The 288,358-nt window shown below is 39.2% G+C and overlaps 2 protein-coding genes and 1 long non-coding RNA gene across 3 annotated transcripts; all 3 read right to left on the bottom strand.

The window, feature by feature from the left end:
- Positions 1-46,306: 46,306 nt before the first annotated feature.
- LOC308640368 (NBAS subunit of NRZ tethering complex-like) lies at positions 46,307-218,895 on the bottom strand (the record flags this gene model as incomplete). The annotated part of the gene is made up of 15 exons (XM_081312302.1): positions 218,768-218,895; positions 213,276-213,338; positions 211,441-211,563; positions 203,951-204,053; positions 200,262-200,491; positions 194,268-194,413; positions 185,984-186,097; positions 183,207-183,364; positions 182,471-182,560; positions 163,832-163,999; positions 161,358-161,471; positions 160,926-161,043; positions 47,358-47,469; positions 46,525-46,633; positions 46,307-46,393 (listed from the first exon to the last, which is right to left on the bottom strand). The coding sequence occupies exons 1-15, from the start codon at positions 218,863-218,865 to the stop codon at positions 46,307-46,309; spliced, it is 1,833 nt and encodes a 610-aa protein (XP_081168428.1). The 5' UTR covers positions 218,866-218,895.
- A 31,165-nt stretch (positions 218,896-250,060) lies between these two features.
- Positions 250,061-254,481, bottom strand: LOC308640373. Its single transcript, XR_014020252.1, has 3 exons — positions 254,423-254,481; positions 250,536-250,640; positions 250,061-250,197 (listed from the first exon to the last, which is right to left on the bottom strand). It is a non-coding gene; the product is annotated as an uncharacterized lncRNA (long non-coding RNA).
- Positions 254,482-257,041: 2,560 nt separating this feature from the next.
- On the bottom strand, positions 257,042-287,716 carry LOC308640367 (NBAS subunit of NRZ tethering complex-like; the record flags this gene model as incomplete). Its single annotated transcript, XM_081312301.1, has 9 exons — positions 287,584-287,716; positions 285,387-285,438; positions 284,038-284,074; positions 281,144-281,221; positions 280,782-280,829; positions 276,605-276,648; positions 261,170-261,303; positions 258,177-258,310; positions 257,042-257,144 (listed from the first exon to the last, which is right to left on the bottom strand). Exons 1-9 carry the CDS (start codon positions 287,698-287,700, stop codon positions 257,042-257,044), a joined length of 747 nt encoding a protein of 248 aa, XP_081168427.1. The 5' UTR covers positions 287,701-287,716.
- Positions 287,717-288,358: the final 642 nt, after the last annotated feature.

The following is a 288,358-nucleotide window of genomic DNA, read 5'->3' as shown; positions in this document are numbered from 1 at the left end:
GTATATTTATTTTTGGTACTGTACTCCTGGGGCTTTTAACCACTGGCTTAGCCATTTTTATGTTTTATTTTGAGACAAGGTCTCATTAAGTTGCTTAGGGCCTTGCCAAATGGCTGAGGCTGGCTTTGAACTCATGATCTCCTGCCTCAGCATCCCAAGCTGCTGGGATTACGGGCATGGTGGCTTAGAATATTTATTTTTAATAAGTGCCCCAGGTAATTCTTATGACTGGGTTTAAGAACAACTGTAGATAACTATAGATAATGAATAATCTTTAAGTTTTTGTTTTGGTGGTGCTGGGGATGAAACCTAGTACCTGCCTTGCTAGGCAGTGCTTTTACCACTGTGCTACTCCCCAGCCCTCTATAAGTTTCTTTAAGCTCCTCAATGCTACTTTTGATATTCTACAATGAAGTCGTGATCTTTTTTTTTTTTGTAGTTGCAGATGGACAGAATGCCTTTATTTGTTTATTTTTTATGTGGTGCTGAGGATTGAACCCTGTGCCTCATGCATGGAAGGTAAGTGCTCTACCACTGAACTGTAGCCCCAGCCCTGTTGTTTTTTTTGATCCAGTCCCTGAAAAAGCTTGCACAAACTCAACAGGGATCCCTGGCGGTGAGAGTACCATTGGAAGGTCCTGCGTGGGGCCTTTATACTTCCCTTGGTCATGGAATACATAGTGCCTCTATGTAGCTATGGCCCTCCTTAAAGGAGTGGAAGCTCAGGTTGACTGCAGACCACATTGCCCTTATCTGGTCAACAAGTCCTTCCTTGTAAAAAAAAAAAAAAAAAAAAAACTGGGAAGCTCCTCTTCTTGAGTAGTAGTGGAGTCTATGTCCGTTTTTATTTACAGAAACATGGCCAAAAAATTAATTCTTGAAGCCATGTAATCAATCCAAGAATTGAAACAGCTACCAGAAGTAGCTTATATGATATCATCACAATTTTCCTCTACTTAAATGATTGTGTTGATAACTTGACTTTGTGATTTTTAGAAACTGATCTGTTAGCATGGCACATGGAAGATTTTTAATCATTTGTGAATACCTATTTGTAAGTATTGTTTATGTTACATAAAATCATAGACTCAAAATTGGAAAAAAAAAAACAAGAGCTCTTCTTGTGTTTCCTGCATTTTATATCTGTACCCCAAAATCTAAATCTCATAAAATTCACCCCTAAATATATGACATTTGAAAAATAATCCTGACAATTTTTATTGTGAATACTATAATTTGATAGGTGACCACCAGAGAACTAAACCATATTAGATGTGATCTTACATGAAGGAGATGAGCTATTGGGGTGCTATAAGAAATTTAGCAACATCTAAGCCCTATAGAAACTCAGTGTTTTCACAAATAATATCTCATAGTCATTCCAGGGTATTCTTGTTGGTCACTTCTAGAAAACTAGGGATAAAATTGAATTTATCATTTAATCCTTTAAGTAAGTTCTATAGATTATTATATGAATATTAAAATCTTAGAAAAAGAAAACTAATCCCAAAGTTTAGTTTTATTGCTTATGTATAGTTTCTTGTCATGGTTTATAAAGTGGGGAATAAATCTGTGCATAATGTATGTGATGATCTCTGAAATAAACTGGCCTTAGCATAGTGTTTAGGGGATATTAAAACTTGACACTCCCTTTGAATGATACTGTCCCTTTAGATGCCTTGGACAACATTGAGAATCTGAAGTCTCTGTTTTCTCCAAGAACTTTAGGGGTTCTATGAATGTAGCATATTCAGAACTAGGTTAAGTATGCTTATTATCTAGTTCTGATTTTATATGAAAATACTTCACAATTCTCATATAGTATCTGCTCCCTCTTATCACCATGACAACCAGAGAAGTCAGCCCATCACTAATATCTTCTCAGCAAATTCTGAGACATGGAATTTCAGAATCTGTGACAGCTGACAATAACCCATAAATACCAAATTTTCATGCCAATGTAAAGTTACTCAAGATTTTGGGTCCATATGTCAAAAACCCAAACCCACCCTAAACCAGTTTAGGGCAAAGTAAGGAAATAGATTGGCCTATATGACTGACTGGAGAGTCTAAGAGGTAAAGATGGTTTTAGGCATTGGCAGATTGATGTTCAAAAATAGCTATATAAACTGCCCCCTTTTCTGTCTTTTGGTTTTACTCTTATCTGTGATGATGACCTCGATCTCATATAGGTACTAAGTGCCACCCCTATATCCATTGGCAGCCTAAGACTTACATATACTCATAGCTAGTAATCCCAGAGAATGGAGAGAGATTTTTTTTCCTAAAAACTCCAGCAAAATTCCCAGGGAATTTTATCTGGGTCATGCACTCCACAAGTCTGAAGTTTGGGATACAGTCACCTCTTCCCACTCTGGGTTAAGAATAAGGGTAGACCGATTCCATCAGGAGACATTGAGAATTAATGAAGTATTTAGTAAACAAATACATAGACTGGTTTGTCTCTTAAACAGCATTGTATCAAAACCAAAATTATACAAATTCCACATATCAGCCAGAGAAAGGAAGAAACTTTTTAAAACGAGTATAGGCTAAAAGAGAGGGTTGAATACTATATAATCCCACGTAATCACAGAGTTACCACATTATCTGATGTGATTGTGACTCTACAAAAATTCCTTGAAGCCCACATGAGTACTTGATAAGATTATACTACATTTTAATTTTTAATAGTAAGATTAATTTCTATTGCAAGTTAAATAAACCCAACTTAAACTTGCTTCAACAAAGGTGGGGATTTATTAGCTCATGTAACAGGAAGGCCAGGGCTAGATTTCAGGCAGAATTAGGATTCAAATATTGTCATTTGGATCTTGTTTCTCTTCCTCCATATTTCAAATCGACTTTCTCCATATTGACTTAAAAAATTCTTAGGCAGAAGCTCATTATCACTGATAGTTAGTACTTGGATAAAGCACCATTCTTGTTCCAATCACTAGACCAGAGAGATGAAGAACTTGGATCAAACTTTAGTTACATGCTCATCTTGGGAGCCAGAAGCTGAGGTCAATTTTGTCCAAACCATATTGACAGGGATTGGGGATTATACACCAGAAAGGTGGGATTTAGAGCTAAAATAAACAAAACAACAAAAATCCAAAGAAAGACACACCCCATATAAGTATTCTTTTATATATTTTTCAAATATACATAATGTAGCATCATGGAAAAGGCAGGAAGATTTAGGTAGAAAAGTTTTGTAAGATGTAATTCTTCAGGCATATAGGAATAGATCCTTGTGTCTTCTCTGACTGAATTCACTTACATCCTCAATTTTTTTTTTACTTCTTTTCATTTGCCTAGAAATTCAGCTACTGCAGCTTTGTTACCAATGTGAAGTTCAAGTTTGGTGTCTCTATTGATCTCTCAGATCTTAACTTACTGGATCCTGTGATTCATCCTTACCTGTAGGTATCCTGTCATCTGCACCTCTCCCTTTGCTTGTATTCTTTTGATATTTCAACCTTCCAAACCTACAACTATTCGGAGGACTCCTTATCATCTTTCTTTTGCCTTCATATGCTCAAGGGCAGCAGGGATCATTCTTCCTTCTGGAATCTATACATTCTTATCTTTTAAGTAAAAAAGGACTTAAAGTTTGGGGGTTGGGGAAGGATTATCCTCAGGAGAGAATAAAGATGCTTATTTTTCATGCACACAGATGCAGAGGTGACACAATGATAGAGAGTAACATTGAGGTAGAGAGAAGAGAAGTTGGAAGCACTAATGTGATACAGCTTCTGACTTTACAGACACCCAGGAGTGAGAAACAGATGCTCAGAGAGATGGAGGAACAAGTTTGCAGAAGCAGCTGTGGAGCATGTGGTAGGTCATCTTTCAGATAAATGAATATATTGCTGAACTGCTGTGAGACCAAAACAGAAGTCACAAAAGGAAATATAGAACACTTTCCAAGGGGGAATATATTATACTTTCTTGTTCGGGTATTTGAAGATTTTTTAATATTTGTTTCCTAGGTTTGGCATAAATTTCATGAATCTTCATATCAGTTGAATGGTATAATCACTTGCCTTCTGTGTTAGTAAAATCATCAGAGAGACTACAATGAATTAAGTCTAAAAATAAGATTGTGATATTCCAACATCTTTAATAAAAAATTTGTACAGAAAAATATAACACTGTTTCAAGAGGTGGTAAGTTTATAAAACTTTACAAATGATTCTTCAAACTTTGTATTCATAAGAATCACTTTTAGGCCTTTAAAAATGTATACTGGCAAACTATGGCCCTAAGGATTCTGATTTAATAATTTGTGTTAAAGGTCAGATGTGATTTTATTTTAGTACTGGGGATTGAATCCAGAGCCTTACTCATCTTAGGCAAGTGCTGGACCACTAAGCTACTTTTTATTTTTCATTTTGAGACAGGCTCTTGCCTAGATGAGCCTCAAACTTGGGATCTTCCTCCTTCAGCCTCCTGAGCATCTGGAATTACATGCCTGCATCACCTGAATGCCCAGACCAAATGTACATTATTAAAAAATTCTTATGATTCTGTGATAGCTGATCTTTTAGCCTCTAAGAATACAAGTTTATGTGGAGGGATAAATAGAATCTGTCCTTCTGTATATTCTTTGTGCTGAAATTGATACATCAGGTTATCTTTTCCACCATTTTTTTTAATCCTAATGCTGAAAGGTCAAATTTGCTCTTCTTGCATTTCACTGAAGTATTGTGTATTTAGATGGCTTGTAGGAATAGAATATGTCCTAAGTAATTAGCAAAGCAATCCAAATGGCAAACTGTATTTACAAAGAAATCAGAAGATAACAATGAGCCAAGCTAAAAGCCTCAGGCATCACATTTTAATGGTCAGATGACAGGAGGCTCTGCTAACTGATTGCATTTTATAACTACTGTGTAATGAGGAAATTCATCTTGAGGATTTCCCAAATTCCTACACAAGAATTTCCTAGATGTGATATAGTAATAGTAGAGATAATGGCACATTTTACATATAAGAGTTTATTATGATATATGTGTCCCTTTTAATATGAAGCTGGGGATATTGAGCTATAATTTAACAAACTAAGAAGAGAGAAGCTGCAACTATGATGAAACATTTGTTATGAACTTAGAATAGTAACTCAAATCACCTGTCTAATATCTCTAGCTGAAAGAAATGGAGCCTGGTAGGGAAACTTTTGATATCTTAGTCACGGAGCACAGAACCACCGAGTAAAAAGGTGTGCATGTTCCCTATAGTGAGAAAGTAATGGAATTTGGACATCAGGGTGCAGGAAATGGGAGAGGTATGATCTGCTTCATTTTTAAAATTAAATTTATTTTTAACTGACATAAATTATGCATACTAATGGGGCAACATATGATGCTTTGATACATGTATACATTACTGTATAATGTTTAAATCTGGTGAAAAACGACTATCAAACATCATTTCTTTATGGTGAAAACTTTCAAAGTCCTTTCTTCTAGTTTTTTTTAAGAATTTTTTTAGTTATTGGTGGACACAATACCTTTATTTTATTTTTATTTGGTGCTGAGGATCGAACCCAGTGCCTCATGCATGCTAGGCAAGCATTCTACCACTGAGCCACAACCCCAGCCCCTTCTAGTTTTTTGAAATTATGTAATACATTATTTTTATCTGTAGACTCCTTCCTGCACAATAGCATATCAGAATTTATCCCTCCTATCTAACTACAACCTAGTATTCTTTCCCATCAACCTTTCCCATCTTTCCCAGTTCACCTCACCAGTCTTTGGTAACCATCATCCTATTCTTATTTTAGAATCTACTTGTCTTTCTGTACCTGGCTTGTTTCATTAACATAATTTCCAGTTTCATCTATGTTGTCATAAATGACAGGATTTCATTCTTTTTATGGCTGAATAGTAATCCATTGTGTATATGTACCACATTTTCTTCATCCATTTATCAGCTGATGGATACTTAGGTTATTTCCATTTCTTGACTCTTATGAATAGGTCTGCAGTGAATGTGGGAGTGCAGATGTCTCTTTGACATATTGATTTTGTTTCCTTTGGATATAAACACAGTAGTGGGACTGTTGAATCATATGATAGTTCTATTTTTAATTTTCCGAGGAAACTCCACACATAATGGCTGTACTAATTTACACTCCTACCAACAATGTGCAAGTATTCCTTTTCTCCTGATTTGTTTTTAAGGAAATGGATAATACCCATTCTACATCATAAATAATACATAGATAATATACAATGAATAATATTTTATTCTAAGTAATTTTTGAGCATGTGCATACTGTTTTGAAGGGTTCCTCTTGAATATATTTGAAATACAAGTAAAGATAGGAGGTAGAGGTGAGGAGACATGGAATGAGTCATGTTATGGTACAGAAGTAAGGATGTGATGTAGTTAAGGTAGAAATAATAGAAGTATATTAATATATTGTTTCTCTCCTCTCTTCAAACAATTAAAATCCAATAAAAGTTCTGCCACTGACAGGGAAATCAAAAATCTCTGGAGGCTCCTGCAGAGAACTTTTGCTTCTATCTTTTCCCCCAGATATCAGATATAACTTAGTATCTCATGTATACATTTTTGGATGGGTGTGCATCCTACTCCCAAAATCCAAGTATGAAAGAAACCAAATTAAATATGACTCTGAAACTCCATCCTGCCAGAATGGTTAGAAGTGTAATATTCATCACCATTGATTTGGGAGGGTTGGGCAAATGAGGCTTCTCATAACTTGGGTTCCCACAAAATTTCAACTTATGTAGTGTCCCCAAAATGAATGGTCCCAGTTCTGTTCATCATGTTCTCTACTGATTTCACTTATTCATTCAACAAATGTTGAGGACTTGTTAATGGACTTGCATTTTTCCTGGCTCTGGAGATCCTTCAGTGAGTTAAGTGTCACCATCCAGGCCCACTTGGATGTTGGAAGGAGGCAGCTCTGTGGCTCCAGTACTGAGTTTGGACACTTTGGAATTTGCTGATGCTCTGTGGTCTGAGCATGAGGAATGGCTTCTCTGAGGATGCTCTGCAACCCTTACTCCCTGAGGTTTGGCAGCCTCTGGGCCTCACTGGCACTTTTACTCTTTTCTCTACTTTATTCCCTTTATTCTCTGTCCTCTCAGTCTACACTAAAAATGCTGTCCACTTCTCCTTTCCTTCTGTGTATCTCTCCTTAGAAAACTAAAACCCAGGAAGCAGGCTGTCTATAAGCAACTTTTGCTTTTTTGACCTTTATCACAAACCTCCTTTCTGGCACAGAGGTCTGGCTTGGAAGGAACTGTATGAGGGAAAGGAAGAAAACAGGTCTATATGTCAATAAAAACCTCGAGGGGTGTGTGGTCAGGTCCTAGAAAGACTTTGCTTTTCCAAAGGCCTGTCCACCTTTGTTTTCCCAAAGGATTATTTTTTCCTCAGCCCAGTCTGAGCCTTTAAGAAATTGAGTATAAGTTTGTTTTTGCTATAGATCAAAGGATTTAAGGTGAAATACATGAACTTTTTCTAAGTTCTAACATTTATGTGATTCTGGGTCTTATTTCTACAATCTGATTTTTAAAAAGTTAAAATAGATAAACTGGAAATATGTGGGGCTTTCAAGAGTCTATTTTTTTCCCCTAATGCTTTCTATTTCCATTATTCTTTGCTAACTCTTTATTACATGGATATATTTAATACAATTATTTTGGGACTAATATAGTTGAAGGTAGAGAATAACACATTTATGATGTAAAATAAAAATCATATCTACTTAATTTATGTCAGGGAGGAAAAAGTTATTCAGTCACTTAGATAAAGGAAGATCAGAAAACCTTAGGGAATCTCAAGAATGCATGATACCCAGGACATTTCTTTGATAGCTTCTTGTTTAGAATCAAAAGCTAAATTTGGGGGTTTTGAAGCCAGCACTTATTTGAGAGTCTAGACATCAACAAGCTGATGTGAGAAGGAATATAATTTGGCCTTGGAATGTTATACAAATAGTCGTGCAGATAAATGAAGGGTGCAAACTATAATTTGCACAATTTTCTAAATCATCTTCACAGCTAGTTTCATAGAACATAGCATTTAACTTTGATTTTGGATGGTGTTGGCATTTCTGTTTCAGGGTAACTATTGATTACTTGAATCCTAAACCATTTATACACTCTTTTCTCTATTTCTTCTTTTGCTGGTTGCTGGTGCAGAAGAAAGTGTTGTGAATGGGATACAGATCACTTTCTGATGAACAATGTATTCTCTTTTTAACTCTAGACATCATTGTCCCAAACAGTTTTTTTGTCTCCTTACCAGCACGTGCCCATAAAATCCTTTCTTACAATCCTTGGTGGGAATCTAGTTTTCATTTCAAGTATAAGACTATATAAGAAAATGAAACAGACATACCTTTAGTGCATGCTGCTTAAAAGATTTGGTAAGTTTAATTGCCCTCAAAAGCAAATGTTTAATAAGAGTTATTTAATATAGAGTGTGTCTATGGAAATCTTTGAGCTGCTTTGGAAATATATACATATTAATTCTTTATACCTAGCTGGGTATGGGTTTAAGAAGAAAACCATGTTTATTTTCAGGCAGGAAAAGCAGAGTAGAGAGGTTGATTTGCTCTTCCAAAACATAACCGTGGAATAGGTACTCCAGATTAGAAGTGGTGGTAAATTTGCTATTAGGTAATTATTTTGGAGAGTTACTTTTGCTAAAATCTGACCTACAGAATATTTCTTAAGTTTCTGTAACAAAACTTCACATTATTAATATTTATAAACAATTTAACTAATATTAACATCACCTCTTATATGCCAGGCCTGACTTCCCAGATCCTTTATTAAATGGAAGTAAGAAGAAAGCATGGAATGAGAGGTGAGCAAAAAGGAATAAATGTCATTAAATGTATCCAATTCAATGAAATTTTCTAGGCATTTTCATAATACATCAATTATATATATGTAGATCTATATAATTTGAGGTTCGATTTATGATATTATTTGTTTTTAGAAAATTATTTTTAGCCTGATACCCTACAATTTTTACACAAGAGCCTGAAATATTAATTTAGATGCATAAGTACATTAATCAGCCTCAATGTCAAAATGACCCAGAATGAGTTGATACAATGAAACTGAAATGGTTCAGATTTTCAAAATCATTCTTAATTTAAAGCACCCACTTCTCAAAGAAAAAAAATTCAATTCTTTACAAAATTTGAAATGCAATGTATAAACTTTTTGCATTCCTAAAATGCAAAAGCAAAACTTTCTCTTCCTACTAAAATAATAATAGGATATACTGGTGATTATGCTAAGGTCTGTATCAATATTTGCTTCACTGTTACATTCTGAGATAGATACATTATCTTCTGAGATGGATCTTGTCTACTGTAATTTACTAAAGTTTTTTCCTACAGTGCTCTAAGAAGGCAGGTAGTAAATTCAGTAGGTACTGTGTAAGATCTTTACTACTCAACCCTGCCATTTTAGTGTCAAAGTAACCAAAGACCATAGTACATATATGAATGAGCAGGAATGCATCTCAATAAAATTGTATTCATGGACACTAAAAATTCAATTTCATATATTTTTCTCATGAAACATTCTTTTTTATTTTTTAATCATTGAAAAATGTAAAATCCATTTTTAGCTGGAGGGTAATTAAAAGAAAAGAAAAAAGAGTCACATTTGCCCTGTGCACCTTATCATAGTTTGCCAACTCCTGTCCTAAAATAATCGGTTTTATGCTTCCAGACTGTGACAGGAATATAAAAGAATCATTTGAATGAAATGAGAGAGGAGGAAAGGAGAACCACTAAGAGACCATAGGATTTATCCAAGTGGAATTATGTTCAGTGCAGATGAAAATCTTAATTGAGAAAGAAAAACTGAACTGCATCAAAAACTTAGCCTATAGTGATTAGACAAAGGGCTGGACCAAGGGTGGTGACTCAAGCAGGGGAAGAAGAAACAACCTTAGAAAGTGGAATGTCCTGGGGACTTATGAATGTAGTTGAGGGTCATGGATCGGTTCTCTCCTGGAAATAAAAAAGGTACTAGAACATCAGGGTGAGGTGGGGGGGGTAGAGAACAATTCTACAGTTGCTTTGGGTCAGTGGTGAGCGTGGCATCCAAAATTAGGGGAGATGGTTTTCAAGTATCCTTTAGGAGTTTGGGGAAGCAGCATCTCAGGGGTGATCATAGAGTGCCAGTTTGTTTGTGCTGTTAAAACAAAATACCTGAGACTGGGTAACTTGTTAATAATATAAATTTATTTCTCACAGTTCTGGAGGCTGGGGAATCTACCAGCAGGCACAGTGCATGATGAAGGCAGTGTCTCTGTTTCTAAGCTAGTGCCCTGAATACTATGTTCTCACATGGTAGAAGGAGGAAGGGCAAAATGCAAAATGCTACATGAAGTATTTTTTTTTTAAATTAAGGTCTTAATTTCATTCTCCATGAAAAAGCTCTCATGATCTAATCATTCCTTCCTTAATCTTATTACATTAGAGATTAAGTTTCTACATGAATTTTGGAGAGAACATACACATTCAAGCCATAGCATGAATTAATACTCAAGTCTTTCCTCTTCTCCTAGGTTTAATAAGTTCCTGTGTTTCTTTCATAATCTTGAGATAACAGGAAGCACTTTCATAACCTTGAGATAACAGGAAGACTAAGTTGGACTTTCTACTTCTTGTTTAGGTAGATCTTGAGCCAGATAAAATTTCAGAATTTTTTCCCCTGAATTATAGTGTTGTGGGAAAATTCTCATCAATATTTGCATTTTTCTAAAAATAAATTTTAGTGATTTCACTGCATCTCTTGCATTGATTCTAAATAGTTGGAATATACTAGAAGGTAGAAGATTTTTATCCTTAACTAAGCCACAATTTCTAGCCACATAGAGCAGAAAATAAGCAGTCCACCTTCTTGAAAATTTAGTCACTGTGTACAAATCAACAAAGATCCCTTGATATAAGTGTGACCCATTCTGGAGAAAGACTCCAAGCATGAGTCCTTTAACCTCTGAATCAAGAGAATTCACCCACATGACATGTAGTCTATAACTGAAGCATTCATATATGAAGTGGAGAAGAATCAATCCACAATGAATGTAGTTTCTTTGTAAAATAATTTATCAAGTAGAAAAGAATTTAAGACATAATGCAAGAGAACTTTTCCTGTAGTGCATTTGAGTTCTTTATTCTATTCACAGCATTCATTATATTAAAGTTAAATTCAATTGCTTTCCATGAATAAATTCTTTCTGAGAAATTTTTCAAAAGGACCTATTCAATGAAGCATTTCTAATGGCCACTTTATTATCCAGCTGAGGCACAGATAGGGCACTGTGGAAAGTAAAATAGCTTGTCAAGGCTACTCCACTCATGTAGACACTGGAAATCAAATAGAAGTCTTTAGATTCCTACTGAAGCTCTCATCTCTACCACTATTATTGTCCCTCTATTTTTCCTGGCATAATTTATATCGACACATATACTTTTATCATTTTGTCTAATTTCTGATGAAGAAACAGAAATAATTCATATATATATATATATATATGTGTATATATATATATATTCATATTCATATATTTCTCCTGTACTTGGAATTTCCCCCTCCCTTCATTCTTTAATTTGAAAATAGTGAATGAATACCCATTAAATACCAGATGTTGCATTAGATGTTTTGGGGAAAAAGATAAATAATGTGTAGGACAAAATCATGGAGTAAAGCCATGGTTCTCATAGGATGGTCAAGGACAAGCATCGTTAGCCTAGAACTTGTTGAAAATGTAAAATCTCAGACCTCCAACTTCATCCAACATTTGCATTTTGACAGTTCTTCTAGGTGATTCAGATCTATACTCAGGTTTGAAAACAACTGGTCTAAGGAGGAAAAGCAGACAAACTACTGCAGTGCCAAAGCATTTTGATAAGGTGAATAGATTTTTTTTAAAATAAATTACTATTAGAGCAGAATGGGGGAAGTTTCTAGTCTCTTCTACATTTAGCCTAGGAAATGCATGTTTTATTTAAATGTTCATTTATCCTCGCATCCTTCCCTTGCATAAGACATTGCATTGCTCTCCATTGCCTTCAGGATAACTTCCAAGACTTCTCTGCTTCCTGACTGTCAAGTTCTGAGTTGCTTTCTTCCACCAAATCCTTCTACCATTTGAGGGGTTCCAGGTTTTGACCCGTGCCTGCTCTCCAACTCCATCTCTTACCCCTTTCCATAACATTGCAGTTTATAGCACTGAAGCACACTATCACTATTTTCACCTTTCCTCTGCTTAGAATATCTTTACCTCACATCTGTTTAAATGCTGGATAAAATGATGACTCTGCCAAGGAGTACTTTCAGGAAAATCTTTCCTAACTCTTACCTATGACCACCTCAGCCTATCTTAGTCTGCTCAGGCTGCAACAGCAAAAAATATAGTAGCATAAGCCTGATGGCAAACAAACAATAGGAGTTTGTTTTTATAGTTCTACAGGTTGGGAAGTTCAAAATCAAGGCACCAGTGGATTCTGTCTAATGAAGATGGTATCATCTGTGTCCTCACATGGTGGAAAGGGAAAATAAACTCCCTCAAGGACTCTGTTCTCATAACTTAATCACCTCCCAAGGGCTTCACTCCTTACTATTGCCACAAAGGGGATTAGGTTTCAACACAGGAATTTCTCAGGGACATCAGCATTCAGACTACATCACAGCTCCAGCTATGTCTAACTGTATCACTGAATATATCACATCCCATAATTTTAGTTTATCTGTCTAGCAGTGCCACATAACTCTTACTTATCACAAACAAGAATGTTTAATATTCATTTTTATGTGTATAATATCCAACCAGTGTCTGGAACTAAATGGAAGTACAAAGAATGTTTAATGAATACCTTTTTTAAAAGGAATATATTTCTTTAAAATAAATTTTTATATTATATGTATAATATCTTAGGTGAATCCTTTTCCTTCAACTTTAGACATATCAGGGTAGTCCCACTATATTTGAAAGTCCCTACGTTTTTCAAATTTTGGTTCACAAAATGATAGAAAATTACAGAAAAACATTTAACAAGAATAATTGCAAATATTTGTATGGGTTTTAATGGCAAAATATTTATAAATAACTTTGGCTGGGAAATTTTCTGTGGGTATCTGATAAAATGCTTCACTCTCAGTGGTCAGAAGACATTGTTTAGATTAGTGGCTTGTTCCTGTTTGTAAAGGACACTGTCAAGTGACTCCCCATATTGTCATGTTATACCAACTTCAGGTTCTGTATACGTCAACAACATTTTATCTTCATTGTCATTACTTAATAGTTATTTAAAGATTTAATGGACACCTTTTATATGGTAGATGCTAAGTTATAATGTAAACTCCTTTTATTGGGAATTTATGTAGTAGGTATTAAGAATAGTATACACATATTGACTATAATCTATCGGCAGGAGCCTCTATATACTTATGTACAGAAATATTAAGTAATTTGCTCGAGGTCACATGACTAATAAATTACAGAGCCTCAGTCATGAACTCAGGTTTCTATGATAATGTTATTCTCTTGCAATTGTTAGCTGCTCTTATTAGATCCCTTTTGAGTTTCATGTTGTTGGTTAGATGTCTAAACCCCATTTATATATCTCTCTTTCATAGTAACATTGTCATTATGTACAAAATTTTGAGATACCTAGCAATCAGCCTCACTTTGGGTGGTAAACTTTTGGAGCTAGACACTACTCATTGCCAGATTGCCAGGTCCTTTCTACAAAGGATCTATATTGTTCTGCTCTCTGATATATAAAATGTACATTTTAAAGAAGGTTTAGATGGTTGTATATCATAAAGTTCTTCATTAAATTTTCATACCATTAATTCATTCCATAAATATTTATTAAGCATCTATTATGTACAAGATACATCTAGGCTTTGGGATTATACAGAGAAAGAAATAAGGCTTTTTTTTTTTTGGTTGTTTGAGAGATTACATCAAATAGACAAATATAGACAGATAAATAGGTCATTGTTATACTGAGTAACAGGTGTCTTGCCAAAAGTAAGCACAGAGTGCTATGGATATGACCTGGACATTGGGCTAGAGAGTTACAAATGGATCCTGGAAAAATACTAGAGCTTCCGCTGAAGGCCCAGAGGAAGTATTACTCAAGGAGAATATTGTTCTTTGTAGGTGGAACTGAGTGGACAAAAATCTGGAGGCCAAATCTTACTTTCATAGTGATAGGAGAAGACATAGTTGAAAGGTGTGCTGGAGGCCTTTGGTTTCATAATGAGTTTAGACCCTGTCCTGAGAAAAGTGGGGAAATGGTGAAGAGATTTAAACAGAAGAGCAGCAGATTTGAGTTTTACAAAAGTTCTTTTGATTGCTGTTATGGTTTGAATATGAGGTGTCCTCCAAAAGCTCACATGAGAGACAATGCAAAAAAAGGTTAGAGATGAAATGTTTGGGTTATGAAGAGCCTTAACCTAATCAGTGTATTAATTCAGTTAAATGAATTAACTGGGTGGAAGGGAGGGTGTGCCTGTAGGAGGTGGGTCATTGGGGGGCGTGCCGTTGCGGAATATATTTTGTCCCTGGTGAGTGGAGCTAGACTCTTTCTGCTTTCTGACTGTCAAGTTCTGAGCTGCTTTCTTCCACCATATCCTTCTACCACGATGTTCTGCTCGTCTCAGGTAAAAAGCAATGGAGCTGGCATCTATGAATTGAATTTCTGAAACCACTTCCCCCCCAATAAACTTTTCCCTTTCTAACTGTTCTTGTAAGTTTTTTTTTTGGGGGGGGGGTGAGTACAGTGTCAAAGCAGTTAACAGTTGCAGTATAGAAATCAAATGGATAAAATAAGTACTAGAAAAAAGGAGATATAATAAGTGGGTGTGGACCCAATCCAGCAACTCAAGGTGCTGACCTAGGCTTGAGGCATCTATTAAGAGAAATGAATAAACTGAAGAAATATTTTTCAGAGGGAGAATTGATGAGAATTTTTGGCAGAATGCATGTGGGAAGAAATTTGAGGAAGAAATCAGAGATAATATCCAGATTTGACTTGGACATCTTCTACCAAGCCAGATAACTCAGAGCATAAATGCTTTTATAGAGAGAAAGATGATGAATTCTGTTTTTGACAGGCTGAGTCCACGAAGCAGGTAGAACATCTTAGAATAGATTTAAGCTCTGTTGGTCATTACGAGATTTACAGAAACCTTAAAGAAAATAACTATATGGAATGTATGTCTACCATGAGTCCAAAAGTTTTTTAAACTTAAATTATTATCACAGAGAATTCTTTTTGAGTTTAGTATAAGCTAGAAGTTCAAAATTTCCTTATAACCCTTAAAACATTAAATGCATACTTTGATATAATACTTAGTAACTACTTAAACTTAGTTTCCATTGGCATGATTCCAACCACTAAGATTATACAATTGAAAACAGATATCCCCATATGTCTTCAATACATCAGCTATTTCCCAGGCTCTGCACATGAGAATAGACCAAGGTCAAATTTCTAACAATAGCAGATAGCAATGTAGAAATATTCTCAATCTTTTTGAATTCTTGAGTTCAATTTTTTATTTTCATAGGAGGCTAGATAACTGGAATAAATTCTATTCTATCCTATACCCCAAAGAATACTTTTTTAGATATTTCATTACCTGAAACCTATCATTCATTAGGAAAGAATAATATCATATGCTCACAATGTTTCAGAAGCTAATTTTTAACATTTTACATACTTAGGCTTTTGTACTACTAATAGACCGAAAATAAATGCTGTTTTCAATGTAGGAAGTTGATTATTTTGTGTCATTCAAATACAGGAGCACTGTCCTAGGTTTGTGAAGAGCCTCCACCAGCTGGTAGTAGTGAGTCAGGACCATCAGCCTTGTACTCAGAGGGGGTCTGTATTGTTAGTGTTGACCCAGTTTCTGTGGCCATTGAATAACTCTCCTAGAGAACACAACAGCATGCATAGTACCAAATAATGAAACGAGAACAGACTTAAATAATCTTAGTCAGAACTACAATCAGTCTGATGAAAATGATTTGACTCAAATTCCTGAACAAAGACTGAACCACTGATAAATTCTACTGAAGCATAGACTTTGTAGGCCTTAAATAAAAATGAATTCACTTCACAGTAAAAAATAACACTTGAGGGACTTTTATGTCCACTGGGCAAAGTCATTTGGATGAAAGCAACCATAAGTGAAAAGCACAGCACCTCACAAATGCCTTTGGATATGATATCGTTCTGGGTTTCATCAGAATCTTTTTAAGTCCCTTTTCAGTGCTACATCAACCTGATACTCAAAAATGCAGCAGAGAAACAAAGTAACATAATCAGAGAGTGTATTAAAAGGCCTATTAACAAAGCAGCTCAGTCCATTAGTTGAAGGGAAACAGCTGTGGATGCTGATACTCTTAATAAATTAACTCTCCTTTTGCTATTTACAAGAACTCTCTGTCATCATGCCTGTTATGTCTGTCATTTGCACCTGGTATGAGGGTTTTATGAAGCAATCACATATCATTTACAAGTTGTCAAGAGCCACTGCATTGTAGAATCATCATTTCTAAATGCTATAGTCCTTTGATTCTAAAGAGGGGAAATGCACATCAGTAGATAAACCACTACATTTAATTTATTCACTGAAAGATACGCATAATTTAAAAACACTTTTTTAGTTTCTATGTTCTTTGGCCATGCTTAATTAATCCTAATCATTTTTCATATCAAACCATGATTTAGGATGTCACTCAAATGTATGCTTCTGCTTAGAATGAAAATTCAAACAATATTTTCTTTTCTGCATGATGATAGCTTTCTCAAAACAGGAGATTCCTCTGTTCTCTCTTCAGATCCTCTCTTTTAACAAGGCAGTTACCTACCTGGTCAAAGAGTTATAAAGTTCCTTGGACAATGTGGAGGCTTTTTACTTAACCACTGATAATTATATGCTCATGAGTTTTTGTTTACCATTGGCAAATGTTTTTGGTTACTGAGAATGTGTGATTGTCACAAAAGACCCTGACCTTTACCTACATTTGAATTAAACATAGCCAAAGATCAACCAAATACAGAGAAATTAGACCATCCCTAAAAACACCTAGCCCATGTCACTGTGAGTTTTTCTCACACATCGTGAGTATACACTATCATGGTGCCAAAGATTAATTTTCAAATAGTCTTAGAATTTCTTATTTAAACCAAGTGACCAGACAATTGAATTATCAAGATATGAGTCTGCTAAAATTCCAATGCATGATTATAGGTATTTTTGTTATTTATGTAAATAAAACTGGAAAACTGACATAGAAGCACTGGTGGGGCCTATGGATTGGCTAAATTGAAATTCCTTCTGACCCCAAAAGAGCAGGCAAAAACTCAACATATTTCTCAGATTATATTATAGTGTGAGTTCCTGATACTTACCAACTGGATGCTCTCATGCAAGCTCTGAAGGAAACTGTATCCTGAGAGAAGAGAAGCAGGTTGTGAGGTAGCTATTTTGAAAGCATCAATCAAGGCAGAGGTGGCTGGTTCTGGGCCCAACATCAATAGTCAGGTTCCTCAATTAGCAGATAACATGCTGCCTTCATAGTCCTGCTGAAGTGAAGACAGATTTCCTGATGAAAAGAGAAAACTTAGTCACTCACAGTAATTTGGGAGGAGGTGATTGAGGACAATTTTGTCAAGACCAAGAAAAAATAATTTTTAAAAATGTTTTTGAATACTGTCTCATATCCATTATTACTGATCAATTTTGAGGTTTTAAAATACTATGTATCCCTATTCATTTGCTAATGGGGAGTTTGGATGGGCTATTTGTGATTTTGCACAATGGTGGCTCATGGTTTAACCACTGGAAGGTGCTTTATATCTGTGTTCTGCTGGTCCTTCTGTGTATAGTACAGGAGTGTATATAGTGTGCACAGATGAAGTTGTGACCAATCAACCCAATTTGCCTACGACTGTTCCAGTTTTAAAACTGAAAAACCTACATTGAAAGAAAATCTTTGGTCCTAGACAAATAAGGATGGCTGGTCACTATTGGTAAATCCCTTCTATTTCCCCTTTTCCTTGCACTAACAGCTTTTATATATTGGAAATGCACCACCGCTAAGTTTTTCTCTAGCTACTAGTCATTTCCGAGAGCAAACACCTTCCAGTGTTGTCTCTAGTAGGCCTTATTCCTTTGAGCCATGATCTTTTCTTTTCTTCTTTTCCCAGAGGACCACACATCCCAGCCCAGATTAACTGCCTGGTTCTTCCTTGGGGCACAAATGGAAGAAAATATCCCCTAATGCAGAAATAACTGAAGACAGGCATAGAGCTTACTTTTGGTATCATGGCAACCAGTGCTGGCTGTTTTTGAGCTTCTTGTTAGTAATGAAAGTTATTTTGCATATGATTACTTGTTAACTGGGCTAGAAACTTCTAGCTCCCTGGAAGCTTTGCTTTCTTATAGATTATTTCCCCCTCAGAAACCTTTATAATTAAAAGGGATTGGCAGATGCCACACAAATAATAGGAATACCTGCCACTGTCCTTTTTCAAATAGTTGAGAGTGTCCTTGCATCCTAAGCCTAAATTACTTTAGGCTATTTCTTATTCCTTTGACTACTAAATGACAGAGAACAAAAAAATGTACCCAAATATTATTTTTCTTCCATTTAACAGCTTAATCTCCATCCTATTCAGGTATATGCATTACAGTGACAACTAAAAATTGTTGGGGTTATTTGGTGATGTCTCACCCACTCTCATCTTTGACAAAGAAAAAAAGTTACTGGCCTTGATAATTTATAATTCATCCTTAATTTATGTATGCAGTTTTATTTTCAATTACTCTCCCTTCAAGCATTTTAAAGAGATAATGTCATCGATTTAAAAATAAAACACTGATCACCATTTCCTTCTCTGTTGACCCTGTTGCCACCATTGGAATACTCTCTTTACTCTTGCTGGTACACATCCCTCAACTCAGGTAGTTGCTGTTAGAAGTGCCATTGCAACCACTATTAAGATTAGGATCACTTCAATGTCTCTAACTTCTACTTTTACCTCCACATTATTCAATAATGAGATGGGTTAGGATGTGCCTGACCCTGTATTGAGCACTTTACAATAATTGTCTCATTGAAATCTTCACCACAATTCAGTGAGTAACTCTTATTTCTGTTTCCTAGGTGAGACATGAGAAAATAAAAAACTGTCCTAAATGACAAAGAAAGTAAGTGACAGGTATTGATGTGAATGCCGGTACTTTTGACTTTAAAACTCACACTGCTATATGTAAAATCTCTTTAATGTTGCCGTGCCAAGGAAAACTGTCCTTGATGATTTCAATGTACATTGATATCCATTCATTCGTGGCACTGATTTTCTATATTGTTCATATAAAAGGTCACTAAGTGGCATGCACATATATTTTCATTCAGTGAGATAAGAGGCAAATTTTCCTGTCTCTTTGCCAATGTTAACCACATAGTTAAAATTTAATAACTAACTTAAATAGACTTAATTATTTAATCTCATGTTTTTTTTATTGAAGTAAGCAAATTATTTCCAACATTATCTTTCTTTTTTCATTTTATTATTTTTTACATTTTGGTACTGGGGGCATGTGCCACCACCCCTGGTGGGGGATTCTTTTTAATATCTTTTATTTGTTCTTTTTAGTTATACAAGACAGTAGAATATATTTTGACATATCGTACATATGTGAGTATAACTTTCCATTTTTGTGGTTCTGCGTGTCCGATGTTATCTTGAATTCAAAAAGTTAAAGGATTGGCCTCAGAATCATTTATTTGACACTGTTGTACTATAATTAATATAAAATGTTGTGGGCTTAGTGAAACAATAATGGATATAATAACATTATAGGGTACAATTTTATACAATATATAAATATAAAAATAAATATAAATCTCAAGGCATGTAACCATAAAATATTAGAGATATATGACCTTCTGAAAGATGTCAGAATCTTCAGAATCAATTTCATTGGATTTTTAAGTATGATTTTGAAACAATATTCCTGCCATCACCTCTATAACTCCACTCCTGCCCAAGCATTGCGTGATTCTCCCAGTGTACTTCTCTCCTTCAAATACTAGGCCCTAACATGGTCATCCTCAGAAAAAATGTATCATTGTCTTAGCAAAAAACTCAGTTGAAGTTCTCTCTGCATAAAGATTCTTCAAACTGACTCTGCTAAACACTTGTCTATGTATGGTATTTAATTAATTCCAGGAATATGGAGCTGACAATCTAGAAAGGAAGACAGGTATGTAATAATAGCATGATGTGAGAGGGGAGGCAGTGTTGTTTTACTGACTAGGCACTCTGGGAACAGAACAAAGGGACTATATGCTTTTTAGAGGGGAACATGAAATACTTTGATGCTTGAAAATATGCGTTGGTGCCAAAATATAAAAAAAAAATCAACCTTGAGAGCTGGGATTGTGGCTCAGTGGTAGAGCGCACTCCTAGCACATGTGAAACCCTGAATTCAATCCTCAGCACCACATAAAAATAAATAAAATAAAGGTTTAAAAAAATTAAAAAAAGAAAAATCAACTTTTAAATTAAATATTTACTTTATTTGAATAACATCAATACCACTCATTGATACAAGTTGATAGTATTGTGAATGATTCTGTCCCGGGTTTAAATGCTTGTCCTCATATATACTAGTTATGTATTCTTGGGTATGTAATTTAGACATTTTTCCTGTTGGTCCAATGTGGATAATCATAGCATCACTAAGATGGTTGTGACAATTACATATGTATAAAATGTTCTGATCATGCTAGTAAGTCACTGATCCAAAAATTTAGCTATTAGTAATATATTAATTTTCTAGGATGTACATTTAAGTGTTAGACATAATGTAGGGTGGGATCTACAAATGTAAGAACTCCCAGGTCCTTGATGGTCTTAGAATGTCTCTTGGAAGTCCTAGAGATACATATCTTTGGAAGAAGAAGGCTGTGATATGAGTTCTGCTTGGATAGTCAGAAGAGGACTCAAAGGAAAATGATCCAGCGGAGTCTTAATCTTTTCCGGTTTTACTTCTTTGATCCTTGTGTGATTACTTGTTTCCAGGTCAGAGGTGTAAACCTGGAGATAAAACACTGGATGAACTGCAGCTTTTTTTCATTTTTTTATTGGGATACATTGCCTTTCTGTCATGTTTTGGACTTGTGCCTGGCTATTTTAAGTTTTCCCCAGGCCTTCTTTCCCTGTTAGGCCTTGGCTTTGTTAGTTCTTTCTGAGAATGAAGGTTAATAGCATTTTTTTCCTTCTATTTGAAAATAATGAATTTTTATTCAGGCATAAAGAAAATGAAATTATGTCATTTGCAGGAAAATGAATGGAACCCAAGAGCATTTGTTAAACAAAATAAGCCAAACTCAGAAGGTCAAGTGTTGTATGTTTTCTCTCATATGTGTAAGTTAGAGAGGAAAAAGGAAAAGAAAGCAGGTAGTGGGGTGGCAAGGATCTAATAAAAATCAAAGGAGATAAGTAAAGAAAAGAAACAAGTGGGGCGGGGGAGTTGGGGAGGGAAGAGGAAAGTGTTGGGGAGGAGAGTGATATTGGCCAAATTATATTGTTATATTTTGTGCATGTATGAATATGTAACATAAATCATATCATTATGTACAACTGTAATGCACCAATAAAAAAGGGGGGAAGGGGAAAAAATAAACTTAAACATTTTATCTCTAATATTCATACATTTATTTCAACAATTCAGTAAAATGAATTTGAAAACTTCATGTAGGATAAAATAAATGAGCTAATAATTTACCTAGAGAAAGCTAAATTACTGTAAAAATTTAATTTTATTTTCTCCTGTTTCAGGAAAGGCACAAGGTTATGCTGTGACATTAAATCTTAAGTGATTCTTAACATTTGAAAGTATTTTCATAAAAGTATATTGTATTTAGTGTTTCTCTTTAATAGCAATGTGAAATCCTGACAGCTTGAAACAAACTGCATCAACTAACATTTTGATTGTCTGTAAATATTAAGAGATGTCATTTATGTGCATGGGCTCTTTTGCTTATGCTAAAGACCAAAGACTTTTCTATATGATTCATGGAAAGGAGATTTTTATTTCTAGAACCCGAATGTAATTATAAAATATGTTAAGTCCAGACAGACTCTTGCATGTGAAAATAGCCCCATGAAATGAGAGTACCAGCTTTGAAAAGCTCATTTGATATTGAATTTGACCATAGAGAAAGGAAAAGTTATTTTCCTTTGTAATTAATCTATGATGGAAAAATATTTATAGCGGAAAGTTTATGCAATATTTGTTCAATATTATGTAAGATATGAAATGTTTTGCAAATAAAAATTTTGGAGTGAAGCAATATTAATTTTAGTTCCATTTTTTGGTCCTATCTCTTATTAAGTTTCCCAATATCTCTAAGTATGTTTCCCCATTTGTAAAATTAAGTTGACAATTCTCACTTCACAGTTTTAATATAAAAATTAGAAGAGAAATATTATGAAGCAATTCTATTCTTTTTTTTTTAAAGAGAGAGTGAGAGAGGAGAGAGAGAGAGAATTTTTAATATTTATTTTTTAGTTCTCGGCGGACACATCTTTGTTGGTATGTGGTGCTGAGGATCAAACCCAGGCCGCACGCTTGCAAGGCGAGCGCGCTACCGCTTGAGCCACATCCCCAGCCCTGCAATTTTATTCTTGAAACAGAATGGGGTATATACATATTTCCTCCTCCTCTCTAAAGTATAATTAATTCTACCTTTATTCTTGTAATTCAGAAAGATCAACTACTCATTGACTATCAAATGTAATTTAATTTAGTTAGTTGTCATGTCCTACATGGCCAAACTTAAGGTACTGGTAAGGGGCAATGGGGGATTAGAAAAGAAAGACTCACACATGCAGATATGAAGATAAAGTAGCTGGGATCAGGCTGCTCTCTGATGGAGAAGCAGATCTGAAAAGTTATGACAGTAATCTTTATTTATATATGTCTCATTATCAGGTTAAAGACTATGTAAGCATTATTTTTTGTACTCAGGAAGGTTACAGAACTAGAAACATCTACGAAGCTTTTCTATAGTTGCAATGTGCAATGTTAGGAGCTTTGTGTAGCCCTCAAAGAGAAGCCCATTGTTTAAAGTTACTGTTAAGTCAGCAGGCTCAGGAGTAGCAGAGCTGGTGAAATATTGTGGTTGTCTTGCATGAGAATTCCTCTATCCCTGGGGTCTATGTGCCCGAGATCAAGGTTGAAGCTGATAAGACTCTTGCACAGAGCCTCCTTGGACAGGGCATTACCATAGTATCTAGGTACCCTATTCCCTTGCACAGCAACATTCTCAGGCAGCAGGTGCACTACAGCCATGAAGTCATCAGAAACCCCCAGTATCATTAACTGCTCTCTCTATTCTCTGTCACCACTCTCCACACTTGGTGATAAATAGATAAGATAAATGCAAGACCCTGAACATCATTTTCTCCCTTTCTAAAAGCCATCCTGCTCAGGTCAAAAGAAGACAAGACCATGCTAATGCATGTATGTGCCTTACTACCCTAAGACTAACCCTAAGCTACAATGCAGTAGTCTCATGGTGAGCATAACTGAACCACATAGGTTCTTTTCATATTCCAGAGGCAAGCTTAATGCTTCTTTTGCTTTTTCCCCCCACTTAACATCTGTGCAAATTTTACCTTTCCTTTAGAACTCATTAAATTATGGGGAAAGTTCTTAACAAGGAAACAAAGGGAATGCTTTCCTACTTCTGAAGAAAGTTTTATTAGCAGAACCCTCCCACTCCTTGTCAGTCCTTAACTCGTTTTTTCCCCATAGGGCTTTGGTAAAAAGAACTGAGCATGGATAGATAGAGTCAGTTCCTACCTTCCACTCTTCCTTTGGGGAACTGGCTACATGCAGGGAGCATATATTCTCTTCTGTTATTCCATTCCATGAGATTTGTAGGAACTGGTTCTAGTGGAAAGCTCAACGTTGCTCAGTGTCTTTTGTGGCCCCATATTAATTTTAGGATAGTACTTTTTTCTATTTATGTAAAGAATATCACTGGGAATTCTATAGGAATTGTATCAAATCTGTTATATCACTTTGGGTAGTATGAATATTTTAACAATATTGATTATTTTGGTCCATGAACATGAAATGTCTTCCCATTTATGTCTTTTTAAAATTTCTTCTGTGTTTTGTAATTATCAGTATATAGTATTTCTTTCTTTCTTTTGGTTGAGCTTATTCCAAATATATTCTTGTTTTTATTACTGTGAATGGGCTTCTTTCCTTAATTTACTTTTTGGATTATTTATTGTTAATATTTTAAATTACAACTAAATTTTGCATGTAGTTTTATATCCTGCTAACTTGACAGACTTCTCTATTAGTTTTAGCAGGTTTTTCCCTAGAATATTTAGGATTTTCTACATATATATTTATGTTCTTTGCAATTGAACTTATTCTTTTTTTTAACAATTTATAGTATTTGTTCTTTATTCCATACACTTGAGTGTCATTCAAACCATAGTTTTAAAAATTTTTTATTTTTTTTAAATTTTTTTATTGGTTGTTCACAACATTACAAAGCTAGATTGACATGGGTTATGAACCCCCAATTTTACCCCAAATGCAGATTGCAGAATCACGTCAGTTACACATCCACAATTTTACATAATGCCCTATTAGTAATTGTTGTATTCTGCTACCTTTCCTATCCCCTACTATCCCCCCTCCCCTCCCCTCCCATCTTCTCTCTCTACCCCATCTACTGTAATTCATTTCTCTCCTTGTTTATTTTCCCATTCCCCTCACAACCTCTTATATGTAATTTTGTATGGCAATGAAGTTACAACTATCTTATATTTGATAAAGGGGCTAAAAGCATGCAATGGAGGAAGGATAGCATCTTCAACAAATGGTGTTGGGAAAACTGGAAATCCATATGCAACAAAATGAAACTGAATCTCTTTCTCTCGCCATGCACAAAAGTTAACTCAAAATGGATCAAGGAGCTTGATATCAAATCAGAGACTCTGCGTCTGATAGAAGAAAAAGTTGGCTCTGATGTACATATTGTGGGGTCGGGCTCCAAATTCCTTAATAGGACACCCATAGCACAAGAGTTAATAACAAGAATCAACAAATGGGACTTACTTAAACTGAAAAGTTTTTTCTCAGCAAGATAAACAATAAGAGAGGTAAATAGGGAGCCTACATCCTGGGAACACATTTTTACTCCTCACACTTCAGATAGAGCCCTAATATCCAGAGTATACAAAGAACTCAAAAAATTAGACAATAAGATAACAAATAACCCAATCAACAAATGGGCCAAGGACCTGAACAGATACTTCTCAGAGGAGGATATACAATCAATCAACAAGTACATGAAAAAATGCTCACCATCTCTAGCAGTCAGAGAAATGCAAATCAAAACCACCCTAAGATACCATCTCACTCCAGTAAGATTGGCAGCCACTATGAAGTCAAACAACAAGAAGTGCTGGCGAGGATGTGGAGAAAAGGGTACACTTGTACATTGCTGGTGGGACTGCAAATTGGTGCGGCCAATTTGGAAAGCAGTTTGGAGATTCCTGGGAAAGATGGGAATGGAACCACCATTTGACCCTGCTATTGCCCTTCTCGGACTATTCCCTGAAGACCTTAAAAGAGCATGCTACAGGGATACTGCCACATCCATGTTCATAGCACCACAATTCACAATAGCTAGACTGTGGAACCAACCCAGATGCCATTCAATAGATGAATGGATAAAAATATGTGGCATTTATACACCATGGAATATTACGCAGCACTAAAAAATGACAAAATCATGGAATTTGCAGGGAAATGGATTGCACTAGGGCAGATTATGCTTAGTGAAGCTAGCCAATCCCTAAAAAACAAATACCAAATGTCTTCTTTGATATAATGAGAGCAACTATGAACAGAGTAGGGAGGAAGAGTAGGAAGAAAAGATTAACCTTAAATAGAGACATGAGATGGGAGGGAAAGAGAGAGAAAAGGGAAATTGCATGGAAATGAAGGGAGACCCTCATTGCTATACAAAATTACATATAAGAGGTTGTGAGGGGAATGGGAAAATAAATAAGGAGAGAAATGAATTACAGTAGATTGAGTAGAGAGAGAAGATGTGAGGCAAGGGGAGGGGGGATAGTAGGGGATAGGAAAGGTAGAAGAATACAACAATTACTAATAGGGCATTATGTAAAATTGTGGATGTGTAACCGACGTGATTCTGCAATCTGCATTTGGGATAAAATTGGGGGTTCATAACCCACTTCAATCTAATGTGTGAAATATGATATGTCAAGAGCTTTGTAATGTTGTGAACAACCAATAAAAATAAATAAATAAATAAAAAGAAACACAAAAATGATGGGCAAATGAAAAATAAATAATATAGAAAAAAGTAAATAATAATGATCACAATAGAATTTGATGAAATAGCAGAAAAACAATAAACAGAGATTGTATCTTGAGAATATAAAAAAAAAATTGATATCCTTACCCAGGCAAGTCAGTAAAAAAAAAAAAAAAGCAGAGGGCTCTTATATTATCAAAACCAAGAATGATTATAGATTCTAGAGGAATTAAAAGGATAACGGAAGAATATTAAGACAATTTCATATCAAAATATTCAACCATTGAGATGAAATTGGAAAAGTCCTTGAGAAAGATATACCACCAAAATCCACTCACAAAGAGAGAGAGATACACTTCAGAGCACAGTATCTACCAAAGCATGTGAATCTGTAGTTAAAAGCTTTTCAAAAAGGAAAATTCACAGCCAAATGGCTTCACTGGAGAATCCTGTCAAACATTTAAGGAAGAAATGTTACTAATTCACCAAAACTGATTCCAGCAAAGAGGAGGGTGTCTTTCACAACTAAGTCTACTGTGCTAATATTATCCTGAGAGCAAAACCAAAGAAAGATGATATTTTTAAAAAATAAAACTATGAACAATCTCCTTCACAATCACAAATGCAAAATTTTAACAAATTGATTTCCAACAATGTATTTTTTTAAAAATAATACATTCTGACTATAGATGGTAAAATTGTGTCTCCCGACAAGATATGCTCAATCCTTAATAACTGTATGGATGACTTTACTTAGAAATAGGATCTCTGTAGATATAACCAAGTTGAGATGATGTCACAATGAATTTGGATGAGCTTGGTGTCCTCATGAGAAAATAGAAATTTTAACAGAGAGTCACAAAAGGAAAACGTCCGATGATAATGGAGGCAGAGACGGGGTACTGCATCAATAAGCCAAGGAATGCCAAGGCTTGTTGGGAGCCACAGGAAGCTGGGAAGAGAGAAGGAAGGATAACCCCCAGAGCCTGCAGGGACAGCATGGTCCCGGGCACTTTGATTTTAGACTGTCAGCCTCCAGTACTGTGAGGACACAGTACTGAATTTTCAAGGCATCAGTTTGTGGCACTTGGTTACAGCAGCCCTAAGAAACTACTAATACAACAACCAGGAGGGTTTATGCCATGAATGCGCATGTAAGCCCACCTTTGAAAACCAGTGAATGTATCTTATTTTATTAGTGCACTCAAAAATAAACATAAACTGTATGATCATCTCTACGATTGATCAATCTTCCATCAAAGTGAGAGTAGAAGGGAGTGTCATGAGCCTCCTCTGCAAAAACCTACAACTAATGTCATCCATAAAGATGAAAAGCTGAGCGAGACCCAGGAGTCCACTCCCCCCACTTCTATCCAACCTCATGTTCAGAGCCCTAGTCAGGCATATATTAAGAAAAAGAAATGACACCATCTCTGTTGCAAAGAAAGGAGGAAACGTCCTTTGCTCACAGGTGACATGATCATCCATATAGAAAATCTGGTGGGATCCACAACAAAACTACCAGAGCTAAATGACCTCAGCAATGTTGGGGGTTGTGAGATCAATATACAAATGTCCATCGTATTTTTATACTCGCCATGAAAAAGTATGAATCAAAGCAAAATATGCAAACTGAATGACACAAATGTATAACTCTTAACGATCACTCTGTCAAAATTGGATAAGATCTTTACAACAAAAACTACAAAACACAGCTGAGGTAAAAGTAAAGAAGATGTACATAAATGAAGATATATGTTGTGCATTTGGGTTGCAATACTGAAGATTGCTGAGGTGTCAGTTCTCCCCCAAACTGAAATGCAATTGCAGTCAAACTACAGAAGGAATTTTTTTTTCCTAGAAATTGACAACCCAGTTTCAAAATTCACATGGAAATGCTAAGGACATGAACAGACCAACTTTGAAAGATAACAAATGTACAGGAATGACACTACTTGATTTCAAGCCTTTTTTTAAAAAAACTATAGTAACCAGAACAGAGTGAGACTCTCATAAAGGCAGGCAAAGGTCAAGGAAGCAGAAAAAGAAAATCCAAGAAGAATGCAAACGGGAACCAATTTTTGACAAAGGTATAAAATCATCTCAGTGAAGAATACTCACATGCACAAATTAACTTAAAATGGGGAACATACTAAAAGCTAAAACTAGACATCTCTCAGAAGACATCAAGCACAGGAATAAATCTCTGTTTCCTTGGGTTTGAGAATGAGCTCTAAGATACAACATCCAAAGCATCCATGACAAAGGAGGACAAATTGGCCCTCACCAAATTAAGACTTTTGTGTGCAAAAAATACAATCAAGAAAGTGAAGAGATAATCCGCAGAATGGGGAAAAATACTTACAAATAACATGTCTGATGAAGGAGTTACATCCTCAGAGCACAAAGAGTTATGCCAATTTTGATGCTTGACCTCAGCAGCTCTTGAGCCCCACCACTCCTTCCCCATCTCTGGGAAAACCTGTGAGAAAGCCCATGTGATCCTCCTGGTCACTAGAAAGAGTTCCAACGACCAGGGCCTGAGAACAAAGTGGAAACCCAAGCTTTACCCCAAACCACAGTGAAAGTCAGCCCATCTGCTTTCCCTGATCGCTCAAGCCATTTTTGGACTTCCCTGGAATGTCTCTCTGCTCTCCCCTAAAACCTTAATGAAGTGAATGACAAAGCTTTTCAGACCCTGTTGGTAAAGGTGTGGTATCTTTGTTCATTTTCTGTTGCTAAAACAAAATACCTGAGACTGGGTAATCTGTAAAAATAGAGGTTCAGCCTAGCATGTGCAAGGTCCTGGATTTGATCCCCAGCACCAAAAAAAAAAAGAAGAAGAAAGAAGAAACGGATTTGGCTGACAGTTCTGGAGGCTGGCAAGTCCATGGCACTGCCATCTGCCCAGCGTCTGGTGTCTGGTGGGGGCCTCAGTGCCGCATCACGACAGGCAGAGGGCATGATGTGGCAAGACAGAGCAAGTGCTAGCTCAGGTCTCCTTCTTCTCATAAAGACACTAAGGCCATCATTGGGGCCCCACCCTCATGGCCTCATCCGAGGCTAATTACCTCCCACAGGGCTCACCTCCAAATACCATTAACACGTGAATTTGAAGATTAAGTTCAAGTTTCCAACACCTGAGCTTTGAGGAGACACATTCAAACCCAGCACCTGGTATTATCAACATTGAAATCAAAACCAAGTTTTGGGTGAGGAGGTCCAGTCCTCTTATGTGGGGTGACCCTAGGAAAAGAATAAGAACTCTTACAACTCAGTAATAAAAAGACAAAGATCCCACTTTAAAATGGCAAAAGATCTGAAGAGTCATTCATTGAAAGTTACACAAATGACAAATAAGTATATGAAAAGATATTCAACATCTTGAGTCATTAAGAAATGCAAATCAAAACCACAAAGAGATCCACTTCATACCCTCCATGATGACTACAATAATAATAAAAAAAAGACAATAACAAGTCTTAGCAAGGATGAAGAGAAATCAGAACCTCATGCATTGCCAGCGGAAATGTAAAATGGAGAAACTGCTTTGGAAAGCAGTTTGGCAGTTCCTCAAATTGCTTAAACATAGAGTTACATATGGCTCAGCAATTCTAGTCGTAGGTATGTATCCAGGAAAAACAAAAAACATACGCCTACACAAAAACTTGTACAAAAAGTTCTTAGCAGTATTATTCACAGTAACCCAAAATGGAGAAATAACTCAAATGTCCATCAACTGACCAGCAGATACACAGAATATGGTATATCCACAAAAAGTATTATTTGGCCATAAAGAAGAATGGTACAATGTGGATGAACCCTGTAAACATGGTGCTGAGTGAAATGAACCAATCACCAAAGATTGGCTTTGTGTGAATCTATTTATATGAATTGTGCAGAACTGGCAACTCTACATAAAAAGCAGGTGAGTGGTTGCCTAGGGTAGAGGGCCTGGGAAGTCTTGGGCAATTGCTTAACAGACATGGGGTTTCTTTTTGGAGTAACAAAAGTGTTGTAAAATCAATGGTGGTGATAATTGCACAAATTATAATGAAACAATTGATCACATACTTTAAATGGGCGAATTATGTGGTATGTAAATTACATAAATAATAAAGCTGTTTAAAAAGTTTGGTGTAGAAAGGACAGTCTTATCAACAAATGATGCTGGAAAAAATTGGATATTCACATCAAAAATAAATAAATAAAGTTCAATTTACACCTACTGTAGCATACACAAAAATTAATTCAGCCTGGGAAGAGAAAGCTCAGTTGATAGAATGCTTGCCTTGATTGCACAAGGCCCTGGGTTCAATCCCCAGCACCACAAAAAAAATTAATTTGGTACAAATCGAAGCAATATAAAGTAAAGCTTGGGGGAGGAGCAGCAGCTGTTGAGACCATAACACCATCAGAAGGACTCCACCTGCAGGAACCAGGGGCTTTCATCAGTAGGATTTCTGAAAGTTTCCCAAAGATAAAAAATTATCTGAAGTGACCACTCAAAATGAGCCTTTTAGGAAAATCAGTAATTCAGGTCCTGCCTGAATCAGACTCTGTCTGGGGAAGACGTGATAGTCTTCCCATTTAATATGCATCCACGGTGAGCCTTATTGCTGGGGAAGTTTAGGAAATATTTATTCTCTGTCACAAATATTTTTGCTAACAAATGGATGTAAAATATAATTAAAAATTTTAAATGATCTATATGGATCTTTAGTAATTTCAACATATAGAGTATGAACCTCGTTTGCCTGTGAAACACCATACGGCATCATGTTTAAGAGTCTCTACTCCAGCTGGGCTATCAGAGTCTGCACAGGACTCTATCCCTAGACAAGGGAGGTCAGCTTGGAAGCGTCTCACATTTTTGTGAGCATGGAGAAAAATCCATAAAAATCATTTGACACAATGACAAGCACATGGTAACCCTTCTACAAACGGAACACTGCATCATCTATAGGACCATCAACCTCTCTCCCCACATTTGAATTTTTAACTGCCCCCTGCCTCCTGAGAATGAAGGAACCTGAGAGCGCCCCTGAGCTGCAGATGCCTTTGATCAGGTTGGGCAAAGCTAATGCTAAACCTTCATTAATAAAAGAGGAGCCAGGCTCAAGACCAGCTGTAATGGCAAAAGGAATCCCACCCTCCACTTTCTCCTTAGAACAGCCTGTCTGAGAAGGGTTTTGTAGAAACAAAAAAAAAAGTCCTGTGGATTATTTCACTTTTTTAGGGGGGGGGGGAAATTATAACTTAAAATCACTCATCCGTCACAACCATTAAAATATCTAAATTGACAACTAAGCTTTTGCATGCAGTAGGTCTTTAAAGGGAACTTGGGAAAGATGCTTTGTTGAGAACTGACACTGTGGGGCAGGATGCACCGGTGGAGGTTTCAAAGATGAGTGACCAGAGACACAGAGTCAGAAGAAAAATAACAAACCTGCCACTATTGGGGAAAAAAAAAAACACTTCTAAGTTAACAGTATACCCCCACTTGTGAAGACAGAAGTTAGGATCTCCCTGAAAATATTCCTTGGTCAAAACACTAAGAAAGAGGTAGGGAATGGGCAGACTGCAGGTAGGCCAGATCAGACATTCTGTCTGGATTTCAGGTACTTGGGTCTCTGCTTGAGGAATCTAACACTCCAGAAGCATTCCAATTAGAAATGGAAAGATGAACTGGGCCAGAGGAAGGTGGCCTAGGACCAGGCGAGAGGAGTGAGATGTGGGGCCCAGCAGTCAGCCAAAGTGGCTTCAGGAAACTCATTCTGCATCCCAGGTAGATCATAAATGACAACAGACAGACAGGTCCTGGGATTTCCTGTGTCGTGAATCATCAAAACCATGCATCTAAATCCTCAAATGCCAAGATGCTGCTGAATAAGATCTCCATGTGATGAGCCAAGTGTCCCCCCTACAGCTCCTGCAGCTCCTGCATCTCCAGCAACTAGACATGCTCATCTCCAGAGCTCAGGATGATGCCTGTGATGACATATGTGAGGAAGCACAACCATTTTCCACTCTGGGTTCTCAACATGCTGAATGCAGAGATCCACACAGGCTACAGGTCAATCAGTCTTTGCCAAACGGTACCGTCTGTTAAAGAAGCCAGATGAAAAATAGCTTTTGAAAATTAAAATGAATGGGCCCTACAATGACATGAACCCGAATGGTGTTGAGCACCTGATATGGAGATCTAATTTATGGGTGATCTAATTTATCCTCACAGACTAAAGGAAGTGAGGTGATTTCCTGAGATCACACAGCTATTAAGCTGTGGAACCAGATGAAAATACAGGTCTCTGTGACTCTGAGGGCAGTGTTGGCCCTCAGAAGCACCATCTGGAAGGAACCCTTTAAGACAGACAGGAGGCCGGGGCTGGCTAGCAGGAGGGCTACATTTCCAGGAGCCAATTTTTATGAGAAGCCTAAGCAAAGGCCACAATAGCTGTCACCTAAGCTGGTGGCTATCCCCAGGGATGGCATATTCTGAGTCACCAACCCTGAACCCTGTGAGACTGCTTTTGAATTATGGTTCATAAAATTCTTGTATAAAATAAGCCTCTGCAGTCAGAGGATGACAACATGGAATACTTAAACAAGTAAAATTGATCTGATTTTATTTTTAAAGTGAATTTTAAAACTGGCCTTGAATATGTACATTGCATCTGATTCAAAATAGGCTTTTGAGAGACATAGGTAAAGCAGCTGAAGGTAAAAAAACACAGAATTTAAAGTATATCCAGGGCTTTCACGGCATCACACAAGCTTCATTGACACACACAGAAAAGAACCTTCAAGCCACAGCCCAGGAACAAGGAGAATCAAAGGCGAAGGAAATGAGCAAACAGAATGAAGTGAGGTGTTCTTTCTTCCCCAGGAATAATTTAAGTTTATGGCTTGTTGTTAAAGTTTACTGTGTGCCATTAGGACGCCGTGCATGCGCTTTCTGTGAATGTCTGAGTTGCCTTGTTCCTGTGAAGCTGGTTGGGAGGATATGTCCTCGTTATTGTACCCACTTAGCAGAATGCTCCCTGGTGTCTTGCACCAGGCTCCAGTACTCAGCCTCATTCCCGTCCCTAGGACATGACTCATGCCCATTCTCCAGCTTCGTCCCCGCAACTCCCTCTGCCATAAGTTCCATTCCCGACCACCATGGTCCCAAGTCCTTCTCATTCTTTGAGAGCCAGATCCAAAGCAAGCCAGCTCTTCCCCAGAATCCTTCCTAAGTTCACTCAAAGCAAAGGATGATCTCTTCCCTCTAAGCTCAGGCCTTGTGTCTGTGCATGCCCACAACCAATTTACTTAAAACGCTGCACTCGGTCTTCTACATCTGTTCTCTTGTTTCCCCCACTACACACTGAGCTCCTGAGGAAGACACCATGGCTCCCTGTCCCATGGAAACTCTAAATTACCTACAAAAGAACTCATAACATAGAAACGACTAAAGTAAAAATGCCACAGAATGAATAGAAGTTGCAGCTCTGGGAGTCGGCTTCCTCGTGGCTGTAACAAACACCTGCAATAAACAACGGAAAGGAGGAAATATTTATTTTGGGTCACACTTTCAGAGATTCCAGTCCCTGGTTGGTTGGTTGCATTGTTTCTAAGCCTGCGGTGAGACGAAACATCATGGTGGGGAGTGCATGGTGGAGGAAAGCTATGCACCTCATGGCAGGTAGGAAGTAAACAGATAAATGCACCAGGGTCGTGATATCCCCCATTCGTGAACATGCTCCCAATGGCCAACTGCCACCAACAAGGCCCCCTTCTCCAAAGGTTCTGTCATCTTCCATTAATACCCCTGGCTGGTGACCAAGCCTTCAGCACATGGCCTCTGGAGGACATTCAAGGGCCAAACCATGACAAGCTCCTGTAAGCATGTCTGGTGCATAGAAAGGTACAGCAGCTGTAGATGAAGGTCTCTGGTGGGCAGTGGAAGTAGTGGTCATAGTGGGAGACCAGAGAAGGGCCTTTGCTGGTGGAGGAAGCGAGAAAAATGTGCAGAGCTAGATCTACAACCAAAGAGATCTGCTGAGGCACAAGTTGATTACCCAGTGTTACAATAACAATTAACTAAATTTATAATTTTGTGTCAATCAATCCCTGTTTGCAGTCATTTTTTCCTGAATCATGTTTTAAACAAAACACTCATTTAAAAAAAAAAGGACTTTAAAGTTGATCTCATGTAAGGACCCATTCTGTTTGAGAAGCTTGGAGATCTGTATGCTGAATGGTCATCCGTTCTCTACTGGGATGTTACAACCTGAGGGAGGCAGAATTCCAAACTAATCCCCAAGATCCCATCCCCCCAAGGGCCTGGAACCAGTGACGTGGAGAAATGTCACTCCTATGAGTGTGTTGTGTTACGTGACACAATTCACCTTCAAAAGGAAGACAGGATGGATGGATCTAATCTAATCACATGAGCCCTTAAAAGCAAATAATTCTCCCCAGCTGGTGGTAGGAATCAGAGAAATTGGAAACACAAGAAAGATTTGGCTCCCTGTTGCTGGTTTTGAAGATGAAAGAGACAAGTCAAGAACTTCAGGTGGCTTCCAGAAGCTCAGAACAACTCCTGGCTCACAGCCTGCAAGGACCTGGGACCTGCGCCGTATGCATTGCAAAACCGAGTTCTGCCAACAACCGAGTGAGCCAGAAGCAAGTTCTCCCCAGGTAACAGCCCAGGCCAGCCAACTTTCTGAATGGGGCTTCTGAGACCCTGGACTTCTGACCCACAGAACTGTGAGATAATGAAGGGTATTGTTCTAAGCTGCCAAACTTGTGGCAATTTGTGATTGTTTGGCAAGCAATCAAAAACGTATACACCTTCAGTGATAGGAAGTCACTCCATCTTTTATCTTTGGAAAGCTCTGTTTACTAGAAAGTTCTTTTTTCAATTCAACAAATGATTCTTTCCTATAGAACGACCATTGATCCTGCTCCTATCACTTGGTTCACTTACAGCAGCTACAATCTTTCTTTCACATGACAGCCTTTCAAGAATTAGAGTTGGTGACTCATTTCTGTGTGTGCATTACTCTTTAAAAATAAAAACAAATGCATTTTTTTAAAAAAGAGTTTGAGTTGAGTCTCATATCATATCCTTAGTCCTGCACAGTTTTCTTTTTATTCCCTGACTTTGCTTGTTTTTGCCATCTGTTCGTCAACCTATGAGCATGTCTTCACTTATCCAGGTGACAAATACAGTGAGGTATTCACAAAGAGCACTGAATTGATGGACCCCATTTAGGCACTCCGCCATCTCTAAATATCTTAGGACAGCCCAGCAGCCTTCTCCAGAGGGAAGCCTGGGGCCAATGGGCAGGGATAATTGGTGTTCCAAGATGGTTTACCTTCCAGCTTTGCTGTCTCTGGATCAGCCATATTTTTATAATGTCTGGGTAGAGAAAAAAATGGCCCAAAAGAAGTCTGATTTTTCAATTCCAAGCTCTTACTTGACATCCACCTAAATATATGTACAGTTTATGAAGTTCAGGGAGGAACATCTCCTTTGACAGTGATGGAATAACTGCTACCCATGTAATCTTCCCGCTGTAAACAACTATAAAACCAGGAAAAAAATATGTGAATTGACTCTTTCCAGACATTGAAAAATAAACAGCACCAAACTGTGATTTTTGAAAGAAGGAAATACAGAAGATATCGGTCGTGGACCTGGCAATGAAGAGGGGAAGATTTGGAGCTAAAAAGCAATAAATTAATAAATGGAACATGGGTTGGGCCTCCTGATTTCCCTGGTTTTCTTCCTGGAGGAACATTTAAGATTGCAGCGTGGAAAGGTGGATCCCAAGCAGGGCGCACCAAGTCTGCCAGATCTGGGGAGAAACACAGAGGAGATGGGGGCTGATGAGTTACCCAGAACTTACAGAGCTTGGGACCATCGAGGAGCGAGCCAGACAGAGAAAGGGCTCCACAAAGCTGCAGAGAGGTCTCCTTAAACCTTTGGCTGAAGACTAAGTCTACAATGTTTACAAGTCTACCAGGGAGTCTAGGAAAACACTACCTTTGCTTTATAATTGTTTGCACTGGGAGGATTAGTTAGGTACAAGTTATTCGATCCTTGTCAAAGGAGATGTTCCTTCCTAAATTTCAAGATCCTTGCTTCAAAAACTTTCTACCAAATGTTCAAAAGAAAGTAGCCACCTTCTTAGGAACCCCACATTCATTCTTGGCCTGAGAGATGGTGGCACTTCGCCTGAGCTGGGACTGTTAGGAAGTTTTCAATAGAACCAAAAGCAGCCAGGTGCAGTGGTGCACACCTGTCTCAGCTCCTCTGGAAGTTGAAGCAGGAGGATCACGAGTTAAGGCCAACCTTGGTGAGCTAGTGGGACCCTGACTCAAAATAAAATTAAAAAGCAGGTTTAAATGCAGCCTAGTGGTAAAACACCTCTGGGTTCAAACCCCACATGAACAAATAATAATAATAATAATAATAATAATAATAATAGAATAAAACTTCTCTCTTTTGGAGATTCCTGAATGCCTTGTCTCCTCTTAGCTACAGCATGAATCTTACTCAGATTCTTTAGTAGGCATTTTAAAATTAAACTACCCTCATTTATTTCTAAAAAAATCAAGTTGCAGAATTTGAAGAGGCCTAAGTACAACTCTTAAAATTTGGGGATAGCGAGGCAAAGAATATCAACTGTCTCCTGCTGATTTTGTTTAACCAGATGTCATACTCCCACCATTCCACAGGTACCCATGTGATGTCATGCCTAAGTGCCACTGTTTGGGCCAACCCCTGATCCTGGACCCTGCCCTTGTCTTCTGTGCTTATCAAAGCCTCACCCTTTTCTTTCAGGCTTAGCATAGAGGTCCTCTGCTCTGTGCCACCTTCCAGGTCCTTCCCAGCAGAGTGACTCTCTTCCTCCTGTCGCCTCTAGAATTTGTAGGCCCTCTGTCTGGGCACCTACCACCATATTCTTTGTATTTAGGCCACACTCTTCATGTCCACCTTCTCCTCTGGAGTGCGGGCTTTGGAGGTGCAAGAATTACATCTTTATTCCTCTTTGAAACCCTCACTGATCCTGCCTAGAGAAGCTTGGCACAGATAACAACTAATCAATACTTATTGACTTCAATCAAATTCTATCACTAAGGACTAACCTCAAAGAATTTTCTGTGCACATATTGGAACTTTGGACAAATATTAGAAGATCTGGGGCTTCTTTTCTGGGTAAAGAGAAAAAGAAAATTGTGGAGTACTGGCCTTGAGAGTAGCTGGCACATAGTAGGTAGACAAGTAATACTTTTTAAGTTGAATGGCATGCGCAGGATCACAGCCTGTAATCAGAAGAATGGAAGACATGTAGATAAAGAAACTAAAGATCAGAGAGGATGAGAAAATTTCCTCGAGCCACATAGCATAGAGTAGCAGAGTTGTCTTAAACCTTCTCCTTTGCACGCCAGTAAAACCCAGACTTCACCACGTTCCGTTTCAGAGGTGCTACCTGCAGTCCCTGCCCCCAACACTTGTCCAACCCAAATAAACACCTGGTGCCTTTTGACAAGCCTCTACCTCAATCTCACTTTCACACCACCCTCCAGGTACATGGGGTGTCTGTGTTGCGAAACGTGAATATAAGGTGCATCAAGGTGCACAGAGAGCTATTTACTGCTGGATTCCATTAGTCACAGCCAAGGTTGGGGGAGAAAGTTTTCATTTTTGTGAGTCACTGTTTATCTGTCTATAAATTTAGTAATGAAATGCCTATGCCACAGGGATGTGAAGAAATTTCATCTTTGCTTATAAAATCCTCAGGGCATGTTTGGATACAAAATGCAATAACACTATAAAATATTGCCCTGATATTGCTATCTCCAAGCCTAGAACTCATTTCTACATTATGAGAAGCAAAGAAGAAGATTTATGGGAAAGATAAGGAGATAGCTTTTCTCAAGTATTTAAATGAGGTTTTTCTTTAAATAGTCCTGGTTCACTGGCACCCTGTTGTTTGGAACTGACAAAGAATATTTGTCAGTAGCTCTAGAAACTTTCTAGCCTTTGCTAGTCATGGCAATACTTCAGCAGAAAAAAATCAGCTGCAATTTATTAGGCCTCGCTAATATACCACTTTCTACCATCATCACTTTAAGTTCTCAAAATCTCTCTACAGAGTAGGTGCTGTTAGTACTTTGTAGATAATGAAACAAAGGTTCAGAGAGGGTGAGCAAATTACCCTAGGTCACACACAGATTACTTACAACCAGACCTTTGTGACTGCAGAGCTTTTGCTCTTTCTACTAGTGGTTCATATAAAACCAAGTAGCAACAGATCCGTAACTATGACTCAGCTGGGCTCATCATCCAGCAACTCCTGATTATCTTTAGAAAAAAAATTTAAAAATAGATACAGATAGGAGAAGCGCATTGATGTAGGCACCACTCAAAGTCACTCCCGGCCCAGGCTTAAATGCTTGGGGGAAGAGTCTAGGCCTAAAATTGTAAGTCAAGGAGACAACTTTAGAAGCTGGGGGCCCCTCAACTATGGGAAGCCCTGGAGGCAATAGATCATCTTCCCTTCTGTCTTGCCGAAAACCCTGATAGATGAAGTTGAAGGAATGAGAAGCTGTAAACCTATCAGGGCAAACTGAACAGGAGAGGGAACAGGAACGTGTACAATATTTTAAAAACATTGAAAGGCAGGAAGCAGTTGGAGGAGCCGCAGCTTCTTTGGCAACTTGAAAGCCAGCGTGAATGTGCAGGAGCTAACAGGAGGCGAGGCCCGAGAACAGGACTTGGACAAGGTAAAGCCCGGGGAGGGGACGGAGCATGACACCTGCTGGCGGATGCTAGCCGGGGCTCAAGGTGCCTCCTCCTAACCCCAAGCAACCAGACCATGACCACCACTGCACAGCCCCCTCAAGGCATACTGAAATTTATCATCTGGGGAAATTAATCCATACAGCTCTGTGTTTGCAGATGGCAGGCAAAGTTCAGACAGAGACGAAGCCCAGGGCTGGAAATGGAAACACCAAGGACCGCCCCACCCCAGGCCTGGTGCCCAGCTGCTCCTACGGTGTGGCAGCCTGGTGAGCACCCAGGAACGGTGCTTGGGAGGAAACTGGGCACCCCGGAGTTCCCAAGTGCCCATTGGGAGTTTTCCAGCAGAAGGAACCACTTTCTTTGAGACCACCATACAGGGAGACCTATGGTGGGAAGAGAGACCCCAACCCAGGGGTCAGAGTGCATTTTAGTCATCAGTTTTTTTTTGGGGGGGGTGGATACCAGGGATTGAACTCAGGGGCAAATTCTTAAGTATTTGATTCTTAAATGTAAATTGATGAGGAAAAACTCCCTAGCTATGTGAACATGGTTCTAACACCAAAGATAGAGCCAAAATAACATAGTAGAATCCAGAAGTTAGAGAAGAAGGAAGACATTTTTTGAAAAATATGTGATTTTAATATGTTCAGAAAGATGAGGGAAGATAATGCACCCTATGAAGAAAAACAAGATGCGGTTGAAAGGGAAAATACAGAACACAAGAAATAGATCTTGTTGAAACTTAATAGTTGATTGCCCAAAATTTTTATTTCAATAAAAGCTGAAAGATAAAATCGGAGGAACCAGCCAGAAAGCAGATCTAAAAGAGAAAGATTAGAGGAAGATAAGAAAATCAGACAATCCGTCCAAGATACCCAACACCTAAGAGGAGTAAAAGAGAAGAAGGAAAAATTTTATCAAAGAAATTATGCTGAAATCTCTCCTGTAAATGAAGCCTTTGAGTCTTGAGATTCTAAGGACCCACCAAGTGCTATAAAACTGTAGATGGAAGCACTAGACTAAGCCATCGTAAAATAATATCCAGAGCCCAGTGGTTAGTAGATGACCTTCAAATCTTGCAGAAAGAAAAGAAAGAAAGAAAGCTATTCACATTCAAAGAACAAGAATCAAAATGGCATCAGATTCATGGACGTAGTCCATGTGAAGCAATGCCTTCAAAAGTAAAAGGAAAAATTATGTTACCCTAAAATTCTCCACCTAGTCTATCTATCATAGGGAAGGCTATATTAAGCTGGTTTCTTGATGTGCAAAGATCAAGGGATGTTTTTATAAGCATTTTAATCAGAAACTATTGGTAATTGTGCTCCTACAAAGAAAGATGGAAGATACAACTATCCTCCAAATCATAATCTGTCTTCCATTTTTAGAGTTTTTCTTGGGCACCTGCTACCTACCCAGGGATTACTTATCTCAGAACCCTTTGCATTTAGGTTTAGCCATGTGATTGATTCTCAACAACAGGATGGAGAGAGAAGTGATGTGTCTTTTTTCTGGTCCCAGAGAGTATGAAGCAGAGGTATCTCCTATATTCTTCCTCTCTTCACCCTATAGCCCAAAGCATTCCTAGGGGAATGAGGAACCATACATGGAATGTGGAAGTGAAAGGAAGAAAAGAAACATGTGCATGAGAAATAAAAGGTTATTGTTTTAAGTCAGGGGGATGATAGGATTTATTTATGATAGCAGCGTTACTCTGACACAATAGTAGTCTCAAAGATGGTTTCCAGCTAGTCTGTCTCTCCTTCTATACACCTGGGGCTCCTCACAACAAGAGAGGATATCTAATTCCTTTTCCTGGAAACTGTGATGCCTTGGTGATTGTGTTAGTCAGCTTTTCACTACTGTAACAAAATATCTGAGAAAATAAACTTAAAAAGAAGAAAGGTGTAGTTTGGCTCACAGTTTCAGAGGTTTTAGTCATGGTCACTTGGCCTTTTTGCCTTTGGGACTGTGGTCAGGCAGCCGATCGTGGAAGGAGTACATGGCAGAGGAAAACTGCTTCCCTCAGGGCTGTCAAGAAGCAAAGGAAAATGAGCAAAAGGCCAGTATCCCACCATTCCCCTTGAGGATGCACCCTGTGACCCAAGAGGTCTCACTAGGCCCCACGTCTTAAAAGTTCCACCACCTCTCTCAGTAGTGCCACGTGATTTGAACCAAGCCTTTAACACATGGGGCTTTGGAGATGTTCCAGATCCAAATTGTAGGCGTGATTTTGCTGGCACAGTAGAATGCAGACCAAGGGATGTTCTAGGACTTCCAGAGCTAGGTGGTGAGAAGTTTCCTGGGCCCCCTGTGGGCGTGTTAAGAAGCTCATTCTTGGCATGCTCCTTTCCAGATCCCAGCTGCCACGCTGGGCCAGGCCCAGGCCAGGCAGTCAGGCTATCCACTGGTGCTCTGGTGGACTGCTCAAGCCAAGCTCCCAGCCAACTGCAGCACCACCCACCACTGTGAGTGGGCCACCCTGAGTCTGCAAACCAGCAAGCCCATGCGAACTGCAGATGTCCCAGCGCCCCAGGCCCTCTGCCATCCTTCATGGAACAGGAGAACAAGCCCTTTGACCCAGTGAACAGCGGGGATAAGAAATGGATTGAAGCCATGAGCTTTGGGGTGGTTTTTGATTCAATAGGGGAGCCAGTCAACAAAGGGAAGATCTGGGATCCAGGAAGTAAGACCACGTTCTAAGGACAGTTCGGGTCCAGGATGAGAGCCACACAGTCTGCCCAGAGACCAAGAGACCACCTCCAGAATGAGACAGCAGGCGTTCCGAGAGAGAGCTTCAGAGCGTGTGCCCTGGGTGAGGGATGCGATATGTCTAAACATTTAGAAAAACAGGTCGTTGGAGGGAATTGGGGGCAAAAATAAGAATGGTTGCAAAGCAACCAAGCAAATGAAAAATGAAGCAATTATTTCTTCCAGGAAAAAAAAAAGAATTAAATGAGAAAGAAAATGTAATAAATATAAATGACTCGGTTCATAAACAATCAAAATTCTGCAGAGTTACAATAAAGTAAACATGAATGAATGAGAAATTGTGGGACAGGAAGATGAAGAGGTTGGATCAGAAGCAAGGAGAAGAATATCCGGAGCTACAGCATCGTCTGACATGAAGGAGCTCAACCAATAAAACTGATCCATTAGTAAATGACAGTGAACATGTATTATTTAGAAATAAAGAGGTAAAAATCAGAAAATAAAATACTAGAAAGGGTTCAGAGTGTTTGTCTCTGGGAAGAAGAGCGAGTGTGGGGAGGAGGGGACAGGGTACCCCTTCCACTGAAAGCAGAGGGGCAGGGACAGTCCTGTGCCACAGGGCGGCTGACGTCTCATCCCTACCACTTATAAGCTCCGTGACTTAGACAATTCAATAAGCTTCTTAGTACCCCGATGTCCCTCCTGCAAGACAGAGATAGTAATAGTAACTCTATTATTCACTGAGCTCATCCATATAAAACATTCTGAATCACACCTGACACTTAAAAGCACATGCTATGGGTTTGCAGTCCCAGCATCAAACCCGTCAGCCCCATGTGATTTTAATCTATGTGTGAGAATTACTTGGATAAAAATGAAAACTGACTAAATAGCTACTATAAAATAAATCTAGAGATCAGAGATGTGCTGCTTGCCAATTTTTCCATATTCCCCAGAAGCTGAGTGCAGGTTCACAGAAAAAAATCAATATGTTTCCTCATCTATAAAAGGGACATGTCACCTGTCTCATGGAGTGGTAAAGAGATTGAGAAAATGACTACAACTCCAGGCACTGTACAGGGTACCCCACTAGCCAACTACAGAACACTTTATCAACAACTCAATGAAGAACAGTTAAAGGCACTAGGAGTATTTTTCTGGGGAAAGAAAGTCTGCTCAGTTAATTTGGAAGGGGGCCGGGAAAGTCCCTTTCGTGGGAAGTGTAAAAGCAGAATGCGGGCCCATGGTGCAAGAGACTTTTCCATGTCCCTGACACAAAACAGCGATGGTCCATGAGACCGGCTGGCATCCAAATCCGACTCACTGACTGTGAACATCTGGGGCTTCAGAGGGCACATGTCAGCCCTGGTTCTGTAACGAGTAGACCCTCAGGCACACCTTGCCCCAGAAACTAACCATGCAGGACCTTCCGTCCAAGCTGCTGTCTGAGCCTCATCTTCTCCCCTGTTCAGTCCCTAACTCCACGCCTGGACGTTGGTCTCTGCTTCCTTCCCTTCAGAGACATCTCTGTGCATCACCTCCCTCTGGGCACAGAGACCTGGCACTTCTCTGTGGCTTCCTGCTCCTTCCAGATGAGGCTTTGCCCTGCAGTTCATGGACCTGATCATTAATTAGAAGGTGAAATAAGGAAATTTTCAAGGCTGCACTAAAACAAGGGAGAACCTTGAAGGATGTGTGCTTTCTGGAGACCACTGATGCAACGGGGAAATAAGGGACTGAGTAGAACTGAAAATTGACCATGAGCAGAGCTTCCCAGAGGTAGAGAGAGCTCTGGTGCAGTGAATGTCACGCCACTGGGAAGCCACACCGTCCTGTGTCTAGCCCACAGTGACCTCCGCCTCTCTCCCTTTGCTTCCTTCCTTGTCCTGTCCCCTCCCCAGCCCTCACCCCCAGGAGAGTTGATTTGATCACTGATGGGCCATTTTCCATCCAGAACGCTGACCAGTCCTGGACACCTGTAAGGGATGGCACCTGGATGATCTGGACCCGTCTTCTCCCGCCTCCTTCTCCTGGACACACAGGTGGGCTCAGGTCCGGGACCCACTCTGTGAGATGAGGCACAGTAGGTGTGCAGACTTCAGAAACAAGCAGATGCCATGTGAGTGGGTTCCTGTAACACTAGAGTGGGTCTTCTTTGGGGTCTTGGAATGGTAGAAAAACCTCATGAAATTATTGTAACTCAAGATATAAACATTGATTCTAAAAGCCTGCATCTAGAATATGATGGTTCAAAGAATCAGCTCCATCTGGGGCACAGGTAAATCTACAGTCAGGAAAGAAATGAAAAGGGTGTGGGAACACAGCTCTGTGAAGGAACAGAGTTGTCCTGCATGCATGAGGCTCTGGGTTCAAAAGGAAAGGGGATTTGGGGGACTGGCTTATTTCACTTAGCATGATACTCTCCAGTTCCATCCATTTACCGGCAAATGCCATAATTTCATTCTTCTTTATGGTTGATGAATATTCCATGGTGCATCTATACCACATTTCTTTATCCACTCATCTGTTGAAGGACACCTAGATTGGTTCCATAGCTCAGCTATTGTGAGTTGAGCTGCTATAAACATTGAAGCGGCTGTGTCACTGTAGAATGCTGATTTTAAGTTCCTTGGATCTAAACCAAGAAGTGGGATAGGTGGGTCAAATGGTGGCTCCCTTCCAAGTTTCCTATGGAATCTCTGTGAACCCATAACAAGGGAGGGGAAGCTTAGAAGTTTGCTGGGCCCAAAAAGGGGAATGAAGGGGGGGGGGACAGTAATAGGAAAGACGGGAGACTGAATGGGACATATCTTTCCTGTCCCCATATATAAATACATGAGCAATGTAACGGCACATCATGTCAACCACAGTAATGGGATCCTAATTGGAACAAGCTGTACTCATTCTATGTACGTAAACTACTTCAAAATGTACTCTACTGTCATGTAAAAAATAAATAAATAAGGGAAGGGGAGGGGAGAGGAAGGGAGGGTGTGGGAGGGAGAGGAATAACAAGGACAGACAAGGTTCTCATCCAGAAGACTCTGCTGGCCCCACGCATGATGAAGGGGAAATGAGGACAACTGCAGGAACAGGACCCAAGTTTTAAGCATACTGGCACCAATCTAAAAAACAGCAGGGTAATAAGAAAGAAATGAAGTGCTAGAAACATATCCACTGCCGATAAAAGGGGAGCTGGGCAGGAGAGCCCCCGGTGACACTAAAGCAGCACAAGATAGAGGACGTCAGCACGGGGACAGGCTGGGAGGGGGCCAGACCCTGGGGAGGAGCGGGGAACGAGGTCAGGTGGCTGCCCTCTGAGTCCCCGGGCGCCCCGAGCACATGCAGCTCCCGGCTCAGCTCCGAAGTCCGTGGCCCCCGGGGGCCTCCCACACCCCGACCTCAGAGCACTTGGGATGGAACTGTGGGTCTGTGACTTGCATGTCTGGAAACATGTGGGTGCCCAACTCCACCGCTGCTTCTTCAACAGATAAATGTTGTATAAACAGGTTCTGTGTTGAACTTCTGAGTCTCAACGTTGAGACTACTTTAAAACAAAACAAAAATACCCTCAAATGCAGCTAAAATTATTAATTATGAAATAATGGGTAAAAATTGGCAGGTTTACATATATGTATTTCCATCTCATACACATATTATGTCCCAAGGGCATACTTAGAAACCCCAAGTCTACTGAAGACCTCAAACCGGTTTCTGACATTAACCGCACACTGGCCTGCAGCATTCTCTGGGTGGAACTAGAGACAGAGTCACCCAGGTGGTTGAAATAACTAAAGATCCTTTTATACATGATACATTTGGGTAGAATTCACATGCAAATCGTGGATGTTAATCACTTTATTACTACTCTGTTTTGAGTGTGTGTATTTTAGCTGGAGTCCTCCTACAAGTATCCCAGAGCAGAATAAAATTGCTCATTTTCAAGGGTTTAAATCCTCACAGGTACATCTTGGGGCAGCATAATTGGGGGGAAAAGCTATTTTCAACTCTCTAACTAAAAAGATATGGATTGGAAGCTTCATTATAATCCCCATGCTAACATCTCCTGCCAACATACAGAATGGCCCATTAAATTCACAACAGTTCAGAGAGAATACATCCAACACTACCAACTACAGTGTGGTTAAAAAGAATTAATCTAAGGCATTGAGCCCTCCTCCGCTAAGGACCCACTGTGCAAACTCTGGTTTGTGGTTTGTTCCCTTCAACTAATGGGAAGAAAAGGAGGTTTCATACATAACACGTTCCGAATGCTTTCTCTTCTCATCATCTCTTGATTTTTTAAAAGAATTTTACATCAACACTTTTTACATCAACACTTTTCTTATATACGAATTTTTATGCACACTTGAAGAAATTGACGATAACCTGCTTCATTTGCAGAAGATATACCATAGCTTCCAGCTTCCAGGATGTTTCCTTGACCTGAAAAGAGACAATTTCGGTGCACCGAAAATCACGAATCCTTCCTCCAGAGCAATCGGTAAGAGGTGGCTATCCTGTCACAGGGAAAGTCCAAGTGAAATGACTCAGCAAAGTAAGAATCTTCAATTTACCCACAAACAGAATGTGTCTAGAGATGCCATCATTCGATCAATACAGGGGTCCTCACATTCCACAGCACAGAACTTAATCAGCTTCAGGTGCTCTCTAGCTATTTTTATTCTGAATTTTGAAACACATAAACACAGAAAAGACTTTAAGAAATTCATTGGTTTATTTCCTTGACTGGCCAGTTAATGCTCCAAATACCCTATAAATATAGATAGAAGGAAGATACGATTGCAGATGATCATCACTTCTTTAATCCCAGCAAGTTCCGATTTTAAAAAGTAATGTTAGCCCATGAAATATTATATTCATTAAGAGAGCACATGCATTTTAAACTAAATGAAATTTTACAAGGGAATACTTTGATCATTTAGAACAAACTGACTTGACACGTAACAATTTTGTGATTACTTTATAAGCCCTTGAAATTCTTTAAGACCATTCATGCATTGATTTCAAGTAATCAGATCTATAGTCTCAAAATAGTATTCTTGACTTATCTTGCTGCATTTCAGAAAACACTATATTTTCCTCTTTTATTCAGATTTGTTTTTCTTTACGTGCTATGCTGCCACTAGACTGAGCGACACTTGCTAAGTGTTTCATTACACAGACGTGGCATGACTTGACAACAACATATATTCCTTTTATGACAAACATACACATGTATCATGGAAGCACAGGCTGTAGAATTGGAAGGTACCATGAAGTTTACTATCCAGATAAATAAGAACGTGGAAATGAACTTACTGAGGTAAAATGTCTTGTTAAAACATCAAACAAAATAAGCAATCACGAGTTCCCAGAAGTCCTCAGAGCTTTAGCACCACGTTCTTACCTGATAGTGAAGTAAGACGGGCTAATTACCAAAACCTGTAAAGCAGAGGAAACCACGGAAGGGGGTAAAGCTCCCCTATCCACAATCTCAACACGGAGATTTTCTTTCACAACTAGAATTAAAAACTGCAATTCACCCAAATACCCAACCATAAGAAAAGTCTCAGGTTTTTTTGGTACTTTTTCCCATGCTGTGTTTTCTAAGCAGGGCTTAAGTAGCTGCAATCTTACTCAGAGTTCAAATGTTGATGGGGCTGAAGGGCCTTCCCAGCCTCCTGTCCCCTCCCTCCCTCCAACCCCTTCCAGTGCTGATTCCCGTTAGAATGCACCAGGTCAGGGAGTGGGGATAGGAATGGGACAGAATCAGACATAACCTTCCTGTGTACATAAATGACTAGACCACAGTGAACCTCAGCACCATGTACATCCACCAGACTGGGGTCCTAATTAGAATAAGATATGCTCCATGCTTGTATAAATATATCAAAATAGATTCTACTGTCATGTATAACTGAAAAGAACCAATTAAAAAATAGCATGCAGCAGGTCAATCCAGGTGGCAAAATACTTGTCCAGACTTCTCTGCTGTTGCTCTGAAGATTTTGTCCCCCTCATACAAACATGGTGGGTTCAGTGAGGTTTTGTGCAGTGTTTAAGAAGGGACTGTCCTTCATAGGAGTAACTAACTGCAGCTGCTCATCCACAAAATCACCTTTTAAATAAGGGCACGGCAGGGTACGTGACCCTATCTAGCCAAAATGTCAGGACTCAGACACCTGTAAAGGGGGCAGCTCTGTCCTCAGGAGGCAATTCTCCTCAAGATGATTAATGATAAGTCCCTCTTGATTCAAATAAAAATATTAGGCATGTCACATAAATGTTTTGGCCTATTTGATCCAGTAACCTCATTTCTGAGAGTTTGTTTTAAGAAAGTAATCTCAATAGTGAAATCCAACCATAAGCACCAAAATAATAAAATAAAATCTGAGCCTGTTTCATTGTCCAGGAATAAAAGAGCATCAAGGTACAACATGGCATATCAGGTCAACAGAACACTCGGCATCCCTGGAAGTCACTGTACACCACCACGTGACGTGTATCTTAGAAACAAACAGATCGTAAAATCACGCGTAGCGAGATTCCAACCTTGCACAGAATGGTTCTATGCCAAATTAATTATAACATTCTTTTCAAAAGGAAACAATTTAAATGTATATGGGGTAGGAAATATTTTTTGAGCATCCATGGGAAAAGTAGACAATATCTTCCATGTTTTAAGAGTCATCAGGCTCACCAGATATTTCCTAAAGAAGACTTTGCTGGATTATAGAAACCTGGAATACTACCGTAGGGAGAACTATGCAACAGTCACTCAGGAGACTGATTTCAAAGAAAATCCTTGGAAAATCCAGAAGAACCTCTAAGCCACATAACCTTTGGTACTTATTCGAGCTCCCTAGTAGGCAAAGAAATGCAGATTCATATGAAAGAGCATTTCTCATCTGTAGACTTCGCCACCATTTTAACTTTCATAGTGCTCAGTTCAGGAAGAGGTCATTGCTGGTGACAGGGTGAAGAGCATAAGCTTGGGGGCTTACTCCTCAGAAGACACTGATGGTGACATCAACAAGGAAATCATCCCACATTCAGGAAGAGAAGACTTTCACAGAAATCATCCTTGTGGCGTCATTCACCAGGGAGAGCACTGAGTCCTCCCATGTGTCCAGCTGTCAGTGACACGCCTCCCAGCGGGGGGGGGGGCGTACCTTTGAAACAGTATTACCCAGCCACTGAAAAGGATGCTTGCAAAAGTAGTAATAACACATGGGAACAAGGTGCTATAATTTGAAGTGGGAAAAAAAAGGATGTAAATGGTACACAAACAGCATTATCATGATTCTGCTTTTAAAATACTGTGTTCATTAAACAGACCAGAAATAAATAGATCCAAATAGAAATAGACCCGTTTATATTTGGGTCACGAGATTACAGGAAACCTTTAACTCTCTTTTTTTTCTCTCTTTTATTCTTCATCTTCTGATTAATTGGAAATGAGCCTGTTTCTCATTATATTATCATCCTTAAATTATTAAAATAGCATGGACACTTCTGGCTCAGTTGAAAACGGCAGGGACAAAGCACATAAACATTTTAGTATTTTGAATGAAGTCTAAAATCAAATTACAGTTGCGCGTCACTTAGCAACTCAGATATGTCCTGAAAATCCATCGTTAAGCTGTTTCCTTGTTACGTGAGCATCATAGAACCTACCTGTACAAACTAGGATGGTCCCGATGATGCGAGGCAATATGGGTACCATGGCCCGTCGATTACCAAAATGTGGTACATGACTGTAGTAAATAGCAAGATTAATATCTGAATCTTACATTGAGTATCACATTTTTAATTTTCCACAATTTGCTTTCATCTTTCAGGTCCTTATAGTCTTAAAAAATCTCTTTAAAGCAGATAAAGTCATTTTGTCATCCTTTTTAATTCAACATACATACCAAGCACCTCTTATAGTGGATCCAACAGTGTGGATAGCAGGAAAATAAGACAGTTCTTGAAACTGGATTGCTCACAGCTTGGAAGAAGCACATGAAGAAATACATGCTGGTCACAACTACAGAGGTGGAGACCCAGAAGGGGCACAGGGGCAGCTGAGCCTGGCTGTGGAGGGTAAGTAGGAATTTGACAGCTAAAGAAGAGGGGAAGGCAGAGCATGCAGCACACTCATCTATCCATGATCCAGAGCTTGACAAGAGGACAGATGTCCATGGGGGGCAGGTGTGCACAGGAGGAAAAGAGACTCCAGAATCCGGCTACACCCAACTCAGTGGTCAGGACTGGGACTGGAACCTAGATCTTCTGATCCACACCCTGGTCTTTCTCTCCTTGGGTTAATAAATAAATTGAAATAATTCTTTAAAAATCCAACAACCTACTGAATTCATGTCTCAGCTCTATAAGGATAACCTCAGGGAGTCTATTTCTCTGGAAAGGGAGGGCCACCCTTCTGTCAGGTTGTAAGCAACTAATGGAAAAACCTTAAAGTCTTTTGTCAACCCCCAAAATATAAAATACCATTAGTACTCTTCTTACCCTTTTCATTTGAAAGTTAGACAGCCATGGCAAATTTTCCCACACCATCATGGTTCTCAAATTTTGCTGGACTTTGGAAATGCCTAGAAAGTTTTAAAACTGCTGCTGCCCAGGTGTACCCTTACCCATCAAATCTGAAATTCTGCAGGTGTGGTCCAGATGTGATGCCATTTAAAACCTCCCTAGGTGATTCCAGCCTTTCAGCCATGTTTGGGTACTTGTGCTAGAGAATCTTGCTACTTGGTATGGTCGAGTCCCTTCATCAGGGTACTTAGTGGACATGCAGAATCTCAGCCCTACCCAGTCCTGCTATATGAGAATCTTCCTTTTAGTAAATCTCCAGGTGGTTGGGATGAATATTAAATTTTGAGAAGCAGTGTCCAATCCAGATTTATGCATTCAATAAACATTCTCCAAGTTTCTCCTGTTCCCGCTTTCAGGACACAGCACGGAATTAATTCTAGCCCCATCCTCGGGGATTAAGCAGGGTGTGCACATGCATCATGCTGTGAGGCTACTGAAGAAAGATAGCTTTTTCTGAGGGGGGTGGTCAAATCAAGAAAGCTCCCTGGAGAAGAGGCGGTGAGGCTGGCCCACCAGGACGTCACAGAACTCAGTGTGGGCCAGGTTACATTTTTAGGAAAAGCAGGTTTGCAGTTTGGAATTTCAAAGTTTGGTGAGGAGGTTCAGATGGGTGATATAATACTTGTGAAAATACTCTATAAACTGTAAGTCATTATGCCAATGGAGTATTTATATTATCCTTCACAAGTTCTACTGGGTCTTTCTCATAATACAGTTTTCAGGGAATTAACCTCTTAATTATAGCTAAAGGATATCACTGATTCAGTGTGGGTATTCAGCTGAGTGTTCCTTACAAGTGATGAAAATGATTCCAGGCAGCGCTGTCACCTGGCCAGGTAACTGACCAGGTGACCAAACATCCTGCTTTGTCCAGGACAGTCTGAGGTATGCCTGTCATCCAGCACAATTTCTAATGGTGCCCTCATTTCAAAAGTGTCCTGTTTGGATGCTCTAAGTATATGGTTACCTTGTATTAGACCCATAGAGCTTCAAAAAGGAAAATGGGATTTCTTTACTTTGGGGAAATGGTCCAGGGCAGCCCCAGCAGGCACAGTATCCAGCCTCACATGGAGTCAGCCCTGAATCCAGGTTATTTTCTTTGCTCGAAACAGCTCCAGGATCCCCAGACACTATGCACATTCCACACCAACATCCTCAACCCATAAGCCATGAGTGAGGGTCTGCAAAGGCCTTGAGGTTATCAATTTGCCGTTGACAAGGGACCATCTACCACCAGACAATCATTGATTCTGAACTGATCGGACAGCCTTCTGAGGCTACTGGCTTCTGCAGGGTGAGGAAGGGGCAATGAAAACTGGGACAAAGCACCATTCCAGATAAACACCAGTGCAGGCCCAGCCTCTCAGAGCCATTTCTTTCCCCTTCACCAGAGAACACAGCTGCCAGTGTCCAGCAATTAACTGCTTCCGTTTCCGTGTCTCCAAATTCTATTTCTGAATAAACCAAACAACTGTTCATCCAATCTCAAAAAGAATAATTTTATAATGTTTGTGAGAATCTCTTCCTGATTTCTGAGCTCCCCCCTGAGCTCTCCTTGGTTATCTCAAGGACGGGAACCTCTAAAGCAAGTGATCATTTGCTGAGTCCCACATCACCTGCGATGTCTTGTGCAGGCTACTTTACATCTAGCATCTCCTTGGATCCTCATTTACAGCGACCCCAAAAGAATGCACCAGTCTCCCCATTTCACACAGGAGAAAACCGACCCTAGGAGAGAGAAAATTGTTCAGGTTACAATTGAGGATACTATAGGCCTATATTTTAGCTCACACCTGTCTCATTTATCTTTTTTTCATTTCTGCTACATCACAAGCAAATTATCCCAGTTTAGGACATCGGCAGGAAGCCAAAGAGCAGAATCTGCTGCCTTGGCTTTTGTCTGGTATTTCATTCCTGTTCTCCTGCTCTCCTGACCTTGCTCTTTTCTAATGCAATCTCTGGCCATTCTGCTTTTACTGGACATTTAAAGAAAGTACTAGAACATTACTGAACCCTAACCAAAACCATTTCATGCAATTTTATCCATCTTCTTCTAATTGGTCAAAATAATTTTGTATATCAAAATTTGGCCTTTCAACATAGTGGCAGACTCTTCTAATTCACAATTGTCTAAAAACATCCAAGCTATATGCTCTGTTTATTCCTTACAAAGCACGTTTATTAAAAACTCACTGCCAGAAATAAAACTAAATCCAATTCAAACTCTCTTAAATCTGTCTTTCCATTAGCTTGATATCATGTAATATATTCCTGAACATCTTTTAAATCAAAACAAATAATCATATTTATTAAAAACATAATATAATATAAAATTTGATGCAAGCCATTTCAGTGAATTAAACAGCAGCTGTGATCATCCACTGCTTCAGAGGGTAGAAGACCAGAAGTAAAACCTGGGTTTTTCTTTCCCTGCACTGAGCTCGCTGAGAACTGAGAGTTTGTCCAGGTCCAGCACCAAACGCAGGGACAGGTTCACAAAGTGTCCTGAATAAGTACAATTTTAATTGAACTGAGTTGCCCTACACTGAAAACTGACTGCCCTGAACAAACACACTCCATGAAGGTGTACCATTAAGGAAAGCGGAGGCTGTGGCTGTTGAAATGTGGTGGAAGGGTTATTCCCAGTCTTGCCCAAGTTCGGTCCTGCTGAATTTCTCTGACACACTCAAAGCCCAGCAGGCCTCTGCAGCCTGAAGTGGCTCAAAGATCAAAGAGTCCGACCTGCAGGTGCCAGGACAGGGTTTGGTGAGGCTGGAGGTCAGAACATGTGGGATTCCAGCTTCTCTACCTGGATGAGCCTGGGTGTGGCTGGTGCTCCTCAGTGCTCTCCTAACAAGGCTTCCCAGCCACAGCTTGGGAGTCGCTGCTCTGCCATTTGCCTCCACTCTGGAAATCTATCTGCCAGACCCTCTAGCTCCCAAAGTCCTCACAATGGCTTCTCCTTGTCCTATCTTATCTTCCCAACCTTAATCAGCCACCTGTCCCAGCTGGGACCTAGGCTGTGCTGGGAAGGAGGCCCGGCTTTCTTCCTTTTCTCTTAGCCAGCCCTCTGCATGGGCTGAGGACCCTCCAGCCCTAAGAGCCTGGGATTCCCATCAGCATCAGGCCACCTCCCCAAGTGAGCTGCTTATACCTGGCTCCTCTCAAGGGGCGGCACCAGAGATGACCAAACCCCATCCGTGGAGCCCAGAACTTTATCACTAAACAACAATCAACTGGACAGTTTGTCCACGGTATATGGTTCCCATTCCCAACCTGCAGAGTCTAACTAAGTGGGTCACATGGGAGCAGAGGAACCTGCATTTTCACAGCTCCCATGAGATTCAGAGAAGCATCTGGATTTGGAGCTGCCATCCTGCTGAGGGCTGTTGCATGTGTTCTAGACCCTTAGGCTGGACCAGAACTACCCGCCCCGTCACTGCTGGGCTCCTACAGCATGGTGCTGAAGAGGCTCCCCAACCCCACCCCACCCAACACTTCGCATGATGGGATCCATGCCTGACCTCACCCAGACTGCATTGCTCAGCAAATGCAAACACACCTCAGCGTGACTTGTCACAGCCTGGACCTATCGTTACCCGCCATTCTGCTGTTCCTCAGAGGCTCAGGGCTGAGCTGTGTCCCCGATGGTACTTCCCTCACACCATCTATGCCCAATCTGGAAGTCCAAAGCCCCATGACTCTAACCCATCCACATCACACATGGTCTCCCACCCACTGAAAATGCACACAGCATTATCATAAGCTGTCCCTTCCAAGTCCTTACCAGGCCTATCCAGAAGGTGACCTTCTCTGTTGTCCTTCTCTGAGGTTGAAGGGAAGTAATGTGTACAATGTGTGTAAGTCACAGTGCTTGGCACACTGTAGATCTCCAAGAATTGCCTTCTGCATCTGATCCAGAAAAGACAGAAGAGCCCCATTGCCTTTCTCTGATGGCTAGATTCACCAGGATAGTTGCAGTGACAAGAGTTCCTGACATGTATGTTCATGCCATGTGTCAACATCTTTGAGGAATTTCTTATGTATCAGCTTCCTGCCTCCTGCAGGTTCTCTTAGCTGACTATATTTCTGATTCCAATTTACAGATGAGGAAATAGAAGCCCAGGAGGTGTGACATCACATATCCAAGGTCATACAGCCAGTGAGGGTGGAGTCCAGATTCAATCCAGGGTGTCTCCAACCCAGGCTGCACTCAGCAATGGGCTGCTCTCCATGGTCAACCTCCCCACTAAATCAGGGGACATCTGCTCCAGCCTTGTCTACCTGCACAAGTCACAGCCCAGGGGAAAATGCTTCCAACATAACTGCTCAGAGCTGTTGGGAGGTACTGTGGTTTCTTTGTTATGACATGTGCCCTGAGGTGCTGGGAACAGTATTCAAGACCTTGTCTTCTCAGGGATGAATTTAATATTGTGGGAAGAAGGCTTCTGTTGGGGACCCCCAAGGTCCTTCTGCCTTCCAAAGGACAGGAAATCAGATGTTGATCTTATGAGAACTATTCCCCATATAAACCAAGTACAAAGTGTTTCAAGGACTCAGAAGAAAAGAGCTGCCCCACCCCTTGATATTCTCTCCAGCAGAGCTGCGTGCACAGTAAAGATCCCCCTTCTCTATCCCAAGAAGCCCAGCAGAGATACATGGGCAGTTTCAGGAAGATTATTGTCCAAAGAACAGGAAAATTAACATCACTGATTTAAACCAAAACAAGGGAGAAAACTAGTCTTTACTTGAATTTGCAAAGTCCAAGTTTATGACCCTATAATAGCAGTTTTGTGGTTTTGTTTATGAAAATAATGTGGAGCCAGATAATTTTTTGAATTGCTTTTCTTTGTAGTCTAGCCCATGAAGTTGATCTTCTACCAAATTAATTACTTCAAATTAAGTTCAGTTCAACATTTGCCCAGCACTGACCAGAATTTTTGAGGTATAATTGACCAATAAAATTGTACAAACCTCAGGTGCACAATGCAATAATTAGGTATATTATGTACTGTGGTCACCACGGTCAAGTTAGCTAACACACCATCACCTCACACACTGTTCTTGTTGTTAATTTGGGAACATTTATCATCTAAATAATACAGTATCATTGACTGTCACCACATGCTGTGCATTAGATCCCCAGAACTGATCCATCTTTCAACTGGAAGTTTGTGCCCTTTGACCAACATCTCTCTATTGCTCCCCATTCCCAGCCACTGAAAACCACCTTCTACTCTCATCCTCCATGAGTTTTAGTCTTGGGGTCATGAGATATGTCATGATTTGGAATGCTCCCCCAAAGCTCATGTATTGAAGGCTTGGTCCTCAAGGGAGAAATGTCCAGAAGTAGAGTTTGGGGAAAGTGATTGGATCATGAGGGCTCTGGTCTCATTAGGTGGATGAATCAATCCATTGAGAGCTAAATGGACTATTGGGAGGTGGTAGAAATGGTAGGCAGGTGGGACATTGTTGGAGGAAGTTCATTGGGGGTGCACCCAGGAAACTATATCTTGTTTTTGAGGTATAATTGACCAATTGTACCTTCTTCCTCTTCCTCCTCTTCCTCCTCTCTCTCCCTTCTCTCTGCTACCATGAGCTTTCCTCTGCCACCCCCCTCCACCATGATGTTCTACATCACCTCAGGCCAAAACAGTGGAGTCGGTCAACCAGGGACTGAGACCTCTGAAACCATGAACTAAAACAAATCTTTCCTCTTCTAAGTAGTTCTCATCAGGTATTTGGGTCACAGTTACAAAAAGGTGATCACACAAGACAAGCTGGCGGGTAACATAAACCAGGGGGCAACCTAACTCACTCTGGACTTTCTCCTCCTTCCCCTCCATTTCCTCCCCTCCAGACAGTTTTGCCTCCAGTCATGATCTATTCTTCATGAGCTCTCTGTATCCGCAGGGCCTCTGACCGAGAGTGAGAGTCGACCTATGGATTTCCTGCTTTCCTTCAGGCCCCAGGGGAGGAAAAGAAGCATCAAGCCCTTCCCTTTCTTCTTTCTCCCAAACACAACAAACACCACATTGGATAGAAGCTCTCTCCTTCCTCTGACAGATTTTTCAAAATCATAAACAAAAAAAGAAAGAAGAAGATCTAATTGCAATGCACCCGAGTCCTGGAGGCAGTAAGTCAAAGCTGGGACCTAACCCAGTCTTCTGCCCACAGAGCCCCGGGGCCCACTGCTCCCAGGGACTGGTCGGCTGAGCAAGCTCCAGCAGCAAGTGCCAGCACTGTGGAGACCTGCTGTAAGACTCAGCCTCTTATGAATCAGTGGCTGTGTCCTCACCTTGCCTATGTGAGGACAAGGAAAAGGAAGTGGCAAATGAATGCAGTTTGTTACCGCAACGTTATGGAGAAAATATACACATCAAGGGAAGCAATAAATCCAGCATCCGCTGCTCCAGGGGATTCCAATTCCCCTCTCTTCCCATTTCTGCCTTTCAGACTTGCATGCTAAGGGGAGCTGCTTTTTTTCCCCTAATGTATACATTAAATGCTTTTTGTGTGCATACACACACACACACACACACACACACACACACAGGCACTGCAGTTTCTATGGAAACCATCTGGAGAACTTCCTGTCTTTTATTCAGTTAAAATTTCACCCTCACATCTCTGTGGAGTACACCTTCATTCATAGCAGGACGGTGAGGAAAAGGGACCCAATGGGTGGCATCTCCTAAGAGCAGGCTGAGTTTCTCCAAATCTGCTCATCTTTCAGGAGGTTCACAGCACACAGGCGATCAGCACATTAGCCCTATTTAGTGTTCAAGCAAGCTCACAAAACTCAGGTGCTGAGCGAGCCCTGCTATCTCCTCTAGGCTCTGGGGAGAGAAAGGTGGGCCCGATGACCGCAGCTTCTCAGCAGCCACTATGGCTATCTCTGTAGCTATCTCTGGGTCACTTAACCTCTGGGGCCTCCACCAGCCATCTGTGGCAAACTCAGAAGAAGGAGGGTGTGAACACTCATTTGTTCAGGGCTCTTCTTCTCCATGGAGAAGGCGTACAAACCAGCCTTGTACATACAATCGCTCAGGAGCTGGCAGTGTAAGCTAGCCAACTACTCTGCAACAACTCCAAGGACTCCATTTACACACTCACCTGGTAATGGCCAAGTGAGCAAATTTGAGGACCGCTTGAGTTGATGCAGCGATAAAAATCTCTTTTATCTCTTCATTAAATCCCTGGGTGGCAGCCAGAAGGCTAAGTCCGTATCTCACTCCCAGCGTTTACTGCCCTTGGGCACCCCACCCCAATGCCTTACACTCCTTGAGCCACAAATTCCTCATCTGTGAAACAAGACTAATAATGCATACAGCGTCACCAGATGATGAGGCAAAGGACAAATAAGAAAGGTGTGAACTGCGGATTGCAAATGGTACCTGTTCGTAGCTACTGCCAGGAGGCCGCGCTTCTGCACAACTTCTTGCTTGCCAAACTGAGTGAAGACTCACATTTCTATTACTTTTATGACATTAGAGAATGTCTTTTACAAAAGAAGAAGAAGGAGGAGGAGGAGGAAGAGGAGGAAGAAGAGGGGAGGAGGAGGAGGAGGAGGAATATCTTTACGAGTAACAAATATCAGGGCTGGGGCCGGCATGAGGCAAGTTCTTGGTGGCTTAAATTGGGCTGGGATGAAACCTTTCTTATCAGTTCATCAGAGTGGGATTTCTGCCACTGTTCAACTGGCTCGGGATTGTCTGTATCTTACCTGGAACAACAAAAAATCCAGCACTGGGAATGATGTGCTCCTGGGGAGCTCTGGGCCAGTCCGTTCTCCTTCTTTAAACCCATCCTTTTGCCAGCTCCCGTCCTGAGTGCCGGGACGCGGCCGTGGAAGAAGACTTGGTCGTTGGGCCTGAGAACCTGGCCCTCAGCAGCTGCAGCTGTGAGGCTAAACCCAAGCTGATTCTTTTCCAAGGATTATGTCCTGCCTGCTCCTTTGGGCTCAGCTGCTCTCAGGTAATATGACAATAATGAATGTCACAAAGAAATTGTAAGGAAGCTGGTGACAAATATTAAATAAACAGTGGTGACCGGTGATAAATAAGCTGCATTTCTAATTTCCTCCTGGATGAAAATGTTCCTTGATGACAAGGAGCGCGGGAGGCATTCCGAGCGGCTCCTTTGCACTGAGAAGTGACCAGGACCTCTACGGCTGAGTGTGTGCCTTGGTGCACACCTGAGATCTTGACTTTCAGGCTCTCACTTAACCTTCAAAGGGTTAAGTAATTGTGAGAGATGCACGGAAGCATCAGGCAAACAATGGGTATAGACGCTGGGCACACTGAGCCTGGTACTAGGACTGTACCTGGGTGATGGTGGGGAGGAAAAAGCATTGACTCAAAGTTGTTGAAATAAAAGAGGCCTCATGGCATACTCCGTGAGGTTGCTGGAAGCTGGATTAATTGTCTCTTTGCCTTCCAGCCATCCACTAGCTCCACTTTTCTCCTGGATTCTTCCAGAATTTTCATCTGTGTACTATGATTATTGGGCTGCTTATTCCAAAATCATTTAGAGAGTGTCTTCTATATATGATGTAAGATAATATTAAGCACATCTGGATTCTTATCCTCATGGATTTCAGAGTCAAGGGAAAACTACAGAGCCATATTACAAATATATTACAATAGTTTTAGTATAATGTGTAATATAATATAGTACTACTACATAATACAAAGTTAAATCATGTTATAGTTTGTTCCCTGTATGTCTGCATGTTTCATACTTTTACATGCATAATTTGTGTCATATATATATAGCCTAATACAGTATAAAGAATTTTTTAAATGCTCAAGCTGTTCAGAGTGAGGAAAAGTCAATTTCCAGAGAGCCAGGTCAAGCCAGGCATTTGGAGATGGAACGTTTAAACTGGGCTTTTAAGATGCAAACGTTGTTAAAGGGAAGGAGGAAGAACAGTCTAGGCAGAAGAAGTTTGCTCTGTATTCAGCACCTTTTGAATGATCAAAGGAAGCCTAGATCCACCAGGAAGTCCTGGGAGCTGTCTGTATTACTGCACATTATCCCCATTTACTCACTCATGCTTTCAACCAGTACCCCTGGAGAGCTTTCCTACCACGGGTGCTCAGGTGGTTCTAGGTAACATGAACACAGCAGCAAACAGACCCAACCACTTCCTGCAGTTCCCAACCTCTCATCCCAGACAGAGAAGACACTATGCAAAATGAGGAGGAATTCATTCTGCAAAATGAGGAATTCATTCTGCCATGAGGAAGAGCCAGGCAGAGGTGAGGGTTGGGACTTGTGCTACTATCCACAGGCTCTAGGTGAGCCGCTTGTGTGGACCCCGGGAATGAGCAGCCCCCACAGCTCCCTCCCCAGGCCCACGCTCCAAGCTCTTTTGACAGAGCCCAGACCCCAGCTTCCCAGAGGCTGTTACCGCTTTGTCACTTCTTAGAATTAGATTCTAACCAACCAGGGCCAAAATATTTATGGCAAGATAGTCTTGGCTGTGAGAAAGCAAATCGCATTAAAGCACCTGATATTTCAAAGTTCGTGACTGGATTAGTTTTAATTAGAATTCTCTCCTGCTCCTGAACCATAAATGCAGGACACAGTATCAGAAAATCAGCTTTCCTCTTGTGACTCGTGAAAAATAAATCAACTTGAGAAATTTCCAGTCGTTTCCAGACATCTATTTTTTAAATACCATAAAAAATTGGGACATTCTTTAAATTATTTTTAGGTCATTGGAATCTGTAACATTTTAAAGTATGTTTTAGAGCCAAGGATTCATATGCACAATCTCGAGTTTTCACAAATTGGATTCCTGGCCCCAGGTCACTAATAAACTTGGTCTCCTTCAACATATAAAACAGTTTCTTTGCTCTTCAGTTCATTTAGCACAGCATTGGCTTTTGTCCTCCTTTTTATTTGTATTTTCTGATTTGATGCCAAGTTTTCAAAATAAGTGGTTTCTAGACCTGAAAATGTTTTATGTAAACAATTTATCATTTTAAGAGTTTTTTTTAAATAAACTTTGCTTAGATATAAGGAAAAGCTTTTGTTCACAAATCATCTTTTTAAAAATATTTTATCATTAAATTGTCCTTGATTTTTTATATTTGTTTCAACATTTTAAACAAAAATACTTGGTAGCTTCCTCAAAACTGGCATCTGGTAATGTGTTACTTGGCAAAATATGAGTGAGGAAACACAGTTATTTTTATCAGTTTAGAAAGTGTTTTTAGGGATCAAACAGTGAGTGACAAGTATCAGCTTTTATTACAAAATGAAGTTTCTATTTTCAGTAGTGAAATGGTATTAATAAGACAGTGGGAAGTTGTTGTATTACTTTTATCTTATAAATTAATTATCTTATTAATTTTGTTGTCTTATTAATTTTCCTGAATTGTCCAGGAAAAGTTGGGAAAACTACCTACCAGCTAGAGAGACCTTAATATAACCAAAACTGGCAGTAATCCAACAACATTTTACTCATGTATGAAACAAATTCATGCTATGAACTTTGGCAAGTCTAAGTTTCTTGTTCTTATAAAAGTAAACCCCTGAGAACTAATTTTTCATATTTCACTTTATCTCAGTAAGCATGCTCAATATGAGATCCACCCTCTTTACCGATTTCTGAGTGTGCACAATACTGTACAGCAGATCTCTAGAATCTCTGTGTCTTGCCTAACTGAAATTTTAGACCTGTCATCAGCCCCCTCTCACCTGCCCTTAGCCCCTGGCAACCGACATTCTATTCTTTGCTTCTGGTGTCTGCCTGTTTTATATGCCCCTGCTTTAAAGGGGCAGGAGTATTTATTTAGAACTGTGCCTTTACTGACAACCTACATACATCATTTCGCTTTGTCCTCTCAGCAACTCAGAGAGGCGGGCATTATTGCAGAGAACATGAAATGCCTGTTTCAGTCATTGTCACATGAGTGGCAACCGTGAGCTTGGAGCCCAAGGAGGTCTAACTCAAGGACAGAGAGCTCGACTCTGCTCTGCTATCCATTAGGAAAGTGAAGGCAAGACATGGAACAGAGACATGGTATTTCTTCCATCTGGATTCTCAAAGAAATCTTCACTGCCCCCCTGCTAGCCTGATCCTAGCTAGTCTCAAAAGACCATTCAATCCCAGTTTCCTGAGCAGGTCTGTAGCTCCAGGGTGTGTGGTAGCTGGGACCATGCTGCCAGGGATTTATGCAGAGGGCAAGGAATTACCTCTACTGCCATCAGACACAGAGAGCCTTAGAGAGAGTCGATACAGGAGAAATGCAATAAGTGTTGATTTTAGGAACAATTACTGCAATATAGGGAGGACAGGAGAGGGAATGCGTAACCCGGCAGCGAGAGTTTGAAATTAATTCAAGATGAATAAGCAAACAACATGAGAAAAGCAAATAATGCCAAGAAACATATTTGATAATGAACAAGGGAAAATATTTCATTTTAACAGCAACCCGATAAATGTACATGAAACAAATACGCACTTTTTAATTAAAATAGCAGAGTTAAAAACTAAGAAAACAGTTCAAACGGGCATGTGTTATAACAGACAAAATGACATAGTCCTTTTGCGAAGCAAATTGTCAGCATGTATCAAGAACTTATTTCTTTGATCCAGAAATTCCACCTTTGCAAATTTATCCAAAAGAATCCTTTGGAAGCAAGGAAATAAGTTATTTACAAAGATGTTCTTTATGGCACTTTTTTTTATATGTTATTTTAATGAGTGAAAAAATTGGAAAAAAAAATCTAGAGAAGGTATGGTTTACTATACCTACTATAGTACATCCATGGGGTTATTACAAAACCATCAAAATACATAATTATGCAGATAATTTAAGGATACTGTTATAAGATAAAGGTAACAGAAAAGAATAGACATTCTATACATGATATAATTATGACTCTCCTTTAAAAAATAAAATCAATACGAGAATAGAATAGGAAGTATTTTCATAATAAGGTGAATGATGATTTGTTTGGTGACAAGGGCTAAAGCCAATTCTTTATTCTTCTTTCTAGGTTCCTATAAAATATAAACTGCCTCAATATAATGCTATTATAGTTTAAAATGCAATCTTTTAAAGTCTTTTCCAGCTCTTCAAGCACCTACTTTGCAAATTCAGAGGTATGAATATGCCCCTTGGCTATGCACATCCACAAACAGCAGTGCCTGGGACAGGCCACCAGATCCTTTCAGGCGTGCACAGGCCTTCTGAGTTTACTAATTCTCGCCATTGTGGGAGGAGGTTGTGGTGACTGTTCTGTTTCTGACATTCATTTGTATTTTCTCCACTCCTTGATGTTGGTTGGTCATAGGCCTCCATTTAGGATCTACTTAAAACATCATTAAACACTGTTCAGTCCTTCTTTGTCATCATTAAAGTAGACATTAAGCCAGTCAGGAATTCTCAGCCACCCCAGGGGGATCTTGGACAAGATGCCAAGCAAGGACAGAGAACCATTTATCATTTCGATTTGCTTTCTTCCAAGGGCATTTTCAATACATGTGCTGATTTTCATCTTCATAGAATTTCAACTAATTTTAAAACTAAATTATCAGGATGCGTGAGGTGAGCCAATTATCTAAGGCCAGGCTCTGAGGGCCGCCATGATCTTTTTCCCACATAATGGCAAATTCTACTTAGAAGCCAGAGCGGATGCTGAGACACATTCAGTCCCATGCTGTTTGACAGGTAGGAAGCCAATTCTATCAATGGTTTTCATTTTCTCTTTTAATATTTGTTTCATTTATTCATGATTTTCAAATTCAAGCATATCTTATAATTTCTCATCTTTGCCATCCTGGTTTTTAAATTTATGTTGTCTGTTTGAAGAACGTGGGGACATTTTTCATATTGTAGTCATTTTCCTTGTTAATTTTTTTCCCTGTCAACTACATTTTTGCCAAGAATCTGTAGGTAAACTTAATGTAAAGAACTTCTGTTAATAACCCAGAGTTTCTGAGCTTCTAATCTCATGAGTGCTGATGGGAAATTATGATTCTCTTCAGGGAGAGTGCATTGTAAACATAAAGAAATTATCTTATTCAAGTCCAGATATCAAGCATGACTCTCTCTGGAATGACAGTAAAGGTTGAAGACCATTTGAAGTATGTTGAAAATGAGGAGAGCTTGGGCTTTGGTTTTAATCTAAGTTCAACTCCCAGATCCACAATATACGACACGGCATGACTTTCCTCTGGTTACTTTTTAAGCTCCCTTATCCAATTTATAGAACTTTCATGAAGATTTACAAAATAATGTACCCCCAATATAATAGTTTCACATGACATTATTTGGTCCCTCCATCTTAGTAAGAAGTCTCCCATCAACAGGGGTTCCAACATTGATTCCCACTGACAATTTCTCCATTAGCCATGGTAATGCCTTCCAGCAATTCTGGCTCTAAAGGGTAACTCCCAACAGCAAAGACAATCAGCGGAGGTGATCTGCACTCATAAAGGGCCCTGGCAGTAGCACTTTCAAATAATTATTGCCATTCAAGAGTCTCTATGGGGCCCATCATCTCCTACTTCCTTTCCTTTATAGGGAATTCCCTCCGTTTGTTCTCCTTGGAGGACAGAGTTACCACTGATCTGTGCTGCAGGATTCTACTAAGGATTCATTCCTTGTGGAGATTATTCACTAAGGAAATCTTGATACACCTCCAATCCTTTCCCATGGTTCCCGGGTGCCAACTCAAGTTGGCATACTCTCTCTCTCTAAGTGCCCCTCCTAGGTCCATTCACTCCTCCTGGAGGAACTTAGGCATCTAGTGCATTTAAATGCCCAAGAGCATAACCAACATCCTCTAAGTCCAACTGAATTCTAAGCCCAAGGCTCTCCTCAAAGCCCCCAATAACTATGGGAAAGTTAAATTGCCATTTAGCGTCACCTTTGGTAATTGAAGACGTCATAAATGTCAGCAAGTAAAATTCTTGCCCCTGCTTCATAAAGACTTGAGGATATAAAGAAGAAAGATGAACACTGTCTCTCTTACCAGTGGGGCTGGCCATCCCAAACACATATGGCAATTTGTTTTCAGACATTCTACATTGGAGATGACACAGACTTATAGACTGAAAAAGAAGGAGTGCGTCTTAAACTTCGAGATAACCCCTGGGCTTCTGCTATGGGGTGGCAGAGGGTCTCCCAAAGACCTGAATGTAAAGGCTGGATCCTCTGGGGGAGGCCCGTGGAAGTGCCCTGGAACTCCAAGAGTGGTGCAAGGTGGGAGGGGCTTAGTTATTGGGGAACATGCGGTGGCCTGGCCAGCCCCTCATGCAGTTGTCTCTGCTTTGTGGCTGGAAATGTGACAGTTGGTTCTAATTCACGCTCCTGCCATGCCACGCTGTCCTCACTAGAGGCCCAAACACACGTGGCCACTTCGTCTTGGACTTGAACCTCTAGAACCTGAGCCAGAATAAACCTCTTTTATTTCATAGGTAGCTGTGTCAGGGGTTTTATTATATAATGATGGGAAACTGACTAAAACAGAGTAGCAAATAGCCAATGGGAAAAGATTTACCTGTTTCTTTCTAAAGACTATTAAAAAAAAATCTCAGCCAGTGATTTCTAAATTTTAACTACTAAGAATATCAATTTTCTAGGGCCTAATATGAAGTTCTATGTGTAAGATGTTACCATACCTGCAACCAAGTAAGGTGGCCTTAGCTTGCTACTGTGTGTATCAGAGAGATATACAAAAATAAAATATGCACAGGGGCTGGGGTTGTGGCTCAGCAGTAGAGCAACCTAGCACGTGTGAGGCCCTGGCTCCCATCCTCAGCACAACATAAAAATCAACAAACAAAATAAAGGTATTGTGTCCAACTACTTCTAAAAAAATAAATATTTAAAAGTATAATATGCATCTCCCTGCATGTGTAGAAACTTGCACCAGAAGACCATAACCCCCCCACCCCAAATTACAAACTCAGAACTTCTTTAGGAACTGCTGGCACACCTCGCCCTCTTTTCTGGAGAAAGAGAAAGAAAGAGGGAGGGAGAGAGGGAGAAAAATGATAGCCAGGCAATAAATTATTACCCTGGAGCATAAACAAATCCCCTCATGGATAAGTGGGAGTGGTCTCTAACCTGGAAGGTAAGTAATAGTCTCTGGGATGATGAAAAGGCACTTTATGTCCTCATTACCTTTGGAATAGGAACAAGCAGCTCGGGAGGAGAGGAGACCGCCCTCTCCTTAGTGGGCCAGTGTCCTTTGCTCAGAAGGCTTGAACCAGGCAGGACACCGGAAGAACAATAAATGACTGATAAACCATAAAGTGTTCCAACAACAACCAGCCCAACGAGGAATCAATCATTACCCTAAGAAGCACGGACTTAGACTCGGCAATAGGAAGCCATGTGTTCACCCCTCTCCAGCATAAAAATAAAGTACAACATGTCCTTGACGTGGGGATCTTCTGATCCAGGGAAGTGCTGCTCCACATGAGCTTCTGGAAGGATCCCACCTGAGCTGCCTTCAGAGGGAAAGGGGGGGCAGCAGGGAACCTCCTCACCACTGCAGGTCTCAGGGTGTCCAGCTGCCTGACAAGACAAAGCAGCTTGAAGTCCCAGGGGTCAGTCACGCTGCTCCGCAGAGAGGACCACCTTTGAGCCCTGCTCCAGCTCAGCCCCATCTGCCCATAATAACACTGACTCCAGTGTTCAGTGGTAGATCACAATTTTACAAGAAATTTCCACAGCCACCATCTTATTCGATACTCATAACAACCCTGGGAAACTGGCAGAGCAGGAGCCGCGATCATCCTTGTTTCGCAGATGAAAATAAAATGTGGCTCCACGAGGGTGATGAGCTGACACGGTTACACCAAGATGGAGAGTGGCCGAGAAAGGGTCAAGCCCACTGCCCAAGTGCGGAGTCCGCAACCTCACCTTGATGGCACTCTGCCTTCCCACAGGTGACTAGGCTGATGCAACCCGGAGACGCTGACAGCCGGCCAATAAAGTTGGCTTCCTCTTGGGTCCTTTCAAATCATTAAATGACAAGCTTTACTATTCCCCAAATTATTGGCATGTTTTTATTATTGTGGTTGCTATTGATTTAAGAATGTTTTTGAAAAATCATCCAATAGTTTTGGTATGGTGGGGGTCTAAGCATTTTACCTGGGCATATCAATAAGAGGATTGAGTTCCACTTTTAGGGTTCCTTTCTTAATCAATAATTAATTGATACTATTAGATAATTAATTGCTAAATATTAGAGAAGAGAAGAGGGATTAGGGAGACAGAGAGGGGAACAGGCAGGGGTGAATACAATCAAAATATGTTATATGCATGTACCAATATGTCATATGAAACCCATCAGGAATTAAAATGAACTAATAAAATAATAATAATTAAAATGAACTAATAAAAATTTTAAAAGAATTAATCAAGCCGGGTGTGGTAGGGCACACCTGTAATCCCAGCTGGTCAGAAGGCTGAGGCAGGAGGATCATAGGTTCAAAGCCAGCCTCAGAAAAAGCAAGGTGCTAAGCAACTCAGTGAGACCCTGTCTCTAAATAAAATACAAAATAGGGCTGAGATGTGGCTCAGTGGTAGAGGGCCCTTGAGTTCAATCCTTGGTCCCTCCCCCCAAAAATAGGAATTAATTAATTAACAACAACATGAATTGCTATGAAACAGTGTTTCTACATTTTATTCTTATAGATGCAAGTTTGAAAATTATTTCTACACATAGTAATTTCTATATACATTCAAATAAGCCAACCCTTAGTTTCTGAGATCCAAGTTAAAAACTCTCTTCCTGAAGTAAAAGATTTGTTCCCTCTTTATTGAAACCCACCTAACTTTTCGCCATTTTTGCACAGAATTTCATGCACATGCATGAAGGTAATTCATGCAAAAACTGCAGCCTCTGAGTGCTGTAAGTTTATCCATCTACCGTGATTATGCACATAAGAAATGCTCCTTCTGCATTTCAATAAGCCACAGAATGGTCCAGTTCAAAACATGCAGTTCAATGAAATGATAATGATTTCATTAATGTATCAAGCCATGTCTAATTCTTTTCAAGGAACATAAGACAATTTACATTCACTCTGAATGCATAATAAGTAAAGAGTCAAATTGGCAATAGATTAAATGGGTTCTCTACAATCAGAGCCCTGATATAGACATTGTTGCAGAATCATTAGAAATTGTTGGGAAGGATGGTGAATTGGGGTCTGACGTTAAAATGGAGGAAATGTTTTTGTGGTTCTAATTATACAGGAGGTAAATAATTAGACGAGCATTTAAGGCCTATTCATCAGATGTTGTGTATTCACGCAGCCTGATTCCTGTTAAAAGGTCAGAGTATTTCTCTCATATCCTATTATGCGGTCCCATGGGTACATCTCTCTGAGATGCCAGGTAGAGGAGAGGCAGCCACAGTCAGAGGCAGATAATCAGAGTTGCAGGGGACATGGAAGTCCAGGCAGGTTGATGAGGCAGTGATATGGCATGAGGGTCTCTCTGCCCAGCAAAGCAAACATGTCATCTTACTTTACCTTGTGGCTACTTGTTAGGGAGTGAATGTTGGTGTCCCTCTCAAAAGTCAACACACTGAAACCTAATTCCCGGCATGATGGTGTCTAGAGGTAGGGTCTCAGGGGAGGATTGGCTCATGAGAATGGAGCCCCTACAAGAAGAGGCCAGAGAGGCTGCTAGAGCTCCTTCCCCGAGGTGAGAACGTGAGGGGTCTGCAGTCTGCACCAGAAGGGGTACCTCACCAGAGCCACACTGGGTTGGTCTCAGACTTCCAGTCTCCAGAACTGTGGACAATACCTTTCTGCTATTAGGACACTAAACACCAGAGAAGTTCTACCCATGTCTGGACTGAGTCACATCCTGGATAGTCTAGAGTTATTGTCCCATTTTACAGATAAGGAGATCAAAGCTTAGAGACTAAGCTGTGAGAGAGCAGCCCCTACCACAGAACTGGAAGGTGACCTCCGTCTGTTGAACTCCCAAGTTCTCCATCTTTTTCACTCTGTGTCCCCAAAGAAGGAGAGTTCCCACAGGGAGAAAGGGGCCGCAGTTTTAAGTGTCCTCACAGTGGCTGAAGAGAATGAAGAGTCTGAGAGTCGTGGAAGTATTGAGATTGTCTGGAGCAGGTCCAGTGCCCTGTGAGCAAGAAGATCACCTTGCAAAGGGCCGTGTGCAGAAGGATGGGAGCAACGGCACAAGCCCTCCTTCAGGAAAGGTGCCGGTGAGCAGGTGAGCAGGGAGGAAACGGGAATCCGGAGCCTGAGGGGGCAGCAGCTGGCTTCAGAATGGGGGGAAGGAGGGAGTGAAGATGAAAATAAGGCAGAGGTCATGGATGGAGCAAGATCCCAGGGGGCACAGAGGCCCTGTGGGCTGTTCCTGAGGACAAGAGGAACACAAGAACACAGTGAGCCTGGCCCAGTGGCACACACCTGTAATCCAGCACTTCAGGAGGCTGAGGCAGGAGGATCGCAAGTTTGAGACCAACATCAGCAACTTAGGGAGGCCCTAAGCAGCTTAGCAAGACCCAGTCTCAAAATAAAACATAAAAAGGGCTGGGAATGTGGCTGTTTTAATATTTTCCGAATGTTTGGTTTTTAGAAATCTTTTCATTTAATCATTTGTACTCACAGACAGGCACACAATTTTATATGAATGAGAATAAAACATATATATCTATACACACACACACACACACACGTGCATGATGTATGTGTGTGTGTGTGTGTGTGTGTGTGTGTGTGTGTGTGTGATCCTTTTCTATTTGTCTTTTTTCTATCCCTTGTTTGTTTGGCTTCCTATCTTTCCCCTCATCTATAACAACTTCCCACTCCCCAAACTGTGGGCCATTTTGCTAAGCTGTGTTTCTCTAGGTCTGTACCACATTATTACACACACACACACACACACACACACACATTTAGAATATATAGAGAATATATTTGTATATATATTCTATAGATATATGTGTATATACACATGCCTATTGCACATAGAAGGCATTGTGGTCAGTTTGATTTATAAAAATGGAGCCCTGTTATATGTAGTTTCCTACATCTTGTCTTTCTCACTCAACAATAGTGGGAGGTCCCTCAACTCAACTGAATAGATCATTTGTTTTTAATGACTACATAGTATTCCATGTTATGTGTACAACCATCATTTATTCAGTTATTTCCCCTATTAATGGGTATTCACCTTGTTTCCAGTTTTCTTAAATTTTGTTTGTTTTGTTTGTCTCAATAAGTAATGCCACATGAATCATCATTATTCATAAATCCTTATATCTTGGAACTTTTTTGTCTGTGAGACAGATCACCAGAAGCAGGGCTGCTTGAACAAAGGATATGTGTCACTTGCATTTTAGTAGATGTGTGCTCATTGCTTTATGAAAAGGTGCAGCTTTCCCCTCTCCCCTAACTGAAACCAGAAGCATGACCATGCCTTCATATGGTCTTCTACCAGTTTCATGTTTCCCTTTACATTTTTTAAATCAATAGGAATAAAATTATGTCCCATTGTTACTTTAATTTCCATTTCCTTAACTGATAGTTAATTTAAGCTTCACTCAATATGTTTACTTGCAACAGATACTTGCTTTTCCCTGGGTTGAAAGTTTATTCACCTTGTTCATCTTCTTAATGATTGTTCATCTTTTTGTTAACTTGTGAGAGAACTTTGGAGAATTAAAATATTCAAACTTTGTTCATTATCCCTAGTATTATCAAAGCGTTACTTTTGGCAATTGACATTATTTGTGAGGCTTTTACATGTGGTATTCAAAATTTTAATTTCTTTATATTCAAATATGCCCTCACATTCTTATATGGCATTTGAACGTGTGGTTTTGGTTCAGGAGATATCCCCAGTGTGCCTGCATATTGTCCATGTAGTCGTCCGGGTATTGTCCAGTGGTAAGGTAAAACCCGTGACACTTCAGTTAGTCTGGACTATATCTCTATGTACGATACAGAAAAAAGGTGGCCCAAGCAGCTGTCCTTTGTGTTCTTTCAGAGGAGTAGTAGGTTGTCCCAGCATCATTTCTGAAAAGGCAAAGTCTCCCATATTGGGCTCTCTTTGTGACTTCTCTGTCTGGTAACCCATTAGCCTATTTGTGCATCCACAAAGTAGCTTCCTGTCAGCCTGATTACAGCGGCTTTGGGGAGTAATGATAATTAGTAAGGCAACGCTCCACTCCCTGCTCTTTCTGGATATTTCCTCCCAGGATTTTCCCCTTCCCCATAAACCTTATGATCATGTTTTCAATCCCTTCCAAAAAATGGAGGATTCTAATCGGAATGGCATTAAAATTTAATATTAATTTAGATCAATCAATTAGTTTGTGATACGAAGTCTTCCACTTGTAGAACTTCTTATACTATACACCCATGAAAAACAGACATTTTTGATTCAGACTGGTTTTGTGATTTTAAATAAGATCCATCCCATTTTCTTCACATGCAGGTATCCTTCAGAATCTGTGGATACTGGCCCCAGGAATCTGTGATGCTCTAGCTCCCTATATAAAATGGTCTGGTCTTTGCAAATAATCTGTGTACATCTTCTCATATGCTTTAACTCATCTCTTGATGACTTATAATGCCTAACTCTATGTAAATGCCATCTAAATGGTTGCTATACTATTGTTTGGGGAAGAATGATGGGGGAAAGGCTGTAGGTATTCAGTACAGAGGCCATTTTTTCCCAAACATTTTCAGACTGTGGTTAGCTGCATTCATGGGGGCAGAGTTCATGGGTTCAGAGGGCTGGCTGTAGATTTCCTGCCTCTCTGGTTTTATTTATTTTTAAGTACTTGTGATTTTTCAGCATTGTGAATGAATTTTTCCCTGATCAAAAGAAGGTCATTAATTTTTGTAGATAGCTCCTATATCCAGCCACCTTAACGTGGTCTCCAAATAATTATAGTAGTTTCAATAGTCATTTGAGTTTCAAATATAAAATATATCATAAGCCAAAATATAGTTTTTAACAGTTATTTTGTGATACTGTGTTTTTGCATTTACTAAAAACTCCCTAACCATGAGAAGCTTCCCATACAGTTCCTGATTAGGGGGCAGGTGGTGGGGGGAGTTACCGGGGATTGAACTCAGGGACACTCGACCACTGAGCTACTTCCCCAGCCCTATTTTGTATTTTATTTAGAGACACGGTCTCACTGAGTTGCTTAGCAACTTTTTCTCACTTTTTCTGAGGCTGGCTTTGAACTCAAAATCCTCCAGCCTTAGCCACCCAAGCTGCTGGGGTAACATGTGTGTGCCACCACACCCAGCTCAGCTCCTGATTTTTAATTCAAGTCTTTTTTTCCACTTAGAATAATATTTGTCACTGATTTTCAGTTGTCAATACTGCTTATCTGCTGTACTTCATCTTTACATAGTAAGTTGTTTTATTTGGTTCCTATTTTTGAGTTATCAATAGGTATTGATGATAAATTTTATCAAATGTCTTCTCAGCATTTGTCATTATGACCACACAGGTTTTCTCCTTCAGTTTGACGATGTAATGAAAAATGTTTACATAGCTCATTGATGTTGAAATTTATTTATTGGAAAGCAGCTCTGCCGTATCCTCACATATCATTCTTCATATACATTATTGAAAACTATTGATGGATATTTAGAATTTTTGCATTGATATTCATGAATGCATTTGCTTTCGGGTTGTGTTGAATAGATCAATTGCTGCAGAAGAGTCTGGAAAATAATTAAAACACTGTCATTGGGAAACTCATCAGAAATGGAGGTGCTCACAGGTGCATTTTATTCAACCTTTAAATAACAGATAATTGCATTGCTTTCTGACCCAGTGATTTTTAAATTTTGGTATGAACAGAATGCAGAAAAGTTGGTGGGAAACGAAATAAGAGAGGCCCAGACCTTTCTGTCCTTCCATGAGTCCCTGTCTGTGTGTTCTGAATTTGCTTCCAGGTGATTCTGACACATGAACTAAAATGAGAAGAATTGTTCTGGAATGTTTAGAAAGCTCTGGTGCATTTTGTAAAGCAAAAACAAAAGTGAAAAAAGCTAGGGAATTTAAAAAAATACATAAATCATATTGTGTCATCCTCCTGCTTAAAACTTTTGAATAGTTTAACTCCATTGCATAAAACCCAAATTGCACACTCTGGCCAGTGAGGCCTTGCGTACTATAGCTGTGGTCCTCTGACATCGTCCTGCCTTCTAAGCCAACAAGCTCCATCTACTGAGGGCCTTTGCAGTCTCTCCCACCTGGAACACCTCTCCTTCAGGTATTGACACCCTCACTCCCTGACATTCCAGCAAAAGGTAGGTCTTTCCCTGCCCTAAAGTAGACCCCATTGCTACCATGTTACTCAGGGTCCTGGGGATGGTTTTGGAGCACTTATTGCCATCTGATGCTCCCCCTTTCTTGTAATTGATCAGTATTGGTGAGCTCTTTCCTCTCCCCACCACCCCCCTCCTAGAATGTAACAGGCATAACAGCATCTTGTTTACCACTAACCCCTCAGCACCTAGAATAATGCCTGACACTTGGAGTGGATTGATTCCCTTATTAGTCTGAGGTTTCTGAAAGACACTTGATCTGGTGCATATCTATAGGCCCAGAGCCTGGTCCCAAGCATGCATTCAGAAAACATTTGCCAAAAGAGAAATGAATGCTTGCTGATATTTATTTCACTCCAAAAGGATTCATAATAAAGGATGGTTGATTTTAAAATATTGTTTTTAAAGCCTGTGGAGGCCTCACTAAGAACAAGGAGGTCAGACTGGCCTGAGGAAGAAGGTTCCATTAGGAGTGTCCAGCTACAAATTCTAAACAAAGTGCCTTTTCCCAAAGGTGTGCCCACCCTTACAACTATAATTGCATTGTAAATCATACACCAAAAGGAGCCATAAACGGTCATGGGTACAGACTGTGCCTTCAGGCTGTTCGGCATCATTATCCTTACTTCATAGAGGGAGCTTGTTAGTTACAAAAGAAAAAGAGGAACCTCGGGATAAGAAAGGGGGGAAATGAGGTAAAATACAGAAGTCAAACTAGAGTAATTTCATCCAACTCTTGGGAGAGATAAAGGAATTTGAAGAAATCCTTTACTGGACCTCGGAAGTCTACTCTGGCGTGTGTTGTGGCAAGAAGTATGTGAGAAGGGCGTCCTTGCCTGGGCAAACCATTCTGCTTTAGCTCTCTTGGGTGTCCAGCGAGTTCTCATCAGGGGATAGAGCAGAGTGGAGTGGGACGTGGGAAACAGGGTCAGAAAGAGAGGAGGATGCAGGGAGCAGCCTCGTGTCCATGGCAGCCACGTAGGATGAAGGCCACACTGAGTGCAAGAGGATCATCCATATCTATTTCCACCTTGAGGACTTTTTCATATCTTTATTCAAACATTAGAGTTGTACATGATGGTGGGATTTGTTGTGACATAGTCATACGTGGATACAATATAATTTAGTCAATATCATTCCCCAGTATTTCCCTCCTCCTCTTGGTCCCTTTCCTCTAATCTACTGATCTCCCTTGGATTTTCATGAGATCTCCTCCCCCACCATCTCTCTTTTCTATTTTACTCTCTAGCTTCCACATGAGAGAATCATATGTCCCTTAGCCTTCTGAGTTTGGCTTATGTTGCTTAATATAGTGTTCTCAAGTTCAATCCGTCTTCCTGCAAATCACAATTTCTGTTTTCTTTATGGCTGAATAAACTCTGTTATGTATACCTACCACGTTTCCACCTTCAGTTCTATGAAGAGGAGATGAAGAAGGCAAAGGGTTAATGACTTCACCAAAACCACACCCAAGGACAAGAGGACACTGGCCTTGTGGACCTGTCTTCCAGTCCAGCTCTGTCACTGTAACCTGGGGGACTTTGGCTGGTGTTCTTTCCAAGGTGACCTTGGTGCTCAGGAGAAGAGGACAGGGAAGGTCCAGGAGATGCTATGTGCTTTCTACTCGGGCTCCCCGGTCTAAGATTTTCAGTGTTCTCTCAAATGAGACCTGAGAACTCAAGAAAGATGCTGCTCAAAGGGATCCACTCTTCAAAAAATGTTAGTAATTTAGTCTTCTGGAAAGCAACCTTCTTAGCGTGAGGAGAAAAAAAATCTAGGCTCAAAGACTCCACTTCTCACCAGGGAGGAAACTTATCGCTATGGTGTTTCTGCTCTTAATTAATTTAAGCAGCTGTCTCTTGTCTGCAGACAATCACCTTCTGGGAAAGTGGGAAGTTGGTATTTTTAAGCAGATTTTTTCCCCAAAGAATCCCACCAAAGGTCTTAGGAGCAAAGAAGCAGGATGTGATCTGGAGCAGCTTCAAGGTCAGGATGAAGCCCATTGTGGTCAGGAAAGAGTGGAAGGAAGCAGGGGATGCAAAGGTGACCAGGAGTTAAAATTCTGTGGGTCACAGCAATGCTTCAACGTAAAGAGTTGGCACTTCGTTTGCAGGAGAATGACTGGCAGGGGTTTGGCCATCACTGAGTCTGAAACATGCTACAGAACACGTCTTCTCCTCCGTCTCTGACACTGCCTCAGAACCCTAGTTTTGAGTCTCAGATCTGCCATTAAGCCTCCACTCAATCATTTGACTACAAATATGCAGAGAGTATAAAATCTCTAAGTGTTTTCTTGTGTATAATGGAAGTCGAGGTATTAAGAATCTCATGTTTAGAATTTATGATAGTTGGCATGAGATTGGAAGTGACAAGGGTTACCAGCAACAAGCTCTCACTGAAATTAACAGCCAGCCCCACCACTAAGTAGCTGTGTGTGGATAAATTGCTTAGTGTCTCTGAGCCCCAGGATTCTATTTCTAAAGAGGAGGATTTAAGGACCATAATTGACATTTCCACAATCTGTGATGGAGTCAGTCAAGCTGCCTAAATTCTCAGTGGATACTACATGCCATTCTTCTTGTGATAGTTTTGGGGACACTCTGTGGCAATGAGTGTCCACGACTCCCACAGTCCAGAGGGAGACAGAGCAAGCACCTTAGCCAAGCACCCACCTCCGCTGTACACCTGAGGTTGGGTGAAAGAAGAAACTAGAGCATTTGAGGGAGGCTGTTGATGTCTAGTCCTACCTCCCTTTCTCAAGTCCAGCCTTGTGAAGGGAACTTCAAGGATACTAGGAAAGCTTGTCTTAGATTCCCAAAGTTTGTACTCATGCCTGGAAAACTCTGATGCCTTGGAAATCTGAAAAGCCTGTGGCCAACTAGTTGCTTGGACAGCACCATTGCCAGAAGAGAGGCTGATGAACAGATGCCCACCCAGATGCCCACCAACTGATGAGGGAATAAAGGAAGCATGGTACATATACACAACGGAGGTCCACTCAGCCATAAAGAAGAACGAAATTATGACATTTGCAGGAAAAGGGATGGAACTAGAGATCACATTAAATGAAACAAGCCAGACTCGGAAAGTCAAGGTCGACTGTTTCCCCTCATATGTGGAAGCCAGAGAGGAAAAAGGAATTTTAAAATGGGGGGGGACCTCATGAAAGTAGAAAGGGGATCAGTAGAGGAGAGGTAGGAGATGGGGGGGGTGAAGGAGAAGCAGAAGGAAAGGGGAAGAACTAGGGTATAAAATCAACCAAATTATCCTACATGCATTAGGATCATACCACAATGGGTCCCATTCCTATGTATAACTTTGATGCACCCATGGAAAAAACAGATGAAAATAAATAGAAGGAAAACCAGAGTAGAGGAAAGGGAGCACTGGGGGGAAGGAGAAGTAGTGGGGCTGAATTGGAGCAAACTATGTCGTGTCCATATATGAATATGCCAAAATGAACATATTTAATTATAATGCACTAATAAAAACATTTTTTAAAGAAAAACTAATGACAGCTGGTGGTGTAGCACAGCAGTAGAGCACTCATCTAACATTCTCAAGCCTCCGGTTTGATCCCCTTCATCACAGAAAAAAAAAATAGAGCAATGAAGAGTTGTTTAAAAGAAGAAGAGGGAGGAGGAGGAGGAGGAGGAAGAAAAGCAGTTGTGTAGAAAGCCTCATGGCAAAATGTGTGACGAGATGGGGCCTGATGAGGGGGTTATCCTAGATCCTGCCAAATGTCCAAGAGACCCCAGCTGGAAGAATCTAGATGTACAGGGGCTGAATGAGCAGGGGCTGCAGAAGGAGTCTTGAGTGATCCTCCAGGGAAAGAGAGAAGGCAGAGTTGACTCCACGGTGCAGATCTGCTGAAGCTGTGGAGGGAGAGTCCAGTGGTTTCTGAGCACACTCTCAAGCCCCCTGGTTAAACTGGTACTAGTACTCGGTCCTTATGCTTCTCCTAGACTTGAGCCTTGTTATAGACAGAATGCTTGTGACTAAGACAGAAATCAGGACCGGGAAGTGGGGCACTGCTGTAACAAATACCTGAAAACACAGAAGCAGACTTGGAACTGGGTGATGGGCAGAAGCTGAAGGAATTTTGAGATGGGTGTTTGAAGAAGCTGAGGTCATCATGAAGGAGATGTTCAAGACCATACTGATGAGGCTGCAGATGGAAATGAGAAATGTGCAACTGGACATTAGACAACAAAAAAGCAATCCTGAATGTTAGAGTCTGTAAACAAGTCAGGATGGCCCCTGGCATTTTGCCAGGGGAATGTTAGAGTCTCTAAACAAGTCTGGATGGCGCCTGGCAAATTGCCAGAGGGAGTGGTTTGTGAAGTAACGCCAGCGAGCCATTAAGTGTGGAGATTCCTTATTGGTTGACTGCTGTATCGAGTTTATGTTAATTAGATAAGCTGTGTGGAATGTATATATACACGCCTCCTGTCCTACAATAAAGGCTCCCACTCCTGCTGTATCAATGTACACAAGTTGTTCGTTGCCCCCGGGTTATTTTGCTGCAGCCCCTGACTTGTTTACAGACTCTAACAGTTACCAAGAGGCAAAGAACCTGGCTGAATTGTGTTCCTACTTTGGTGTCATGAGGAGGGTAGAACTGGGGAGGGGTGAAATAACACATTGAGCTCAGGAGATTTCTAGGCAAAGTGTTGGATGAGCAGCTTGGTTCCTCCTGACTGCTTGTAGTAAAATGCAAGAGAAAAGAATGAATTTGAAGACAGAATTATTGCGTGTAGAGAGCAAACTGTGCCGTGCAAAGTTGCTCCACAGTGTCCCTACAGCAGTTCTCAGACTGTGCCTGACCCTGAGTTACTCCATTTCATAAGGCAACAGTTTTCCATGAGTTATTGCACTTTGAGAACAAGAACTGTGAAAGAATGCACATCTTGTTTGCACAAACAATCACCATCTGCCCAGCACCACCGTAAGGCACCAACTGATAAATCATTTAATCATGCTACTAAAAATGACCACCTGTAAACTTATCAAACAAATCTAAAATCCCAGGGGAAACCTACATTGTTGTATTTTTAAATGATATTTTATTGGTGTTTCAATTGGTATTTTCTTGATTACCAATGATCTTGACTCCTACTGAGGTACCTGGAAGGGCCACTAGTACGAAATAAATGCTAGGTGTTTTTTAATAAGGTTTCCCAAGTAATTGCAAGAGCAAAATCATTTATGAGGTAACATGCTTAGGAGGTATACCATATTTCACTACAATAATCATTACAGATCCTATGCCAAACTTTTTTTGCAAAAAAAAAAAAATGGGGCGTAATCATAATATGAAACTTTTCTTTTTTTAAAAAAAAAGTCTATGCCAGTATCACTAAAAAATCATTTATTACTAAACTATTTTTGCTGTAAGAGTAGGATGCAAGTATTTGTGAATATATGTCAATGCTGTGGTGACAGTTATCTTCATGACCTCATGGAGTCCCTCAATTGTTCTCTAGCATTTTTATTTTTCTTTCCCATGTTATAATGAAGACAGAAGCCCTGCAAGATTAAGCAAATCCTCAAGGTCATTCAGATATTATGACACTATAAAATTGCAGCCTCTCCAGAAACTGAGTTACATTCTACTTTATCATCCCCAAATCCTGATTGAGTAGCTTTCCTATGCAAGGAACTGACACTGACCCCCTTGAGGCATAACGGGAGGATTTGACATGAGTACAGTGAATCATCGGCACAGAGCCACCTTTGTCACTATAGCTTATAAATTACAGCTTACAAAATGCTTCTCTTCTGTGGCATCCTTGGAACTCAGGAAGCTCTTCAGGTAGACCGGGTGGGGCTTACATAAGTGGGATTCATCCCAGATTCTGCAGATGTAGAACGTGGTTCACAGAGTGGCCACTGGTTCACAACTGGCATAGAAAATGTGAGTGTTCAAGGAGAGGCCTGGTAGGAAAGACCACTGGAATACCTGCGGAAGGTCCCTGGAGGCTGGTCACACAGAGAAGGTTCTGAAAGATGCAGGATTTGACTAAGGCTAAGGATATGGGCAGGCTCATGGGTGAGGTGGGAGGAAGAACAAGAACACCAAAGGGACAGAAACATCAATATTCTTTTGCGCTCATTAAGATACTCATAGGATTCTTATAATGCAAAATGGAACTTCATTTTTTATTCTTCTCTGAGCTAAGTGGTCATTTTTTTCCTTCCTCCGCTACCTTTGAAATCCCTGGGTCCCTGCTCATGTTGCGTTCAAGTTCCCTCCTGAGGTCAAAGTGGGACGGATCATACCCCCATTTCAAATCCCGGTGGGAGTGTAGGGAAAATCTTATTCTTCTCTGTGTCTCCCCATCCCATCCCCATCCTGCCTCCACCTGCAAGGTTCACAACCACCCCTGCCTACACTTTCAGAGATTTCTATAGTTCATAAAATGTCTCTCTGGCCATGGGTGGTGGTAGTTTCTCTGAAATCCGAAAGTTTATTGTTTGAGGAATCTTCTATTATAACAAATAAAATAAGAAATTAAAAACTTTCTAAAATAAGAAATTAAAGTTGAGTTAATGAATAATTATTTGGAATAAAAAATAAAATTTTTATAAATGACAAAATGTCAAAAGCAGAAATATACAGTAAATGCTACAAAATCTAGAACATGATATAGTTCTTTTGTTCTAATGATTTTCTTGTTATACCTTCGTAATCTTTTTTTCTACATTTCATGGCTGTATATGCTTTGATCCTCTTCTCACATGGTGATGATCTGCTATATCTCTATAAGGAAACAATGAAAAATTAATTCAGTCTCTCTTCTAGCATGATTGATTAGAGCTTGCTTTTTAGTAACGATATTTGGGTTGCATAAAGCATGCGGCTTTATACACAGACATGCTTGCTAATTGTTGGACTGTTGTACCAATGGCCCTCCCTGAGGCTGTGGCCCAGTCTCTGTCAGCTTCCTGTCACATGATTCCCATCCGATGATGAAAGTGTGGTGGGTTTATAATTGCATGCACATGTGGTTGGTTTGTGCTCAGCAGGATGGGAACTCCACTTGACCATTAGATGAGAACCAGTTCATGACTGAAAGAAGTCCACACCGACTAGCCGTGACTGCTCCTTTTACACCTCACGTCCACCAACTCCCAGGGACATCTGATGCCGGGTGCCACAGGATGCTCCAGAATGCCTCAATACCTCTGGCCTACTTCCTTGGGTCCCGATTCCAGTTGAACCAGTGAATGGTAGGAGAACAGATGGAAGAGGCCCTTCCTTTCTCAGGACAAGGAGCCGTCACTGAACTATTCCTGAAAGTAACTGAGACCGCTAAATATATTTCACTGAGCCCAAACATGTACATCCCCCAATCAAGTGTCCTTTGGCTGATTCCAGAAAGCACACAGTCACTCTATGCCACCTGACCCAACAAGAAGCACAAGGGGAAGTCAGAGTGGAAAGAGACAGTGGTCTTAACCCCAGGTGGGTAGCTTACTATGGAAAATTTTACTAAAAATAGGACCATCTGAACCTGGGGGGAGGGCCCTGAGACATCCCCTTCATTAGCCTTGTGGCAAACCCCACTCTGCTTCAGCTCCTGATATAGTCCTGAATCCCAAGGAGACACTAGGAATGAATTTCTGTGCAGTGACTCTGCTCTTGTGAGACTGGGAATTGTGGGAACAGAAGACCTCAATTTGCATACAGAGCCTGACTCTGACTAGCCAGGTGTCTTAGGGAAAGTAGTAACTCATCTGCTTTTGAAACTTCCTAATCTGTAAAATGGAAATGAGGATACCAGCCCCAGGAGGCTGCATTGAGGATTAAAGCAGATAATGTGTGTGTAAGTGTCAATCAGAGTGCTGCTGGTGCCACTGCAGTTGACACTGAACAGAGGGGAACACTGGAAGCCGGGCCCTGGCTTCCTGGGCTGACAACCACTCGGGTGCCTTCAGCTCAGAAACACGGTATGATCCAGAATTCCCGTAGAAATAAATCAGGGGAGGATTTAAAGAAATAGTTATGTGCAATTTTTCACAGGATAATCTGTGGCTCTGTGTGGGTCAAAGGAGATTAAGGGCTCCTGGAAATTCAAAGGCTGATTGCTTCAAGTCCTGTCGCAGGAGCCCACAGGAGGGTGTGCACCACCGCTCAATACTTTGCACACAAGGCAGGATCTTTCAGAGACACATTTCAGGGGAGGCTAACAAGGAGAAGCTGCGACTTTAAACAAACCTACTGAAGCCCAGAGAGCTGAGCTCCATTTGCAGCCTCCACATCCAGGGGCTGCACCCCTGAGCTGTGGCCTGGCCACATACCCCAGGCCCTGCGGCAAAGCACTCTTCCTGTAGCCCCTGAGGGCTGGGAGGGCTCAGAAAGGGCAGCCTGGAGGTTCCTTCCCTCTCACCCCTCCTGCAAGCTCGGCTAAGGGTGAAGAGGTGCCTGACTTAATGAGAAACAAATTAAGTGACAGTATAAATCTTGTAACAGGTCATGCAGGTGGTGAGGTGAGTGATACATCTTCAAGACAGTGATCCATCAACTCTGTCTCCAGAGAGAATACAGATTCACAGAGAGAGGGGACCATGCCAAGAACGGGTTCAGGCGGGTCAAGAGCCTGGTGCCCATCCCTGGTGCTGCCCCACAACTGCCCCTGCCCAAGGCTTTCAGAAGGTCCTGGAGCTTGGAGCACCTGCAAGGAGAGGATCCTAATACCAAAGGAGGCTTCAGTGGTTTCTCCTGCCTTTCCCCAACTACATAATCAGACGCATTGCCAGCACGGATGGTGTCCCTACCATGTGTCAGACACAAACTTTATCTCATTTGATCCTGGCCACAGTCCATGAAGGTGAGTATTGCTATAAGTAGAAAAGCTGAGTCTCAAAGAGGTTACAGTGGCCTTCCCTAGGTCAGCAGGCCCGAATTCACCACCAGCTCAGGATGTCTGATGGCCACAGGTCTCAAGCTTGTTCGGCACATCTTCCCTGGGTCGTGATCATTGCGTAAGGACTTGACCGTGCATGACAACCCAAACCCAAGGAGACAAACCTGCAGGGCCCTGGGGGAGGAAATCACAGGAGAAGAGCCTCAGGAAGTCGGGCAAACCCAGGAAAGCACGGCTGCTAGTGAACGTGTGCTGCTGAACTCAGGAAGCAGACCTGGAGCTCAGCATCCAACCTCAGCGTGACCAGCTGGTCCTGAACCAGTGGGCCCTTGGACCAGCCTCTCATGCTGGTCCTCCAAGTCGGAGGCCTTGGCTTTCACGAGCCCCACTGTTGCCTTTGGCCCTGGAGACAGTCTTCTCGGGGGCTGCTCATCGCCCATCAGGCTCTGCTTGTTACTGAGAAACCCCAGGGCTTGCATCTGCCCCTCGGTTATTCTGTGACAGTCGAGCTGAAGGTCCCATCCCACATCGCCTGATCTGTCTGATGGTCAAGGTTGTCTCTGCCTCACCAGGCAGTCCAGCCAGTGCAAAACTCCTGTCTCCAAGTCTGTTTCTCTCATTGGTTTGTTTTCATTCCCTTCTGTCTAATCATTAAGCCTGTGATTTCCTCCCAGGCTTAACCCTCTCAATCTAAGCTACCTGTCTATAATGGGCAGATCACATTTGCAGAAGTCTGATTGTGTCAGCCCCTAAGCACAGTCCTTCAGGGAAAACTCCCATTTGCATAAGGCCAAACCCTTACTCCAGTCTTCCTGTCTCACTCTGAGGCACCCTGAGCCACCTCATGTTTCCTGAGCAGAAAGCAGATCTCACCATGTCTGAAACTGCTGGCCCACACCAGTGGCCTCACCTGATGGGCTGTAGGCCTGAGTGAGAACAGAGAGCCATTTCTTTTTCTTTTCCTTCTTTCTTTCTTTCTTTTTCTTTCTTTTTTTTCCTAATTAGTTACACATGACAGCAGAATACATTTCATTTCATTGAACACAAATGGAGCACAACTTTTCATTTCTCTGTTGCTCATGATGTAGAGTCACACTATTCATGCAATCATATATGTACTCAGGAAAATGATGTCCATCTCATTCCACCATCTTTCCCACTCCCATCCCCCTTCCACTCCCCTCATTCCCCTCCACCCAATCTAAAGTTCCCCCATTCTTCCCTTCCCTTGTCCTCCCCCATTATAGATCAACATCCACATATCAGAGAAAACATTTAGCCTTTGTTTTGGGGGCTTGGCTTATTTCACTTAGCATAATATTCTCCAGCTCCATCCATTTACCTGCAAATGCCATAATTTTATTCTGTTTTAAAGCTGAGTACTATTCCATTGTGTATATATATGCCACAGTTTCTTTATCCATTCATCTATTGAAGGGCATGTAGGCTGGTTCCATAGTTTAGCTATTGTGAATTGAGCTGCTGTAAATATTGATGTGGCTGCATCACTGTAATATGCTGATTTTAAGTCCTTTGGGTATAAACTAAGGAATGGGATAGCTGGGTCAAATAGTGGTTCCACATCTGGGCCACTGCACCATCTGCACAACAGGACATGGCCATCTCGCTTCTGAGGGCTCTGCCAGCACCCATGTTCTGGGTTTTTCTGTTTTGTTTTGCTTTGTCTTTTCTTCTCCAAGAACAAATTGAAACCAGGCCTGGGATGGTGGGGCCATGTTCAGGTTTGAGAGCGCAAGTCCAAATCCGGCTTTGGAACCGGCTTTATTTAAGCAAGTGCAAAGTGAAGTGGGAAATGAAGGTGGTTTGCGTTTGTGCTTCACATGTTTCACGATTTGCTTTAAACACAGACCATGTTTAATAGCACATGCCACTTCTAAATCCCCCTGATGTTTCTGGAGCCAAGAATTGCTGGAGGCCTCACATAAAAACTTAGTCCAAATTGGTTTCTTTTGTCAGAAAGGGAATGACAAGCAAGGAGGCGAACCTGGGAGGCAGGTGGCTCTCCCCCAGTCCTTTCCTGTCTGTAAATGTGTCATTGCCCTCCTCGGAGCTAGGAAATGCCAAGGGGTTGGAACCAAAGAAGTGACGGAGTCACGGCTGGCTGGAATTGAGCACTGGAGCAATAATGACCGTAATTTAGTTTGGTTTCTACTTATTATTACACAGGTTGTTAATTGGAATAGAAGAAAGAAAATTGCTGAGAGAAGGAAGTAGGGAAACAAAACTACTCCAGGAAATTGGTAAATGATTGAAATGATCAACAATCAGGCTTAGATTACCACCGGCAAAGAACAGAGAAGGAAAGAACGCAAATATTTTACATAGGGATTCATGGGAAGCCCTTGGCAATGGTCTTGTGTCTGCATTTCTTCTGAGGGATGACCCGGGACTGCAACTAGACAATTCGCTGCGTCTTCTCTGCAAGAAAAGAGCTTAAGAGAAACCGCTCCACTCAGGGTCCCGGGTCCCTTGCACAATAGCAGTCAAATCATCATGGAAGGCATTCTGGAATCTTCCCGTGGCAGTTAATCATCAAACTTGGCAAGACTGTAATCCACAATTTAAACCAGAAAGAAAACTTCAGTCACAGGCTGGATAGGAAGTATTTCAGACTCAGAGGGCCCCTTGGTTTCTGATGCCATGACTCAGCTCTGCTGCTGTAGAATAAAGGCAGCATGAACCAAGGAGCATGGCTGCAGTCCCACAGAACTTGATTTACAAAAGCAGGCAGCAGGCCACATTCAGTCCCTGAGCCCTCGTTGGCTCACCCCTGATTTAAACAATAATAGCAAATCCTATTTGACAGCACTTTGCCATTCACTTGTCACCCTTCCTCGCCTTATCATTGGGTCATCTCGGTAATCTGTGGAAGGACAATGGGATCACCAGACTCAACTGACAGGCAGGAGTTGGCCCTCACAGGAAAGAAATGCATTGTGCAAGGCCAGTCTGTGGGCAGCAGAAACCATGCTGTGACCGTGGCCCCTGCACACCTTGTTCAGCTCCTGGTCCTGCTGCCTCTACCTGCTGTGGTTGCTGGATCTACGTTATCCTCACTGCCCTGGGCTGCTTTGTCTTTCATGAGAGGTATCTTTTCCCTCCCCTTTCCCCCGGCTGTACTGCTGCCTGCAGGAACCTTATATCCCATCTATGTGTGATATATCAAAGTGCATAAATGCATTCACTGTCATGTATAACTAATTAAAACAAATAAAAAAGATTTTTAAAAATTCAATTTGAACACATTGCATTCTGTAAAAGCCCTTCCGTGTCCCCCCATGACCTCCAGGCTAAGGTCCCACCTTCTTGGCTCAGGACAGCTCCCCTGGCTCCAGCCTCCACCTAACTCTTCTTCTTCACCCCTTGCTCTAAACCCTAAACTTCTGCAATTTTAAACAGCATGATGTGTCTCCAAATCATCAGGTGATGGCAGCCCCTGCACCTGTGTTCATACTGAGACCCATCCCAGAACCCCTATCCCTCCACCTACCCACTGCTCACATCAGGATTCCTTTGCCAGGGAGCCCATGGAGGCATGGAGATTTTAAAATTCCCCAGGAACTAGAAAACCTGGCTTCTACATCTAACTCTGCCAGGGCCTGGTGGCCCTCTACTGTCCTGCCAGCCCTCCAGCACTCAGCTCAATTAACTCAGCTGGAGGTCAACTTCTGACCTGCCACCCTCCCACACTGCTGGACCCCCAGGACTCCCTGTGATTGTAAGAAGTCCCCACAGTGCAATGTCTTTGTCTGTCATTATCTGCAAACCTGACCATTTGGGAAGAAATTCTGTTAACCTCTCTTTTCTCAAGCATGTGGCAGGTGCCTGGTACAGGGCAATGAATGTAGATTGACTGGATGGATAAATGAATAAATCGATGAAGGAAGTTCATTAGACGAGGAAACTAAGGTTTTGGGACTTTTTTAAAATAAAAAATGAGTTGAGAAAGAGAAAACTTTCCTTTTTCTACTCCATAAAATTCAGGCAGTTCCCCAGTTGGGCTTCTAATTGTTTCGATTCCAAATGACCAAATTAGCATTCTGTGAGACTACCTGTTAATATGCTGATGCTGCATGATTTGCAGGTATGGGGTGGGGGAGGAAGATTTCTTTTCATGGCTGAGCTCCCTCACACTGATGAAGAATTGGTGACAGCTGACTTAACAATAAACTCCCAGCTCAGAACCCCCACAGTCCAATTATTTCAGCTATATCTAAGCCTATTGACATTGCATATACAGAAGAATGAACAGCAAAACTGTATTAATGAGGTTTTTCATAAGATAGAAAAATAAATGCAATCTGCAGCAAAGCGTACTAACAAGGGGCTCAGCAGACTACAGAATTAAGATTGCACAAAATAACCGGAGTGGCAGAGTTCTTTTCCAGGGAGGCCAGGGAACATGTGGAGAACCTCGAAGTTGGACCCTTAGGTGGTGTCCTGATTCAGAGGTCAGCAAGTCATTTTGCTTGCATAGGACTCAATGGGGGTGGCAGTCTAGGCCCTGCCTACCTCACAGTCTCGTCTGAGGGTTTGGTGAGATAACTGCGGCCTCTTCCAAAGTGTAAGTAACTATAAACAAATGGATTTCCCCTATCTTTCATGCTTCTGTTCAAGACAATTATTTTTCACTGGAGGACAACACGATGCATCCCATATAAAGACAATGCTTTGAGCATTTAGCCTTCTGTTGGAAATGAAACATAAAGGCATTTGCTAGCACCAGAACATAATTGGGGAAAGGCTGGCGCACAGCAATGAAATGTCATATGCTAATAGGAGACCCCTAAGGGACAGTGTATCAGATTCGGATTTCAAGAGGAAAGAGCCCATTCTGCCCAATTAGCAGTCTGATCAATTTCTAAATATGGTCTCTGAAAATAAATATCAGAATCTCAATCATGTACTTTCCAAAGTTCCTGAAGCACTCAAATTAGACAAATCAATCTAGGGGGTTCTAATTGACCACCATTGCTACATAGGGCACTGTGTTGTGAGCTAAAAATACAATACACACGACACTGAGCTCACAGTCCAACAGGGTAACAGGAGAGAGAATAAAGTATTCCGGAAGAGCGTGAGAGGGCTAATGCTGAGGTCTGAACAGAATACTGAGGAGCACAGAGGGAACCATCCTCTGCGTACTGGTGGGCCATGGCTTTCCAACCCACCAGCAGCTCGCTGTCTGGGGCACAGTCGAGTGGCCCAGATACATTTTGTTTGGTTTTCTGAAAGCATGTAGAATTGCCTTCCCCACTCAGTTCAAAAATGCCTTTCCCAACTTTAGCCACAAGGCCCCAAAGTCCAACATTAATGGGTTTCACACAAAGATCCTCCAGTTTGTCAGTCCATGCTAGTCTGGGCTGGGAAAGGGGAGAAGAGGTATCTGCCAGGTCCACTCCAAGGCTGGCTCTTGCCCTGCATCTTTCACTGTCATTACCTTGGCTAATCCTCATTCCAAGACTAAGAAAAAGGTTATTTTAATTCACTTACAGAGGACACTGATGCTCAGAGACATTTCATGGCTCCTCCAGCAAACCTTGGATTCTCCATTTCCAAGCCCCCATCTTGGCAGACCCTGGGCCACTTCAAGCATCAAGTCCTTCTTGCTTGGGGATACAACTTGCAAAGTTTCCTAGGACCCCATTTCACCAAGTCACCAAAGACATTCAGGGTTTCCCCAGCTTTGTTGAGGTATAACTGACAAATAAAATTGTGTATAAGGTGTACAATGTGATGCTTTGATATATACATTGTGAAATATTTCTAGTAAACATAGTTGTGTGTGTGTGTGTGTGTGTTGAGAACTTTTAAGAAATACACTTAGCAAATTTCAAGTAACTGCATGACCTGCATACATGCTATCACCTTGACCTCTCACCTTTGAAGCTAACACTTGAATCGAATCCAGCACTTCAATCTAATCTCCCTGGTGGTGCTATGGATGGCATTTAGCATTCACGCTGATAGATAAGCAAACTGAGGCTTGCAGTCATTGAGGTGACATGCCTCAGAGAAGAAAACGAGGGCTAGGGGTGAAAGGTTTGAACCCTTGTTTCCTGGTTCTGAAGCTTGAGCTCTGCTCCAGAAATATCCCTGGCCTATTGGCCAAATTCTTTATCTATTTCTACTCTTTTTTTTATAGCACTTTTGATTTTTTTTAATTTTTATTTGAAAATACTTCCGGATTTACAGAAATTTGGAAAGGTAGCTCAGAGTTTTCCATACACCTTTCACCCAGCTCAATGGTTTGAAAGCATTGTGTAAAAATTCATGTGTTGGAAATTTAATGGCCAATAAGAACAGTGTTGGAAATTGAGCCTAATGGGAGGCATTTAGTATTTAGCTACCCCACCATGGCATGGGTGAACGCGGTTCTACAAAGAGCATTCCTCTTCCCCAAAGGACACAGCAGCAAGGTGACCAGAGATTCTGTAGAATATCCCGCAATTTGGATCTGTGCAATGTTGTCTCATAATTAGACTAAGGTTAGGGATTTCGGGGGGAAGGATACAACAAGGTAAGATGAACTATTACTTATTGAGAACACACGACACCAACCTGAATTATACATGTGACATTAGCCTTGTGTCTGGTTTTCCTTTCCCATACACTGTTAAAAACCACCATGGGAATTGTAAATTTAAGGGGAGCTATTTGGGACCTATGATAATATCCTGCTTCCCCTTAAAATTTTGCCCACTCATTTTAGAATCTATTAGTTGTCCATGACTGAAGTTATTATAACTTTAGTTCCCTCATTTATTTTACATTTGTTAATCAAAATTCTTATCTAAGGAAGATTTGTCCTCTTTCACACCACCTACATATTTGTTTGATCATTTTTTTTACAGTAGTTTCTTCTTTCCACCTGCCCCAGACCTAGAATCAGCCATTTCTCTAAGGAGCCCAGGTTGCTTTTATTGGAGAGGGGCTTTAGAAACCCAGATCTGGGTGCTGGGTGTGCTCCTTGCTACTGGGGTGGCACTGCTCCCAGCCTCTCTCAGCACGTAGAGCAGGGGACAGATGTATGCCTGCTGAGTCATGTGCACTGACAAAGACTCTCCCCAAACCAGTCAGACTCCTCTATCCCTCTTCCAGACGAGGCCTCTGCTGGGAGTAGCCACCAGTGCCATCAACATCAGACAAGGCCACAGCCCTGCAGATCAGGGCTAGCGAGCTGCAGTGGACATGGAGGGTGGATGGGGCAGGATTTCTCACCCTTCCCCCATCACTGCTGCCCCCCTCCATAGCTCTGCATTCAGACCTTTTATGTGGGTGCCCTCAGAAGGAAGACGGGGCCCCTCGGGTTTGTAGAAAAAAGCCTTCAGGAGGGTGTGTGTCCCCCAACCTGAGCAGCCCCAGGGTACCCATGTGTCCCCAAAGCCCCCACTCAGCCTTCCCCATTTAGCTCTTCTAGATGAGCACTTTCTATGCTGTGTCCAGCTGAGGTGAACTCAAGGACACAGCTTCTCCCACAGACACGGGCTCTCCTTAGATTTTCCACTCCTTGCTACCAGTACGATCTCTGATGACTTCAAAAACTGTCATGTGTTTGAAATTAGTCCAACTTTTTCTCATTGCAAGGTGGTAGCAATACTCTCTCCAGCTCTCTGCATCCCGGGGTGGAAACTGAATTCAGAATATTTTCACAGCTAATGTTTATTTTAGTTCTCAAGGCTTAATTTGAATGAGCCCAAAACCATCTTCACTGAAATGTCTTATTGCAATTCACATAAATTTTAAAAGTTTTTTAAAAAAAACTTTTAGATCTCACGTCATATGTCTAATTCCATGAAATCTCTTTTAACCAAAGTATACACTTAATTAAAGAATTTGGAAGGATTATCACTTACCCAACAAACACAAACTCCAGACATTCCTTTATTGGCTCCTGCAGCAATCATAATGAGGATGACTTGAAGGGGTATAGAAAGAAACCTTCCCTTCTGGAATCACCAGAAGCAGCTGCTACTGTGTGGAAATGGGAAGCCATTCTATTTTTATTATATTTATTTTGTTTTTTGCCACTTTAATACTGAGTAGTTTTATTTTTAGTTCACATTTAATTGGTTGTACAGAAGAAGAGAGTCTGAGTCAGTTCCAGGCAAGGATAAAAAGGGGGGAGTTTCTAGCCAACTCCATACAAACAGAGATGTGAAGTCTGGTGAAGGGGCGTGGATTTAACAAATAACCAGCTCTCCAGTCGGGGCATCCGTGAAGGTCCACCAAGGCAGCTGCTGGACCTTAAAGGGTCAGGTCCAGAGGCAGTGTGGGGATGGAGAGAAAAAGACACAGATTCACAAACAAGCGCTCCAAAAAGAGCCATGTTCACCACCCTGGTCAGGTGGCATGAGCAGGGGGCACCAACAGAAGGCTGGGGTCCTGTTAGAAGGTCCTGCTAGCGGGCAGACAGCCAGGGAGGTTGCAGTCTTGGTTTCTGGGCAGCGAGGTACTCTCTGAAGCTGAATCTGATAAGCAGGAGAGATGGAAGGAGGGAGGCTCAGGTTGTGCAGCAGGGTCTAGCAGTGAAGCAGTCAGAGCCCCCCACCCCCCCGCCCAGGGTTCCTCAATGGGCTGAAAAGGCTTGAGAGGAAGAGGACTTGGTTTTTGCCTGGATATTATAAACAAAAGAGAGGGAGGGAGGAAAGATGGTGCAGTCCTAAGCCTCTTGCAAAGACACAGAGTGCTGGGCAGGTGCTGGGCAGATGAGCAGCGGGTGAGGCTGTCTTGGCCAAAGGACAGAACACATGTTCTGTCAGCAGGCCAGCCTGGGTTGCCATCCACCTCTGCCTCTGACTCACTGTGACAAGTTACCTAACTTCTTTTCCCTGGGTGCCCCAACTGGAAAACAGGGATATCAACATCAAAGCATTTTGTGAAGTTTAGATCTAAAAACCTGTATCAGGGGCTCAGCACGGTGCTTGGTTCAAGAATGCCATCAACAACTGAGTCGTGATTCTCAGAATTTGCCTTCAGCAAATGGCTACTAGAATCTTCTGTGTACCAGGGACTCCACTTAGCTGTGGGGATGCAGCAGTGAGAAAGATGGACACGTCCTTGCTACCCTCCTAAAAAGCCCCAAGCACTACTGGTGCAAGACTGGTCCTAGAGCCCGAGAGCAAACGAATGACCCTGCACTGAGGAAGGGAGGGCCAAGGAGGCAGGAGGGCCCAGCAAGTTGCTAGATGCAGTTTGGTTTCCAGTCCACCCAGCCTGACTCTCTTTCCCTGCCCTGGACATCCCTTGAACAGGGGACACTGCCAGGCCCAGTCGGAGACAGCCCCATCTATTCTCCCGTCCACCTCAAAGCACATCCACCTTCTTCACAACCCCAGCCCCCCCCCCAGGCCTTCTCTCCAGGGACAAAAGAGCTACACGGCGGCAGTGTCTCTTGCACCAGGAAGTGGGGTGGCCCCACACACAACCTGGTATGCCACTGGCTCCCTTCTCTCCCCAGATGAGTACTACCTGCAGTCTTAATCCTAAACAAAGCTCTAACTCCTGATCCCACCCAGGTCAGAATGAAGGTGACCTGCCTCAAAAAAACAGATGCCACTACCCAGTGACCAGGTTGCAGCACCTGGTTCTGACAAGGCAGCTACCTCCTTGTTCCTAGATGACCCTCCCTACAAGTAGCTCCCAGTTCCCTGCCCACCTGGATCCTTTCATGTAACATGTACTGAGAGCCACCCCGCTTAGGTACTGTCCTGCACATTAGGATTCAGTCGGACAAGAGACTGACCCTAGTTGCAGGGGAGTAAGGAGTCAGCGGTGAATGTGTGGTGGAGAGGAGGGTGCGTGAGAGAGGCTGCCACCCGATGGCCAGGGGCAGGCACCAGGATGGGAAGCATCCTACAGAAGTGACAGCAAAGTGGACTCTCCCAGCAGGAAGAGCAGTGGCCAGCGTGGAGATTCTGCTGGCAGGGGAAGGAGCCACAGGGTGAAGGAGGCGGGGCCGTGTAAAAGGAACTGTGACCTGCGCAGTGTGCCTGGGTGTCCCTTGGAAGCTGGCGTGCTGCCTCAAACAGTTCCATCCAGGACTCCAAACCTGCAGCTGCAGCTGGCCGCCTGCACCCACAGCTCCCTGAAGCCAGTTACCTCCTGCCAAAAGCTCAGATGTCACCTGCTGCCAGACTCTCCAACGCCACACTTCAGCCACCTGCAGGGCCACCACTGCCAGGCCTCTCGCATGCCACCTTCTGCTCAGGCTGCCTCTGTTCCTTTGTCACTCTCTCTTCTGGGTCTTGCCTGCTGCTCCTGCTCCATCTCCTACAGCAGGAAGGTCCCCACTGCCCAGCTGGTGTTCCACTGCCAAGGCACAGTCCCTCTGAGCTCTGACAAGGACAGGAGGGGTTTGCTGGACTGTAGGGGGCTTGAGATATCAGCACCACAGTCCTGTTCATCTAACCAAGGAAGCTCAAGGCCACTTTCTTCTGAAATAGCACAGAAATCTCCACTGGGGGAGGGGGGAGCAGCCAGAAGGAGGGCCTGACAGGTCCATGAGCTCCTTCGGGGCTGTTGTCACATGATGGAGACAAGTGCCTGCTGCCTCCCAGCAGCGAGGACCACAGTCTGGCCATGCATCTCTGCCTTCAGCCGCTGACCTAGGGGAGTTTCCAGGGGGCCCTGTAAACAAGCTGGTGACAGCACCAGCCAGCAGGTGCCTAGAGAGCCCACAGAAGGACTAGCAGCCAGAAGCTGGAACTTGCCTCTGTCCATGTGTCAAGCTCTCATGCACCAGCTGCAGGGGTCCGCTGTTGGCAGCCCAGATAGCCCATCCCAGCCTGGCTACATAGCTGGGTACCCTAGAAACCTTGACCTGGGAGCTCAGGACCCAGGTTTTAGCCCAGCTGCAATTCTAGTTAAATGTGTGGCCTCAGGCAAGTTTCTTCTCCTCTCTGGGTCTCAGTGGTGTCACCTGTCAATTATCCAAACACCCTAAGTTTCTTCCACCACTCGGGGTGTCTAAGACTTGCTTTCCATTTCAGCCCAGTAGCCTTATCCTACAATCATCCCGACAGACACCCTTAAACAGGAAGCAGTCCTCCTCCATCTAATTCCCACTACATTTTTTATATATGTGTTTTTTTTAAATCACTTCCCTTTTTTTAATCAGACTGAATCTCTACTATAAGTCCATATTCCTTTATCCACAACCCACAGTGCTTCAAAAGTAAAAATTTTCCTGATTTTTGAAAGGGAGTAGGGTTCATTTAATGCATATCCTGTAATCCCCAGCCAGGACTTGGGCAGAAGCCCACCACCAGATACATTAGCAATCCTACAGCAAAGCACAGCACTAGGAAGAGGCCTCCAAAATGGGATAAGGACGACTCAGCTCAGACCAGGAAAGGAAATCAGGATGGAGGATCGGGACTTCAGAGCTCTGGCTGAGAGTGACAGTCCCACAGGACAGCACGGACCACACCCCAGCGCCAGGCTATAGGCCAGCATGCATGAGGAGGGCTTTCACAAAGTGACTGATGGAGTGTGACAGACACACAGACAATCCAGGTTGTCCTGCAGAGCCTGGGCTCCATGAGGGCTGCCACCTTTAGCTGCATACTTGGGCATACTCTGACAAGGCAGCTGCCTCCTTGTTCCTAGATGACTCTCAGGGGTCAGGCCTCAGTTCTCCCGTCTGTAAGCAGAGATTATGATAACTGGCCACAGGCTGTAAAGATGACAGGAGACTGGACTGGACCCTCAGAGCTACACTGAGTCTTTTCCCTCCGTGTTCCCAGTACCGTGGCTCCTAATTGGGCTGTCTGTGGCCCAAGCCACTGCTCCCAGCCCATCCCACTGCTGCAGAAAAGGCCACAGTCTTATTTCAGGAGTTTAATTCAGACTAAGGAAAGGGACTTGTTCAGGTCACATAGTGACTTAGCGATAGATAGAGCTAGGGCCAAAACCTGGGACTGAGTTCCCTCCTACCTTGCTCTCTATGCACCAGGTATTAATCTTTTAGACTTATTGTTTCATACTAAATATTGCCTTTACTTTACCTTTGCCAGTTCAGATTTCAGCAGGTTTTTACAGTCCAAAAAATAATCTGCTGAAATCTGAACTAGTAAAGGCGAAATAAAGGAATATTTACCTCTATCACTAAATCACAATGTGACCTGAACAAGTCCTCTTCTGAGCCTCAGTTTACCCACAAAAGGAGAGAGGTGGAAGTTCGTAAGACTCTTTAAAGTTTAAAATACTTCATCTGCTAATTTCCTGGAAAGTAACATGGTTCTGAAAGGTAGATAAACTGACTTAGTCTGAACTAAAACAAAACTGCCTCCAGGTCTGGATCCTCCGGTGAATGAAGGAGGAGTCCAGGGTCCTTTCCTCCTGCAGAGTTTGGGCCATTTCAAGGTCTGGTTATAAAGAAGGAGCCAGGGGTGCATTTGGGGGCCTCCTAGCTTTCCTACGCTTCTTTACCCATCACTTCAAAATAAAAAGCAAAATGGCCAGCTTCCAGGAAGATTTTTGTGGCCAAGTGGGGAGTGATGTCCTCAAACCAACCTACACCATTGCTCAGTCATGGAGATCACCAGTGAGCACTGGCCTCCAACGTACTCCTTGCAAGTGTTCTACTTGGTATTTACAGAGTTCCGGGTCTGCAATAGCCTCTCTGTGCTCAACTCTCACTCACCGTCCAACCCAAAGTGTCAACAGTGCAAAGGTTGGAAAACCCTGGAATTTATTATCTAACAACAAAAATAATCCACAAATTTAAAAAAAAATGGGGGGGGCTATTTTGAACTAAAAATTCTATTACTGCCACTGGTCTGGCAGCTGTGGACATTTTCATGGGCTAAACCACACAAGGACACAGAGTTCCAGCTCCTGACTCTCAAGCCCAGCTTGACAGTACAGAGCACATAAAGCACACCCAGATTATTCTGCTCTGGGAAATTGTAAAATGGGAGGAAAGACAGAGTCCTTGAGGCAGAAACGGCACGTGGTAATGGAAAGGGACTGAGGTGACAGGGTCAGAAGGCCAATATTTAATTTTAGTTCTGGAATCTCCACATTTCCTTATCCATAAAATGTGGCAAATGTCCTCAAATCATTTTCCATACCACCCCTGGTTGACTCTGTGGACTTGTACCACAAGCCAGGTGACACACAAAAGCAGGCCTTGAAAGCCAGCATCTGTCCTGAGTGACAGCCACATCCCTTAGGTTCCTCTCTGAACCTCTGGTTCCTACTCTTTAAAATTCCTATCCCCAAGTCTTTGCTTCAAACACCAGCTTAGCATCTGCTTCCAGTCCATCTGTCTGAGCAACTTTCTGGCTTCCCACTGGAGTCTGAACCTCTATGTCTCAAAAGCTATCAGTTTGGCCCCTGTTTTGAGCATCTCCCTGTTTTTCTGAGTCCTGGCCCTTGCAAAATTTGTCACCAGATTGGGTTAAGACTGATAGGACAGCTGTGAGATGAAATATATGGAGACAATTTGTAAGCCTGAAAGTGCTCCACAAATAGTTATTGTTAGGCAACATCTTACTGGCTCTCCTGCCCTCAGGGTCCCAAGCCTTAAACATAACTGAGGTTCAGCAAATGCTCTTTGTTGAGGATGAGGCTGGGAGGTGAAGTGTCGGGCACCAGGGGAGGAGACAGAAGTGGCTGGCTGGTTCCCAGGGAGCTTATCAGCAGAGGAAGATGGCCCCAGGCACAGCAGAGGGCCCCACCTGGATATGGACCCATGTGCAGTAGATGGACAAATTCTCTCCAGAGCCTGCCTCACCAAGAGCCCAGGGGCCCAACACAACCTGCAGAGCCCTACCTGGGCGTGACCTGATTAGAACCCACCTGGGGTGTTGAACTTCCACTTTCCATGACACATGCAGGTGTAGAAGCGCAGCCAGAGGAGGTGACCAGGGCAGAGAGGAACCTGGATTCTGCCCTGCAGAGAACAGAGTGGGAAGCAGAGACACTGCCCTGAGGAAGAGAGGACTGTGAAGCTCGGGGGGCCTCAGGTAGGATAAAAGGAGAGAGTCCAGCTCAGAAGAAGTAGAGCTTTCTGGAAACTGGAGTCAGTGCACAGGAAAGTATGTATTTTTTTTTATATTTATATTTTTAGTTGTATGTATTCACAATACCTTTATTTTGATTTTTTTTAAAGAGAGAGAGAGAATGAGAGAGAGAGAGAGAGAATTTTAATATTTATTTTTTAGTTTTTGGCGGACACAACATCTTTGTTGGTATGTGGTGCTGAGGATCGAACCCGGGCCGCACGCATGCCAGGCGAGCGCGCTACCACTTGAGCCACATCCCCAGCCCCTATTTTGATTATTTAAGTTTTTTATGTGGTTCTGGGGATTGAACCCAGTACCTAACACATGCTAGGCAAGCGCTCTACCACTGAGCCACAACCCCAGCCCCGTATGTGTTTTTAATTGTGAACTAATACTGACAGGAAAGGATGGTGGTGGTGTGCAGAAACAAAAAAGAAAAAAAAAACTCCATATAGAAGTCTGAAGTCTGATCGTTTAATATATGAAACAATTTCCTAGTCAACTCAGCTCTGCCATCACCCACCGAGTGACATTAAGAGTCACTTAATGTCATTGGGCCTCCATTCCATTGTCTGTAAAAGTGGATGACTACACCCACAAGCATCAAAATGAAATTGGTAAGCCTGTTTTGAGAAGGCCTAGGGTGAGACCTAGAGGGCAGGGATTTGTGTCAAAAACTTCTGTCCCCCTCCGGGTCAGCGGCAGCTCTCCCACCCAGTGTCCCCTTGCAGTGCAGTGTCAGTACCACCAGCATGTAAATGAACTCTCCTCTTAGTGGGGCGGAGCAGGGAGCCTTCAATTTAATGAATCCGAGGACTGTGCTTGTGCCGTCTGGAAGAAGACCAGGTTTTATTGAATCAAGGGGGGCCAAACATGGGCCTGCTGGGCCCTGATCCTGGCCATTATCAGCAACAAGCTGAGCTCACACAGGGCCAGTGGCATCCCTCCAGTGCCCAGGGGTCTGCAGAGCTGGCAGGGCTGAGAGGCAGGAGAGGGCACCCACCCAGCCTGCTACAGCAGCAAGAGGAGGGAGGGACTTCAAGTGGGGGTCCCAGATCAGGAACTTCTTCATGGGTGGCTGGAGACTAACATTGTAACCTCTCTGAGTCTCAGTGTTTTCAGGTGTGAAATTGAGGAAATTATCATAATCCTCACCTCGGAGTTGACTGGGAGGATTAAATGAGATAATGCTGCACACAGCCTTGGAGACCAGAGAGATAAGGGAGTCACAAGCCATATTCCCCTGACTTGCCAATAATCAAAACAGTACAACTGTCAAACACAATGGAGGAGTCTCACAAGGGTAAAAAATCAGCCCCATAATTAATGACAGTAAATGGGCTCAATTATCCTGTTACAAGTGTAAAAAATTCTCAATGCTTTCATTTACACAGAAAATACAAATAAAAAAAGAGAAAAGCCATAAGTACTGTCTCCCAAGAGGCTGAAAGGCACGGTCCAGGGCTCAAGGTAAGACAATAAAACTATTCCAGGAGATTTGGGAACAGATACAGACAATTCACTCTGCTGCGTAAAACACAAGTCTTTTCCATATGTGCATATGCTTACAGATGTGTGCAAAACACACTCACCTATGCTCATGCACTTACTCTCATGCACATTTGAACTCAGTAGGTCTAAGATGCTGACTGAGAGGCAGCCGGGGGTGGGGAAAAGAGCAAAGCTTTGGAGCCCAAACTTCATCTCAGGCTCAGGTTTTCTTTTTAACTTGGTGGGTTTAGGCCAGCTACTTTCTCTGATCCTCATAACCATCAATTTCAAAGCAGTCACAAGAATTAAATAAAACCATACATGTAAATCGCTTAAACTAACACTTGGCATATAGTAAGTATTCAATAAATGACAGTTTTAAATAGTAGCTGTCATTCGCATTAAGATATGTGATCACATTAAAATGCTATTATGTATTGGTGGAGACGAAGCCTATTTGGGCTGACATCCCCAAGGTCACTTGGGTCAAGGTGGTTGAGGATGAACCTACAGTTTCTGTTCCCCAGTCCTGTGCTCCATATATCAGTTGGGTACTGAGATCTGCTCCTGAGAGAAACTCATCTAGCAGAACAAACATCCCAAACAACCTGCTCTGCACGAAGCCCAGAGTCCTCCCTTCCAGCTCTGTGGGTGGTGATGATCCCAGGGAACCATCCTATGGGAACCATTGATTTGCCAAATTCCTCCTTGAATACATCGCCAAAATTCTCCATTTCTGATCTCCCTCTACGGCTTCACAGGGAAAGAGGACATCCCTTAGAGAAAAGTTTTACTTCATAGAACCTGCAAGGTCAGTAGGGCCGGAAAGAGGAAGAAAGCCAAAAGTCCAGCACAAGGCTGGACAGTAACCATCGGCCCCTCCAAGGTTACAGCTTGACCCCAGGAAGCAGCTTGCAGGCGTGGGAAGGAGAGCCACCCCAACCACTCGCATCTGCTGGAATTCAGCTGGGCACCCACAGTGGCAGGCAACGTTCCCATCATCCTGCTTTGACAGGTCAGTTCTCTCTGGGATTCATTGTTCAAGAGTGACGATGTGTGACTCGCCCCTGCTGCTGGCATTCCTCAGCATTTCTCCAACACTTGGGCTTTACGCTCTCGCCTGCCACAACTTTGGATCAGAAAGTATGTCTTAGCCATCGAGCTTGAAGGTTACCTCTCAGAGTATCATCTATTATCCTGTGTTATCGCTGCACAGAAAATGGACTCGGTCAAGCTGCACAGAGTGATGAGATGCCTGGGCTGCCAATTGGGCTATTTATACTGGAGGAAGGAGATTTGAAAAACCCATCTCAGTATCTAACCCAGCATGATCCTTTTATATGCAATTATCCCCAGTTTGGCATAAAATCCAAACAAATGTTTAGGAATACTCAACCCTCCAGATGAAAGCTATAATTAATGTATCAGTGATTTTTTTTCTAAAGGGCACATAATCAAAAAGAGGAGCCAGCATATTAGAGCAATTAATGGAAATTATGGAGAGTGTGGAGGACAATGGGTTTGCTTTCTGGTTCCAAATGTTGTCAGGATTTAGACATTGTCAGGTCAAAATCTGTTGTTGCTGAAACCTCAATTCTGATTAACATTCATGGCTTACAAAGGGTGTCACTCATGCAGGTGGAACTTTGCAAACAGCAAAACATAAAATAACAAGGTCCTGCCATGTGGGCCTTAAAAATCTGAACAATCTGTAAGCTGAACAGCAGAAAGAAGCTAAGTGTTCCATAGAAACGGTGCAGCCAAGAAAAGGGCTGTGGCTAGGCTAGGAGAGCTTCCAGAAGACTGGGAGTGGAGCTGAGGCCACAATACTCAGCAGCCCTATACCTACTGTGGAGCCCTACACAATGCATTAAGGCATGGCTTGTAGCTTGTTGGGGACACAGCTGTTCCCCATGAGCCAACTGCAAGCTAGAAAAATGGTCTGTGCTACAAACCTCCCTGTGTGTCTAATGCTTATCAATCTTGGACGTACTCTAATGCCACCTGTCTCCTAGAGGGCAGGCAACTCAAGGGCAAGTCTTTGCATTCTCATCCTTTGGCTCAGTGACTGCAAAGAACAGATGTTCAGGAGATGTTTACAGAATTGCATGAGATGGAGAACTGATTCCTCACAACTCTTTCTTGAATTTTAAGATAAGACCTTCTCTTTGAATTTCTAGAAGTGCATGTGCACCTTTCCCCAACACACTGTCTCATCCTGGAAGCCTTCCTTAACCGCCGTAGCCCATGTGGCCTACACCTCCTCTGAGCTCCAAAATCACTCACTGCCCCCTCTTTCTTTATGGGTCTCTATAAAGCTTGCAAGTTCCCAGAGGATAAAGAGAATGTCTTTCTCATCTTTGTGTCTTTCACTATTTATTTTTTAATATATAAGTTATAATGCTCAATAGTATCTCCCCAAAATGAACATGTTGAAATCCAAATCTTCAGGGTACCCCAGAATGTGACTGTATTAGGAGACAAGGCGTTTAAGGAAGTAATCAAGGTTAAATAAGATCTTAAAAGTGAGTGGGATCCTGCTCCAATATCACGGATGTCCTTAAAAGAGGAGAAAAGCATGAGGAGGACTCACAACTAGAGAAAAGACAAGGTGAGGACACAGTGAAAAGGTGACCACCTGTGTCTGAAGAGAGTTGCAGAAAAACCAAACCTGATATCTTGATTTTTACCCTTCAGAATTGTGAGAAAATAAATTTCTACTATTTGGACTATTCTGTCACAGTATTTTGTTATAGCAGCTCTAGCAGACTAATACCTAAATTACAAAGTGTAAACCCACATTTTATGTGTTCTGTCTCTTCAAAGCAGCTGAAGGGGAAAATGGGGACATGGATAAAAGAATGAAGTAGAATGTTCTGTGTGTCTGTTAAGTCCATTTGGCCTACAGTGTTGTGTAAGTCTTCTACTTCCTTATTGCTTCTCTGCCTGATTGTTCTATCCCTTACTGAAGTTGGGGTCTTGAAGTCTTTTACAGACTCACACAGTGAAGGATATAATAAAGATTCGGGAATAAATCATTGAAATAGAGAATAAAAAACAACAGGGGAAAAAATCAACAAAACTTGACTCTTGATGATAAGAGTTGTTTTTCTGAAAAGATAAAGTTGACCAACCCTCAACTAGATTAACAACAACAACAAAAAAAGGCTCAAATAAAATCAGAAATGAATGAGGACAAATTACAACTGATTAGAAATTAAAAGGATCATAAGACTACTATGAACAATATTATGCTGACAAATTAGATAACCTAGAAGAGGGGAATAAATTCCTAAAAACATACAACCTACCAAGCATGAAATAATAAAGAGAAAACATGAACAGAACAATAAAGAATGATGAGGTTCAATCAGTAACCAAAAGCCATCCAACAAAGAAAAGTCGAGGACCAGATGGTCTCACTGATCAACTCTATCAATATTTAAATAATTGACATCAATCTTTACACTCTTCCAAAAATTTGAAGCAGGAACGCTTTCCAAACTCATTTTATGAAACCATCATTACCAAAGCCAGACAAAGACACTACAAGAAACAAACAACAATAACCAAACAACAAAAAAGTATAGGCCAATATCTCTGATGAACATAGATGCAAAAATCCTCAATAAAATACTACAAACCAAATTCAACAGCACATCAAAAGATGATACATATTAACCAAGTGGAATTTGTTCATTGGAATGCAAGGATAGTTTAACATAAGCAAATTAATTAGTGTAATAAAGCATATTAAAAGGATGAAGGACAAATATCCAAAATTGTGATATTTAGCTTACAATTCTAGAAGATAATGCTGCAGGAAAAGCATTTGAAAAACTTCAATACCCTTCATAATAAAATTTCCCAACAAGCTAGGTTTAAATGAAGTTACCTTGGCACAATAAAGGTTATATATGATATGTCAATTGACTGGAATGTGGTGATCATTTTACAACATATAGATACATTAAAACATAAAGTTGTACTCCTTAAACTTATACAATTCATATAACAATGCTATTTCAATAAAAATGTTAAAAATAAGCAAATAAATAAAAGTCATTTATACAAATCCCAGAGTTAATCTCATATTAATGAAAAATGAAATCTTTTCCTCTAAGATCAGAAACAAGGCAAGGATGTTCTTTCTTGCCACTTCTATTCAGCATAGTTCTAGAAGTCTTGGGCAGAGCAATTAGTCAAGAATAAAGGCATGCAAATACGAAAAGAAAAAGTATAATTATAATTCTGGCCTTGAGGATGGGCCAGAGCTCCTCTGAGTACACAGCATTCAGCCTCGCCCCTTTGTAACAAAGGCCAAACTGAAATATACCCAAAGGGAGGCCACAAGACTACAGAGCGGCTGCCCCTGCTGCTGGGCTTGCAGCTGTTTCCAGTGAAAATCAAAGTAACTTGGTGCTGCTGGCTCCATGCCCCTGTATCAGCAGTGGGCAGCGCACCAGCAAGAGTGGAAGTACCCCCAAGGCCCCCAGGGCCTTGGAGTCTAGGCCCTTTATTCTTGGCCAGGCCAAAGGTCCATCGAGTGTCCACCCCTCTAATGTCAGGGTGTCTCCTGGTGAGCGTCCCACACAACCATCACAGACAGACATTGAGAACATTTGGCAAGGCATGCACTCGACCACACTGTTAACGCTTATCTGAAAGGCTAAAATGTCAATCAGAATAAAGTGAAGCTTCTTTGAAAAAGAGGACTGTCCTCCCGCCAGGCCCCTTAATCTCCAATATGCTCCATAAAACCCATGGATCCAAGATCAAATTTTTCATTTTGCAAGATGGAAAAATCGAGGCCCAGAGGAGAAAAATGACAACCCAAGAACGCACCGTGGGTCTGTGGCAAAGTGGGTGTGGCCGGTGGCATTTTCCAAGTGAGCCACTGCAACTTATTCCCATCCCAACTATAGCAGGGCCACTCCAGCACTGAGAAGGGTCTGTGTCCCCACCCAGAGGCATGGGAGACCTTCCCTCCTAGTAAAACTAAATCCTGAAACCCATGATTCTCAACGGGGAACAACTTCCCCCTGTCTCAGAGGACATTTAGAAAGTCTGGTAGCAATTTGTCTTCTACTGGCATTGAATGTGTAGAGATCAGGGACACTTCCACATGTCCTATAGTGCACAAGACAGCCTCACAACAAAACCCTCAGCCCCTAACACCAGTAGTGCCAAGGCTGGAAACCCTGCTGTAAATCACAGCACGTTATAAAAAAAACTCCAAGTAGAAATGAAAATACGCAGGACTTCAGGAGGCATTGGAGAAAGGACCCCATTTCTCCTAAGAGATCCAGGGGACTCGTTTTCCCCCCAAACAACAAATGATCATCTCTCATCCTTGGGCTTCTGAAGGTGAGGACAATACATCTCCACTGCATTGTTATTAGTTAGAGGTGAGGACTTAGCACACCGGAGGTGCGAAGGAAACATTATCAAGGAGAGAGGGAACGGTATTGATCAGATCGTTACCCCTGAGGAGTTTGTGGAGTAAATAAACATGTAAATGAGGGTGGCTATCCACCTGTAGTTGCTTGAATTTTCTGCCTACTTGCTCAGCCTGGCTCTCTAGAAATGACACCGCTTTAAATCGTTATGTGTTTTTAAGACTCTAGAGATATTTTCTCACTCCTTTCCAAGTTTTACCAGATGAAACCCCATCTGGTCGTAGTGTGAGAGCAGGTACCTTGAGGCTCTCCCCAATATTTTTATATTACCTGTAATCTTTGCTTATTTATCAGATTAAAAAAAAATACTCACCTAATTGTCTTCATTGAGTTTAAGAAGGCTAAGCTGGCTAGTTCTCTCATTGGCCGTTTATGTTGATTCTTCAGTGAATTTTCTGCTCAGATCTTGTGCTCGGTGCTCAGTGGAGTGTTTGGGGTTTCTTATTGGCTGGTGTGAACATTTTATATATTATCAATGACTATAAATAGTATGAATGAATCTTTTACCATAAATGGCAAATGTTTATCATTTGTCATTTGAATTTTTTATAATTATTTGATAACATTGAAGATCTTAAAGATTTTTTTATCCAGTCCAATCCATTTAACTCTGCAATTCCTCCAGTAGTGAAGGAGTTTCTCTTCAAATACTCAGGTAAATGTTTTTCTATTCCGACCTTGGTTTGGTGTTTATTGTTTTATAATATATATTTCTATAAGTATTTAAATAGTCTCAACGTAATGTGGTAAAGAGAATGATAAATATACCATCTGACAAGGAGTCCTAGAGAGTTGAAAATATGACGAGATTAATGTTCCTCACCTGAGAATATTATCCCATTTTTATGTATGACTTATGTACTCAGTAGACCTTTTTAATTAAAAAACAATTATCAACATCTAAGACATACAAGAGAGCATAAAGAATAGTACAGCAAGTTTTCCTGCCTCTGGCCTTAGGAAGCAAACCAACCCCAGCAGAGATGGAGGCACCTGCACCCGCTCCTCAACTGTGTCCTCTCCCCAGCCAGCTGCAAGCAACCTCCATCTTGGACTTGCGTCCATCATTTCCATGCATTTCTTTTTTTTTGGGTGGGGGGCATGTGGGATTGAACTCAGGGTAATTGACCACTGAGCCACATCCCCAGACCTATTTTGTATTTTATTTAGAGACAGGGTCTCACTGAGTTGCTTAGCACCTTGCTTTTGCTGAAGCTGGCTTTGAGCTTGCAATCCTCCTGCCTCAGCCTCCAGAGCTGCTGAGATTACAGGCATGTGCCACCATACCTAGCTTCCATGCATTTCTTTTTACTTTGCTACTTAGATATGTACTACTAAGCAAAACAGTCTTTCATATTACACATGCACACATGCAGATACATACACATAGCATTGTCTTCCTCTGTAACTTTCTTTTTTTCCCTAATATCATGCAGGTGAGAATTCTCCATTTTAACACAGATAACACCAAAGCATTCTTTCCCATGGATGCATTTTATGTGTTTTAATGTATCCTCTTTTTCATGGGCCTTCAGGCTTTGATTATTTTTTTCTTATACACAGTGCTTCTGTTAATAACCTTGTACTTATCTCCTCCAAATAATTTGCAAGTATTAATCACAATTTCAGTAGGACTTTTTAGGACTAGACATAATGATTTTATAGTTTATTAAAAACACTTGAAATATCATGGAAAATGAGGGGAAAATCTATTGTGAATAATGGGGAGCACTAGATCTTAAAAATATAAAGTTATAATAATCAAAACAATTTGGCATTGGTTTAGAAATAGGCCCACACAAGAGCTCAAAGAGCTCAAAAATGAATACTGGTCCACATGGAAGCATTCACAGTGTTAAAGGAGGTATTTTAAACCAATGATGATACGATGACTTAATCAATAGCATTGTGACAGTTACCCAGAAGTTTGATAAAACTAACCTGGATTCCCATCACATTCCTAAGTAAAAATTAATTCTAACAGTGAACCAGATAACTCATTCCAAGCCCCAGACACAATCAAAATGGTCAGTGAAGATGGTCACCTGGACTGGCACAGTGGCCCGTTCCTACAACCAGCCACTGGAATCCCCAGAAGCACAGCAGAGAGAGAGGGGGAGGAGGGGTCCCAGCATTGACTCCCCGGGTTCTTTCATGGCAAGACCTCCTGGAACTGGCTGTGTGCCCTCCATCAGCAGGCAGCACTAAACATGCCCTTCTCCTTCCCAGTCCAGCCACCATTTCACCCCCACATTCACGCTCAGGGCTGCCAGCCACTCTGGGCCACCCCAGTCACTCTGGGCCACCTCAGCCCATCCTCTGCTCTATTCTTCCTGGTTCCACAGTAGGAACGCACATCTCTGTAGCTAATCCCTTGGTGATTAACTACCCTCTTCAACTGTACTAATTCAATTGTGCCATTTATTTCGCATTGAGACCCTGATACAGGGTCTGATGTTTAGGATGATAACACTTATGTGCCTCCCCACACGTTCTCTCTCTCTCTCTCTCTCTCTCTCTCTCTCTCTCTCTCTCTCTCTCTCTCTCACACACACACACACACACACACACACACACGCACTCATAGGAAGTACCAGGAAGGACACACAGAAAACTGTGACTAGTGGTTAATTCTGGGGAATGGAATGGGTTGGTAAATTGAGGGAATAAGGAGTGTCTTACCTTTGTGTATGAATTTGTGGTAATTGAAGTTTATTCCAACAAAATGAACGTATTTTTTTAAATATAGAGAAATATTGAAAGATAGAGAATTTCAAATCTGTCTCTACCCAGTTCTTCTGGGGCACAGAGACTTTAAAAAGTCAGCCCTCTTCATAATTAGCACCTCTGTTCTACAAATCGAATAACTGACTCTGTCAGACACATGGCCCTTGGCGCTGAGAGCTGGTGGAGCCTCTCCACCCCAGTCCACAGGGAGAGCAAGAGTTGTTGTAAAGATGAGAGCATTTGTTCTCTCCCTGAAGTCTAGTCACAGGCCATTGGAAACATCAAAAGCATGAGTCTGTTAAGCAGCACAGAACCCAGACTTTCTCAGATCAAGGGAAACAGAGCCAGCCAAGTTCCCCTTCCCCTGATAATGTGTCACTGTAGCCACACTAATTTGTTTGAAATTTAGAGACCATGAGGGAGATCAATCTCTATAAAATTTTTATGAAAATGTCTCTCCCAGAACCAGTCTCGGACTGAAACTTGGCATAAAATTTACCCCAAAGGAAGGATGAAGCCTAGTGACAGAAACACGAATTGCATTCCAATAACCTCAGAGGCTAATTCTTGGTCTTGCAGTGGACCATGGTCCCATCTGAAGTCACCTCCCAATCAGAGGCCTTTCCACTTCACTGCAGCATGAGGTTTTCAGATACCTGTGTCACTTTGGTCAAGTTCACAGTTGAGCAGTCTCACAGATGGCCTTTCTTCAAAATGCCTCACTATAAAGGAGGCTTGTGCAACATCTCTGACTGTCCATCAGTACTGATGGGCAAGGCCAATGATTGTGCATGCCGTTGTACCTTTGGACATCTCACCTGCAACTTCTGTTCTTCTCAATCTCTGATCATGGAGGAATGGAGTACTATCTCACCATGGCTCACAGCTTTTAACAGGCATGCCTAGGATTATTGTATCATAATTCAAACAAACAAATGAAACCAAACCATCTTATTTACGGTACATGACCAAATCGTAAATTACATGGAGAAATTTTGCATTCTTTCTTTCTTCTTCTTCCTCTTTCTTTCTTTTCTTCTTTCTTTTTTTCTTTCTTTCTTTCTTTCTTTTCTTTTCTTTTCTTTTCTTTTCTTTTCTTTTCTTTTCTTTTCTTTTCTTTTCTTTTCTTTTCTTTCTCATTAAGTTTCTTCTCTCTTCAACATCTCAAGGCTCCACTGCTAGGATCCTGATGTTGTTCCCAATGCAATTCAGCAGTTGAATTCAACAACTTCCTTGATGGGGATTTGTCAATCATTTGCTGGGAACACCATGATAAAAACGATCCCATCCCTTCTGTCAAAGAGTTCATGGCTCACTTGGGAACAGAAAGCAAGCACATGAAGCCCCTTGTGTTTCACATAATAGTGGAAATATTACGCTATGTGGTCGGTGTCACCATACATGTGATACTGAAATGTGGGATTCATTCAAAAGGGGAAAAGAGACCCAGGAAGATTTCATAGAAGTTTCTAGGCCATAGTTTTGGAGGTTGCATGGGAGTTTTCAAGGTACACCAGAGGAGAAAAGATATTTGGACATAGAGCCAAGCACATGCACAGGTCCTGAAACACCCCTGGACTTGCTGAGAATGCTCAGAACAGAGCACTTCCGTAGAGGGTGTATTCCTTAATGCAGAATTGAATCTATCCTGCTGGCAGTTGGAACCCCTGAAGGAGTTTTAAATGGGAGAGTAACAAGGTGTTTCATGCTTACAGAAAAGGGGGGGGGGCAGAAAAACACCACGTGCCCAGTGACCCTCTCTGTTCTCAAAAATCTAGTGAGTTTAAGGAACCATGAGAGCACATCTGGGCCTGAATGACCAGATGCACACTGTCCTGACGGACCTTGGCTGTCTCCCAGGTGAGCTGGAATTAAGGCATGTTAGTGTTATCTGTAGAAAATACTTTCTTGCCACATACCAGGACAGCTGTTCCTTGGGAGACTGGTAATGAAGGAAACAAAGGAAATAAGCAAAGCAATGACTCGCTGCTCCTGTAGCCTAATAAACCCCTCTCCCTGTGGTAATTGGCACAGATCGGCAGACCCTGGGTGGTTGCCCCTGGACAGAGCATCATGAGGGATGGGGGGCTACTTTCCCGTGAGGTGCCAGAGGCACTTCATGGAGCTGACATCCACTGTCCAGTCCGTGCCCCTGGACTTTCCCTGTATTTCTGTATGATCCTGCATCTCACATCCCATCTCCAGCTGTTCTCCTTGGTCTCTCGGCAACCCATCCCACGGCCCTAGCACCAATGGACTGAGAACGTTATATAAGGTCAGGTGTGCAGTGTCCCTCTAGTGGTGGTGTGAGAATTGGCCCTGGTGGACAGCCCAGTGTTACTAATCTAAACAATAGGGGGAATTTCCACAAGGCCAGCGCGACCCATGTCTCACAGGAACACCTTCTTTTACTGCTGGAAATAAATAGCACTTTGTCCTACCTCTGTTCTTTCTTCTAGAAAGTTCAAAGAAACTTAGGGACTTTGTCTCTTTAATCTTTTTCAACATCTCCAAGAGATAGGGTGATGAAAATAACACTTCCACTGAGCACTCACAAATATATTTCGAGCCTGGTGTGTGTGAATTGCACAGAAGGAGGGCTTTGATCTCTGTCAATTTCATCCACTCTCTTCTGGTGAAAAGGACCCTATCCCTGGACCTCCTGGGTTAATACAGGACTCAAAGACTCTAAATCTGAGATGCAGGCTGCCAGACGCAGTATTTCCAAACAAAGATTTTTCATCTTTTTATTGTAAAATATATGTGTGTGTTACAGACATCAGTAATTATTTCATAATGCTAAGATGATGGATATATTTCCGTCTGGTATTCCTGACCATATAACAAAATCAAGATCAAAGAGAATACAGGGTTTGGGATCCCAATAAATTTCAATCCTGCTGAAGGCAGCAGGAGACTGGGAACTTCTATATCCTATGAGGAGCGAAAAGCCGCATGTTCTGCAATCTGTTTTGATGATCAAGCTCTGAAAAACAGCAAACTAAATGGGAGTGAAGATCATCTCTGTCGCATTTCTAATACCCTTTCAAGTAGGAAAAATACTGTGGAGTTTTGAATTATTGCTGGACTAACTAGGTGACCTCAGAATCCCCTCCAAATCCTGGATCATATGACCATAAAACTCTCTAAAATGACAAAGTACCAGATTAATCTCAGAGTTTTAACTCTGACCAAGTTTGGTTCTTTTGAAGAGAGGAAATGTAAAATTTAGAACCAGATCAGGATAAAATAAGAAACCTATCTGAGCCGGGTGCAGTGACCCACACCTGCAATACCAGCCTCTCAGGAAGCTAAGGCAGGAGAATGGCAAGTTCAAGGCCAGCCTAGGCAACTTAATGAGATCCTGTCTCAAAATAAAAATTAACAAGGCCTTGGGGTGTAGCTCAGTGGTAAAGTGCCCCTGGGTCCAATCCCTATACAGGAAGGAAGGAAGGAAGGAAGGAAGGAAGGGAGGGAGGGAGGGAGGGAGGGAGGGAGGGAGGGAGGGAGGGAACGAACGAACCTATCTTCCCCACTACCTAGCTGGGTAGCCGTGATCAAAACTTGTAACTACTATAAGCCTGATTTGCTCATCTATAAGAAGGAAAATATTTCCTCTCTCATAAATATTTGGGAATTAAAAGGAGATAATACAAAAGTTTGCACTAAACACTCAATAAAGACATCCATCCCCACCACCCTCACTGTTACTTTCAGGCTCCTAAGTGACAAGCAGAAGCCACCACTGATTCTGAGGCATCTGGTGGGGATCTCTCAGAGCCACCTTCAAGCCTCAACTCCACACACATTCCCAAGGATATAGGACCCCCGCCCTGCTCAATACCCACCTGAATTCATCTCCTCACCACGGCTGTGCCCTCTGAAATAACATCATAAATTATGACATGCTCAGTTTCTGAAGTTCTTGTCATTGTTAAAAAGATTGGCCCATTCCTAAGAGGTCCCTGACAGGTGTCCCTTTCCTCCCATGGCCTTCTGCAGCCCCTGGCATGGCCCTGCACATGCACTCCCCACCCAGCGTTGCAATTCTCTTGCATGTAATCCCCTAACAGGTAGGGAGCTCTTTCAAGATGGGACTGTTACTTAGTTCCTAGTGCCAAGGGCCAGTCACAGAGGAAGGACCCAATAGATACTTATACAGGAGTTCAAAGTTATTTCATTTGATTTTTACATCTGTTGTATTAGCAAATCCGTACATTTTTTTTCTTACAATTATTTAACTTGGATACAGAAAAAAATGGAAAAGCGGGGCTGGGGATGTGGCTCAAGCGGTAGCGCGCTCGCCTGGCATGCGTGCGGCCCGGGTTCGATCCTCAGCACCACATACCAACAAAGATGTTGTGTCCACCGAGAACTAAAAAATAAATATTAAAATTCTCAAAAAAAAAAAATGGAAAAGCTCAGTCCAACCTTGGAATTTCATAGAAGACACAGAGGCCAAAGAGAACCAGTTCCAATCTCATCCCATGAACTAGGCCCTCTGTTCCAGAAGCAAGTCTCATCATACCTCAAATATGGTGGGAATGTCCAAGGCAAAAACAGGGCTCTCTTCTCCAGCATGGTAGACCAAGAAGGCATTTGGCAGGAAGAGGGTGGCCCTTTCTCCTCCATAACCATTACAGTCAATCCTGTCTCTGTAAGCCAAGGGCTAACAAGCACCTAGAGATAACATATTTGATCTGAGCTCATACGAGTAAGGCCATCAAACTTCCACCTTAGAGCCACAGCCACAGCCACATGCCTTCATGTGCCAGTTACACCCTGTGACCCTCTCCAGAAACATTTCTCTTGTATAACCAATAAGGATTCCAAGCCTCCCCAGTTTGGGTCAAGGAGGACTGAGGACTGGAGTGGTAGCCTAGTGTTAGAGTGCAGATCTAGGAATGTGCAAGGCTTGAGTTCCATCCCCAGCACAGCAAAAAAATAAATAAATAAAAATAAAAGAACTGAAGGATGATTTTTCTTGGTTATGCTGTAAAACAAATCCCTCCAAAACTCAGTGGCTTTTTAAAAAATGAAACCACTCCATCACATCTCATTAGTTCATGGGCCAAGAACTTGGGCAAAGCTCAGCAAGTAAGTCTTCCACTCTACATGCCATTGACTAACATCATTCCATGGAAATCAGCTGGGGCCGGGCTGGTTGGCAGGACCAGATGGCTTCACTCCCATGACTGCTAAGTTGCTTTTAGCTGGACTGTGGGATTGAAAAGCCTGCATGTGGCCTTCCAGCATGACAATCAGGGTATTCAGATGTTGCTTAGTAGCTGGAGATCTTGGAAAGAGAGTCCTAGCAGGCAAGAAGTATGAGCACCCCATTCCTTAGGGTCCATAGAGGCACTTCCATGCTTTGTGTTGGTCACAAAGCCCACCTAGATTCAGGTGAATGAGACATAAACCTGGCCTTTGGTGGGAGGACTTTCAAAGAACCAAAACCATCCTGTATCTTCTAGGTAGAAAGGACCATCAGACAATGTTGGCTGACTTCATCCCCTGAATTATCTGTGTCTTGGTGGTCTTATCACATCCCTATCCATGGTCCCTGGCTCAGTTATCTCTGGCCCAGGCAAAGCAAAGACCATTTTCCTTGTGAACCCAAACATCCCCTCATCTCAGGGAGCCTACAGGTTGCAACAAGGACATATGAACTGTGACATGCATTTTGACTAGCATGACAATCTACACAATGGTTGACACTTTATCCTTCACATGAAGTCTCCCCAAATTACTTCTGGGCACTCCAAATGAATATCTTCAAGAGGGGTTTACCTGAGATGTTATTCTCAGGGACATGTCCACTCAGGTTGCTCGTGAGCCTCTTCTTGGGGATGTTTGATCACATGGCCTGGGCCTGGCTGGACCGTGCCTTCTTTCCAGGCCTCAGTATACGTGAGCTATCGCAGGTGGGTTTCTGATTCCTGCAACCGTGCTTCCTAAGTCAGCTGCCCGTGGAGCAGGGCCTGCCTTCTTTTTCTCTTTGCCTTCCCAGCATCTGGCCCTGTGCTCACCATAGTGCTCAAAGTTGGTGGCTGAATACCCAGGAGTCACCTTTTAATACCTTTAAAGTTGAGATTTCATTCTTTTTTTTTTTCATCTCCAGGTTTGTTTGGAAGAAACAAAATATCATAGTCTATTCTACCTGGAATCCGTGACTCCTCCAGCACCATTTGCAAAAGTGTTCTAAAAGTAATAATTGTGATGAGCTAAAATTGTGTGTCCTCTGCATTTTTATTCAGTCTCTGAATGATGCTGTGAAGGGAGAACAGATGTCTGATGCAGGTAGAGCCTGCTTTTACCCACAGAACACAGACTCATCAAATCATTTTCATCCATCAGAACAAAATCATGGTCTTTCCAAATTAACATGGGTCTGTCTAGGGGAGGGAAGATTTGACTAGGAAGACTTTGGCCATGACTGACCTACTGTGGACTGACCAGCTCATTCTCACAAAGCAGAGGATCACTGAGGGAGGAGGGTGTTGGCTTCAGGGCAGAAGATCAGCATGTCATTCCTAGCTCTGCCACTGGCAGAACTGGCTTAATGTCTCAGAGCCTCAGTTTTAACATCCATAGAGACAAAAATGCAGAGCATCGGTTCACTGGTCAGACCAAATAAGAAAACTTACATAACCCACCCAGCATAGTGAATAGTACATGTTAAGTGTGAATAGTTGCTTTTAGTTTTATGATCATAGAAATGATGTAAAACGGTTAGGCAATTGATTCACCATTCAAGTAGTTTATTCCTAGCAAGGCAGAGTCAGAAATAGCCAGGGTGTCTAACATAAACTCTATCTTGCTTTTGCCCAGGAAGAAGTAGTTCAAGAAGTTAAATAGATGGTTCCTTACACATTATGTGCATGGCTCAGCTTTCTCCCTCCTTAGCCTGCCCTTCATCCCTAACTGGTCAGATGTTTGGCTATAGTATTTCAGATAAGGAAGATAAAGTGACCAGCCTAGCTCATCCCTCCAGTACACCTAGGAAAGAAAATGGAAAATGTTCTCAGAGAACTCATCCGTTGCTTAGCCTCTGAAACACAAGGAAAAGACAATCTTGACAATTAAATCCGCATCAGCCCGGCAAGACCTGGCCTGGCCTGTGTGCCTGAGGGTGGGATGGTTCACCAGCTCTGCTGCTGGCAAGAGGGAGTCAATGTGAGAAGCCCAAGAAATCAAGGAGAGGGCTGGGCTCCATCGGCGTAAATGGCGCTTGCTAGGCCTTCAGCTCTGTTTTCTTCAGTTATCCCTCGTCACTCACCCCACAAATAGTGACTAAACCCTCACTGTCCAGAGCCTCCATGGCTCAATGGTGAAGTAGGTTGCACCAGAGTTGGAGAGAGGGATACGCAGACAGGGAAAATCCTGAGATGAGGGGATTATGGCGGAATAGTGAGGACTCTTCCCTGGCTGCTGCATGGCGTGAAACCAATAAAAGCAGACAGACAGCTTTTCAGCAAGGTGGGTGAGTGAACAGGACATAGGGGAACATGACTGCAATTCAAGACTGGACACTTGAAACAGATCGGGGACTCAGGAGATCAAATATAATTAAACAAGGAAAAGGTCCTCAGCCTCACAGCCGCAGCAATGGCTGGAGGTACAAATCAAAAAAGCTCTCTCTGTGAACACAGTGAAGCAATAGGGAATTAAAGGAACCCCCATTCTTGGGAGGACTGAAGCATGTCAGGATACAGAGAATTTAGAGATCAGAGTCATTGTCCAAATAAATAGTAAGCTGCTCTGCATAATATCCTTGTGTGGGAAAGAAGCCACCGTCCCTCCTGGAGGCAGGCAGAAGACAGCGGAAGGAACCATCTTGCAGTAGCAGGTTGGGGCCTGCAGCTAGGGGAGCTGATTTCTGGCAGACCCAAATCTGGCTCAAAAAACAAGCCAGGCAAATCCACACAGCATGACACGGAGTGTGCCTAAGTGACTAGAGAAAATCAAGTGAGGTGAGAGGTTTACACAGGGGAGTGCTAGTTGTGGAAACCCACTTGGCTTCCCCATCCCTTCCAATCTGGCAGCTTGGAGGACAGGCTGGGAGAGAAGCTCCTGACCAGGAATCTGCATGGGAGGAGGCAGAAGAGATTGAGTTTGGAGACTGAATCAGAGACCAGGAATCATGGGGTCTGTCAGTGACATAATGGGCTAAGAACAAGCTCCTATACCACATGAGTAGAATCCAAAGAAGATTCCTGGGGTACAGTCTTCCAGCATGGATGGACAATTGCTGGGCCCTGGAGGTGCACTGACTTAAAATCCCCAGACCAATTGGCATTCAGCAAATAGAATGGAGCATACCTAAGCCTACACCTGCCTCCAAGTTCCACCCCCAGTATTAACCCTCCTACTCCAGCAACCTGACCCTGAGAGTGGAGCAAGTACCATACTCCAGACAATCCCATCTAACTGCTGAGAGGGGAAGCTAAGAAACTCTTGAATTCTAACAAAAACAATTATTCAATTTTCAATGGAGATTTTTTTCTTTTCTTTTTCTTTTTTCTGTCACATTTCCACCATTTTTAAACCAATTATTTTTCAAACATCAGTTTATTGAGGACTGGCATGACTGAATAGTGTATTTTAGTTTTGTTTTGTACTCTTTTATTTTTTACTTTTTTCCTTCTATTTTTAATATTTTTAAAATTTTTACTTTACATATTTTTTTCTCTCACTTATCTGTTTCCCTTGGTTCTCTGTCTCTTTTCTCCTGCTAACAGCCAACCTCTATTCTTCCCTCTTAGACTCTTCCTATATTTTTTTACTTCTATCTTCTCTCCTCCTTCCTCATAAACATTACATCCTATACCACTCCTGTTCTTTCTTTGTCCACCATTTGAAATTGTAAACCCTTTTTCTAACTTACTGTTTTTATTATAGGCAACAACTGGACACATCATTAATGTTTATTTCAACAAAACTGTAGATGTCGAATTAGGAGCTACTTGGTTTAAGGCTGTGTATTCTTTGCATGGGTTGCTTTTATTATTTGTCTCCCCATTAAAGGTGAGGTACTGCAAACCCTCAGGGACACTCTAAGTCTACAGGGTAGAAACTGATGCTCATATCCACACTGCTAGATGGAAAGACACACAAACAATATGAAAAAACAAGGGAGCAAAGCACCTCAAACAAACCAAGATGCTCCAATAATAGAATCCACTGACACCTTAGTGGAAGAAATGTCAGAGAAGGAGTTTAGAATGCACCTAGTTAAACTGATCCATGAGGTAAAAGACGATGTAAGGAGTGAAATCAGAGATAAAATTCAGAAGGTGAAATTTCAGTAATGATATACAGATTCTGAAAAGAAATCAAGCAGAAATCCTCAAAATGAAGGAATCAATAGGCCAAAGTAAAAATTCAATGGAAAGCATCACCAAAAGACTAGAATACTTGGAAGACAGAGTTTCAGGTAATAAAGAAAAAATATATAATCTTGAAAATAAAGTCGAACATGGAGAGAAGTTGTTAAGAGACCATGAACAGAACTTTCAAGAATTATTGGATAACATGAAAAGACCAAATTTAAGATCTATCAGATAAAGCGGACTTCCATCCAAAGTTAATCAGAAGGGACCAAAAAAAAGAAGATTTCATATTGCTTAAAGGAATTATACATTAATAAGATATAACAATTATAACTATTTATGCCCCAAGCAATGGAGCATCTATACACATCAAACAAATCCTTCTCAATTTCAAAAATCGAATAGACTACAACACAATAATACTGGGCAACTTTAAAACACCTCTCTAACCACTGGATAGATCCTCCAAACAAAACTAAACAAAAAAACTATAGAACTAAATAATACAATCAATAACTTAGACTTAACAGACATATACAGAGTATTTTATCCATCAATGATTGAATGCACTTTCTTCTCAAAAGCACATGGATCATTCTCTCTAAAATAGATCATATCTTATGTCACAAAGAAACTCTTAGAAAATACAAAAAAATAGATATAATACCTTAAATTCTATCAGTCATAATGGAATGAAATTAGAAATCAATGATAAAATAAAAAATAGAAGCTACTCTAACACCTGGAGACTAAATAATACACTATTGAATGACCAATGGATAGCTGAAGAAATCAGGTATAAAATTTTTAAAAATACTCAGAAGTAAATGAGAATAGTGACACAACATATCAAAATCTCTGGGACACTATGAAGGCAGTTCTAAGAAGAAAGTTCATTGCATTGAGTTCATTTTTAAAGACATATGACCTACCCAAACTAAATCAGGAGGACATACATTATTTAAACAGATCAATTTCAAGTAATGAAATAAAAGACACATGAAAAGGCCTACCAACTAAGAAAAGTCCAGGATCAGACAGATTCTCAGCTGAGTTTTACAAGACCTTCAAAAAAGAATTAACATCAATATTCCTCAAATAATTCCATGAAATAGAAAAGGAGGGGACCCTTCCAAACTCATTCTATGAAACTAGTATCACCCTGATACCAAAACTAGACAAAGATACATCAAGGAAAAAAGACTTCAGACCAATATCCCTGATGAACATAGATGAAAAAGTTCTCAATAAAATTCTGGCTGATCACATACAAATACATATTAAAAAGACAGTGCACCAAGATCAAGTAAGGTTTATCTCAGGGATGCAAGGTTGGCTCGATATAAGGAAATCAATAAACATAATTCATCTCATTAATAAACTTAAAGACAAGAATTATATGATTATCTCAACAGATGCAGAAAAATACAACATGACTTAATGTTTGAAATACTAGGAAAACTAGGGATAGTAGGAACATATCTCACCATTGTAAATGCTATATATGCTAAACCCAAAGCCAACATTATTCTAAATAGAGAAAAATTAAAACCATTCCCTCTAAAAACTGGAACAAGAAAAAAAAGCCCTCTTTTACTTTTATTCAACATCATCTTTAAACTCTAGCCAGAGAATTAGACAGAAAAAAGAAATTAAAGAGATACAAATAGGAAAAGAAGAACTCAAACTATTTCTATTTGCCTACAACATGATTCTATATTTAGAAAACCCAAAAAATTCCACCATAAGTAAATTCAGCAAAGTAGTAGGATATAAAATTAACACCCACAAATCAATTGTGTTCCTATACATCAGTGATGAATCTACTCAAAGGGAAATTAGGAAAACTACCCCATTCACAACAGCCTCAAAAAAATCAAAATATTTGGGAATCAATCTAACAAAAGAGGTGAAAAACCTCTACAATGAAAATCACAGAACACTTAAGAAAGGAATTGAAGAAGGCCCTAGAAAATGAAAAGATTTCCCATGCTCTTGGATAAGCAGAATTAACATTGTCAAAACTACCAAAAGCATTATGCCGTCTTAGTGCAATTCCTATTAAAAATCCCAAAGACATTCCTCATAGAAAAAGAAAAAGCTGTCATAAAATTAATTTGGAAAAAGAAGAGACCCAGAAGGGCCAAAACGATCCTTAGAAAGAAAAGTGAAGTAGGAGGCATCACAATATTAGATCTTAAATTATACTACAGAGCTATAGAGTAACGTGGCACGATATTGGCACCAAAACAGACACGAAGACTCAGAGCACATAAATACAGTTATCTCCTTCTAGACAAAGGCGCCATAAACATACACTGAAGAAAAGATAGACTCTTCAACAGTCTGGGAAAACTGGAAATCTATGTGTGACAAAATGAAATTAAACCCGTCTCCTCACCCTGCACAAAACTCAACTCAAAGTGGATCAAGGCTTATGCATTAGATCAGAGACCCTGTGCCTACTAGAAGAAAATGTAGGCCCAAGTCTCCATCATGTCATCTTAGGAACTAAATTCCTCAACAAGACTCCTAAAGCTTAAGAAGCAAAAATCAAGAATCAATAAATGAAATGGAATTAGCCTGAAAAGAGAAAAAAAATGTTCCACATCTCTAGCAATTAGAGAAATGCAAATTAAAACTGTTGGGAGACGCCCCAACTCCAAAGACTAACCCCCCCATCCCCTGAGAAGAGCCATCCAATGGTGAGTCCTGCTGACTCACATGATCCTTACCCACCAATCAGAAAGCACCCCATGCCAGCTGCCAAAACCCTTAAACTGTTAAACTGTTGCAAACTTCAGACCATCCCGGGCTCTATAAATATGCAGAGCTGCCTCAATAAATGGGCATTTTCTCCGACGGCAAGCCTTGATCGTTCTTTCAAAACCTACACTGAGATTTCACCTCATTCCAGTCAGAATGTCAATTAACAAGAATACAAGTAACAATAAAATTTGGCAAGGATGGATGTGGGGAAAAGGCACACTCACACATTGCTTGTGAGACTGCAACTTGGTGCAGCCACTCTGGAAAGCAGGATGGAGATTCCTCAGAAAACTTGGAATGGAACCACATTTGACCCAGTAATCCCACTCCTTGGTTTATACCAAAGGACTTAAAATAATCATACTACAGTGACACCGTCACATCAATGTTTATATCAGCTCATTTCACGATAGCTAAGCTATGGAACCAACCTAGATGCCCTTCAACAGATAAATGGATAAAGAAAATGTAGTATACAAACACAATGGAATATTACTAAGCCTTAAATAAAAATGAAATTATGGCATTTGCCAGTACATGGATGGAACTGGAGACTATTAGGCTAAGTGAAATAAACCAAAGGCCAAATGTTTTCCCTGATATGCGGATGCTAATTCACAATGAAGGAGGTTGGAGTTAGGGAAGAAGAAAAGTACTTTTGATTAGATAGATGGGAACAAAGGGAAGGGAGAGGGAATGGGAATAGGAAAGACAATTGAATGAACTGGACATTACTATCCAATGTGCCTATATGATTACATGACAAATATAATTCTACATAATGTACAATCAGAAGAGTGATGAGTTAGACTCCATATATGTGTAATATGTCAAAATACATTCTACTACATGTAAAACTAATAAGAACAAATTTTTAAAAAATAAGAAATGAAAGCTCTCACCAGGCAGTTTATGACAAGGGCCATGCACAGGGGTCAGAAAAATCAGCCTGACAGGGGACACACTTTACCCTCAGCTTTGTGTTTTTCCAAATTTATTTTTAAATCATTTCTCCCTGTTTCTCAACAAAGGCCCAGACATCAAAATGAAAGACCCTCAAAGTAGAATAAAGGAGGCAAAGACACTCATCTCCTCTTCCAGGAGGAGTCTTAAGTGCATGCTTAATCTTCTCCCTCAGTGAAAGTTTCTCTGAAAGTTTCTTTCTTGGCTACAGTTTGGACCTGGAGTGTCCCCCCCATGGGTTAGGACTTACTCCCCGTGTGCTGCTCTTAGGAGGTGACAGAGCCATGAAGAGGCGGGCCTGACCTGTGGGGAGGTCTTCAGGTCACTTGTGTTGTGTCCTTGAAGGGCACAGTATGACCCTACCCCCTCTGCTCTCTGTTGCTTCTCAACAGCCGTGAATGGCCCCATCCCTGCATCCTCCTGGCTGGCTAGAAGGGTGGAGACGAACCCCACAGCAGAACTAGCCCTCTGTTCTCCCCTGAGTCGTCCAAGCTCCTGGGAGTCTTGGTCCCACTGCATCAAATTACAAATGACTTTGTAAATAATACATGAATTTTAGAATTCTTCAAAGAAAACGTGTTGGCTTTCTCTCACAATAGCTAAGTATCTGAGAGATCATCTGAAGGGAGGAAAGATTTATTCTGGCTCATGGTTTCAGAGGTTTCGATCCACGGTTGGCTCTCTCCATTGCTTTGGCCCTGAGGGAAGCTGACCATCATGGCAGAAGGAGAAGCTGGAGGAAAGCTGTTCAGCTCACGGTGAAGCAGAGAGAGAAAGAGCCCAGGGCAAGATACAGTTCCCAGGGGCGTAATCCCAAGAGCCTTCTCCATTCAACTAGGATCCTGCAGTTCCCACCCCCTCCCAATAGTCCATTCAGCTGTGAATCCATGAACTGATTAACCCATTCCTGAGGCTGGAGTCCTGTAATGCAGTCACTTCCCAAAGCCCCAGCTCTGGATGCTGCATTAGGGACCAAGCCCTCAAGACACAGAGCTTTGGGGTACATTACAGATCCAAACTACAACGGAAGACAAAATATACAATTGCACTTTACTGTATAACCAGAGTAAGTATTTTTAAATGTCTAATCATCCCTGAGTCATGAAATCTGAGATTCGGGACCCTGTTGTATCCAGCTCCTCATTTTACAGACAGAAAAATCAGGTTTAGAAAGGGAAAAGGACTTGCGCAGACTGGTGCCCACAACACTGGTGTAGGGCCAGGGCCTTGCTTGCTGAGCCATAGGACAGGGCTGGGTTAGCTCAGCGGGAAGGAAGCAGGGAGCAGACACCCAGAGCCCAGGTCCCAGCCACACTGGGAGCCGCCCAGCAGCCCTGGAAGCCGTGGCCATGGGAAAGGCCAGCTAAGAGTTGTCAGGAATTCTGTTTCAAATGAAGTTGAAAGTTCATTTTTTTTAATGTGAAATCACTGCCTTTTAAAAGGTTGGAAATTGAGTGGAGATTATTAAATAAATACCCTGCCAGCCAAGAGTCCTGCCTGTGACCCAGGATCAGATATTGGCAGCTCAGCCCGGTCACCTTCCCTCCTCTGGGCCCTGCCGTTTCCTCCGTGTGTGCATCTCCTGCAGCCCGGCTCAGGTGAGAACTGGGAACATAACTGAGAAGGGCTCCCCTCCAGGAGGCACACTTGCGAGATCCAGGTAGCTCCCTCCTCGGGGAGTGATTCATTCGGCTCCATAAAGATTACCCCAGCTGTGTTAGTCAGCTGCCACTGTGACAAAATACCTGGGAAAATCAATTTAGAAGGAGGAAAGATTTATTTTGGCTCTTGGTTTCAGAGGGTTCAGTCCATGCCTGCTCGGCTCCGTTGCTTTGGGACTTTTCCAAGGTAGAGCACCAGGCGAGGAGCAAGAGGGAGAGGGGAGGGGGCTGGGGCCCAGTAAACCCATCAAGGGCACATTCCCACTGACCTGTGGGGCTCCACCTCCTAGGGTTTCCATCACGTCCTAATCACACCATCAGCTGGAGACCAAGTGTTCAACACAGGAGGCTCCGGGGACAATGAAGACCCAAACCGTGACATCAGCACAGCTTTGGCTTTCATTAATGGAAAATATTAAATAACCTTGATGCAAGACATGCACTTGGGAACTGTGATAGACTGTGTGGCAAGCTCATTCCAGCATGAATATTTTGATACTCCCCAGAGGCTAGAGACTTCCAATAAAACAGCTGCAGGATGGTCAACAGATTCCCACAAACGGGAAGAAAAAAAAATGAGGAGAACTCCTCTTCACATTTATCCCCAAATCCCACGGCTGAAAATTAACAAGACATTTTTGAAATGTTGCTCCAAATAGAAAAGCAACTAAAACAGGAAAAGATGGCCTCATCTGTGTTCCAGCCCCAGAGAACCTGCCTGAGGCTGGGGGATCCCTCTGGTTAGGGAGCTCCCCCTGATGACACCAGATGCATATTTACATTACTTTATACTGAGAAAATCCCCCGTCCTGATTTGGAAAAGCCACAGGAAGCAAGAGGTCTTCATTTGGAAACCCTGTAGCATCGGATAAAAGACATTTCAAATGGTTTTCACACCCCTGCCTCAGGTGGCCTTCGCTGCTAGATTCCTATTAGCAGTCTCATCCTGCATAGAATCCTCAGGCTAATGAAGGATCAACTGGGTCCTCTAAAGGCTCTCAGCTGTGAAAAGAATACGGGACCTCCAAACTGTAGCACAAACCAAACTTAAACCACAATGAAGTCAAAACAGCCTTTTGCGGGACTTCCATGGTTGCAAAGTGCTGGATAAGTCCATGAAAATAGAGCTTCCTTCCTTTTTTTTGATGTCCTGATCCTCGGAGCAAGCTGTCTGCTGGGAAACACAGCTCTGGCCTTGAAGAAATAGGGACTCCGTGAGGAGAATCACCCTGGGCTGCTTTGGGACAGAGCCGGGAAGGGCTCCCTCACCCCAAGGCAGGTAACAGTAAATGGGGAAACCGAGGCCCTCATCACAGTCGCACTGTGTGAACTTGAGCCCAGAAAATTGGAAACATAACACTGCTTCTCTGTTTCAACTGTCTGTCCGTAAAACGCCCACCCACCCCTGGTTTGTAAAAAAGTGTGGTCTCATCACTTTCTACAGGAGCTAGCAACAAGTAATCTGCATACATTTCAAAAAAGTTACCGAAGATGGTTTCAGGGGCCTGACATGATAAATCATGCACCGTTGCCAAAGGAAGGCCACTCGTGTCCTAATTAATTAGGTGTGCAGAGCACAAGGAGCATGGGACCTGCAACAAAGGAAGGGACGGGAGAGTTCAGGGTAAAGACTCATGAATTAATTCCCACAGACATGAATTAATTGCTTCTGCTTTTTTTTTTTTTTTGCCTCCCCGCCCAGTTTCATTCTGCAAATATGTTACAAGCCTCGGTTTCCCTTCTGTCTTTTCAGCCTGTCTTTGAAGTTCTCTTTTCCTGCAGTAATGTGCTTCCCTCCCTGGCTGGATTCTCCCTTCCATGGACACGGTCAGAGAGGTTCCTCCAATATGTCCGATTCATGGATAATAAGTCCAAACTAAAAACATAATCTGTTCAGGGTAATTGACTCTCTATGAAGTCAGCTTTAAAAATTAAAAAAAAAAGAGGAAGAAGTGTCTACTTTGGGTTTCACGGATTTGCATATGACACGATTATTTCTTAAGTCAAATTGAAATCACAGGAGGTCTAATCCCCTTTTAGATCTGGTAGGTCTGTGCTAGTAATTCCAATGGTGGAGGAAGAAGCAAAACTAATTCCATAAGCATAGCACTGTATTTTTTACCAAAGCTCAGAATTTAAATGGAATTATTCCAAAATGTTCCTGGGGCTGAGAGCTACTCAAACTCAGCAAGGAGCCTGTCTCTGACAGTTGAGGCATCCAAGGCCTCCCTGAGAGGCCTCGGGCCCTGCACTCTCAGCCTCTGCTCACAAATCAACAGCATGGAACTGAAACAAGGCGCTGCTGCCTGCCGCACTTCTGCCCAGCAAATGCTGACAGGTACATTTGACATATACTTTGTTCATACATGAAGTACAAATTGATACAAATTTCTTAGAAGTTCCTTTTTTAAATACTTTGACCCAGGAAATTTGCTTCCTGTGCTGATTCTGGGAAAGTTAATTAGCAACACAGACAAAGCTTTTCTCTAAGGAAGTTACACAAATTTATTTCAGTGTTATTTACATAAATTTTTAAAACTTGAAAAAAGTAAATATTCAACACTAAAATCTGGTTAAGTAGCTTATGTTACAATCAAAGCTTAAGAAATATGAAGTCATTTAATATGGCATTTTAAAAAAATAATTAAAGACATGGGGGAAGTGCTCATATGGGAGAAAACAGGGCTGGCTTTTTGTTTTGTTTTTAAGTATAGCAAAAGATGATCCTTTCTCAATTTTTAACAGTAAAGAATATAGAGCTCTTATAATATGAAGTCTGTATTTGAGTGAATGATTCTCCACACACTTTATAAATGTGCTATTTAATTATAATGGATTTTTAAAAATTAAGCCTAGTTTCTTGTTACTAAATTAAGAGACTCAGTAAATGAGTTTTGCTAATTGTTACTAATAATTTTCAGAAAGAGGTATAATCTCTGGAACCTTCATTTCTGGCCAAACTGAAAAATCAGTTTCGCATTTGATGAATCTCGTTTTAAAACATTCAAAAGAAGCTGCCATAAAGTCAGACCCGTGAAAAGGTCATTTGCTTGGACCTCCTATTAAGGTCCAGCCCAGCCCTCACTGGCTATTAAGGGATCCTTTGAAAAGAACATATTCCTCTCTGTGGTAATCAAAATGCATCTTCTTCTCCATCTGCCTCATAACAAGAAGTCATAATCTGCTTTTTATGACATCACCATAAAAGTCATCAATAGAACAAAAAAAAATTATCACTCCTGGAAATAATAGTGTTTGTTATGGAAACAGTAGAGTGTTCCTATCTAGGTGCAATTCTCTTTAATTAAGCCTTGTCAAAGAGTACATTTTCAAAACATCTAAATCAGGCATTGCAGAGCTATGAACTTGCTGTCCTAGAAAAAAAATACACCTAAGGGATTAAGCCTGGGGCCAAATCAATTTTCTTAGTAAAAGCCCACAAGGCTCAGGACGGTGGTGATGGAAGCCAAGCCAAGACCCTGGCTTGAAGCTGGAGCCTGGGAGTCAACAACTGACCTCAGAAGATGGGGCCTGATGGGCTGCAGGATGGTACAAGCCTCCCTCAGGCGGGCAACTGACCCCACTTCTGAAGGCTCCTCATCCCCTCTGCAGTCGTTCCTCAGACCTGAACCAGAGAGACAGAGCAAGCGAGCGGGGGTGGTTGTGGGGGGGTGGGGGGAGCGTCTCTCAGCCCAGACTCCAGATTCCAGGAAGTTTCCCTGCCCAGGGAGATGAGGCTCTGGTCGGTGTGGGCAAACTCTAAGGAAGAAACCATGATTTTCTTTTCATAGTATTTAATCTTTTTATTAAATTTCTTATAAAAATTATAAATGTAACATGTGTCCCATAATTTTAGGAAATACCCGTGCACTCACAATAATCTCTACAGCCTTTGCCACACACCATCCCCCTGGGGTAACCAATGGAGACAGCTGGTGGATAGCTGTCCACTCTGAACCTCCATGAAACACGTATAAGAAGTGACACTGCTCACTTTTATTAAATAAGAGCATTTCATGCCTTCTGTGGTTGAATGTCATCCAAGTTTCACCTTACTTCAGTCAGAATGGCAGTTATCAAGAAAACAAGCAACTTACTCCCCAAATTCATGTTAATGGTATGTGGAGGTGGGGCCTTTGGGGGTAACTAGGATTGGATGAGGTCATGAGCTGAGCCTCCAGGATGGTGTCAGTGGCTTTATAAGAAGAGGAGAAGATACCCAAGCTAGCTTGCTTGCTCTGCCTCACCATGTGACACTGCTGCCATGTTATGATGTAGTGCACAGCCCTTAACAAATGTTGAGCAGATTCCAGCTCCATGCTGCACACCATTTGTGCACGCATACATGTACCTAGGGTAATGATGTCCTTCTCGTTCCACCATCTTTCCTAACCCATGCCCCCTTCCACTCTTCTCCCTCCCCTTTTCCCAATCCAGAGTTCCTCCATTCTTTTCTAACCCCATGCCCCCCCATCCATGTTGTGGATCAGCATCCATTTACCAGAAAGAACATTTGGCCTTTAGCTTTTGGGGTTTGGATTACTTTGCTTAGCATGATATTCTCCAACTCCACCCCTTTACATGCAAATGTCATGATTTTATTCTCTTTTAATGCTGAGTAATATTCCATTGTGCACATATATCACAGTTTCTTTTGTGGGGGCCGGGGATAACCAGGGATTGAACTCAGGGGACTCGCTACTGAGCCACATCCCCAGCCCTATTTTTTTAAATTTATTTATTAATTCTAATCAGTTATACATGACAGTAGAAAGCTCTTGGATTCACTGTACATAAATGGAGATTTTTTCACTTCTCTGGTTGTACATGAAGTAGAGTCACAACATTTGTGCAAAGTGTTCAACATCTCTAATAATTAGAGAAATGCAAATCAAAACTAAGATTTCATCTTACTTCAGTCAGAATGGCAGTTATCAAGAATACAAGCAACAATAAGTGTTGGAGAGGATGTGGGGGAAAAGACACACTCATACATTGCTGGTGGGACTATAAATTGGTGCAACCAATCTGAAAAGCAATAATGGAGATTCCTTAGAAAATTCAGAATGGAACCACCATTTGACCCAGCTATCCCACTCCTCCATCTATACTCTATTAGACTTAAAAACAGTGTTCTACAACAACACAGCCATTTCAATGTTTACAACAGCACAATTCACAATTGTTAAACTGTGGAACCAGATGATGAATGGATAAAGAAACTATGATACATTTAGACACAGGAATATTATTCAGCATTAAAAGGGAATAAAATTATGGCATTTGCAGGTAAATGGATGGAGTTGGAGAATATTATGCTAAGCGAAATAAGCCAATCTGAAAAAAACAGGGACCAGATGTTTTCTCTGATAAGTGGATGCTAATCGTTATGGGAGTGGGGCATGGAATAAGTGGAGGAACTTTGGATGGGGCAAAGGGGAGGAGGGGAGGGAACAAAGGGGTAGGAAAGACGTGGAATGAGACAGAGATCATTACCCTAGGTACATGTATGATTGCATGAGGTTTCACTTTTTAAATGGGGGTAATGGGGCCACAGAAGGTTTGGAGCAAGAAGAAGCCATCTTCAGAGTGAGCCCATGGAGACCTGGTGGGGGCTAACAGACCGGAGGGGGCATCCCAGGCATCCCCCCTCCACCTGTTTCCCAGACATCCCTGGATGTGAGAGCACCTGCAGGGCTTCCCTGGACCTGTTCTAGCTTCTAGACCCTGATGACCCCGTCTCCCGCATTGTTCTTCCAGCCCCCAGGGGGTAAGCTCCTGCTGCTGCCAACCTGTGTGTCACCCCCTGCCCCGCCCCTGCTTAGCATCTCTGTTCTTCATTCACCTATGCAACCAGTTCACTGCTGGAAATCATCAAGATGCTTAGTGTGGAATTCAGGCTAGTTGCTGATTGACACAGAGGCTTCCATTTATTAGGATATTATGAGGCCCATAAAGGTTTCAGTAAAGAAACACTTATGCTATAAAATTTAAAAAAAATCAGCAAAATGCAGAAATGTCTCCAATGTTATTTCAACCACATTTTCAAAACGAGATTTTTTTTTATATACTTATGACCACCAAGAAAATACAAACATGTTTATAGTTGTCCCTGGCTTGGTGAGTGAAATGATTGTCTCCTTTTAACAGTTTTATATACTTCTATCTTTGTACAATGAACAGATTTAAAATGTTTGTCTTTGAATTGGAATTTTTTTAAAATTTTCTTTTCTGTTTGTTTTATGTTGTCATCTCACGGGTGAATCTGACTGAGAACCAGGCACACAGCACCTCCCGCCCCCCGCCCTCCTCTACAGTGGTCCACCGCTGGACTCGAAGAAACGACAGTCCTGCGTGCACACAGGGCAGTCCCTCTGCCTTCCCCATGACACAGAGGCATGGACTGAGCATCCGTGGACCTTCCCTGTGAGCGCTAACACCCCTTCTCCTCCCTCAAAGAACAGTCCCATCTCCTGCCCAGGTGGTGACCACAGGGTTCCCTCCCGCAGGCCCTGATGTGGGAACATTAAGCTTCCCCTGAAAACTTTTCTCATTGGACTCAGGGGTGGTCTTTCCTCCGCACAGCTGTTCTCCAGCCCCACAGCCTTCAGCGGGCAGAGAGCGCTCAGGTGTCTTTGACACCGGCCTGAGCTTTCTCTTACCTGTCCTGGAAGAAGAGTAGCAAATGACCCTATGACTTCCCTGGTCCCAGAGCCAGTCTGGCCCAGGAGCCTGTTTGCTACCCAGGGAACAGCCATCTCCCGCCTCTTGGTTTCTGGGTCTAGACTTCCGCATGAGGCCAGGATGTCAAAGGCCTGTCAACACCAGGTCAGCCCACCACGTCAGCCCTGCCTGGCCCGTGAGCCAAGGTTTAAAACAAACAACAGTGCAAAACACATCACACGCACCTGACCAGTTGCCCTTAACCCAAGGGTTTCCCGAGCCCCGAGTTCATTACTTTGCCTTCGCAGGACCAGCTGGCCATAAACACCACACAGGATTGCCTCCCCATTTCACAGCTGGGTCAAATCATGACAAGGACAAATTGGGTAATTAACTGCCCTTCCTGCTGTGAAGCAGGGCCACAGCCGACACCCAGACCCAGCCTCTGGGGCCCACAATGCCATCATTAGTGGCCCTCAATGAAGCCATTCTGTGAGCAAAGAAGAGCTCTCTGCAAGATAAATAAAAAATGAGGAAACACAGGAAGGCCTTGGTGTTTCTGGCTCCTCAGAAATAGCTGAGCCCTTCCTCCTAGGGCCCTGGTGGCCCTTCGCAGACCACCCCCAGCCCTTCTATGCAGTCACCAGCATTTGGGTTCAAAGGTTCTTCTCCTGCCACCTGCAGACGGGAAGGTGCCATGCCACCGGGTGCCTGGGCCCCAGGAGCAGAAGCAGAGCCAGAAGGAAAGGGCTGCCTCCATCTGCAAGTTGGTGTTCTGCTTCCTACAAGTGACTGGCCATTTTGCCCCCAGTAAAACTTGTCTGTGACCTGCATGGTGTCCCCTGGTACTGTGATAGCACAGTGGAAACCAGCAGAGTTATCAAAGTGAAACAAAGGAGACCATATGGACAGGAAGAAGCGAGGACTGAATCCAGCTGTGGGTGCAGGAGAACTCCAGCCGGAGTGGGTGAGCCCGGGGAGAAGGAAGCAGGGTGCCAGGAGGGACTGCAGTGCAGTCCCCTGGGCCACTCAGAGCCAGGGCAAGTGGACACACCCCCAGGTGGGGGAGGAGGATGGCACAGTCATATAGTAGCTCCCGCCAGCCCCTGGCTGATGGCTGTGGGGCGGGGATGTGAGAGTGCCCTTCAGAAGGGCAGATGCTGGGCAGGGCAGCTAAGAACTGAGCAGGACACCTGCTGGTCAGGCACCTGCAGGTGGATCAGGACACAGAGCCCGGGCCCCTGAAGAGGCTTCAAGATGTTCTGAACAAGCTTATAAAGTCCTAAAGAATAAATCACGATAATATTCATGACAGGGATAATGATCATAATATATGACAGGGGTCCGCAAGCTTTTCCTGGAAACAGCCAATGTCTCAACCCACTGGGGCTAGCATAACAAAATATCACAGGTGGAGTGGCAAGTGAACAACCGAAACGTACCGCTCACAGCTCTGGAGGCTGGAGACCCAGATCAGGGAGCCAGCGAGGCCGGGTCTGGGGAGGCCTCTCCTGGGTTGCAGGCAGCCGTCTTCGCATGGTGTCGTCACGAGGCAGAAGAGAGAACAAGGGCGCTCTCTGAGCCCCTCAGAAGGGCGGGAATCCCATTCACGAGAGTTCCATGAGCATGACCACATCCCCTCCCAGTGCCGTCACCTTGGGGTTCCAGGGCAACACAGGAATTTGAGGTGGACGCAAACATTTGGTCCCCTGCAGCCAGGCAGCAAGGACTTTAGGCTGTGTGAACCAGAGGATCTGAGTGACCACCACTCACCTGTTTTTGTATGAGGGCTGCCGTAGACAGTATATAAAGACACGAGTGATGGTGTGTGCCAAAAAATCTTCATTTAGGAAAGCAGGCAGCAAGCTAGATCTGCCCCTGACATCGGGGTTTACGGACTTCTGCTGCATCAGAAACACCGTCGAACGGACACCTAACACATTAGGTGCTTTCTACGTACGTCACCTGACAATTGCTAAAGTGAGGTATTGTCCCTCTTACCTCATAGCAGAGTGAGCTGGGACTCAGTGAGCTCAGGTCCCTTGTCCAAAGATGCCCACTTATTCATAGGAAAAGCCGGGATTCACATCCATGTCTAGCTGACCACAAAGCTCAGGCTCATTTTCTACACTAGCAAAATATTACCAAAATATTACAGAGAGTTACTGAAACTTTTTATTAAACGAAAAGCTGAGTAGTATTTTATGGGCAGTGTGACTTTTCTGCGTAGGTGTGGTACAGAGGATCAAAGCCAGGGGCACTCTACCGCTGAGAAACATCCCCAGCCCTTCTTTATTTTTAATTTTGAGACACTGTCTCCCTCCGTTGCTGAGCCTGGCCTTGAACTTATGATCCTCCTGCCTCAGCTTCCTGAGTCCCTGGGGCTATACAGGTGGGCACCTGCAAACAGTATGATCTTAACTATATATTTCAAATGTCCAAAAAGAGCTTGGAGAAAAAGAGGGGCTCATGAACTGAAATCGATTCCCATGCATGTATGGGTTTGTCAGGATAAACCCAACTAACAAGTAGGACCATTAGGATCTAATAAGAAAAAGGAAATTAAACAACAACAAAAGCTTGGAGAGATATATACCAAGATGTTAGGTGATAATTTCTGAGATACGATTACAGATGGCTTCCCATTCATACATGTTTCCATATTTTCCATATTCCTACAATGAATGCAGTTGATTTTTCTGAAGAGAAAAACTTACCTTTATCTTTAAAAATTATAGATACCAGCCAGAGTGAAAGGGAAGACGTTCTTTATTCTTCCTAATCCTGAAATGGAATATACCCAACCCATGACGCTGAAAAGAAAATATAAAACTCTATATTTATTTACCTTAAAATATGAAAGAATTTACATTGTACTATCTCAGGACTCAGAATGACTCTGTCCCCCACCCCACATTCCAGGGTACATGGAATCCTTTGGAAAAGCAGGAAATCCTGCTAGTTCTCAAAGAAGATGGCTGGACCACTAATTTCAATGTACCCTACATTATATTGCTACCTATAGCTGCTTGTGTTTATCCAGGTAAGGCAGATATTTATCTACTTTTTTAAAATTTATTTTAATTAGTTATACATGGCAGTAGAATGTATTTATGCACTTGATTCATCATACATAGATGGGAGTAGTGTTTTATTTTTAAATTGACAGGGTTTTAGAAGTTTCTTCAAAGAAACATCCAGGTGAAGTTAATCCTAATGCAGTTACAAGAAACAAGAAATGGAAAGGTTGATCTAAGCATGGGTTCCTTTGCACACTATAAGGAGGTATAATGACATTGTACAGTGATGACTTTATAATCACATCACATGAGAAATCGATCAGGAGAAAACAGTGTTCTGTAAAAATTCTATTTGAAATTTTAATTTACAGCCACTACCGTAAAGATAGTCATCATACCTTAATATACACACACTGCCAAGCATCCAGAGTATAGGGTTAGCGATCTCATTCTTTCTGCCTCAGTAACACGGTTAAACTTACACATCGCTATGATATTGCAATACAGAGTAAATTAAAATGCATTCTTTATCAGAAATACATTTGGAAGATATACCACACTTTTTGTGTGGGGAAACAGGAGAATATTGGGGTGCATCATGCAGTTATCAACGTTTGAGATTAAAATGCAGATGTTTCCAACATGTCCCATTTGATGGAGTAGGCCATTTCATTCCAGTGCCGTGTGGCTGTGTAGGTTGTGCCATTCAGAAGGCTTCAGTCACACTGTAGTCTCTATGATGATTGCCTCTGACATTTGTGCAGTGCACATTCTGAGGACCCTGATGTAGTAACCATCCAGAATGTTACATGTGAAGAACTATTTTTATGTGAGGAGTGAACAGGAAGTCATATTGGAGAAGACACAGCTTCAATAACATTCTGTAGTATTGTGTTTTAGCAGAACACCTTGGAAATATAACCTCTAGAATTTACAAAACACTCTGGAGTGAGGTTACAGAGGTAACATCATGCATGAAATTCATTCATAGTGTCATTTGTAGGCAGGCTATCGCAACAAAGAAATATAAGAAGTGGACAAAGTGTCACATGGTGCCATTGATGTGATTATATATAGGCAGAAAAGGAAATTTGAGTAGCAGGACTTTCACCAGACATAATAAGGATATGGGGTCTGACAATGAACTTCTTTTGGAACGCACAATGTACTCAAGAGAGTTGTTGAACGTGGGTTACACATTCTTCCTTTACGAGGAGACAGGGTATCAAATCTGGTGACCTTCTCTGTGATGACAAATAGCTCTCAGCAGTGTGCTGCTACTAGATATTGTTTAAAAAAATAAACACATTTATTCTGACCCTTCAAGGTAACGAGTGAGAAAGTAACTGCTTTTCTAAAGGAATTCAGGTGTTGAAGAGCATTTTTTTTTAAAGAGAGAGTGAGAGAGGAGAGAGAGAGAGAGAAAGAGAATTTTTTTAATATTTATTTTTTAGTTCTCGGCAGACACAACATCTTTGTTGGTATGTGGTGCTGAGGATCGAACCTGGGCCGCACGCATGCCAGGGGAGCGCGCTACCGCTTGAGCCACATCCCCAGCCCCTGAAGAGCATTTTTAAAACATTTCCATCACTGGGTGGTGTTTTTGCCAACATAGTTGGTGTATGGACTATAATAGTGTTCATGTGGCACACAAAAAGAAGTCTCCAGAATGCTTAAAAATCTTCCAAATAAAGTTTCAATGGGTTTTGGACCCATTTGTTTAAAGATGTAAAAATGAAATATCTTCCAATTAGTTTGCAAGAATAACTGCCTGACATCCAGAAGATGGAAATTTACTAGCCCAATTTCAACAAAAACCTTTGCATAATTGGTGGATGACATTGAAAAATGAGAATCGTGATTTAGTAAACATAGCCACCAATGCCCAACTTCCACTGGGATAGACTCCTCTTTGAAGGGAATCCTTTTCAACTCTGACAGCCATTAAAACTTATTATTATTATTTTTTAGAAAACTAAACTTAGAACTTCAATATCTTGCAGTATCATCAACTGTTAAAATTTCACAAATAATGAAGCCTATTTGATCTTCATACTTACTGGAACATATTAAAATTTCAGTGGCTGAAAAGAAGTGACAGCAAAGTCGGATTTTTATTGTACAGGCCATTTTAGGACATTATCTATGTCATCTTTATCTCAAACCATTACATTTTTCAGTTTTTGTGTATATAAGAGAAAACATATAAATTTCATGTGTATTAAGATATAATAATGCATATAAAAATTTAGTACACTAAAATATATGTAAATTAGTAATACATATTTAAATCAGAATAAATATACATATAGTAAAAAAATTCAGAATTTTCATCATGTCTGATGTTGCAGCCAGACAGGGGCAGGTCTGATTTCCTTGGAGTGTAACAGGTGCACTGAGCCTTAAAGCAAGAGTGACTGCAGCCACGTCATGGGTGGAGAGTCACAGATTTATTTACTCCATCCTAAGAGGCATTCAGAATCTGATCAGATTGGGCTTGGAACAAAGGAGAGACCTTGTCCTCCTGAAAGAGGCAAAGCCCTTGCAGGAACATGTTCCAGGGTGAAGTGGAACTGGGTTCGGGAAGAGTGAACCGTCACCTCATCGACTAATCTGAGGGGTGCTGAGCCCATCTCCACTGCTGAGGGTGAAGGTCTTGGAGACAGCTCCCTGCCCTTCCAGGGGAGGTGTCTCCTAGCTGTGCAGCCGGATAAAATTCCTAGGACAAAAATCTCAATTTTCCCTATTATTTCTCTGCACCCACCCCCCCAGCCCCCTGCAGTACTGCTCTTACACTATACCACTGAGCTATATCCCCAGCCCTTTGAGTTTTATTTTTGAGACAGGGTCTTGCTAAGTTGCTGAGGCCAGCCTTGAACCTGCAATCCTCCTGCCTCAGTTCCTGAGTTGCTAAGATTTCAGGTGTGCACCAGTGCCCCCAGCTTCCCTATTATTTCTTAATATCAGTCACTGTACATCTCTGGTTATTCTGAAAAGTAGGAATAGTCTTAAATAGAAGTCATCAGTGGCCACACTAGGAGGTATACCTCCACTAACCCTCCATTTCTTATCTGCTACTTCTAAGTCACTCTACACAGAATCATTAGCTTCAAATAGTGAAAGCTGACATTTTCTTAATCCCACATAAATATTGATAAAAGATACCTTTAGGAAAGTACTACTTCCATTCAATTGTAACTTTTTATTCCCCCTGCTCTGCAAAGGCAGCTTCATGACAAGTTCTACAGCCTCCCCCCTTCTCAGACTTCTGCCTCTAAGCACCTATGTATGGCATAAAAATAATCAGAAGTCACCAATGCTGGAAAGAATGAATTATATTCTTCTCCCTTTCCCTCAACAAACAGTGAACTCCTCCCTGTAGTTTAGAAGTACAAGATAATAGAAAGTATGTTTAGCTCAAGGGACTCCCTTTCTTCCACCATGTGCATGGAGAGACTAAGATCAGGAGAATTATGTGAAAAGAGTAAAAACTAGAACCCAGAGCATATGGTTACCCAGAGGATGCTACCTACCACTGTCCCTCACAGTTGCCTCTTCGTCACCTGTTCATCCAGGCAGGCTCTGCCAGAGTATGTTGCTTAAATGCTGAATAAGAATCAATATTGTACAGTGAATCTTTCTATTATATTTGTTTGTCCCAAGAAATAAAATTTAGACAGATTTTTTTTAATATATCAGTTTGCAAATACTCTTCCTGCCCTATTATGCACTGTGGAAGAGAATAAATTGCTAAGGCAGTAGGGAAAGACAGGTGATTCACAGGAACAGGAAGTAAGGTTCCAGAAGAAACAATGGGTCCCTAAGCCCTTAGGTCCAGATGCAATCTTTGCTGTCCAAGGCTTAACTCGCCATTGCCAACCAACCCTGGAATGAATGCATGGCAAGCAGGAAGCACACTAAACTCAAAGTCTGTGCCTAGCACTGACTCCCAGGGTGACTGCAGGCACTTTGAGCCTTAGTTGCCTTCATTTACAAAATACGAAAAAAATGTCATCTACTGTCTGATGTCATTTCTTAAAAATGAGATAATACATAAAACAATCACTATAAAACCTTCCTCATAGCAAGTACTCAATAAATGGAAGGTGAATTTTAATTTGGCCAACTGATAAAATATACAGGCCAACTTCTTCTTTTTGGTTTTTCATCTAATAAATTGTCATGTAATTCTCTTTCAGAAGAACCTTTTTTTATCATCTCTTCAAATTTTTCAGCATAGAAGACAAGGATCTTCACAAACCAGCTCCAAGCCAACCCTCTGGCCTTATAATTGTAAGCCACAACCTAGGCCTCAACCAGGCTTATCATTCCCAGTTGTCATTACACATCTGTCGTCTCAATAAAATGCTGGCTTCCCTCGTCTTAGCATGGACAATCCCTAGCCATGTTTCAATACTTTGCAAACATAAAGGGTCAACTCCGACTCATGAGCCCCTACAGCAAATCCATTGACAAGTTGTCTGCTCTATGTGCAGGACCCACTCTGTCCCCTGCACCTGGGGCCTGGCTCCTTAGCACTGCCGAGTCTGGAGCTCCCATTAACACTGCTGTCATGAAGCTTGATGTGGATCATGAGAGGCAAAGTGACTGTTTTCAGGAGGCATAAGAAAAGGCATTTTTCCTATTTTAAGTGATCCTTCCAGATAACTCAATAACCTGGTGCTTGATATAAATAAATACAGCCTAACTTTGGTGAGATAGCCAGGAACTCCAAGCAGTAGAATGCTAATATGAAAAAGATGGAAGGGCTCTTCTTTCACTAAGCATCTGACTTCACTCAAGTTTTTCACCACTTCATAAAAACAGGTCCACTGCTAAAAGACTCCAGAGTGTGGTTAAGAATTATAATTTTAACACTGAATTTATGTCTAGCTGATTTATTTTATTTAAAATTTTCCATGATGAGTGGAGAAGAAAAAAAATGATTAAAGAAATGTTTCAGAGTAAGAAATAGCAATTTCTTTTTTATACCTGGTGGCCATGCAGTACCTTTATTCTTAACATTCCTTTTGAAAACCATAGCATTAACATGTCATATACATTATTATTATAATGTAGTAAATGAAGATGTTTTAAGCTATTTTCTGCAGTAATTAATAATTGTTATTAATGTAGATTTTGTGAAATTAAGATAAGTGGCTAAATTATTCCATCCCTCAATAAAGAGGTATTGAGCATCTATTTCCCAGGCCCCACAGAAAATGGAGATAAAATCATGAGCCACGATCACCAAGAAACTACAAATATTTGGGGCCAAGACAATGGAGGTGGAATAGCTGGGGTCAACTATGACATTAGCAAATCTTATTGGGGTCTAGCTTCAAAATATACCTACACTCTGGGCTGGGGATACAGCTCAGTTGGAGTTCTTGCCTCACATGCAGAAGGCCCTGGGTTCAATCCCCAGCACTCCACACACACACACACACCCCTAAACTCTAAGATTTCCAGCACTTCCCCTCTCAGCACTGTTCTCAGACACCATCACCCTTCACAGAGTGCTGCAATAGTTGCAAGGTGCCTCCCAATATGACAGAGAACACAAGCACCCCATCTACTCCACTGTATTTGTCAATGTCCTTGCAGTCAGGCTAAGCCATGTTCCAGCTAATTAAATCCAAGTGGAAGCGACATGTGCTATTTCTGAGCCAAAGCAACAAAAAGTTCACACAGATCCCTATCCATTCTCCCTTCTTTCTCAACCACAGCAACTGGGAAGCGTGCAGGGCCCAGAGGCCAGCGGCTGCTAAAACAAACGCAGAGCCTCCACCACCCTGGATCATAAGTGATTTTTATGCCATAGGGTCTTTTACACTCTTTTACTGAACTAGGAAAACGAATATTAACCTTCTGACTGTTGAGACACTACACATACCTAAGCCTATTCTGACATACACCATGTACTAAGGGAAAGGCAATAAGTGGCTTTGGTTTTCAGATTAGATGTTGCAAAAATAGTTGTTACGCTATAATGAACTATTTCATAAAACTATTGTCCATGGTAATTTCAGGTGCAGATCATATCCCTAAGGAACTTGTGGCACCAGAGACTGGAAAATGGAACATTGATAATATGTGTTGGATGTTACAGGATGCTGTGGTTAACTATCACAAGAAAGAAATGACATTGTTCAGACTGTGTGTAGGACTGAAATGGAACTGTGAAATAGCAGAAATTCAAGGGCTTATGGGGTTTAAAAAAAAAGTAAATCTAGACCCCAGTAGTAAAAGATAAGATTGAGAATCCACAGATAACAAATGCCAGGTAAAACCTTTAGGAGATTAAAGTGCTTCAGGGAAAGATAAACCAAGGGTGTGACATCTCGTAAATTTTTTTCAATTGTCCAAAATGACTCAGGGCAGAGATTCAATTAATGATGTGATCTTCCACAGACACCTGACAGCTTTAAGATAGCTCCTTTTAAATTGACAGACTATGTATAGGGTGATACACTAAAGATATATAGTATTTGAGAAAAATGTCTCAAAAACAAATAAGAAAATAAAAAGAGCCTGGAGACGTGGTTATGGGCATGTGTTGGTAAAAAATATCAAATATGTAAGAACTCTACTAAATTTCTGAGATAGTGGTGCTGCACAAGAAACCAGAAGCCTGGACTAAAGGTGACTGATTGTTGGAAACAACACTTGGGCCTTCAACACTCTTCAGGCAGCTTTCAAAGTGGGCTCAAGCCTCTAGCATCACTCCACATGTGGCTACAGAAGAAAGTGGAAGAGACTTCCCTGGCAGGTAAGCCTGAAGTCACGGGGCAAAGGTCAACAGGGAGGCCCCTGGAAAGCCCCACACAGACCTAATGCACGAACATTACCTCCCTCAACAGGGATCCCCACAGCTGCAGAGCAGACAGTACTGTCAAGAATCTCCTGCATCCTCCCCTTCCAAGGTGTTTGACAGAGTTACCAGAGCCTGCTTCACCATATAAACTGTGTGTCCCGGTAGGTATGGGAAAGCAAAGCAATAGGTTTGCCTATTTAACCCACAAATTGGATCAGAGTTGGACCTGATGCACAGCCTAAATGTACAGTAGCAGGTTGTAGGAATCAAAAAGTCATTCAGGAAAAGGTATGAGGACATCAAACTACCGATGGCTTTCCAATTATTCATTCATTGGACATTCACTGAATACACACTGTGCACCTGTCTTAGGCTAGGTCCTAGTTACAAACAAAATTAAATAAGTCTCTGTCCCTAGATATGTCGAAATGCAGTTGGAAATAAAGATGAGACACCAAGAAAAAGCATAGCTATCATATAACTTGATGCTGTGGAATCAGATGCAGTAATGCATGCCTGCAATCCCAGTGACTCAGGAGGCTGAAGCAGGAGAATCACAAGTTCAAGGTCAACAAGTTAGCTAGACCCTGTCTCAAAGATTAAAAAAAAAAATGAAGAAGGCTGAGGATGCAGCTCAGTGGTAAAGCACCCCTGGGTTCAATCAATGACCCCTTGTCTTCCTACTCACTCCCCTCCATCTATCTCTTCCTTTCTCTTTTCATGCTCAATACTGAGTGTGTACTAGGCCTATAATTGATATGAGGAATGCAAAGATAGTTAAACTAAGACATAGCCTCTATCTTTGAAGAACATGTACCAGTTTTTAGGTAATGGCTCTATGCAGAATTCACCAAGACAATGTCCATCATCTGCAGGCACTTAAGACTGAAAACGTCCCCTAGGTAGACTTTTTGTTGTTGTTAATAAACACAGCATGACTTTGAACCTAAAGCTAACATTTAGAAAATGGCAGGTGACTTAAGAAAACCCAGCGGATACCTACAGAGTGAGGTGAAAAAATCAGAGCTTACCTACAGTTTATGCTGCTAAAAGCAACTATATAAAATATTAGGAAAGTCAAGAGAAAACTTGATATATTTTTAGCTTCTAAGTTGGGAGACTGAAAACAATTTCTTTGAGTAATGAAAGACAGATATTCTTTTTAGGTTCCCATTTACTAACTCACCCCACTTTCCCTCCATCTCTTCCTTCTCCTTTTCATGCTCAACACTGAGTGTGTCCTAGGCTGGAAGTGGTATCAGGAATACAAAGATAAACTAAGACATAATCTCTATCTTTAAAGAACATACATCCTAACAGAAAAGTCAACCCAAAAGTAATGCCAGTGGCTCGGGAAGCTGAGACAGGAGGATTGCAGGTTCAAAGCCAGTCTCAGCAAATGCTAAGTAACTCATTGAGACCCTGTCTCTAAATAAAATACAAAATAGGACTGGAGATGTGGTTCAGTGGTCGAGTGCCCCCGAGTTCAATCCCCGATACCAAAAAAAAAAAAAGAAAAAGTGAACATTTATAAAATGTGACAGACATATAAAAAGGCAATTTCAAAAAGAAATATGAAATGTAAATGAGAAATTTAGAAGAGTATATGGGGACATTGAAAAAAAATCTGGTTTAAGGTGACAAAAAAAAAGGAGTCATAAAGGAGGTGATAACTGAACCAGGACTTGCAGGGGGACCAAGAACTCACATGGAAAAAGGAGGAAGAAAAAACCTGAGGCAGACAGAACATCTTGAGGAATTAAACAAAGGCTTGCATAAAGAGAATGTCCTATGGTCACAACTCTCAATCTTTTATTGTGCTTCAAAATACCTCAGGAACACAATATATTCTTGCCAAAAACAGTGGCTCAAGACTTCAAGGAGTCTCCTGGGGTAGAGAAACAAATGCAAAGCAGCAGCTAGCAGTATGTTTGGGGATAACAGGAGACAGTTTCTGAAAAAGATCAAAATACCCCAGGAGTCTGATCCCCAAGGCTAAACACTGTTCCTCCCCAAGTCTCCCCGCCACACGATTCCTAGAACAGCTCTTGGTGGTGCAGTTGTGTGTGTTCAGGCAAGGGACTGTCCTGCAGGAGATGCAAGGTCTCCAACTGGTCCATGTGTCCCAGTACACAAGGCCTTCCAAAGGTACACATAGAAATGTAGAAAATTGTTCCTCTGCTATCTTCTCTAAATATTTTTTTCCTTCTTGAGAACATGCCAGAGGTCAAAGTGTGAATCCTGCTCTTTCTATCAATGACCTTTGTCCACCTACACTAGAAAGACAGCCTCTCACTATTCCTGAATATGACTCTGATATGCTGTCCCAGTGTCTCTAAATCTCCAAAAACCTAACAAAGAACAATCCAAAATATTGAGATATAATAGGACTCCAAGGACTGGATAACAAATTTCTTTTTGCATGTCACAAAGTTTCCAAATCTTTGCTTTCAACAAAATTTATTAAGGATCTAATTGAAGTGTCATGCTGATAAATCACAGAAAATAATTTTCAATAATAGCTCACTATACAGGCTGGGGTTGTGGCTCAGTGTCAGTGCTTGCCTCGCACATGTGAGGTACTGGGTTCCATCCTCAGCAACACATGAAAATAAATTAAAAATATTGTGTTCATGTAAAATTAAAAAAATATGTTTAAAAATATTTATATAATATATTATTATATATTATTATATTATATAATTTTATATTATTATATATTATTATATTATATAATTTTTAGTCTATAACTTGGAGGACATTCAAAGAATTGAGTGGTCCTGTGACAACAAAGCCCCCACCACTTATCTAAGTGAACAAAGTTTTTAAGTATTTATGCCTACAAAAATATAAACTATCAAAGAAAAAGAACCCATAGTGAACACAATCTCAACCTGACAATAAGTAAGTCATCCAATGGCACATAAAACAATTAAAAGCAACATTTAAATCCCTATTCATCTCATTAAGATGTGCATTTTGAACTTAATTTTATTTTTTAAATAACTATCAAAAAATGTAACACACCTATGTTGCTCTGATACATACTGCAACAATGACGCAATAATTTTTTTTTAATCTTACAACCCAAAAATAAAAAATTAAAAAAAAATCTTAAAACCCTATGGTCACAATTTTTCAATGTTAATTTCTATTTATATAATTATTTCTGATATAGAGAAACAGACTTTTAAGCATGAATACCTTGTATCAATACAATTATATGAAAGTAAGGATTGCAAAAACTCCTGGTACAAAATGACTCCATTCAAATCCCTGCACTTATAGACCTGACCAAACTCTAGCATGGCCCCTGGTCCCCTTGATAAAATGCCTGCTGAGGTAGCTCCAAGTTGCCAGTAGAATTTACTATTTGTTCCAGCCAGCACCAGTGATGGGCCAGTAGGCCCCTAAATGCCTTTAAGAGCAATTATTTTAGAAAGCTCCTTATTAAAGTCCTTTCTCTTCCCCTTTGGGTTGTCAACCTTCCACCACCCAGCACTGTTTCTGTGAGGACCTGGAGCTGTCTCTGAAACAAAACACGCAGAAGATAGCGCTCATTCTCCTCCCAGTCCTGGTGGAAGGGAGAGACCTTGCAACTTGCTCACTTACCTTCTGTCATGAAGGTACAAGAGAGAAGTTTGTCTCTCTGGATTAGCTCCAATTAGCAAGCATGGCTGGTCCAGCCAATTCAGCTCAGTGCCCTTCAGCACACCCCAGCAATCCCAACAAAGTTGAGCTCGATTTATAATGATTGTTCCTCACTCTACAGTACCTCGTACTAGATAGAACCCATCTTTACCCCCCCCCTTTTTTTTAACTAGGCTCCAGCCTTACTTCCCTTGGAAAGAAAGAGTAAGGAAAAGAAATGATGTATCCTTTTTGACTGCCACGGACCTGCTTATTCTTATACTTTTTAAAGGGATAGAGATAAATAGCAAATTACTGTCATGCATAGCTTACCCTGGATATAAACAAGGCTATGGAACAGTTTTACTTTACAGTTTGTTTTTTCTGAGGAAGTTTTAATTTTAAAGGTCAGTAGTTAAAACAGGTTGGAAGTTATGTTCTGCTTTGTAATCGTTTTAAGTTATGATTAAATAGCATGTGTGTTGGAGGGGATTCAAGTTATTCTCTTAGGTATTACATGAGTAAAAAAGGTTCAAGTCCACTGCTTCGGAAAGCTATCTCCCTGAGGTGTTATGTAGAACACCTGTATCAAAATCAAAAAAGTATGTTATATTCCTGGGTCCTCATCAGACTTACTGACTCAATCCATGGCGGGGGGGGGGGACCTTGGTATTAGTGGAAATTATATTCTGCATATATACCTTTTTTTTTTAAAATGTGGTGCTGGGATCAAAACCAGTGCTTTACGCATGCTCTGCAAGTGCTCTACCACTGAGTCACAACCCAGGCCTCTGTTTGCTGTTTTTAATGCTGATCACAATGCTCTAAACTAACAATTTATAACAGTTTGTAACACACCTATACATCAGCTCCAAGGACAGGATAACTTACAGGGGCCAGCAAACAAGCAATAATAAAAGAGACCAAATTATTTAGGCTATCTTTAACTGATTTTTTAAGAAAATATTTTTAGGTGGACACAATATCATTATTTTGTTTTTATGTGGTGCTGAGAATCAAACCCAGTGCCTCACACATGCTAGGCGAGTGCGTTACCACTTGTGCCACATCCCCAGCCCTTTAACTGATTTTTTTTCAGAAAGAAATCACTTTTTGCTAATAACTGAATAGCTCATCTCTGTGCTCTACCAGCAAACATTGCAGGTGGCTTATTTATGCTCACTCTCCTCACAGACCGTGAGGCCTGAGTGCCTAGTGCTTAGTTATTCCTTTAATTCGCAGTGCTTAGTTCAGTATATCAGTATTATTTTAAAATTATAAACAAAATATTATGAAACAGTGCTTTAAATATGCAACTTCAGGTAAAAATTAAGTTAAAATGTTTGCTTTTATACAATTGAGTATAATTCAAATTCAAAAATACAACTATTTTATCACATTTGTTTATATACTTAACAAGAAATCAACAATAATTCTTTTTTGCCTCAATTATCCATTACTTATATAATACAAATAAACAATGTGAGGCTCAGAGGCCACTCTTCTTTGCCCTTTGCTTTACACAGTAACCACAGAAAGGGATTCTTTCGTCAAATGCAAGCACCCTCTCTGAGCATTGACATAAGCTAACACAGGCCTAAGTTCTTCAACAGTTTGAAGGTCACCTTTATCTTAACTGAGGCAGCACAAAGAATGTTAGAAATGGGATGAAATGTGGCTGCAATTAGCAAAGAATTCTACTATCAATCTTTGTTGTGCACACACACGTTTTAAAATTTGAAAGCATTCATAGAGTGGCACAATGGTCCATTCCTCTAATTCCAGAGACTCAGAGGCTGAGGCAAGAGGATCGCAAGTTTGAGACCAGTCTCACCATAATTTGATGAGACCACCAACTAAAAATAAAAAAAGTGGCCGGGAATATAGCTCAGTGCTAAAGCACACCTGGGTTCAATTCCCAGTACCAAAAAGAAAAAAAAAAGCATTCATTCACATTTTCCATTTAAAGGTCTCCTATCACATGCATGCCCATGATATATACAACTGTTATGATTAAGATCAAAGTACATCTTAAGTAAATTTCTACAAAACCAAGTATAGATATGAAAATCTAAATACCTACCCTCCCCACATTTTGGCAGTGCTGGAGAGCAAACCTAGGGCCTCACACTCACTAGGCAAGAAAAGGAAGGTGAAAGTCCTCAACCTGTTTCTATATTACTGTGCTGCTTCTAGAAGAACTAGTGATGTATCTAAGATCTATCAAGATTCAGTTTAATTCACCATGTCGAGAGGCTACAACTGGATGAAACTACCCAGATCTCCTTGGGTCTTTGTTGATTTAAAATTGCTTTGCTCTGCTCTCGCCATGAAAATTTTTCTTACCTGGGGACCAAATGGCATCAATCACTCCCACATAAAGATGGCATGAAAAAATTCCTCATCAGACCAGGTGAACTGGACATGCAGTGGTTATATGATGAAGGAGCTTTGATAGGTGACTAAACCAAAGGCTAACTAGTAGATGGAAGTTTTCAAAGGATATTTACATAAACACATTATGAAAACAAACACAGACACACACACTACAATAACGATCATAAAGCTAGCGCACTTGGTGCTGACACCAACACTTGGCCCTTCACCCCTGGTCCTGTCAAACATTGCAGGAGCCTTCACATGGGGGGGTTCCCCTGTCTCCAGGATGGCACCTTCTACTCCCCCTTATCCAATCACCTAGTGATCTTTCTAATGTAAAAGTTTGAAAATGTCACTATTTGGTTTAAAACCGATGTCCAGCTGACCTACTCCCAGGAACAAGTCTAACCCTTCAGCCAGGTCTACAAGAGTCTTCACCTTCAGGCCCTTCCTCACTTCTAGCCTCACCCCTTCACTTCCATTTATCCCACATTACTTGTAGTTAACTGAAAGTACTATGTTATTTCATCCTTTTATTAACATTACTAAATCTGTCTGAACTATCCCTCCCCTTCTACTCTTTCCCACTATGGTGCTCAAAACACACATTCTCATTGGTAAAGACTTCGCTACAATACCTCCTTTACCACAGGGCCTTTCCTGATACATCCCTGGCCCCACTGACTCAACCATGAACCATTTCTACCTTCCTGATGACCATCTTTCACTATTTACCACCTTCATCTCCAAAGAGCGCCCCTTTGCTGTCAAGCAGGGGAAACAACTAGTATCCTAGGTTGAAATGCTACAGGATCTTCCCATGGGTACCAATACCTGACAAAGCAGTAGGCATTCAGATGAAAGGAGAGAGCACAGCTTTTGATTATAAATTCCTTCACTGCATGGGCAGAGTATATTTATAAAATAGCAATTAGAAGATAAATCTGTAAGTTTGAAGGGTACTTAAACAGCAGTGGGGAGCTTATAGGATGAACACAGAATAGAGGGATAAGGAAGACCACATCACTGCAGATTTACAGTTGAATAATAAACAGCTGTGGAACTATGAAGTCTGCCAGAAAGAGAAGAGCATTTCAGGAAAGAGGTTATTTTCAGACTCCTTTTCCCCCCACTGCTTTTTTCATGTTAAAATATGCTTTAATATTGGCTGCACAGTATTCCGAGATCATTTATTTATTCCTCTGTCTTCCCCAAGATTTACACCCGCTATGAATTCAGAACCCACATGCTTCATGGGAAGGGGGTGCAGTCCTTCTTGCAGCCGGTTAATGAAGAGTCTGAGGGCTGCAGAAATACACCAGAGGGGCTCAGCAGCCTGCCAGACTCCTCCTTGGGAGCTGAAGGCATTATCAATTATGATTGCACTGCACACATGCTCTTTTGGCCAATTTTCAGTCTCTTACTAAATTATTACCTTAGTCAATTTGAAATAATTTTCCAAGCACAAACAGAGAATGAGTTCTCAGCTTGCCTGTTAGGCCAATAATCACGATCCCCCCAGATGGGCTTACATAGCCAAATTTCTCAGGCAAGGGAGGTAGTGGAAAGCCAGACTTCAGGAGCAGGCCTATATGTGAATCCTGATTTTGTCACTCCTAGCTCAGGAAACACTGGAGCAGTTATTTAGCTTTCTTGGGACTTATTTTTTATTCCTGTTAAAATGGTGATAAGATTATTTACTTCACAGGGCTTGTGTGACAATTCACAAAGTAATATTCTCTTCCTACTCTTACAGTATCTGGATGTGAAGAGGGAGATGGAGGGAAGTGGTTAATCTAATCCACTATTCCAGTGAAGTCTGGTTGATGATAGACTTTTGGAAACATTAGTTCCTTGTTATCATAAGGTGACAATGACAGACATTTGAGGACCAATTCGTAGACTTTTCTACAGTTCACAACACTCAGAATGAATGCTATACCCAGCATTCCCTTTGAGGAAGCAACCAGAAGAGCTTGTTACAAATAGTTCACTTACTTGGCAATAAAAATCATTCATAAATGCCTCAGCCGATGCTGTGAAAGGCAGCCATGGAGTCTGCGTAGTGTGCTGTGACGTGGCTAGCCATAAGAGCTATCCTGCCAGGTTCTACACTGGAGTAACACACAACCAAAAAGGATCGTCTCTTGGGAGATGTTAATGTGGTCATGGGTGGAAGAAGAGTGGGCAGGTTCATGCTGCATGCCACAACCCATCAGCCATCTGGGCAGCCTTGCTCATTGAGATGGCTTCCTCTCATCCTCAGTGTTCATACTTTGTTATTCTTAATAAAAACATCCCACTAACTGGACAGTATGTGTGGGTTCCTTGTAGCTCAAAAGAACTAATCATTTATCAGATGATTCTAATATATAAAGTACACTTTAGGAAAGAAAAGTGTGACTGTCCTTCTGAGCTTGCAATTGTTGCTCTCTCACCACACAAAGCTGCAACTTTAATTCTGTATTGTTCATGTATTTACAAGTAAGATCTATGCATTACTGGAAGATCTGAGGCTGATCCCCAGGTCCTGCAAACTGGTCCTTTCAAATGCTTTTCAGTGTGACCATTTCCAGGTGTCATTTCCGTTCTGTGTTTTTGATTCCTGACCTCCAGCTACCCTGCTAGCCTCTACAACATACAATCTGCTATCAGTTTTAAGTCAGGTTATTTAAAAAAAATAGTGAACACACAAGAGTCTAAGGGAATTTGTTAAACTGAGGACATTTATATGAACATATTTACAACAAAGTTTTAGAACATGACAGTCTCTGATTCGTCTCTATACTCTAGTAGTTACAGAGATGACCTAGTGAAAGTCCCTTAATTTCTTTGAGCCTAAATTTTCTGGTCCATAAAACAGGAGTGGCATCCATCATCCAGGACAGTTGTCACAAGTCTGAGACAGGGCATGCCAGGCATCAGCACATTTTAGGTGCTTACCTTCTACTCCCACCCCCTCATCCTTCATTTGCTCTTTCCACAAGTATTCATGAACTTCTTGTTTCCTCTCACCACATGCAGATTTCTTACTCATCTCTTATTTGGGCTTCTTTGCATGGAAACTAATTATGTCCTGGACTTTACCTAGATGGTTATTTCAAGAAATAATGACCTTTTTCTGTTCAGTTCTTAAAGCAGAATTGTACCATATGATTAAAATCAACTGTGAAATAAGGACACCTGGATTTAAAAAGGATTGGCTACTTCCTGATTGCTAACTTTGGTCAATGTCTCTCCAGCAGTCCGACCTCCAGAATGGAGATGATAGTTGCTTAATAATTACCCTCCCTTGATGCTACAAAATACCAAATGCTCAGTGGATTTTAATTCTCAAATCCAGTGTCTTGTTTGAGTTTGCCCATTTTGTGTTTTGTTTTTATATTCCTAGATAATATGCTTAATGAAAGTAGGAATCATATCTCAAGTTTTCTTTAAGGTCTCTCCATAGGATTAGCATGGGACTCAGTAAAAATAAAACTAGCAGAAACAAAATTAATATAAAAAAATAGTAGCAAGTATTTCTTATAATTCTTACTGTGGCCCACAAATGATTTAAATCACAATCGTAACATTATATCATTTAGGTATGGAGCTCTAATATTTGTACTTCATAATCCATAAATGTCTGGATTGAAAAGGCAAAAGTATAAGATATTTTAATGGACACACAATAAGGACAAAAACAGGCATTTGGCAAGAGAACAAAAGTGGAGAATAATCTTAGAAAATGGCAACACAACCTCATTCACATACTTCTTCAGACAAATTTAATCCTGATATTCTCTTAGATTACTATCTTTTCCCAAACTTTACCTCCCACATCAAATCCATTAGCAAATCCCTTTGATTCTCTTCAGCATCTAACCAATCTTCCCATTTTCATTCCTACCACATTAAAACAAACTGCCATCATCTTTTACAGTTGCTCCCTCTCAAAGGTACCTCTGTGTTTTCAGTTACCCATGGTCAACCATTGCCCAAAAAACACTAAATGAAAAAAAAATCCAGAAATAATTCATAAGTTTTAAATATCTTATTACAGTATAGTGTTTTAATTGTTCTACTTTATTATTTTGTCATTAATCTGACTATGCTTAATTTGTAGATCAAACTTTTTCACAGGTCTTTACACATAAGGGGTGTGGGGGGGGAGCATTATAGTTAGAGCTCAGTGAGACCTGCAGTCTCCACACCCACTGAGCATTTTAGAGCATTTCCTGCATGCATAAGAAGGGGTCACCACACTGGGATAACTGTAGTTGTCACCTAAATGTTCTAGTTCCTTCTGCCATTACCTCCTACAATATTTTTAACACAGTAACAGAGGGATCCTGTTAAAACTCCAGCTCAGATTAATTCCCCAGTAACTTCTTATTCATCCAAGGCCCTATTCAAGCTGGCCCCATCTTCTGTAACCTCGCTGACCTGATCTTACCTCCATTACTCTTCTCTACCATTCCACTTCAGCTACACTGGCCACCTCCTGTTCTTCAAATGATACCAGCATGCTCCCTGTCAGCCTCTGTACTACCTGTTCCATCTTCCCTTTGATCACCATATAGCTTGCTGCTGCCCTACTTCCTTATGGCCTTTGTTCAAATGATACTTTCTCAGTGAAGTCTTCTTTGACCATCTTATTTTAAATTCCAACAGTTCAGTCCTGAGTCCTTCCCAGGTTTATTCTTCATTTGTATTTGTTACTGCTGCACATGTCTGAACTTAATCATTCTGTTTATTATCTAGTTTTAGTTTCTACCTTTCCCTAGCATGTTCTCTAACATCAGAGATGTTTGCAGGGACAAACATCTATTTAGTGTTATATATCTAGGATAGAGGTACATATTACTTATTCATTGTTATATAACAAGTTACCCCCATTTACAAGCTTAAAATGCTTACGATCTCAGACTTTGAATCATGAATCTGGGAATAGATTGGCTAGGCAGCACTGGATTAAAGTCTATCATAATTTTTCAATCAAACTGCTGGCCAGGACTGAGACCTAACCTCCATGCTTATTCACACGTGTTAGCACCCCTGGTCCCAGGCCATCCACGCCTCTTCACTGAGCTGCTTAAAATAGGGGAGCTGGATCCCCAGAGTGAGTGATCCAAGGGGGTGAGAGAATGCTCCAAACAGAAGCCTTGGTACTTGCGTATCCTAATTTTATAAATGGCATCCCATCACCTCTACTGTATTCTATTTGTTAAGAGGCTTATCAATTCCAGCCCATATTCTAGGAGAAAGAATTACACAAGGTTTAAATATTAGTAAGGACCACTTAGGGCTACCTTAGAGGCTGTCTAAACTAGCACTCAATAAATACTTGCTCAATGAATGGAAAAATTAACCAGTGATGCACATTGGAAGAAAACAGGTTCCAAGTCAGATGGGAAAAAATCATACCGACTCCTCTAAGAACATATGAATTTGTTTTACTCTTTAGCAAATGAAAAAAGGGGAAGAAAAATAATCACCTTCTCAAGTATAAGTGACACCATGCAAAGCCTGTCACAGAAGTCTTTCCTTTTATCAGTCTTGCAAAAAGAAAGTTCTTTTGCTCTGAATTGTTTATAATTTAAGAGTAAATTATGTTGTATCAAGCTTTACAGACTGCATTCCCTAAACTTCATGTATTCTACTTACTCCCATTTATTCTGTGCCTTTGATCATCAAAAATTCCTTTTTAAAAATTCCTTTTTAGATTTGCTCTTCTATTCTTATCCCCTAAACTCATGGTTGTTTGCATTTTTATCAAGATAGAATGTGTTTATTGAGCCACACTCTCACCTTGGAAAACAGAAGATAGTAGTCCCTTAAAAGCAGAAGTGTTCAAGTACAGGAATAAAGGACAATGTTCACAACTACAATAACACAAGCCAGCTGAGAGTGGATGAAAGCGTATGCACTACATACTCAAAACCCTTAAAATCATCAGTATTAGTTAACACAATTAACAAATATGAGCTTGGAACATAGAGAACATTCAATGAATACTGCCTCTTTTGTACACACAGAAAGCTTTAATAACCTTAAGTATCAAAGTTCATTTGCTATGCATGCATACATATGCCTCAATAAACAAGGAGCTTCTCAAAAGCAAGGGTCCTGGCATTCCTTAGTTGTTTACAGCACCTAGAATAATGGCAATGAAAAGGTTCTCAAATAGACATTTCCTGGAAGTATATGGAATGAATAAAAATTATTCAGTTCAGAATCACCTTCCACCTCTCAGGAGGAGACATCTAACAATCAAACAATAACTACACCAAAATCAGCTATCAATGGGCATAGTACTTATTTCAAGATTAAAAAATATATATATCACCTAATATTTAGTAACTGTGAAACCCTGGGGGAAAATGTTTTATACAATTTTCATAGCTGAGTTCAGTGTGATTATAAAATAGCAACAATAATCACTATATAGTGGGGAAAAGACTAAACCATGAGCATACTACTTGTGCATGGGAGCTTCAGAGGTGCATACTTTAAGACAATCATGCATTAGGTGTACATCTTTCCTACTAAAAAAAATATGAAGATGAAAATATCTTCTTTCACCAATGTAATATATACTCTAATAATTACATATAAAGATCAAGGTGGTTTGATATATATGCCAATCTTTACAAATAGAGATATATGTAGTTTATTTGGATTGGAAGTAAAAAATGTTTTATTTTGAATAAACTTAAATCCATTTAAGTAAACAAAATATTTACTATTTATAGCAGTACATATCAGGTTTGACAAATATTATTCAATAATTTTTACTATTTTTCTATTTTGTTCTTAACTATCGTCTGTTAGAAAGCCTTATTAAGCCCATAACATTTTAAAAACCTAATTACCTAGAAAGGTGTGGGGAAGCACAAGTATGGCCCCCAAAGATATCCTCGTTATTAATACTTGTAATCAATGAAAATAGTACCTTATGTGGCAAAGGGACTTTATGGGTATGATTAAAAGTAACAGGGGAGAAAATTCTGGGTTATCTAGGCAGCCCCAAGATAATCTTCGAGTCCTTTAAAAATGGAGAACCCTTCCTGGCTTTGGTGAGAGAGATGTGAAGTTGTTGCTAGCACTGAAGGTAGAGGAGAGGGACCACTAGCCAAGGCATGAGTGTGGCCTGTGTACACAGCAAAAGCAAACAAGCGAGTTCTCACTTGGGGCCTCTGGAAGGCAATGCAGCCTCACCTACAGCTTGCTCTAGCCCCATGAAACCCGTCTGATATGCAACCCACAGCAAGAAATATCAGACAATAAAATACAAAAAGGACTGAAGATGTGGCCCAGTGGTTAAGTGCCCCTGGGTTCAAGCCCTGGCACCAATGAATTAATCAATAAAAGAGTAGCAAGGAGAAGGTGATTAGAATTGGAACACATGTCATCCTGGTTATTTGAAGAATAAAGAAAAGGGGATGAGAATGTTTGCAGGGAACATGGTATTTTTACTGCATTGCTGAAAGGGCAGTCACATCAAGGAGGACGTATGTAGCTCTTATTTCTTTGTTGCTACACAAAGGACAACAAATAGAACAGGTGAAAGTGGATTCCATGTAAGAGAATAATACAAACATCTCCAACAAATTTATAGGCTGCCTCAGAAAACTGTAGGCTCCTATCTAAGGAAGAAAAAGATTATCATTTGCTGAAGATCCCTGACACTTGAGCAGTAAGACTAGAAGTGGAATTCTGGCTCAGCTACTAACTTGCTTCTGACCTTGAATAAATTACTCATTTCAAAATGGAGATTTTAATATATATGTAACAGGGCCACTGTGATATTTACTGGAGATAAGGTAAAGTATTGAGCCAGTAGCTGACACATAATTAGTCAGCAATAAATGGTAGCTTTTTTTACTGATATAATTTTTATTTGGAAAAAAAAGTGTCAAACAATAACTCTGTAACTGTATCCCATAAGATAAATGAAAGAAAGAGCAATTGCAACAAAAGCATTCCAACAATCTTCTCTCAAGAGCCTGACAGCAGGACTATTCAACCTATTTCACCTAGTGTTTTTTTTTTTTTTAAACAGCCAGTTTTCAAAAAGTATATCTGAACCCATTTATCCAAATTAGGACCATCTCTTCAAAGGAGTCCCTATTTCAGGTAGCTGCTCTCCAGCTCCTACTGAACCTTCTTTCTCAGAGTTGTGGTTAGACCCAATCTCAGACCCCCCTGGGAAATTAAGTTCCATTACTGACAATGTTTCATCATATCTTTTCTATTATCACATCAACTCAATTTTTCTACCAATTTTAATGTGTATATGGCAGTTTCTGAAAACCAAAGCACCCTCAAGGGATAGTCTGAAAAATATGCTAGAGAACCAACAAATTTCAAAATAAAACAACACAATGAAAAACAAAAGCAACACCCCCCCCAAAAAAAAAAAGCAATGAAGTAATGATGACACACAGAATAAATGTTTACAGGAGTTATTCTTAAAGGGAAGACTCCAAATACCTAAATTCCAGCAAGTTTACAGTTACACTACATCAAAACTACACTCACAAAATGGTCAAAAATATTCTTAAATATATATAAATGAACACAAAGTTTACAGCAAGCTAAGGAAGACAGGAAGAAAATTTCTAGGAGCTCAAACTCCTGACAAAAATCACCCTCAGAGAGCTGCCTAAAAGGGTCACTGTCACCAAGCAGTGAAGATACAAATGTTGTGTTCCCAGTCAATAACACCCATACAGACGTCATACACACCACTGTGTGAATCATGCCTTTCACTTTTCTATTTCATGATGCTTTGACTTGGAGAAGGTAATCCTGGAGGAAGTGCCCTCTCAGGGCGAATTGCTAGAGAGAATAAATAACTCTTCTGTGAGCAGTTTTGACATGGTAATCACTCTGAACCCTCCTCTAGGTAGTGTTTTATATTCCAGACAGCAATAATCTGTCCTAACACCTGGAGTAAGTACCAGCAAACCAGCTAGAGACTACCCCTGTAAGCTTAGAGATGCCGAAATTAGCCATCCTGTCCAATCAAACTTGCCCAAGCTTGTCTACCAGGCTAAACCCATTCCCTCCATGAAAACCACAATTGAGGCTTTCTGCATGCTTTCCCCTGGCTCCTTCTGCCTTTGACCCACACAGGTTTCCCCATGTGTAGTATACCATGCCTCCTATTTTGGGAATTTTAGTATCAATCTCTTACATCTTAACAATCATTTCCATGCCTGTGTCTCCCCCCATAACTGAAGAAAAACAAAATCCCCAGCATTTTAGAACAACCACTCAGACAAAACCTATGAATACACAATGAATTTCTGGCCAACAAAATCAGGTAGAATGATATACCAGTGCTCCAGAGCAAAGGCCTGCCAGGAAGTAGAGATTGCCAGAGAAGTTCTCACTGTTCTTATGATCATGCCACAAAGAGTTCAGGCATGTGACTCAAAGTAGCAGGCATGAGTTCATTAGAAAGGACGGGAAAAGGGGACATGCTCGATTGAGTGTATGGCCGACCTCTTTGGCCCTCATATTTTACTAGAGGGTTACAGGGGAGTTTTCAGAGAGTCCCTCTCAGGTCTACCTCTTGACTCTTGGCTGCCAGCTGTACAATAGCAGTGTTTCAGGTCCCCTGTGTGCATAACAACTCTAGGTCACTTTGGCCCACGCTGACCAGTTCTAATTGGAATCTGTTCTCATAGATTTCTTTGGTTAGAGAAAATTATCCCTATCTCCTTGAGTTCTGGGATCTAATCTGTGTAAGGGTTACAAAAGTACCCTCCACCCCACTCTTAAAGAATCACTTGTATGCTTATCATCATTTCGGGTCTGCATTTCTCCTTCAGATAACAGGGTGCTTCCTAAGAAATGTAACATATCCTATTGACTTAAGGCAGGCAAGGATGTGGGCGATTTGTTTTTTAAAAGACAGTTATGTCAAGGGCTAGCACAATGGGCCCACTTTACAGAATTATTCCTTTAACCTTGTATTCCCAGAGCTCCAACTGTCTGTAACTATCACCAGGAGGAAAAAACATCTTCAGAACTATAAAGTCCTAAGATTTGAGTTTCAGCATTTGGAATGTTTTGGACATCAGAAGGTTATGTCATACACATATTGTATATTACATGACAATGTCATCAGAGTGATCTGGAAGAACCCAGTAATCAAAGACATTAATATTTCTGTTGCAAAATATTTGAACACTCATACTAAATAGGATAGGCAAAGGCTATGAATAGACTCAGATCAATTTAGTTCAAGTTTTGAGGCCACACAAGTTACAAAGACCCTACTGGTTTTCAGAGCACCTTGGATATTGGGTTTTGGCATTTTTTGCCTCATATGTAAATAAGGATTAAATGAGGGAAACACTTTAAAGTGCACATCAGCTCTCTAGCATGTAGACAACACCCAGTAGATTCCCTTCCTCCCTCCATAAACAAAAGACTTGAGAAAGCAAAAATTTTATTTAGGACACATCTGATTTGCCCCTGAAAATGACTGATAATAGGTTATTCCATTAACCACCATCACAGTGGTAACAAAGGTAATTCTTCTATTTTATACAAATCATAATTACTAATGAATAAACAACTGCATTTAAGCAGGAAGATTACTTTCACTCAGAAGAGATGACAGGCTTAAAGAGTAACACGTGATTAACTGATGCAGTTCTGTTACTGCATTTATTGTTACTTTGTAATTGTTATTACATTTATTGTTAGTTAGCAGCTTCTCACAAAGCATTCAACAATTATGTTAATTAGCTACTCCTCAAACATTGTCCGTGGAAGAAGTTGCGGTTTTCCGTGTGTGTGTGTGTGTGTGTGTGTGTTGTGTGTGTGTGTTGTGTGTGTGTGTGTTACATATATATTTAATACATAAGCATATATGTTTAGGACTGCATAAAAGAAAAATAATTCTTCCCTTGGAAACTAGCCATTCTAACAAATTCAGTAGAGCAGTGACCTGGATCATGATCTCCGACTATGCCTCATGGCTGCGTTTGCACTAAGAATTTCCCATGTAAAAGTACAGGTCAAGATTGCCCAGTTGCTATGGTGACACCCAGCCTGAGGAAACTGTGCAAAGGCACAGAGTTCTGTCAGTCGGGACCTTGAACTCAGTTACCATCTCCTAGGGATGAAGAATTCTGAGCATAAAAAAATAACCCTAATGTCTCACCAGTGCTGTGTCCCTCAGTCTACCTGCTTTGCAGAAACTTTCCCAAAAATAACCTTTTGATGATAAAACCTATGTAATAAACGTACTGAGGTAGCTCTGGGTCACTGTTCCTCCATTAGAGTACAGTGTCCCACCTTTCTCTATATACATGATCATCTTTTCTTAATCCCCCATCACCCCTTGCAGATTTCTGGCTATGGCAGAGAGGTTGCAGCAACAGTCTCCTTTCTTTACCTGCTAAACTTTATAAATGAATGATCTGGCCCACTGTATCCACTACTATGACACTCATTCTTTTTCCAAGTCCTTCTGTCCCAAAATCCAATTGATATTGCTCCTAAAGGTTGCCAAATTCAGTGATCTTCCTCTTTTCTCATATGTCATTGGAGAACTAGACACTCTTAGATAGCTGCTCCTTGGGCTTCCAAAATATTAATTCTCCTGCACCTATGCTCAAGTAATCCTCTGTGTGTGGCCAGATCCTCTTGCTCCCCATACCCCATGCTTCTTTTCCTTTCCCCTCCCACTACAAGTGCTCACTGAATCCCACTTAAGGTTTTCTCTCCTGCAGACCTCAACTACAGTCTTAACTTCTACAGCACCTTGGTCTATTTTCTCAGAATTTCTTTCTATATTTAATCCATCTCACAAGACCAACATTACCAATTATTTATTGGACATGGCTGCCACTCAAATTTTTCACAAATTCATCATTTTTTTGGGGTGTGGTACTGTGGATTGAACTTAGCAGTGCTCTGCCACTGGAGCCACATTCCCAGCCCTTTTCATTTTTTTATTTTGTGACAGGGTCTCACTACATTGGGTAGGTTGAACTCAAACATGTGATGATACTCCTGCCTCACAGACCTGAGTCGCTGGAATTACAGGCTTGTGTCACTAGGCCTAACCCAGATTAATCATTCATTACCCAATCTTTCAAATTCTTGAAATAGTGCACTGTGCTGTCCCAGCCAAGCTCAGATTCCAGAGTTATCTTGGACTTCTTCCTCTTCTCTGCTCCCAACATGCACAAATCCTGCTGAATCACTTCCAGAGAACTTACACACATACTTTCTATTTCCACTCCCACAGACTCAAGGTCAGCTTTTCATTGTTAATACAATGGACTCTTTAACAACCTCCCAACCTAACTCTATATAGTAACTTTGGTCTTTTTCCAATCCCCTTTTCACACAGCAGATCACTATTAATTTTAAAATTTCAAAAACTGTCATTCTCCAGCTTAAAACAAAACCAAACTCTTCACTAGTTTCCCATTCCCTAAAAAATAAAAGTAAATTTTATTATTTGTCATTTAAGGGTTCCATTAATATGAGACAAACAATTTGCGCTTTAAATTGCCACCGTCCCTACACTATGTGCCAAACAAATCAATCTGGTATCTAAGCTCTGCCTATGCTCATGTCTTTGCTGTATATAACAAGAACAAAATTATTAGAGAACAAAAATACCCATAAATTTGAAATATCTTCTCTGGTGAACCAGACACAAGATAGGTACTTTGTATGAATTAGCTTAAAAAATCCTCAAAGAACATTATCTTGAATTTTTAACACGAACTTGGAAACTTATGTAAATTGACCAAACTTAGAAAGGTAGTTCTGTGTTCTAATATGAAACAAGATATCAAAATAAGACTGGCATCTTTCCCTAGCAGTAGTTACCAGGATATTGACAATTCTTACGCTATTATCATGAACAAACGTCCTTTTTATTTTTAATGTGTGTGAACAAATTCATAAGGTAAATTCCTAAAAACAGAATTACTGGATCATGCAATACACACAATTGTAATTTTCAGTCACTACCAAATGGCCATGTGTTCTTTAAATTTTCACTTCAAGCCTGCTGCTGGCTGGCAGAGTTCTCCACCTGAATATACCTGGGGTCCATTTCCCGAGAGACTCTTGACATCTATTTTAACCGCCTAAGCAACTTGGAGTATGTCCAGAATTCTTTGCACCAGGCAAGGCTTCATTCATAAATTGACTCCTTGGAAGTAATCCTAGGAAAAAAGGCATCTGGGCTTTCTATTCCTCTTCCTAGAAAACTACAACTCTGAGTTTAACCCACAGTCATCTGAGGAACCACAGTGACCAGAACAGTAACTATTTAAATGCTTCCATGACCAGGTTCTCTGTTTTAAAGAGCCCTCCAAATGAAAAGTACAGACTTTTACTTTTATACTTTATAGTATTTAAAAAAAAAACAGGTGTCAGAAAGCACTGGGAGGTATCAAAAGAGACAGAAAATTTAAGATAGTTGCCATTTGGAAGAATGAATGGCATTGTAAGTTTTCCATTTTTACAACTTCTGACCTGAGGGCAAGCCACTATCCATTCCATATTGGGCAAGTAAAATTCAAATAGAAAACCAGAGCCCAAAAAAATCACAACAGCTAGAAAGAAAGTAGTTAATAAAACTAAACAAATGCACAATCTTTGACTAAGCAATTCCATCCTAAAAGAAATAAAAGGATATGTTCACAAAACAGTGGTACCAGAGAGTGCAAAGCAGCTTTCATAACAGTTATGCTGCTACAATCCCAGCATCCTTAACAGAAAAGATAAACTCATTTATCTACAATGAAATACTACTCAGTAATTAAAAATGAAATATGCAAACACCTACTGATAGATGCAACATAGGTGAATTTAAAAATCTTTGTTTTACATAAAACACTACCTAAAGTCTAGAACAGTCAAAATTAACCTACAGTGGGGAAAAATCGAAATGTGGGCTGACTTGTAGGGAGAATGGAATGGATGCTTACTAGGAAGAGTCCGTGATAGTAACAGGCTGCATCTTGACGGGGTGAGGAGTAGAAAAGAGCTATGGGAACTTAAATAGTCAAACAATTAAGATTTTTGTATTGCACTATTTATAAATTTTATCTCACATAAAAGTAATACATATTAACTGATTAAAAACATGAAATAAATTAGATTTAGTGGGTGGGGAGGGGGTGGGAGTATAATACGTATAGTAAATACAAATTGTAGGATCTAAATGGAGGGTCTATGGGAGTTCAGTGTAGAATTTTTTCATCTTTTTTATGAATTCTAAATTTTAATAGAATGCAGAGAAAGAAAACTTATCTGATAACTGTCAAATGTTTAAGGTCTCTGCCTGTTATTTTTTCCTTCTGAACAAGTTATATATATATATCTTCTCCAACACTGGGCCTGCTGAATTTCTGGCCACACTAAGTTCACAATGTTCCAGCTGCTCTAAGACATCAAATGTGCCACCCTCCACTTGACTCCCTAATCCTAATACAAATGCTGTTGAATTATCCCAGGGTATTTTTTTTTCTCCCATACAAGGTCACAGACCTTTAATCTCTACAGCTGCATGCTAGGCCAGAGCCCTTCCCAACTAATAGATGAATGGTTAAAGAAAACTGATGGGAGAATGAAGGCACAGGAGCCTCAGTCACTATTCTACCCTTGGGCATTTTATATATCACTCTTCAATTCTACTGCATTTCCAACAAATATTTGATGTTATAAAATAGCCAAATACATGTGTTCTAGATGTATTAGTGTTATCAAAAGATAGTATATATGAAAATGCTTCCTAAATAATAAACCCAAATGTAAATAAAGGAGATAATTATTATGTTTTTCATTTTTTGGTAGTACTGGGGATTGAACCCAAGGACACTCTACCACTAAGCTATAACCCCAGCCCTTTTTATTTTTTGAGACAGGGTCTTGCTAAGTTACTGACGCTGGCCACAAATTTGTGAACTTCCTGGCTCAGTCTCTTGAATCACTGGGATTGCAGGCATGTGCCATTATACCTGGCCACAGATGTTTACTAAAATCACCTGTATATTCACTATACATAGCATATTAATGGTGTGTGTATATATATATATATATATATATATATATATATATATATATATATATAAAATATATATCTTCTTAATTCTGAAAATATTTTTTTTCTATTCAATAATACTTGACATTCTGGAAAATTCATTCACAGACTTGTATTTTTTTCCCTAAAGGAACATAAAAATCTGATTGTCAGGAAAAAGATAACTTGAAAAAACACAGAAGCACACAGAAAATTCCTGTACTCCCTTTAAGCTCCCACAGACCAAGAGGAGTACACATACCTGCATTCAGATTAACCAGGAGCACACGCTCAGCTCACTGGCCGAGCCCCCACAATACACACCCTGCTTACTCTCCTCACTGTGGAGAAACGTTTACTTTGCACCTATCACACAGAACGTCCTCACAGGTCTGGCAGAAGTGTTACAAGCAGAAATGGTACTCAGGGATTAAGTCTCAGGTCGAAGAGACCAGAGATGTGAAAGACAATGTGTCTCTATGCTGCCAGGAAAGAGAGAAAGGATAGATGTTTGAAGAATGGACATATTATGGGTGGCGAGAATCGAATACCTTAAGTGAAACTATGGTTTCACAAATGGTCAGCCTGAGGTACTCTAAAAAATATTTGCTATGTAGGCTCAACTCTACGGATTGTGACATGAATTATCTACAATGGACCCCAGGGTTTCAGTATTTCTTAAAAATTACCTAAGTGATTCTAATGTGTAACTAGGAGGAACTATTAGACGGGTTGGTCTTGAAAGAAAGGTAAAATCACATCTGGATTAACTGAATTGCACAGTTGTAGCAAAGAAGATTCGGGACTAACCTAAGCACAGGTACATAAGACTAGGCCCTGCCAAGACATCATAAGAGAACATGGTCCAGAACGGAACAACTGAGTTGTTAAGCCATTTAATGCATAAGGGAACTGAAATACAATAATAATTTTCTGTTTGAAATCCCTATAGCTTCCAGCAGAGGGCTCCATCAGAATGTTTAACTGATTGCCATTTGAGGCTTTGTATTTCTTCTCAGCCTACTTTCACCTCATTTCTTTGCTGTTTGCCCACTCTATCGAGGTATTAGAATAATTTCCAAATCTCTGAAAAATCATATTGTTTTATCTTCCTTACTTAGTAAATTTTCCCGTTTGTAAAACATCCTCTTTCTCCCTCTTACCCATCTCGATTTCTATGCTTTCTCATCTACTTAACTCCTATTCAACCTTCCAAACCCAAGCCAAACATCACCTACACCTTACACCACCTCTTCCAGCTGTCAGATCTCCATAGTCCCAATGCCTGTCTCATCTGCCTGTCACAGCAAATACAAATGTATCTGTCTCCCCACCTCCACTGTAAGCCCTTTGAAAATAGGGACAATGTCTTCCTCCACTTTATATCCCAAGTTCCTAGGACAGGGCCTAGAACCATTTCTTCAGTAAGCAACAGATACACTGTCAGCAAAGGAAGACAAGGGGAATCTCCTGACATCAAATACATTTTGTCTACCCCACACAGCTCCTCTTGAAACCTTGCTATCTACTTCATATTTCAAGATCATTTTAAAGCTTCATCATTAGTGATCAAGTACAACAAATATAGCCAAGTATTCTAAGGGCCCTATAGAAAGAGGACCAATAACCAGAAATGTATGCCTGCCTGGGTATTATAATTAAATACTCTAAGCATTTTTCCAAAAACAGCTCTGGAAAATGCCAGAAAGCTTAATGAGAAGGGGAATCAGTTTCTAATCCGAGAAGGCATCCATTCTTTGACTTTTAACCACAGGTCCACAGGTCTGCCATTTTGTGAGGCACGCTTCTATACAAGGGATACTTGAATTCACAATAAGCAATTAGCAAGCTAAATAATATATAAAAATATTATATGGGCAATATGCAGACATACTGGCTATAGCTTCAGTCCCTGGCAATAGCCAGAATGTTGGCCAATCAGTAAATGACATTCCCATATCCAATCCATTATTTTCTTAAGGTTTCATATTTCTATCTTTACAAACTATCTGTTATCAATTGTTTTCAGACCATGAGCCACTAACTTCATACAACATGAAGCAAGAAGTACTGAAGAATAATTATGTGAATAAAGAGTTATGATACTACACTCTTCGTACGTATACTCAATATCAACTGTGAGGTATATCATGAATAATAGCCTTTTAGAGAAAAATGTGATAAACTATGTTATATACCCTGATTAAAGAATGATAGAAGGTAGAAAAACATTTCTCAGAAATGAAGAAAAATGGTATAGTTTATAAAAACCTCTGGTATTCTAAGGCTTCATATAGTATATGGGAAAGTGGTATTTGTGACTCCTCTTCCCAGGGGCATACAAATTTTGATTTAAGAAAATAATTATTTAAAAATAACTTATAGGCTAGGCATGGTGGTGTACACCTGTACATCTAATCCTAGTAGGTCGAGGCTGGGGCAGGAGGATCGCCAAGCTTAAAGTTAGCCTCAGTGACCTGATGAGACCCTGTCTCAAAAAATAAAAAGAGCTGGGGATGTGACTCAGTGGTTAAGTGCCCCTGGATCAAACAAACAAAATAATTGTAGTATCAGATTTTCAGGAAAACAGCAAGCTGTTCGACAAATAAGTGTTCTTGAATTTAATTTACATAGTAGTGTGCTAGTTAGCACTGCCAAGGCTCACTGGCAGTTAGAGGTGACCAGGAACACGGAGGTGGAAACTGAATAGGACTTCCAAGAAAAACATTTCTCCCTCCTCACCTCTTTCTTCCTCACTGACAGCCTGGAATACGGTGCTCCAGTGGCCTTTAAGGTACTTACCAAGATGACAGAGCAGTGAGAGAGGTAACGGGAAGACTAAAGTCAAGAAAAGGTAGTAAGAAGGCTAACGAGGAAAAAGAGAACAACTGTCTTTGGTAAATTTACATACATTTCATTCTTTTCCAAGAATTCTATGTGGAAAGATATGCCACCGTGCAGAAAATGCTTGATATCAAATACAGATCCACATTTGATGAAGGATAAAAAGCCAAACCGAAATAAATATTGAGCACTGCATACCATACATGATGAGAACCATTTTACATAATCAGCAACCTAAAGATAGGAATTATACCTGTTTATCTTTTTAAAATTCTCAGTATGAACAAGTTATCCAGAAAACAGTAGGTTCTCAGTAAATGTCTGAAATAAATAAAACTAGAACATCCTTTCTTACCTTCTGTAGTTGGAAATACTTCTTCAGTTTTAGCCTCTGCCAGTTTCCCAGTTCTCAGCAGAACTTCCGCAAAGCTTTCTGCTGGGGCATGCTGGTAGGTGTCATAGGTCACTGCAGCCTAGACAAAAGCAGCAACTTCACCATTTAATAGGGTCTCTTCTAATTACACATTCTTAGAAATCACAGGGGAAGGAGTTTATGGCTTCTGCTGACCTGAATAATAATTTATCACTAATGCATATTATTGTATCTAACGTCTTAAATAGATTTTCATTTCATAGGTCATAATATATACAGAATGAATCATATAAAAGCAGTGAATAAGGAAGAATAAAGTCAAAGAAGTTTATTTTCAGGAAAATTTTAGTTTTTCTTTATACCATCTTCAATAGCTTGACAGTAAATCTGTTTTCTTAGGTTCACTGCCCTTACCCCATTGACAAAGGGATCAGAGATGACAGATTCATAAAAGGGATGACACCCTTGTTTTTCTAGATCTTCATTGGCTACAGTTCCAATTTGATAAGCACCACCAAATTCTTGCCCCTAAACAGAACAAAGTGAAGAACAGCAGGTTAAAAAGAGAGCAAAGAGGGGGAAGAGGGAGAGGGAGGGAGCAAGATGGCAGGGAGAAAAGGACAATTCCAGGAGAAATTCATCAGTGTGCTTTCTATGACCAAAAGAGAGGGCGTCAGAGTGACAGACACCAGCAGAGAATGTAATAACAACTACATTCCACAAGCAGCATTTCAACCCCTACCTACAGCGCCTCCTGATTTTCCTGGTCACTTTGACATCTATGAATCAGAAACACTCAAGTAATAAGTGCTATAAACACAGCAAGTTTTCAATATTGCAGTTAGAATAACCATCATAAAACATCACTTTGTTCACATTGCTGCCCTGCTCAAAAAAACCTTCAGTGGCAAGGCAAATGGGCAACAGCATAAAAATCTGAACTATGTAGAACATTCAAGATCATCAAATGCTAATTAACATTAAAGTCTAACTCTTCACCTCAATCACACCACCCTGCTTAATGCAAAAAAGGGGCCTCTGTGCCTTTCTTCCACTGTAAAGGGTCCCCCACAGCCTGGCTGCCTAGTGAGAATCTACCCTTCCTCCAGGTAAGACCCCACCCACTCTGCCTTAGTGGAGGACTAAGTAAGACTTACAAAGGTGCCTCTTAACCCCAACTCCTTCTTGACCACCACTTTAAGACTGGAGCATCAACATTCCTGTTAGCAAATATTTTATTATTACTCATATAGTTGATTATGGTGGTTCTGCTCTCCTCAAATCAACATTAAAGCTCCTTACTGAAAGATCCAAGTAGAAGACATTCCTCCCAAGTTTACTGAACCCAGACCCTCTACCAAGTCCCATTGAGGGAAACAATGAAGCTGCTGGCAGTGGTCAGAATACAGCAGATGTTTAATAAAAATGCAGACTACAATCTGGGTTAAAGATCTGACCTAGGACATAAGCCTTCAAAGCAGTGAACAGATGAAAGGAAAATAATCATAATCCAGTGTGATGCATGAAGGGATAAGAGATTTACCCTAGAATCAAGTAAGTACAAAGCATCACAGTAAACAATATCTTTTTCATTTACCCAAGCATTTGGCTGATCATCCTTAGGTTTTTCTCTTTCCTATACCCCACACACAGACCATCTGTAGGACCACAAAATATATCCCACCCACAGCAGTCCTCTCTCACCTCCTTCCTGGTACTCAGGTCTATGCCAGCATCATCTCTCACCCAGAGGACTGAACAAGAATCTCTCTCTGCTTCTGACTGCCAGCTCTCCACACAGTAGTTACATGAGCTCATTAAAAGTAAGGCTGGAGAACACAACTGCTTTGCCTCAATTTTCCTTAAGTTTTCCATATTATCCGGCATAAAATCCACACACTTATTATCACAGTCTACACAAGCTTTCAATGATGGGCCTCCACACCACCTACCTAATCTCTTTTCCCAGTTGTTCACAGTCCTCAAATTATACCTGCCTCTTTTAAGTTCTACAAAGACATCAAATAAGTCCCCCTGCGGGGGCTTTGCATTTGTTCTACTTGGCTCAATCATACTTCTGCTCAACCCGATTCTTTCCTGAGTAACTTAACTTCCCTCCCTAAATCAGAATTTTAATTCCTCGACATGACTCTTTATTCACTTGCCTTGCTTATGAGTTACATTCATATACTTATAACCACCTGGCATTATACACAATATTTTTCTTCATCTCCCCCATTGAAACATAAGTTCCATAGAGGAAGGGGATTAGACTGAAGGGTTATCCTTTTCTATTCCTGTCTTTAGCACAGTATTTGACTCATAGAAAATGATAACTGTTTGCTGGATAGATGGATGAATAAATGAATGAAGGAGAAACTACGTGTGTTTGGGATGAACCGATAAACAGGCAAGTTTTTCCCCCTTTGTTTTCCAATGTGAGACTATAGAACTGGAATGTAACAATGCAGAAAATACAGGTGAACCACGTGTTAAGATTTCCCCAAAAAACAAACTCCGTTGCTCTACTGCTAACCCTGATCTTTACTTCAACCCTTCTCCATCAGCTGGCTCCTAACTCTTCCCTAACTACTGGCTGTAGAAACAGAGCAGAGCAAGTCAGCACTGATGCAATCATTTTCGTTTCACTAAATTTTAATTCTAAGATGTAAACCAAACCCTACTCAAATATATCAGGGTCCTTTGCAAGTACTCCATGGGAGTGTATTTCACTCCATGAGACAGACTACTCACGCCCTGACAGGAGGCCTGGATTTCTGAAGAAATTTTATAAATCTTTAAGACGTAACAGTGAAAACAAATGAAGAGTAGTGCTAACAAATGACAAGCCACACAGCACATTTGAAAATGAAGGCTGCCTTGCTTACTTGCATGGGCCGGAGGTAAGTTAAAGACTTCTTCCACCACTGCCCATCACTGACAGCCTGCAATACTGCTCTGGTAGTGGTCGTGGTATTGGAAAGGACTTTCATGGTGGTGGCAGTAGTCCAGTGTAAGAGGTCAGCTGAGCTGCTGCCTGGAACACTCATTTCATCCTGCGTTAAAGAAAAAATAGCAACCAGATGTCATCAAATTTTTGTTTAAAAGCCTGTAAATGTATGGACATTTTCTCCCTATGAAATTTTGCCAGCTAATAAATGGAAAATTAGAATTTTTTTGGATTGCTGAAAGACTAACAGGTTCCACATTATAAACCTTCTAAACACTATCAATCATCCATTTATTTGGATGAAAAACAGTGTCCTTGGGCTGGGGATGTGGCTCAAGCGGTAGTGTGCTCGCCTGGCCCTGGTTCGATCCTCAGCACCACATACAAAAACAAAGATGTTGTGTCTGCCGAAAACTGAAAAATAAATATTAAAAATTCTCTTTAAAAAAAAGTGTCCTTTAACATCAGAAGGTAGAAACCAGAATCTTCTACTTTCCTTGGGGGTCACAGAAGCATTGTTCAAATGAATAATTTAGTTAATAATAAATACTGTGGTTAAAGAAACATGAGTTGTTAGATATTAGACTGGTAAAAGTTACAGAATATGTCATTTGCTTTATAAATATTTCTGAAACTAATGTACCATGATGGTTTTTTTTCCCCTGAATTTTCTTTTGAAAATGATTCAGGGAGGAACAATATGTATGCTATTGTTGTTTTGTTATATATTTATCTCATTACTAGCAATGATGGGTTTTAAAATTTATTTTCATGTGTATCATCTGATCATTTTGAGTGGTCACATTTATCACATTGAGGCACATTTTTGTTCTTGCTTTTTTAATTTCAAGCTCCCTCCCCCACTAGACTTCCTTTCTCCTACATACATAAAAGTGAAGTCCCTTTGGTATATCTTCATATATGAACATAAAATGATTTTGTTAAATTCAGTCTATTTATCCTCCCTCTAGTTCTCCTATTCCATTGATCTTTCCTGTATCTTTATGGTATCCTATCTCCTTCCCAAGCATCTTTCCTTTATCTTGCTCTAGCCTCCACATCTGAGAAAATAATTTAAACCTTGATTTTCTAAGTCTGGCTTATTTCACTTAGCTTTTTAATTTTCATCCATTTACCAGCAAATGTCATTATTTCATTCTTCTTTATGACTGAGCAAAGCTCCACTGTGTGTATATACCACATTTTCTTAGTCCATTCATCTCATGGGCATTTCTTAATCCATTCATCTACTGATTCCATAAGCTTGGCTGTTCTGAATTGCACTGCTATAAACACTGAATTGGCTGTATGGCCGATTTCAGATCTTTTGAATAAAGGCTGAGGAGTGGGATAGCTTGGTCATATGGTGTTTCCATTCCTTGTTTTTTGAGAAATTTTCACACTGCTTTACAGAGTAGCTGTACTAATTTGCATTTGTACGTATTTTTCCCCATCCACACCAGCATTTATTATTATTCATGTTCTTGATAATTGCCATTCTTTCTGGAGTAAGTGTAGTTTTGATTTGCATTACCCTAACTGCTAGAGACGCTAAACATTCTTATTTCTTGGCCCATTTTTTTTTTTGGAAAGTTTCTGATTAGTTCTTCATAAATTTGTTTTTTCCTTTTCCATATTGGCTATGTTTTTTTTCCCCTTTGGCATTGAGTTTTTTGAGTTCTTTATACATTCTGGACATTAATTCCATCAGAGAAGTAGCTGGCAAAGATTTTCTCCATTCTGTAGGTTCCTCTTTACTCTCATGACCATTTCTTTTGCTGTCCAGAAGCTTTCTGATGGTATCTCACTTAATGGTTCTTGGTTTTATTTCCTGAGCTTTAAGGATCTTGCTAAGCCAGTGCCTATACCTAGAATGTTGACCCTATGTTTTCTTAATGCCGCAGTCTGGCTGGGCACAATTCGGGAGCCACTTGTCAAAAGAAACTAACTTTATTTTTAGAACTACAAATACCAAACAAAACAGATCCTCAGGAAAAAAACCCTCAGAGCCCAACTGCCACCACCGGCTTCCCACAAGCCTCTCACCCCCACACCAGCCTCTCCACCTCCCACAATCCTCCTGTTCTTGAGGCCGATTGGCTGGGTTGCATGGGCAGAGCCAAAGAAGTCCCCCAATGAGCAGCTCCGTGGAGGAGCCAATCAGCTAGATGTTGCTGGGGCCGCTGTGAACCAATCATCAGCCGGCAGCTGGAAGTTTGCTGGCAGCTGGAAGTTTGCTGGGGCCCCTTTGGCTGTGGCTCTCAACACTTAATGATTCTTGGTTTTATTTCCTGAGCTTTAAGGATCTTGCTGAGGAAGCCAGTGCCTATACCTAGAATGTTGACCCTATGTTTTCTTTGAGCAGTTGCAAGGTTTCTTGTCTGTTATCTAAGTGTTTCATCCATTTTGATTCGACTTTTATGCATGGTGAATGATAGGGATTTAAATTCATTCTTCTACATATGGATATCCATTTTTCCCAGCACCATTTATTTAAAAGGCTGTCTTAGCAAGTCTATGTCTTGAAGTAACTATCAAGTGGCTGGATCTGCAGACTCTAACCAAAATTATCATGTGAGTGTAGTGGTGGGAAACAGTGGAACACACATCCAGAACTGCCTCTAACCTGAGCTGTCCAACACAGTAGCCACGAGTCATATGTGAAATGTGGCTAATCCAAACTGAGATACGTTGCAAATGAAAATACACTATAGATTTGAATGACAGGAAATAAAGGGAAGGAAACAGAAAAGAGCATCATACGTGTGCTTAACCTCAATGAAATAGAACACAGCCTTTCTAGTGATAGAAAGGAACCTAGGAGGCCAAGTTCAACCACAAGCATTCCAAGGCAGAGAAGGAAGACAGATCCAAAAACAGAAGTTCATTATTCAACACTTCTGAAGAGGCAAGGTAGAAAGCTCTAGATAGGAAAATAGCTAAATGTCCCTTTGACAACAATGATAGCTGCCATTTCTTGAATGCTTGCTATGTGCAAGAGCTTTCTAAGTATACTGAATTTAAAAACTAGAAAGTAACACAAATAGAGTTGCTTTAATAGTGGCATTACTGGAATTCTTCATTTCTATCATTTGTGAAGATAGCAATACAAGTTCATTTCTTCTCATAATACAGTGGACAGCTGGCTCTCAGATCTGAATTAACACAAGAAAAAAACTGGTCCAGTTTCAGGACCTCCAGAGGCTGTTTTCCCTAGAGAGGCCACTCGTCCAGCCATGGAGTTTCTCATGCCATGTAGAGGTGTAGTGGATGTTACCTCCAACTGCTATCCTACCTTGTGTTTCATAATAACACTGAAGAGTTCGTATTAAGATACCATGACACAACTGTAGATCAAATAAACTGAATATGCTGCCTAGAGGCAACAGAGCTAGAGTGCCTCCTCCCCTTTCCTTAACTAGATTTGGTATCAGAATGTTCAGGCCACTCATTCTTTGCATGATTTCAACACACCAGTAATAGCTCTCTCCCTCTCCTTTTTTCTACCCCCAACCACCTTCTTCCTCCTTCACACCCTCCCTCAATATTTGCGTTCACTTAAACTCATTTTTCTTTGTCATAAAACTAATTCAAACTCACTAAAAACGATTTGAAAAGTTCAAAAAGGTATGGATAAGAGAACATTTATTCACAGTCCCATTACAAAAAGACAATTACAGCCAACATATATTCTCTTCCTGTCTTTTTAAACCAGGCAAAAGGATCCTTTTGAATAAACCTCATTTGAGTAGAAGACATATTCAAAGACAATGCACAGCTCACTGGTAGAGTGCTTGCCTAGTGTGTGCAAAGCCCCGAGTTCATGCCGCAGTCCGGCTGCAGCAAAATGGGGCGGGGTGGGGGGACGGGACGACACGAGCAACTAGTGTAGATTGATACAGGAGGAGTGGGAACCGTTTATTGTAGGACAGGAGGGGTATATATACATTCCACACAGCTTATCTTAATTAACATAAACTAGATACAGCAGTCAACCAATAAGAAATCTCCGCACTTAATGGCTCGCTGGTGTTCCTTCTCAAACCACTCCCTCTGCAAAATGCCAGGCGCCATTTGACTTGTTTACAAACCCTAACAAGTTCGATCCCCAGAATTCCCTCCCCATGGAAAGAAAAAGTATGCGCATACAAGCTTATAGTATGATCAATTTTAACACGTTCATGTAATGAGCCCTCAGACCAAGAAACACAATACCATCAGAATCCAAGAAGCTTCTCTTACGCTCACTCCCAGACATACCACTTTGAGAAAACACACTGTCCAGATTGACAGCAGCATAAATATATTTTCCCTGTATTCATTCATATAAAAAATGTAGAATCATATACTCGTGTTTCCTTTCACTTTTACGTACATAGTTATGTGTGCAGCCCATTGCTACATCACATTACCCGGTGTGAATATACCAAAATTTATGTATCTTTTCTTCTATCAATAGGCATTTGAGTACTTAACTTGAAGCTAATACCAATAATGTTTCTCTGAACATGCTGGTAATTACCTTTTGGTGAACGAACTATGCATTTCTGGGTAAATAGTAGTGGAACGGCCAATACACACAGTATGCATATGTCCAGATCTAAAAAGTAGATCCAAACATTTTCTTCACACTCTGACCAGCAACTCAGAGTTCTGATGGCTCAACATCCACGCCAACATCAGTTCTGATAATGGTTTGTGATTTTAATCTTTGCAATGAGTAATTTCTATTGTTAAGTATTTGCTCTGATCTCTATTGGTTTTCCATCTTTCTTATTCACTTATCAGTGTTGTGTGTGTTCTAGATACAGATTTCTTATTAATTGTATGTACTGTGAATATTTTCTATTACTCTGGGCATTACCTTTTCATTGTATTAATGGTGTCTTGTGATTAACCAAAGTTTTTAATTCTAAATGTAATTCATCAGTTTTTAACTAAGATTATTATTCTTAAACCTTATTTAAAAAATGTTCACCTACTTCAAGGTCACAGAGATGTTCTTCCAAGTTCTTCCTAGCATGTGATATTTTTGCTCTATGTCAAACCTTTTTAAGACAATGTAGTACCCTTCTATCCATTCGTAACATTAAATGCACATTTTAAATGTATTTTTCACAATATATTAATTTTTTTCCTTTCTGACTAGACAGTGAGCCAATCAGGAGTAGGGCCACTATTTAGTCATCATTACATCTGTGGAATATGTGAAAATCTCTGTAATTTGGAGCTAGAGGTAGATCTAAGAAGTCTGGTTTTATTGAGCTGTTTAAATGTTTAAAGATACATTTCCAAAAGCATTATATGTTGTACCTAGAGTCGATAAATTTTATTCAAATAGGATTTCATGTCACATTTTATATTCCTGTTCATCTGCAGAATCTTCTTAATTGAGAGGGCGTAGTGAATGATTTAAATGTCAACTAATTCAAATATAGAATTAAAAATATAAACATGGTAAGAAATATGGCACTTAAGCAGAATATGACTTCAGAGGAAAATCAAATTCAAAGGCGTAAAAAATGACTTTTATGAAAGTCATAAAACCATTACTCTATCTGGGCATGGTGGTGCACCTATAATCCCAGTGGCTTGGGAAACAGACAGGAGGATCATGGGTTCAAAGCCAGCCTCAGCAACTCAGGGAGACCCTAAGCAACTCAGCAAGACCATGTCTCTAAAATATAAGAAAACATTGGAGATGTGGCTCAGTTTAAGTGCCTCTGGGTTCAATCCCCAGTACCAAAAGTTAAAAAATTATTCTATTTCATAAAAGAAACTTAAAATTTACTTCTTTCCATATTATGGAACAGGTAGACCAAGATAGAAAATTTAAAACAGCAAATGCAAAAGTTTGTTTCAGAAAATAAATGAAATTCACATAAATAGATTTTCTGTGAGTATTTCCCCGAAGAAGGATTACAAAAGAGAAAGTAAAATAAAAGATTCATGCATCGGACCCACAGGACAAGCATTTGTTTTAGGGGTGGTTGACCAAGATCATAGTGTAACCAGAGTCTTTAATGAGGAAAATATTTCTCCTTCAACTTCATATAATGTGGAGAGAAAAAAGATGTTAGGCAAAATTTACTCCTGAAATTAAACTACTGACACTTTTTATAATCATAGTGGCACACTGCTAATTAATTTAGAGTGTGTAATACCAAAACTAGATTAAACCCCAAACCCAAATTATCCATACCCAGCATATAATTTAACATGAAAACTCATTAATGACAAGTGTGCTACATAGATCAAAGGTTAACTTCCTAAGCACTAATAAAATTTTTCAAATCCTACAATGAAAGACACCACTACCAAATGGGCTCACAAGTACAAAGATCTTTCCACATGTCACACATGGTTCTTATTGGTCAACTACTATAATGAATCTTTAGTTACGAGTTGCTTTCTCCATAGTTTGGTAATACAAGGGTTAATTTCAGAGAGATCCATTGGCCTCCTACACACTGAGCTGGGGGGACATGTAGACTATGCAAGGATTACAAAGCCAGGTGTGACTCAACCACTGCCCCTTTTCTTCTAACATCCATAATCCAAAACAATTCTCTGCATCTATAATTTATTTATAGAAAATTTCTTCCAGATATCAAAATATTAAGAAAATAATCCTTATTACCGAAAATCTAAAAGTACCTGTCAGAGAAAGCAACAGAAAAATGCCCCATAGAGTAAATAAATGTAAAGTCTGACTCCGGTTCAACTTATCTGCCTCATGAGCAGGCACAGCTACAATTTAGCTTTTTTGCCTTTGAAAGCCATAAGCACCTTCATATTTCTGAGGAAGGTAAGTCCTTTCCCCAGAAAAATGAATGCATATGAAAGTGCTTTTATATATAAAACACAAAGTCCCCAACAGACATACTCAAAGACATACTATTACAAGGGATTTAAGGGCCAGAACTTGGATGTCCTAGCTTTTTCTTTTTTCTCTGAGGAAGGAGGAGGGGGTAGTGTTTACCTGGGATTGAACTCAGGGGCACTCAACCACTGAGCCACATCTCCATCTCTATTTTGTATTTTATTTAGAGACAGGGTCTCACTGAGTTGTTAAGTGCCTCAATTTTTGCTGAGGCTGGCTTTGAACTCGAAATCCCCCTGCTTCCATCTCTCCAGCTGCTGGGATTATAGGCATGCCCCACTGCACCTGGCTTCGTAGTACTCTTGGGCATACTCAGAAAATTAGAGGTGTATGACATATAATTTTCTTTTTCCATGCTCAATCTTTTATTTAAAATCACTTTTTAAAAAAATTTATTTTCAGTTTTAGATGGACAACATGCTTTTACTTTTATGTGGTGCTAAGGATCAACCCCAGTGCTGCACACGTGCTAGGCAAGTATTCTGGCACTGAGCTACAGCCCCAACCCTTTAAAATCTCTTGATACATGTCTTTGAATTCTGCATGTACCAACAAAGTTTACTGAACATACTTTTCTCATGTCTGTGTTGAAGACCTGTGCAATGTATCATGGTTATGATAAAGATAAGGTCCCTGCATCCAAGGAACTTAATAATACCTTAGGGAAGAAATTAACTGAGAACTTACCAAGTTGAACCCTATTCAAATATTCTTCCCTGTGTAATAAAGCAATTTTTCTGCACCCATCACATCCACATCGTACCTTCCTCATCACTCATTCTTCAAATATTTGTGACATCAATTTGTAATAGGCACTATTCTAAGCTGCTGGAAATACAGTACTGAATAAAGCACCATTGTTGTCACAGATAACTCACATTCCAGGAAGAGAAAAGCAAAAAAATCAATATAAAGTATGTCAGAAAAGCACACCCCATAAGGAGAAAAATGAAATGGAGTAGCGGTGTGAAGGCACACTACAGTACATAGGGAGAAGAAGATCTTAGTGAGGTGACATGTGAACAGAGACCCGAGAGTAGCAAGACAAAGACACCTAAACAAGTGGGAGGAAAACCATTCCAGGTAGAATGTAGCAAGCACAAGGACCCAGAGGCCAAAGTTTTCTGGCAATGTTTAAAGAATGGCATAAGGCCCATATGGCCAGCCAGCTCAGCAACGGGAATGTGTGTGCTAGGAGATGGGGAGGGGCGATATGAAGTTGAATAGGGTGTGGAGAAGAAAGATTACGGTGTCATTGCTGGTAATTGTAAAAACTTAGTTCTAAGGGGTTGGGGTGTGACTCAGTAGTAGAAGTGCTAGTCTAGCACGTGCAAGTCCCCATCGCTGCAAAACAAACATACATAAATTTGTAAAGTTTAGTTTTTACTCCAAGTAAAAGGTTTTAGGGGAAAGGTATGTCATGCTCTGTGATACTTTAGAAGAATCACTTTTGATCCCTTGTTGAATAGAGAATATTGTACAGTGGGAAGAAAAGCATAAGAAAGAAGAAAAATAGGCCACTACTTTAAAACTTGAGGTGAGACATGATCATTTAAACCAGGGTGGTAGTAGTAGGGTACACAGTAAAATATAATCCAACTCCCAGTCTACTGTGAATGTGGAGCCAACAGGGTTTCCTAGAGACAAGATACATTGTGCAGGGGAAAGAGAAGAATCAAGGATGCCAGGAAGATTTACGCTGTGAACAACTGTAAAGATAGACTTGTTCTTTCTGGACATGGGTAAAACTGAAGAAAGAACACCAGTATTCCAGGGAATAGGGGCTAAAGGGCAGAGGTGGGTACAGAAGGGGAGATGATAACAATTTTGACATACTGCAATTGGGATGTCTTTAAGAAAGGAGAAGAGATGTCAGGCTGGTGGTGGTACATTTAAGCCTGGAACTCAGGCTAGTGTTAAAGAGTAGGTAGTCATCAAAATTGATATCTGAAGTCTTGATAGCGGGTGACATCCTCTAGGGGAGGAGCACAGACAGGGGACAGATTGTGAGAAGATAGACCAGAGCATCTGACATTAAGCTGGAAGATGAAGAAGAACCAGCAAAGACAATGGGAATAAGAGCCAGGGACGCCCAAGAAAAACAAGCCAAGTGGGTTAACCATTCCCTGAAAGAAGTATGTCAAATGTTACTTATGGGTCAAATAAAACAAATATCAAGTTTTGACCCACGAACATAAGAGGTCACTGGCGACTCACACAGGTTTCTTTGGTGAAATGGTGAGGAAAGAAGGACTCGGAGTAGGTGAACGAGACAGAAGATGCAGCCACTGAAAGCATACACCAAAACAATACAGGAGAAGTCTCTCAGAGTGGCACATACTGACCAGCTGAAGTGAGCAATATCAAGATGCTTCCTTAAAGGTAAACAGAAATGGGTACCACCCACAGATTTCACTGTAAGCAAGAAAGGGAACTTGAATATATTGTTTTTGGAAAGTGTCACCTACAAATGGATTTAAACAGCAAATACACAATAAACCTGTATTCCATCTTGCTAAAACAATTATTTTAAAACAGAAAATGAAACAAATATTAGAAAAATGGCATGGGCCCTATGAAGGAAAGGAAAGAAAAAAAGGAAGAAAGTTTTGGAATTCCAACTACAGTGCTAAAAGAGGAAGCAGCCAATTTTAACTTTTGTGAGGAAATCCATAATGTAGAATTGCCAAACCAATCAAAACCATATTGCTCACCTGAATTCCTGGGGATAAAAGTCTCAATTAACTAAGCACATCATCCCGGAAGTAAAACAAGGAACAGTGTGCTCTCCTGTGGGCAGATCTACATGCTGACTGAGATGCATAAATGAATATTCTGAAATGTGTCCTACTGCATTACCAACTGGATAACTGAGGACAAATGATTTTTGTAACCAAAGTCTCCCACAGAGAATGTACACCAGACGGTGTTGTTTAAGAAAAAAAAATAGCAAAATAACAATTACTGAGGACTTACGGTATTTCCAGTGATGTACTGGCTCATAACAGTGGAAAGACAAAGGGAGCACTTACACAAATGTACAAAGGAAAAGCTAACAAAAATCACAGGCAATTACATATACCAGGAGTTCATTTCTACCATTTTATGAGGGCAACACTACTAGAATTAGTGTGCAAAATGTGTGCATAAGATGTCCAGAATAGTTCAGTCTAAAAAGGCGAAAAACAGACAGTCTCAATGTCCCAAAACAAAGCAATAGTCAATTAATCACGGTATGTGCATCCAATGAACCCCATGCAGCCATTACATAAATGGTCTACATGTGACAAGAGCAGATTCCAGAACACAAAGCAGTATACAAAAATGCAAGCTGCAGAAAAATAATATATATGGTCCTTATAGTCTTGAAAAAAAAATATCATCTAGGAGCCAGGAGAAGCGTTAAGTAAAATCTGTCTATACTCAAGAAAAATACAGGATACATCTAAACTTAAGAATGTTTATCTCTAATGGGATTCATGGGATAGTAGATCAGAGAACTGTAACTTGCATATCAATATACTGTTATTTTATATTTTAAAAAAGCAGAAACCACAAAGTTACCACATGTATCTCTGTATTACTTATCAAAAGTTAACAATGTTAATACTTTATCATAGATGGTTCATATCTAGTTGTTTTAAGACAAGAAACATTCTGGATTTTATGCCCATTGAGAAAGAATGAGTTATAAGACTTAAGAGAAAACAAATATATTTCTTTCAGGTCGATTTCTTTATGTGCACAAGGTAATGTTATAAATTCATCTTTTTTAAAATTTTAATTTGTTATATGTGACTACAGAATGCATTACAATTCATATTACACATATAGAGCAGAATTTTTCATCTCTGGTTGTACACATGCAGAGTCACATCCTTCGTGTCTTCATACATATACTTAGGGAGATGATGGCCATCACATTCCACCATCTTTCCTACCCGTATATCCTCCTCCCCTTTTCCCCTTTGTCCTATCTAGAGTTCATTTAATCCTCCCATCCCCCCGAACCCTTGCAGCATATTATGAATCAGTATCCTTAAATCAGAGAAATCATTTGGCATTTGTTTTTTGGGGATTAGCTAATTTCACTTAGCAATATATTCTCCAGCTAAATCCATTTACCTGCAAATGCCATAATTTTATTCTCTTAATCCTGAATAATATTCCATTGTGTATATATACCACATTTTCTTTATCCATTCATCTACTGAAGGGCTTCTAGGTTGGTTCCACAGTTTACCTGTTGTAAATTGTGCTACTATAAACACTGATGTAGCTGTGTCCCTGTAGCATGCTGTTTTTAAGTCCTTTGGGTATAGATTAAGGAGTGGGTTAGCTGGGTCAAATGGTGGTTCCATTCCCAGTGCAGATGGTGCTGGGAAAACTGGAAATCCATATGCAACAAATGAAATTCAACTCCTCTCTCTCAATATGCACAAAACTCAACTCAAAGTGGATCAAGGACCTAGGAATTAAACCAGCAACACTGTGTTTATCAGAAGAAAAAGTAGGCCCAAATCTCCATCATGTGGGATTAGGCCCCAACTTTCTTAATAAGACTCCTATAGTGGAAAAATTAATATCAAGAATCAAATCAATGGGATGGATTCAAACTAAAAAGCTGCTTCTCAGCAAAAAAAAAAAAAAAAGCAGCAATCAGTGAGGTGACTCGAGAGCCTACTAATTGGGAACAAATTTTTCCACATGCATGTCAGACAGAACACTAATCTCTAGAATTTATAAGAGCTCAAAAATCTTAACACCAAAAAAACCCAAATAACCCAATCAATAAATGGGCCAAAGAACTGAACAGACACTTCTCAAAAGATACAATCAACAAATATATGAAAAATGTTCATCATAGCTAGCAATTAGAGAAATGCAAATCAAAACTACTCTAACATTTCATCTCACTCCAGTCAGAATGGCAGCTATTAAGAATACAGACAACAATAACTGTTGGCGAGAATGTGTGGAAAAAGGCATACTCAAACTGCTGGTGGGACTGCAAATTGGTGCAGCCAATATGGAAAGCAGTATGGAGAATCCTTAAATTCTTTTTGTATATGGTTATTTACTCCAGTCTATACTTATTTCATACAAAAAGAAATTACTATTTCTTATTTATCAATATATGTAAAAATGAAAAAGCTTTCAGAGAAAAGCATAGGAGTAAAACTTCATAATACTGGGTTAGGCACAGATTTCTCAGATACAACATCAAGAACACAAGCAATTAAAGAAAGTATTAACTAATAGGATTTTAGCAACAAAAAAATTTCACACTTCAAAAGTCACCCTTTAGCCAGGTGTGGTACATGTAATCCCAGATCAAAGCTAGACTCAGCAAATTAACAAGGCCCTAGGTAACTTAGCAGAGACTATATCTCCAAACAACAAAAAAGGTAGACACTACTGGTACCAAAAACAAAAAAATACGCCATTAAAAAAAATTCAAGTCTCATATTGAGAGAAAAGTGTTTTCAAATTTCAAGTCAGATAAAAGACTTGTATCCAGAATGTTTAAATAAAGAAAAAAAAACAACAATAATCTCTTTTAGTGCAATGATAAGACAAATAGCTTAGTTAAAAATGGGCAAAATATTGTAAGTCATTTCACCAAAGAAGATACTGGAATGGCCAATGAGCACATAAAAAGGTCTTCACTGTTGTTCATTACTTGAGATATGAACACCAAAACCATAATGACAGTACACATGTAAGAGTAGATTAGAAAACACTCCTGTGGGGTCAGGGTTGTGGCTCACAGGTAGAGTGCCTGCCTAGCATGCGTGAAGCACTGGGTTCAATCCCCAACACCACATAAAAACAAAATAAAGGTATTGTGTCCATCTACAAATGAAAAAAATATGTATAAAAAAACAATCAAAACCTTAGAATGGAACCACCATTTGACTCAGTTATTCCACTTCTCAGTTTATACCCAAAGGACTTAAAAGAAAGCATATTACAGTGATGCAGCCACATCAATGTTAATAGCAGCTCAACTCACAATAGATAAACTATGGAACCAACGTAAGAGCCCTTCTACAGATGAATGGATTAAAAAAAGTATGGTATATATATATATATACACAATGGAATATTACTCAGCCTTAAAGAATGAAATTATGGCATTTGCAGGTAAATGGATGGAACTGAAAAATATCATGCTAATTGAAATAAACTAATCCCCCAAAAAGCAAAGGCCAAATGTTTTCTCTGATATGTGGATACTAACTCACAACGGGGGTGGGGTTAGAGAATAGAGTTACTTTAGGTAGAAGGAAGTGAAGGGAGGGGATGGGGTTATGGCGGTAGGAAAGATAGCGGAATGGATCAGACATTATTACCCTATGTACATATATAACTGTATGACCAGTGGGATTCTACATCCTGTATAACAAGAATGAAGAATTTTACTCCATTATATATGATGTATCAAAGTGATTCTACTGTCGTGTATAACAAATTAAAAAACAAAAAATCAATCAAGATGCCAGTGAACAGCAAGTATTAGGGAAGGTGCAGAGAAAACAGAAGCTCAACTTATTTCTGGTGAGAATGTAAAAATGTGCAGCCACACTGGAAAACATTGGCAGTTTCTTCCAATGTTAAACACAAGTAGAGCATACAATTCTACACTTAGGCACATGAGAAATGACATTTACATACAAAAATCTGAACATCAATGTTCATAGCAACATATTCATAATAGCTAAGAAGCAGAAACAATCCAACTGTCTATCAACTGGTAAATGGATAAAGAAAATGCCGGCCATGATCTGAAACACAACTGCTATTTTGCTTACTTTTATTTCAATATTTCTAAACAATTTTTTTATAGATTCAAAACAGCTATAGGCTTAGGCCATGTTCAAATTTAAACATTAGTCCAATCATATAACTCTGTAGCCACTTAAAATGCTCATAAGTTTACCCACATGAAAATGATTTTTTTTTAATGAAAACCCTATATAAAAACCATTTCTAAATCTAATTAAATTTATCTTGGGAAAACACCATTGGCTAAATGCTATAACTAATACTAAACAAAATGTTAATATACTTAAGTGGTGGAACACTGTTCCATTTAAATGGCATAATAAACAACATTAATAAAAAACTGGAAACCTATGGTTTTGTAGTTATTCACAAGGTCTGCATTTTGTTCTATTCATAAACAACTATGTTCACAGGGACAAAAACATTATCTTCAAATTTGTGGGATCCACTTGTACTAATGCAAATGCTACTGCATAACAGTTACATCTTTATTTTGCTTGGATATATAAATAAAAATCATTTTCACAACTCAAGTAATGAAAGTCTTAATTATTATGCAGATTATACATAAAGTCAGCACTCATTTATGAGTTACAATTTAATGTGTTTACTGTATGTACTGTGAATGTGTAGCACACGCATCTTACAGCTAAACACTGTATTTTAACCTAATAATAGTAGCTATAACATTCTGAAATGTGCTTCATGAGTCAAAACCATAATGTGTTCACTGAGGGTTCAGGTGAGCACTTCACGAGATCTGGATCCATTACAACTTGCCAAAGAGCACAAAGGAAGACAAGGAAGCTTTTAAAAAGGAAAAAATAAAGAGCAAAAAATCATTTTGGAAGAATTCCTTTTTCTCACTAAGTGGAACATGCAAAGGACGGCTGGTGGTTGCTTTCATTTACGGATGAGGTTTTAATAGAGCAGTATGTGCCCACTTGTGGTGACACAGCATGGCCTACTCCAAAGAAGCCACCAAGGAGCCAGGCTTTGTAGAGGCAGGAAACAGGAAAGCCAAGTCACAAAAGGCTTTCCACAGATTATAAGAAGAATGAGAATGCAGAAAAAGCTCAAGGAGCTAAACTCAGCAATTCTATACTGAGCAATGACATATCCCTTACAGTGGCCAAAACAACAGAACCTCAAGAGCCACCAAGGACATACAAAAGAGTTAACTCAGAAAGTCTTTGTGTTTTTATGTTAAACTCTACTTCCTAATTAATTTTCCACAGACTTATCATTACAAGGTTACTTTTCAAGTGAGCTTTATCAAACATTTAACAGGCATTCACTAGGTAATAAACACTCTGGGAGGAGTACAAAGATAAATGACACACTTTCAGTGACCATACAAGTTTGCACCATACCTGTGAGCGTATGAACAAACTGATGGGACAATATTTATGGAATATAGAGGAAGGAACAATTAGAGGACTCAAAGACAACATTAGAAAGAAATCACTTAAGCTGAAGGGATAAGATTCAGAATACAAAATGAGAACAGTAGTACAAGCAGACGGAAAACTCATACCACCAGAGGTATGAAAGAACCCACTCAGAATGGTGATGACTTTGCCATGACTGGGACATAGGAGTGTCTGAAACACAGGACAAGAGATGATGTCAGAGAGCCATTCAGAGTGCCAGACATGACTTGACAAGTGAGAAGTGGCAGAGGTTCAAAAGATGCAAGATCTTGGATTAAGATTTCATGCTGTGTGCAGTGGTACTTGCCTGTAATCCCAGCAGCTCGGGAGGCTGAGGCAGGAGGATCATGAGTTTAAGGTCTGGCTCAGCAACTCAGTGAGCCCCTAAGAAACTCAGTGAGACTATCTCTAAATAAAAATTTAAAAGGGGGCTGGGGTTGCAGCTCAGTGCTAGAGTGCTTGTCTCGCATGTGTGAGGCAATGGGTTTGAACTACATAAAAATAATAAAATAAAGGTATTGTGGCCATCTACAACTAAAAATATTAAAGGGGGGGGGAAGCTGGGGATGTGGCTCAGTAGTTAATCATCCCTGGGCTAGTTTAATCCTTGGTACCAAAAACAAAACAATTTCAAAAAACACAGGTCTTCAATTGGACCCTAAAAGAGAGTCCTCTTAATTCACACCTAATTCACAGAACACAGTGAGCACTAGCTTTCATAAAAACCCCTCTGAATCCCATGGAGAAACCACCACAGAATTGAATGTGTTCTTATACCCAGAAAGGTAACATTAATTCCTAATCAGTGCAACCACAAGTCTAAATACACCCAAGGATGAAACGTATCCACACCACTGCAGACACCTGGAAAATGCTACAGCTTCAATTTGAGGGGAGAACCACCAAAACCCCACTGTCTGCAGTGAAGGTGACCAAACCAATCCTCTACTGAAGGTGAGCTCCTCCAGAGTTGTGATGACCAACACAGCAGCCAACAACCTCATGTGGCTGCTTAAATATAAACTGGGTTGGGGCATAGCTCAGTGGCAGAGTACCTGCCTTGCATACACGAAACTGTGTTTGACCCCCAGCACCAAAGGGGGGGGGTCAAATTTATATTAAATAAAATTTAGAATTTGATTCCTTAAAGATATTAGTCATATTTAAAGTGCTCATCAGCTACATGTGACTAGTAGCTGGCACACTGGGCATGCAGGAAGAGAACATTCCAATAGAAGAAACTTCTATTGGTCAGTGCTGTCCTAGAGTCACCACTGCAGAAAGAGGACCACAATCTCCATGTGGGCAAAAAGTCACATCACAAACTTCTCCGAGATCCTCAGATCACTTACACTGAACTGGGAACACATACATATATTTTCAATATATGCTCACTAAATGTAATTTTTAATATAATACAGGTGTGAAAATTATATATGTTCTACTGTAGGAAAAAGCTAAATCTCTCCATTCTAACTGCATAGATTGCACAACTGAAGCTCTGTACCATAGTACTAAAAGTACCACATAGTACACATATTGTTAATGGATTTGTCAAGATGAATACAGCCAATTAAACAAAAAGTTAGGTGCACCGAACTCATCACAATGCATACCTTCCAACACAGCTCCTGGAGAAACGGATGACATACTATGGAAATGAAGACTACCATTGATGGAATCTTATTAGAAAAAAATCTACAACAAGGATCATCACCTCTTAATTTATCCAGCTGCAAAGTCAGAAACTAAAATACCTTTAATCTAAAAAATACCAGTTACATGTTGCTAGAAATAGTCATGAAAATTGAAATCCCATGGAGCAGATGCTGATCAACAGAAAACAAGTGTCAGGGGATATACTTGCCTTCCTTTTTCTCCCAGGATAGACTACCAGGAGATTTATAAATATTTAATTAGTTCATATAAATGTTATTCACAAGAATCTCAATAAAAGGGAAAGTGAGGGGAAGGGAGGGGAGAGGGAGATAGGAAAGATAGTGGAATGAGATGGACATCAGTACCCCCAATTCCATATATTAAGACACAAATGGTATGATCTATTTTTTGTACAACCACAGACATGAAAATTGTGCTCTATATATGTACTATGAATTGAAATGCATTCTGCTGTCATATATAACGGAACAAATAAATTTCAAAAAACAGAATAGAAACTGATATACATACACAATGGAATATTACTCAGCATTAAAGGAGATAAAATTATGGCATTTGCAGGTTAAAAAAATGAATACAAGAAAAAATGGGTAAGTGTGCTTTAAAGTGCGTATGGGTATATTAATATCAGATATAAGACCAGAAGATAAATGTGTTATGTAGGACAATTTTACATTGATGTAACTCTTTTGAGAGCTGGGGTTGTGGCTCAAGTGGTAGAGTGCTTGGCTAGTATTAAGTGAGGCACTGGGTTTGAGCCTCAGCACCACATAAAAATAAAGATACTGTGTCCACCTAAAACTAAAAATTAAATATTTTAAAAAATAAAAAACCCTTTTGATCTTTAAAAATAAGAATCTCAATTAGAAAAAGGGAAAAAAATCAAAAAAGAGAAAGAGTACTGAACAGGCACCTCGAAAAAGATCTCTCCAGAGATAACTCCATCTTATTAGACCAGAAAAATAAGAATTCAAATCAAAACTAGTTATCACTAAATATGTAGGAGAATAGATAAAATTTCTAAGACGAACAATACTAAGGTACTAGGATGGGCATAACTGGCAATCCTATACACTGCTGCTGAAAGTGCTGTTAGCTAAAAAAAACACCTTGAAAAATTAAATTATTTGGGGGTGTGGGTGTGTGTGGGTGGGTGTGTGTGTGTGTATGTGTAAAAAACAATGTGCACTTCCAGCGCTAGGTATATGCCCAAGAGAAATATATGGCCATGGGCACTAGAGGCATTTCTAGTAGCCAAAGTTGAAAACAAGCCAATATAAATCAACATTATAATGCATAAACCATAATATACACATGCAGCAGTTAATGTCTATACATCAAAAAACAGAGTTTTTATATATACACACATACACATACAGTTTGAATGAATTTCGTGTTGGGTTTAACTATCTATAAAGTATAAAAACAGAAAAAATTAAACTATTAGGGTATATATATTGGGTGGGTCTTAAATGTTATTAAAAAAAATAAAAGACTTGCTTATCTGGTTTAGTCTGGATAGCAGTGCCCTCTGGGCTAGAAGGAAGCTGGGAGAGACTATGGTTGTACTGCGGCAGGCCAGTCAGAACGATTTCTTCACTGTGTAGGGGGTCTCATGGGTGTATTCTTTGTGATAATTTGTTGAGCAGGACATTTTTGTTTTGCATAGTTTTCTATATGAATGTTTCTCACACGAGTTGAAAAGTGGTCACCACACAAAACCCCCCATTCCTGAGGTTATACATCTGACCTCACTTGACTCCACTCTTTCCTCCCTTCCAGCCTGGCTTACCTCATGTAGTGCTTTACTTATCAATGGTGAGGCGGTGGTATTTTCTCCTCCTTCAGGATAGATCTGGAAATTCACTCTTTGATAAAGAATCTGAAAAAAGAATGGCTGTGTTATAAAAGAGTCATGTTTTTAAACTTGCCTCTCTTCACTATGAAGAAAGGGCTATTTCATAATGAATTAGTAATAGGCTCACTTGGATAATAGCTTCACAAGGAAGCAAGTTTCAGGAGAGGGAATCAACCGTGCAAAATCTGGCATACAATGCAATAAATGAGATGAAAATGTGAAGTCCAGTCTCCTCACAAGATGCAGCCTATGAATACTAAGAAACCAAGTTGTCCATCCAAAGCTAGCTCCCACCCCAAATTCCAAAGGATTCCTAAGGGACTGGTGCCACCACATGCTTTACTCACATGGCTTCAGATGTACTTCACATGGCCGTTTCCCAAGCATTTTATTTTTAACACTAACTTTCCCCATTATATTTAATAATTTATTTCCTGATATTTCAATTTTTCTCAAGTCCATTGTGTACCCTTTCTTCCTTACTATAATAAAAGTACCAAAACTGTTTTATATCCTATTTCAAATCCTCCTTCCTATACATGATAATCTATTTGTCTTCTACCAATTAAAATTCTCATATTACTGAAAAAATGATTATACATCTGAAACCCACACCCCCAAAATAATGTACTTCAAGCAGGTCAGGACTTATTTTATCTGGAACACTTACTTCTGCCTGTAGAGAACTGCTAGCTACCAAAAGCAGCTCAATGCTGCTAGGAGGGCAATGCGTCAAAGCAAAAGCTACAAGCTCCTGCCGGGTGGCCAAGTCCTGGTAACCTTCCGATTGTCCCAACTGGCTACAAACATCCCAACTCTTAGCATAGCCTGCAAAATTGACAAGAAAAAAAATTTTTTTCAAGAAAAAAACAAAACAAATTCAAACTTTGATGAACAATATAATGGATTCCTGTTCAAGTCTTGTGGTATGAAAGCAAAATGGTAGTTGTTAGTAATCATTATGCAGAAATGCTAAAGAATCTAAGTTGGAAAAGAAAGATCATACTGATATATTATCCAGAAAGTTCCATGTTATTCCAGACTAGTGCTCCTGATGAACTCCAATCTTACGTTAACTCAAAATGAATACAAATAGTCTACTGTGCTTTGATGTTCAATAAAAAGGTAGGTATCTGAATTCAGAAGACAGGGTGAAACTCCACCCAACTACCTGGGAAAGCTCAGGGATGACACTTCAACTACCACTACAAAGGGACAACAGCAACGCCTTCTTCTCTGGTTGTTGAAAGGATTAAATAATATTTTTTTTAAATTTAAAAGCACATCAGAGACTACACAGTACTAGATAAAAGAGGCATTAAGATAGACACCCACACAGATCATTCACTTTACAGCAGACATCCAAAGACAGCACCAGAAAGAGACTCAGCCCCTGACTCCCAGAGGACATCATTTTCATATACAATGCTACATTGCGAATTCTAAAAATATACTTCATTTTTATTTGAAGGAGTTTCAGTTTGAGTGTCTTTTTTCTAAGAACAAAGGTTTCAGTACAGATTAATTTCTGTAAATACAAAATACGTAATGTAAAAATTAAGCCACCCTTAAAGGATAGAATTCTTACCAAACTCTCTAATTTTGGATTCAAACAATAATGTCTGTAGAGGAAATCAGAATCATTTTGAACTTCATGTTGGCAAAACCAGTGGTTATTATAGAAGACTTTTTAAAATGAAATCCATTTTCTTTTTAGTTATTGATGTACCTTTATTTATTTGCTTATGTGGTGCTGAGAATCAAACCCAGAGTCTCACACATGCTAGGCAAGCGCTCTACCACTGAGCCACAACCCCAAGCTATGAAATCCATTTTCTAATATTGAGGTTTTTGAGTTACAGTAGTATTGAGTTTTTCCAAGAGTTTTTAAACATTTTCATAGATGAAATGCAAAGATTCTCTCCTATTCCAATTTTTAGTCAGGCTCCTCTGAGCCCTTTGCTCGTAGACCTCAATGTTAGCCGTTGCTAGGCCTACGTATTTCAGTTATAGAAAGAATCCTCCTAAGTCAGAGACCTACAATCCCTACATCTTCCATATCTAATCAAATTTTTCATTGCTTTCCCTTGACGCCTTCAGAAAGGATCTTATTGAAGTTTTGGTTTAGCAAAAATCCCTCCACTTATGATGTCTCTTCTTAGTAGCCTTCCATCCCCTGACCTCTCAGTTTTCTCACTGGTGGAATGTCCACCTATCTTTGTTGCATCTAAAGATACTTCTGATGTCTCTTCTGTACTGAGACTTTGCGGGCACATGCAGTATCAGTCCTGAATAAGGGCTTCCTTACCATTATAGCAGGTGTCAGAATAGTTATTTCATTAACAGTAGACAAGCAAAAAGTGTACGATCAGTGCCTGCCTAGCACGCCTGATACACTGGGCTCAATCCTGAGCACTGGATGACTCCAACAAGAGTACACAACTCTGCACAGCTCCAGAGTTATCATGAAGTGACACACTGGGTTTTAGCCACACTTTTTTGAAAGTTTCATATCTTTAATAATATTACAATTAAAATCAGTGACTTTTAATCTGAAAAAGACAATTGATAGCAAACTTTCAGACAGTAATGGAGAAGCTCTTGTTAACCTCTATGCTTTCTGTGAGATAGTTATATATATATATATATATATATATATATATATATATATATATATATATATATATATAGTTTATGAGGCTGCAATTAGATGCCAGGGACCTAGAATACCCAAAATGTAATTTATAAACCAGAGTCAGGTGGAGTTAGGGTTTGTGAGTTACAGTAGTATTGAATTTTTCCAAGAGTTTAGTCCAAGACTAAATTTATGACGTAACACCATTATTTGTGAGTCCCCTAGCCACTCACTCTAAAGGACGGATATGTAAAGTGCTCAGGCACAGGCACAGAGTGTTTAGCACAGAGCCCATGATGAGATGTCATCACTTCCCCTTCCACTGGGGAACCTGGTCTTCAGATGAGTACTTTTTCCACAAATATGCCTACTTCCCAGAAACAGGAATCTGAATTTCAACATGGAAAATCCTAAGATTGCAAACTGTTTCCCAATTTTTTTAAATTAGGTTGAAAACAGTTTTCCTTCGAATTCAAGAACAGGAATATTTACTATCTATTCACAAACTGTGGATATTCTTTTATTAAGACATAAGATAGGACTAAAATGTTTTACAAAAAAATTGTCCTTAAAATGGCAAGCATATTTTTAATATGAATTAAAAGCAACCAAAATCTCAAATATAGCATCTAAGCCTATTAAAATATCAATATATAAACACACAGCATACACACTTGTCAATGCTAATAAAATGTATCTCAAGCAAAAATGTGCCTGGCTTACCAATCAGGCCAATTGGTTTCAAACTAGACCTTTTTCCATTATTCATTACATAAATCGAACAGGAGCAAAGTATTAAGTTGTCTACTCACCCGCAGCCATCAGCTCCTGACAATGCATATTGGCTGCTTTGTAGTCATGGAAATGAAGGGCTTGCTCTACTAAAAGAATTAGAACCTGTCCACGTCTTTCTTCTGCGTCTTCACCTGTAGGCACATACAAAACACTTAATGATTATGACAACCTCAAATGATAAAGGAGCTCATTAACACTCAAATTAATTCAAAAATAAAACATAAATCAGACTGATTTTAAAAGATTAGAAGACAAAAGTTGATAGCAATTTGACCTTTTGATCTATTTATTGTACATGGAATTAATTAGCCCTCAGTCTCTTAAGAGATCAATGATTAATATCAGTTTCTATGTAAAATATTCACACCAAAAAATCCAAAATCAGAATGGTCTTTAGCCCTACAGAGAAATCTTAGTATTACTCAGGTAAGGGAAAAAGAAGAAATCCATGCTTCAAAAGAAAAAAGGTTGTAAAAGGGTTCAAGAAAGAGTGACTAGATTAAGTAAATGAAGGTAATAAACTAAAAATATTTCTCATCTTGAAAATTCAAATAATATTTAGAAACTTGAAAGTAAGTGTAGTCCAGAGTACTGACAAAGACTGTTTCTTTGAAAAACTGTGTGGGCTCCTGTGAGCCCTGCTAAACCCCACCCCATACCTGTCCTTCATACTGTAGTTAGTAAAAATCCTGCTGAATTTTGACCAAAATACATAACAAAACAATTTAGAGGAAGAAAAAATTTAAAAATTTGGCTCAGGTTTGAGAGGTTTCAGTCCATGGTCAGCCAACTCCATTACAGAAACACCATGGAGGAAGGACCTGGTAAAGAAAAGCTGCTCAGCTCATGGCAGATCAAAAGCAGAGCGGGAACAAGATAAGGGTCAGGGACAGATATGGTCCCCAAAGACTTACCCCCATTGACCCACCTCCTCCAGCCAAACCCCACATGCCTACATTTACCACCCAGTAGTTCATTCATATTTTTGACCCATCAAATGGATTAATCCACTGATGAGGCTACAGCCCTCTCAAGGCAATCATTTTACCTCTGAACACTGCTTCAACTCCTAACACAGGAGATCTAAATCATAATACCTGCCTAAATCAGTTTAGCCAGAATCTCACTCTGGATACCTCATCTTGATATCTGATCAAATTCCTCATTCTCTCAGATGGCATCTGATCAACCTGGTCTTCAGCAAGAATACTGATCCCGTTACGTCTGCTTATCCAGAATCCCTTCTTACCACTGAGGATTCCTTTTAGTAAATTTTCATCCCTCGCTCCCCAACTTTCCCCTGTTGTATTTGGAGCTGGGTTTGATATTAAGAAATCCAGCTCAATGGAAAGAATAAAACTTTGTAGAGTTACAGACAACATATTTAGTTATATTGCAAAAGCCATTGCCCTGATAAGGTATTGGCTACCCTTTTATTTTATTATTTTTTGCAGTACTGGCGATTGAACCTCTGGATGCTCTACCACTGAGCTATATTCCTAGCCCTTTTTTAGATAGGTCCTGATTTGCTAGAGCTGAATTTAAACTTGCAATCCTCTCCTAGCTTCCCGAGTTGCTCAGATTATATGCACACACCACTATGCCAAGCTTTGCTGTATAACAGCTTCAGAGTTCAGGAAAGGCAGAACAAGGTTTCTACCACTTTAGCAATGGCTATTGTCTGATATGTGTTTACGCTCATAGGACTCCCTTAAATACAGAATTCCTGGACTGAATGCTCAAAAGAGAATATTAAAGTCACTTCTTGTGGTGCTGGGATTGTGGCTTAGTGGTGGAACCTAGCAAGTGCAAGGCCCTGGGTTGGATCCTCAGCACCACATAAAAATAAAGATATTGTGTCCATCTCCAACTAAAAAATATTAAAAAATCATTTTGTTTTAAAATATTGATGAAATGGAAAAAGACTAAATTTATGATGTAACACCATTATTTGAAAATGCTTTAAAGCACAGGGATCTTGCACACAGACAGATGGAACAATATCCATGAGCCTGGCTTGCTTCTCCCTCACCCCAACTTATCTTTGAGAACAGGGCACCTAAGATTAGAAGTTCTTAATCAAACTTCATGATAATCAAAGTAGCCACCTAATTACTCCTACTAGACCAGAAATCTCACTTTAATCCCATCTACTTGCTGACATACCCCTTAGCACAGATGGCAATGAAGATGGCCAGAAAGAACTGAAAAAAGAGCAAAAAAGCTATGCATGAATGCCCGAGAGAAGATATGAATATTCCCCCTTCTCTTAGCCCTACCCACCCAATGCCCCCCATCCCACCTGTCCCCCCTGCTTCTTTTGTCTTATATCTATAACTTCCCCACCCCTACCAGACTTTGAAGTTGATTTGGTGAGAGAATTCCACTTCTCCATTGCCTGGTCACAGAATGAACTGTGCTATTAGTGATCAGCCTCGGTTTTTCTTTTTGGTCTTCCCAACACTGAACACAAAAATAGATGCCTTCCTGGGTATTTTCCACTCTTTTGAGGTCAGAATTTGTTGGCAATGGTGGAACAACACATTACATACAGTTTAAGAATATGGTTATGAATATTCACTGTATTGTTTATTGAACTATGTATAGCCAAACATGTTTGAGACATCTCCACCGAAACTCAGGCAGTTATTAGAGTACCAGAAGGGCTGAGAGTTGCACTGGACCACGTAGAATGTTATGGTATTACAGAGTTGTTTCAGCCCCAAAAGTCAGTTACTGGAAATTTTTTTTTTTAATTCCAACCTCATACGTTCATGGGGTACTCCCAAAGCACATTACCCAACCATCTACAATGACAACACCACCAGCATTCGTTACAGATTTCATTATAACACTTTATTGATTGAGGCTAAATGTACAGCTATTTCATACCTAAAAGCTGCTTTGATTTGGTGATATGAACTTTTAAAAAATGCAGATCAGTATAGAACTGGTGATAGAAGAGCTAGAAATCTAGTAGGATGGTTTGTAAATAACCTGACTTCATTTTTTTTTAACATTGAACAGTAAACTCCAGTAGTAACCAAGGGCATAGTGATTACAGAAACTATCATGGAAAGATTTCACTTTGAATTCATCTTTAAGAAGATTTAGAATATATTCCTTGATTTAAAGGAAATGTTAAGAAATAAACATCTGTGTATAAAGTGCTTAAAAAGAAAACAAATTATCAAATCAGAATCCATCAAGTACTAAGGCTTTAACCCATCAAAATCTGCCAATTAGCCTCTAACTAGGGCTTTCCACTTTAGCCAATCACTTTTTTTTTGTCTTGCTTCTTCAAACACTTCACAAAACTTTTGCTCTGATGTTCTTTTGCTGAAGCCTTGAACCATTCCAGGTTTAGTGCCGTCTCATTGATGACTTATTGTCTGCTGAGATAAGCTCATTCAAATCTACTATGCCTAAAGTTGATCTTTTTTTTTTAGAGAGAGAGAGAGAGAGAGAGAGAGAGAGAGAGAGAGAGAGAATTTTTAATATTTATTTTTTAGTTCTCGGCCGAGAACTAAAAGATAAAGTTGATCTTTTAACAAGCCCAATCTATCCCCTCCAGGCAAACGTTGACTGCAAAAGTCCCCAAAACCAGTCATTATAGATAAAATAGTCTTCCTTTCCATCTTAACAAGCATCAGAAACTGTTTTCAATAGAACACACTGATTTCAATAATAGACATGTATGTATTTCAAGGATGGAAATGAAAAATATATTTTATATTATTTTAAAGTAAATCCTATGCTTGCATCAGCAGCACATACATTAATATTGCAGTAATACAGACCAAGGATGACAAATTTGTGAAACACTATAAAAAAAAGTCTTCTATTACTTTACTCGTGTAAAAAGAATTCCTATGACACCCAATACACTAACTACATTTAAAAAATTTTTTTGGCCTTTTTTCCTCATAAAAGGTAACAATGAAAAAATACTAATAAAAATAAAGAATGAAATATTTTTTATTTTAAACATTATAAATTAATTTACATTTGGAAATTTAGTATAGGATAATACTGTTTTCCACAGGCTAGTAAAACTACTTGTACATCTAGAAAATGAAAAATTATTTTCTCTTTCATAATTCTTGGCTGGAAGGGACTTTTCTTACCAAAAGAAAAACCCACACAAGTTTAATAATACGTATACCCAAGAGAAGTGAATAAATATCAAACAAGTGGCTCTGAGATACTATAGTCCACTGAAACAAAGTAGGATGTGGCAAAGCCAGTAATGGGGAGATGCCCAGGAAACACAGGGCAAAGAAGGAAAGTTGGTGCCTTCTCTGCATAGAAGAATCTGTATTCAGGGTCCTCCATCTCTCCCTAGTACAGAGGGAGACACCTTGCAAATGGAGATTTCCCATATAGAGGAGGCTCTCTCTTACAAGAGTAACATCTGTTTTCAGAGCTTCTCTTATGTCTCACAACATAATTATGTTCCCAAAAGAGTTAGAATGAAGTAACCCTTCACCAGAAAGGAATATTCTGGGGTGGCATACTCTGGCAGTCTACAGACATATTTTGGGATGGCATACTTTTTGTCTTCAACACATACTAATGTACTCAAATTATTTCAAAAATAAATCCATCGAGATTTCATTTTAGAGGATGGTTCACATAAGTCTCTAAGAATTAGGAAGTGAAGGAATCAGCTTTGCCATAGAAGTTATTTTAGAGGGGGGGGGGGAAGTTGAGCTAGAAAAGAGGCAGAAAGTAATCTTATCTGAGTTTGTTATTTGACTAAAGCAGAGACTCCCTACACTCTTAATTGCTGTTAAAATCCCTCCAAGGGAGTTTAAGAATTCAGCTATAGAGACTTCCACTCCTACTAGTATCAAAACCTTCAAAAGAACCTTCCATGTTTTCCCTCTGAATGCTTAACCCATTTAAATTTGAACATAAACCTTTACTTTTAATTATTCTAGAAATAATCATTCTGGGAATTACTCATAACTATATAACTTCTGCATGTATGTATACTTTTTTTACACTAAGGCAGGGCTAATATATTAGTTTCACAGATAGTACTAATCTTTTACTTACCATAGTGAGTTTTCAGAGTCTAAGAACACGGATGAAAATTCAGCTCATGTTAATTTTAAGATCTCAAATTATTTTCCCAAGACCATTCTTAGAAGCCAAATTGGATTTCACTTCCTACCCTAACTCTTTCTCAAAGGGCATTTTAGACTTCCTTTACTCTGAAGGTTCAATAATTTGAGTGTCAGAAACTGACGATAAATTAACAGGAGAAAAATCATTCATTACATGTGTACGTAATGAGAGAAGACTCACAAGTATGAGACTCAAAGAAGGACCAGATGATGGAATTTTTTATAGCATCCTGAACTACTAGAAGAAAAAGGGGCTTGGAGTTCCTTGGTAGAGGTGGAGACAGATTCTGAGAATGACAGGAAGAAATCCACAGTAAACCGAGGGGAGAAAAATCCATGGTGAAGGAAGTCTGTTATTATGCAAATGAAATCTCTCAGCCAGGAGCCCTCCAGTAGCCTAGCCTCTGTGGAAGATTGCTGACCTTTCATCTTTTTCTGGGATACATCTTTCCTTGATCCACCTTTAATCTGATAAGAGGACCTGAGAGAAAACCTGTCTGCACCCTGCTTCCCACTGTTCCCCAATCACAGTACCAAGGCATCACACTTCGGGGTGTGGTTTTCAGAATCTCAACAATTTTGTTCTTATACAAGACTCATTTGAAACCACACTCTACTTTTCACTCGTAAAGCCAATTTATTGTGATTACTCTAGTAATTAACATCCTTTAACAGAATTTAGCTCTTTGAGAACAGATGCCTTTAGAATGTGTCCTAATCTTTGTGCTTCGATGATTTTTTTTAAAGATTATAAGACCCAACCTGCTCTAAAAAGATTATTTTAAAAAAATGGTGTAGCATTCAGTAGTAGTATTAATAGTAAAGCAACACAATGTTGTTTTAGTAACACTAACGCATATTCCTGGAAATGGAACAATATCTGTAAGTTTTCCTGTAATAAATACATCACACTTAATAATGATAATAGTAAAACTATTATCTATGTAACACTCTTGAAATGTTTGTATTTATTCAGAATACACTGAAGCAAAAAAAAATCCAGGAATAAGATTTTCATGGCCAGCCTATGAACACTAACCTCAGTGTGGTGAGGTGCTTCTAAGATAATTAAAGCCCATCATCAGCTGACTTTAAGTGAAAAGTCTACAGCCCTCATGATCTTGATAGGTGACAGATTCCCTGAAAAGGCCTTTAAGATGCAGAGGTTCCCCAGGAAGAGACAAACTCCACCAGTGGGTAACAATTTCAGCCTATGCCCATACAGTTCCACCCTGCTCCTGATCTCTTCCCGAGTGATGCACTGCATATTTCCGACTTGATTAGCCAATCCTCATAGTACAAAAAGTCAATTCCTCATAATAAAGTCCTACAGGTTCTGCTTCTCTGGTTAAACCATGACTAACAGGCCAGGGATCTGAGCTACTTATTCTCTTATTTATAACCTCCTCTCTTGAATACTTTCCTCTTTCTTGCATTATTGTCTGATCTCAAATCAAGAAACGTGATAGCAATTGATAATTTCTGTAAGAACAGCCAGACAACTGCAAAAATTAAGTGAATGAAATGAGGTACAACAGGGTATAGTGAGTACTATTAAAAAATGTAACAAAGGGAAAAAATAAAGAATAAGGGCAAAGGTTTAAAGTAAAACTGAACTGTAAAAATCCTCAATAAATTATTTATCTTCTCTATTCGCTTTTCTTTACTTTCAAAATGAGATTCGTAACTCTGCCTAAGGGCCATAGTAAGTATAAAACCATAAAATGAGAATTTATTGTTGTTAATATAAACTTTTATATGAAGATGGGTCCAACAATAATTTTGATGTCCAAAGTTGTTAGCTGGTTTTGATATGAGAAACTAAATGGGCCAGGAAAGAATGTTTAAAAAAAATATTTTTTAAACAAGGAAATTCTTAGTAAGAACAACCTGGAGTGTGTTCAAACTAGAAATCTATTAAATAACATGGATAGTTAGTCTGAAGAAAGAAAACTAATGGTGGCATGATGAGGTACCGGCTATCTGAAATACTTTTATGCTCCCTTCCAAATATGAAGCTTAATGTCCCTCCCTTTGACTATCAGCTGCTCTCAGTTATTTAACATAACCCTTCCTTATTTGCAATATTGCTTTCCACATTTTCATTACCTGAAGTCAAATAAAGTCTAAAAATATTAAATGAAAAATTCCAGAAATAAACAATTCATGAGTTTTAAATTGCATGATTAGAAAATAGTACAAATTCAAACCACTTTTTTATGGAATAAAATGGCTAACAACTGTTCATGTAGAAATCTGTAACAGTCAAAACTACAAAAAAGTTTTTAAAAGACTCTAGTAAGAAGACCACTCTACTTAAGGAAACATGAAACACAGAATCAAAATGACTTTCCTCCAAATATACAGTCTGCTGTTTAACCTTGCACAGTAAGATATTTAACTTCTGTGATCCTTAATTTCCTTTGAAAAAGGGGAAAAGATATCATTTATGAAAAACTTATTAAAATACATGAAAACCTCTCTGCTTCACTGATTTTTTTTTTAAAGAATGTAAGACCCAACCTGGTCTAAAAAGAGTATTTTAAAAAAAGAAATGGTGTAGCAGTAAGTCATAAGATTATTAATAGTAAAGCAACACGATGGTGTTTTAGTAACACTAACACATAATCCTGAAAGTGGAACAATATCTAAGTTTTCCTGTAATAAATACATCACACTTAATAAAAAACTATTCTCTATATAACACTCTTAAAATGTTTGTATTTATTCAGAATACACTGAAAAATGAAAAATCCAGGAATAAGATTTTCATGGCCAGACTGTGAACACTAACAAATAGTAAATCCAAGTTTCTGACCAATTTTTCAGATACAATAATATAAAACTATGGTTGGACACTGAAGTGAACTAATGAGGCTGGCTGGCTCTATGTTTATGTGTTCTGGTTATAAATGGTAATACTGACTTCTGTCCTAGCTCTCACTCGGTGGCACCGTGAATAAGCCTTTCTTCATTTAAAGGACAGATGATGGTTTTAGCAGTTCAGTGCAGATACACATCTCTATAGTATGCCAATCTTTCTAGAAAACGCTAATCCTTACTCAAAAGATAAACTCACACCTAAAAGAATGTATCCTGATGCTTACCCAAGATGATGTCAAGTGTGACACGGAAACCTATTCTAGAATTTAGCATTCAAAAGACTTACCTGCAACCCTCAGCAACTCAGCAAGGCCTAGAACCTTGGCAGATTGTTTGTAGCACATGGGAGACTTGGAAATACACTCCTTGATGAGGCTGATCCTATCTGAGCACAATCGCACTACAAGAGAAATACATATTAAAGACTTGCAACTAGGGACATCACAAAAGGGTGTCAACACATTCTTAATAAAAGGCAATCAAACAAAATGAACACTGCTAATCTCCAGATCAGCAAAAATTAAGTAAAATATATATTAATAAAACAATATTATTATTGTTCCAAATGACTAATGTACAACATGGATATTTTCCTTATAGCCAAACTTCTAAAACATGGCCCTGACCTGTCATTCTGAAGACAGAAAATCATGTCATCTTTTCAAGAATCACTTCAGGACGTAGAACTTTTAAATAGGCAGTATTTGTCTCTGAAGACTTCACATCCTTCCTATCATACCATTCCCTTCCTCTTTACCTAATTTCCCAAAACCCATTCCAGATTCCAAATATCCATTTTCTAAGTTCACATCACATTGGTATAGAAGGCAGGAGTCCTCAATGGACATACTATTCTAAGGTTAAGCCAAATCCTCTCAATATAGACATTAGGAAAATGAAACACATCTGATCCAACCAATTCATACCATAAAGAAATGAACACCAAGAAAAAAAAAACTTTGGTGTTAAAGAGAACAAAGTGTGCTCTAGAAATAGACAATGCTTATTTAGAGTACAGATGTCAACCTTTAAGGAGCCCCACACTGCCTAGGAGGTCAACCCCCAATAGCTACAACAAATGTAACACCATCTAAAAGAAATAAGAACTATGCCCCTGGCACTGCTGTAGGTGCTTTGTGCATATTAACCCTACCTAGCAGAACCATATAATCATTACCATTATTTTTCTCAATGGAAAAAAATGAGGTGCCAAAAGGTTAAGTGCTTTGGTGAAACTCACCAAAAAAGTGATGGGATATGAATAAAGTCAACCCAACTCCATAAATGTTGTCCACACTACAATCGTTATCCATTCCTAAACTAATGGCTCTTCCCTATGTATCCTGATTTCTTAAAAGTTCTTCTAAGTGGGTGGGAGGACACAAAGCTTGGTTAGATTAAAAAAAAAGTGGTTTTTTTCTTTGAAATGGGCCTTTTATTTTTGTATATTTTGATTATAACTTAATTTTGAACTTACAGAAAAATTGCAAGTATGGTACAAAGAACTCCTCTACACTCTATGCCAGGATTCACCAATTATAATAACTTGCTCTGTTCACATACACATATAGACAATCATGCATGTACTCCCTTCTCCCTTCTCCCCTGCCATGTCCACCCAGAGAAAGATAAATACATGCACACAAATATACATACACACGCACACAAATATATATACACACACACAAATATAAACACACGCCTATATTCTTCTGAACTATTTGAAAAAAAGTTGCAAACATCATGTTCTTTTGTCCATAAATACTTTGGCATGTGTTTCAAGTTCAAGCTCTTTAAAGATAGGTATTTCACTGGGTATTGTGGCACATGCCTACAATCCCAGAGACTCGAGAGGTTGAGACACGAGATTACCAAGTTTGAAGCCAGCCTCTCCACTTAGGCAAAACTCTCACCTCAAATCATACATATGTAAATATATACATTTATATGTATAAATATATATACACATATAAATATGTATAAATACATATGTATGTATGTATGTAAAGACTAGGGATATAAGTCAGTGACAGAGTGCTTGCCTACCATGTATGAGACTTGGATTTGTTCGAGTACTGCCAAAACAAAAAACAAGAAAGATGAGTATATCTGTGTGTGTGTGTGTGTGTGTGTGTGCGCGCGTGTGTGTGTGCTGCGCGCGCGCATGCCATGCTGGTGTAATAAGCTTGTTGTGGCCATTGTTGTAAAACATAAGGTAAGTGTAAATTTCAGTTAACTTCTTTCGCAGTCTTAGTGGTCAGTATCTATGTGTCTATATCTGAATATAGCTTTGGTCGATTATATTCCTAACTATCCACTGCAATTATTCTACATCCCAAACTCCTAACATTAGACTTGACCTGTGACTTATTCAGAAAATGAACCTCAGTGGAAGTGATCTACGCCACTTTTGAGCAAAAGCTGTACAGATCATCATGGAATTCCACTTCTGACCTTGTCCCTCTACCACAGAAATGCCACAGTGGGCAGGACTGTGGGCAGGACTGTGGGCAGGACTGTGGGCAGGACTGTGGGCAGGACTGTGGGCAAGAACCAAGCCTGTTAGCACGTGTTGAGTTTTTACTGTAACATGCTTTTTTTTTGTCCTAATTACCCGCTACTATTTTAACAGGTTTTTTTTCTAGATTAGTAACATAACTTTTTATATGTTTCCATTTGCTTTTCAAAATACTCGCTACAGACACTGACATTCTATATGTGTAAAATATGGCTTCATGGCTGCATCTATGGACTTGTTGACACATTCATGTGTTGTTCTTAGAGAAGCTCTAGCTTTAACTTTAGTAGGCCACTTTGATACTATGCCAGCCTCTCCCTAGCAATTAAAAGCAAAGTGGAAAACTGAAGTTGCAAACAATAAAAAAATCATCATTTCCTTTAACCTTCACTTTGATGAAAGGTCAAGTTTTGTTGTCTCCTTGTTACCCTAAGCAATGCATTCTACTAGTATTTCAAACATATGAAATAAATTTGGAGATCAGGATTCTAATAGACTGCAATTACCATGCTCAAATTACATTTTTCATTATTTATCCATTTTATGAATCTCTGGACAATAACTACACTACAATTAACACTGACCTTCAAATGTGATTATATTTCAAATGCTATTTCTCAGTTAATTAAGTACAAGCCTTAGATATTATCATCTGTCCAAGAAGGGGTGTTTGATTCCATTTGTAAAGTAATTTCCAAAATGAAGTCAACATACTGAACAAAATATATTTATATATATCCTTTTCCTGTAGATCTCACAAATATATCTCAAAAAATACCTATACATATATACACAGATATATATACACACACAGATATATACACAGATATAAACACACAGATATACGGAGAGATATACAGAGATACAGAGATACACAGATACACACACACGTACACGCACACACCCACACAGATACACACATACACACACCCACACAGATACACACATACACACACACGGATACACGACACACACACAGATACACGACACACACAGATACACGGATACACCCCCCCACCCACACAGATACCCACCCACTCACCCAGAGACACAACACAGATACACACAGACATACATATACACACACACAAATACACACACGCACACACCCACACAGACCCACACCCACCCACACAGACCCACACCCACCCACAGACACAGACACCCACACAGACCCACACCCACCCACAGACACAGACACACCCACACAGACCCACACCCACCCACAGACACAGACACACCCACACAGACCCACACCCACCCACAGACACAGACACACCCCCACACCCCCACCCCGACACACCCACACCCCCACACCCCCACCCCGACACACCCCCACCCCGACACACCCCCACCCCCACACCCCCACCCCGACACACCCCCACCCCCACACCCCCACCCCGACACACCCCCACCCCGACACACCCACACCCCCACACCCCGACACACCCACACCCCCACACCCCGACACACCCACACCCCCACACCCCGACACACCCACACCCCCACACCCCGACACACCCACACCCCCACACACCCCCACCCACACACACCCACACACACCCACAGCCACACACACCCACAGCCACACACAGCCACACACACAGCTAGATACACACACACAGCCACACACACACAGCTAGATACAGAGACACACACAGCCACACACACAGCTAGATACACACACACAGCTAGATACACAGAGACACACACAGCTAGATACACCCACACCCACACAGGCACACCCACACTGGCACACCCACACCGGCACCCCCCCAGACACCCACCCCCCACACAGCTACACACCCCCCCACACACACACAGCTACACACCCCCACACAGCTACACACACACCCACCCACACACAGCTACACACCCACACACACCCACCCACACACACCCACACACACACAGCTACACACCCACACACAGCTACACACCCAGACACCCACACAGCCACCCACAGACACACACCCACAGCTAGATACACACACACACACACAGCCACACACCCACAGCTAGATACACACACACACACACAGCCACACACCCACAGCTAGATACACACACCCACAGCTAGATACACACACCCACAGCCACACCCACAGCCACACCCCCACACACCCACACACAGACACCCACACACAGACACCGACACACAGACACCCACACACACACACACCGACACACAGACACCCACACACACACACACACCGACACAGACACCCACACACACACACACACACACCGACACACACTCAGACACACACTGACACACACACACAGACACCCACAGCCAGCTACACACACACACAGACACCCACAGCCAGCTACACACAGCCACACAGACACCCACAGCCAGCTACTCACCCAGCCAGCTACTCACCCAGCCAGCCACACCCAGCCAGCCACACCCACACCCACACCCACACCCAGCCACACCCACACCCACACCCACAGCCAGCCACACCCACACCCACAGCCAGCCACACAGCCACCCACCCACCCACCCACAGCCAGCCACACAGCCACCCACCCACACACCCACACCCACACAGCCACACACACACACACCCACACAGCCACACACACACCCACCCACACAGCCACACCCACCCACCCACCCACCCACACAGCCACCCACACAGCCACACACACACCCACACACACACCCACACACACCCACACACACCCACACACACACACAGCCACACACACACACAGCCACAGCCACACACAGCCACACACAGCCACAGCCACACACACACACACACAGCCACACACACACAGACAGCCACACACACACAGACAGCCCCACACACACACACACAGCCCCACACACACACACACAGCCCCACACACACACACAGCCCGATACGCACACACACAGCCCGATACGCACACACAGCCCGATACGCACACACAGCCGCCCGCGCGCGCGCGCGCACACACAGCCGGGAGGTTTCCTCCCTCTCCCACCTCTTCCTGCCTTTGTGATGCCATCTGCCAAGTGGTGATGTAGTAAGGGGCCCCCCACCAGAGACAAGCCCTTTATGGTTCAAACTTTCAGCATCCAAAACTATGAGCTAAATAAACACCTCATCTTTGTAAGTACTTAGTCTCAGGTTATTTCATTTTAATAATGAAAAATGGACTAATATAGAAGTATTTTTGAAGCTTTTATCATCATCAAGTAATATATTTTTCATCAATATTTATTAGTCTTTTAATTTCATCCAAATTAACTATAGAAACTAATTTCAAATCATAAATAAATTCTTTCAGGGAAAATCAGTTCAATTTTAACTAAAAATTTAGACTCTTCTATTTAAATAAGAGGATTAAACTAATAAGACAGGCCAAGAGAGGAACTGAATTTATATTCTAGATATTTCTACTTGGAAGGAGCTTTTGAACTTTATCATCTAATCAGGTCTCTTGTCTCTAAACAGATCAAATACTGTGCCAGGGAGACAGACCAGAAATCCTAGGAATTTTCAGAACTTGAATTTATATGCCATCACATGAATCTCTTCCAATAAAAGAAAAATAGACTTAATAGATAATCAGCACAAATGACTTAGCAAAAACAGGCTGGAGATACTGGGTCAAGATGAAGTTAATGAATATTCAAAACTCAGTTTTCATTTTATACTGAAGCAATAAATAACTGTACTTGTAACATTTTATAAAGAATCAAGTCATGGTGGAGTTTGTGCATTGTGACTTGCCCTTCTCTTATGAAAAAAATAGGTGTTCTACCTGGCCAGATCCATGCAGCTGTCGCTAAGATTGGTGGATGAGTTGAAGTACTCTCTGCTGGCAGCCAAAACCAAGTCAACACTTTTCTCGTAACTGACCCTGTACTGGATTTTTCCTTTCTGGGCTGCACTGGCTGCAGGATTTACTGACCAAGCACTGCAGTGCATCATTTGACCAGCTAGGTGGATGTTCTCAAGGCGACTGGAGCACAGAAGGCTTTCTGTAAATATCTGGGAAGGAAAAAACACATGAATTAGTGACAGACAAGGCAGACTCATTTTTAACAAAATGAAGGCTCTGAAATCCAAATGAAATAAAAAACACATTCAACCACATCTGCTGGTTGTATAACACTGTAGAGGTACAAAATAACAATTATATCCTTCAAAACTGGCTAATTTCACTTGAATAACAAAAATTAATCTTTTAGGACGATGAAAGAGTAATTTCACTGAACCAAAACAAAAGCATATAATTTTAAGGTGTTAGAAGTATTCAAAGTTCATATTCATTAAAAAGAGCATCTAATAGATATACTCCCCTACCCTTAACCAGGGACCTTCTGTTAAACTATAATCACTTCAATTTTTAAAAGGAAGTCTTTGAATATGATATACATAACTTATAATTGGTTAAACCATCTGAATTCAGTCTCACAAACTAAACATACAAGCTACAAGTGTTATATTTAACCTAGTCATTAAAATTATGATATACCACATAGCACAGATTTTTTTCAACCTGCACATTAAAAAATATTTCAAGCTGTACACAGTGGCACACGCCTATAATCCCAGCAGTTCAGGAGGCCAAGACAGAGGATCACGACTTCAAAGCCAGCCTCAGCAAAAAGTGAGGTACTAAGCAACTCAGACCCTGTCACTAAATAAAATACAAAATAGTGCTGGGGATGTGGCTCAGTGGTTGAGTACCCCTGAGTTCACTCCTTGGAACTCCCCACCCCCCAAAAAAAATACTTCAATAAAAAGACACTGATAGAAAGTATTCATGCAAATATCATATTCTAGGAGGCAACTAACAGTATCAATTAACAAAAGTAATAAATTAATTGAGCTTACATACATACTATATAAATTATTAATGTGATCCTTTTAAAGCCTACACTAATGATGTGATCTATAGGGCTGGGGTTGTGGCTCAGTGGCAGAGCACTTGCCTGGCACATGTGAGGCACTGGGTTCGATTCTCAGCACCACATAAAAATAAACAAAATAAAGATATTGTGCCCATGTATAACTAAAAAAATTTTTTTAACTTTTAAGGAAAACTAATAATGTGATCTGTAATTAGCACAAGAACTTCCCCAAGAATGTTCTTCCCTAGCATTCCACAGCTGGATGAAGATAGAAGAGAAACAGAAGAGATAAAAATATATATATTTCATGGAGAAGAGTTTCCTCATAATTAAGTTTTCATTGTATTCCCTTGTTATCACTTTACGAGAAGCATTTTTGACCAGGCCTTTCTTGAGATGTCTGGTAAGAAAAAAGTCACTAATGTCTAAGAAGTATCTTCTATAAAACAGATATTATACAGAAAGCAAATCAATGAACAGTCCTCATCGCTTCTTCCATCTGACTGACCAAAACAGCTTCCTCCAAGCATGGACCAGTTTCTCTATACCTCTGGTTTATTCAAGCAAGCCATAAAAACTCAAGGCAAAAGCTGAAAAACTCAAATTATTTAATCCTAAAACTTAAAGTCTTGCTAAAATGAACAGTATGGATTTCTGTTCTACAGGCTGTAAGTAAATCTTTATGTAATATTTTCAAAGTTACACCACTGAGGTTTCAAATTACTTTCCAAGGACAGCAAAATCTAATAACTGAAAGTCAATAAGACAATATAGCATAGTTTAAAGGTACAAAAATGATATTTAAAACTTCTAAGTTTATCAAATCTATATAACTGTCTTCTAGAATCTTCATAATGTTTCAAATGTTTTCTCAGACACTCAAATAGATATCATTAAGATGTCAAGGCTAATAAAAAGATACTACAATATTTTAAAATGTAATATATCAATCCGGTTGTTATGAGAGATTACTGCACAAAGGAGCTAGTTGAAGTGTAACATACAGATGGCCAATTTTTCAATCAGAATCCTAATCCGAAACAGGAAGGTACCAAAACACGACCACAGTGATATAAAAATACTACTTCAGACATAGTAAGTCAGTTTTAGATTCCAAGTGCATACAGATTATTTTCTCCTAAATTTGATTTCAAGTTTTGTTTTTAACACACAATGGGAAGTTACTGGCAGTTGTATGTGCTGTGAGACTGTAATCAACAATATCAACCTTACAGTCAATCAAGCATTTAAAAAACCTGAATTTCAAATATAAAATCATTCTTTTCTCAACAGTCTGTTACTGCTTTTTTGTTGGAATTACTTGAATTAAAAAACTCAACAATTTCACAAAATAGAGACCTATTTTTACAACTCTCATTCCATAAAATGGATTGTGCTTTGTTATAGGAATGCCCTATATGGTTTTGTACATGACTTATTTAACAAGAAACTTCAAATACGAAACCTTTTTTAAGCTGAATCTCATTAAAAATGAGTTAGTTGGATCATCAGTAATTTCTTGTTATTATACAAACCTTCAGAAATAATAAGTAAGTCCCCCTGGATTATGTTACCAGTAAAATGACAACCATTTCTTAAGCATCATTTTTTACATTCCAGGCGTAACACTGGGGTATGTAAGGTGTTATCCCAACACATTCATCCTAACTAGGACCATGACCAAATTCATGACCAAATCAAAGGAACACATATGTAAGCAAAAACTGTATTTTAAGAAAAGCTACAGCAGAGGTAAGTTATATGAAAAGACAAAGGAAGGTATCCTAGGGGACATAATTAGTGAGCCGAGTCCTGAAAATGCATCGGGATGTTCCAAGTAAATGAAAAAGGAATGTATTTCTGGCAAAGTACATACAGTCACAGAAACGTGGACCAGCATGGTGGTGATAGGTGGATTCATGTCAGATTTGATGGAGCTCCTGGAATATAAGTTCATGGTGGAGAGTGACCAAGGTGGGAGTGGACAAGAGAATGCAGGCTGCTGTGGCTCTCCATGCCATGCAAACAACAACTACACTGCTAACATTTTCATCTGGTTATTTATATGGATATCAAGCAACACATTTAAGAAAGGGAGCACCATGAACATTTCGTTTTAGAAGAATACCCTGACAGGATAAACAAAGAGATACAGACATAGGGAACAAGTAGGATTGCTGCAATTCAGCAAAGATAAAGGAAGACAAGACAAATCTGGAAGAGTTTTCTAAGGTACATGAAATATGTTTTTTGGTTTTATAGTCTTGTTGCATGCTGAGGACTGAATTAAGGGCCTCACACAAGCTAAGAATGCACTATACCACTGAGTTACACCCTCAGCCACTAAATTAAGTTTTAATAACCACCACGAAGAGAAGTCATGTACAATTTTGTTTCTAGCTTACGATTACCCCATTAAATACTTGGTGTTGCAATAAGCAAAGATAGGACAATAGTGAGTATAAAACTACTAAACGGGAAGTACCAGTCAATTATCAGCTATTTGAACAGTATCACAGTGTAGCTTATCGTCATCTTCCTTGTCACCAACAGTGTAAAAAATTAAAAGACAGCAGTTTACAGGTGTAGTTACCTCATAACAAGCACTGGAATCCAGACACGTGTACACATTCTGCTGCATGGTTAACATGTCTTGCAGCAAAGTTCTCCAATGAGACTCACTGACAGGAGGCTGCCTGGAATAACAGAGGAAAAACAAAAGATGAAAACCGAAAAAATGAAAGATCTCTCTTCTATTAGTTAAAAGTTAAGAACACAACAAACAAGTACCACCATTCCAAGTGATCACTAGGAATGATCTCATATAAAGACAGAAGGAAAAGCTGGGAAGCTGCACCTCAATGCTAGAGCTGCTGCCAAATCAGCCCCCGTCATAGGCTGCTTAGACACGAAACGAGCAGCAGAAACAGTAAATGGCAAGTCGACAAGTTGTGAGTTTCTAAGGTAAAATAAAGCAGCTATGATGAAGAAAAAGCATTTGGAGACAGGAATTCACTTCCAACTTCATCTTCGTCACTGTGCACCTCCTCTCTGAGGTCTGTCTTCAACTGAACATTCAAACACATGGGGCAACCACAGGCGACACTGGATTTGAAGGCAGGATGGGAACCATGACTCGCAGCAGGGCCATTTGAGTTGTGCCTTCAGTGACAGTATGTATGAACAGCATTCCATAGAGCAACTTAGAGAATACTGCAGAGTTACCTTCTCAGGTGACAGTTCAGGTACAAGAAGCCTCATGGAGCAGTTACAGGAGTTCACCCCGTGGGCATAGCAAGGAGCTTCCAGTTCCCAAGAGCCAGGACCCTCTGCAACTATTCCACAGTGTTCCAGGCCCCTTAAGAAACATGCCAGTGACCACACTCAAGAAAGGCCAAAGTGAAAAGGTCCCACAGGGTATTTCTGGGTCATTTATACTTCTTCCATGCCAGAAGTAATTTACCAGTTCAATCAATTATACCCAAGCAGTGAGACCTTTGTAATTCGGTTGATTAAAAACCATTTTATGTTTTCTTCCAAAGGTACAGAGCAGGGAATTAATGGTCAAGATCTCCTGTAGCAGGGGAAAGGGTTTTGCTAACATTTTCATCCATAGTCACAGATTAGCTGTCATTTAATGTTTCTGAATTTCACTTTCCTAACTCAAAGCCCACCTCAGTCTCAAAACAAATAATAATTCTGATGAAACACAAACATTGATGCAAGATGCTCCTATAAGCTTAATTACCTGTATGAACTTGAGTTTTTAATATACTGAGTTCTAGGCTCCCTTTTATCTATATTATAAAGATGAACTTAAACTAGAACATATAAAAAGACTTCCAATTTTTCTGGTATTAAGTTTTCAACAAACAATGAATGAAAATGAAGTTACAAATACATTTATGTGTTTAAGTTACAGATGATTACTAATATTGCCTTGTAGAAAGAACACACTATAATTCTCAAAAGTTCATCTTAGATTTATATGTTTGCAATCATCTTTTATGTTTACCTAAAATTTGTTTTCAAGTTCTACATAATGAACCTCAATTTTTTTAGTTGTAGATGGGCACAATTCCTTTATTTTATTTATGTGGTGCCAAGGATCAAACCCAGTACCCCATGCACACAACGCAAGCACACTATAACCGAACCACAACCCCAGCCCTGAATCTCAATATTTGAAAAGGGTAGATTCTGTTTTGTGTTTGTCAAATACCAATTAGATAATGTGTCTTTTTGTTAATCATTTTTGGCTTTATGTCATATAATGCATTTTGTAAAAATCATTACTATTTCCAAGTGCTGTGTTAAAAAGAGCAGATTGACAGTACACATATAATAAATATTTCTATAGAAAAAGTATGCATTATTGAGGGGTAATTTCTATAAAAAATCTAGTCTACAAAAATTTTTTTGTTACTGTTTTCTAGGCTGTCCTGCAACTCATGGGCTCAAGTGATCCTCCTGCATCAACTTCCTGAGTTCTTGCAGTAAAAGGCACACATTACCTTGCCCAGCTTCTCCTAATAATTTTAATAAGTATATGCTTCTTGTAATAAGAATATGCTTCACTTGCCTTTGGCATTTTATATTACACAAAAAGAATAATTACTCTCGTTTCATATGTAATAATACATAAGAAAACCATTTTTTAGCATACACACACACAAAATATATAACATTGGCAAGAATTTCTCAGAATAATCCATAAAATGTTTTCATTAGTTTGATATTAGTACTTGAACTCTACCCTCTGGCCTCAAAGAATGGAGGACTCTTTCAGCTTTAGTATGCAAGCGGAGACACAGTGAAATGTCTGATGAAGTGAGGGCCCCAGCTTCCACCAGCTCAATAAAATCATACCTAGGCATCATCTAGCTGAACTCAAGTCCTCACAGCCCAGTTGTTCTTCTAGAAGCCATCAGCACTGGGACAGATGGTATTAATGTTTCCTCACACATGGCTAGTCGTAAATAGAGTTCTAATTAAAATAAATTATAACACATTATTTATAATGGCCTTCTTCAGAAAACATTCAGTAAATAAGAATGAAGAATAGAACTTGAAGAAATTAAACAGGAAGCTTGCAAATTAACAAGATTCCTGAACACACACATACACAGTATGACTTCAGCTTTGGAACAGAGGTGGATTTTTAAGGGAAAAACAGTCTTGTATTCAAGATGGTACAACCTCGGTTTTAACAGATTTTGTGATATTGCTACCATTTAGGATATATACAAGACTATTCTGGCGGTGATGAAGGCCAAGCCATGGTAACAAAATTAAAATTCATTTTAAGCATACTACTTTGAAAATGGGCCGTATTCTTAGTAAACAGGTCACTGAGTAGAAATTAACCCCATACACTTCAACATTATGTAAGGAACTCAGGGTGAGGACAATCTTGCAGCAACAGCAAGGCTTTCCTGTTAAAGAGAAGGTTTTAGAGCAGTCAGAACCTCACACCCCACTTGAACAGGAATTTTTTTCCCCCTCTTAAAGGAAAGAGAAGTGGGATTTTTATTTTGCATTTTGATTGATTGGTTGGTTCTCATGCAGCACTTGAGATCAAACCCAAGTCTCCCAGTCTGCGAGGCAAGTGCTACTAGCACTGAGTTGCATTCTTCCGGCCATTAAGAAATCCTAAGACTTGAATCATACAAAATCTTAATCATTTATTCAATAATCAGACAGCTGATATGTGAGTCCCCATCTGAGCTGTATGGTGGTGATCACATTCGTGCTAGAGAATGAGTGATCTAAAGGGGAATGTAAAGTACAGACTTTAATAACCACAGGATGCTATTTCGAGAAATGGGGACAGCAGCAAGGGAGGCACATGGGAAAAGCCAGGGAATCTCCAGGAAAAGCAATTCATTCCACCTGGAGTAGTCAAACCAGGTTTCCTAAAAAGATGTGGAACTAGCTCTTAAAAGAGGGAAATATATAAGACTGTCTCATTAGCATCCGAGTTTTTTCTTTTAATCTTTAAACTATAACTCAAAATTCAAATAACAAGAGAGAAAAAAGATTTTGAAAAGCTCTCATTATTTGATCCTACTTCCTGTGAGTCTGCCCCTTCAGCATTAGTTTTTTAGAAGGCTTTTCCTCCCAAGCATTCTTCGTATCTTTATGCAGTCTCCTGAGGGACAGGTTCAGAATCTAACCTCACCTGCTCCTTGGGAATCACCCTCCACTCCCTACCTCCAGTTCACACCTCTCTGATCTTCACATCCATCTTCAATCTGGAATCTCCACCTAAAGGCCACAAGGTCACAGGTCCTCTCTGCTTATTTCCCTGCCTAAAAATCTAGTATAATAGATTAAAAAAAAACTTTAGAGTTTATTACTGAACATTTGGATACCACCTACTTCAAAATGCCTTTCAACTCTGTTGCCAACTTTTCTACAAGGTAATCTGTTAATTCTCACATAGACTTCATGAGTATTCTGTTAGTATAATTTAATTGGACATAGCTCCTACCAGTCCAGAGAGGCATCATGTCTTTCTTCCTCAGCAGCCTGACATCAAGCATAATAGACACTAAGTATGTCAAAATCCATAACAAAATAGTCATAAGATAATGTAAATAAAAAATTCATAAATATTTAAGAAATGTAAATGTTAACTAATGAGTTCAGTTGTCCTGTCTCTCTTATAACTGGTTTTAAATAAATTTCCAAAAAGAAACTCGGCAAAATTTCTAACTTCCTTAGAATGACTGTTATACTTCAAATGAAGTTAACATAGAAACATACAGAATTAGTGTAAATACAAATGTTCTAGTTATCAAATTTAACATCTTTTTACACTTATTCACTCATTCGTTTGAAAAGATTCATTACCTATAAACTGTTAGAAACTGTTTTAAGCAACAGAAATAGAATGTGAAAAAGGCACATATTCACCAAATTATTGAGCAACACAAATATTTTCTGATCAGCATCAGAAAATAACATTTCCACTGAACAAATTTTATACTTGCGCAGCTCTTAATTTAATATGTACATATACTAGAATCCTTATAGGAATGCAGGAAAAGAATAGATCAGCTTAGGCAGAACTGACATTTTTACACTACTGTATCTTCCAATCAACAAACATGAGGTATATTTCTCCATTTTTATGTCTATTATTGTTCTCAGTGTTTGTAATTTTCAGTGTATATGATTTATATATTTCATTTTAGATTTACTGCTAGAAATGTGATGTTTTGATACTATTATAAAGTTCCCAACTTCATCGTCATTAGGGAAATACACATTAGGATTTCAGTAAAATGCTATCGTATTTGCTTAAAAAAGGAGGAAAGGGAAAAAAACTCAGTATCAAATAAGTATATATTGCTAGAGCAACATACACAGTAATTGTGAAATATGATTTGGCAGAATCTCCTAAAGTTGGTCTCAGGTATATTCTATAACTCAACAATTGTATGCTAAGTAGGTATGGTATTCAAGAAAAACACATGCATATATATCCAAAGACATATGTATAGGAAAGACAGAGGAATGAATCCGACTTAACTTTCCTATGTACATATGTGAGCATAGCACAGTGAATATCCACATATGTACAACAGGAGACTAGGATCTTTATTACAATAAGATATACTTCAGATTTGTTTAAATATGTCAAAATATATTCTATTATCATGTTTAATTAAAAAGAACAAATTTTTAAAAATTAAAATTATTCATAAAATTGTAATAAGAACAAGCAAAACAGAAATAATCAAAATGACCATAACGTAGAATTTATAAATAATGTATTATATTCACAAAATGAAATATTTTACAACAATGAGAATGAACAAATAATGTTATGCCAACAATGTAGATGAATCTCGCCAATGTAATGCAGGGAGACTACATAAAAGAGTACATGCTATAGAATTTTATTTGCATCCAGCAGTAAAAAGGGGCAAAGTTATGTATTGAAGGGAGGTCATGACTGGGAAAGGCGAGAGATGTGGCTTACAACAATCCTGATTAGCACACACTGTACAAGCCACATGCCCTCCATTCTGACTACTCTCAGCTTTCCAAGCACATGGCAGCTTTCTACTTTAGCATCCAGGACTATGAAGTCTGCAGAGAAAGTATTCAAGCTAGTCAGTCCAACAAAGTTAAAAAACACAAGATTAATGTATCAAAAATCAAGTGTATTTCATTACATCCTAGGAATGGACAATTTAAAATTAAGAAAGCAATTTCATTTACAATAGCATCAACAAATAATATTAGAAATCAATTTAACAAAATAAGTATGAGATTTGTGCATGAAAAGCAACAAAATCATTAAAGACCCAAGTAAATAGAGAGGTATACTGTGTTCATGGAATAGAAGAGTTAATAGGGATTTAGGTTAGCAATGCCTCCAAAATATATAAATTTGATGTAATCCCTACCAAAATCCCAAATGAGAACACTTGACATGTTGATTTTAAAGTTCATATGTAAATGGAAAGGCCCTATAATAAGCAAAACAAATTTGAAAAAGAAAAAAGTTGAGAGACTAATATTAACTAGTGTCAAGATTTATTATAGATCTATAATAACCAGTGTAATGTGCTTTTGAAAGAATGAAAAATTAATGGACAGAATAAAGATTTTAAAAAATCACCCTTACACATATGCACAACTTATTTTCAAAGTTGCAAAGGTAAGTAGGTAGAGAAATGACAGTATTTTCAACAAGTAGTGTGGTTAACACTCAGATGTGAGGGCTTGGAATGTGGCTCAATGGTAGACTCCTTGCCTAGTGTGTATGAGGCCCTAGGTTTGACTCCTAGCACCAAAAATTCATTCCAATAAACAATAAAAGTAAACTCTCAAAATGCATCATGAACCTGAAAATAAACATACAACTAAAAATTCTGCTATAAAAGGTAAATATAAAAGTCTGTGGTAAGTATTTTTTAGATATGAAAACAAAATTCAAGAACCACCATTTGATTTTTAAAAATATGCTTTTAAAAAGACAAATAAGAGAATGGAAAGATAAGGCCCAAGTGGAGAAAAGATTACACAGCATATGTCTAACAAGGAGCATGTATCCTGAACATATTAAAAAAAAAAAAAAAACCGAAGACACGATTTAAAAAAAAATAAGCCCCTCCTGAATTACACCTGTAATTCCAGTAGCTCAGGAGGTTGAGGCAGGAGAATCATAAATTCAAAGCCAGCCTCAGCAATATTCTAGGCCCTAAGCAACTTAGCAAGACCCTTTCTCAAAATAATTTTTTTTTTTTTTACAAAGGACTAGGGATTTAACTCAGTGATAAAGCACATCTGGATTCAATATATAGTACCAAAGGGAAAAAAAAAGAACTGAAAAGAGACTTGTCAAATAAGCCTATAAAAGGATCCCCAACATTATTAAAGACATGCAACTAAAACCAAAATCAGATACCACATACCTATTAAAATAGCTGAGCTTAACAAAACTGACCAATCCTAAGTATTGATGAGGATGTAGAACAGCTGAACTCTCCTACAAGACTGGTTAAAAAATAAAACGATACAGATACTTTGGTAAACAGCTTGGCAGTTGGCCCCTCTCCCAAGTTAACCATCTACCTACCAGGATCCTGCCAGTTCACCTTTATGTATTTATTCAAGAGAAATTGAAATCTGTATCTACAGCAGATATATTTGTAAAAGTCAAAACTTGAAACCATCCAAATGTCCACTAATAGAATAGTTGAGTAAGGTGAGATTAATCCAAGCAATGAAATACTACTCAGCAAATAAAAATGAATGAGCTACTGAATGAATCAAAATATTCTGCTGAGTACAAGATGTCAAATAACCACCACAAAATACGGATGATTCATTTACACAAAGTTCTGGGAAATGTAAAGTAACATGTAAAGGGACAGAAAGTAGATCTGACCTTGTAAGGGAACGTGGACTTGAGGAGAAGCTGGCAGGAATGGATCGTAAAGAAGCAATAGCAAACCCTTAAGGGGAATGAATATATTCATGAACCTGACAATACTGATGGTTTCATGAGCATATATATGTCAAACCTTATCAAACTGTATATGCGTATGAGTTTTAACGACTCACTTCCGACCAGCGTGCCTGGTCAATCTAACCATCAGCTTGCGAGCCTCTTCAGAGCTAGACTCAGTGTTCTTAACAAATGAAATAGGTTTCTCAAGTCCATGTTTTTCCAAAAGCTCTGACACACTGTAAGTGAAAAAAGAATTATTTAAAATCTTGCTGCCAAACAAAAGCACTCTAAGAATCTTAAACATACAAATACTTAAGTTCTAGTATTAAAACAAAGAGCATCACACAATATGATCTAGTTTTATATTTTAAGAAAAACAAAGCTCATTATATTTCAAATCTTATTTTCCCCGTTGACTTTCATTAGAATACACCTGGATTAAAGCATATTTTTGTAAGAGGGCATTTTTATTTCAAAATTATTTTAGCAATTTCCCTCTGCCATAATAACACAAATCAGTAAAATAAGCCAAATATATAATTTCATTGCCCAATTTTAACTCGTTGTTAACAATTCTATGATGTGTAGCTCTGAGGGGCAACAAGACTAAAAAGTTCTTATTTTAAAATAAGACCTACGGCCAGGCACAGTGTCACACAGAGTGGGAGGCTAAGACAGGAGGATTACAAGTTCAAAGCCAGCCTCAGCAATGGTGAGGCGCTTAGCAACTCAGTGACACCCTGTCTCTAAAACATAAAATACGGTTGGGGATGTGGCTCAGTGGATAAGGGCCCCTGAGTTCAATCCCAGTACCCCCCCCCAAAAAAAACCACCCACACACACATTAAAAATAAAACCTAAGCATAATCCAGAGACCTATAGGATAGTACCGTTTTCTTGAGGTACTGGGGACATAAGGACCACAAACATGCAGTAAATAAATTATGACTATTTCATTGTATCTCAGTGAAATATCTTTTCTAGGTTTCATTAGGCAAACAGATAAAAGGAGTAGTGAAAAGTCAACTTGTAATAGGAAGCACTTGAATTTATTAAACATTCTGTAGGAAATACAACTGTATAATTTTCAGAACATAGAATAATAAGAATCAAGCTAATAATAAATGGAGGTCCTGAGAAAAATGAACAGTTAGTTCTTCATTTAACTCATACATGGTACACAAAACATTCTGTTCCCTTAAGTGCAGCTTAAAATATTTACCCTAAAGACCCTTAATTTGAGTGAATAAAATTACTGAACTCCAAGGTATATTTTACCATACATATTACCACTACTAAAGTGGTGTTATTATCTATAATTTCTATAATTACACATTGAAAGGACAGTGTTATTCTTAACATTTTATTTGAAATATTTTAAAGTTACATATTGACACACACATAAACACTAACAATATTGACTTCTTAAATGGCAAATTAAGAATGTTCCAATCTCAAAGAAATAACTCAATGTTTCCTCAGAACAGTAAGGAAAACTATTACCAAGTAACATGAAGGTTCTAGCACAGTTTGATGTAATTAAATATATTGTACCCAAAAAAGTCAGATGCAATACTTGCTGCAGAAATTATCATTTCTTTTGTGCCTGTTACGTTTAAGGGACTTTAAATGCTTCATATAATATTAATTCCCAAATTCCACGAGTTCAGTAATTAAAAATAAGGAAACCACAAGTTCAAAGATTACACAGCAGAAATGTCTACATTTGAATACAGACTCAGTCTATAATCCCATGCCTCTTACTACTCTTCCATTCTGTGGAAACAAGGCAGGTATACGTTCATCACTGGGGAGATTCACTCAAAGAACCAGAAAAAAAAAATACAAGGTCAAAGGAGAAATAATGACTAAAAGGCTGGCTTAGGGTCACACTTCTTGGATAGTCCCACTTAGTTGGCACAGTACCAAAAGACTTCATTTTTCTCACCTGAGAATTTGTTCCAGTTGGTCTACCATGTCATGAAGAGTTGTGGTCATCTTTGTCTTATGACTAAAGAATTGAAATAACAAAAATTAAAATTGAGTCTTAATAGTGGCTCTTTAATAAAGCATAACACCCAATTCAGTGGTCTAAGAGCATGCTTCTCTTCTATTTCATATGTAACATACTGTCCAAATAAAAGTTCAGGCTTAACTCCTAAATTCATTCAATAGTTTTCATGAGTCTACGGATTATGCCTGTAATCCCAGCAGCTCGGGAGGCCGAGGCAGGCCGACTGAGTTCAAAGCCAGCCTTAGCAAAAAGCGAGGCGTTAAGCAATTCACTGAGACTCTGTCTCTAAATACAAAATAGGGCGGGGGATGTGGCTCAGTGGTTGAGTGCCCTTAACTTCAATTCCTAGTACCACCCCTGCACCCCCCCCAAAGAAAGTAAATAAAAAAAATACTAGAGTAGGTCAACATTCTCCATAACAGATTAGCCAGACAGGACTAACTACTTTCTAAGGTATTTTTGGTTTAGTTCTGACTCAAGGCAAAAAAAAAAAGAATAGAATTTAAATTAATTGGAGAACTATAAATCAGGGGGCTGGGGCTGTAGCTCAGTAGCAGAGCACTTACCTAGCATGTGTGAGGCACTGGGTTACATCCTCAGAACTGCATACAAATAAAATAAAGGCATGTTGCCCATACACAACTACAATTAAATACAAAAAAACTAATATATCAGATAAGGAGCAAGGCTCCACATGCTGCCTTTCAACAAGGCCTGACAACATCTGTGGCTGCCCTAAGATATCCTCATTAGCATTCCGTATACAAGGGGCAGCTCTCACACAAAATCATTCCATCTCATCAGGAATCCCATCCACCTCAGTGGTGAAAAACCAGGGAGAAGAACCACCATTTGAGAGAATCACTGGCAGGCAGTCAACACAGGAAAGCAAGTCTTTCTGTGGAAGTGAGTGAGTGGGAACTAGTAGAAATATTAAGAAAAGGCACCCAAGTCAATAAAATGTGGCTGGTAGAGAAGAGGAAACATGGCACAACACATCAAGGGAACACAGATTTGGCAGAAAAACCTAACTGCTATAAACACTTTCACCCTACATGACAGTAAGTGCTCCTCAACATTCTGCTGAGAGTCCCAACCTGACACTCTCAGTGCCTTCCCACAGTGCCCTGAATTCCAGCGAATGATCCAACTTGAACATAAAGCCTCATTATTTTTAAAATGATTGATCTCCCTGGTGTAAATCTATTTGACAACTATTCGGTGCAACTATCAGAGATTACACTACCTTCTTAGGCTTCAAACGAGAGTGAGAAGTCAGGTATAGACTACCTATAGTCATTCGTCAGAGCTACCTTTCATTAATGTACACCTTCAGCAGTAATCTTTTTAAAATTATCATTCTGTAGCATAGTCATAGATACCAAAGAAAGCAGTGTACTTCCTTTGTGAATTGACATTGAATAAGTGATTATTCTTTTCAATGACTTGGTCTAGTTCACTTAGGACCAAGACTGGAGGCATCAAGTTGAGAACCACCGAGTTTCACACCCAGCTCATTGAAACAGAAATCCTTCAAGGACTTACTCTCTGAAAAATAGGTTAGGGAGTAGCCTCTGCATCACGTTGCCCTGTATAGAAGGAAATTCTGAAATCCTTCACACTGAAGTTTTTCAACTGTGGGTAATCGCACTTTGCTGCAAAATGTCTATAATACAATCCATTTTACCTGCCTTTTGCTGCCTACTGAAGGACATGACTGTTAGAGGCATACTTGCTATATACTGCCATTCTTTACCAAGGATGTGAAGGAGAGACTGGCCATACTCGCATAGGTCTGAGTAATACCAAGTTCCCTACACAGAGATGCCCAAGCCCGACTGAAGAAGGGAGGTAACTCAGTACTACTCGACCTCCATCCAGCTTTACCATTAACAGGATGAATGCTGAGATCCTTTCTTAATGGTCAGAACTTAGAACTTTGACAAGGAGAAAGGAATGGCCGGATGTACAAATCACCAATGTTTCTGTAACCTAACAGGCAGAATGTAAGATATATCACTTCTCTAAAAAAATGAAAACTGAGACAAGACTGGCAACCCAGCTGCAAGTAGTGCTGTAGTGAAGGGGCTGGGCTTGTCAAAAAAGGGAACACAGATCATAGAAACAGAGATAAAAGTCCTTCCAATTAAATATGACAGAAAGAGCTATACATTATCTCTACTCCTTTCCAAACTCCATTTAAAAGACGGTAAGTGAAACAGCAAAAGGAACTGGGGGTGTACACACAAGGAACAGAGAGAGAGAAAGGAGACAACATGGATAAGAGATGCACAGAAAATCTGGAGATGCAAATTAGGTGGCTATAGACATAAAGCAGAGAAGTAACAACTGCAAGCAGAATGGGAAGCCAGCACACATGCGGAAAAAGGAATGCCAAGGGCTGGAAGCAGCGGGTATTTCTGAAAACATAAGCGTGCGCACTGGTTATAGTCCTTTTATCTCACACAGGCAGTCCACTCTTCCACACCTGGAAGAACAGAGGGACTTCATACTGTAGACAGCTGGATTAGGCACACCCCAGTACTAAAAAGTACAAGACATGTAGATGGAAAGGGCGGAAAAGAGGTACTATTCTGAGTTAACAAGAGAGAAAATACAGATGTTAGCATTTTAGGGTCTCGCCCATTTAAATATCCCTTCCTGACCACGTTAAGGTAAGGTTCACCTAGCAACAAGCCTGCTCTCTACGAATACAAGGCTTCCAATCAGCTGTTTAGGGCTTTAACTATAAATTACTCATCATGAATAAAAACAGAAAAACATTCCTAAGCGTAAAGGCATAAACACAATAGAATATGAAGAACCAGAAACTGAGGTGAGGATCAAAGACAGCAGAAGAGCGTGTATCCATGCATCTGTGAAACAAGATGGGGACTTTTTTTTTTTAAATGAACACGTTCTTAGAATTTAAATTAAAAAGGTAAACAAACTTTAAAATTCAAAAAACTGAATTAGAAGATAAAACTAAAGAAATATCCCAGATCAAAGGTGAGAAACAGAATGAAAAGGGCAGTAAAAGGTCTTAAATGAGAGCTACAGTTAAATAACAAAATTCACAGATCTAACTTTTGAAAAACAGGAATTTGAGGAGAAAAGTACAAATAAACTCGTTAAGGAAAAAAAAATATATTTCCCACAGGACTGAAAGTTATGAGCTTCCAGAATATAGTAGACTAGTCAATGAACAACATAACAAATTCAGACTTGCAAGAAAACATTTTTAAGGTATTTCAGAACACTAAGGATGAGGATAAGATAGTAAACCCTGTAAAAAGGAAGAAAACCACACGTAAAGCACTATGATTCAGAATAGCACTGGGCTTCTCAAAAACCTGGAGGACACAACAGCAGTACCTTCAGACCTTGCAGCAAAAAGACCGTGCACCTGTAATTGCACACACAGTCTAGCCTTCTACCTACTGGAAGGGTATGATCATGGTATTAGGAAGATTGAAGGACAAAGAAAATAATAGGAAATTACCCAATCCAGGGAAAACAAACTTGTATCAAAAGGAAACAAAAACACCTAACTCTGTGTAAACAATATTGCATTATTTTTTGAGAGAAAAGACAATTTTTTTAATATTTATTTTTCAGTTTTTCAATGGACACAACATCTTTATTTTCATGTGGTGCTGAGGATCGAACCCAGTGTCGCGCATGCCAGGCGAGCACGTTACCACTTGAGCCACATCCCCAGCCCAAATGCATAATTGTAATGACAAAAAATAGGAGGAATACAAACAGAAAAAGGAAAGTGTTTCCATAAAAGCATACCAAGAATGATCTAAAATTGCAGTATTAACAGCAAGCATAATATTAAGATAATAAAAATTATGAAAGTTATCTGCTTTTTTGAAGGCAGGTATTTAAGGATGAAGAAAGGAGGCCATGAACAGTTGTCTACTATCAAGTGTTAAATTGCCTGGTTTCAACTATGTTCATACATTACATCATTTTTTAAAAATTAAGAGGGGATCATGTCCCTCTGGACTCCTGTATTTTACAACAGCACCTCACTTTTTTTCAGTAACAACTTACTTTAGGGAAAAGACCAACTGACTTACAGAAAGTTCCATATTCTATATTGACCTTACTATTTTCTTCATGGCTATTTAAATTGTCTTTCTAGTTCCTGTTTCAACTATAAACTGGCCGAAAAGATTGATAGATCCAGAGGGAACAATTCTAGCACAATTACTCCTCAGGGCACTGAAATACCAGGTTCTTCATGCTGCATCACATCATAAGACAGACATGCGATGTCAGGCTATTTGACTAAGTAATGCCAGCCTGGCTAAGGTAAGAAAATGGCAGTCAGACCTTGACTTTATAAATGTAAATTTCACCTTTAAAAATAAAAGAAAAATAGTCGCTGGGATAATGCTTTACTATCTTGCTTTACCATTAATTTTTCAACCGATTTCAGTACTATTAATGACTGCATGATAATTATTTCATGGTGAATTGCAAAACAGGTGTCTACTTTCATAAAAAATAAATATTTTCTAGAAAGGACAAGAGACAGACAAGGAAAGAGAAAATGGATAAGGAGCTTCCCTGTGTAAGTATCTTGCAAATAAGAAAATTAATGACAAGAGGTTAAATGACTAAAGTTACAAAGGCTTAGAACAGGCCTGCTGATTTTCCCTTCCTGCCCTTTCAAGTGTTGTAAGCAACGTGAATTCTTTTCCAGATGTAAAAATTGTATTATATGCTAGATTTTAAAAAAGAATTAAAGGATTAAAAGAATGACTGTTACCTGACTTCCAATTTGCATGCAAGTCAATAATCAAAAATTACATATATAAGATTCCATTTAAACATAAAAGTACTTAAAAATTACACACATTCATCCATCACTAGTACAGGTCCCCTGAGGACTAATACAAGTAAGCACCAAGAACAATTCACAGAATACACTTTTAGCAGATAAATATGACAATTAAAACACAACTGAAATCAATCAGTACCAATCCACTAATGAAAATATTTTGGGGGTGGGGGATACCAGGGATTGAACCCAGGGGCACTCAACCACTGAGCCACATCTCCGTTTTTTATTTTGCCGCAGCCTCCTGAGCCACTAGGATTAAAGGCATGTGCTACCACATCACACCCAGCTAAAAAGAATTTTTTGTCGAGATGGCGTTTTTATTTAACACAAGTTTAACAAAATTATATAACTTAGTTGTAATTATAGTATAAAATATACTAGAACTTCCCATATAATGGTAGAAGAACTTGAGTTTATCTCTACACAACAGGATTGCAGATGATTTTATTTTCATCTTTGTATTTCTTTCACATTCCAAAAATTCTCTATGATGAATATTTGGGGAAGCAATGTTTTCATTTTAAAGGTTAGAATAAAAGGACAGTAAGATTGGCCTATGGACTCTTACCCATATCCCCTTTGTGGCAGACATTCTAAGATGTCATAGCAAAGAGAGAGTTGATCATTTCGTTCACAGTTATAGATGCACTCTAGCGATATTGCCATCAGCTGATCCTGATCAGGAATGATTTTTTGCTTCAGCTAGAAAATAAAGCATTTTGTACTAAATGTCAATAGATTCACAGTCTATTTCTCCCTAGCCCAGTACCACTGCCAATAGAATATTAAATAGTGCAATTAATCAGCCACAGAAACAAATCTTGATTTTTGTTCAGCTTAAAGACTTTGGAAATAATTCTAAATGAAATCACATTTTAATTACAGAATCAGCTAGAAAAGATAATTTGTAACCCATAAGCTTTGCATCTGCTGAAAACAGACTTGTCAATTTATGATCCTTTCAAGATAAAGCAGAGAGGAAAAGCACAGTGAACTGAAAACGCAATTCATTAAAAATAACATTTCTAACCCTGGAGCCAAATTCTTTGGGTTCCAATTACAAAAACATAAAATTCTTTAACTAATATTTAAAAATGCTAGAACCTATTTTTTTCAGTATGTATTATACGTTATTCATTTAACTACACAGTACTGACATTCTGTTCAGAAGTGCAACTGTAATGTAGTTGTACACAAACCACAGAACATAATCTATTTCTGATGCAGAAAAATGACCACTTCAGGCCACTTTCTATACAGAATACACCATTTCTCCCTGCAAACAACAGATATCCATTCTTGCAGTATTTTCTGAGATACAAAAATAACCAATTTGTGCCTTGTTTTACTCCTCTATAAAACAAATATTAACAACACCTTCCTAAGGGGGGGGGGTAATGAAGGCTAAATCAACTATTAAATGTGGAAGACATTATCAACACAGAAACTAAAATGAAAGCTTGAGAGGATTAGGTAAATAAATACATGCAGAGCACTTACACTTTACCACCACAGAAACCAAATGAAAGCCTGAAACTACTTAAGAGTTGTTTTCAACAAAAAGTTTAGGATAATTTCTGTAATAATGATCTCTTGCATTTCAGCATTTTAGTAGAAACTCCCCAAAATACACAAAACAGATGGGAAAGTGATGGAGAGCTGCCAAACAAAGGCATTTTCTTTGAAAACTTAAGTCAATATTTGTTTCTACTGGGGATTAAACCAAGGGCCTCCCTCCTACATGCTAATAACATTCTACCACTGAGCTGCACCCCCAGGCCCTGGTCTTCAGCTTTCCCTGCTCTCCCACTCCCACTGCAGAAGATGGGACTTTCTTTGACAGCTACTAAAGAGGCCTTCTGTTGTTTAGCCTGAGTTTTCAATAGTTTAACTACTCCCAATTTTTCATTACCTCTCTATAGGGGGCACTATGGACTGAAGGGTGTCTCCCACTTCCCCCTAATGTTGACGCCCTAACCCTCAATGTGGTGCACACCTTTCTTCCTCTTTCTTGCAAGCACAAAGGACATGTAACTACAGGACAATGGTAGCCACCTATAAGCCATGAGCATAAGGCTCAGAATGAAATCTACCTCAATTTTGACTTTAAGTCTCCAGAGTTGTAGGAAATAAATTTCTATTAAGTCAAAAAAAAAAACAAGAAAAGAAAAAGAAACTCAAATTAATGGATGCAAATAAAAAAATTCAAGGTTACCAGGGAAACAAAGTTTTCTAAAGCAGCTGAGTAAAAATATTTATATACATGTCCACAGGTATTAAGAAAACACTTATCGTCATTAAGTTGGCACTAGTATCTGACAAAGGACTGCCCAGAGTTACAAAGTGATTAACTGGTAACAAAAGGACAAGAGAATAAAAATGGGTATTATTATAAATTAACAAAAGTAACTTTTCTTAGTTTCTTATTTTGTGCCAGCTTCCACTTCTAAGTGCTTGCATGCATTAATTTATAAATCCTCATAACAACACTCTAAGATTATTGCTAAGTCTTATTTCCATTGTACATTAAGGGAAAACCAAAGTGCCGAGAGATCAAATGATTTGTTCATGCTTGTAAAGCAAGGAAGTGGCAAAGTCATGATTCAAATCCAGGCCATTGGCTCCAGAGCCAAAACTAAGCGACACAAGCTCTAACAATCCTGCAGGGGACTTTGACCTGCATGCAGGGAGACTGAGGAGAATGGGGGGAATATGGTTAATAACTTGCATATGGTAAGAACACAACCCAGGAAGATGAAACATTCAAACTAGATTTAGTCAAAAAACAATTTGGGAAACCATCTGAAAACAAGCCCAAATCCTTGATGTTTTATTTGATCTTCAGGCTTCCTGCCATGGACACATTTTACAGAGTCATTTTTAAGTTTGATGTTCTAGAGTTTGTACTTAATCATATATACTCAAAGGCTTATGCTAAAAAATCCTTTAGTAGTCTTTCAATGAGAAGGGTCAAGAATGAGCTTCTCGCTTTTTTCCCAAAAACCTTCATGGCTATATGCCATCTTTGTAGTGCCAAGAACCACATACCCTATACAAAGTTCTGTTTTACCCAAATTCCAGGAGGCACTAGGTATCTGTGGGAATTGACTCCAGAATCCTCGCTGATACCAGAATCTGCAGATTCTCAAATCCCTTATGTAAAATGACATAGCATTTACATATGATTTTCACATATCCACCTGTATATTTACTTGATCTCTAGATTACCTATAATACCTAAAACAATGGAAATGCTAGGTGAATAGTTGCTATATTGTAGTTAGAGAATAATGACAAGAAAAATGTCTATGTGTGTTAAGTACAGATTTCTTTTTAATGTTTTGATCCATGGTTGGTTGATTCTCATGGTAGGTTAATTCTAAGCACATGGAAATTTGAGCAATGGATGCAGAGCCCACGGACACAGAAGGCTGACTATACTTGCTTTAATCTAAATACTATGTAAGCTTGATTATATCTACTTGTCTCAGTCCACTTCTACCTGAAATGTCTTCTCAAGAACATATGTTTACATGATAATAGAATGAATCAGATATTATTACCCTATGTGCATATATGATTACATGACCTGCGTAACTCTGTCATGTACCTCACAAGAATGAGGAGTTAGTCCATTTACGTATGATGTGTCAAAATACATTCTAATGTCATGTATAAATTAGAATAAAAAATAAGTAAAAAGAATATAGGTTTACCAACTGTCCTATACCTACCTAGATATTTAGCTTTATTTCCTTTTGACTGTGACTTAAAATGAACTTTCCCAGGTGTCCGTGGTCCCTGCATAGGTTCAATACATACTAGTTCATTAAAAAAACTATTACTCTTATACAAAGATCCCCTTTTCTCTGTATTCTTATGCTACTTATTTTTCTCTTATAACATTCAACATATCTTCCTTAATACAATCTATTGTGTACATGAATCAATGCTCAAATTTATAAGACACTTTTCCTTATGACCGTCAGACTCCCTACATGAAGTCTTACAGTAGACAAGCTAAGACACACTTGCTCTTATCTTCATCATCCTTTTCCCAACTTCTCAGTGGTCACTATTAAACCACCTTTTGCCCTTTCTTAAACTGAAAGAATATAGTCCATGCAGGACATTCTAACTTGACACAATGAGCCTTCCAAACATGGGCAGCTCAAGTCTGCATTACAAAGCAAGGTAAAATGCAAGAGAATCAATTTCAAAAACCAAAAACTTTATATATTATAGACATGTAGAAAAGAACACAGAAGATAGAATACCTAGAAAACACCAGAGAGTGAAGCAATATAAGAAGTCAGTGAGGAAGAATACAAACTTCACACACAGCATCAACAGCTTTCATATTCACACATTAAAAAAAAAGTGAGGGAAGAGAAAACTTCATTTTTTAAGAGGGACAGAAAATTAAAAACTTAGGAATAAATGTAAAAATATGCAAAACATCAAAAATTTTAACCACTCCTGAAACATTTTTAAAAAGGCAAACAAATAGAATATCCTACTTTTGAAGAGGATGATTGAACATTAATATAGTAATCTCCCTATGTTAATTTATAGATTCAATATAATCACAAGGAAATACAAAAAAAGCTGTCAGGGAATTAGACAAGCTGATACCAAAGTTTAAATGGAAAAAAAAATCCAAGAACAGCTTAAAAAATTAGTTGGGAAAAAAACCACAAAACTACAAAGAAATACTATCCTTATCAGACATTAGACATACTCCAGCTAGGCACTGAGGCACATGCCTGTACTCCCATTGGCTCAGGAGGCTGAGGCAGGAAGATCTTGCGTTCAAAGCCAGACTCGGCAAAAGCGAGGCACTAAGCAACTCAGTGAGACCATGTCTCTAAGATACAAAATACGGCTGGGGGTGTGGCTCAGTTGCTAAGTGCCCCCGAGTTCAATCCCAGGTACCAAAAATAAATAAATACTCCCAATTCTCTATAATTAAAACAACACTGTACTAGGACATGGACAGACCATCAGACTCTCTTCCTAGAATTCTTGCTAGTCCTACAGACCTGCCCTGCCTATTCTCCATGTCTTTTCACTTTATGTTCTACATTGCAGATAGTTTCTCAAATTGTGTTCCAAATTTCAATTCTTTCTTAAATTGTCTTTAATTCCTTTGAATTCCTCCATTTTTTTCTTTTATTACAATTTCAATTCTATAAGTTCTAAATGGCTTATTTTCAAATCTCAGCTAATTTTTTTCAGTTTCTCCATTCCTTCTCATGTCTTTGTTTCTTTCCTCATTTAGGTTGGGATTATACCTGTACTAGGCCCTGGCATGGAAGCAATGCACTGGTGTGTGCCCAGGACTACTCCATAACATTCTCCACCAAATGAACAATAGTGAAAAATGAACAATACCTTAAAGGAACACACACAGGGATAACATCATGAGGACCACAAATTATAAGGAGTTTTTATGAGGATGATCAAAGACAATTGCCTTCCATGGTTAAGGGACAAGACTAAAGTAACTCCCCAGATGGACCAGGAAAACACCATGTTCCTTTAGGGACATTCATTCATCTAAAGTGAGGTGGTAACACGTGGTTGGTTATTGTGGTTATAAGGAAGTGAGCTTATATTGGCACCATTTGTCCTTATAGGACACATCATTTAAAGTTTACACATCAAAATAACCAAACAAAATAGGTGAAGCACAGCATAATATTAAAGTGTTTTGCTAAATCTGTATGACATTCTGCTCAGCAATGCCCAAAACAGACCAGAGGTTGGGAGGTTTTTTTCCTCCTGTTCCAAATAGTCAACAAGCCATCTGACAAAATTACTATTGAGAACTGTTCCACATAATTTTGGTGGATGTTGCCACCTCTTTTCTCTTTTCCTACTATACTTCTATAGATAACATTAAAACTTCCTGAGGAATCCTTAAGATTTCTCAGAGCTATATCAACAATTGTATGTAGAACACATATCACTGATATCTGTCTTCTCATTTTTAAAGGTACTTCTTTATTGTAAGCACACTGTATTACTAACAAACTGGAGAAAATATTTTTCCCCAATACCTGGAAAGTAATAAAATATCAAATAATATAATCCATGAAAAAATTAAGGAAATGAGCTTGTAAGTGTGCTACAGAGCATGCAACACAATTCCACACTGAAAGCTGTGAAACCCTGGGCAAGTTACTTAGCTAAAACTACCTTAGGATTCCTTTGATTCTAAAATGTGGGGCTAATACTACTGCAAAATGTTGTAAAAATTCAAAGTAATTTAAGTAAATAGACAACACTGCCTGGCATAAACCTAATAGTTACTTGGTTTATTTATAGTTACTATTTTGGGGGGGTTTCCATCAGGTGTGGCACATGATTGGACACAAAGCACCTAAGTACCTGGGCATCTTAGGCACATACCCAAGATAAGCCACTGTGCTTGTAACTGGCACCACACTAAGTCTCACGTGTGGAATGATCCTTTACTTAACTAGCCTCCTATTTTCATTTTTCTTCCAGGGATTTTTCCCCCACACACAAAGCATCACTCCTCCAAGCAGTTTTTTAAATCTGCCCCTTTTCAGCAGGGAAAAATAGCCACCAGCAACTCAGAGTTCCTTTGATGCTTTTTTTCAGTCCTTACCCATTTCCCTCTCAACACCATCTGAGAGGATTTAACCGCTCTCTCCTTCAGGAATCAGCTTCCCTTTCATTCCAGCAGCCATACAATCAGGATTCCTTTCATCTTTTCGGCTGCTCCTTTTTGGTCACCTTTGCTAGGATATCCTCTTTACCCAACATTAAATATTAGCACTTCCAAATGCTTAACCCAGCTCTCTTCTTACTGTGTACTCTCTCCAGGTCTCCCTGCAACTCTACAAATATAAATGACCACAGACAATTCAACTACCATATTTTACCTGTAACCCAGACATTACTTAGAAGCTTTAAGATCTTCCTGCTGCTTGTTCCTAAATATTTTCCTGGCATTTCAAATGCAACAAAACTGAAAACTAAATCTGTGACATCCTCAGGTAATAGTTTTTTTACAACAGAAATCTGATAAAAAAAATAAGAACATTTCTTATTTTCAGTTCTTGAAGAGGGCCTTGCCTTTAGCCTTTCATCACTCCCTCCTCATTGCCAAACATATCTCCACTGAGCTAATTCCTGCTTATTCTCCAAATTCTTCAAGTCCCCACAGGGATTCTCTCTGACCTCCACCAAGGTTAAGGCTTCCCCTCGCATTGCCCACAATGCCCCGCCATGTCTTTCATAGTACTCTGCACTTCCACCTGGGGCACACCTTCGTGAAGACAGGGACTACACAACCCTTTTCTTCCTTCAGAATCCCTGGGACCTAACCAAAGACAGATGCTAATTAACAGAACAAATGACCTGTACTACTCAAGCAAGATCTGTATCATCTTCCAAATCATCTTTTCATGGCTTCACATGTTTATAGTTTCTGGAGTTTCTTCCAGTTAAGTGCTGTGGTTGGTCTAAGAAGAAATACCTTCATTCTTGGCATCTACTTGTTAGAATCACAAGATACAAGGAAAACTGAGAAGAACCCAATGAATGGGTCCAGTCCTGGGCTTCCAGTGCTGCTCCATAAAAAGCATCCTCTCAGAGGAGCTGGGAGGCTGGGCAGGGGAGGGGAAAGTCATATTTAATTGGAGAGAATTTGTGCAGCACCATCATCTCACTTTCCTCACCATGGACATCAACCTTACACCTTTTTAAATTTCTCTACCTTTCAATTTTTCATTACAATTAGTAAATAAAGAATTCTAGTTAAATATGGTCAATAAAATGTTCCCATTTTATCCAAAAAATTCCACTGATAGTAAATTCTTAGGTGGAGGTATGAATACACAAGAAACTGTTGTTCTTTTTTCCTGAACTTAACACCCACTGTACTCTCTCCACTCTTGTTTGCGTGTATGTAGTCACTGCTACTTTTTTTTCCAATTTCTAAAAGATCAAATACTAAAATATAAAATATTTTGCAATGAGGGCTGGGGTTGCGGCTCAGTAGTAGAGCACTTGCCTAGCAAGTGTAAGGCACCGAGTTCAATCCTCAGCACAACATGAAGATATTTTGTCCACCTATAACAAAAAAATATTTTAAAAAATATTTTGCAGTGGTATTTCAATTACATTACAACATACCATCCCCCTAAGACCTGATTCTTGAAGCCACCCCTTATCCCATACTCTCACCCCCAGCCGGGCACAATGTTATCCAGGGCCTTGCTTTTGCATATATTAAAGTCCAGTTTGGAATCCAGTGGTGTTTTCTTCTCATTTCACTCCCTATTTAATAAAGGAAACCTTAGAATAGCTTCCTGAAACAAGGTATATAAGAGTGACAAATTTCATGAACTATACATAAATCAATCAAATATGAAAGCAGTTAACTCGATATTGAAATCTATATAAGATACATTCTTCAAAAGTTTCAAAAGGATTCCAATTGTCTTAAAGCTTCTTGTATTTTTATGGATGTTTGAGGTCCTTCTGAGCCCCAATTCCTTCCATGTAGTCTCTTTAGAACAATGTATCCCTGATATTCTTGAAGTTTATAATGTTGTGCTTCAATGTAATAAGCATTTCAATCTGAATATTCACAACCTTCAACTCTAAGTATAGAACTGAATTATTTCTTATAATTTTATCTACTTTATTATCTATGTGTTTTTAAAAGCCTGTAACTTTAACAGAGGTTTGTTTTTAATACATCCTTCTCTTATATTCTAGCTCCGTATTTTCATTCTAATATCTACAAAATCTCCTGGATTTAATTTTCTAATTCTTTAAATTTTGTTTATCAAGAACCATACGTTTAATGTCCCAAGTTCTCTTTAAGCCTTTGTTCCCATTTTATACAACTATTTATCTAATAAATATAATCTTATCTCCCAGGGAATATTATAATTTTTGAAGTTTCTTTCTGTCAACATGGTGCATTTCTTTCAGTTCTACTTAATGTGTGTTTTCCTCACCAGTTAATTTGTTCTACCTGCTGGACTCTATCCTTAGATGACCAGGAAGCTCTGTGAGTGTGGCAAGAACTGCTTATTTACTATATCCTTATAGTGCCCTAACCTTTGGAGACAATGCCTTAGTATTTAGAGCCCTATTCCAGAGGCCACTCTACTTCTCTCAGATGATTTAGATGAATAACTTTAATGATAGAATTTCATCAGCCACTACATAAAAAATTTTTATTTTCATGTCATCAATAATTAGTACTTTATCACAAACCACTAAAATGAAAAATAAGAAGGGTCACATTTGAACACAATGATGACAATGCTCACTCTTCCAACATAATATTAGAGCAATGAATTGAGAGTGAGGGGGGGAAATGAACCTAGCAAGCTATTATGCCTTTTCTAATTAAAGCAGACACGACACGGTTCCTTCAGCTACACAAAATGTTTTCTACAGGAATCTCACAAAACTATCACACACTGAGATTTGTATTTTCTATATAAATACATATGAGATAGAACATCTATTATTACTAAAATGATTAGTAATAGTAGGGGACCCTCAGGAAAATAATATTTGAAATTCGGAATCTAGAAAAAAACTTTCACTATCTTCACTGAACAAAAATGGATAAAATAACTATTTACAATAATACATTAAAATCAAGTTCTGCTCAGAGACCAACTGTGAAAGGTAGACCTGGTAAGTACTTTGCTGCACTTTCAAGGACCGGCACCAACTATCCCGAGTCTAAAGTGCTAATACAACTGCTACTATTATTTTGTCTGCAGTGAAAATCAGCAACAATACTTATTCTTATCTTCGTCCAGTCCTGCCAACCTAATTTGGCTGACATTACCTTCCTCATACTACAGTGAAATATTGTCCATCCTCATGAAGCTAACGAATGACAGTCTGTTTCAAACACACCAGATAGCTAGAATCCAAAGCTTACATTTTTAAGTAGCATATTATTCTGCCTCTAAAAAGGATGTAAGGGCTATAATCTAGCTCTCAAGTACATTTGTACCACTCCCCTATTTTATACATAGTAGGAACCACTCAAAATTTAGCACAGCAGCCTTTTCCCAATTTTATACAACCATGTATATCTCTCTTTACATGTGTAATTAAGATACATTTAATCTAAGATATGTAATACACACTTTTATGAAACTTCTACCCCATTCCTCTTAATCTTAGATCTGATCATCAATGTTATCATAAAAATGAAAACATTCTGCTCTTTTATTTTCTAACAAATGGTTCCATGAAAACAATTATTTTAAGAGTCTAAAGTGCTTGCTTAAAAAGTGTCAAAACTTCTTTATTTTCCTTCAAATCACAGCAGTTAAGAAATAATCAAAAGCCAGGCATGATGTGGCATGTCTGTATAACCCAGTGATTCAGGAGGCTGAGGCAGGAAAATTGCAAATTCAGTACCAGCTGGGAAACTCAGCAAGATCCTGTCTCAAAGATTAAAAATGGATGGGGACCGGCTGTGGTTGTGGCTCAGCAGTAGAGCACTCGCCTAGCACATATGAGGCCCTGAGTTTGATCCTCAGTACCACATAAAAATAAATAAGAGTGACAAAAAAGGGGGGTGGGGAATAGAACCCCTGAGGGCTTCAATCCCCAGTACCCCCCACTACGGAGACAGAAAAAAAAATCCTTAAAGAGCAAATTTTTGTTTTTGTTGTCAACTGTTATATTCTTAGTATCTAAAATAGTGCCTGCTCTTCAACAGACTCTAAAAACAATACATGTTGATTGACTTAAATAATCGACAACAAAATTTTTAAACTGATCATGAGCATCAATCAAGACAGGAATATGACAATGAAAGGAAACAGTTTGTTCATAAGAACCAGATATGCCAAGGAGGTGTGCTTCTATAGCAGGGAATCTATAGATTTAGGAGTGAGCATGAGGATGCTTTCCTAAGACATTATCAAACTGATGGAAGGGCAAGCTCTATAGGCTGAGTATCCCTTATCCAAAACACTTGAGACTGAAGTATTTGATCACTAAGTTCTGCAGATTTTGAAATATTTTTACACAAGAGATTATCAGGTAAGCGTCCCAAAAATTTTACATTTTGAAGTACATCCAGTTTCAGATATTAGATTACAATATTAGAGACATAAAGCCCATACTGTTGGATACCTCATTGTACTTCAGTTTAAAAAAAAAACAACTTAAGAATATACATTCCAGGCTCTCAGTGGTAGAGTGCTTGCATAGCACATAAGAGGCAGTGGGTTCAATCCTCGGCAGCACATAATAAAGTATAAGTCTTATGTCCATCTACAACTAAAAAAACCTTTAATATACGTTTCTCTGAAACAACATTCTTCATACTTCAAAATAATTGGTTCTATCATTGCATATGCAAAAATACCCAAATTTTAGTTATACTTTCATACAGTAGAATGATAGAATGCTTAAGTCAGAGAAAACCTTTTCACTAATTCTGTTCAGACCTAATATATATATTACATAACTCAATTACTAGACAATTCCAATCCAAACAAACCTAGAAATCATACTGCAACTCACAGAACTACAGAAAGTTTGGTTATTTGCAAAACATACAGTATAAACCCAAAGTTCCAAAAACACCCAAAACTTCATATACATATACTTCATTTCGTCTCAATCTTCTATTTTCTACTTAGTGCCAAAATTTAAGTATAATGTCATGCCCACCCACCCCCCCAAAAAAAGATTACATAGTAAACTGAAATTATCTCTTTACAATAGCTACTTTTGCTTAATTTTAGAATTCTTCATATTAGAAATGCTGTTCATTGTTCTATTCTGAAAATAACTGTTGGTTTCATTTGAGGGTAACATTTACCTGTGAGAAATGTAACAAGTTCTGTTACATTCAACAATACCCTCCCCAATGATTTCTCACACTAAATATGTTTTATTTGAAGGAAAATTTATCAGAAAATAAACTTCCCAGAAGCTCTTTTATCCACGTTCTATGCTTTGGAAACAAAGAACTAAGTAGACAATTGCCACCTTTTATACATTAGTTTTAAGATTGAGTTATATTTCTATTATTTAACAAAGAATAAAATGTTCCAGTAAATTCAGCACACAAAAAATAATAATTTGGGCCTATGTGTGTAACTGCACTACAGTTGCCGTTGCTGGACAAGTTGAACGGATCTGAAACTCAATGGAAAAACCAAAGAGCTGCTGATCTACCCTAGTGCCAAGATGGAAGAAAGCTGCCCAATGACATCCTTCATGGTGTTCTTCTGCATCTATGAGGTTCAGTTTCATTAGTTAATAACTTACAAAACAGAGCAGAAATAGCCATGATTAAGAGAAGGAGGGCAGCAATGCTCTATAATTTAGATAATCTGCTTCCCATTACCAACTTAATCTCTGGGACACAGCTGCCTCATCTATGTAGTAAATACTATAAAAGTATCTGCCCCAAAAAAAAAGACAAAAGCAAATATTTCCTGGGATTCTAATTCATAATTAGGAGTATGCTCTTAGTAGTCTAATCCTGATGTCAGAACTGTGGTTCTACCCTGCGTGGCTTGATGAAATTATTTAACCAGCCTGTGCCTCAATTTCCTACTAAAATAGCAGTAGTAACAGGATAGGAAGGGTTATATTAGTACATATAAAAACCTTAAAATAGCACTTAGCAGACACTAAATATTCAATGTGAACAATCAAAGAAGTATCTTTTCATAAGCAGCAAAGAAGATACACATGACGGTTAACATCAAGATGTACTTTATGATAAATAACACATTAATAATTTCAAAAAATGATGATTTTCACAAATATATAAAACTTACAATAAACTCTGATCCAAACCTGAGTAAAATGACACCAATATATTATCAGTAATTAGAAAATATAAGTTGATTTATGAGGTAGAAATGGCAATTTCCAAAAGATATTGTCTCTCTCCCAAATGCACAAAAACAAGTTTAAAAACAAGTTTTTAACCATGATCAAAGTATGGGGGCAGGAGATATAGCTCAGTTGGCAGAGTACTTGCCTAGCATACACAAGGCCCTGGGTTCAATCCCCAGCAACACACACGCACACGCACACACACACAGAACTAGTTTTAAAAAGCATTAAAGTTTAAGGAAAAGGCACAAACTCCAGTGGAGTAGTGCCACAGAATCTCCCAGAAAAGTCAGTAAAATAACTGACAGATTTTTTTTTATAAAAGATGATTAACATCAATAAAACAAGGGACAACATATGAGAAGTCACTAAAATGAAAACTGGCCCCGTCCACCATTACTCCCACCTTCATCTTAGAGCGACGACCCTAGTTTTGAACAAGAGACACAGAAAGTCCTCAAAATATAAAAGGATGCCCATGCTTATTATAAGCAAAACTATTAGAGGGAAAAAGAAAAAGATGTACTCAAACCCCATTCAGCAGCCTTTCACTTTAGCAATAAGCTACCAAAAAATATAAATAAGCTACAATGACCAAAGAAAAGTCTCCCAAACAATGTACTCCTTTATATTTAGCATCTACTGTAAGACATGTAAGACATTCATAAATGTGTGTTTTATTTTTGTAATGACACTCATTTGTAATATTTAACCAATGGAAAACAGGGGCTTAATTTAAAACTGTTGAATTACAACTTTAATTTATGGTATTTAGTATTTCATTCAATGAAGGAGAATACACATTATATGTGATTATATTCCTTTCAAAGACCTGAGATCTAAGAGTCAACTAAGGATTGATGAAGACCATCATCATACAGGGAGGCAATTTTCCAGTAGAGAGGGATGTAAGAGATCAGTAAATTTCATTTCCTATTCTGTTACTCAGACTGACACAGAACCAATGGAGAGAATAATAGTGAGGCCCCTTATTTAAGATTATTGAAAAAAAAACACTTCCACGACCAAAAAAATAAAAAACATGACAAAAATTTATCAGCTACAGAACTACTGAAATGTGCCAAAACGTTCATGAACTGTATCAGTGTACATTAACCATGACCCTATGTGGGTTTGTATTGCTAATGGAATTTGAACAAAAGGATTAAAGAATATTTTTATATCCTTTTCATTCATATAACCAAAAAATGGAATTACAGCTATGCAGACCACAAGTTATAGGAAGATTATGTGTTTACAGTCACCTATTAAAATATCTGCATATTCTTGCCTCTAAGACCTATGCTGAATGAGCATTTTACACACTATGAAGCTATCCAACTTTGTCCAGCCTAATACTTATTTATATAGCACTTATGACAATGAACACAAATATAAATCACTAATTATAGGTATAAACTCAGAAGCCTTGAGAGACAATATTATCTTTCCTGTTTTACAATAAATGTAGCATAGGCACAGAAACACCAAACTACTTGTCCAAAGTCACACAGCTAATAAGATGCAGATAGAATTTGAGCCTAGGAAATCTATCCCAGAGTCTATATCCTGAACCATCCTGACATCCTACCTATCTGTATTCTACCTTTTAATTCCATCTTTCATTCAAGCCATCCGCAAAATTCCAGCTTCCTACAGATGATTCTAAAACCATTCAGATTACCTTCTTTTACTACATCCTTACTCCTTTCATCTGGACAACTTATGTGGCATTTTACTCCTGTGTAGTTTTACAATTCAAAGGTGGTATTCTCCGTTTCCCTGGAGTTCTTAACTATTATTTCCATCAATTTCCTAGCATATATTTTTGTCTCCCCACTGAAAGTAAACATGCTTTCTGGTAAATACCTGTTTGCAACCATCGCAAATCCTGGTAGTATTATAGACATAGTAATAATATGTGAATGACAATTTTAACTTATATATAAGTTTAATTTATACATTTAGTGATTAGTTATTATATAGTTTATACAAATAAGTGTGTAGTTTTATTAACCATGAAATGTTAGTCTATATAAATGTTTAATTTGTGGCTGAGACTTAATACCTAAACCACAAATACTCCATAAGACACATACTAGAATTATAAATTTGTAGATATGTGACCCACATTAGTTCAAAAATTACCATTATTGAATGATTACAAGAATGATCAGTAGGAATAGATCTACTGATATACTCTTAATTCTACAATAGGTGGTCTCAAAAGAACTAGAAAAATAAAATTAAAATCAAGCTGTACAAATTTACCATATAAATGTATATATAAATGTCAGTTTACAGAGACCACTACACATAGCTAAAACCACTGGATTACATATAACATTTTCAATATTTATCTCACTGCTATTTTATTTGTATAATAAGGGTACTTTATACTCAACGCATAGGAGATCCTTAAAGTGATTCCACCAACTAATTAAGTTTCCTTAAGAAAATAATCATTGCACTATTCTAACTTTTAAAGAATCCTCTAATGACAATATATAGATACTTCAGAAAACAATGGCAACAGAAAATAACATGGATACAAAATATTTTGAATTCTCTATTCAAAAACAGAAGCACATAATGACAACATTGTAACACTCTTTAAATGGATATAAAGGTAATATGACTCATTATATGCAGTATCATAATATTCATTTTCACTGTGCCAATCAAACATACTGTTCATTAGAAGAAAAAATCCGAAACTTCTAATGTTCTGGTCATGCTTACCAGACTTCCTTTCATGTTATTAACCTTGTATGTATTTCTTGGATGCTGTCACACTGTATTTTAATTATTTATCTGTCTTTCTCCTTTACTAAACTATAAGATCCTTCAAAGCTTTGTATCCTTATTACCAAAAGTTCTCTATAGGTTTAATGCAATGCCAATCAAAATCCCAATGGCATTTCTTGTAGAAATAGAGAAAGCAATCATGAAATTCATATGGAAAAATAAAAGACCCAGAATAGCAAAAACAATGCTAAGCAGGAAGTGTGAATCAGGTGGTATAGGGATACCAGACTTCAAACTATACTACAGAGCAATAGTAACAAAAACAGCATGGTATTGGTACCAAAACAGGCGGGTGGACCAATGGTACAGAATAGAGGACACAGAAACCAACCCACCTATGCCCCTAAGCCATAGGATTATTGATAGCTCATGGTAAATATGCTTTCCTTGCAGCTAAAGAGTTAATCTATTTAAGGTTTTTTCAAACTTTTCTAATTTAAAATTTAAAATTTTTAGAATTGACTCCCTTATTTTACACTCGGGCCATCAGCAACAACCCAGTACTCTGAAAGGTCTGTATATGAGCATACATGAGCACTAAGACATGGAATGTCCTAAGCTGTTAATAAGCAAAGTAGATTGTTTTCTCTGAGATATTGCTGTACAAGTTCGTTTACAGCCTCACTAATGAATTATCAGAGTCTTAGTCAAACAGCACTGTAGATTGCCACCTTGAAAAAATGAAATTCCAGGAAATGAGGAGGGTGAGGTTTAGGTGTCATTCCCACAAACGTGGCTGGAAAGACAGTGGTGTAGGTACTTTCAGTACAAGTACTTCCAACACATCCCTATTGCTGATGAAGTTCACAGAGACTGCAGACAGATGGGAGAAAAAAAATATTAATTAGAAGTAAATAGAACTCACAGTATTGGGTAAATTTAAATTACACAACAAACATTTAATTGCTCACACCTTTACTGAACTGCTAAACTTTTAACAGAAATGCAGATCCTATACTTAAGGAACACAAATAGGAAAATAAATACTACTATGTAAGTTAGTGTAGGAGACAAAGTGGTATTAGTCTTCAAAGAAAAATACTTTTAGAGGCAGAATGAAATACAAAGGTACAAAAAAGAACTAAAGATATGTATGCTTATCTCTTTGAGAACCCATCCATTAAGGTCCATGAGAGTTCACACATACTGTATATCTCTAAGATGCGTGAGGCTGACAGACAACCTGTGATGGTGGCAATTCAAAAACAGCACATCTCTACTCAATACACTACAATTTTGCCAGTTTGTTGTTAGTAGCAACAGAAAATTCTGTGTGTCAAAATAGACTGAATGTTACAATTGCCAGAACACAAAATCAGTGAAACAGTACAGGAAGTGGTATGCAAATTGACCCTGGAATAAAAAACAAGTGCCAGGAAATCCACAAGATCTTCTTTCACCTGCATTTCTAGATCACTTTCTAGAATTATCAGACTAAGGAAAAGCATTAACCTGTTCCAAATTCAGAGTTCAAAGAGAAGTGAAACTTAGGCACACAGAGAAGTGTGGCTGGTGAAACTTCTGGTTTGATTACATCAGTCAACACATTATGGAAAAGGATAAAGTATGCTCCATACCAGGGATAGAGACTCTCCCTTTAGATAATCAAAGCTAAAGGAAACGGATGAACAAAAGAAATATCAGCTCAGAAAAGCTAAATTAAAACACTAAAACAGAACTTCCGTTTTAAGCCAAAATAGAGCATGAAGCAACAGAACACCAATAAACCTCTTGGAAAACACACACACACACACACACACACACACACCCCAAATACATCTAACACCAACACACCAGGCAGTGCAGGGTACTGACAACTAAGGGAAAGTGAGTTCTACAATACTCCAACTCCAGATCACCACCCAAAAAGAGGTGACAGACCACGGGACAAAAAGCAGGGAGCAGATCCAAACAGAGCCTGGCCGTCCTTCTGAGTTGAGGAGACAAGGTTTGAAACTCAGCAAGCCAAAGCAGCTAATAATCCATAGATAACAGGGCATAGAAGAAAGATTCTGCACTATGAAAGCAAACTCTGAAGATCCTCCAAAGTCTGTGAGCAAGTCATGTACTCAGAAGCTCTGATCAGCCCACACTTGTGAATATGTAAAGAACCAAGCAAAAGGAACAGAAGGAACTGTAGCTTTCACGCAAAAAAGCCAGAAATAGCCTGTGTTCCCACCAGTCAGAATGGAAAAATAATAATTTACAGTGTATCAGTACGTAGAGGAGCATCACCTTAGCCTTGACGGAAGGCTATTCTGTTCCCACACAGCAAAGCTAAAAAGTAAGCCTCAAAAGGATTATGTCCAAGCAACTTACCTGTACCCCAGAAGAAAGCCTCAATACACATGTATCATCCACCCCAGTCATGTTAAATCCACAATGTCAGCCAATGAATCAAAAATTGCCAGGAATGTACAAACTAAAAAGCTGCTTCTCAGCAAAAGAAATAATCAGTGAGGTTAAGTAGAGAGACCACAGCTTGTGAGCAAATTTTTACCACTTGCACAGACAGAGCACTAATCTCTAGGGTATATAAAGAACTCAAAAAGCTAAGCACCAAAAAAATAAATAGCCCAATCAATAAATGGGCCAAGGACGTGAACAGACATTTCCCAGAAGATGATATACAATCAATCAATATATGAAAAAATGTTCATCTTTGCTAGCAATTAGAGAAATGGAAATCAAAGCTACTCTAGTCAGAATGGCAGCTATTATGAAGACAAACAATAAGTGTTGGTGAGAATGTGGGGAGAAAGGCACACTCATACACTGCTGGTAGGACTGCAAATTGTGCAGCCAATATGGAAAGTAGTATTGAGATTCCTTGGAAAACTGGGAATATAACCACCTTTTGACCCAGCTATCCCATTCCACGGCCTGTACCCAAAGGACTTAAAAACAGCATACTACAGGGACAGAGCCACATCAATATTATAGCAGCACAATTCACAACAGCTAAACTGTGGAACCAACCTAGATGCCCTTCAATTGATGAATGGATAAAGAAAATGTGGTATATATACAATGGAATATTACTCACCAATAAGAGAATAAAATCATAGCATTTGCAGATAAATGAATGGAGTTGGAGAATATAATGCTAAGTGAAGTTAGCCAATCCCCCCCCAAAAAAAACAAATGCCAAATGTTTTCTCTGGTAGAAGGAGACTGATTCATAGTGGAATTCAGAGGGGGAGCACGGGAGGAATACATAAACTCTAGAAAGAGCAAAGGGGTGGGAGGGGGATAGAAAAGACAGTTGAATGAGATGGACATCATTACCCTAAGTACATGTATGAAGAAATGAACAGTATGAAAATACTTTGTATACAACCAGAGGTATGAAAAATTGTGATCTATATGTGTAATATTAACTGTAATGCATTTTGCTCTCATATATAATAAATTAGGATATATATATATTTATTTTGAAAAAAATTGCCAGGAATGCAAAGAAAGACAAAATGATGGCCCATTACCATAAGAAAATTTGTTTTTTAAACAAATCAAGAAACACAATGAATGACATAAGCAGTAGCATAGAAAATAAATATATCCAAATCTACCAGGAATCAAAAACATCAGAAATGAAATATAGTATACTAAGATTAAATACCCACACACAAACAGCCATAAACAGCCATCAACAGCAGACACTGAAAGGAAGACTAATGTAGAAACTACCCAAAATGAAACACAGGGTAAGAATGACTAGGACAATTGAGCTCTAACATAAGATCAAGCAGCCAACACACATACAATTGGGGTCTGGAGGAGGCGAAATGGTATGTATTATTGAAAACAGGAGAGAGGGAAGGGAAAAAATAATATAAATGAGTTTCCTAAATTTGGTGAAAACTATAACCCCAGAAATTCAAGGAACTCCATAACCAAAAATTAGAACATGTAGAAAGCAACACTAATAGACAGCATAATAAAATGGCTCAAGACCAATTATAAGATCTTAGAAGTACACATATAAAATAAGACACGAGAGAAAGTAAAAGTAACAGATCTCTCATCAAAAGCAATGTGAGCCAGAAGACAATGGGGTGACCCTACTGATGCACTGAAAGTAATAGTAGCAACAAGTAATGGGGATTCAATGGAGCAAACTAAGCTATGTGCATTTATGAAATATGTCAAAATCAACTATGACTACAAAGCACTAATATTAAATAAAATTGGCAGTGTATAAGTCTATACTTAACATACCTTTCAAAACAGACAAAATACAGACTTCAGACATAAAAACAAAGATAATTCCTCACCAGCAGATCAGCACTGTAGCCAAGTTAAAGAAAATCTTTCATGCAGAAAGAAACTAATACCAGAAAAACGTGGACTTCACAAGGCAATGGAGGGAAATGAAGAGCACTGGAAATGGTAAATGTGTAAATATAAAATACATTTTTAATTTAAAATTAATTAAAACAAAAATAAGAAAAATTTATAGTGGCATTCATCACACACATCAGACAATAAATAGCGAAAAGCCAGAAGGAAAGAAAAATGCTTTTAGAAATGTCTTACTTTTTATGTACTATTATTTGAAAGTGGTCTTTCAGAGTAGACTTTGCTTTCAGTGTTTAGGTATAACAGTCTTCATAAACCACTTTAGTGTTTAACAGAGAGAACTAACATTGTTATGGAATAGCAGTTCTCTAGGATGAGGCGACTAAAAGGAGAGAACAGAGGGATGCTGGTAATACCATTTAATTGTCTTCACTGTGTGAAAATGTGTCAAGTTGTACATTTTCCGTATCTGCAGTTCAATAAAAGTTAAATTTAAAAAAAAAACACTTGACTACTTAAAATAAGGCTTATTATACAGTTTTATTAGTAATCTGGAATGTCAGATCTCTTGCCAGCAAAGGGGCACTGACCCAGATTAAAAAAAAAATCAAAGCCTCAAAGTCATCAGGAAGAAGTGATTCGTCTTAAGATCTGCTAAGACAAAATATTTGCAATGGGGTAATTTACAAACAACATATTTATTTTTAGAGTTCTGGATTCTGAGAAGTCTAAGAAGCAGGTGGGCTTGGTGTCTCATGAAAGGGCCAGTCTCCATTTAAGATTCCCCTTACTGCTGTGTCCTCTAGAGGGAGAAACACTTCATCCTCATATTATGGAAGGGATGGAAAAGCAAGAAGGTGCCGTCTTCAATCTTGAGTTTCTAGCAGGGCACAAATCCCATCCATGAGGGCAGAGCCCTCAACTGAATCACTTCCCAAAGGCCACATCTCATGCTGCTGTACTGGAGATTGCATTTCAATGTGCATTTGGGACATGGCACCATCATTCAAACCATAGTCATTCCTCATTTGTCAGTTTTTATTCATCAGTCTTTTTGCAAGCCTATTTAATACACCTAAAACTAAAAGGAATCCATAAAATGATATTCCTATCAATATCTACAAAAGAAATGTTGCGGCTACTGCCATAACAATATCCTCTATTACAACTACCATTGACATTTTTATTGAACATCACACTTCAGTCATAAAAAAGGTTTCACGGAAGTATGTGGCCAGCAACTATCAGAACCAAATCATATACCCACATTTCTAACTACAAGCCAGTGCTCGTTCCAGGATACCATACTATCAATTCTCCTCTCCTCGACAAATGTATGTCCACATATGTCAAGTAATTCCAATATTTATGTATGCCTTGGGTGTTTTCATAGTTTTATGTACATTATCCAAACTTTTGGGATCAAATGAAAGGGGAACAAATCGAGTTTAATCATTTCTTAAAATATTGCATATATTTTTCTACATAACAGCAATTTAATTTTTAATAGCATTTTTCTTATTACAATCTTTAAACAAACTTACCAATATCAGAAATTGGAAAAAGTGTCTCCCAGGGTTATTTATGTTAATCAAACATAGTATGATAAAGATACTTGCTGTTACAGACAAGTATTTACATATTAATGAAATCTTTATTGGCAAAGACTGATCAAAAATAATTATGGGGGCTATGTTGCTGTGGCAATTCAACCATTCAGAATATGTTGTTGCTTACTTAAAGGTCATGTGTTCTCAAATTATTGGTCAAGATACTTAAGTTTAGAAGAAAACTGAATAAAAGGAAGATCTTATTTCCATGAAGAGTATCATTTGTATCACTCAGTAATGCTGCATCTGGTAACAGCCTGATTTAAAGGAAATACATCAATGGGGCAGAGGGGTGAAAGGCCAAAATTGGGGGGAAGTGCCTCCTCAAAAATTTTTTAATGAAAGCAGTAACTTTAAACTATACTAAACCACATTAAAAACATTTGATAGGGCTAGGACAGGGGCTGTAGCTCAGGGGTGGAGCACTTGCCTCACACATGTATGGCACTGGATTTGATCCTCAGCACCACATAAAAATAAAGATATTATGTCCATATACAACTTCAAAAACAAGTTAGAAAAAAATATTGGCAAGCACTATATCCATACTAAACAGGATGTGATAAGTATTAAAATAACTCTACATTTCAGAACATATTTTACTAATATGTTTCAAATGTTTTCCCCCTAACAACAAAATAATCCCTTTACTGCATATTTCAGGATATACTGTAAGAGCTACATGTGAAAGACAAAATGAGGCTGTAAACTAAAGAGACAAATGTTCTATACTCAATCCTGAAATGTTTGACTAAAAGGGAAAAACAAATTAATCAATATACCTTCGTTTCTTTGGCCTTCATCAGAGTTCCAGACACTTAATATCAACACACTTGAAGCCCCAGAAAAATTACTTTCTAATAGTATTAGTTTCTGCCTCCTTAATCAGAGAAATTACACTAAGTCCATTTTTCCTTTAAATTGATAAGACAGAATTAATTTAGCCAAAATCTAAAGTGCCACCATGCCAGGAGTTGTGAAAACCAACTACCCATACCACCAGCCCCAGTTCCTGGTTCTGAAGGTTGACTATATAAAGCAGGCCTTTCCCTTTTTTGGATTCCAAAACTGATGCCATTTTGTTAAAAGTGGTCTGTGTACTAATCTATCGATGGTCACCTCCAAAACAAAATACAAAGCCACATTATTCTTTGGTCATAGCAACTCAGAAACAAACTATACAAATGGAAATTAAATTTTTATTAGGTAACAAATTGACTTAAGTTTTAGAAGAAAAATTCTTCTATGTCTCTCTTGAGACCGAGAACCAAAAAGTAAAAAGTGAATACAATAGTCTAATCCTTCTATAATTATTTCATTTTTCAGCCTACAATTGAGGTGATACCCTAATTTTGTTTTTGAAATGAGGTGAGAATAGAATACTCAAAAATTGCTTTTAAAATTTTCAAGGAAAACGTATTTATGAACAGGACTAGGCTACATAAAACCATGAATAAAGAGATTTGTATTTAATTTTTGGAAATCCTCCGTACTAACTCAATTTCAACCAGTGAATTAATTGGAAACATCATCTGTACCCTTCTCAATCAACAATATGATATTGTTGAATGCATGAACAACTTCAGGTTAAATATTTATTCAGACTACTCTATCACTCAGAATTCCCTGAATCAAAAACACACTCAACTCTAAGGTCTGGATGCAAACCTTATCTCTTCCAAGGGGGTTACCCAATGGACCTCCTTCACAACAAAAGCTCATCTTTCCCACCTCTACACACATCTACATTCCTTATATAAAAATGTTGTACTTTATTGTAGGTACATATATACCTTTATCTGATCTTCCCTACTGGATTTTAATTTATCTACAGAAAGAGACCACATCTGATTCCGATTTGCATTACCTATTCAATCCAATGAAATTATGACTCATACATCTGCTTTAAACTGTTCTTTCAATGAAAATTAAATAAAGGAATTTAGAATAGTTCTGTTTTTAAATCATTCTCACAAATTAGCTATAAATTTCACTCTAAACAAGATTAAAATTTTAAAAAAAACAAGTGCTTTTCAAGGAATATTAATATGATCTTTTTGCAACAAAGATCTTCCAGAATATCCAATAAACTATGAAATTAAGGCAATAGTAGTTGATTGTGAGACTGTCTTCTGTTGCTTTCAAGGAAAAATAGCAATGTCAATTTATCTTTTGAATTTAAAGCTTCTTAAAGTCAATGCTGACTTTGTTAAGAAATCAAATTGCTTAGTTTCTGAAAAACTACAATCTGATGTAAATTATCAAAAATCATCCATTTGAAACCGAACTGTAATAAAAAGTTGATTTTGACCTATCATTCAACTGTGGAGAAATGGGATCTTTTTAAAGTTAAATTCTTTATTAATGATTTAAGTTACAAGGTAAATCAATTTTACCTAATAAAACTGGTTCTACTGAAATTTTTAATGAAATTTATATTGATATTTTGATTTTATGGCACATTTTTATGTTTCTGTAAGAACAGAAAAATAATCCATGTCTGGCTATTCAAACCCAAGAGTCATAAAACAAAGTGAGAAGGCTCAGAAGTTCCCTTCATTTTGGAGGCCCCGCCTATCACCAAAAGATGAAGAGGTGCTCATAATGAGTCGGGCAATAACAGATGATAGTACACTAGCTCATCTAGCTAGTGCAAGGCCCTGGGTTCAATCCTCAGCACCACATAATAAATGTCCAACTAAAAATCATGTTTAAAAAACAAATTATCAACCATTATTACAGTCATGCAGTATATTCACAGCACTTTATTAGGAGATACATATCTCATTACCAAAAAAAAAAAAACTGCCATAAGATATGACAACCTGTATAGACAAAATATTCTCCATATTGGTCTCCAGAAGTTTTAGTTTTGGGTGAGTGACAGTAACTATCAGTAAGGACAAAGTTATGCAAAACATCACACCCAATGATAATTCCCAGGGGCCCTGAATTTTCTGTTGCATTACGTGGAACAGAATGCGAAAAAGGGGCAAAGGCCCAAGCAAAGCAAGAATGATTTATGATTAACAAAGAAAATGCCAGAGACAAATGCAGTTCAAGTCAGCACAGCACAAAGAGGGCCTAGTTCTGCAGGTGAAAGGGAAGAAAGCTTCTACCAACTGGCTTATCATGCAATGTACCATACTGTGTTTGCAAGGTTGTTCTGAAAAAGTGGTTTTTATGTTCCAGGAAAAGAGCAGCTTCTGAATATGGGGACTAGTATACTCTGACATGAGCTTAGGATGGCATCCTATGTGACCTAAGCCAGGGTTGACAGAATTTTCACACTGTCACTATTTTTAGCTTTGATGATCTTATAAATTACCATGGAACTAAAGGAAAGAATAATTAGTGCTGACTCAACAGATAACTCAAAGGAAAATGGAAACTTGTAAAATACACTCACAATTCACTGAGTTATAGTCCATCTACATGTTACAGCATATTTTTCATAATCTTTCAATCACCAAATAAGCTAACAAATTTATTTATAAGCAAATACATTGCAAAGTTCTGAGAGTAAGTTTTGGGGGATGATGTTAAGAATATAATGCTCTATTCCATTTCCATTTACGTTTGTCACTTGCACTATAAAATCCTGCAATAACCCCAAATACACAGAATACAATTCAGTCTTTTCCTATTGGTTCTGGAGATAATCCAGGAATATATCATAGTGAGTAATAATTTTTATCTAGTAAATATATAAGAGCCAAAGAATTGTATTATCAACATACATAGATCAACAGTTTATTTCCACACATTAAAAATAAATGAAGTCTAGGGACCGAGGTTGTGGCTCAGTGGTAGAGCACTTGCCTCGCACGTGTGAGACCCTGGGTTAGATCCTCAGCACCACGTTAAAAAAATAAACCAATTGAAATAAAGGTGCTGTGTCCAACTACAAGTAAAAAAATAAATATTAAAAAAATTTAAAAAAATAAAGTATATATAATGTTGTAGTATCTTGGAGTGGATTTTCAAACAGAAAAAGACATAAGTCTAAAAAAAATACTGGTGAATTCCAATAAACCTTTGGTGAGTTCAGTCACTTCCGTTTTTAAAATGGAAATTTGCTCCCACAAACTAATACATTAGGTAACTTAAGTATAACAGATTTCACATTTACACATGCACAACTGCATCCCCAGGAAGCATCCCATGAACACTGGACCCAGCTAAATCAAGCCAGATCAGACTCCCGTCCATGCACACTCCCCCACATCCACCAGCTAGCTCAGTGAAGTGATCCCATCCACATCTTGTGTTAAAACTTTCCAGATTTCTGTCGCCCTCCTGGCTCCACTTTCCAACTCACAAAGCGCAACTCTTCTGACACCCACTTCCACAATAAGATGCCCTTCACATGTTTTTCAAGGTAAAGGTCCATATTTGCACATTTATTTCTTAACTATTACTTGTGTAAAAACTATGTTAACATTTTTGTTAGGTTCTTAACTTTGTCCTAGTGCACAAAGTGCCACTAGCCCCATTTCCCTAATATTCCGTGTAGTTTTTACTGAATGATTCCGCACAGTGCAATATTTAGAAATGCATGCACCACATTATAGCAGAACTGACTATGTGGTAGTCTATATTTGACCAATGTGTTATGACTAAAGGAATGGGAACCTAGGTGAAGAGTGTACCTTTTTCCCCCGCAACAATGTGTTTTATTTGTTTTAATTAGTTATACATGACAGTAAAATGCATTTATGTACTCTGATATATATAGATGGGATATAATTTCTTATTTTTCTGAGTGTACATTGTTGCAGAATCATATTGGTCATGCAGTCACATATATACATACAGTAAATGGTTGGAGTTGGAGAATATGCTAAGTGAAATAAGCCAATCCAACAAAACCAAAGGCCAAATATTTCCTCTAGTATGTGGATGCTAATTCACAATAAGGCGGGGGCACTAGGGAAGAATAGAGTTACCTTAGATTAGGTAGAGGGAAGTGACAGGAGGGGAAGGGAGGGGATATGGGGATAGGAAAGATAGAATGAAAGAGTTTTCTGTAAATGTAAAATCATTCCAATAAAAACTCTGAAACAATATACAAACTATGTAAGTATATGAGACCAAACTTTAGTACAAAATTCTGTATTATAATAACTGCTAACAATTCAATACCATTTACTTGATATAAACCACTGCAAACAGTGCTTGGTATTAATTCTTTAATCATTCTTACAACACTGTGGAGTAAGAGCTATAATCATACCCATGTTACAATGAAAAGACAGTGGTACAGTTGAGAAACTAACCCCAAATCATGACTCTAGGCAGGTAGTAGGTGCCCTTACCACTATGGTACATTATTTCCACAAATACAACTTTTTTTTAACCACACTGTATTCACCATACTGGAAAGATTTCACTCAGAAAGGACGCTAAAATGAAAAAAAAAAAAACTGTAAACTAAAAAGCTGTCAACAGTGATGTGGCTATGTCACTAGAGTATGCCAAGTTCTTTAGGAATAGACCAAGGAGTGGGATAGCTGAATCAAATGGTGGTTCCATTCCAAGTTTTCTAAGGAATCTCCACACTACTTTCCAAAGTGGTTGCACCCATCTGCAATTCCCACCAGCAATGTACCTTTTTCCCCACATCCTCTCTAATACTTATTATTGCTTGTGTTCTTGTTAACTGCCACTCTGGCTGAGATGAAATCTTAGTGTAGTTTTGATTTGCATTTCTCCAATCACTGAAGATGTTAAACACTTTTTCCACGTATTTGTTGATCGCTTGTGTATCTTCTGAGAAGTGTCTGTTCAGTTCCTTAGCCCATTCTTTTTTTTTTTTTTTTGTATTAAGTTCATTGAGTTCTTTATATATCCTGGAGATTAACTTTCTATCTGATGCACTTGTGATAAAAATTTGCTCCCATACTTTAGGCTCTCTCTTCACCTCAATAATTATCTCCTTTGCTGAGAAGCTTTTTTTAGTTTGACTCAATCGCATTTATTGATTTTATTTCTTGCACTTTAAGCCCCCAACTTCCTTACAAGACTCCTAATCTGACATGATGAAGATTTGGGCCTACCAAAAACCTAACCTGAAATGTGCAATCAGCACAAAAAACAAAAAAAAATATGATTTTGCACTTTTTATAATCTCTATTACCATGATTGGGGCACTAACAAAGAAATATCACCTTTTTTACTTTAAAAGGGCAAACTAGAATATAAAGTGTAAACATTTTATATCAATGATTAAGAATTGGTACCTTTTCACTAATGATGAAAAATGTCATTCAAGGTTTTACAAAACTTGGTCACATTTCAATGTCAAATACACAAGAAACAAAAAGTGACATTATAATACACAGAATAACACATACCATAGAAATCTCCCAGCCATCATATCCACACAGTTTAGTTCAATCAAAATTGATCAAACTTTGGTTAGATGTCAAAGTGAATGTTTTGCCAATGGAATCTCCAAACAGAACAACAGGTCGATTGCTGACATAACCCACTACTGGTTTCCAAATTTTTTATATAGCTTGAACTCTAAAATTTGAATTCTATCTACCATTCTGTGTACTGAATTTGTCTTAAGTGACTCATTCATTCAAAACCTACTGAGTTATTACTTCATACCAGGCACTGAGACTAAAGATATTCATGGATTTTATATTCATTCATTCACAACTATTTACTGTACAACTGCAAAGTTTCAGGTGCTGTTCTGAGTGTACTAGGGAAGGCAACAAAAAAACGCTTATTCTACTGAAGGAGACATTATAAAGGAAAACAGACAATAAGCAAAACACAAACCAAATTAGTAATAAATGTTAGAAAACAAAAAGATATCAAAGAGAAGGATTTAAAGTGAGGATAAAATTTTAAGCAAAAGAAAGCCAAGGAAAATCATAAAGTAGAAAAGACAACCCTACAACTTGTTAGGTGTAAATGCTATGAAGAGAAATAAAATACGGGGAAAATGTGATGGTGAAGTGAAGGCTGAGAGAAAATGGTCAGTGAAGGCCTTTTTGAAGAGGTGGCCTTGAGAAGTGAATGTCAATGAAGTAAGAGATCCAGTCACATGAGGATATGGGAGAAGGGCATACCAAATCAAAAACCCCTTGGCAAGAGCAAATGTGGCATGTTTAGGAAGCAGCAAGAGACCAGAGTGGTGGCAGTGGAGAGAGATGGGGATGTGTACAATCTTCCCGATAGCCACTCTGAATTTGGGCAGGTATACACTTAAAATTGTAATGACTTACTTCAAATCAAATCCACATTATAATTGCAGAGTGTAAATGGAGGGAATGAAGGAAAAAAAAAAGTGGGATGAAGCCTAAGTGGTACCACTGAGTAATGCAGACTTCCACAAGAAAAATCAGGGTGTATACACAGAAAGTTCAACGGCCATTCAAGGCAGTGGATAAGAAATTTCTACTGATTTGTAAAGTATCCCTGATAACTCATGCCAACTGGAAACAGTGTTCTACTCATTTTGAAATCCCTCCCACATTGCTAGGCCCATGTGAGGTACTCAGCAAATGGCGAGTGGTTATGTGTAGAAAAGCATGTGTGTGCCAACGTGTCGAACATTATGTTCATCAGACCTCACAGTTGTAAATGACTCAGAAAATGAATAACAAGTATCCAAAAGAGAATCCTCAAAAAAAAATCTCTAAACATATATTATTGATCTATATGTCCCTTAGGGCAAGATTCTAAATGGAGAAAAGAACTTGGCAGTGGGTTAAACAGAAATTGCACCTTCAGGTCAGCAGAACCTTGATAAGTACCTCTTATAAGACTCCTCCCACATTAGCAGGCATATTATCTGCAGCACACCCTTTAGCCTCTTTCTTAAATGGCACAAGGACCTACCTGTCCCATCAGTAAACACTGTGAAGTACTTGCTACCCAAGAACCATCCCATGCCCCTGGGTATCCAGAAATTAGGAAGGATGGTCTCTGTTTTTAGAATTAGGTTGATGTTCATTATAAGGGGAGCCAAAGGGAGAAGGACAGAAAATGAAAACAAACCATGTAAAAATTTTTGTACTATAAAGAATTAGAAGAATATAGGGAAAAGAATAACTTATAAGAAATCACACAGAAGCAGTTATGCCTAAAGTCTAAGCATTAAGCATGGTTTTGCATTTAGTAAGTTAAACTGTAATAGAGTAGACATTACCATTAAACCTATTGTTCTTTGCCACTTAGTTAAAAAAAAAACACTGTGAAAGACTTTCTGGAGAAACAAATTAACCAAAACAATCTGTATGTTTCTCAGTAGTTAAAAACAAATATAACTCAAGAACTTATACACGATCAGTCTCTTCAAAGTTCTTTTTAAATCTTGTATCCCAAAACAATGATGCAAAATAGCTTTAATACCAGGGCATGGGAAGCAGGGAGGAACGGGGCAAGACCAGGGAGTGATACTGGCCACATATTATTATATTGTGCGCATATACAAATATGTAACAACAAATCCCATCATTGTGGACAACTATACTATACCCATTAAAATGTGGGGAGAAAAAAGAGTCTGGGGATATATCTCAATGGTAAAGTACCGATGGTTTCAATCCCCAGTATGGGTTGGGGAGAGGGGAGGACCTTAATCTTCCAGTTACCCTCTGCTGAAATATAACTGAAGTCTTTTTTGTAATTTAAATCAGTCCTTGAGTTAACTTAAAGGACCCCCAGGGCATTCAAAGATAATACAGCACTGGACATTGTGCAATTATTCTGCAAGCCAACTTTCAGGTTAAAATCTTAAGTTTAAGCAATCACTAGAAAACAGTAACAATAAGTGCATTACATCTTAAAAGAAATTACCTTTTAAAAACAACATTAAGGAATAGTAGCCCTTTTTCCTAAAGATTTACAACAAAAATAAGTCATCTCCAATCAAATTTATTTTGCAGAGGTAGAGGACAGAATTACATTCTAATTTATAAACACATTTAGAAAATACATTTACGATTCACTATACAGATTTAAAAGTTGAAAATTATCGAAGTATCTCAATGTTTTTCTTCACTTTTACCTAAACAAAGATTTCCCTTTTTAGTAATAAGAATAATGCAAATAAGTAATTTTAAACATTCTTAGAGCCTAGTGACTTACAACTTTTAAGCACAGATTAAAATCTAGGATATACCTATGTTGATTTTAACATGGTTCCAAGCCTCTATAAATCTCAGGAAAAACAACAAAATTATCTGGAGACCAGGTGTAAGTAAGATGTGCCAAATGACTCTGCATATGCAGATCAACACCCAAGCCTAAAAGTATTATATTTGCTGAAGGCAGCAAGGGAAGCCAGATGATCCCCAACTTATGCAACATCCCTTAATATTCTAAGTTTCCAGTAGCTAGAGTTAATAACAATGATTTCAATCAGAACTATCAAAATCCTTCAGAGTGTTATGGTTTACAAGCAAATTTCATATGTATCAATTCATCTATTACTAAAAAGAATGCTATAAGAGTAAGCCTGACAAGAACTGTTGACTCATTTTAAAGATAAAGAAATTCAAAATCAGAAAAGATAAATCATGCATTGACTAGTGAGCCAGCTGACTACACATTAAAGACCTCACAAATGGATATGTCCTGTTACTCTCCATTTGCCTTCTACCTCCATTCAGAACTGACCTAGCAAAGTATGCTCTGAACACCTCTCTTCTCCCTTGTGCCATTTGACCGGGAGCTAACATCCCTAAACTATATACTACAGACTTCAATCTCAAGATGCTGGTCTCCAGAAGAACATGAGGCAATAATACTAGAATGTAATATCTACATAGGCTTACAGTCTGTCACATGCCAAAATCCGATTATAATACGTAACATTCGTTTGGTAGTAACATGGTATTTCATATTTGTCCTTGTCTCTGGGAGTTTCAAATGGAGACAAGGTTGTTGAGCAAAGCAGGATACAGATAGTCCTTGGTTCCTAATACTATTAGAACTACAGGTTCAGTTTCTAAAATAAACAACTATTTCAAATTGATATTGTTATCCTAAAATTGTTTTTAATTTAAACAGTACATATTGCGAACATGGCACTAAACCATGACTTTTAAAATTTTGTATTGAGTTCAAGTGGTTCCATTATATTTTCAAGATTTAAAAATAAGTTGAATTTACTTTTATCACCAGAAAAAAAGGTTTAAATAGATTACATTTTTTTTTAATTCAAGGTTTTCAACATGAAACAAAAAATTGTTCGAGAGAAGGTAAAATTCGGTTTATAGAGAGTCACATACCAAGCTTCAGGCAGCAAAACAGAGTATTCATGTGGAGAAGTTGTTTCTGGAAAGTTGGAGAGAATTGCAAGGCGATGAGGAAGAAGGTCAGAGCCATGATAAGTAAATAGAATTTCTAATGCTTGGACATTGCTTTCCTGTATAAAAGGGAAGAGGTGAGTTTCTAACATGAATCTTAAAAATAAAGCACTGATTTTCTATGACATTCAAAAATTTAACTTTTATGCAATTCTGAAAAAGTTCTTTGAAATATTGCTGAATTTTTCCTAACTTGTATCATGTTTCTCAATTTAACGGTACAAAAATGATTTTTAAATCTCTGAAGAAAATTTTTTAAAATGTAGCTATGTTCTCTACATTCATATTACAACAGAACAGAAAATGTAATGGTATATGCACACATCAACATTAACTGCACAACTTCAATATTTACAAGTGTTAATAGCCACAATTATTTACCAAAAAAAAGAATTACCCGAGCATAAGTTCTTGCTGAGAGAACAATATTCTGGCTTCTAAACTTCTTAAAGAACTCAGCATCGTATCTCTGTCCAGATGCATGAGGCACTCCCAGGATTTCCTGAAGGGAAACAATAATTTAATGAATAGGCCTTTAAGTACGGTGACAAGAATAGGCCTTTAAGTACAACCCTGCCTGCCTAAATAAATAAGGCCTGAACTAATTAAACTGTCAACTCTTAAATAAAGTGCTATTATCTGTATCCTCATCTTTGTTTTGAAGAGGGCCATATTTGTAAATGCAGTAATTTTTTTCAAATCCAGAAGTAAATGAAATAGTAAAAATTTAATTACAGTAGGACAACCAAAACCAACTACCTGGTAAGAATAAGCAACAGTTATACAGTGCTGTACATTATAAGCACCCATCACATCTACGTAAGAATAATTAAATCAATCTAAAGTTCTTAAGAGTGACCTATGTTAAATGCAGATTGTAAATTGTAAATGCAGAGTGAATAGGCTCAGAGTGTCTACTATATGCTAGTGGTACCGTTATAGGCACTGTTAACTCACTGAACAATGTACTTTCCCTTCCCCTCCACGTAGCTTGAAATTCAGCGAAGAAGTGAATCAACTGTTTACCAAACGTCTTAATTTTTTAAAAGCATTTATGAGGTACATAGAAACATTGAATATGAAGTAGATATCATAAGAGAATTGCTACTAATTTTGTTAGAAGTAACAGCAGCCTTGTGGTTATTTTTTTTAAGACCTAATGATTTAGATATTCGTACTGTAGATAAAATGATAGAATTTCTGTGATTTGCTTTTAAGTGAAAGAAAAGGCAGGAATGTAAAGGTGGAAAATAAAAGACAAGATTGGCAAACTAGCTGAAACTGAGAATGAAGACATCAGATTTCTTAGTACTGTTCTCTGACATGTTTGAAATAGTTTTTAATAAAAAGCTAAAAAGAAAACTAATAAAACTCAAGACAACTATACTCAAATAGATACTCAGTGTTCTTACATTTCCCTAAGAAGTTTCCTACTATTAGGAACTTTTTCACATTTTCTGATCCTCTAGACTGACATTCTATTCCCCAGCCCCCTACTCTCAGCTAACAACCTTGCTTTTCTTAATTGACTATTAGATGGGAGGTCCCTAATTTTCCAACCCACCAAAGCTGCAAATCTGCCTGCATCTATACCAATACAATTTTCCTTCCTTCCGTTACAGCAGAAAGGAATTTATTTTCATACCTAAAACAGTCTCCAAACGCCACTGATGCTCAGAATCCCATTCTCCTCCTCTTCCACTATTAACTAAGTATTCCTTTTTCTTCCACTGAATAAATTCCCTTTCACTCTTCCACTGTGCATTCCCGTTAGCATGCAACCAATACTACTACTTCCTTCTACTACAAAAACGACCCTTATTGGGGCTGGGGATGTGGCTCAAGAGGTAGCGCGCTCGCCTGGCATGCATGCAGCCCGGGTTCGATCCTCAGCACCACATACAAAGATGTTGTGTCCGCCGAAAACTAATAAATATTAAAAAATTCTCTTAAAAAAAAAAAACGACCCTTACACATACCTAGCCACCACCTCCTTCACCATTTTCTCTGGCCCAGCATTTTTCTCAATAACACTTCTTGAAAGAGCTGCCCATGTCCAGTCTCCACTTCCCCACTGAACCTCTAAGAAAAACTCGATTCCTTAAATAGGATAAGTAAACAATTCTAACCATGTTTCCCACCTTTGTTCTGTGCCACCTCAATCCCCACATCCTACGCTGACTATCAAATGTTCTCAAGAGCATGTCACCTTCTTCCATGCCAACAGGCCTTTATCTAACACTGATTATTAGCAGAGCCTGCTCAACAGAGAAGTTCTTGCTTCCTAGTTATTTGGACAAACTGATAACCTTCTCTAAGCTTCTATAAAATTCAGAGGATAGTAGAAACTGCCTCAAAAAACTGTTGATAAACAATCTTGAATAAGTACATGAGACAACAGCTGACAGTCCTCAACAAACGTGCTGGTATTTCTTGAGGTCTTCTCTTTGCCCACTGGGTCTTCCTACTGTGCTTCCTCATCAATTCTTCCTAACTTTATCATCACTTAATGCCTATAAAAGAAAACTGTTCTTTATTCATCTCTCCACCTCCAGAAACAGCCCAATAAAATCTGGCATACAGTAAGCACACAGGTAAAATTTAAATGAATTTATTTTTATCCATTTATCATCATTTGTAAAAAGCATGTCCTATGATGAAAATGCAATGCCTATCTCTTATACTAACAGGTTAATCATTATACCTGAAGATTTTAATTCATTCCAAGTCATCTACATTTCAAAAGCTTAGGTTTTCAAAAAAAGGGGGGGGGACTTAAATACTTTAAATGGACTGTCACATGGGAAATAGCCATTCAAAACCCAAAGAGTAACAAAAGAGGCCTGGGAGTGTAGCTGAACGGTAGAGCACTTGCCTAGCAGGTGTGAAGCTCAGGGTTCAATCCCAAGCACCACAAATGGTGGTGGTGGTGATGATGATGATGATGATGAAAGAAAATTAACTGGATAGTCAAGCTCTGAACATTTTGGGGGGTAGCAAGGGGATAACCCGGGATTGAACCCAGGGACTTACCCACTGAGTCACACCCCTGGCATTTTTTTTCCCCCTAACAGGATCTTTCCAAGTTGCTAAGTCTGGCTTTGGAACTTATGATCCCCCTGCCTCAGCCTACTGAGTCACTTGTATTACAAGTACGCATGCACTACAGTATGCAGCTAAACATTTTACATATTTTTTTTTAAAGATTTATATACTTAGCCTTAGTTTCATGAATAAAGTACATGCTTGGATTTCTATAGTATGGAATGTGCTTATAATACATTACCTCAAAATATTCCAGAACTCAAACGTTGTAAAACAATGTTTTAGGGCAGTATGACCATCTGCCAGTAAAGCTAATTGTACTTATATATAAAATTTTCGGGAATTCTTCATTACTTGTTTGCATTAAGTGGTATATTCATTACCAATGCTTTGTAATATCCACAAAATTAGCCCTCTTAAGTGTCCTGTTTAAAAAGCATTTTAACTACATTAGCAAGGTGGGGGAATCAAGTGCTTCTGGGTCCATTTACACACAGTCACAAGTACAAAAGGCTTCCGTTATTCTTGGGATGGGCACCATATTAGCAGACATGACACTGAGCACCTACTACTGTGCCAATGTCATGACTGATATGCCTACACAGTAGGGAGGCAAGTCACAGACTAAAGAAATAACTTCCATGTGAAGCCAAACTTCGATAGTTGGAAATACAGTTTAAAACCTGAATAACTTCAACTATGAAGGTCATTTAATAAAGCAATCTAATCTATTTACGGAAATGTGGCCAATTTCCACTTTTACCTTTAAGAGTTTATGAATTGTTCTAATAGTTCAGAGTACTACTGAAATCCCCAACATGGGGCCATCTGTACTTACATCTCTGAAGACTTGAATACAAAACATACTATTTTTAAGTTCAAGTGTGGCCCTAATTAGGATCAACCAACTAAATTCGACCCAACAAATCATACTCATCTTAAGATTATTTAAACTCAGTAAAAACTGAAAATTGGTACTGAGAACAGCTAAGTGTCATTAACAAAATATAAGAAAAAGAACCGTAAATCTACAAGACTTAGAGGCATTGAAATGGCTATGCCTTTTTTATTCCCTAACCTAACAAAATAACTTCTGGCCTTTCATGATCTTGAATTTTTACCAAAACAAGTTATGAGAGAACTTGCTTCTGTAAGAAATTTTTCCCATATAAACAGTTTTAAGACAAGAATATCAGTGACCGATCAAATTCACATAATTGGACTGAAATTATTCCTTACCTCATATGTTGCAAGTCGATCCAAGTAAGTTAATAATTTCAGTCTACAACGGCAAAGTTATTTTTGTTCCAGCGTCAACCTGTGTTGAATAACTATATTAGGCCATTTATATTTACATAGAATTACATTTCTCTAGGAGTTAAAATAGAACAAAAAATGAATAATATTCCACTGAACCCAAAGCTCTTGGAACAGTTTACTAAATAAAGCATAAGGGTAAAACAATATTAGAACATTTAAGTTGCTGCAATAATTATCACAAGTAAAAAATATATACTAAAATCATTCGTTATTTTAAAGAGGTTACCGAATGAATAGTAATGAATCATTACTTTGAGAAGTTCACTAATTTAAGTAGTTCTCGTCTCTTCTTGAGCTCTTTTTCCTTTTTATTCTTGGCAGGCTGTTCATCCAGTGGTGAAAGATCCTCATAGGAGATACTGTCAATGTCTACTTCACCAGGTAATGGGAAAGTAAATTTCAAGGAGAACAGAGACCTCCCACCTAAAACTGTCACCTAAGCCTACTTTCCACATTTCCAATCTGCATCTCTGATCATTTTCTTGCCATAGCACTTATCAGCTCTCCACATACTGTGTGTTCATCATTCATTATCTGCTATCCTAGCTAGTTTCATAAGGAAAACACATCCCAAACACCTGGAATAGTTGACAGCAATAAGACGCTAATAATGTTTACTGAAAAATAACATTGAAAAGCTATCATGGAATACCATATAAACTTATCTCACCTGCAAATATCTAAGTATAATACTCATCCTACAAATTGTAATATTAGAGACCAAGCAAAGAATTAGAGTGCATGCATGTGGTAAAGTGAATAAGAAGCTTAGTATCCATCTTCCAAGGGGAAAAAATGCAAAGTTATAAATCAAAAAGTAACAATGGAAGCATTTTATTTAGATGCATGAAAGCAACCAGAAGAATACCGCTAAAAGTGGACACCAATTTAGTTAGTTTTTAGAACTATTTAAAACTCTGATATATGCACATAATTTCAAATATTAAAGTAAATCTAATAAAAATGGTAAAAAAATTAATCTCAAGATCATGCATATAACAGATCCAAAATTACTATACAGATCATACAAAAATGTCAACATTAACTACCCAACAAAAAAATGATGAGTCATTTTATAAATCACAATAGAGTGGCCAATAACAAAGTTGTACAACCTCAAACAGCAACCAAAGAAATGCAAATTGAAACCATGGTAAGATTCTTTTATCCTTATCAATATTTAGAAGTCTGACATCATTCCCAACATCAAGATCATTGAGAATGAAATAGAAATTTTCAGACTGGTGATGGGTCTATACAACGTTATAAGTTCTAAGGAAAATACTTGACTTTACCTTGATAGGTTTAGGATGTACTTTCTCAACAAGTCAGCAATTCCACTCCTAGATACTACATCCTACAGAAACTTACAGAAGGTGCTAAGTGTACAGTGATATTTTTTTTACCACTATACTTGTGTTTATATCAAAACCTGGAAACATTTTCATCTATGGGAGAATGGATAAATGCTACATACTATTCAGAAAATAAGATATTCTCATAGTTAAAAAATAAGTGAACAAGATAAAATAAATCAAAAGGCAAGTCAAAGAAATACCTACAATGTCTTCTGTGTGATTCCACTTATATAAAGTCAAACAGCAAAACTAGGAATAAGTGATAAAGAAGCAGAGGATGATACACACGAAATTCGGTACAGTGGTTATCTCTGGGAAGACACCAAGGATGGCATCAGGGAAGAGCACAAAGGGCATTTCAGTATGGGGGTAGGGGTATGTATTCTTTTGCAGAATAAAAGTAAAATTATGAAAAGATACCTATGACTGAATGGTACACAAAACTTGAACACATGTTCAGTCGATAAAGAATTAAGTATCCTGAGGGTCAGAAAGTTTAAAGACTAACCAAAAAACAAATTAGTCACAAAACTCAAAACAAGTTAGGTTCACCTGACTCAAAATTTGACACTCTTTCAATTTAGAGAATCAAACAATTACCTTGGCTAACTTATGAAATATGTAAATTTCATTCTCAAAATTAAATAGGAGAAATCACTGGAAGGAGAAAATGCCAAAAGCTCCTAGTAAACTTCAATGTAGATGGCAAATAATGGAGAAGTGGAGTCCCTGAAGAATGTGTTGCTATTATTGGAAGGAACTATGCAACCTATATTCAGCCAACCTAGCACTAATCTGCAAGGAAAGGAGAAGTAACATCTACTGAGGCCCTTCTGTGTGAAAGCACTTTATATGTAGTACTTTAATAGTTCTCTCAATGCCAAGAATTAGGTATAATACTCATCTTACAAAAAGAAAAAATCCAGAGGGCTAGAGGAAAGAAATTCCTTAACGAATATTCCCAGTGCCCTATCTGGCTTGGAGAAGTTCAGTTCACCAGGGAGATAAGCATAAAATATCAAAAGATGACTACAACAATATTACAGATATTAAGCATAGCTATACACAAAAGTGTGGAATGAAGCAGCCAAAGAAAGAATCAAGATAGACCATTTCTTCTCATTGAATCAAGATTTCCATATTCACCCAATATTCCACTAAATATCAGAGCAAATGGTTCTTACCTATGACCAGGGTGGTAAACAGCAGCGTTTATTCCATGAGGATAATAGGTACTGAAGTTGAAACTGTGACTTTCTTGGTAGCTCTGATTTGTTCCCACACTAAATTTAAGAAGATAAATAAAAAATAAATACCATTAAACCACAAGGACATCATTAAATGTCAATTTATAAGACTGGGGGCTGGAGTTGTAGCTCAGTGGTAGAGCGCTTGCCTAGCACACGTGAGGCAGTGGGTTTGATCCTCAGCACCACAATAAATAAAAGGTAATGGGCCATCTACAACTTAAAGGATTCCAATTAGAACCAGTCAGCATGGGCCCAAGTGACCTAGAGTTTTCCTGACAGTGGGGACTTGAAAGTCTCAAGTCAAAAGTCAAAAGGTACACCTTGAAAGTCAAAAGTCAAAAGGTACACCTGGACAGGACTGTATGGAAACTTCTCTGGGATCTCCAATAAAACTGGAATGCTGGAGAGGCACACAGTCCCATTGTTCTGAGAGGATCCACTCTCTCCCTTGAGAATATCTCCTTTTTCCTATCCCTTCAGTAATCTCATGCCTGTTACTCTGAGTGACATGTATGAAATCTTTGCTTTGATCACAATAATGGGGGGTTGAAGCGAGGGTCTTTGTGCTGCCTCACTATAAGGCCTGAGCCCTGTAACATTGGGAAAGATACAAGGGAACTTTCTTGCATGATAGCAATTTTTTGTATCTTGAGAAGGATTTGAATAGCACAAGTATGTACATTTATCATAATTCACCAGAGGTTACAATCAAGATTTGTGCTTTACAATGTATGACATTTTTACCTGAAAAATTATAAGCAAATATGGAATTCTAATTAATGAAATGCATGCTAAAGTATTTGAGTGCTGATGTCTCCAACTTATTTTGAAATACACTGCAAGATTAATAGCTAGAGACAGAGGGACAGATGTTCAAAAAAGTGATATAGCAAGTAAATAAAATCCTAGGTATAGAATCCAATGTGAAATGTGTGTTCAACACACCATTCTTTCAACTATCGTATTTGCAATTTTTCTTAACATGCTAAAAGAAAAAATATATCTGACACTAAACCAGAGAAATAAACATTGTATCAAATATGACTTCCCAAAGTATATTTTTACCTCACAAGGTAACTTCTAAGTTCTCCTCGGTAATTGATGACCAGGAGTTCTGCAGACCACTGTGCACTTGCTTTGTATTCTAAAAATATCAACCCAGCAATGGCATAGCTCAAATCACCTACAAAACTAGATGCCTGTAGAAGACAAATTAAGTTACTAAAATAGTAGTTAAAAGTTAATACATGTTTATCTGGAGGATATCCAAAACACTGGCTTTGACACCCTAATCTAGACCAATTCCCAACCTCAGCAGCCTCTTTGAGATGTTCACACAGGTTAAGTAAATTTCTATTCACAGAGAGAAAGGCGGAAGGGTGAGAAGGTCAGGAGGAAGGAAGGGCCACCACAGACTCTGAACTCTAAATATAAGCTTTCAAGTATTAATTTCTACTGCTAGCAGTATCCTAGGCTAAAAACAAAACCAACTACAATTACTTTCCAGGCTATACTGCTAAATACATGAAGGTCTGAGCACCTTGGGAAGCATGCATAATAAAGTTTATTCCCTTAGAGTTGATCAGAATATGTCACTACAAAATACGCCACTTAGGCATAGAATCATTTTGATCAGAAGGCAACTGAGAACCAAGGGATGCAGCAAAGTTCTCTGCCATCTCCTTACTGCCTAAAAAGGCAAAATTTTCTCTTTAGAAAAGTGCTTCTGCACCAGGAAGGGACTGCAAGTCATACCAAAATGAGTCACAGAAACAGACCTCATTAACTAATGGAAGATGAGGGTTATTTAATTTCACATTTCCTAGGCACTTTCCCACAGTTTATAGACCTTTAAGATAGTATATAAGCCCCCACATCTACTTCCTTTAGTTCAGTTTTTTATGAAGGTCCAAGCATGCAAAAGCATTAATAAAATTTGTGTATTATTTCTCCTGTTAATCTGTCTTGTCAGTTCAGTTTGCAGTCTCCCAACTACTAGATTTGAGAGTACAGGGAGTTTTTTCTAACACTAAATGGTATCTTGTAGTCTAGAGCCACTCACTGAACACCTGATACATGCAAGTTCTAATTGAGATACTATAAATATAAATATATACATAACATTTCAATGATTTAGTACAGAGGAAAGAAAATATCTCATTAACATTTATGATTACATGTTGAGATGGTATTTTGAATAAAATGGCTCAATAAAACAAAGAAATTTTACCTTTTTATTATAGCTACTATAAGATTTTAAAAATTACATTTGAATTTATGTATGTGTACACACACACACACACACACACACACACACACACACACCTTGTATTATATTCCTAATAGATTAGATTACTAGTTTCTAGACTAAACTCCTTCATGTGGTTCCAGAGGATTTCCATAATAGAGGCCAAAGCACTTTTTCCAAGTTTTTCCATTCATTATTTTTGAATTTTAAAAAAAGTTCTCAGCTCTACCTCTCAGAGTAAGCTGAAAATCTTACAAATATTAATCCTCAGCTCCTACACAGATCAACTAGATACAAACTCCCCAGTAGAGCCTGGGCAATCCTATAGTGCATTTTGGTTTTGTTTTTATTTTCCTTATAAAACTCCCAGTTGATTAGCCAGAGTTAGAACCACTGTTCTACCTACCCTGTACCTTCACTTAGGGATATAAACTAAAAAGCACTATAATCACTAAAAAAAGATTAATAACTGGGCTGCCCTGAGAAAGTCATTTTACTTCCAGACTGGTTTTCTAAACTGTAAATGGGAATAATATCTTCCCAACATACTCAAAGGGTAATTCTGAATATTAAATAATAGACTTAGTCATTAATATAAAGTAGCCAAGAAATACATGTTTATTTTTCCCCCCAACCATTATTTTTCCCCCATCCACTTCTTTCAATTTTTATCCCTTTTAAAGGTAACAAACTCTAGTTGTTCCAGTCTAGGGTACATTCTGCACCACGACAAAAGAATTATAGCCAGGTGCTGTGATGCATGCCTATAGTCCCAGTGACAGAGGAGGATGAAGCAGAAGGATCAAAAGATCAAGGCCAACCTCAGCAACTTAGCAAGAGGCTATCTTCAAAACAAAAACTAAAAGGAGTACAGCACCCCAAGGTTAAATCTCTTATAGTAAAAATAAAAAAATAAACTAAGATATCCTGAAATTAGGAGGGTCAGAGAATGGAAGGGTGTTGGAGAGGTAAGGGAAGTTAGTCAATCAACAGATGTAGACAAAAAACAACTCTAGGCTGAAACCTTGACTTAAATCCCATCATGGCTGCCCACCAGGCCCTGTTTCTGGACTGTTACTCCAACCAATCCAGAAGCAACTATTACTTCTCCTTGTGGTCTAACCTCTTGTCCCAAGCTTCCCCTCCTTCACTGTTCTCTCTCCTCTAGTGGCAACAGAAGTTCAATGTAAGAATTGTGCTTTCCTTCCCCAAAGAAAATACGGAGCTCCAGGTTCAGCAGACATTTTCAAATTCCTACCTAGCCTTGTTGCTGGAAGTTGTGGGAACTTGTTCCAAGACTTAGTTTTTCCTTCTCTGGGTAGCCTGTGTAATGAGGCTCAAAAAACTCCTTTATTTCATACATCCCTAGATCTCAACAGTCTTGTTTTTAATAATCTCTATTTAGTAGTTACTTACCAGGTGGTTTTCAATCTGTATAGTGCCTTATAAATATAAGGAATACCACAGATAAACTTCTAAGTTTTGGGGTATCTTAAGTTCTTAGTTTTGTTTTTTTTTTGGTGGGGGGGGGCAGGGAGGTACTGGGGATTAACTTAAAGGCACTATCACTGAGCTACATCCCCAGCCATTTTCTTTTTTTTCAATCTTTTGAGACACTACTTGCAATCCACCTGCCTCAGCCTCCCAAGTTCCTAAAATTAAACGCATGAACCACCATGCCAAACAAGTTCATAGGTTTTTCTGATTTATATTTACTTGTATTTCCCCTATGGTCACATTCATCCATTCAGTCACTTATACATAGAAAGCAACAGACAACAAATGTCAGAGGTTGAAGGAATATACGTACCGGGGAAATGACAAATAGTTCACTTCCCACGAGATCAAATACCCTCACAGTTCCTGTGCTTTCAGCATAGGCCAGCAGTGTGCAATCATAACTCCATGCTACCCGTCTCCACTGGGGTTTGGGATCTTTTGGAACTAGAATGAAAAGAGGTGCTTTTAACAATGTCATAATGATAGTTAACATTTTAGTCACTGCAACTAAAATATTCAACTATATTACATTATCTTCTAAGGATCTCTAAAATTTCATTCAATAGAAAACAGTTCCCAGAAATCCATTTCAAGTAAAATGTAAATCAAATATTCTGCCCCATTTATTTTAGAAGCAAAGCCTCTGACACCAGAGGCCTGATGAATGCTAAACATACTCTCGTGTCTGGTAAAGGCTCAGAAATATGCCTCAAAAATAAAATAGAGCAAAAGTCTAGAAAATAATTCTAATCCAATGAGTTTGGCCCCTCTAAAAGCAAGATTTGAGAAGCTTAACAGATCCTTTAAATATATCAAATACAGATGCCAAGAAAATACAAAATAAAAGGAATTCCATACAGATACACACATTTAGAAAATTCACTAGAGCAGTTTTTAGTCAATAGTAAGATTTTTATAAGCAACACCTTAAAGTAATTCTAATAATCCAACACTGGGATTTTTTTTCTCTGAATTTTTAAATAGGAAGGATATTGGCAATGAGGGGAAAAAAAGGTTACGAAACCAAAATCTAGGTTTTGTTTGAAGTTTGTGTGTTTCACTGGCTTCTATTTCTCCTCATTAAAATCTCAGAGCTGAAGAGATAGGTAGGATAAACACCCTCTTGTTAGAATTCCAAATAATCAAGCGACTCAAGGTACCACCACGGGTCAAGAGCAGAAAAAACCTGGAACCTCAGCATCCTTCCTGCCCACACAGAGCACTTCTCATTACGGCATGCTGCCTCAGTCAGGGCCTTAGGATTGCTTCTGTGGGAGAGAAAAATAGGCCACCCCAAATCCAACCTCTTCAGCATATTTTGAGCCAGTTACTCGAAGATAGATTTCTACAGACAAAAGAATGGCTCCAAGAAGCTGTCCTTTTAGAGAAAAAAAAAAATTACGTCTATAAAATTGTGTCTATCTAGCCAGGAAGAGAGGCACAAGCCTCAACACCACCCTCAGTCCGAACTCCAAGCAGCATTCAAAGAAATGCCTCCCACCTGGTAGAGAAGGGGGAATTAAGTCCAGGCCTTAGACTTGAAATCCAGCGCCAAGCAGAGACCCAGACTCTAACCCCTGGTCAATACCCACAAACTGAGCCACTGGAACTGCATTAGCCAGGCTGCAAGTAAACTGCCTCCGCTACCCTTCCTCCAACCTTGGGCAACAGGAAAAAAAACTACCAACTAGGAAGCAGGTCATGGAAACTAGCACAGATCTTTAGTCTTGGAGCTCGAGACTCAAAGCCAAGGCAAACCCCAAAGGCCATATACCTAAACCAGAGCTCCCAGGTGTAACCTCCACATCTGTACTGTCATCAGGCAGAGAACTGCCCCAGTGGGACAGACTTGAGTTTTGGCCTGCATCACTGCCAGCCTTACAGTGTGCCTGGCACACCCAATCCCACAGACTCCCAAGTCCCTGAAGCTGTAAAACTCAGGTATAACAGTAGCATCAGCCTTGGTAGCCAAGGGACTGTCTCCACATCCTATCCCCTTCAGACACCACAGCTATCCTCAAGGCCAGTGCTTGCAGAGGAGCTGCTAAACCTGCCCAACACCAGGAGAGACTTGTACCCTAGTAGGATGGAGTCATGTTTCAGCCTGCATCCCTGCCAACCCATAGCATGGGCCTGGATCACCCCTGAGGCCATGCAGATTCTTGTGGCTGAGAGTCAGGCACAAGCCAGCTTAGAGTTAGACTTGGAGCCAAAGAACTACCTTCACTATCACTACTCACCCTGGACATCATAGTGTAGAGCAAAATGCCATTCATTCACTGACAGTAGAACAAGGCAATCAGCACAGAACTTGGCCTTGAAATGCAGTGCCAGGATGGTGAAACGTAACACAGGAGAGAGATCTTAACAGTCCTCACCAATAGGCCAGTGCCCATGGACAAAGCTTTTGAATGGCCCCAGTTCTGACACAAGAGAAGATATATAGCCCCAATATATCATAAGCCTAACCTGACCAGGATTACCTGTGGCTAACTGCAGCCAGCTTGAGCCATAAAGACTCTGGTGATAGGCAACGAGAGCAGTGTAGGACTTGGGCTACCCAGTGCTGGGCTGGTCTTGGTGGATTACAGGCTCTGTGTGAAACAGCTTGGCAGTTTGGGTAGCCATAGGTGTGGCTTAGGGGCCTGAGACTAGCCTCTCCATAGTGATTCTGCCCAGAGTTGGGAGATTTCCCAGTGGCTGTAGATAAGGTGTCTGGGTCTACTACAGTCCCACAGAGAGGCTTGAAGTGATGGAGTACCCTTGTTAGGTATTCCCCCAGTTCATGCTCAGCAAAACACCAACTGCAGAACTGCAAAGTTATGCCTAGATAGCTTTCTAGTATGAACAGACAGCAAACCAACAGAGTATTCAAACAAAACCCGGAGTTATGGCATCACATTTTCCTTCCCAAAACTGAGTCAAGAAGAATCAGAAAATGTGAATAGACTAATAAGTAATGAGACTGAGTCAGTAATAAAAAGCTTCCCAAAGAAAAGCCCAGTTATAAATGGCTTCACTACCGAGTTCCAAACATTTAAAGACTAATTCTCTTTAAATTATTGCCCCCCCCAAAAAAAATGAAGGAAATTTTTCCAAACATACTACAAGGCCTGCACTGCCCTGATATCAAAACCAGACAAGCACACAAAAGGTTACAAACCAGTATCCTTGCTGAAAAAAATCCAACAAAAATGCTAACAAACCAAATTCAATAGTATATTAAAAACATTAACCATGATTAATTGGAATTCATCCCAGGGATACAAGGATAGTTCCACCCACATAAATCAATACCACCTCAACAGAACAAAGGACAAAAACCATATGATCGCCTCAAAAGAAAGTAAGGGGGGAGATCCTAAAATTTGTATGGAAACAGAAAAAAGGTCCAAATAACCAAAGGGATTTTGAGGGGCAAGGGGGAAAAAACAGGAAGTTCAACATTCTTTCATAAAAGCAGTTAACAAATTAGGTATATGGCCTCAATATGATAAAGGTCGTATACAATAAGCCAACAGCTAACATTACACTGAGTAGTAAAAGGCTGAAAGTTTTCTAATTAGTGGAATAAGACAAGGATGCCTAGTTATACTACTTTTCAACATAGTACTATGAGTCCTAACCAGAGCAATCAAGGAAAAAAATAGCCAAGGAAGGTGGCACATGCCTCCGATTCCAGTGATTTGAGAGGCTGAGGCAGGAGGATTGCAAGTTCTGTGACAATGATTCATTTTATGCTTTGAATATAGTAGCCCTTGAGCTCCACCATCTTGGCTTATCTTAAAATGGGCATATTTTTTTTCCCTCTTCTCCCTATCCCAAATTAACCAGTGAATCACAATCCTCCTACAGAGAACACCGTGAATGCAGACTTGGAATAGCTTCTTTAAAAACCCCCTGTTCTCCCTGATGGCAGAATTGCATCCTCTGGGACAGGAGTCCCCTGTGCTTCTCCTTTGCTTTATTAACAAAAAAAAAAAAGCCACACACTTTTTTTCTCAAAATCGTGTCCTCCTGACAATGATGTAAAGAAAAGGGAACTCTGCACACTGTTGGTGGGTATGTAAATTAGCACAAAAAATTAAAAGTAGAACTACCATATGATTCAGCAATCCTATTCCTACCTACACATATCCACAGGAAATGAAATCAGTGCATGAAAGAGACATCTGCACTTCCATGTATATTGCAACATTATTCATAACAGCCAACAAATGGAAACAATCTAAATGGAAAAAACAAGAATGAATATAATGCATGTGTACATTAAAAACTATTCAGCCATAAAAAAATCCTGTCATTTGTGACAAAATGGATGGAGATTATGTTAAGTGAAAAACGGCAAGCAAAGACAAGAACTGCATGATCTCACTCAGGTGAAATCTAAAAAAAGTTAACCTCCATTTTACTTTCAAGTTTCGGGAGATCATCAGAAGCTGGGGAGACAAGAGGGAAGGAAGGGATGGGGAGAGGCTGATCAATGGGAACTACAGGGAAAAATAATTTTCAGAAGTTTGTGGCCTTCCCTGTAATTATTTGCTAATATCACAGGTCAGTTTTTATCATCTTTTTTTTTAACTTATAAAATAGCTTCCTAACTGGTCTTCCCATCTTCAGTCTTTCTCTTCCTCCACTACCCAAAGAACATTTTAAAATAAAAATGAACAAATCAAATCCTTTGGCTACTTTAAAATCCCTGATGGCTTTTCATTCCCAACAAAACCAAGTCTCAATACCTCACTATACAAGAAAGTCCCTTACAGAAAGCCCTATCGTATATGTTTATAGTTTCATCCCATACCACGTCCTGTATCACACCCCTAACACCACCCACACATACCACCTCTGCCTTTCATACACACGTATGCCTTAACATGGACTGTTTCTCTCCAGTCTTACTCATCCTTGTAAGCCTAGTTTACCTGTTACCTCCTCCTTCCTTGACACTTTGAAGCTGACTGGTCTCGTCTAGTGCACCAAATATGCCGTACATACATTTTTCATAGTATTGATCACCTCGTACTATGTTGTTTACACAACTATCCTTAAAGAACACCAATTAAGTATGCATTATACAACTGGGGTCTTTTCTCTACCTGAAAGAGATACTGTGTAGAAGTCAAGACTCCCCTTGCCTTCAGTAATATATTTTGTATATATGGGCGAAGTATGCCAAGTATCAATGAGTTCATTTTTATTATCAATAGGTAAAAAGTATATTAAAAAATCTGAGAGGTCCTTGAACACAGGAGAGTCTAGGTAACTTTATTCAGTCCTACCAAGACACTACATAAACTAAGAACTTTTTTTTTTAAACACAATGAGTGTATGATGAAAAACAGTTCCATGTCTTCAGATAGCTGAAAAGTCAAATGTGGAAGCAGACACAAAATGATGAACAACTCAAAAAGCTACATATGCACAGATGCTACATAAAAACCAGCAAGACGATGACTTTGCCTTAAAAAATATTTATGTGCTGAGAAAATGCTGCAAACATTTTTCTATTACTATTGTCTCACCTGAGAACAGATTTTTCACTCTTATTTCATTTTGATGGGATAAAGAGACATATGCAGTACATTCTGTTTCTGTCTAAAACAAGTTCCTTCTAAAAGGGATTTGTTTGTACTATTACTTCTAGTTATAAACAGTAACTCCAGAAAATTCGGCATGTGTTTTGACCCAGATAAAGATGTGTTTTCGTTACAAGATTTCACAGAACCATGTGAAAATAAAGTCTATCGCTGGATTTTTCCAGCTATCTGTGTGGTTTGGGAAAGGAATGAACAGTATACATTTTTATAAGACAAATGTCAGAGTTACCTAAAAAGTATTCAAAAAGGCTGAGAGTACAACAGCAACCTGACAACTGACATTTCAAGGTCAAAATGTTCAAACCTGCCCACATTTTCATCCACTGCTGTACCCGAAACCTGCCCAGCTGCCAAACTCTCCCCCACTTCAAGTTTTGTTAATGTTATTTTAATGTTATTTTCTCTGCTTAGAGCATCCTTTCCCTGAACCCTTCACTGGCTTTTTCAAGTCTCACGTCCTTAGGAGAGCTTCTGACGACTATGCCCCACTATTCTCCACCTTTCCAAAGATTTCATTTCCCTCAGCTCGGTTCGCAATAATTAAACATTTGTAATTCAAAATTGTGAGAAGCTGCATCAACTTCATTCAGAAGTTTTATCACCTGTGCCTTGTTCTGGTAGTACACAACAGGCACCCAAAGGTTAAAGGGGTACATTTCAATCCAGTGCCCACTTGTACATACTGCAAATGCAATGGCAAGAACTTTAAAAATAGGGAACAATGGGGTTGAGTCTCTGTTACCAGAAACAAGTCGAGTATGGCTTTGGGGAGATTATGGGGGCCTCAGTCTCCTTACCTGCAATATGAAGAGTGAGGAACAATTTAATATACATCCTAATTTCTAAGTCAGGAACCAAAGGAGCAAGTGCAAATTCATGGGAATAGGAAGACAGATGCTAAATTATTTGTTTAAAATAGAGTCACTAAAAGATAAAAGAAAGAATTTACAATTCTACAATAAGGTCTAAACATGATAAACCCTCAAGTTTATTTTTCTTAAAAAGTGGCAAACACTACTAAAAAAAAGAATAATTCTCTATGTAAAAGAAATTTAAGAGATTTCAATTGGGCAAAAATATTTGCAACATGGATGATAAAGGGATAACATTCGTGCTATACAGATACTATAAACCAAATACAAAAAAGCCTATTAAATCCAAAAGAATGACCTAACAATTTTCTCTAGAGATACACACACACACACACACACACACACACACACACACACACCTAAAACTAAACATGCAAATTGAAAATGAGATATTTTACCCTTGCCTGTGAGCATGGTGAATATTTAAAAGAGGCAATATATAGTGTTGAAAATGGATAAAAGACATGGCCTCAATCATACCTTTTTCATGATTAATAGGTATAACTCTTTGAAAAGGATTATAGCAGTAGCTATCACATTTTAAATTCTATACCCACAGAGTGACTTTTCCAGCATTGTTAGGATGGGAGATGAACAAAAACAGGTAAAATAAAGAGGAAGAAGACTGTTATCCTAAATTTCTATAGAGAAGTGGAATAGGAAATGTGATTCACATTTTTATACTCAAATACTGTGTCCACATGAAACAGACTGAAATTCTTTAAGAAGTCTCCACCCCATAAGATGTCCCCCACGTAGCAAGTGGGGGAGCAAGGTGTAGAACCAGATATACAATACCATGTCTCATTACACCTGAGTAAATGCCAGCCCATGTATATAAAAGGATTAAAAGCTTTTATGAAGATTGCAAATTTAAAGAATCATTCTTTCCTACTTGTGTACTGTTCAAATTTGTTACAAGTTCTGCTTTTGTTACTAAACAAAAGCAGCAATTAGTCTTGAACCTGATCTCCCACAAGAGTGAATGAGTGTGTATAAGGTAACTTCAGGCAGTGCAAGACTGCCATCACTAAGAGGATGAAAAGAGATGACAAAGCCATCTGCTATGCACATACATCTCAATCAGGGTTCCGAAATACACAGAACTGAAATGTAAATAAATACACCATTATACAGAGAATTTTACACTTTCCTCAGGAATTGAGAAAGGAATAGCACCATTACCCAACTCAAACAAATTTATAAAACACTATTACACAATAACTGCCCCATAGCCAAGAACCAGATTTAAAATATAAACAGGGGCTGGGGATGTGGCTTAAGCGGTAGCGTGCTCGCCTGGCATGCGTGCGGCCCGGGTTTGATCCTCAGCACCACATACAAATAAAGACATTGTGTCCGCTGAGAACTAAGACATGATTTTAAAAAAAGAATAATTTTTAAAAATTCTCTTTAAAAAATGATATTTAAACATTCATGAAGACATAAATCAAACTTTAAACATTCATGAAGACATAAATCAAACCACAATATATTAATCAAAGTTGTGTATGTTCTAACAGAAATTACTTATTAAAGAGAAACAGATGCATATATTAGAATAGGCTTAAATGCGAAATATAAAATGCTAAATATAAAAAAATATTTAGTCTAAACTTCCATCTTCCAAGCCAGGCATGGTGGAGCACACCTATAATCCCAGCAACTGGGGAGGCTAAAGCAGGAGGATTGGGAGTTCAAAGCCAGCCTCAGCAACTTAGCAAGACCTTGTCTCAAAACGAAAAGGGCTGGGGATATGGCTCAGTGGTACAGTGCCTCTGGGTTCAATCTCTACTATGAAAAAATAAAAGATCTTCCATCCAGAAAAATAAAAGCTAATTAAATCCAGAATAAAGAAATCAAAGAGAAATAAAATAAAATTTTATTATTTAATATTAATACACTGATAAATCTCCATCCTGTCAGAACACAAAATTATAAATCAGAAACAGTAAATATGCTATAGACAGTAAAAGTATAAGAATATTATAGACAAAAGATAGCCTATTCAACAAATGGTGCTGGCAAAACTGGAAATTCATATGCAGCAAATGAAATTAAACCCCTCACCATAAGCACACACAAAAAGAACTCAAAATGGATCAAAGACTTAAGCACTACAGAGACTATGCCCAACAGAAGAAAAAGTAGGGCAAAATCTTCATAACGGCCTAAGATCTGACTTCCTTAACAGCACCCCTAAAGTGTAAGAAATAAAAAAAAAATCAAGAATCAGTAAGTGGAATAGATTGAAACAAACTTCTCAGCAAAGGAAACAACCATGTGAAGAGAGCCTTAGCCTCAGTATAGATTGGGAGAAAATCTTTACAACATACCTCAGATAAAGCATTAATATCTAGGATACATAAAGAACTCAAAAAACACCAACAAAACAAAACTCAATAGTCTAAAATGTACATTTATTAAATAAATGTACAGACTTCACAGAAGAAATACAAGTAATGAGAAAATGTTCAACATCTCTAGCAATTAGAGAAATGCAAATTAAAACTACATTGAGATTTCCTCTCACTCCAGTCAGAATGGCAATCATTAAGAATCCTGCCAACAATAAATGTTGGCAAGGATGTGGGGAAAAAGGTGCACTCATACATCGCTGGTGGGACTGAAAATTGGTGCAACCAATTTGGAAAGCAGTATGGAGATTCCCCAGAAAACTTTGAATGGAACCACCATTTGAACCAGCTATCCCACTCCTCGTTTTATACCCAAAGGATTCAAGAATCAGCATACTATAGTGATACAGCCACATCAATGTTTACAGCAGCTCAATTCACAATAGCTAAAATATGGAACCAGTCTAGATGTCCTTCAATAGACGAGTGGATAAAGAAACTGGTATGTATACACAATGAAATATTACTCAGCATTAAAAGAGAATAAAATTATGGTATTTGCAGGAAAATGGATGGAGTTGGAGAATATCATGCTAATCAAAATAAGCCAATCCCCAAAATCCCAAAGCCAAATGTTTTCTCTAATATGTGGATGCTAATTCACAATAGGGGAAGGGAGGACTAACGAAGAATGATTACCTTAGATTAGGTGGAGGAGAGGGGAGGGTTTATGAAAAATACATTACACACATATACACATATATATATACATATAACTATGTACATGTTGTAGAATCACACTGGCTGATCAGAAAAATGATAAATTATACCCCATCTATGTATATCCAACATGCATAAATGCATTCTACTGTCATGTATAGCTAATTAAAACAAATTCCATGAAAAACTAAAGATCTGAAAAGTTTAATATATCCAATTTTACGAATTTGAAACCTAATTAGAAAACCCAAGTTTCTCTGGTGAATTCCATCAAACATTTGAGGAAGAAGTAATTCCAATTCTACACAAATGCTGTCAGAAAATACAACAGGAATACTTGCCAACCAATATTTTGGGACCAGCACTATTACAACATCAAACCAGAAAAGCACATTACAAGCAAACAATCTACATACCAATATCCTTCAAATAGAGATGCAATAATCTGCTACTTATGCTTTTCACAATTATCTGCCTAAAGGCCTGATGATGGCTTCACCATGCCTGTGAAACCAAGTACAACACTGAGTTGCTTACTACTTGAGATCAAGTTCATAGGCATCTTCTTATGTTACCTGAATAGTTTGGAGACCTATGTCCTGACATTTAGGAAATTGTCCAGCAGAAAATATGGGGAAAAAAGATACTTCAGAAAGTCTTCTCTTTAGACTTCAGCCTAAAAAAGTATTAAGCCAGGCACAGTGGTACACACTTATAATACTAGAAACTCAGGAGGCTGAGGCAGGAGGATCACAAGTCTAAGGCCAGCCTTAGCAACTTAAGTCCCAGTTTCAAAACTAAAAACTAAGAAGCTCAGTGGTAAGTGTACCTGGGTTCAATCCCCAGTACAAAAAAAAGTGCAACCTATCATTAACAAAGCCAATTACAAAACATTAATGAATACTATAGAAAAATCGAAAGAACAGAAAATGTTGATATTTGGTATATTTCTACTTTTGCTCCTTAATTTCTACTAATGAGTTTTTCAGTAAGAAATAAAATTTCTCTAAAAATTTACGAAAAGGGGAAAAAGATTATATAATCTGAAGCTCCTAAGTCACTTTTGAAATAAGCTTTTTCATTTCAAAATGAGCATTTTAAATAGATGCTTCCCAATCTTTTTCATGGCAAAATAGAATGTCATGTTGCATGGCATCCACCAGCAAACTCATGAGACTGCTGGAAGCCTGAGGCAACCAGTGGATCTCGGGCAAAGTGCCCCAGCCACTGGCGGGCTGGCAGGCCATCGGCTGTCCTACAGTAGGCAAGCTGCTGCTCAGTTAAACTCCGGCTTGCTACATTTCAAAGTCAGAAATATGAGGAAAATCTCTTAATTAAAATACAGCAGCTTAAAAAAAATAATTCCCCATGGATTTTTAAGTCACTGTTCAAGATGAAAAGAGAAGACTGAATGACTTAAAATGGCATGGCAAATAGAGTCCAAACCAGTTGCAATGCATATTTAAGACCTCTCTCAAAGGGCTTATCTTTTATAAAACAATAATTGAAAAATATCAAAGTGGAACCAAATAGCTCCTATTTCAGTTTGCAGACTCTGCAGTATGTAGTTTCAAAAATACATTAACAACAATCTGGCTCCTTTTCTCCAGGCACGCACATGAAATATCATTTGGCATATGGGAGTTATTCCCATAAAGATGAGTCAGATAATAAGCAAATGATCATTTCCTCACATTATACGAAATGGAAAGAAGCCATTAATGCAGCATTAAGGGCATAAACTTCATACATTTGGAAGCCCACAAAATAAAACATTAGTTCTTAAAGCATTATCTCATCTATACTGCCACATTAACTGTGTACTCTAAAAATTTTTAACAAGTATTATAATTTGTATGAAATACAGAACAGTTAAGCTTCCTATTTTCATGTTAACTTGTAAATTTCTCAGTTTACTTACTGGCCAAGAGGTTTCTAAATCCAAAGCTCAAAAGGACCCCGTGTGTGTCTAGATCTTCCAACGTTTTGAGCATGCTCCTCAGACCTACCTCAGAGTTCCCAGGCTCACACCCAGCTAAGGGCCACACTGGAAAGTATTCAACTGAAACTCCCCCACATTATTCTTTTGGGGACTTTACAAACCATATATATTATGTAAGCCAAATAAGGTCTACTTTGAAAAGCACTGGTGAGGAAACTATAGAAGTTCAGGAGATTCTGGAGCTCTTTAAACATTCACTTTTATAAACACTACCTCTCTTCATGCTATTTTGAAAAGGATACTATGCAAGCAGAGCTTCTCAACTACCTTTACTGTTCCATTCATGGTATGTATACACATTGGTATGTTAATAAAAACCAAGAATATCATGACAATTACTCAAATGAATATAAAGATGTATATAGTACATATAATTAACACATATTCTCATGTATTTCTAAAATTCATCTACAGGAACTAAGCACATATACTGTGTTCATAAATTAATAAAATTCATTGACTAGTTCCTAAGTACTTACTCGATAAGGTCAAAATTCATGTGCCTATTATGTGTCAGGCAGCTCTAATCAGTAAAAATCTTAAGTTCCTGAGTAAGACAGGAGCCCTGCGCCAGGCGTAGTGACACACACCTGTAATCCAGGGGCTGAGGTAGGAGATTTGCAAGTTCAAAGCCAACCTCAGCAAAAGCAAGGTACTAAGCAACTCGGTGAGACTGTCTCTAAATAAAATATAGAGCTGGGGAGGTGGCTCAGTGATCAAGTGCCCCGAGTTCAACCTCCAGTACCAAAAAAAAAAAAAAAAAGACAGGAGCCCTGACTTCAAAGAACTTAGTCTGAGAATCAGACAAGCAAATCAAAGACTAATTGAGATATCAGAACAAACAAGCACCAGAGAAACAGAAGAGGTATAAATGGTGAAGGTGGCTTTCCAAAAGAGCTGATGCTTGACCCAACGTATACAGGGCCAATATATAGTGCAAGGAACCACCTGTAACAAGGCACAAAAAGCACAATGGGAATGGAAAACTTGACATGCGAACACTACAACATAGAACACAAGGCAGAGGACTCACAGAAGACAGGCCAATTGTGAAGGGTCTTACATCTGCAATTAGGAAATATGAATTGTATTCCACAGTCAATATCAAACAACTGATATTTTAGGTAGAATCATAGTAACAGTAGTTTAGTATCTCCTAAGTACTTATGCATCAGGCATTGTGAGAATTTTCATATTCTTGTATTTTGTATTTTCTCCACAACTCAATCCATAAAATTATGTGAACATTACAGATTTAAGACTGAGGTTCACAGAATGTGTCAGCTTTCCATCACTGACAAAATAATGAGACAATTTATGAGAAAAGATTTTGAGTCATGGTTTCAGAGGTTTCATCCATGGTCACTTGGCCCCGCTACTTTGGGCCTCTGGTGAGGCAGAACATCATGGTGGGGAGCATGTAGGTGAAGGAGCCAAGCCGCTCACCTCATGGAAACCAAGCAACAAAATAAAGGGACCAAGGTCCCAATATCCCCTACTCAGGCACACCCCCAATGATCTAACTCCCTCCCACTAGAACCCACCTCTTCAAGGAATAGCGCCCTCCCCCCAATAGGCTGATGACCAAACCTCCACTATGAAACTTTGGGGGACATTTAAGTTCCAAATCACATCAGAGAGGTAAAGTTACTTGACAAAGGTACATATAGGAGGCAGTACAGCCAAACATAAGAAAACCTGATAGAATCCTGCTTCTAAAATGATCAGTTTGAGGCTAAGAGCTCAATGGTAGAGGGCCTGCTTAGCTTGGATTTGATCCCCCAGCAACGCCCAAGGGGAAGGGAAAAAAAAAACACCTTGTCAAGGAGTGTAAAGTGTGAATTGAGAAGGAAACCACCAGCCAAGTGTTGCAAGAAACCGAGTAAGGTGTTAAGAACCTGAACCAGGAGTGATAAAGGGCAGAAATGGGAGACAAGAACTAATTCACCAGATCCCAGGGCTCTGTAAAGCCCAATTTTCCACTGCAGCACTTAGTACAATGTCAATGAAGTATTTGTCCTCTTCTCTCTTCCCTGATAGACTAAACTCAAATCTAGGAACCTATATCATAACTTCCATTTACACATTTAGTACCCAAGACAGTGCCTGGCACATAGAATTATGTGTCAAAGGAGGAAGAAAAAAGAATTTCTAGTTTTCTGGCTTGGGAAACCTAAGGATAATGGTACTACTGACCATCCAGGGAATAGAGCAGAAAAAAAACAGATTATAAGAGGAAATATACATTTATATAAATATGTAGGAAGTGTTACATTTGCTACTGTTACAACATACAGTATGTATAAAAATAACTCCATAGGAACATTACTTTATCCACCAATATGTGAAATTGCATAAGAATGATAACTGACATACTAATAGAATTTCACTGTTATGGGAATTCAGTTTTTTTTTAAATATTTGATCTTTAATTTCCTGAACACACTTAGGTGGCCGAGAAGGACAAAAGTGAGAAGGAAACAGGACCTAGGCTACCAGTGGTACATCTGACAACAGCTTAACCCCACTATTCCCACACGTAGGGGAATCCTCTATTAGCACCACTGTATAGCCTCCAAAACCACTGATGCTGCCCTCCTCCTCATTCTTCCACTGTCAAAGACTCTTCGTATCCTAATATTGTTTTAAGATAAAATATATGCATTATTTTCTTTCAAGTAAATGAGAAAATGCATGTAAAATACTACATATCCTGGAAAACAGTAAGACCATGTTTGTCATGAACAAGATGACCCATTATCACCAATTCCTACAGGTATGGCACTATTAAACTGACCAGATCTGACAAGGACCCCAGGTCCTCTAAATAAAACATAGGTAAAGGACGCATTTACCTCATCAATTATTTTCCTAATAATGTTTTCTCTGCCTTTTCATGCACTGCTTCTGTAAACTAAAATCCAAACCACTACCTCCATCTTCTGCTGACCTCTCATTCTCATGTGTTTGCAAATTGGCTTTATTCTTTAATACTGATGCATCATAATTATAAATAGGATTCATTATGCCATATTTGTACATGCACATAATTTGATCAATGTCATTATCCAGTATCTTCCCTATCTCCTCCTCCTCCCTCCTCCTATTCTGCTTCTTCTATTTCAATTAATGCATTATAGTTACATATATAAGCAGGATTCACTGGTATATTCGTGCATGGACTTAGCAAAATTTGGTAGATTTGTTCCCCAGTACTTCCTTGTGTCCTCCCCTCTTCCTTCTACTGCTCTCCCTTCCAATTTCATGAGATTCCTCTCCTCCCCCTCAGCTTTCTTTTCTGTTTTTCTCTAGCTCCCACCTGTGAGAAAACATTCAACCCTGGACTTTGAGTCAGGCTTATTCCACTTAGCAATCTGTTCTCCAGTTCCATCTATTTTCCTGAAAGTGCCATAATTTCATTCTTATGGTTGAATAAAATTCCATCTTGTATGTATATAATATTTTATTTATCCATCAACAGGCACCTAAGCTGGTTCCATAACTTGGCTATTATGAATTATAACTTTGCTACTATGAATTGGAAAGTATGTATCACTATAATATACTGATTTTAATTCTTTAATACCAAGAAATGGAATAGATTGATAATATGATGGTTTCCTTCCTTGAACTGAGGAATCTTACTGCTCTTTCTAAAGTGGTTTTATTAACTTGAACTGACTTCTTAAAATTGATTTCCAAAAATCACTTTCTCAACACTTATCTCACACCCATTAAAAACTCACTGTGTAAACCGTTTCCTTCTAGATTCGTCTGTTTCTAGTTAAATACTTGATTGCTTCACAGAGGACTATACCTTCTTGCTGACAATCATGTCAAATACCCAGTAAAACACTTCATGCACATAAATTGTATTAATTTTTGCTGAATGTTTCTAAGAATGATTAAGTCAGACTTTTCTTTTTATCTGACCAACTCTTGCCATAAATGTTTCTTCAGTGATCCAAAATAAAAAGCTACACTTAAATACTTTAAGTCTAAGTCAGTTTAGTGACAGTTTAAATTTCATATTCTTCTAAAACACATCTTAAAGCAAAATATTTAAGGTACATAAACAATTACAATTTTAATTATTTCAATAGTGAGAATAGATACTAAATATTAACAAGGATTATTATAAGTTTAACAAATTGTAGATTTAAAATTTTCATTTTATATCTTGTAAATTCTTACCTTGGCATTTCCCAATAATGGAGGTAAAGTCATCTTTGGCAGATCTGTAAAATATGTGCAAAGATCAAGTTTTATCCTTAAATACTACTGTGTAAGTCTATAAAATACTAGATATTATACACTTCTATATTCAACACTGAATCACTCCTTTCATAGAGAGTCTTATGAGGCATAACACTTTCATTAGAGACAGTATTTTCTTCCAACCTTCTTATGAAATCAGAAACACGAATACAATGATATAGCACAATGAGTTTAAGCATGCTCTTTTAATATGATAGAAAAATCTGGCCCCATTCCCAAAGGTTCTGATTCATTAGATCAGGGCTGAGCAAGGTGGTACACACTTGTAATCCCAGCTACGCAGGAGGATAAGGCAGGACGATGGCAAATTTGAGACCAGCCTGAACAATTTAGTGAGACCCCAACTCAAAATAAAAAGGGCTGGGAGTATAGCGTGTAGTAGAGTGTACAGCACACTCCAGGCCCCAAGTTCAATCTGTAGAGCCAAGGGGGGGGGGATGTATATATATAGGATGGGACCCAACAATACCTTTTAAAGTTTCAGATTGATCCTAGTTAAGAATCACTACTTTCTATCGTACTACAATTTTTGATCATGAAAGAAAAAGTCTTATTTTAATAAATCAAATAGCCCAAACAAGTCACCATATTTAAACCAGTGACATTTAAATCTGATCTTGAAATAGAGTACTATAATTATAAAATATGTTCAAAAATAAGGCTAAATCTAGAAAAATTACTAAAAATCACCCAAAACTTTCATCTCTTTAGCATCTGACCCAATTCCACTTCTACAAAGTTATCTCTGGGAATAACTACAGATATATGAGTGTTGAGAAAATTAATGCAGTCTAATTTATAAAAGAAAAGTACACCCAGAAGATTAAATTTTACTATGTACATGCATGAAATATTATGCAATTACATAAGTGATATGGAAAGATGTTGACATTTCTTAATAGCCTTTTAAAATTAAGAATACCAAGAATGAAAATTAAGTTTACAGATTGCAGAAGCAATTCATGAGTCACTATAAAACAGAAATATACAATATTATTCCACTAAACAAATACAAATAGAAAAGGTTCAAAGGATATACAACAAAATAGTAATAGACAATTTTGGCTAATAGACTAGGTAATTTATAGTTCTTTCTACTTAACTGTATTTTCTACTGTCTTTAATATAATCACTAACAGTTGCTATTTTTGCTGAGGAAGAAAAGGCAGGAAGATATAATCTGGTTTTGTTAAACCTTAATAGAACTTATTCACCCAAAATAGTTAAGCAAATCCTGGGGATGAGAGAATTTATGCTTTTTTCCTGTAAGCATTCCTTATTTTAATGTGTTCTGTTGTGTTCTATGATAGTTTCCAATTAGTTCCTATTTTATAACAGCCCATAATCAATTATTTCACTACTTGGGAAATAAGGAAACATTAACCAATTCTAATCTATAGCTGCTGACAAATTACAAATTAAAGAAGCAATTCACAAACAATTGTTTCACTATCCTATCCATGGGCAGCCCCACAACAAGTGTGTCATACTAGAATAAATGATCAGTCATTTACCATGACCACAAGAATAAAAATGGGAACAGCAACTCAAGTTCAAATGCAAAAAGACAGCACTCTCTCCGAAATTAAATTTTTATAGCTTTTCATTTTTTCCCCCTCAAAATCCATTTCTTTATATATTATTTATATAATAATATTTGATATTTTCCTAATATCAAATAATGGTGAGAAACTAAGAATATCTTTCATATTCTAATCCAAGCAACAAATGTTTATTAAATACCTATTGAGTACTAACTGCCATTACTACCGAGTCAATCTTGCATTGCACACGTCCTTTACTATGGCAGAAAGGATGAATACGGAAAATAACAAATGACCTTAAAATTCAAGGACAAGCACTAGTCATAAGAATTTATTTTTAGAATCTCTTGTCCGTTTTCTTTGCTGATCATTCCACATCTTGCTCAAACACACCTGCTTTTAGGTTACTGCAGAGTCAGTCTATATGCTCCTATATTTAGTCAACAAAAGCAAATGAATGCCAACTGAGCAATGCAAGGCATAGGTGGCTATGCCCTATAATGCCTTCTCAGCCCAATTCCCCTATTCCACTTGCAAACACCCCGTGCTTATTCACCAAACTATTAATCCCTAGGTATGTATATTGAAATACAAGCTGGGAAAAACAGGAGTCTCTCCTGCAAGGAGCACATAACTGGAGCTACAGACTCCAAATCCCATCTGTCCCAAGTTCCTGGTAAATGGAACACACTGAAGTGCAAAGCAGTAGCCTAATATAATAGGGAAACATACAAGCATTCTTGGCTAAGCATGACATAAGTGAAACGTAATACAGGTTTGTGGCTAAGAGCATAAACAGTGAAACTAAAAGCCTACTGCAAATCCTTGAGGAGGTTATTCAACTAGATCATGCCCACTTTATTATAGAAATAAGGGAAAATAGCAATACCTACAGCCTCACAAGGGATTCTATCCAGATTAAATGAGTAAACATGCATAAAGCGTTTGTGATTGTGCCCACTATTAGCATCTTATTATTAAAAATAGAAAAAAGTTATCATAGGTTCCTAAAGGATAGATGATTAACCAATGTATGGGAAGAGGAGACTAATGAAGGGTATATTATCAAAGGCTTCCTAGTGGAGTTAACTTTTCACCACGTAAGCCTCAAGACATACGTTACAAAACATTTTCAAATTATCTTTTCATCCATGAAATCATTGGTCAAATGGTCCCCTCCCAAGCTTATTATCTTGATCACACACATGCACACCCAGACTAACACCTAAAATCATTTCAGTGTTTTCCTTTCATGGAAAAGTGGAAATAAGTCTGGCCTACTAACTTATTTTTAAGTGAGTCACATTATGAGCAAGCAAGTTTCTCTAAAAGACACATTATTGCAATGAATGGAATATGAGGTGCTAGCCCATTCCTATGAACAATTTAAATTCAAACACTGTGCTGATTTGATGCTTAATGATGCTGTCAAAAAAAGCAATCACAGGCATGGTGGCACACGCTTGCAATCCTACTGGGTAGGGATGCCGAGGTAGGAGGATTCCAAGTTCAAAGCCAGCCTCAACTTATCGAGGCCCTCAGCAACTTGGTGAGACCCCATCTCAAAATAAACAAAGGGCTGAGGACATAGCTCGGTGGTTAAGCACACTTGAATTCAATCCCTGGTACAAACACCACTCGCACACACCTGCCCATAAATTTGCATCAAGTTAAAGAATTTATTTTTGAATGGCTGTCATTACTGTCCATCATTACTATTCCTGATGGTTTTAGAAGGGATAAAAAAGCCTTCCCAGTTGAAGCCAATGCCCAGGTGGGGACAGATCTTCTGTTTTCTATCCCTACCCCCTAAATTTGAAGAGTCCAGTTCTGCCTGAATACATGAAAGAAAGAAAAGACTGAAAACTTAATGATCATTAATATCACTTTTCTTAATGAAGCAGCAGGAAAATCCTGACTAGCATCTAGACCTAAACATCTTGAAAGTTTTGTTTTCTTTTCAAGAACCAAGAATGAATTAGGGCTTTCCTAGAAAAAAGTAACCCTCAATTTAGAGTTGCCACACATTTAATTTGCTACTGCAAATTTCCCAAAGAACTAGTTTTTCTGAATTAGTTGTTGTAATTCTTTTACAATTAATGTAATATTTTAAAATAAAACACCAAGAAAACCCAACTTAGAGAACTCTTTCATTGTCAAGTAATGTGTAACCTTGGTCTTTCACAAACCCAAATTCGATCTACAGCTTGTGCCAACAGAACAAAGCTGTCCCCTCTCTGACACCTTCCTGAGCATCTCTGATAGAGCAGTAACTAGTCAAACAAAGGTGATTTCCAGAGTCTAGAAAATGAGACATTCATGTGAATGTAAAACTCAGGAGACAGCAGAGTGGCCTGGGGAAGTCAAAATATGAGTAAACTACTCTTAGAAAGCATCACTCATAAGTTGGCATTCGATACTATTAAGTCACTTAATTTTGTGAAGTCCTTATGAATATTCCTCACTTAAGACTAAAAATCTTAGCTCTTGTTTCTCAAGTAGAATTTTACTCAAAGGAAATTTTACATATGAATAATATTAACAATTACCTTATCTCTACACACTGATCTTGAACAGCAGCCAAAAGCTTTCCATTGCTTTCATGAAAGAAAAAAAAATATATGAATATTTGTCACAGCCTTCAACACAGATGGAATTATTTTAACTTAAATCATTGATTTTTCTATAATTATTCATCTTTTGACCTTATAATTCAATGAGTCCCTAGGTACAAAAGCAGAGAAATTAATACAGCTTGAATTAATATTTAAATAATACTGATCATAGGTCACAAAGGGAATTTATATATCATAAAAATCAAGAATGAAAGCCATAAAACCTTAAAATTAATGTCAACAATGAAATTTAAGAGCTAATCCAGATATAAAAATGTGAATTTTACACATCTTACCTTGCAAGTACCAAATGCCAGTTTATCTGTTTATTAACCAATCGAACCAGTCCATCAGGGAGCAAAAAGGGTGTGGGGCTGAAACCACAACACATCAGTTACTTAAAATCAAATCTAGGTAAATATTAATACAGGTTTTTAAAAAGATTTTTCCCATTAGATCATAAAATTGGAATGTCAACACAAAACCAAAAGTTACTAATTGATACCTGAAACTTGACCATATTTTATATATATATATATATATATATATATTTTTTTTCTCTATTTCCAGAAAACATGGTGTGTGTTCAAAGATACAGATCTCACCCTTTCCAGGAAAAACGTATCTAGAATATGAATAAAAGAGCAGAGTGTGTGTGTGTGAGTTTATGCCAAACCCTTTCTGCTGTGACAACCTAGAAATTCTGGCTCAACAAAAACAAATTCCAAGATAGTGAAATTCACCGTAGAAAGGTAAATTTCCAAGTAGTAACAATAAAAAGATACCTGAAAGCTAGAACTGGTCAAGGGAAAAAGATGAGAACCCCAAACAGGATTTGCTATACAGAATAGGAAACAAGCAACTAGATCAGAGAGGACAGGAGTTAGAAGAGAGATGCACAGTGCTCAAGTGTATGTTCCAGCAATGAAAGAATAAGGGCCCAGAAACTAATGATTCTCTTCTGCCTGGAACTCTAGTCTGTGGAAACCGAGTATGAAATCTATCAAAAATCAAAAGCCCCAAGCTGGGGCTAGAACTCGGTGGTAGAGCTCTTGACTAGCATATACAAGCCCTTGGCTTGATTACCACCATCAAAAAATTTTAATAAGTTTAATAAAAGTTCAAGCCTACATTAAGTGCAAGATCAGACTAAAGTTTCACTATACTCATATGATACAGAAATCCCCAAGCATAAGTTCACTATAAAGCCATTCACAAGACATGAAGAAACTATCCACAACCAATGAATTAAACAAGTAAGGGATACCTGAAGAAAGACAATAGAAAATTTCTACTGAAACAATAAGTTTTAGAGAAAAAATGATTGTTTTGTTATTAAAATGTTGAACTGAAAAAAATTGCAGGAAAAACAAGGAAATCGGAAAATACAATCGTATTTTTGGACTAGAATATATAGTTGGTGTTATTTATCCTCATTTTTAATATAAAGACAGGAAATATACATGAAATGTGAATATGAACACCATCTACACAGGATAATTTTCTCTTGGAGGGACAGAAAAGGAAAGACATGGGGTAAGGACTTGAAATGTGACATTTTGTAGAGAGAAAAGGAATATCTGAAATATGGCAGAGTAGCAACAACTGCTTTAATTCAAATGTAGATACAAATCAAACATGTTTATTATATTGTATAGAATTCAGTATTTTTAATATTTTTAAATTAAATGGAAAAAATTTTTAAAGAAAACTGTACTTTTAATATTAGATCCCAAACCTTCAGGTTTAATGATCATAAGCTCAAGAGCACTAATTGAAATACAATCTTTTTGAAAATAAGATGAGGAAGATAAAGACTTCATAATGCATTCACAACCTATATTATGATCAACATGGCTGGTATGGTTTAGACATGAGGTGTTCCCCAAAAGCTCATGTGTAAAACAAGAAAGTTGAGAGATTAGATTAAGGTTCTCATAATCTGATAATCTCATCAGTACATTAATCCACTTGACTGCATTAACTGGCTGGTAACTGTAGGCAGGTAAGGTGTGGCTGGAGGTGGTGCGTCTCTGGGGGCTTATCTTTGGGGTATATATTTTGTGAGTCCAGTTTAGTCACTCTGCTTCCTGGTACCATGTCCTGAGCACTTTCCTCTGCCATATTTTTCCTCCATGATGTCCTGCCTTACCTTGGGCACTGAGGAATGAAGTCTGCTATCTATGGATTAAAACCTCTGAAACTGAGCCGCAAATTAAATTTTTCCTCTTTAGTTGTTCTCATCTTTTAGCCATAGCAGCAAAAAAGCTGACTAAAACATTGGCCAGTTTAAGGAATAGGACTTTCCATGAGAAAAGAGGATACCTTTTGATACCTGATCTGAAGGTAAGGTAATCACATAAGGATTGCATCAGAGTGAACTTTGAGCCCTCAACAAATGGAATCAGCAATGTGTGTAGATATTTTCTGCCTACTCTGTCCACGGTGTTCAAGATACCTTCATATTCTCCCATTTACCTACTCTTCCTTCCTCCTCATTCATCTCTACCCTATCATATTCCACATGCTCAAAGAAACAAATTTAAAGAAACCTATATAAATTTGCATATATATACATATAGATGTACACACACACACACACCAATCCATAGAGAGCTTAAAAAAAATCTGGAGGAAGTCCTAGAGAAGAGCAAAGGTCTCTTATGCAAGTATATTATCTCTGGAGCTTTCAAGATGAGGAAAAGGCAATCTGTAATAAGTAATTCTATAAACAAGTTCCACATATTTCTAGAAGTATAATTACATCCTTTGAGATTACTTCATTCCTTTTAAAGTTAAAAATCAACACTACATCAGAAGAATTAAAAAGTACACAAGAACTGAAACCTAAAGAACATTCTGATATATAGCAACTGAATATTAACACAGGAGAGTGGATCCAACAATAACTTTTTAGATATGCAAGCCACACATCCACCCTGTGTGTTCAAGATAATGCTGAGGACACAGATGAAGCAAAAGTAATGAGATTCTTAATGACTACAGAAACAAAAATTACCAAGTCTATCCTCACAATTTATGCCAAAATATTAGAGATGTATACTTTTTAAAATTGGTCACCTTAATGTCAGCATTAATATCATGATCTGGGGCTTATTTATTAACATTTAAATCAGATAATGTACGTATTTGATGTCCATACTGTTTCTCTGAAGAACTGAAGTCTCACCTGTACCAGATGTATTGGCGTAAAAATAGTAAATTATCTGGAATAGAAAAAAGCCAAATATAAGTCAATTGTCCTTTAATAATCATTTTCAATTTAGGTTTACAGGTGACAAGTCCAGAAGGTACTACAGTCCGAGTCATCACAAAACAATATTGAGAACATAATTCTTAAGATGAAAATAACCTAATATACAGTTTTAATAGAATTTAATGTGAACAAATATGATTCAAGTTTGTGTATTATTCAAGATTTCAAAGTACTACCTAACAAAAAAAATAAATAAAAATCTAAGAAGCTTCAATGAAACCATGACTAGAAGTCATAGAAATTGACCTTTAAAATCAGGTAAACTATTTGTATAAAAATTAAACCAAAGACACCAATTCACACTTTATAACAAAGATAAATACTAAATGAGGAAGCCATGGGTGGGGGTTCTAATACAATACTAAATGATTTATATGATTTTTTAAAATACCTATGTGTGGTATATACATATATGAATGTGTATGCAGCTAGGTGTGTATCAATATAAAAAAGTCTGAAGATAGATTATCTCTGAGTTGAAAAAATATTCTGATTTGTGATTACCTGTATTTTCTAAATTTTCTACAATTTTTACTATTGTACGTTTTCTAAAATTTCAAAGCATATGAGATAATGAAAATTCAATGTTACAGCTCCTTGTATAAGATAAAATTATAATTTCAGCCACTCGACACTTTTGAAACTGAATCTTCTTATAAGGAGCTCAAACCTCCCAAAAATAAAAATGGACTTTGGAGGCAGAATGGTCACATTAAAAAGAAAAACCGGCAAATTTCCTCAGCTGAAAACAAAGGAATAACAGCACCTCCCCACTACTCTGGTAAAAGGACTATTTAAAGTCTCACAGTCCACTCAATAAGGATAGCACTCAATTCTTTTTCAGACTCTTATTAGCTCACATGTAAAGGCTGTCAGTAGTGGCATGAACAGATTTTTTGACCAGTTATATCTGAATCATTTTTAAAGTAGTTTTCCAGCCTTTTCCCCTTCAACATCCATAGTCTCTCCAAGACTTACACCAGGTTAGATTTCTTCATTCCTTATAGAATACATCCGCAATAGTTAAAACTAGGGTACACCCTCACCCTACACTGCATTAAAGACAAATGTGGAAATACATGTATATGCATCTGCATATAAAGATAAAATTAAACTCAACATGTATGTCACTTCCATCATCTTCCACATCAATAGTCTAAAGAACACATTTTAAAACACCCAAGCTTTCTAAAATAGCAGTTGTAAATGAAATGGGGGAAAATTAACTATTACATATAGAAAAATAAATGAGCTATATTTACCTCTGATTGCTTTTGTGATAAACGATGCTCCATGCTTTCGGTTACCTCTAGGCTACAATTTGAAAAACAAATCCTTACATTTGAAAGTGTTACAGTAATACTTGTACAACTTGTCAACTTATACTTAACTAATGCTCAGAATTAAGAATATTCAAAACCTAGAGATTGACAGAAAAGTATTATCAGGACTGGGTATAGTTGGATAAAGGTGAGCCTGGCAGTAATAAGCACATGTCAACCTGAACCTTGCACAAGAGCACAACAGGCTGCAAACTTTCCAAATAAAAACAAATTGAAGACAAGAGAAATCAAGGGCAAAGAATGTGGCTGCTGGTTCAGGATAGTCTATGTGGGTGGGCTGCAGAAACCTAAAGTAAGGTTTGCTTATAGGAAAAGTGATCATATGGATTAGTAAACTCATCCCTCAAGGCAAATTCATTGAATATCTCTATGTCCATAAAGGCAATGCTACTAACAGACATAACTGCTATATTGAATAATTCCATTCTGTAAGTATAAACTGAACACTACTGAATGTTCATTAAACAGGTATTATATGTGAGTAAAATGCACTGAAGGGCTGTCAAGAAAATGTGAAGACAACATTAAGTGCAGATAATATTTTTTTAAGAATATGTAAACATTATTTGACTCAACACAGGTGATCATCAAGACACAATTTGGCCCCACGGAGACAGATGAATCCGATAGTGGCCCTCTAAGAGCTTATGGTTCAGCTGCTGACATCAGAATCCCAAAAAAAAGAAGAGGCAGCAAAGCACTTCTAAAGTTTCAATATAAGTTGCTGCTGTGCTTATTTTTCTAAATCAACTTATTATTCTGAACATTACTGTAATTAACCATCAGTATTAATGAGTAGAAACAGCCTGTAGAACGCAAAAGGTAAGCCACCTGTTAGGCTAGCTGTATAACCTACAAAGTACTTATGTTATTCAGAACAAATGGAAAAATACCAGAAAAACTATCTGCAGAATTTTGCCTCCCTACAAAATGCATTAAGCAGAAACTGCAGTAAGACTGTTATAGAGAAAAGCTATACACTTTATAGGAAGGTGAGCTGTACAATAAGCAAACACTCACAAAAGACATGGTAAAACCGAGTTCTTATGAACTACATTTTCCTTAACGATCCTGTTTGAGCTTGCTGCTTCCTCCAAGTCTAACAGTGACAGGAACAGTTAGATCCTTTAAGTATCTGTTGAGTCAGGTTCAGTAGCACAAGCCTATGATCCCTGCCACTCAGGCTGAGGCAGGATTGCAAGTTTGAGGACAGCCTCAGCAACTTGATAAGACTGTTTCAAAATAAAAATAAGGGTTGAGGATTTACCTCCTTGGTAGAGCACGCCTGTGTTCAATCCCCAGTCCCCCTCCTCCCAAAACATGCTGAATAAACCCGAGTCTGGATCTTCACCCTATGCATGGAAGGTCCTGCCCGGGAAACAACTGATAACCCCAGGATCCAGTTCATAAGCCACCAACCAACATAGAACTCCTTTCCTAGCAGGGCTCCCAAACCAAGTCAGTTGCTCTCCTCTCCTCACTTCCTTGGCATGTCACGAAAACCGCTACGCAGAACGTACAGCACCAGGTTACAGGAAAGTTCACCTGGTTATCGCCCCTCTAGACTGCAAGTCCCAAGAGAGCATAGTATCCTCTGCGTCCTCAGCTCCTCGCTGGGACGCGGAATATAAGACACGGACACGGTTTTACTAAAGGCTTGTTTACTGAAAAAAACTAGCGCGATTCACCCCACGTGGGGGGAAAGGGTGAGATCCCGCGACCCCCGGGGGCCCCAGACGTAGAGAAGCCTCTGGCGACCTGGGAAACTCCTGCCGCAGACAAGGCAGCCCAGACCCGGCCTCGCCAGTCCGCGGGAAGGGATCCCCGAGAGTCCGGACAGGAGGACCCCCAGCCCCTCTCCGCGACCTCCCCTCTAAGAAAAAGTGACAGCGACTAGAGAGATCAGGTGCACGGCCATCGCGCGCCGTCCCGCACAGATATCCGGACTCCAAGCCCAGGAGGAACCCGAGACCCGTGCGGGCGCCAGGTGGACCGCACACGCCGCCCACCCGCTCCCGCTCCTCTCCGCTACGTGGCTCGGGCGACTTGGCTCTGCCTGCCAAGCGCCCTCGCTGCACGGCCGCCACTGCCGCCGCCGTACAGGGGCCGGGCTCACCTGTACTTCTGTCTCGGGGGGCCACTCGGTGTTGACCAACAAGTCATAGAGGATCGTCTCCTCCTCGCCCTCTGAAGTGCCGGAGCTCAAAGCCAGCCCTGACTCGGGGGCCGCCATGTTCGCCCCGGACTGAGCAGCCGAGGGAGTGGCGCTACGGCGTCCCACGCTGGACAAGCTTCCCAGGCTGCGGCCGCTTTTAATTCTCCAGGATGAAGAGATGGAAAAGTGAAATGAACTGGCCACCAAGAGAATGCTGTTAGATATGACAATGACCATTGCATTTGGAGTAGGACTTGGGTCCTGATCCCCTCGTTATTTCTGCGTGAGAAGGGCCAAGTCATTGAATCTTTCCTATAAAAGAAAAGCTTCTGTAAAACAAAAAAGTACTTTCGAGTTGCTGGTTTTAATTTAGGTTTGATAGAACCCACGGTTTTTAAGTGGGTAAACGCCAAAACAAAAATTACCCGAATCAAAACGTTGAGCTAAAGATAGACATCAGAAGCTTAAGAAAAGCAGTGAGGGTCAGAGGGTTTGCAGGAGCTTCCTTTCGCCCTGGGTCTTTATAGGTAAGTTTGAATCCCCGCGGAGGTGGTCTGAGGCAGGCACTTCAATTAGGGGGAAATGGAGTGAGCAAAGAAAAAAAGAGCAGACAGACTGAACAAAACTTGAGAAAGGGTGTGGAGAGCGTCAGTGATGTAATAGCAAACTGAGGACCAGACTCGTTTGTGTACTCAACGAGTACCTCCAAGTAGAAACACCCGTACTGTAAGCAGAA

Source organism: Spermophilus citellus (assembly GCF_964194105.1).
Source record: "Spermophilus citellus genome assembly, contig: SCAFFOLD_114, whole genome shotgun sequence".
NCBI lineage: Eukaryota > Metazoa > Chordata > Mammalia > Rodentia > Sciuridae > Spermophilus > Spermophilus citellus.
The sequence above is the reverse complement of the archived record's forward strand: the minus strand, read 5'-3'. Positions and strand labels throughout refer to the sequence as shown.